The 217,819-nt window shown below is 32.6% G+C and overlaps 5 protein-coding genes across 10 annotated transcripts; 2 read left to right on the top strand and 3 right to left on the bottom strand.

The window, feature by feature from the left end:
• Positions 1-9,966: 9,966 nt before the first annotated feature.
• Positions 9,967-177,012, bottom strand: LOC114337864 (SH2 domain-containing protein 4A-like). Of its 2 annotated transcripts, none has more exons than XM_050659738.1 (7): positions 176,763-177,012; positions 54,839-55,062; positions 46,718-46,922; positions 42,433-42,723; positions 33,814-34,035; positions 32,082-32,276; positions 9,967-20,321 (listed from the first exon to the last, which is right to left on the bottom strand). In XM_050659738.1, the coding sequence occupies exons 2-7, from the start codon at positions 55,052-55,054 to the stop codon at positions 20,212-20,214; spliced, it is 1,239 nt and encodes a 412-aa protein (XP_050515695.1). In that variant the 5' UTR covers positions 55,055-55,062; positions 176,763-177,012; the 3' UTR covers positions 9,967-20,211. The 2 variants fall into 2 exon arrangements, with proteins under 2 accessions (XP_050515695.1, XP_050515694.1); XM_050659737.1 differs by lacking the exon at positions 176,763-177,012 and adding an exon at positions 156,845-157,041.
• On the top strand, positions 22,157-29,527 carry LOC114337862 (serine/arginine-rich splicing factor 4-like). 3 transcript variants are annotated; one of them, XM_050659748.1, is made up of 3 exons: positions 22,157-22,748; positions 27,749-27,876; positions 29,335-29,527. In XM_050659748.1, the coding sequence occupies exons 1-3, from the start codon at positions 22,297-22,299 to the stop codon at positions 29,397-29,399; spliced, it is 645 nt and encodes a 214-aa protein (XP_050515705.1). In that variant the 5' UTR covers positions 22,157-22,296; the 3' UTR covers positions 29,400-29,527. The 3 variants fall into 3 exon arrangements, with proteins under 3 accessions (XP_050515705.1, XP_050515704.1, XP_050515702.1); XM_050659747.1 differs by lacking the exon at positions 29,335-29,527 and having other exon boundaries at positions 27,749-28,054; XM_050659745.1 differs by lacking the exon at positions 27,749-27,876 and having other exon boundaries at positions 22,164-22,748; positions 29,207-29,527.
• Positions 177,013-181,390: 4,378 nt separating the features above from the next.
• On the bottom strand, positions 181,391-182,619 carry LOC126890645 (thioredoxin domain-containing protein 15). The gene is made up of 2 exons (XM_050659743.1): positions 182,448-182,619; positions 181,391-182,392 (listed from the first exon to the last, which is right to left on the bottom strand). The coding sequence occupies exons 1-2, from the start codon at positions 182,488-182,490 to the stop codon at positions 181,512-181,514; spliced, it is 924 nt and encodes a 307-aa protein (XP_050515700.1). The 5' UTR covers positions 182,491-182,619; the 3' UTR covers positions 181,391-181,511.
• A 4,555-nt stretch (positions 182,620-187,174) lies between these two features.
• Positions 187,175-213,633, top strand: LOC126890644 (bifunctional methylenetetrahydrofolate dehydrogenase/cyclohydrolase, mitochondrial). 3 transcript variants are annotated; one of them, XM_050659741.1, is made up of 6 exons: positions 187,175-187,514; positions 207,505-207,695; positions 207,834-208,104; positions 209,623-209,828; positions 211,089-211,211; positions 212,010-213,633. In XM_050659741.1, the coding sequence occupies exons 1-6, from the start codon at positions 187,501-187,503 to the stop codon at positions 212,153-212,155; spliced, it is 951 nt and encodes a 316-aa protein (XP_050515698.1). In that variant the 5' UTR covers positions 187,175-187,500; the 3' UTR covers positions 212,156-213,633. The 3 variants fall into 3 exon arrangements, with proteins under 3 accessions (XP_050515698.1, XP_050515697.1, XP_050515699.1); XM_050659740.1 differs by lacking the exon at positions 187,175-187,514 and adding an exon at positions 187,698-187,930; XM_050659742.1 differs by lacking the exon at positions 187,175-187,514 and adding an exon at positions 207,292-207,423.
• Positions 194,222-217,563, bottom strand: LOC126890643 (activating signal cointegrator 1 complex subunit 1). The gene is made up of 2 exons (XM_050659739.1): positions 217,423-217,563; positions 194,222-195,332 (listed from the first exon to the last, which is right to left on the bottom strand). Exon 2 carries the CDS (start codon positions 195,330-195,332, stop codon positions 194,244-194,246), a length of 1,089 nt encoding a protein of 362 aa, XP_050515696.1. The 5' UTR covers positions 217,423-217,563; the 3' UTR covers positions 194,222-194,243.
• Between the last annotated feature and the right edge of the window lie 256 nt (positions 217,564-217,819).

Genomic DNA, 217,819 nt, shown 5'->3' with positions numbered 1-217,819 from the left:
GCAAGCAAAATACAATTAATTAAATTTACCTTTATATAATAATTGCATATCACATAAATATTGTTCTGAAGCTATTTCCTTGTGGCATTTTTATAATGAACTATTTTAAATGGGAAATAAGCCACAATTTTACCAAAAAAAATGAATTTATTAACGTTTCGACGCCCAAGTCGGGTGTCGTTGTCAAAATACAAAATAATACTAAATAAACAAAAATGTTGTTGCTTAGTAAACAAATAAATAAAATAAATAAACTTTACTAAGCAACAACATTTTTGTTTATTTAGTATTATTTTGTATTTTGACAACGACTCCCGACTTGGGCATCGAAACGTTAATAAATTCATTTTTTTTGATAAAATTGTGGCTTATTTCCCATTTAAAATAGTTCAATATAAATACTGTGGAGCAATATATATTTTTCTTCTTCAATGACAATAGGCATGAAATATACGTCAATTTGGCAATTTCAATTGACAATATGAATTATTTAAGAAAGTTGCAATATTTCTCCGCTATTCACGCATCATCGTTTCTCGTATCCCAGCAAACAGGCTTGAGCCCAATTACGTGATAATTACGTTAAATTTACGGCAAATTTCAACGAATACGTAACTCGGTGATTTATGACGGGAAAAAAACGTATTTCAGTGCCAAATCATTCACCTATATATTAGTGCTTTCTTTATACATGTTTGACATTAGAATAATATAAAATCATAATGACGAATATAGTACACGTTTTTTATAATATTTGTGAATTTTGGTTACATCGCAAAGGTACGTTTATTTCACGTAATAATCACGAAACAGAAATAACTTCCTTTGGTTAAATTTTGAGAAATATTTTTGAAACAAAATTTTACAACGGTGTTGGTTAAATACGTATCGCTTGAATTTTACTCATTGTATTTTACGGACGTCGAAAAATTAGATGTATTTCACGTAAAAGTAATGTAAATAATACCAATATTTAAACAAAAAGTTTATGATTTCGCTTTTAAGATCATTTAGCATAACTATTTCAATCCATGTTGTTCTGAAGCTATTTTCTTGTGGCATTTTTATAATTTTAACTATTTAGAATGGGAAATAAGCCACAATATTATTAAAAAATGATTTTTATTAACGTTTCGACGCCCAAATCGGGTGCCGTTGTCAAAATACAAAATACTATTAATATAAATATATATTCTTGAGTTGGGGTTGATTTCATGTAATCGAATGAACTATCTTTCAGTAAAGTCGTCCCAGGAACGCAACTCATAAATATTGGCAATATCATTTTAAAGTCTTCTACTTTAAAATGTATCATATGTATCTGAATTGCCGATATAAATGAGTCAAATTAAATAAATTATTAGAAGAATTTTTTTACTAAGCAACAACATTTTTGTTTATATTAATAGTATTTTGTATTTTGACAACGGCACCCGATTTGGGCGTCGAAACGTTAATAAAAATCATTTTTTAATAATATTGTGGCTTATTTTCCATTCTAAATAGTTAATATTTCAATCCAACCTTGATTTGAGGCTATTTTTTTCTTTAAAAATAGCACAGGAGCTAAAATGATGTTGAATCTTATTTTCAAATTGCGCGCGGTGATGAAGTACTACCAAGCCTTTCTCCTCCTTTAAATACCATCACGTGACTAACATAGTTGGTTCGAAAACTAAATTAATCGATTTATCGAATAATAGATACGCTTCGATATGATTATTTTTTTATATTATTCTGGTATTGAAATAAATTTTTAGTAAGACCAATAATTAGTTAATAGTAGAAGAAATTTAAAAACAAAAATAAAATTCGTAATACTAATTTAAAGTAAGTAGGATAGTTTAACCAAAAGAACCGACACGGACGGCGATTCTTTTGTTGTTAGCATGTACTTAATTTTAGTATCGAGTTGGCAAGTGTACACGCGAGTACACTGAGAAAAGTCTCGCACATTTCTGGCGTGTATCAATAAAATTTTAGTTGCACTGAGAGAAAGGTTGCATGCAGGGCCGGCTTTTGTTGACATTCTTAATATGGTGGAATTATTTTTGATTTACAAAAGGTTGCAAATACAACACAAAGTAATGATGAGAATTATATTGATTAAAACCATGGATAAAATACCTTTTTTATCCTGATTTTAGCATTGAAAGACCAATAATAAAATATATTATAGTGGCGTGACATTCACTAATTATTCTTTTTGGCTTATATTGATACAACGATACAAAATATAATTTGTTGTTTTCACCAATTTTGAAAAAGTGTGAACAAGTTGGTGAGAATTTGAACGACTTGGTGTGACCTAATAGGCTGTCTGTCCGTCCGACCGCGAACATAACTCCTTCAGTCACTATACTATACCAGGTAGAATGACAAATGAGGTGTCAAATGAAAGCTTATAATCCATGGATGGTACTCAAGGTGAGACATTTGACCTAGACTGTCTGTCCGTCCGACGGGAAATGTAACTCCTCCGTCACTATACCAGGTAGAATCACAAATGAGGTGTCGAATGAAAGCTCATAATACATGGATGGTACTAAAGGTGGGAAATTTGACCTAGGACTTCCGGTTTTAGAAATGCGACCGGAAGTACTCTTTTAAAGTCAATGTAATAGCACAAGTGATATATTATTCGACGCGCATTCGCAAGACGAGAACAAATATATACTTCTGGTTTCATGAGTGTCTGTCCGTCCGACCGCGAATACAACTCCTCAGTTACTAATACAGATAGAATGACAAATGAGGTGTCGAATGAAAGCTTATAACCCATGGATGGTATTAAAGATGAGAAATTTGACATCGGACTTCGGTTTTAGAGTTGTTTTAAAGTCACTCAAAATATGATATGAATGTAAAACAAGATGACAAAATTAGTAAAATCGTAGATCAATCGACGCAAAGTTACACGAAGAGTTCCAATATCGACTTCCAGTTCTACTTTCGATTACTTTGGGTGAAAACCTATGACCAATTACTTGTTTGTCGAGGTATTTCCTAATTCATTATATTCGTTATTTCGTAAAATAATCGAAAAATAACAGCCGTTGTAACCGTCACGGAATCCAATTCTTTTTGGATGACAAATGTTCGTGATCAACAACAAGAAACTGTATGTTAAAATCGAATATCAATATTTTCAATTTTTATTGTCTTGGAAACCAGCCAAAACATTCCGTACATTCCAGCCAAAACCAGCCAGTAGATTCTTTAAAGTCGAATATCGGGGTAAATAAATAAAAAACTAATAAGTATTGTACTATTTTATTTCTATAAATATAAAGATGTAATAACTGAAAAAATATATATAGTATACAATAAAAACTAATAAGCAATCGAGAAAAGAGAAAAGTGATTTTTTTAATTAATATATTAATTAATATATATATGGAAACGTTTTGATCATTATGGTCAGAAGCTTATATTCCATATGAAAGCAGCCTTTAGCTTTTTTTGTTGGAACGCAAGTATAATCAAGAGAATGTAAACCTATTATGAAGAGTGTATTGTCAATTATCAAGCATTAACTTGAATGTTGAAACAATTTCAAGTGATATTGGATCAAACTTTTTGAATTAGCTAAGTTATATAATGTTACTCCTGAAAATCCTGAATTTCAAGTAGTCAGTCATAAATTGTTTTATATATTTGACCTAAGTTATTGTTTTATACAAACTACAGAAACAATTTAATGAAACATAGTTTATTAAATTTAATTTAGGTTTGCTGATAAAAGTACTTTATGGAAGTTTTTGTGAGTATTGGATTCTCAATTTTTTAAACACAGCACGTGGCTTGTGGAATGAACACATATAAAATATGACTTTGTGCTCTTCCTGCAGATGCATTTGGTACAGTAGAGGTCAAAGAAAGGTTAGAGAATTTGTATGATATTTTAGATTCAAATTCTTTTTGAAATCCCAATAAATACAAAATTAATTTTTTATACGATAGTTTATAGTTCATGAAAAAGCTTAAAATAATTAATTCACATAATCAAGATATCTCAAAAAGAATTAAATTGTATAAATGTTGGAAAATAACAATTAATAGTTGTAGGCTATATAAGAAAATATATATAGAAAATAAGTCTATACAAAATATTATGAGCTACAAACTGATACAAAAACAATATACTAACGCAAAGCCAAGCCAAACAAACAACTGTGACAACAAACGCCGATCCTGTACAAGACAAATGTCACCAAAATTATTTGCTATTCATACAAATTGAGAAATGGCCGATCTGGCACATGCGCATAAAAATTTAGTTCATAGATAATCCGTTTGTGTCGGTTCTTGGGAGATATGTATTCTTTGGTTTAACTGTAATTTAAAATAATCGATTTTTATAATCGATGATCATTACCTCTAATATCAGCTTCTCTGGCTTCTCACATTTCTCACAACAAAAAGTGAAACGTGAAGAGCTTTATTTCCCTCGTTTTATTTTAGGCGGGTTTATTTGGGTTTATTTATAGTAATGTCTTTCGTATTAACGTTTACCTCACTGCTCGAGGGTTGAAGTGCCATGACGCAATTAGAAAAAACAAAAAAGTGTCGAAGTGTCCTCCTCGAAATAAAAAGTGACCTGTGTTGTGTGTTGTGTTTTGTGTTGGCAAATGTTTTAATGTGTCTTTAGGTCGGTACCATTTTTGGTTCATTATCTTGTATAATAATTATACAGGACAAATGTTTTAAAGTCTCTAAATTCTTCTAAATAAATACATTGTTAATACTTTATATGCTTGTTTTATTTATATCATATTATGAGGATAATAATTACGTGATTCATAAGTTAATTAAGGTCGAATTATTTACGTGAACCGAGGACGTATGTTTCACGTGAATACTAATATATACATTCCCTAAAAGATACGTTAATCAACACGTATTTGCAACGTGAATTTCCCGAAAGATTTTATTGCTATTTAAGGTAAGTAACACGTCTATTGAAGACGAGTTATTCACGTAATTTAAAGACGTATTTTCAATGTGACATTCCAACCAAATTTTCACGTGAAATTCACGTAAGCAATTTACGTATATTGGTGACAAATGTACCCAAAATTCACGTAATTAACACGTCGGTCTGTTTGCTGGGATATCCCCTCCAAGTACTTGCACACCGCGAATAGACGAAGCAACGAAACACTAAAACGCCCAAAACCAAGAAATTTTGTGCAGTAAGATGAATCGTCATGCAACTTTTTGCATTCAATTCGAGAGAGTGTCAGCCAATTTTGTGAACTAAATTGATCTCCGGCAAAAAATTCTGTGAATGAGAAAATGCATTTTCAAAGTGCATCTCGAAGAGATGGAAAATGAAAAATTTAGAACTCAGGAAATATTGACGGAAATGAGTTCAATTTTTATATTTGGGGGTTTTGGAGGTCAATGAACACAAATTTCATGACAGCGATGGTCTCCGAGGTATCTGGTGCGCAGGGCGGAGCTCGTCGCCTGGAACGATCGAATAATTCACGAAATGAAGATTGGATCGAAAAACTGAAAAAAATGCGTTTAATATTTTTCAAAAATCTATCGAGTGACACTAAAGACGGCCCCCCACTCCATCCCCTGGAGGTGGGGTGGAGGTAACTTTAAAATCTTAAACGGAAACGCCCATTTGTTATTACAGATTTGGATTGCTTACGTAAAAATAAGCAACTTTTATTCGAGAATTTTTTTCGAATTGTGGATAGATGGCGCTATAATCGGAAAAAACGATTTATTGTGATACCATAGGTAAATTATAAAAACGGTCTAATATCTCGAGAAATACACTTCCAAATAAAAGACCAAAAAATACGTATGTAATATTTTTCAAGAAACTATCGAATAACATCAAACACGACTCTCCACTCCACCCCCTGGATGTGGGGTGGGGGTTAACTTTAAAATCTTAAATGGGAATCCCCATGTTGTATTGCAGATTTGGATTCCTCATGAAAAAAATAAGTAATATTTATTCGAAATATTTTTTAGAGTTGTTAATAGATGGCGCTGATAAATAGTGTTTTTCCGATTATAACGCCATCTATCTATAATTCGAAAAAATGTCTCGAATAAAAGTTACTTATTTTTACGTAAGGAATCCAAATCTGAAATAAAAAATGGGGGCTCCTATTTAAGATTTTAAGGTTACACCCCACTCCACCTCCAGGGGGTGCAGTGGAGGGCCGTGTTTTATGTTATGCGATAGATTCTTAAAAAATATAAAAGACGTATTTTTTGGTTTTTAATTTGGAAGTGTATTTTTCGAGATATTAGACCGTTTCTATAATTTACCTATGGTACCACGAAAAAATCGTTTTTAACGATTATAGCGTTATCTATCCACAATTCTAAAAAATGTCTCGAATAAGAGTTGCTTACTTTTACGTAAGCAATTCAAATCTGCAATAACAAATGGGGTTTCTATTTAAGATTTTACAGTTACCCCCACCCCACCTCCAGGGGGTAGAGTGGGGTGGTTGTGTTTAGTGTCATTCGATAGATTTTTGAAAAATATTGAACATGTATTTTTCAATGTTTCGATGCAATCTTCATTTCGCGAATTATTCGATCGTCCACCGACGATCGCCAGGCGACGAGGTCCACCCTGGATACCAGGTACCTCGGAGACCATCGCCGTCATGAAATTCGTGTTCAGTGACCTCCACAACCCATAAGTATAAAAATTGAAATTTTCGTCAATATTTCCTAAGTCCTAAATTTTTTATTTTCCATCTCTTCGAAATGCACTTTAAAAAATGTTTTCCGGAGATCAATTTAGTTCACAAAATTGCCTGACACTCTCACGAATCGAATGCAAAAAGTTGCACGACGATTCATCTTACTGCACAAAATTCCTAGGTTTAATGCTTCGTTGCTCATCTATTACAACAGACTGGAAGCATTTGAAAAAAAATTTTTTTATTTACATTTTTTATAAGCATTGTTTTTCTCTTAAATTGAATGTTCAAACTGCTACCCACCTGCCTCTTGGCAGTAATTGAAACGATGATTTTATATTTGTTTTGTTTCTGCTATTAATTCTCCATTTTTATCTCTTTGGTGCTCTATTTAATTTTTTTGAAGTTATACTTCTTTACCGGCGATAGAGGGTGAATTTTTATATGGTAAAACCTAGCGACCGGGCGCATGCGCATTATAACTTTGTTCTGATTGGATGTTCAAATGACATGTCAAAAATTATTCAATATGGCGGCTGTGGCACAGCTGTAGTTAGATTATTTATGGTTGTTGCGTTTTAAAATTTGTGTGAAAAGAAACAACAAACAAAAGTTAGTTAATAGTTATACTGCCTTTTTAAATAGTTTTCATATACCTATATTTTTGGACTTTTGGACTATTTTGGACAAGGAAAACTCATTCTAATTTGGTAAGTAGTTTTTATTATAATCATATTGTAATTATAATTTGGATTAGGTTGAAATACATACATTTATTTTCACAAGAATGCGGATTTTAGAGAGAAATCCCAAATTAGGTTCGATTTTTATTTTTAAATTATGATTTTTTGGCGTAGATTTATTTATCTAGTAGGTATGTAATGCTTTGATTTACATACTTAATTTGATTACCAACAAAAGTTCTACCAATCTTCATCTAATATATTGTTTTCTTACTGTTTTGTTATATTTTTATATTTTCTTCCACAAAATTTAAACTACATAATTTAATTTTCAAAACAACTGTCAAACAGTAAGACGTTCAGTTACCGTATTTTTCCACATGATAAATAATGTGGGATTGGACAAGTGAGTCTACGCTTCGATTACGAATCAAAGCCCCATGAAATTCACGGGTTCAATTCCCGATGCAAGTTTTATTTTTTTTTATTTTTTTATGCATGTTATGATTGTAAGTATATTTGCTATATAATTTTTTTTTCAGAAAATGCGTATTTAAAATTTTTGCCAACAATTATTATCGTTCAGAAATCATTTTTTCTTTGTGGCATTTTTCAATGTGTTTGTGTGCGTTTTATTTTTTTATTTTTTTAAATTTTTGGTATTGTCTTAAAAATCACATAATATGTAGTAGAAGTATAACTTCTTACGTGCGTACAAAGTACACACACATTCTTGTTTGTGTTCTGATCGTCTTCAGTGTTCTGTACAATTACTTTTGGTTGCTTTTGCTATCTTCTTCCATTTTATCTCCGAATTTTTCCCAATTATCTATTTGCTGGTATGATAAGGAGTATTATCAACGCTCCTTGGTACTATAGGAACAGTAACCTCCATAGGGACCTAGAAATGGCCACCGATGGCAATACCATTGAAAAATTTGCCAAGAGTAACGAACAACTTTTTCAACATGTCAATGTTTATGCCATCCAGCTCCTCGACAACACTGATCTGGCTAGAAAACTCAAGAGGAAGAAACCCTTTGAGTTAGTTAAGTGAAAAGCAGAGTATAGTTCAAGTGATAGTACAGGTCAATATTTGTGTAATAAATCAACAGAACCTAAGGGATACTAGTGAGCTTTTCCTTAGTGTTATATTTTTAGTAGTAATTAGGCTAGAAAAAGTTGCTCATTGGTCATATTGTTTTATCAGTTCTTAAGAATCTCATTAGTATTTACATATTAGATACAGTCGAACCCGCTTATTAGAGTACCGGTTATAGGAATATCCCGGTTTATGGAATATAAATTAGAGGTCCCGAAACGTTTCCATTTACTCCTTAATACATTTAGCTGGTTGTTGGAATACGTAATAATAAAGCAATACCGCTTATTAGAATATTTTTGAGGTCAACGAATAAATTTGTTACCTACAATTTCGGATTTCCTAAAAATTTAAATTATGTCTTGTACTATGGTTTCTGGCCAAGGGCTTCGAAGGCCTGTAGTGCTGTTTTATTTACTATCCGTTGCAAGATAATTCGGATGGAATTCCCCATGATTAAGAGACTGGACCGATATCAAGCACAAAATGACTGTACTCCCTTATGCTGTAACGAATAGTCACCCTTAGTCTTTCGTTACATTAGGTTCAATTTTATTAAATTAAATTAAATCAAAATTAAATTCAAATTAAGATTAAATCCGAAATATCTTGCAACGAATAGTATATTATTTGGGTTTGTCAGATAGGTAATAAATATTTTATTGCGTTATGAGTACCAATTCAATCGTTTACCGACAAATTCAGTCGTAAAATAATTTCCTCTGTCTACAAACTATACACATTGCCATCCAGTTGATTGTTATAAAATTTTTAAGAAACAGTTCTCCCATCATAATCGCTTGTAAAGTTATAAAACGTTTTCGGGATGGCCAAACCATTGTAAATTTTTCTAATTTTTACAATTCAGAGCAACAAAAGTGACTAGTATTTTATGTAACAAAAAAACAAGCTACAATTACCGATTATTTTTCAAGACTAAATAAATACTTTTCTTATTAAGTATATTATATATTTTAATACGAAAATATTTACATAATATAATATCTATATATTGCATACATTTCATATTAATTACTGTATGCATCCACATAATAATATAATGTAATTTGGTTTTTTAATAAATACGTTTGTATTATTGACATAAAAAGACCTAAAACCATATGCATATTAACATAGTATGTACTATTATTAAGTACATTCGGTACACTTATTACGGCTAACCACCAACGATCGGTTATTAGAATATCCCGGTTATAAGAATATTTTTGCTTGGCACGAAGGCTATTCCAATAAGTGGGTTCGACTGTAATAAAAAAATATTTTTGCTGATGTTACTAAGACTTGTACTTTTTTCTTTGATTTTGATGGTTATTGTAATTCTTGTTTGTTTTATCTTTCATATATTGTTTCCATGCCCTTTCTTGTTGAAAGAGAAAATTCTTTTATGTGATAACTTTTCAATTATTGGACAAATGATGTCTTTATTCTTTACTCGTGAGTAGGCTACAATTGATTAAAGGAAAGAATATAGGAGTATTTCACTATTACTGTTTTTATTTATTAAAGCACAAACATCATACAATATGTTGAAAAGCGTATAATAAATACTTCATTTTTAGTTTGTAATAGTTTTTTATACAATATCTATAGTCGAGCGTCTTATTGGTTTAAAATCCTACAAGAATTATAAAAAAATCAGTCGACATTTACTACTTTCTTATGTAGATAATGTAGAATGTTGAGGTTCAAGAGTTAATTTCAATTTCTATGGTTAAAGGAGATTTTGCAATAATTTTTATACAATCTTTAATAATTTACACAATTGACATGTACTTAAAGTACTCCTTGCTATCACTCTTGTGATAGCAAGCTTGTTCTTGCTGAGTACTTGCTGGAAGCTTGTTCTAGCAACTTGTGAGTACTTGCTGGAAGCACTTTTGAGTTTACAAGTTCTAATACAGAGAGCCAGGGATGTCAACTGAGATGTGTATGTATGTTTCATTGATTTTGAGAAGGCATTTGATAAAGTCCCACGTAGGAAACTAATCGGTATTCTAAATATATCAGGACTCGATGGTAAGGATATAAGACTGATCTCAAACTTATATTTCCAACAAAAAGCAACAGTTCGATTTGAAAATTCACTATCCAAGATCTTCACAGTCGGAAAAAGAAGACTGTGTTGCATACTGTCACCAGCATTATTTAACAGATACTCTAAAAACATCTTTAGAGAGGCCTTGGACGAATCAAAAGATGGCATTGCAGTAAATGGCCAACTTATAAACAATATTAGATATTATGCAGATGATACAGTATTGCCGGCAGATAGTGCGCATGGGCTACAAAGGATAACGGATGATGTAGAAACATGTAACAAGTACGGCCTAACAATATAAAACTAGATTGTAAGAAGACAAACATAATGATCATTAGTAAAACACTAACATAAACGCCCAAATTACAATAAGCGATACACCGTTAGAAATAGTGGAAAAAATATGCTATTTGGGCTGCAACATTAATAGTCCTTGGGCCCACATATAAAATTATTATTTATAACCACACCGTCGAAACTTTTTATACTTGTTATTTGGGTGGAGTCAGACAAATTTGGAGCTTGGCGCATTATGGTAGCAGTGGGGCGTTTGTCTGTCAAGCTGTCACAAAGCTGTCAATTTTATGCAAGAAAAAAATTTATAACCACATGGTTTTCAATGGTTTTTATCATATAAACAACGAAAACAATTTTGTCGGACAAAAATATTGTCGGACATGCCAAATATGTCAAATTAATGAAAATAATAAATTTATTACCACATTGGCTAATTTTAACATAATCTATCATAAAACATTTTTACAATGTGGTAACTTTGTCGGACAATTTTCACGGGGCATATGCGCAGTCGGATGCGCCGAAGATGTCAATTTCCTGGAATTTTTTTATTTAGTACCACAGATGTCATTTTTATTTTGTACTGTTTTTTTACATGTGTAATACAAATTGGATCACTTGTCGGACAAAAATAATGGGTAAAAAATTTTCCGAAATTTTCCCTTTTGTCGGAATTTTTTTTGAAAATTCAAGAAAAGAAACTACGGAACGATGTTTTTCATTGTTCAAGGAGTATGTACACAAATTTTCAGTTCAAATTTTTCCAAAATTTTCCCTCTTGTCGGAAAATTTTTTGGAAAATTTTGGGTACATCTCTATGTCATGCCCTTTTAAATGTTGTACTTAGTGTGTGTACCAATTTTCAGCTAAATCGATTTAAAATTAACTGAGAAAAACTGTATAAAAAATAATTTTGACAATGCCTCCTCTTAAGGGTGTCGATATCCTAAAAGAATTAAGTTTTCTGTTCGTTTGCCCCAACATTTTTGTCAGACAATTACATTTTTTGTTTAAGAATATAATTACTTGTAACCTACTACTACTCGTGCTGGATGCACGAACCCAATATAGTTTAAAAGTATAGATTACTAATAGATTACCCAATAGATTACTAATAAAAATTAAATTTTTTGTCCGACTGTCGATTTGCCCCAATATTTTAGTCGAACACTTAGATTTTTTGATTTAGAATATAATTACTTATAACCTCCTATTTTTGTCGGAAAAATGGTTGTAAATAAAAAAAATCCAGGAAATTGACATCTCCGGCGCATCCGACTGCGCATATGCCCCGTGAAAATTGTCCGACAAGGTTACTACATTATTGTAAAAAGGTTTTATGGTAGATTCTGTTAAAATTAGCCATGTGGTAATAAATTTATTATTTTCATAAATTTGACATATTTAGCGTGTCCGACGCGTCATATGGCCCAAAATTTTTGTCCGACAAAATTGTTTTCGCTGTTTATATGATAAAAACCATTGATTACAATAAAATGACCAATGTGGTTATACATTTTTTTCTTGCATAAAATTGACAACTTCGTGACAGCTTGACAGACAAACGCCCCACTACCATAATGCGCCAAGCTCCAAATTTGTCCGACTCCACCCAATTAACAAGTATAAAAAGTTTCGACGGTGTGGTCATAAATAATAATTTTATATGTGAGCCCAAGGACTATAAGGATACTTTAATCGTAGCTACGAATGAAAACTTCGTATTGAAAAGGCCAGAAGCTCTATTAACAGTCTTAGGAAGATTATCTGTAATCTATCTCTAACTATCAATATACGGATAAGAATTCTTAGATGTTACGTCTTTAGTGTCCTCCTCTACGGAGTAGAAAGCTAGAAAGAGTAGAATGTTCAGCAGTGGACTTTTGAGGCTAAATGATGATGACGAAGAGCTCAATACGCATTAGACATCAAAAGTAAACAAATTCGTTTCATTTTCTATTTCTACTATATTAACTACATATACCATTTTAAAAATTGTATTTTTTGACCCTAGAAATTGAAACAACTTTGAAACTACCAAGCGAATGAAATTCTGTAGATCACTAAGTTCTATAGACTCTATATCTTCCTATATATAACAGAAATACAAAAATATTTCAACTTTTACATATCAACATCTTAATTTTATTATAGTTAAGTCTTTTTGTTTGTATTATCCACGCAACTTATCTTTCTATTTACTCTTTCTGATACTTACATATTACACGATTGAATGTAGGTACATGTTTTAGAAAATAAGTGTTTCATAAGTTCGTGATGAAAATACGTCTGCTCAGTATGTGCTCAATACAATCTTTAACTGGTAACGTGTAATCGGTAAAACTCTTTGACAGAACTTTGGGTTTTAAAGAACACCTACAAAGAACGGCAGCAAAACTAAAAACGTGAAATAACATAATCCAAAAGATATGGAGCACCACATGGGGGCTTCCTTAACCCCGTACTCAGATCACCCGCTCTCAGACTTGTATACTCGGCAGCTTCCCCGGTATGTCTCAATAGCAAACACACGAAGATTATTGACATCCAATTAAATCAAAAAAATACGAATGATCTCAGATACATATTAGACTGACTCACTCCGAACTATTGGCTTCCCATTCCGAGTCACATCCCACCATCAAAACTACAAAGAAATCATTCCCTTCTCAAAGAATATAGAAAAATCAAGGCTAGTGATCAACCACTTATCCATCATGACAAGCTTGATATCAAAATAAATTGTTAAATGCCCCCTCCATACATCAGGAAAATTTCAATCTCATCAACGCCTGGAGAAGACGATGGAAGAGCGACTCACCAGAGGAATTACACCAAACGGCCTGTATTGACCAGAAACTGCCCCGGAATACATGGACAAGGCTGAACATAAAAAGAACAAGCAACGGTAGATGTGCTGACAGCTTTAAAAGATGGGGAAAAGCCCTTACTCCTGAGTGTGACTTTGGTGCACAACGACTGTCCGTCATATTGGAGAAGAATACCCTAGATGAGGGTTCCCTGGAGTTTGATTAGTTTCTGAATGACACCGAAAATGTTTTAGATATAAAGTAAGTTATCAATCGAAGTAGCACAGGAAACAACAATAAATATCGTTCTCATATACCACCAGATTGACAACAGATGGAATACTTTCTTTGGTTACAACCTCCCGAGATTTTAAAAAATTATAAATCATACAGGATGCCGAGGAAATTAAGATGAGATAATTTTAAATAATTCACAACCCATCTGCTCAGCGTGGTAAAAGATCCAACAAGAAAGATTCCTTAGTACTCAACAAAAGAGTAAGTGAATTAAAATGTATAAACATTTTCAATTTCTTTGCAACACGAAAATGCAGCAGCTGCATAATACTCTGGTTAAATCGGAGAGTGCAGGAAGAGTCTATACCGGTTTCGGAGGTTTTTTTCCTCCTCATCAGTAGTCCCATATCCGAAATCGGAGATAAGAGGATATGGGACTACTGATCAGGAGGAAAAAACCTCCGAAACCGGTATATACTCTTCCTGCACTCTCCGATTTAACCAGAGTATTATGCAGCTGCTGCATTTTCGTGTTGCAAAGAAATTGAAAATGTTTATGGGTCATTTCACTCAAATTTGGAGCAAAAAAAATTTTGGACCTCCGATTTGTCTGAAAATTGGTATATAGCTTTTGCGGGACGTAAAAATAAGATATTTAAGGTCAAAAAATCTTCTTCTTCTTTTTTTCTCAAAATGTTATTTTATGCGATTTTACAGTGATTTGGTGTTTATTTATACAAATTTGCATTTTCTATCGTAAAGTATCAATGGAAAACATAATATTTTAATAGAAGGGACTCAAAAATGTCATTATATGGCATTATAATAAGTTACTTTGATTCAAAACAAGCTTTTGATCAAATTTTATAGTGTAGAAAACGTTAAAATACCGTTTTTTACATTTCTCTCCATTCCCAAAATACATCATAATCGATTTGGCTGAAAATTTGCCTACAGATAGACAAAACGTAGAACTTTAAGCGGTGAGAAGGATTTGAATTATATTACAATACCAAAAAAGTTACATGCAATATTATAGTCAAAAATATAGGCGTCTACTGTAAGTACAATTAACTCGAAAATATCGACCTCACGACAAAAATTTTTAAAAAGAAATTGTAATAATTGTAAATACGATTTATTTGGAACAATTTCAGTTCCTACCATTTTTGTCGAAAAGTTAAAAATGGCGGAGATATTGAGCAAAACAAGTTCTCCTTTAAAATCAAGATGGCGGCTAACGTAACGGAGGAATTCATTCGTGATTTTAAATTTAGGCTACTATTGACTCCCCTAAAGATCAGAAAAATAAAATTTAGGGCAGCTCGGCATTCAAGGTCAAATGCTATTCCGACTGGACTAATATATACTTTTGAGTCTGATATTACTGCATGTACCTTTTTTGGTATTGTAATATAATTCAAATCCTTCTAACCACTTAAAGTCCTATCATTTGGCTATCTGTGGACAAATTTTCAGCCAAATCGATGATGAAGTATTTTGGGAATGGAGGAAAATGTAAAAAAACGGTATATTAACGTTTATTACACTATACAATTTGATCAAAAACTTGTTTTGATTCAAAATAACTTGTTATAATGCCATATAATGAAAATGGGTGCGTTCGGACGACCACAGCGGCTGGACAGCTGAGCCAGCAGTAGCTGTCAGACGTCACCGCTGGAAGCCAGCCGCTGAGAGATTTACTAAGCTTTCCCTATCACGGCTGGATGCAACCACTCAGCCGATTTCTGCTGCCAGCCAGCCGCTATGGTCGTCCGAACGCACCCATTCTTGAGTCCTTTCTATTAAAATATTATGTTTTCATTGATAATTTACGACAGAAAATGCAAATCTGTTTAAATAAACACCAAATCACTGTAAAACCGCATAAAATAACATTTTGAGAAAAAAGAAGAAGAAGATTTTTTGACCTTAAATATCTTATTTTTACGTCCCGCAGAAGCTATATACCAATTTTCAGACAAATCGGAGATCCAAAATTTTTAGCCTGAGTGATTTGACATGGAATGTACCTTATACATTTTAATTCATTTACTTTTTTGTTGAGTACTAAGGAATCTTTCGTCTTGGAACTTTTACCACACTGAGCAGATGGGTTGTGAATTATTTAAAATTCTCTCATCTTAATTTCCTCGGCATCCTGTATGATTTATAATTTTTGAAAATCTCGGGAGGCTGTAACCAAAGAAAGTATTCCACTTGTTATCAATCTGGTGGTATATGGGAACGATATTTATTGTCGTTTTCTGTGCTACTTCGATTGATAACTTACTTTGTTTTTGGGTAGATGGCTCTAGTACATCCGTGACATTTCGTTCTTTGCAATTCGGAAACGTCCAAAGTATGAGACCTGGGGAAATCGGAGAGAAGAGGATATAGCACTACTGATGAGGAGGAAAAAACCTCCTAAACCTGTATAGACTCTTCCTGCACTCTCCGCTTTAACCAGAGTATTATGCAGCTGCTGCATTTTCGTGTTGCAAAGAAATTGAAAATGTTTATACATTTTTGTTTTAGATATATTGATCCATTAGATGTTCTTTTGTAATATTCCAGTTAACGTTTTCTATTGTTTTTAATTGTGTTCTTATTGTATGCCATAAGACAAATAAATAAATCAAGGGAAGAAGTAGAAAGATAGATAGATAAAGAATGAAGGAAGGAAGAATGCAACTATGTACATGTAAAAATCACCCTTAATAATTACGAAAATATTGAAAGAATAAAATGTAATAATATAAAATTAAATAATGGGGAAATAAATGGATAAAAAGGAGAAATCGCAAAGTAAGAAATGTAATAATATGCAACACCACTTTCTTCTTCTGGTTATTTAACATTAAATTATTCTTCGTATAAACTGTATAAAACGACAATCAATCATCAAATAGAAAATACAGAAGTCAGTTGCAAGATATCTTATTTAAAAAACACATATTTACTGGTTAAATAAATAAAAAGAAAAACTTAACTATAATTATTTATTTTACACCCCGCGTCAGAGAAAACGGGCGATCCACAAAATTTAGAGAATTTATATTTTTTTTATATTTCTCTATTTTCTTTTAATTTGTTTTATGTTACTTAAATTCAGTAACAAACGTATTAAGAAAAATAGGCAGAGAAAGAGAAATTGAAAGCACAATAAAAGAAAGGAAATGGCAATATCTCGAACATGTGATGAGAGGCGAAAGATACAACTTGAGCCTCATAATTCAAGGAAAAATAGAGGGAAGGAGACGCGTTTCCTGGTTGAAGAACCTGAGAGAACGGTTTGGTTGCAGCTCAAGGCAACTGTTCAGAGCAGCTGCCTCGAAGGACAAAATTGCCATGATGATTGCCAACCTTCGTCGCGCAGATGGCACTTAGAGAAGAACAAACGTGGCCTGAATTCCTGATTTACGAATCAAGGAAGCTTCGCGAAATTGATGATTTTGAGAACTGTGTGAACTATTGTAGTGTTCTAAAGAGTTTCTGAGATATCTTAGTGTTACCCTCCCTGGCCTTTTTACAGTGAAGTGTATTTCTTAATAAATGGAAATATATCTGTTCATGTTTGTTGACCTCCGTAAAGCATACGACAGCGTTCCTGTGACTAAATTGTGGAAATCACTACAAGAAACTAACATCAGCTACACTCTAGTCAAAGCCTTAAAAAATCTATATAAAAATTCTACATCACAAGTAAAAATTGGCAACACGCTATCTAAAAAGTTCATAGTTAACAAGGGTCTGCGCCAGGGCTGCTGTATTTCACCAACTTTGTTCAAGATATATGTTGTAAAAGCACTAAACCAGTGGAAACGTAAATGCCACGGTATGGGTATAGACCTCGGAGAGGTTTGTTTATTATATACCTTACAATTTGCTGATGACCAAGTGATCATAGCTAATGATAAAGACAGTATATGGCAAGAAAACTAAAGGAGGAATATGAACAGTGGGGCTTGGAAATTAATGTGGAAAAAACTAAATACCTACCCATAGGAGCTGAGCTATCCAATATCGAACTAGAGGATAATCAACAAATCACATCCTGTAATGAATACACGTACCTGGGAGTAATCTTCCATAGAACGGGAAAAGACGATGAGGAAATAAAGAAAAGGGTAACACAAGCTAGAAGAACAATTGGCTGCCTAAATGGAATACTTTGGAGCTCGGAAATAGGAATACAGCGAAAATACAATATCTATGAAACACTTATTAAAAGCAGCCTACTTTACGGAGTAGAAACTTGGAGAATAACCGAGAACAACAGGAAAAAATTAAAAGCTGTAGAAATGGATGTGTTTAGAAGATCGTTAGGTATATCCCGTAGGGAAAGAGTTCGAAATGAGGAAGTAAGACGACGAATTGGAATAGATGGCTACTTAACAACAGACATTGAGAGGAAACAGTTGATTTGGTATGGTCATGTTCAAAGAATGGAAGACACAAGATTGACCAAAAAGATCATGCAGTGGGTACCACCAAACCGCAAAAAACGAGGAAGACATAAAAAGACATGGAAAGAAGGGGTAACCAAAGCAATGAGTGCAAGGGATCTTAGAGATGGCCAATGGGATGATAGAAGGACGTGGAAGTTAGGCATCGGACAACGTCGAAAGACGTTCTAAAACCGATACATACATACATATCTGTTCAGCTCAGATTGTTATATTGCTCGAACATGAAACAAGCCAAAAGGATGTGCCAAGACAATTAAATTTTAGTCGTTAAACTATGCAAAATTTACCAACGATTTCTTGAGACCTGATCTCATTAACGGCGCTCCGGTACAGGTGACAAATAGAAGACAACAGTCAGAGAAGATCGCTTTCTCACTATTGCTACATTGCGACACTGGGCGCAAATTGTTAGAAATTTCCGAAGGCATATTCAACAATCCCAAGGACCAGTAATCAGCGTGTCTATTGTTCGACAGAGGTTAAGAGAACAGGATTTGATAGCTTGCAATTCAGAAACAGGGCCAATACTGCTCACAAAAGACGCAGACTTGCATTTGCCCGTGAACACGTTAGAGGATTGGAGAAAAGTACTGTTCGCAGATGAGTGTAGAATATCAATTTATGGTAAAAATGATGGAAATAAGGTCTACAGAAGGCTGGAGAACGTTACGCTGGAGACCTGCACTCGGTCGCACCGAGTGTCAAACTTTTGGTGGTGGCTCAGTAATATTTTAGACAAGGATTTCTTTTAAGGCAAATACAGATCTCATCGTGATTGAGAGGATGGCATCATGTGATACCATATGCTAGGTTTATTCGCAATGGTTTTCTGCTAATACAAGATAATGCGAGATGACACACAGCAAGGATTGTAACACAGTATCTCGAAGATGTCGGTATTCCAAAAATGGACAGGCCTTCAAAAATTCCAGATTTTAATCCTATTGAGTATATATGGAGCCTTCTCAAAAGGTATGTAAGACATCGTGAAACGAATAAAGGCGATGGACTACCCGAGCTAATTGAAATAATATTCGAAAATATTACCTCAATCATCCAAGATAGCCATCGCTACACCCTTAGCTTAGCTCAGTCTCTCAGGTGTGTAGCGATGGCAATCTTCGATGATTGAGGTAATATTTTCGAATATTATTTCAATTAGCTGGGGTAGTCCCATTCGTTTCACTGGCGCTCAACGTGGGGCCGGAACCCACGACCCTGAGATTAAGAGTCTCATGCTCTACCGGCTGAGCTAGCCGGGACCTTTTTACAATCGTGTACCTACTCCAATAACATGTGAACAGCTTCGAATGGTTCTCATTGAGGAATGGACCAAAAAAAAAACATCCAAAACGTGATCAGTTATAGGCCAAATAGAATGATGAGTGTCATCTAGAACCATGGTGGCAACACATATTATTGAAACGAGTAATATTTGCCTTTTTCTTGGGTCTATAATTCAATTATTTTTATAATTGTAACTGTAATGTTTTCAAATATTTCTTTGTTTTCCATTTGTCTAATGATAATGTCGGGTTATATGCTACATGAGTAACTGACTCAATAAATAATAGATTTAATTTGATATAAATAAGAAAAATCTGAAAAGATAAAAAATTTGTTAATTTTTATGGGTTTCCCGTTTTTTCTGACGTGGATTGTATAACAGTTTTGATTGCATCTTTCAAATTCATACAAAAAATGAATTCAAGGCTTTCTTCGTTACGTCCTAAATCCACTCGTGGAGATCTATACGTTTACAAATTGATTATATCGAAATGACTAAAAAATAACTAAAAAATGTCTACTTAAATACCAACAAAAATCACAGGGCTTTTCTAAAAATACGTATATGTTGGTTGTTATTCGTTGAACAGTTCATCAATGGCGTTCGTCGATGATCTTGGACAGGGGTATTGCAGAGTCTCTCCTCCAGTTAAGGGATAAGTCTTATGGAATGAAATCATTTGATCTAAAAGTAAAAAATACAATTAAAAAACAAAAAAAAAACTAAAAAAAAGACTAAGTTTTCAATTTAATGGCATATAAAACAACATAATGTTACTCTACATCCCACCAGACTGAAAACAATGGGAACCTTCTCTAAGCTTCTACAATTTGCAAGCCATAACGGATGCTGAGACTAAGGAAGATGAGGGAATTTTACAATTTATACTTGGAACTTTACCGCGCTGAGCAGATGGGACGTGAATTATAAATTATAAAATTCCCTCATCTTCTTTAGTCTCAGCATCCGTTATGGCTTGCAAATTGTAGAAGCCTCGGAGGTGTAACCAGAGAAGGTTCCCATTGTTTTCAGTCTGGTGGGATGTAGAGTAACATTATGTTGTTTTATATGCCATTCGATTGAAAACTTAGTCTTTTGCTAGCAACTGCCGCTAGGGCATCTATGCCATTTCGTTCGTTGCAATCCGTGACTGCACGCCGGGGTTTGTTTTGGTTGGATCAGAGAGAGCAGCATATGTGCCTCTTGATAAGAGACTAATAGGTTTCTAAACCGGTAGAGGTGCTTGCTGCACTCTCTGATTGGACTAGAATATGATGCGGCTGTATTTTTGTTTTGCAACGAAATTAAAAATGGTTATTCATTTTTGATGAACTAAAAAAACTGTTTAGTATTATTGCTTGATTCATTGAAAAAGAACTTAAAAAATGGCCTCCCTCAAGGAAGCGTTCTGGCGCCGTCCCTATTTAACCAACGACCAGCCAGTGCACTCCCAAACTGAGAGTTTTGCTTACGCTGACAACCTTGGCATCGCAGTAAAAGGGAAGACTCTCACAAGTAGAGTAGTCTACCATGGAAGAGGCTTTGAAGACGCTAGTGGTGGAATACAAGAATAAATTAATGGATGGATAACTAAAGCCCAGAATGCGTTCAATATGCTAAAGAAAACATGGGAGCCCAATAAATTAACAACCAAAACTAAAATTAGGATATTTAATACGAATATAAAGAGCATGTTGCTATATATGCAGTAGAAACTTGGGAATTAGAAAAAAATATTATACAAAAGGTTTAAACATTTGTAAATAGATGCCTTAGATGAAGATTGCAAATATATTGGCCAAATCAGATAAGTAACAAGGAACTTTGGAGAAAAACTAATCAAGAGCCGATAGCCAAAACGATAAATAGACCCAAATGGAAGTTTATTAGATACATACATTAAGAAAAAATGAAGATGATATAACCAAACAGGCCCTGGATTACCAATCAACTGTAAAAAGAAAACAAGGCAGACCAATGATATCCTGGAAAACAAATATCACCAAAGAGCTAAAAGACATCGGATTAACATGGAAAGAGGTGAAAGCCCTGGCCATGGAGGGGGACTGTAGATGCCCTATGTTCCAAATGGAATCAAGAGGAGTATAAGTAAGTACAAGATTGGTCATGTCGTATTGTGTTTTGCAAAAGTTAATTTTAAAGCCAACTCGTGTACAAGAGCTGTGAAGGTCTTAAAGAAGTTGGCAGGCATGATCTACTCGGTGTGTAATAAGGACTATGTCGTCTGCAAATCTCAAGTTGTTCAGAAACTCCCCTTTTATGTTGACTACAATATTTTCCCAAATATTGTTTCTCATTTTGTTGTTCTCGTATTGTTTCTATTCTCTACTGTTTCTCTACTTTCTCTAGTAGATGTTTAACATTAAAAATTTTCTGTCCGTTTCATAAAAACTATAGCACACGTTTAATAATTTATTTTTTGTTCGCTTTTTAATAACTTTACTGGATTGATTTTGATTGATTTTGTTGTGTTTTTATCCCAGTGTGTATTAGCGCCGTCAAATTTGATCTTTAAATATGTCACATTTCAATTGAGTCATTTCAAATGCACTAAAATTTACATTTTTGTTAATATCTGTGTGATTAATATTTGTGTGATAGTAAAATTAATCGTGAACATTTTTTGTAATTTTGTAAAATGGCGTCTAAAAAATCGGGGGGCTGTCCCAATCGTTTAACTCCGCCAGAATACTGCCCGGCAAGAGCAAAGAAAGAACGAGGTAGATCTAAATCTCGAAAAAGGGGAAGCAGTAGAGGAGGAAGATCTAAATCTAGGAAAAGAGGAGGCAGTAGAAGAGGAAGGTCTAGCAGATCAGGAAGGAAAAGCAGCAGAAGAAGTAGCAGAAGAAGTAGCAGAAGGAGTAGCAGAAGAATTAGTAAGGGTAGAAGAAGTAGTAGTAGAAGGAGTAAAACTGTAAGAGGTTGTCCGTGTCCAAAATCACAACAAAGAAGTAAGAGAAAACAGTCAGCACGCAAGAGATCGGCAAGTAGAAGAGGTAAAGGTGAGGGAAAAGAAGGTGGTGGAGGAAAATGCCACAAGCCGGGACCTATTACAGTTAACCCCTTTTTAAATTTCTTACGGGAATTTAGGTAAGTAGGAAAAGATCTATTACATTATCTAATTGACTAAGTCTGTTTCTTTTTCTTAGCTTTCTATTGTCCATTTTAGACATTAGTGCAGTCAATGAGAGTATTTGGCTCCGAATTCCATCGTACCGCAACAATTTGCTTGATATTTTCACACTAAGTATAGGCGAAGCAACGAAGCACCAAAAACCCCAAAACCTAGGAATTTTGTGCAGTAAGATGAATCATCATGCAACTTTTTCCATTCGATTCGAGAAAGTGTCAGGCAATTTTGTGAACTAAATTGATCTGCGGCAAAAAATTTTGTGCATGAGAAAATGCATTTTCAAAGTGTATTTCGAAGAGATGGAAAATGAAAAATTTCGAACTCTGGAAATATTGACGGAAATGAGTTCAATTTTTATATTTGGGAGTTTTGGAGGTCACTGAACACAAATTTCATAACGGCGATGGTCTCCGAGGTACGCTGGTGCCCAGGATGGAGGTCGTCGTCTGGGACGATCAAATAATTTGCGAAATGAAGATTGGATCAAAAAACTGAAAAATACATGTTCAATATTTTTCAAAAATCTATCGAATGACACTAAAGACGACCCCTCCACTCTACCCCCTGGTGGTGGGGTGGAGGTAACTTTAAAATCTTAAATAGGAATCCCCATATTTTATTGCAGATTTGGATTCCTCATGAAAAAAAAGTAACATTTATTCGAAACATTTTTAGAATTGTTGATAGATGGCGCTAATAAATTGTGTTTTTCCGATCTATCTATAATTCGAAATCCCCAATAAAAGTTACATATTTTTACATAGGGAATCCAATCGAAACATAATAGGGAACGATCGAATAATTCACGAAATGAAGATTGGATCGAAAAACTGAAAAAAATGCGTTTAATATTTTTCAAAAATCTATCGAGTGACACTAAAGACGGCCCCCCACTCCATCCCCTGGAGGTGGGGTGGGGGTAACTTTAAAATCTTAAACGGAAACGCCCATTTGTTATTACAGATTTGGATTGCTTACGTAAAAATAAGCAACTTTTATTCGAGAATTTTTTCCGAATTGTGGATAGATGGCGCTATAATCGGAAAAAAACGATTTATTGTGATACCATAGGTAAATTATAAAAACGGTCTAATATCTCGAGAAATACACTTCCAAATAAAAGACCAAAAAATACGTATGTAATATTTTTCAAGAAACTATCGAATAACATCAAACACGACTCTCCACTCCACCCCCTGGATGTGGGGTGGGGGTTAACTTTAAAATCTTAAATGGGAATCCCCATGTTGTATTGCAGATTTGGATTCCTCATGAAAAAAATAAGTAATATTTATTCGAAATATTTTTTAGAGTTCTTAATAGATGGCGCTGATAAATAGTGTTTTTCCGATTATAACGCCATCTATCTATAATTCGAAAAAATGTCTCGAATAAAAGTTACTTATTTTTACATAGGGAATCCAAATCTGCAATAAAAAATGGGGGCTCCTAATTAAGATTTTAAAGTTAGCCCCACCCCACATCCAGGGGGTGGAGTGGAGGGTCGTGTTTTATGTTATTAGATAGGTTCTTGAAAATATTAAAAATATATATTTTGGTTTTTTATTTGGAAGTGTATTTCTCGAGATATTAGACCGTTTCTATAATTTACCTATGGTATCAGAAAAAAACCGTTTTTTCCGATTATAGCGCCATCTATCCACAATTCGAAAAAAGTCTCGAATAAAAGTTGCTTACTTTTACGTAAATAATCCAAATCTGCAATAACAAATGGGATTTCTATTTAAGATTTTAAAGTTACCCCCTCCCCACCTCCAGGGGATGGAGTGGAGGGGTCGTGATTAGTGTCATTCGCTAGATTTTTGAAAAATATTGAACACTTATTTTTCAGTTTTTCGATCCAATTAGTCCTGTCGCCAGGGGGGGTACAACGGCCTCGTTAATTCAGATGGACTTACTCAAGTTTTTTTTTATGTATTTTGACCCGTAGAACACGAATTTTTTGGGTAACAGTTGATCCGGATGTCGATAAGATTGTTATAGACCAAGAACTTGAGGAATCAAATAACAGCGATTTTTGGCAAAACAAAACAATATTTTGTATTTTTTGGGCCATTTTAAGTAAAAAATATTTCTACAAGTTTTTTCGTAGGATGCACAGTTTTCGAGATAAACGCGGTTGAACTTTAAAAAAATCGAAAAATTGCAATTTTTGAACCCGAATAACTTTTGATTAAAAAATAAAATAGCAAGTCTGCTTACCGCATTTGAAAGTTTAAGTCAAATTATATCGGTTTTGATTATTTGCATTGGTAAAAATTTATTTTTTTATTGTTTAACAAAGCTATAAACACGTAGGGTTTCCCGTGCTTTTACATGCGTTTTAACGCATGTAACGTAGAAATAGTCTTGATTGCACTAGTACCTATTCTACCTACTCGTTCGATTTTAAATGAGAAATCATAGAAACATCACTCACGCACTAGTTGTTTGTAGCTTTGTTTAACAGTAACACAATAAATTTTTAGCAATGCAAATAATCAAAACCGACATAATTTGACTTGAACTTTCAAAGGCGCTAAGCAGACTTGCTATTTTATTTTTTAATCAAAAGTTATTCGGGTTCAAAAATTGCAATTTTTCGATTTTTTTAAAGTTCAACCGCGTTTATCTCGAAAACTGTGCATCCTACTAAAAAACTTGTAGAAATATTTTTTGCTTAAAATGACCCAAAAAATACAAAATATTGTTTTGTTTTGCCAAAAATCGCTGTTATTTGATTCCTCAAGTTCTTGGTCTATAACAATCTTATCGACATCCGGATCAACTGTTACCCAAAAAATTCGTGTTCTACGGGTCAAAATACATAAAAAAAATTTGGGTAAGTCCATCTGAATTAACGAGGCCGTTGTACCCCCCCTGGCGACAGGACTAAATCTTCATTTTGCGAATTATTCGATCGTCCCGCGAATTATTCGGTAGTCCCATCCGACGAGTTCCACCCTGCGTACCAGATACCTCGGAGACCATCCCTGCCATGAAATTCGTGTTCAGTGACCTCCAAAACCCCCAAATATAAAAATTGAACTCATTTCCGTCAATATTTCCTGAGATCTAAATGTTTTATTTTAGATCTCTTCGTGATGCACTTTAAAAATGCATTTTCTCATGCACAAAATTTTTTGCCCTAGATGAATTTAGTTCACAAAGTTGCCTGACACTCTCTCTAATCGAATGCAAAAAGTTGCATGACGATTCATCTTACTGCACAAAATTCCTAGGTTTAATGCTTCGTTGCCTCGTCTATAAGTAGTGAATAATAGTTCAAGAAACTAAGTCTACCCTATACCTATGCCGCTTTTTCCTTGGGGCTGGTTCTCATCCCTTCTCGGGGGTGGAAAATATTTTGGTCAAAATAACCACAGAAATGGCTAGAGAATCTAATTCTAAGCAAAAACTGTTCTGTATATATTTTTTTTGAAAACTCAATACTTAAAAGTATTAATCATATTAAGAGTTAATCGTGGTTTAAAATTTGCCATTTTCATTGGAAAATGGCACCTTCTCGGACGGTTTTTTGCGAATACCTTAAAAACTAGGCATCGAACGAAAAAAATTATATAAAACTTTTTTGTAGCTTATGAAAAAATAAAGAGATTCTTTTCTTCAAAAAGCTTCTAGTTATGGTACAAAATGAGATTATGGTAGGTGAAAAGGTAGGTTCGATATTCTGTCCTCTGTAGATTTTTTAATTTTCTTAATGCTCCCTTTACCTATCCCTCCTCGATGCTTATTTCTTCATTTGTCGTAACTTCAGGTGTTTATGGTTCATTACACAGGTTTACAAAAAAAAATAAACTGTGGACTATTTGACGAAACCATATAACAAGGGGGTTTTTGGGGTCGCTGATCACGAATCCGGGATCCGCTGATCTCATATCACATCAGGTAAAGATCATTTCAAGGTCAAATCAAGATAAATCGATAATCGCTCTGAAAAAGTATATTAGAGGGTTTTTAGGGTCGCTGATCACGAATCCGGGGTCCGCTACCTTCTCTCACGTCTAGCTCAAGGTCATTTCAAGGTCAAATCAAGATAAATCGACACAATCGCTTTGAAAAAGTATATAAGGGGTTTTTGGGGTCGCTGATCATAAAACTGGGGTCCGTTGACTTCTATCGCGTCAGGTAAAGGTAATTTCAAGATCAAATCAGTTTTGTGATCAGCGACCCCAAAAACCCCTAATATACATTTTCAGGGCGATTGTGACCATTCATCTTGATTAGACTTTGAAATGACCTTGAGCTAGACGTAAAAGGTCAGCGGACCGCGGATTCGTGATCAGTGACCCCAAAAACCCCTTTGTCGTATGGTTTCGTCAAATAGTCCACAATTTATTTTTTTTTGTAAACCTGTGTTATCGTCACCTTTAGCAAATAGAGATCGGAAGTAGTCTGCCCTGCCCATGTTTCCTTCTGAATGTGCTTCGTTTTTATTAATTCGTTCATCTCTTTTCTTTGTCCTCTGATCAGTCTTCATACTTCTTTTTGTGTTCCGTACAATTCGTGTTCCATTTGTTTTGGGAAGCTCTTTCGCAGTGTTCCCTTTTTATTTGTATCGTCCATCTTTGGACATCAGTGCAGTGTGCAGTCAATGAGGGTATTTGGCTCCGCATTCCATCCTACTCCATCACTTTACTTGATATTTCACAGTAAATAGGTAATAGGATAATTGTTCCCGGACTGCCGGGAAAAATTGGCTACAAGTAGCGTACAACAAAAAAAATGGAAAGGAAGACTTGAAGAGGCTTATGTTCAAATGTGGACGTGAATGGCTAGACGAAGAAGAAGAAGAAGAAAAAGAAGAGGTAATAGCTCAAGAAACAAAGTCTGCTAAAGTATTCGTTTCGTTTCTGTAGTGGTTGTATGCCTGCTCTGTTTGTTTTGTTCTGTATTGTAAACATTTATTGAATTTGTTTTGTAACTATGTTTTTAGGAAGAGACACTGTGGATGGCACATTACAAAAATTGCAATTGAAGGCGCTAAACATTGGTGTAATATGTCTAAAGACGAAAAACGACGCTATTATACAGAAGCATGTCAGATGATGAGCAAAGGAGGAGGTAGACGTAAAAAGGGTGGAAAGGGAGGCAAGAGCAAAAGAAGAAGAAGTAGACGAAGGGGATGAAAAAAAAAATAATAAAACAAATGTACAGTGTATATGGTGAAATTCTTGTCACGCTAAAAAAATTAGTAAATGTATTTGATGCTTCTATTGTGGAATAAAATTTATCGATGTGGGATTCATTTTTTATTATACAGGGTGTTAATAAATAATAAAGTACAAACTTTAAGGGGTAATTATGCATGAAAAAAATAATGACAGTTTGCTCTACAGGGCGTTTCATTAATAATTGGAAATATTTTAGCTGTGGATTCCTGGGCTCAATATATTAAAGTTTAACCCAAATCACCTAGTTCGAAAATGCTTCCTTTACCTCTCCCTCCTCGATGTTTATTTCTTCGTTTGTCATAACTTTAGGTGTTGGTGGTTCATTATCGTCACCTTTAGCAAATAAAGATCGGAAGTAGTCTGCCGATGTTTCCTTCTGAATGTGTTTCGTTTTTATTAATTCGTTCAATTCTTTGTTCTCTGATCATTCTCCGTACTTCTTTTTGTGTTCCGTAGAAGTTGTGTTCCATCTGTTTTTAAAAACTCTACAGGAGTGTTCCCTCTTTATTTGTATTGTCCATATTTGGACATTAGTGCAGTCAAAAAGGGTATTTGGTTCCGCATTCCATCCTACTGCATCAATTTACTTGATATTTCACAGAAAGTAGGTATTAGCTCAAGAAACAAAGTCTGCTCAAGTATTCGATTTGTTTCTGTAGTGGTTGTATGCCTGCTGTGTTTGTTTTGTTCTGTATTGCAAACATTTGTTCCCTTGGTGGTTTACGGAAACAATTATGAAATTAAAATAAGTGTAAAATAACGAATAGTAATATATCTATTTATTTTGGGTAAACAAGCGTGCTTCGTTTATATCTCCTAAGGATTTGTTATTTTAGCGAGGGTGTGACTGCGCTGCGTGCCTACTGTGACCGATACTGACCAACACTATTATGTCATCATGTATGCGGTTCTACCATGTGGCCAGAAAGGGCGATAAATGACTAAATCTGGCGTTTTAAAAGCTGAGAACCTTTCTGTAGTTTTTAAGAAGTTGACATAAAGAGCGTGGCCAATCTGGCAATTTGTGTTTCTCTGATAAAGCCATTAATTTTATACAATCTGGTTTTGTATTATAGGAATGAAAAACACATGTGAATTTAACATGAGACGTAATCTTTCGTTTTGAGAAAAGTTAATACTTAAAATTAGCAATTAAAAAAATAATAAATGAAGCGTGTCGCTATACATTTATTGAATTTGTTTTGTAATTATGTTTTTAGGAAGAGACACTGTGGATGGCACATTACAAAAATTGCAATTGAAGGCGCTAAACAATGGTGTAGTATGTCAAAAGACGAAAAACGACGTTATTATACAGAAGCATGTCAGATGATGAGCAAAGGAGGAGGTAAACGTAAAAAGGGTGGAAAGGGAGGCAAGAGCAAAAGAAGAAGAAGCAGACGAAGAGGATGAAAAAAGAAAAATAATAAAATAAATGTACAGTGTATATGGTGAAATTCTTGTCACGCTAAAGCGCATCTGTTAAAAAATTAGTAAATGTATTTGATGATTATATTGTGGAATAAAAATTTAACGATGTAGGATTCATATTTTATTATACAGGGTGTTAGTAAATAAAATAATAAATTACAAACTTTAAGGGGTAAATATGCATGAAAAAGTAATGATAGTTTGCTCTACAGGGTGTTTCATTAATAATTGGAAATATTTTAACTGAGGATTTGTGGACTCAGAGTTAACCCAAATCACCTAGTCTGAAAATGCTTCCTAAGGGAGCTAGAGCTCTTTGAAGATGGCGTCTTGTAATTAGTCTTTTTTAATATCTTCAGAACGCTTCTAATTGGAAAAACGAAAACTGATACGCCTATTTATCTTCCAGAGATCAATCGATTCCATAAATTTCGAATTTCTTGTACCGGTCATAATCTTCAGTTTTGGATAAGGCAACGGTTATTTTATCGCATAACTTTTTTGTCTTTAACTTTTAAGAATTTTTGACACTGGATTATTAAATTGTGAGGTATTCTAGTTCTAAAAGATACCTACTCTTGCTTTAAGTCGGTAAGATACACGGTTTTCTAAAAAAAATTATTTGAAAATTTTTCGTTTTTTGAATTTGAACAAAATTTGAAAAGCGTTCTGGAGGTATTTAAAAAAAAAATAATTACAAGATGCCTTCTTCAAAGAGTTCTAGCTCCCTTAGGAAGCATTTCCGGACTAGGTGAATTTGGATTAAACCTTAATATTTTGAGCCCAAGAACCAAGAATCTACAGTTAAAATATTTCAAATTATTAATGAAACACCCTTTATACATAATAGAAACGATTCATATACATATAGTCCGGGAGATAGCGTCAAGTTTGATTGGAGCATTTTAGCATGGCTGTTTTTTTTATACAGCGTGTCTACTTAAGTTGGAAACATATGGGAAACTTTTTTGTTATTAATTTTACGAAAAAAAGTTATTCTTTATAAAAAGTTCTGCATGCTCTAAAACCTAAGATTCAATCATCAGATATCAAATTTTGTCAATATCATACGAGGTATGTCAAAAAATATAAACTTCGTTCAAGAGTAAAGTACCTTTATTTCTGTCAATATCGAGAATTCGTATTATGAAAAGTTGTTTGGAAATAAAAACTAAGATCAAATATGCAATTACATGCGTCTAATCGAAAAAAAAATATATTTCAAATTTTTCTCAAATTTATTGATACTTTATACGTTTTTATTTATTATACATACGATAACTCTTTTATTATTACTTTTACGAAAAAAAGGTATTCTTTATAAAAAGCTCTGTATGTCCTAAGACCGAAGATACGACCATCAGATATCACATTTTATTAATTTTATACGAGGTATGTCAAAAAATATGAATTTCACTCAAGAGTAAAGTACCGTTATTTTTCACAATATTGAAAATGGTTATTAAAAAAAGTTGTTTAAAATTAAAAACTATGTTTCAATATGCAATTACATCCTTCTAATTGAAATATTGTGAAATATAAAGGTACTATAATCTTGAGCGAATTTCATATTTTTGACACACCTGGTATAAAATTAATAAAAGTTTATATATCATGGTTGTGTCTTAAATTTTAGACCATGCAGAGCTTTTTATGAAGAATAACTTTTTTTCGTAAAATGAATAATAAAAGAGTTAATAATTAAAACGATGTTGGGTACATATCCATAAATTTGAGAAAATTTTTTTATTTTTTTTTTCAATTAGAAGCATGTAATTGCATATTTGATCTTAGTTTTTAATTCCAAACAACTTTTTATCATAAGATTTTTCGATATTGAGAGAAATAAAGGTACTTTACCCTTGACCGAAATTCATATTTTTTGACATACCTCGTATAATATTGAGAAAATTTTATATCTGATGATTGAATCTTAGGTTTTGGGGCATGCAGAACTTTTTATAAAGAATAACTTTTTTTCGTAAAATTAATAATAAAAAAGTTTCCCATATCTTTCCAACTTAAGTAGACACGCTGTATACCTACTTATAGTCAGTTGTTCCAAAGCTTATTAACGAATGATGTGTCAGCTGGCCCAAAACCGGGGTTTTAGGCAAAAAAAGATAGAATATGAAAGTAGATGGAAAAACCCTACATCTTATATGTCAAATATTTATCTCCGTGCCTTACATCCATATAATGGCCTGGTGGTTAGATTACCTGGCTACTGGTTTTCACCCAGGCGAGTCGGGTTCGATTCCTGGCGTCGGAAATCCTTTTTGTTTTTAAAATTGACATTTGGATTTGAAAAATAATTGTTTTTATAATACTTTTTTCTATTGTGTCGTATAAATAATAAAAACGTGGTATCGTGAAATCGAGCCAATTCTAACCAATAGGCCATTACCTATGCATGTAAGGCACGGAGATAAATATTTGACAGATAAGTTGTACGGCTTTTCCATCTACTTTCATATTTTACCTTTTCTTGTCTAAAAGACCCAGAGTCGCACTAGCTGACAGACATTTTCGTTATCAAACAAGTACTATCTACCAAAATAAATTCATAAAATCCGTGCTAAAATCACCGTAAAACATTTGACAAACAGAAAATGTGACACTACTTTCCAGACTAATATTATTGACAGTAACAAAGTGTCTTACTTAACGTTTCGTGTTCTTTTTGGTTATTTCCTACAAAACTGTATTTTGGCACTGCGTTCGCTAAATAATGCTTGCATTTTTCTTGCGCTCTGTAGGATATGGCATAGCCCCAGACCCTTTCGGTCAGTCGCACCAGGAAAGTACCACACCGTTGGTCCAAAAGGAGTGACTCAGCTTCTTGCCTCGTTATGAGACCTAAAACAAACAATTCGCAGGTTCAAATCAAACCAAGTTACAAAAATAGAGATGATGGTGAGAACGTAATAAGAAATCAGATTGAATACTTCATTATAAACGCCATAGTATCGATTAAAGATTATCCAGAGGCAGATATAGCAAGTGGCCACAACCTTGTTTTAGCAGACACGAAACTCAAACTAAATTAATCCAAGAAAACTAAAAGAATCTGATCCCTGCCAGTAGATCAAATAACAAATACACAAAGAAGTCCAGAAAGTAGAAAGACAAGAACAACTTAATGCTACAGAAAAATGGAAAGATGTAGAGAAGATCTTGGGGAACATCATACCACAACAACTAGAGAGCGATACATCTTCTAAAAGCAAACAGTGGATTAAACAAGAAATAAAGACATTGATATCGGAAAGGGGGAAATATATAAATAAAAACGAACAACAATACAAAAACGTACATAAAACAATCAAAAAGTCAATGAAGCGAAGGAATTGTGGCTAGATATCAGAAATGTGCAGCAATAGAAAGATTATAAAAACAACATGACAGCATAATTTAGGCATCTTTCTTCTTCTGGTGCTTATCCGTTACGAATGTTGGCAATCATTATGGCAATGATAATCCTATTAGCTGCTGCCTTGAAAAGCCCTGAAGTGGCTGTCACAAACCAGGTCCTCAACTTCCTGAGCCAAGATATTCTTCTTCTTCCGACGCCTCTTTTGCCATTCACCTTTCGCTGCAAAATGCATTTTAACAGGTTATATTTTGTTTGTGATGTAGCCGAAATATTCTAATTTTCGTCTTTTCACCGTGCACATTATTTCCTTCTCTTTGTTAAGTTTTTGGAGTATTTTGGCATTTGATATTTTGTCCATCCATGATATCTTAAGAATTCTTCTATATGTCCATATTTCGAACGCTTCCAGTTTCTTCGTTGTTGCTTCCATTAGAGTCGAAGACTCTACTCCATATAATAAGATGGAGAATATATAACGTCGGTGGAGTCTGACTTTCAGTTCTAAATTCAAAAAAATATAACAATTAAGACAGCGAAACTGTTTTAAAACAGCGGTCAGAAACCGATTGCACTCGCAACTATATTGTTATCTTGCCACCGTAAAACGACTGGTATTCGCCCACGAGACTGAAACTGGTTTCCAACTTGTTTTCAACTTCTGAAACTTGTTTTCAACTTGTTTTCAACTTGTTTTCAATCGATATTTTAAAACAGTTGGTCGTTGGCGCTAGACCTTAATGTGCCATAAAATAATGTAAGTGTAAAAGAAGTCAGAACTGATAAAGAGGCTGCTATCTTAATCATATTTAGCTTTAATCTTATCTAAAAAATATATAACAAAACAATCAAAATGGCGTAACTGTTTTTCTGAAACTGTGTGCAACAATTTTGTTATCTCGACAGGGTAAAAGCGGAAACTGGTTTCCAACTAGTTTTCAACCGTTATCATCGAGGCTGTAGTCTTTAGATTTAAACCTATAAAAAAATAAATCCTAATACAATTTCAACAAATGTACTCACCGTGAAACCATGGCATAACGTTATTAGAAGAATCTAACCCTGCCAACCGTTCTTTTTCGTTACTTTTGTACCAATCTATTACGGCTTGTCTTCCAGGAGGCACTTCAGAGTTATTGGTACTGTAGTTAGTGTCAATTAGAAAAGTTGTGTTCAATTTGTGTTCTTCTCGCGCCCTTCTTGCTATTTCCCTTATTTGTTGCTCCGCTTGTTTTGCTTTTCTCTCTAAATGCCAGAAAAAAAGTTAAAATAAATATTAATGTAGGATTTCAAATATTGTATCTTAGATTTTAATTTTCTTTTATAAATGTTTTAATTATTAATTTGTAGACATCCCACGCATATAGGCCCATGTGTGTGTAGCGAATTGGGGATTAGCACGCTAGACCGTAGCGGTGCGAAATACTGTTGATTTTGAATCTTAGTTAAGAAATAAAAATAACACTCGCTATGACCAATTTCAATTACCTACTATAGTCTGTTTTTAAACCAAGAGAAGTAATTTAAAAAAAAAATTATAAATTATAAGTAAACCAAGCACGTAATCTATTCAAATTTCCCGCGCAAATTTCCCCTAAAGCTTGTTGTAATTGGTCCAACATCAGACAAGCTGACTCCACTGTTTCAAATTTTGACACTAATGACATTTATAAAATTGTGACACTGGCATTCATAGGTTAATTACAGTGGCGAAGCGTCCATGTAACCACTGTTACCATTGGTAACAGTTACAAATCTTGCAAATAAATATTTTATGACTACTATGAAATAATTCCATTTATATTTTTTACCAACAGAAATACTTGTTAATAGTACCTAATTTAATTCAGTAAATAGCCAACTAGACGCACAAAAATATTAGCGAGATATGTGAATCCATGGCACGTAATCTATTATTGAGACGGGTTGACATTACTAGTGAATAACGAACGTCGCTCACGCTTACGTTTTTTGCCCGTGCTATTGTTAGATATTTTATTATCTATTTGCAAACTCGAGCAGTACATTTGTATCTATGCATTGCATAAATACAGATGTACTACTCGAGTTTGAAAATAGATAATAAAATATCTAACAATAGCACGGGCAAAATACGTAAGCGTGAGCCACGTTCGTTATTCACTAGTAATGTCAACCCGCCTTTATGCTGTTACCAATACTGGCACTCGCACTGGTAAACGGTATGCAGGAGAAACCTCGCTTCACTCGGGACTAGCTCTGAAAATTTTGAAGGACAGACGGGTCTAGAGACGGCGCGCAGGCACGCTGTGCATATCAGTAGTGTCACCATTTTGAAGATTGGTAACGTTAGTTTAGTATTGTACCCTCGGAGATCCGTGGAAAAAATTTACACCCAAAATAACAAAATTCAGCTTGGCAACACTGTGCGAATGTTGATAGTAACATATCCTTTTTAAGATAAGCACAACTGTAATTTAGTCCAAACAAATTAATATATTTTTTTGCCAACAAAAATGAGATTTTTCAACCAAATAATGTTTCAAATATGATGTGCAAAATAATTTTTAATTGGGTTCTGCTAATGGGCTTGCTTTTTTGTCATTAAAGTAAAAAAAACTAAATTTTACTCATTAAATCAATGTTATCCGGTTATCGTCTTAATTATTTTAACTGTACTAATATCCGTTGAGTAATTCTGAATGATGAATAGGTCGTTAAAACATTTTATCTGTAGCGGCTTCTGGAATATCTTAAAAATATCGAATTTCATTGATAAAATGCGCATATTCCACCGATCTTCGCTTCGACAATACACCTATTACAGATTACAGTGTGCGTGCATTTAAACATGGAAGAGTGTTGCTACGTATTGCGTAATTGATCAACTACTTGAAAAGTCATTCTATGTACTTGTATATTTTTTATATATTATTTTAAAGAAAAAATGATATTATTGAAAATGGAAGAATTAAAATATAAACAATAGTTTTCAAATCTGTTCTTTTTCCTACTTGTTCATTTTTTTATGTTAATTTTATGGTAGAATATGTTTAGTTTGTTTATTATTTATTGTTATACCTGTTACATATACATAATTACATACATATAATTTGGGAATAGTGATTTGTTTAATTTTATCCCACAGGATTGAAAACAAAAACTTATATTTGGGCGGTTCAAAATATTTTTTTTAAATAAGATTTTTTTACATCTGGTTTTTGTAACACTTTAGAAAAACTCACGCGTCGCCACTGGTTAATTACGTTATATCAGCGAATTTTTTGTATGTTCTGCGTTATTCGTTTAATTTTTAGATTTTTAGTCTGCTTTTATATAAAAAGAGTTGTTTTTAGAACTCTTTAGCGACGTATTAGTAATAATATAATGTTTATGGATCACCGTTAAAGGCCTATATGATCAATCAAAAAAGAAGATGTACTTGATGATATTTCTAGTGACTTTCTCGGGTATGAATCTGTCTTTTTAGTTTACTCCTCTTGGTTTAAAAACAAACCTTAGTTTAGGAAGAATTAAACAGCCCTGAGGTTTTTAATGGTTTTCGTTCATGGGAAGAAGTTCGATAGTTAGTCGAAAGTAACATCAGAATGTCGACATGCGTGTTGTTTGGGATAATCGAAAAAGTCGCGAATTAAAGAGACGCTTTACAGCCGGTTATAATATTGAATAGACGCGATTATTTTCAAATACATTTCCCTCAAGAACAAGTAAATTGTGTTCGTATTATTTCACAAAACACTTTTACATTTCGTCAACTTATAAGTATCTATAATTTTGTTGTTTATTTTATTAATTAAAACTCTTAAGCATCATACGGACCTTCATTACGAGTACTCCTAATGAATCCTGCATTAATAAAGAAGAGAGATACTCTAAACTCTATATAATATACAGGGTGTTTGGTAAAGAATGGGCCATAGCTTAACCACAGATTCCTGAGGTTAAAATAGGTCGATTTAAGCTAACTTACCTTAGTACAAAAGTTGATAATAACCGACATACAGGGTGTCAAAGTTAAAATTTTATTTTATTTATTCTTAAATATTTCCCAACAGGCATGGGATAATAACACGAAATTTGGTAAGCGGGGTTTTTTTGGGACGAGAAATCTAAATTCACCACCAAAAATGATGTATTGCCCAGAGGGCGCCACATACGCCTTTCATCGCTCATTAAATAGGTTCAATTTTTTTTATTACCCACTCTACATACTTCTTGAATCAAAACTGTTATTCTCTTAATATTTTTACTTAAAAAAGGTATACATTCATCTCGTTAACCTCAACCGTTTTTGAGATAAACGTATTTTAAATTTGCGGGGCAACATAATTTTTTGAATGTTATCATTGTAGTTACACCCGAAAAATAACTTAAAACGATAAAAATTTACAAAAATGTATCGAAAATTATGCAATGACATAAATATGAGAACTGGCACAATCATTATGGTTTCAAGTTTATTTTTCGGGTCTGACTACAATGATATTATGCACAAAAATATGTTGTATCGCAGATTTAAAATGCGTTTATCTCTAAAACAGTTAAGTTTAGCGAAATATAGTATACCTTTTTTAAGTAAAAATATTATAGTTCAAGTAATGAAGCTTAAAATAGGACAAAACCTCGCAATTTTTACAGAATGGATCGATTTGCTTGAAAATTTGAGAATAAGTAGTAGATCTACACGTATAAAATCTATATGATGCTGAAAGGCGCTTTTACCATGGGGGTGGTTGCCGCCCCATCTCGGGGGTGAAAATTTTTTATTATATTTTGACCGCAAAAGTTGATAAAAGCATTCATTCTAAGCAAAAAACGTTGTATATACTTTTTTGATAAAATTAATAGTTTTCAATTTATTCGCTATCGAAAGTGTTAGTTTTATACCGAAAAAATCATGTTTTTAATAAGTTTTCTGCTAATAACTCTAAAAGTTTTCGTTTTATCAAAACAACTTTACTTAACAAAAATGTACCCTTAAAAAAAATAAACAAACCCGTATTTTTAAATTTTCTATAAGACCAAGAGTAATCGAGCTATACTTTATTATATGCTAGCTCTTCTTCGTCGAATTCTAAATATTGTAGTTTCAAAGTTAAAAGACGGGAAACCATGCATTTTTCGAGGATAACTTGTTTAAGCTAATTTAAAGTATTTAAAAATATCTATCTCCACAACTCAAAAAAAGTCTCTAGCTCAAAAATTAAGTGACTTATAATTAAAAGAATGTCAGTCCCTATTTTTTTCAGCGAACAAGTGATCACAAGCAACCCCCTAATGATCACTCTAATTAAAATTAGTCATTGACCTTATTTGGTCTTCTTTATTTATTTATTATTAATAGGTTCTAGAAGTTTGACCGGCTTAGAATGATTTGTTTTAAAAAAAATGGAGATAAAAGCGAATAACGAATTTTTGTGGTTTGGAAAAAATGGCCTTTACTTCAGAATAGAAAGATTAGCATCAGAGATACGAAAAATATTTAAATACATAATTGTAGCTTAGTTAATTCCCAAGAACCTGATTTGCAAAAAAATTTTCTACGGCCAAAATTGAGTGAGCTATTGACAATTAAAACTTGTAATAACATGCAAAAACCACCTTTACCAACCCTTTCAATGTAACCTCTTTTTGTGACTGAGGATTTTAAAAGAATTTAATATTAACAGACTTATAGATCTTGTAAAAACCTACAAAATTCTTTTTTACCGAACTTTTTAAGATAAAAAATAAAAAGTCATAGTCAACAAATCAATGTATTTTCTTTTGAAAAAAAAAGGAGAAATTCAATTGGAAGCATGATAATGCAAGTTGGCGGTGTTTTTAGTCATTGGCCTTATTCATTCTTCTTTATTTATGTACTAGCTGACCCGGTGAACTTCGTTGCACCTTAGATAGTGTGTCATAATTAGATAATCTGTCATAATTTTGATTATAGATCAGTTGCTTGAACGTAATGGCTAAAAATCAATTACTCAAAATCAACTGCTCGAAAATGAATTTCTAGACATGAAAATTGATCGAAATGCAATTTCCTCGAATAAAAAAGAAAATTATATGTCCAAATATTTTATGCAAAATTTGTAAGTATGGTCGAATGAAATCCGATAGTTTTAAGGCATTCCAGAAGCCGCTACAGATAAAATGTTTTAACAACTTATTAATCATTCAGAATTAGTCGACACTTATTAAAAGTTAAAATAATTAGGACAATAACTGGACGATAACGATTTAATGAGTGGAAAACAATTAAAAATTATTTTGCATATCATATTTGAGACAGTATTTGGTTGAAAAATCTCATTTTTGCTGGCCAAAAATATATTAATTTGTCTGGACTAAATTACAGATCTGTTTATCTTAAAAGGGATATGATACTATCAACATTCACACAGTGTTGCCAAACTGGATTTTGTTATTTTGAGTCTAAATTTTCCCAGCGATCTCCGAGGGTACAATACATAAGAAAGATACATAATATGACAAATTATATGATATTCCACGTATACAGTACGTAAATCGTTCAGCTGGACATGGGGAACATACAATATATAGATTTAGATACATAAATACATACATTGTATTATATTGAGATAACTGAGGCAACTGAGTTTTCTCGATGACAATATGGTTGTTAGCATTAAGTGGCATTAACCTCAAAATTTACAAATCATTTCGACTGACACAAATAAACGTCAAAATATGAGAATGTAGTAGGTAGCAAAATATTTTTGGTCTAAGAGAATGGAAAAACTGTTTAGGTTTTAAAGTAAAATAAATTTTATTATTTTACTTCATACCTTAAACTTTAACTACACGCGCTGGCGTATTTTTGTACGCCACATAATAAGAATTCTACTACAAATGAATTTAAAAATTTAATTTTTGTCTTTGTTTATTTATCTAACCTATCACTGGAATGTGCTTTACACTGGGTTTAGTTTCGTTATAATCGGCATTCTAGGAAGATCGTAATTTACAATTTATTATTTGTTGTTTCCGGTGGTGGATAACATACGCCACAATTATAGTAATACAATTAGTAATATAAGTACATATTTCAAATGTTTTTTAGTCATTATGGCACAAATATATTTTTCTTTATAAACAATACTTTTTCTCAGGTAAAAAATATCGTTTCAAAAAAATATTATTAGCAATTTTATTTATCATGGAATCAGATTCCAGTTATATATCCCAATTTGCTTACTGAGAAGGAACTCCAAGTATCCGCTGACGCCGAGTAAGGTTTATAACAAACAAATAAGTGTAATTTTTCAAAATCCGCTGTTTTTAAGTATATTTTCTTGTGGCGTATAAAGAACGCCACGCGTGTAGTTATGTTATATTTTGATGTGCGGGTAGTTAAAGGTTAAAATTCTAAATATTAATTAATTATCACAATAACAAAAAATATTATCAATCATTTAATACATGCAATAGTGTACATGATATTTTTCGTTAGTTCATCTACTAAACATAAATAAACTGGATGGTTTGCCCACGCGAAAGCAAGATTTTTTAAAAATTCGTAAAATTAAAAAATTCATATTTTATCCAATTTGAGTCCAAAAGCTAATCTGTTGCAGTTTTCTTTTATGAAATTTCCCATTGGTTCTTCTTCTGTGCTCAGAATTTTGCCACGGCTTACGGTTCGCTATTTCGGAAACGGACTGCGCTAGAGAAGAAAAAATAGCAGCGTTTTGTTCGGAATTCAGCAGGGAATCTACCTGCCAAATTTCATGAAAATCGGTTAATTCGTTTCGGAGGAGTATGGCAACAAATTAACAAAGTGTAACTAACGTAACTCGACTTTCTTTTATATATATAGATGTAAAATATTTAAATGGCTATTAAAAAATAACGGTTGAAGATAAAAAAGTGAAAATTTAGGATTGTATGTATCTTTTGCTTCTACATCATAAAAAAATTAAGAAAAAACGGTTTGTCAAAAAATTAAAAAAATATATCAGGGGGGGCAAGCCCCTTTATGACGTACGGGCATGAATTCAGAGTTATGCCTATTCCCAGTCCGGTAGAATACACTTGTAAAATTTCATAACAATCTGATGAGCCGTTCTCGAGTTATTATCAGTGTAACTAACATAACTCGACTTTCTTTTATATATATAGATGTAAAATATTTAAATGGCTATTAAAAAATAACGGTTGAAGATAAAAAAGTGAAAATTTAGGATTGTATGTATCTTTTGTTTCTACATCATACAAAATTAAGAAAAAACGGTTTGTCAAAAAATTAAAAAAATATATCAGGGGGGGCAAGCCCCTTTATGACGTACGGGCATGAATTCAGAGTTATGCCTATTCCCAGTCCGGTAGAATACACTTGTAAAATTTCATAACAATCTGATGAGCCGTTCTCGAGTTATTATCAGTGTAACTAACATAACTCGACTTTCTTTTATATATATAGATTATTAATAGCTTGACTGGCTTAGAATGATTAGTTTTCAAAAAAATGGAGTTCAAAGCGAATAACGAATTTTTGTAATTTGGTAAAAAATGCCATTCTCTTCAGAATAGAAAGATTAGCAACAGAGATACGAAAAAATGTTTAAATATGAAATTATAGGCATAGGCTATTTAATTCCAAAGAACTTCGTGTGAAAAAATTTTTTCTACGGCAAAAATTGAGTGAATCGTAAATGAGTATACCATCGAAAAACATTGATTTTTTAGATATAAAACTAACACTTTCGATAGCGAATAAATCGAAAACTATTAATTTTATCAAAATATGTACAGAGTTTTTTGCTTAAAATGAATGTTTTTACCAACTTTTGCGGTCAAAATATAATAAAAAATTTCCACCCCCGAGATGGGGCGGCAACCACCCCCATGGTAAAAGCCTGTCGGCATCATATAGATTTTGATCCTTGAACTATCCACTACTTATTCTCAAATTTTCAAGTAAATAGATCAATTCTGTAAAAATTGCGAGGTGAAATGCTTCGGTTCCTGGACTATTAAGAGAATAAAAATTTTTATTCAAAAAGTATGTAGAGTGGGGGATAAAAAAACCTTAACGTATTAAATGAGCACTGAAATACGTATGTAGCGCCCTCTGGGTAATACATCATTTTTGGTGGCGAATTTAGATTTCTCATCCCAAAAAACCCCTACTTACCAAATTTCGTGTTATTATCCTATGCCTGTTAGGAAATATTCAAGAATAAATAAAATAAAAGTTTAACTTGACACCCTGTATTTCTCATATTATCAACTTTAGTACTAAGGTAAGTTAGCTTAAATCGACCTATTTTAAGCTCAGGAATCTAAGGTTAAGCTATGGCCAATTCTTATCCAAACACCCTGTATAATTGTACAAGTCGGCAGAAATATCTGAAACTGCCAAGGTCCGACCGATCAAAAACTTTGGTTACGCGACGTTGTCAGATCAATTTGAGTTTCAAAGGTTTTTCGGAATTTTATGTGTTACCTCTTTTACAGTAAAATTTCCTTCTGACAAAGTCGCAAAACCACTGATTTCGTGCACGATTCTTTTCAAATGCATGTTTACATTTTGCACCAACGCGTTCAACTGAAGTCCCCTACTTGATTTGCTACCTGAGTGACCTCCACGATTTCAGATATCTCTATACAACTGTACTTCGGACCTACCTTGTTCCTGCCAAACCTGTTCTTTCCTCTTTTCTTCTTCTTCTGCCTCTTTAGCAACCTGCTGATGTTTCTTCTGTATTTTTTGGAAGATTTCAGTTGTTTTGTCCGTCAGAAGTTTCTGCTCCCATAAGGCCACCTTCTGCGCAACTTTTTGAGTGTTGATGAATTCGGGAGTTTCATTAAATTTTTTGTTCATGGCATTCATGGTGTAGTTATTGATGTTTTTTTGTGGCTTTGAGTGTATTTTAGCCTGTATCTCTTCTACGGAGCAGTATATATCCATGTCATCCTCTATAAACAAATCATTGTGACAGGTATCGAGTAAATACATAAAAAAATGAGATTAAAAATTAAGGAATTAAAAATATATATAATATCCGAAAAATAAAGCTATTTACATGAGACATGTTTTATAAAGCCATGGTAAAATGAACAAAATGAAATGAACAGTTAAAAAAGCTAACCATTTCATGCCGAGTTGAAATTAAAAAAACGATGAACACTTAAAAAGAATATTAAAATGATAAATAAACGACGAAATATATTGAGAAGGATATTGGGACCTATCTGCGACAATGGCATGTAGAGAATAAGAGCCTGTTCACAGGAGAGGTTCACGCGCCTAACGCGCGATAACGATTACAACTACGTACATTGAGGTCATTAAAATGCGCGTTGGCATGTGAACGGTCTCAAGTAAACTGTATACACGCTATGAACTTCGCTGGTGTCGCTACTAGCGGATTACTGATGCAACTTTCGCCGGTAACTTTAATCGCTTAATATTTACAAGGCAAAAAAGTAGTTAAATTGTAATCGATTTTTTTAAGATTTTGCTAATCATTTAAACCTTCTATTAATGAAATATTAATTTCTTACTTCGGATACTTTCACAATTATCGTGTAGATGGCGCTTAGATTAATTTATAATTACATATTACGATATAGGTATTAAAAAATCTTAAATTCAGTATTTAAAACGTAAGTATATTTAAGGTAAAAATATACACCACAGCTTTGACCAACTAATATTTTTTCCTATTAATGTTTTTAATTTCAATGTTTTAAATTAATCACTTTGACATTTATGTCAAATTTCCACCGAACGTTCACTGATTTGTCACTACTGGCGCTCGCGAAATTTTAAATATCCCCTCTACCTACGAGCTCACAGCGTATAGTTGTAATCGCGCGGAATCAATCTCTCATGTGAACGGGCTCTAAGGTCCAACCACGAGTTATATTATTATTACAAAAAACTCTCTATATAGTGTCTATAACAAATTATGCAAAAATACAAAGATTGTAGGAGAATTGTATAGGAGGAGAGAAAATGAGTTACAACTAGAGGATGATATGGTTATTGAACCAAGCTCTGATTATGTAGGTATATCTTGGAATGAGAAATCAACAAAGTGGAGGGACAGTGAAAGGACTTTGAACTCACTACTTTGGTCAAAAACATATCAAAAAAAGAAAACACAGCTATGTAATAATATCTTTAAAAACGTGGTACTGTAGGGATGTGAAACCTGTTAACTGAATAAGCGAACAGAACGTGTGCCGAGACTCAAACAGTCAACATGCATCGACTCAGTGTAAAAATTAGATCGCTAAATGCGAAATTCTCTTTGTAAAATCAATGTAAAGTTTTAGTAAGTAGTGATGTTCAGTTTGTTTGTGAAATGATCGCCATAATAAAGGTAAATTCGTTTATTTTACGTATACCCTGCACGAGTTTTAATTATTTACCCGAACCAGTCGAAGGTAGCCGCCCCAAACCGGTAGCTTGCACGAAGTAGAGGGGATAAATCAACCCCCACTCCGTTCAATTGTTGCTCGCAATGGAAATGGACTTCTGGTGAAGATCGGCCTGCATCTCTAGAGTCTCACACATAACGGATGAACAAGTACGAGATATTATGAATCGGAAAACAAACATAATAGAAGAAATCCAAGAAAAACAACTTTGTTGGTATGGCCATGTACAAAGAATGGAGAAACATTGACTTCCAAAGCTGATAATGAAATGACAACCCCCGGAAAGAAGGAAAAGGGGCAGACCGAAAACTACCTGGATAGGTGGAATCCAAAAAGCAATGTCTGAGAGAGATCTACGAGCAGTTGATTGGACAGATCCACGCGGCTGGAAAATAGGAACCGGAAGACGCAGGACGCTATAAACCGGTGTTATACAGGGTGGTTCATCTTATTCGCCTCGGTCTCTGTACGGAAAACCACTTGATATTTTAAAAAAATTTCTTCACAGAAATATACAGGGCCTTTAATACTACAATGTAAAAATAATGTGAATTATACAGGGTGCTCCAAAAAAGAGTGGTATATCAAAGTTATATTTTTTCTTATGTAATGCCCTTTATCTGATGACATTACTGAATTGACCTTAAAAAATAAGCTATACTTTCATAAGGGTTCCCTATACCTAAATACAGGGTGTTTTGATTTATTTCGATTTTTATGAAAATGTAAGGTTTTAGAAAAAAATAAATATCTACGAATCTAAGAATCAGTAACAAATTCTTTCTTGGATCTTAATAATAAACTATTTAGCATACTTAAACAGATGCTTACTTCAACAAAATTTCTTACAGGGTGGTCAAAATATGAGATTGTTCTATTAACAAATTCAAGCTGTAATAACTTACTTATTTTAAATAGAACACCCTGTATCTTACTAGTCTATCGCGTAGAAAATTTACGTAGCTTTCAATTTATATTAGGGTTTCCTATACCTATCCTTTACAGGGTGGTCAAAATATTAGATTGTTCTATTAACAAATTCAAGCTGTAATGGAACACCCTGTATCTTACTAATCTATTGCGTAGAAAATTTGCTTAGCTTTCAATTCTTATTAGGGTTGCCTATACCTATCTCCCTTCTTTTCTTAAATATTTAAAGATTTCCTAATTTGTAAGCTTTAAAACGTAGAATTAAGTACCTATGTCGTGGTTATGTACAACACATCACCAACACCGGAAATATACTTAAATACCTTAGTCTAGATACTTTCGTTACTAAAATTCACAATTTTTGTCATTTAATCACACAGATTGTTCTTATTTTAAATGACATACTCGATATTCTATTCTTTATAATGGAAGATATTTAAAATCTCTTCAATTCCATGTAAACATTCTCAATATACATGTTATCCTGTAAATATATTTTTCCATGTTATTCTGTAAATACCCATTTTTACATATTTTTGTACAATAGGCTCGTTATCGTCATAGTAGCCATTGCATTTAATTGTTTGTAAATGCGATTCAAAGATTCAAACAAAAAGTGGTGTACAAATTAGGAAATCTTTAAAATATTTAACAAATGAAGGGAGATAGGTATAGGAAACCAATAAGAATTGAAAGCTAAATAAATTTTCTACGCGACAGACTGGTAAGATACAGGGTGTTCCATTTAAAATAAGTAAGTTATTACAGCTTGAATTTGTTAATAGAACAATCTAATATTTTGACCACCCTGTAAAAAGATAGGTATAGAAAACCCTAATACAAATTAAAAGCTAAGTATATTTTCTACGCGATAGACTAGTAAGATACAGGGTGTTCCATTTAAAATAAGTAAGTTATTACAGCTTGAATTTGTCAATCAAAAAATCTCATATTTTGACCACCCTGTAAGAAACTTTGTTGCAATAAGCATCTGCTTAAGTATTGTAAATAGTCAGTTATTAAGATCAAAGAAAGAATTTGTTACTGATTCTTAGATTCGTAGATATTTATTTTTTTTTTAAATCTTAAATTTTTATAAAAATCGAAATAAATCAAAATACCCTGTATTTAGGTATAGGGAACCCTTATGAAAGTATAGCTTATTTTTCAAGGTCAATTAAACACTGTCATTAGATATAGGGCATTCCATAAGAAAAAATATAACTTTGATATGCCAGTCTTTTTTGGAGCACCCTGTATAATTCACATTATTTTTAGATTGTAGTATTAATGGCCCTGTATATTTCTGTGAAGAAATTTTTTTAAAATATCAAGTGGTTTTCCGTACAGAGACCGAGGCGAATAAGATGAACCACCCTGTATAATATATATAAAGATTGTGCTGTGCAGGTCACCTTATGACAGAATACCTAGTAGAACGCTTATTGGAACTATGGTGGGACGTCGACCAGTAGGAAGACAAAGAAAGAGGTGGATAGACGTAGTGTAATAGTGTTAGACAAAATATTTTCATATAATTACAACTCTATTAATGCACCAGAAATATAAATCTAAAAATTGTAATGAAATTTACCTATTCTTAGCTTAGGCAAATTTTCTTCTATCTTATGAGTTAGGTCTACGTAGTCTTCTATCAATTGAGCTTTCATTTCCTTTTTCACCTCTTCTCTCAGTTTTTCAGTCTCTTTTTCCGCTAATATTCTCGCCTCTTCAGCCGCTTCTTCTCTTAAAATATCTTCTATGGATTTGTCGTCTCCGTGTTCACCCATAACCCACACCTAAAATATCAAAATATATCAAAATATATTAAAAGATATCAAAATATATCAAAGTATATAAAATATATCAAAAGATATCATAATATATCAAAATATATGAAAATATTAAAAATAAAATAATAAGTATCAAAAATAATAATTTGATTTCCTTGGCGCCAAGAAAAAAAATACATCTTGACTAACGCGACCGACTGCGTGTGATAGATTCTTCACAGTTCGATTTCAAGAAACTCATATTGTTTTATTAATTTCAGAAGTGCTTTTGACTGTGGATGATATCAACAGCTGATGAAAATGCTTAAAATGACCGGTACCTAAGCACAAGATCTAAACATCATAAATAAAATTATACTGGCAACAAAAATCAACAGTAAATTGAAAAGTCCACATCAGAAAAGTTAACATACCGGAAAGTCGTGTGACAAATATGTGTATTTTATTCTCTATTATTTAATACCCACCTAAACATGGTCTGATGACTGATTTGTAAATTCTGCCTTTCATTTCTTTTCCGATATTTTTATTTCTCCATATTGTGTCATTCAGGCAACCTGCGGCTCTGTTTGCTCTATTCACTTGATCTTCCACTTCTGTTTCGAGCCTTCCAATGACAAATATAAAATTCTTAATTGTATGTCAAAAAATGCGAAAAATCTTTTTAAAATCCATTACATTTCATTTGCATATCTCAACTGGTTTTAGAGCAATAAATAAATCGTCAGTTTGTAAGAAAAAATTCAATACCCCGAATCTAGGAAACGAAGCATTTGCGGACATACGTTGATAAAGCAAACTGTCATTTCTTTTTCATATAGAATTACTCTTTAAAGTTTGTCGTTTGTATTGATGAAAAACACGGCTAGTTGTTAAAGTATGTACCTAACTTTTTTATTATCCAACATAAGCGATTGAATCAAAAAACGGAATAAGAAAATCTGAGGCTATAGTTAGGTTTTAATTTCAGTATTTTATAAATGCTAGAATATTCCACAGGGTGTGGCGAACTTTGAGAAAAAAAAACACATTTTGGTTGGTACATAATGACAATTTGCCTGTCTAGCAATAATATTATTACAGCTATATTGTTAAAGAATAAGGTTGTAACACATTAAAAAAATCACTTAAATCGGACAAAAGGTTTAGGAATTTCGAGACTTCAAAAATGACCTATTTTTAAGGTGGTGTGTTAATTTCTTGGAAAAGCGTATTTTATCTACATTCTTGTAGAAAAATGTTTTCCCATTGAAATCACATTTTGGCAGAAATTTTCTCTTCGAAATTAGTAACTGTACTAAAAATCTAATATTCACGCCAACTAAACTGCTCGTCAAAAGTTAGGGATATAGAAAATTATGCTCATTTTCATAATTGATTCTTTTGTGCCCAGATTAACGGATTCCGCTAATTTTTTTATTATTATTTTAGATTTTTCTTGTATTTACACAGTTGTCCAAAGATTTACTCAAACTTATTTTTTGTACTTATACCGGGTGGAAGAAAAGAAATGTTTTTCTTATGTTAAGTTTGAGACACCCTGTAGGGAGGACGAGGTACAAATGTAAGTATTAAGTATACATCAGAATCGTATTGGAGTTTTACGTTTTGTGAACATTTTGTTTTTTGAATGTTCCTGATATCTTTAGAAACAAAAAAAATAGACGGTTTTGTAGTTTAACATGTGTTTTAAGCGAAGCAAAAGTTTGAGACACCTTGTAGGGACGAAAACGCAAAAAGGTGCGAAATATTTTGCGAATATTTTATTTTTTTAATTTCTCTAATATCTCTAATAACAAAGAAACTAGACAGTTTTACTCTTTAACATATGTGTTTTAACTGACGACATGAGATACGTAAGGAGGCTATGTCTTATCATTCCACTAACATGAAATTATTTCCTACATATAGTGCGAAAGGAACAGAGTGTTTAAAGAAAAAAAATATATGTAATGTACCTCTCGCTATTTAAAGAGCCTCTACGTGGACACCAAATCCGTACTTATTCTCGAGGAAATTCCACCCCAAAGCATCACAGAGCATCCATTAAACAATCCCGTGTCGCTTATATTGCGCTGTGCATACCTCTTACCTGGTCGACAAATAACCCTTATAGGTGTCGATAAGAACTGTTTACCTTGTGTGCCTTTCTGTTTTTAAAGTTTTGTTAACTGTTATTTTTTACTGTTAATTTAGTTTTGTTTCAGTTAAAACACATGTTAGAGAGCAAAACCACATATCTTCTTTGTTTCGAAAGATATCAAGGACATTCAAAAAACAGAATGTTCACAAAACATAAAACTACAATACGATTCCGATGTATATTAACATTTATACCTCGTCCTCCCTACAGAGTGTCACAAACTTAACATAAGAAAAACATTTATTTTCTTCCACCCGGTATAAGTACAAAAAATAAGTTTGAATAAACCTTTGTACACTTGTGTAAATACTAAAGAAAAATCTAAAATAATAAAAAAAATTAGCGGAATCCGTTAATCTGTTCATGAAAAAATCAACTATGAAAATGAGCATAATTTTCTATATCCCTAACTTTTGATGAGCAGTTTATATTCCACAATTATTAACTTTCCAACAAACAATACAACTCGTAATCATAAAGCTTCTCGGTTCTTAAAATACAATAATAAAACAGTTGACACATTTGTTAATTCAACAAATAGTAAACGTAAAAAGTACATAAAAACTTCACCGGAAATTAATAAGGAAATTGTGAATACCACAAAGAAACATGAATGTTTGTAATTTCATTATTTCTCGTGGATATTCTTGTTTCAAACCAATGACTTGTGTTAGGAATTTAATAGGACTGGATCCTGGGTACCAAAAAAAGTTGATTAATAGCGAGCTGAAAATTTGTTAATAGCTTAACGGTGTCTACTCGGACAAACTTTGATGTATGGGAACACTGGAACAGGGGAAGTTTTAATTGTGGAACGTGATTTTAATTATGGAACGTGTCCTCCTGGCAAGTTTATGATTGTGAAATCTAGCAGGTTGTTTTTAAGTTTATTCAATAGCAAACTTTATATAATATATGAAAAAATGTTTGTCCGACTAATATGTTGGGCATTTTAATAAGTCAGACACGTAGAACATATCAAATGACAGGAATTATATTGATGGTAAATAGCAGTCTAATTTTTGCATGAGAGTTTAATGAAAGGGTAACAAATCAATTGAAGTTCTGTCCGACAAAATACAAGGGACGTTTTCGTAGTCTGACGTTCGAAACCTGTAACCTGTTCCACAATTAAAACTTCCCCTGTTCCAGTGTTCCCGTACATCAAAGTTTGTCCGACTAGACAAGGGGGGATCCAGGGAGGGGGCCATGGGGGCCATGGCCCCCTCCGAGAATTTAAAAAATATAAATTTAAATATTGGCAGTTCAAATGTTCTTAGTTTCAAACACATACGTATAATATGTATAAAACAGGGGATAAATATATTTTCTGGACTAGAATTGAAAAAATTTTCGAACAGTCAAAAGGGATTGTTTTTTAAGTATTGCATTTTATTTTTCTAATGAAAAATATGGTCATAATAAAAGGATGACAGCCGAAATCCTTGTGATGAAACCTGTAGTAACATCTTTCGCCAAACTCATTTGCAAAGACGGAGCCATACAAATCCATAAAAAAACATCATATCACAAGGAGTGCGTTGAGGTTTAGGTGGATTTTCTACAAAGTTATCACAACCCGCAAAAGTAAGTCAAACCAGAAAGACTCTTAAAGGTCTAAACAGATACAAGAAAATAAAGAAAGACTACGACCAATAGTAGAGTCTATAGTGTTCTTAGGTCGACAAAATATTCCTGTAAGAGGCTGTCGTGATAATGGCCTTTTGCTTCTGGACGAAGATGCTGGACCTATCAATGAGGGGAATTGTTAAGATTTAAAATCTCATCAGGAGATAAGACTATTCAACGACACCTATCCATTACCAGTCAAAATCAATAATTAATAACATGTTGTGGTGAAGAAATAATTGAACAAAACATGAATCTGGTTCAAAGAGCAAATTATTACTCTGTCATATTTGACGAAATAACCGACGTATCCCACGTAGAACAGCTTTATCTAAATTTGAAATACATACACAATAACAACATTCGTGAAAACTTTGTCAAGTTAATTGACGCGAATGAGAACATAAAAACAATTATTAGTGAAAATCAAGAAAGAGGGGAAGAACAAGACCTGACAGAGTGACAGGAGAAGCATTGGAAAAAATAGTATTAAACTTGTTGAAAGAACTGCACTTGGATCCGAAGAAATGTGGATGAATCGGTAACAACTTTAATAATACTTTAATAACGATAACTTTTGAATGTCTTTATAGAACTCAAAAGTGTGTAAAAAGTGCCTTCAAACTCACCATTTTAACCGTAACTTTTAAAAATTACCCCCTGGCCCCCCGATACACCTCCCCAAAAAAAGTTCATGGCCCCTCCCGAACATCGGTCCTGGATCCGCCCTTGCGACTAGACACCATTAAGCTATTAACAAATCTACAGCTTGCTATTAATGAACTTTTTTTGGTACGCGGAATCCAGGCCTATTAGGAATTTAACGTAAAAACTAAATTATTTTATTGTAACTATGGCAAAAATACAAAAAAGCGTAAAATTAGACAAATTAGAAAATGGCTCAGTATATTTGCATCAAGAAAAGTATCTTTGATTTACAAGAGTATACGCTCTGAGCTTCGCTGGTGGCGCTCCTAGCGGATTACTGGAATTATCTTTCACCGGTAATTTTTAAATTTATTATTTAATTGTTATCGCTTAACATTTACAACGCAAAAAATTAATTAAATTGTAATCGATTTTTTTAAGATTTTGCTAATCATTTTGACGTTCTATTGATAAAATATGAATTTCTTACTTCGGATACTTTCACAATTATCGTGTAGATGGCGCTAAGATTTTTAGATTAAATTATAATTACATATTACGGAACATTAAAAAAACTTAAATTCAGTATTTAAAACGTAAGTATATTTAAGGTAAAAATATATACCACAGCTTTGACCAACTAATATTTTTTATAATTAATGTTTTTAATTTTAATTTTACATTTATCACTTTGACATTTATGTCAAATTTCCGGTAAACGTTTACAGACTTGCCACTACTGGCGCTCGAGAATTTGTAAATATCCCCTCTACGTACGAGCTCACAGCGGATAATACCTACTGTATTGATTTCAGATAATGAGTATCGTATCGGCATTAATATTGCTCAGGTATGTATTGTATCGGTATTGTATTGGTTTTCGATACGATATCAATACAATATCGATATTTTTATCGAATATCGTGAAGCTCTAACAATAGTATAGGTAAGACGTAGTAGTAACCTGCTTTTTATTGATATTCATAAATCATGACATTTGCATAGTTTAGCCATTTTTGAAATGCAAAGCTTGCTTTTTCTATCCTACATTTGATTTCTAGGTAATGGTCCCAATTTTCATTGACGTTTCTCTACGTCTTCCATAAATACCTCGGTTACTGGGCTTATTTTTCAACTTCTTTTTTCTATGGACAATGTCTTAGTTGTTCTTCTTCTTCCTTTTTATAAGCAATTCTGCTTGTTCATTAGCAGATTGATACCTCTATGGAAGGTTGTCACTCCATCTTTTGCGCGGTCGGCCGATACTTCTTCTACCGATTGGTGATTTATTTTTTGCTATTTTGACCACAAAAAAGGATGACCAGTAACCTGCTGGACTAATAACATTAAAATAACTCATAACAATTGGATAGGAACAGCTCAACATCGAAATGGACAGAGAAGGTTTGGGCTAGCTTATATTTCAATATGAACACAAAGAGCTGGATGAAGATTCTTCTTGGTGTGCCTATCCGTGACGAATGTTGGCGAGCATCGTGGTAATCTTTATCTTATCTGCAGCAGCGCCAAAAAGGTGCTCAGATCTTGTGTTGAACCAGGTTCTGAGGATCTTTAACCAGAATGTTCTCTTCCTGAATCTCACTTTCCAAATATTTTTCTTGTCAGGATGGCTTGAGGAGGGAAATATCTGTACCCATTTCGCATAATGTGTCCCAAGTATTGTAGCTTTTGGATGGTGATCACTAACTCTGGGTTTTTCTTCATTCTTCTGAGGACCTTCTCATTTATGACTCTGTCAGTCCACGAGATCTTAAGTATTATCCGATATAGCCAAATCTCCAATGCTTCCAATCTTTTGCCCATATCTTCATTCAAGGTCCACGATTTAACACCATAAAATAGAACATAGCATCGCAGCGTTCTAACTTTTATACCAAGAGAATTGCGCGCTCTGATCTCCTGATTGTTGTTCCGTTCTTCATTTATTATGGTGCCGAGGCAGTTGTACTGCGTAACTCTTTCTCCTGGTGTTTGGTTGACGTGACGTGGAGTTGACCTTCTGTTCCTTGCTAATTATCATGAGCTTTGTCTGAGTTGATGATGATGAAAATCGGAACGTGTAACTGAAGCTTCACACGTATTTGTAGGATATTGCAAAACATTAACTTACTAAGCTCTACAGTACCTACTTTACTTCAGGTTGAAAAGCACTGGCGAAGCGTCCATGTAACCATTGTTACCATTGGTAACAGTTAAAATTTGTAAATAAATATTTTATGACTACTATAAAATAATTCCATTTATATTTTTTAAAAATAGAAATATTTGTTAATAGTATCTACCTAATTCAGTAAAAATAGCCAACTAGACGCACGAAAATATCAGCGAGTTTATGTAAAATCGGTTGCACGTTATTATAATACGCCCTTACCACAGTATAAAGAGGTTCCATATTTATTATACTGTGCCCTTACCGTGCGCCGCGCCGTTTACCACTTCTGTGAGTGGCAACGATAGTAGGATCTTTCACTGGATCGTCTCTGAAAATTTTGCGGGGACGATGGCTCTGAAACCGCGTATTGGTGTTACCAAATTTTAATTTGGTGACGCTAGGTAGGGCCGGTGTCTATCGGGACAGAAAATACCGACCGTAAGAATATCAGACTTAATAAATGCAATTTTAATTATTATTATAATTATAGGTAATGTAATAATTATAATTCCATTTATGAAGTCTGTTATTCTTAGGGCCGGTATTTTCTCGATTAAACTCCGGTTAGTTAACCGTACCGGCCCTTTGGATTCGATTATTGCATAATATGCATTATTAATTATTAGTTTATAACTTGTAACTGTACTTGCTTATTATACAGATAATATATCTATACCTTTTTATCCTATATAAATCATATTAATCGATTTTAATTACTTGTCGAAATATATTAATTAACAACAACATTATTATAATATGACATATAATAATATTGATTATACAGTACATTGTAGTGTATAATCAATAAAATAAAAATTATTTAATATTTTAGGCTAAAAATGACAAATAAATGTACTGATTAGTATACTAATTATACAATTTGGATTTTTTAATAAAGTATAAAGGTGATATAATACATATTTTACCTAAAAACAACAAATATGTTTTTAGTTTGTAGATACTTTATATAATTTCTTAAATTTTTAATTTTTTAATTTTATTTCATCTATTTTTATAATAGACCTGGATCGCGCGTACCAAAAAAAAATTGATTAATAGCAAGCTGAAAGTTCACGGTGTCTAGTCGAACAAACTTTGATGTATGGGAACACTGTATATATAAAAATATTTATAAAATACATTATATACATATATAGATATATCTGGTATATATTTAATATCTGGTTTTGGTAACACTTTAGAAAAAGTCACGCGTCGCCACTGTTGAAAAGAGATGTTAACAATTTATTATTAACATTGATAATTTTGTATATTTATACCCTTTGGTCTACAAAATCAATAACTACTTACTTTCATGATCATACTTACCCAAGGTTGTCCATCAACTCCCAGTAAAAAATCAACTTTCTTTTTATTTCCTTTCGTTTCTTTGACCATATCATCAGCCAGTCTGTCATTCCAACTCTTCCACCGTCTCACCTGCTCTTCGCGCATCTTGCAAAACAGAGTCTGCCTCTGATCTTCATCTAGCTCCGCTAGAATCTCTGGGTCAACGTACATGTCGCGTAGGATTTGCTGCAGCATCTTGATATCTGTAAGCAAAAAATATATGTAAGACTATTATATTGAGCATTAATAAGACTTTTTGAATAGTGGCTAAAACAAAATACAACGAATAACTTAAAAAAAGCCGAAAAAAAAAATAGTTTGATTAACTGTATAGCTTCTGTGTCTAGTCCAGAGGATCGGCTGAAATACAAATCAGAGAAGGCAACGGGAAACCACATCTTTCATAAGAAAACTTCAATGAAAGCACAAATATGCACGTAACAAGTGCCCAGCAGATCTTAAGACGGTTAAGAAGTGTGAACAGAATTCCCGGGAGGAATAACAGTCTAAATATTTTAAAAATGAACTTTAAGATTTCAATATGGAACGTTAGAATTCTGTTCGAAACGGAAAAAACTCATGCCAAGAGATGAAACCTTGAGAAATCCAGATATTGAGTTTGAACGAAGTTAGATGGACAGGGTCGGGTAAAGTTTGAAAAACCATGAACAAAACTTGCTATTACTCTGGCAATAATGATCCTGTTCATCGTAACGGAGTTAGAGTAATTTTACAAGAAATACAAAAATGCTGTCACAACGTTTGTGCCAGTGTTTCTTGATCAATAGAGTTTCTCTCTTTCTCATGGATTTGGTTTTCGCCTGGTTTTCTCAAGCCAACTAATTCATTTCTTTTTCAATCTCAAACAGTAATTGCTTTAGAAATACAAAGTCGTTTTTTGGACTTATGTACAGTGATTTTGTATCTCAGTCCTTTTACTGTTCACGTGAAGCAGTAATTACCAAAAGGGTGATCTGGGATTCCTTGGGAGTCATACAAAGTCATATTAGTCAGGAGTCAAGTTTTATCAGTAAAAAATGATCTTCTTCTTTTCCTTCTTCTTCTTGTATAGACATGACTGTCTGTTTTTAAATATGACTCCAGTAAGTCACTATTAGTACCTGTCTACAAAAACAAGGGAGACATACAGCAATGTACAAACTACAGGGCTATAAAACTACTTAGCCACATCATGAAAATATGGGAGAGAGTAATTGATAGGATACGTGAAGAAACCAAAATATCCGATAATCAATTTGGCTTTATGCAGGGCAGATTAACAACAGACGCAATTTTCATTGCAACTGATGGAAAAATACAGGAATAAAGAGACCAACGCTCATATGGTATTCATTGATCTTGAGAAAGCATATGATAGAGTTCCTCAAGAGATTCTGTGGTGAGCACTCAAGAAATGAGTCTCTGGCGAATATGTAAAGATTGTGAGAGACATGTATGAGGGAGTAACGACTAATATTAGGACAGGTGTGGGGGAGACTGATAAATTTCAGGTGAAAGTAGGATTGCACCAAGGCTCGGTGCTTAGTCCTTATTTATTCTCATTAGTTTTGGACCAGATAACAGCGAAACTACAGGGTAGCATTCCATGGTGCCTAATGTATGCTGATGATGTAGTGTTAGTGTTAATAGGAAATAGTGAAGAGACTTAAAACAAAAACTGGAACAGTGAAGACAAGCTCTGGAGGAAAAAGGTTTAAAACTTAGTAGGACAAAAACAGAGTATTTCGAATGTTCATTTAAAGATGGAGTTAGTACAAATAAAATGGTATCTTTGGATGGTGAAATGATTGTGAAAAGCCATAGTTTTAAGTACCTAGGATCGGTATTACATAGTAATGGAGAAATAGATGGAGATGCATGCAGTAGAATTAGGGCTGGATGGATGAAGTGGAAAGAAGCGAGTGGTGTGTTGTGTGACAGAAAAATTCCAATGAAGCTGAAGGGAAAATTCTATAAAACAGCCATAAGACCGGCTATGATGTACGAAACTGAATGTTGGGCAGTGAAAAAGAAAGAAGAACAACGAATGCATGTGGCGGAAATGAGAATGCTTAGATGGATGAGTGTAGTGACAAAGAAGGATAAAATTAGAAATGAGTATATTAGGGGAAGTCTAGGTGTGGCACCAATTAATGCCAAAATGAGAGAGAGAGAGAATAGGTTAAGATGGTTTGGTCATGTTCAACGTCGAGACGTTAATGGATATAGCAGAAGAATAGCAGAGGTGCAGATTCCTGGAAGGAGTAGGAGAGGAAGACCAAAGAAGAGCTGGGGGGAGAAGATAAGGCAGGACATGTTGGTAAAGGGGATTAACATTGATATGACCCAAGATAGAATTGTGTGGAGAAATGCAATTAGGGAAGTTGACCCCGCATAGGGATAAGGCAAAGAGAATGATGATGATGACAGGTACCTCTCTTGCGTACAACAAACGGATAACATCCTTTAATTTGATCCTGTCAAATGCCTTCTCGAGGCCTTAAAAAAATGACTAGGATCATTATTTTTAGCATTTGACAAAAGAATGAAGTTTCTTTAGTAGTTCCTCGTACAATTTCCTCTCGCTTAACCTGGGCTGACGAGAAAATCTTCATCCTGTCTTTCTTCGCGTGTCTTAATCAAAATAACAGGTATCAATCTTAGTTTCTTGGTAGAGTAACCACATACTATTTGTTTAATAACCCCATAAAATGCGGTAATACCCGCCGAATGAATAATTTATGAACTTTCTTGGGTAAAAACTTCTTCTTCTTCTTCTTTCTCGGAACTCCTTATGCCCCTCAGGAGCATCGGAGGTTTTATTCATCATCTATCCATATCTTCCATTTCTTGCGGTCCTTTGCTAACTCTTTCATTTGTTGAAGTGTTTTTCCTTTTTTCTGTCCAATTTCTATAATCTGATCGATCCATCTCTTCCTTGGCCTCCCTTTCCTTCTTTTACCATATCTTTTTGATTCCATCACCTGCTTTGGTAGTCTTCCTTGGTCCATTCTGTTAATGTGTCCATACCATTTTAATTTTCTTTTTTGGATCTTGGTTATTATCGATTTCTGTTTCAGTCTTTGTCTAATATCTTCATTTCTTATTGTGTCCAATTTCGTTTTTCCCGCTATTTTCCTCAGCTGCTTCATCTCCGCTGCGTTTATTGTACTGTTTATTTTTGCATTGTTTACCCATGTCTCACTTGCATATATTAAAGTTGGTACAGATATTGCATTGTATACCTTCAGTTTTATTTCTTTATCTATTTCTTCCTTTTCAAATATTGTTTTATTTAGTGCATAGTAGATCTTATTTGCTTTTTTCGCCCTGTATGAGATTTCTTCATCTAGCTTTCCATCCTCTGATATTATTACTCCCAGGTATTCAAACGTCGAGACTGTTTCTATTATTTCGTTTTTGCACCTAAATATCGTTTGGTTTATTTCTTCCCTTTTCTTTTGGGCTACTATCATGGTCTTCGTTTTCTTTACATTTACCTCCATTTTCAAATTTTCTATTTCTTCCACCCAGATATCGATTAATTTTTGCATTTTTTCTTTATTGTCTGCTATTTTTACTAGGTCATCTGCATATAGTAATCCCTCCATTCTCATTGGTACTAAGTTCCTGTACCTTATTGTTGACTGTAATTGCCTTGACTTTCTTTTAGCGCTCTTCATTACTTTATCCATTACTAATATAAACAAAACTGGGCTGAGACTGTCCCCTTGTTTTATTCCTCTATTTAGGTTTATTATTGGCGATCTGTATCCGTTTATTTGTACTTTAGCAAGTACATTTCTATATGTACTTTTTACCACGCTTACTATCTTTTGCGGGATTTGCAGGTCTTCCATTACTGACCACATTACTTCTCTATTTATAGAATCAAAAGCAGCTTTAATATCTATAAACGTAATATATAAGTCTTCTCCTATTTCGTTTTTCCTTTCAATTATATTTCGCAGTCTTGCGTACAACAAACGGATAACATCCTTAAATTTGATCCTGTTAAATGCCTTCTTGAGGCATTAAAAAATGATCAGGATGATTAATTTTTAGCATTTGACAAAAGAATGAAAGTTTCTTTAGTAGTTCCTCGTACAATTTGAATTTCCTCTCGCTTAACCTGGGCTGACGAGAAAATCTTCATCCTGTCTTTCTTCGCGTGTCTTAATCGAAATAACAGGTATTAATCTTAGTTTCTTGGTAGAGTAACCACATACTATTTGTTTAATAACCCCATAAAATGCGGTAATACCCGCCGAATGAATAATTTATGAACTTTCTTCGGTAAAAACAAAAGTAAAAATTAAGTAAAAGTAGACGCACAATAGCAGACTAATTAATTATAATTAAATAATTTTGCCAAATGAGTTTGTTGCATGTGTTTTATAATTTTTATTACGTTTCCTCAATCGTTGACCTTTTGGGGGTGGGGCAAGGTCGCCGTTATTCCGATTTCGGTTAATATTTAAATTAGTAAATTAACGGTGGGTCGTTGATGACGCGATTTCAAGGACTGTCTAATAAAATGTTCAAACTTATGTACACATACTGACATAAGTATCGAATGATGTCATATACACACTCTATGAAAAATAATTATTAAATTCAAGTGTATAAAATCAATACTATTGAAATACCAAAACGAAAAAAAAAACGATATTATGATGATAAGTAAAACCTCGATATAACGGACTAATTGGGGGGACGGAGTGTCCGTTAAAGCCGAAAGTCCGTTATATAAAAAAGGTTTAAAATAAATCAGAATATTTAAAAATATGTCCTCATTATGCTATAATAAAACGTTTATTAAAATTCTTTGTAAAATTCAGCGTTTGGGGTCCGGGGTCCACGGGAACCCCGCTGTTATGCAATGTATCTTGGTATGCGCAGGGTTAAGTATGTATATTATTAACAGGACGTTTTTCATTTTTTTACATTTGACCGGATTGTTTGTCCGTTATATCCGAAGTCCGTTAAATAGAGGTCCGTTATATCGAGGTTTTACTGTACTTCTAATAGGCATCGCATCTTACTCTGGGCTAATTAGCAAAATACAAGAAAAAGTTATTTACCAGCAATTTTATTACTGGAATCGAATCTTATGATCGTATATATTAATAATATAGGTATGCAAAGTCCGCAGATAGTGTGCTACTTTTTTTATAAACAAAATGGCGCCCTAAAATCGTGTTTTTTCAATGTTTCCTCTATAACTCCGAAGATTTTAACTTTACACCAAAAACACTCAAATAAAAATTCACCGTAATTAAATTCTGCATAGAGACGTGTTTTGCTCGATTTACTTCCCCGGAAAATGCGAGTTTTTCCAACAAAATCTTTAATTTTCAACTAAAATTTTAGATAAGTAATTGTTTATCAATAATTAAATAACTTACTAATATAAAAGCTATTTTCATATAGATTATAATTCCAGAAGCCGATGGAAATTGAATGAACAGTTTAGCAACAATTAAATTGTTAATTAAAAATTTACGGTCGGTATAATAACCACAATAATTATGGCACATAAGAATGACTATAACTGTTGTATAAAAAGACACTGTACCTATCTATCGTACTTTACAGAATTGAAATTGGACTATTTAGGCGGCCTCAGGAATATTTTAAAATTATAAACAATGTTTTGGCTTATAAACAAATAGAATATCTCGGGAACTATTAAATTAAATTAAATCGTGAAAACGGTATTGGAAAAAAGTGGGAGGACGCTTCTTCTAAAAGAAAAAACGTTTAATTGTGATAGGTGGTTCCTGAGATACAATGGGTCAAAGTTGACTGGCATTTACGGCAAAGATATAAACAATAGGATCATAATTTTCAAACCATCGCCTTTTTATTTTTGTTCTATTCCTCCACACCAATTTACATATCTTTAAAATACTCATAACATTATATTATTATAATAAAAACTATCGATATTACGAGTGAAAATTGACAAAAATAGCAAAATTCCAATCAAAAATTAGGTTGGAGAAAATGTAATCCCAAAGTTCAAAATCGGTATACGTTAAAAAAATGCGTTTTCTCGGCTTTCCATGGAGCAATTCTCTTCATTCTTTTTTTGTTCCCAATAACTCCAGTAGAGCTAACGCATTATTAAATGTCAAAATTGCTTTTGTTTTGTTATAAAAAATTTATTTATTTATTATAACAAAAATTTTTAATTTGTTTAAATAAAGATTGTTTAAATAATTATACAACTTTTATATAAGAATATTCGTTTTTATAACATTAAAAGGTACACTTGAACTTGAGGGGTCTAGATGCAAAACCGGACATTTCCACTTTTTGGTCAAAATTAGTTGAATACACCTCTGTAATCTGTGATTAAAGATCCATATATTAACAATTTAATAAAGAGCAAAACTGGACAGTTCTTAGTAGCAATTCAGTGTGAAAGAATTGGTTCAGATGCAAAAGTGGACTTTTCCTCTAATTTGAGATAGGGAAAAGTAAAGTTGTAAATTGTTTTTTTTTTTTAGTTTACTCAGAATGACATAAAGTGGAAATGTCCGGTTTTGAATCTAGACTCCTCACTTGTAGTAAGTGTATCTAAAAAAAAGTCTACAACTGAAAAAAATATGTAGTTTTATTTGCTTATAAATAAATTAATCTATTATAACAAAACAAAAGCAAGCTTGACATTTAGTAATGCGTTAGTTAGATGGCTCTACTCGAGTTACTTGGGAACAAAAGAAGAATGAGGAAAATTGCTCCATGGGAAGCCGAGAAAATGCATTTTTTTAACGTATACCGATTTTGAACTTTGAGATTACATTTTCTCCAACCTAATTTTTGGTTGGAATTTTGCTATTTTTGGCAATTTTCACTGGTAATATCGATAGTTTTTATTATAATAATATATGTTATGAGTATTTTAAAGATATGACAATTTGTGTGGAGAAAGCGGACCGAAATAAAAAGGCGATTGTTCGAAAATTATGATCCTTTTATATCTTTGTAGTAAATTTCGGTCAAATTTGACCGGTTGTATCTCCAGGAACCACTCATCACAATTTAACGTCTATTCTTTTAAAAGAAGCGTCCTGGCTCTTTTTTTCCAATACCGTTTTTATGATTTAATTTAATTTAATATTTCCCGAGATATTCTATTTGTTTATAAGCCAAAAATTTGTTTATAATTTTAAAATATTCCTGAGGCCGCTTAAATAATCCTATTTCAATTCTGTAAAGTAAATTAGATAGGTACAGTGTCTTTTTATACAAAAATCATAGTTATTCTTATGTATCGTAATTATTGTGGTTATTATAGCGACCGTAAATTTTTAATTAACAATTCAATTGTTGCTAAACTGTTCATTCAATTTCCATCGGCTTCTAGAATTATAATCTATACGAAAAGAGCTTTTATATTACCAAGTTATTTAATTATTGATTAACAATTACTTATCTAAAATTTTAGTTGAAAATTAAAGATTTTGTTGGAAAAACCCGCATTTTCCGGGGAAAACTTTCGTCGAAGTAAATCGGCAAAAACCCGTCTCTATGCAGAACTTAATTACGGTGAATTTTTATTAGAGTGTTTTTGGTGTAAAGTTAAAGTCTTTGGAGTTATAGATCAAAAATTAAAAAAAAAACACGATTTTCGGGCGCGCCATTTTGTTTATAAAAAAAGTAGCACACTATCTGCGGACTTTGTATACCTATATTATTAAGATATACAATCATAAGATTCGATTCCAGCAATAAAATTGCTGGTAAATAACTTTTCCTTGTATTTGGCTAATTAGCCCAGAGTATTATGAAATTTACTATTTTACTTGGGAAATAAGCCAAAATGGCGTCATAACAATATTAAGTCGCTATGAAGAAAATTACGTATTGCAGTCAGTAATAAGGTGTCAGAATAAACGTAAAGAAAACAAAGCTCATGAGAATTAGCACGAAAAAGATAACAGAAGGTCAACTCTACATCAACCAAATCCCAGTAGAAAGAGTGAAGCACTACAACTACCTACAGATCATCTTCTTCTTCAGGTGCCATCTCCGCTACGGAGGTTGGCAATCATCATAGCTATTTTAATTTTTGAGGCAGTAGCTCTAAATAGTTGTTTTGAGCTGCATCCAAACCATTCTCTCAGGTTCTTCAGCCATGAAATTTGTCTTCTTCCGATGCTTCTTCTGCCATCTATCTTTCCTTGCATTATGAGTCGCAGGATGCCATACTTCTCGCCCCGCATCACATGTCCGAGATATTGTAGTTTTCTTTCTTTAATTGTAAGTTCAACTTCTTTCTCTTTACCTATTCTTAGTACTTCGTTGTTCGTAACTCTATCTATCCAGGAAACCCTCATAATTCTTCTACAGGTCCACATTTCAAAGGCGTTAAGTCGTCTCATTGTCTCTACATTTAACGTCCATGATTCCACGTCATAGTATAGTACACTGTATACGTAACATTTTGCTGGGCGTACTTTAAGAGCTAATGTTAAATCATTGCTGCATAGGACCTTTTTCATTTTCATAAAATTAGAACGTGCTTTTTAGATTCTGACTTTTATTTCTGTAGTGTAGTCATTATTTTCTGTTATAAGTGTTCCTAGGTAAGTGTACTTTTTTTACTCTTTCGATCTGCTGGCCCTCTACTATCAAGGTTTCGTTAGTATTATGGTTGTTTTTACTAATTTTCATAAACGTTCGGTAGTCACTGCATTCTTTGGTATTCACTTTCTTTGGCAAACATACAAATGCTGATGTCAACATTTCTCTAGGGATGATTCCCGTAGTACAGATAGCATTGAACAGTTCTACTATTATGTCCAGGTTTTTCTCGTTGACCAAGGGATCATAATAAATGAAAAATGAACCAACAACCAGGATAGCGATGTTTACAGCTCAGTCTGGCCATCTGCTACACTCACCGAGGAACCTATTTTCGAGCTTTATTTTACTGCCCTTACAGCGCTGTAATTGTCGCTTGTCTGACCGTAGGCTAAATGATGACCACCTCTTGAGAAATGAGATGAAAATAGATATGCATATCTCATGTATTTAAACGTCAGTGAACTAATCTATTTTCATTGTTGTATACCTTGAAATACACTTCTTGATTTAATAATAAATTCCAAACGTAAGTTCCTGATTCCTGTTTCTTGCTACATCGCTATTTAGTACTTAAACACCCTGTATTTACTCTCCAGCCTTGGCTTTCTTCAGCACAAGTGACCTTCCATCGGTGCTTCGACATCGTTATACGGAATTAACCATAAGTAGATTTAACATTTAGCGTAGTAGTACCTACTCGGTGCTTAATCACTGATTGTGGGTGAGTAGGAAGAGTACTATTGACTGTCGATGCCTTGAGATCTGATGGCAATCGCGGATCGAACAAAGAGAATAAACAGTTATTACTATAATCAAAGTTGATGGTTGTTCTAAAGTAGAGATGAACGTTTCAGGAACTAAATATTATATAGCTTTAATTAGTTAATGGAATCGAGAAATGTTTAATATTGTATTAATACATACATACACCGACCAATTCAAACTGGTATATTAGTCTGGGCAGATTTTATCGGAGAATAGGCCATTTTTGGGAAAAGTTATTTACCAGCAATTTTATTGCTGGAATCGAATCTTATGATTGTATATATTAAAAATATAGGTATGGTACATTCCATGTCAAATCACTCAGGCAAAAAATTTTGGATCTTTGATTTGTCTGAAAATTGGTATATAGCTTCTGCGGGACGTAAAAATAAGATATTTAAGGTCAAAAAATCTTCTTCTTCTTTTTTTCTCAAAATGTTATTTTATGCGATTTTACAGTGATTTGGTGTTTATTTAAACAAATTTCCATTTTCTGTCGTAAAGTATCCATGAAAAACATAATATTTTAATAGAAAGGACTCAAAAATGTCATTATATGGCATTATAACAAGTTATTTTGAATCAAAACAAGTTTTTTATCAAATTTTATAGTGTAAAAAACGTTAAAATACCGTTTTTACATTTTCCTCCATTCCCAAAATACATCATCATCGATTTAGCTGAAAATTTGCCCACAGATAGCCAAAAGATAGGACTTTAAGTGGTTAGAAGGATTTGAATTATATTACAATACCAAAAAAGTTACATGCAGTAATATCAGACTCAAAAGTATATATTAGTCAAGTCGGGATAGCACTTGACCTTGAATGCCGAGCTGCCCAAAATTTTATTTTTCTGATCTTTAGGGGAGTCAATAGTAGCCTAAATTTAAAGTCACGAATGAATTCCTCCGTTATGTTAGCCGCCATCTTGATTTTAAAGGAGAACCTGTTTTGCTCAATATCTCCGCCATTTTTAACTTTTCGACAAAAATGGTAGGAACTGAGATTGTTCCAAATAAATCGTATTTACAATTATTACAATTTATTTTTAACAATTTTTGTCGTGAGGTCGATATTTTCGAGTTAATTGTACTTATAGTATACGCCTATATTTTTGACTACAATATTGCATGTAACTTTTTTGGTATTGTAATATAATTCAAATCCTTCTCACTTTCTCACCACTTAAAGTTATATGTTTTGTCTATCTGTGGGCAAATTTTCAGCCAAATCGATTATGATGTATTTTGGGAATGGAGAAAAATGTAAAACGTATTTTAACGTTTTCTACACTATAAAATTTGATCAAAAGCTTGTTTTGAATCAAAGTAACTTGTTATAATGCCATATAATGACATTTTTGAGTCCCTTTTATTAAAATATTATGTTTTCCATTGATACTTTATGATAGAAAATGCAAATTTGTATAAATAAACACCAAATCACTGTAAAATCGCATAAAATAACATTTTGAGAAAAAAGAAGAAGAAGATTTTTTGACCTTAAATATCTTATTTTTACGTCCCACAGAAGCTATATACCAATTTTCAGACAAATCGGAGGTTCAAAATTTTTTTTGCTCCAAAATTGAGTGGTTTGAAATTGAATGATCCGTAGATTTGTAGATGTCTACCGGGAGGTTACGAAATTTGGAAAACTCCGTTTTAATAAACAAATTACGGTTAATAATATAATAAGATTTTATACACAAAAAATACGGTACTTATTCTATATTTTAAATTCTATTACCCTGTTCTTTCTCCGTTAACTCTATTTACAATAATAATTACTTTAACGGACAACATTTGGGCTTTTGTTCTTATTTAATTATGTATAAAAAAAGTGGTATTACAAAACATAAAAATGGTAACTGTTCTGACTATTCTCTTATCCTTCAATTTTTTGGTCGAGTTAATACGTTCAACCGCCTAAAAACGGAATTCAATCTCTCTCGCGGTTACCTTGCGTCCGTGATATTTCACGTTCTTCTCTTGGGTAAATAAAAACATAAATTATAACAGAGAGGTTGCAAATATGTATTGAAATTAAACAATCGATGAAACCGTTATTGGATTCGTTTAACGGATTTGTTTTTATAAAGTCATTTGAATAGATTCGTTACAAGTTGAAACAATCGTAAAAATATTTTTAAAGTCTTAATGAAAACAAATGAAAAATAATGGACCCGTCGTCAGAGATGAAAATGTTACTGATCCTCTAAAAATCGGGATTCGGACAAATAATCACCGGACAAAATATTTCCACAAATTATCCGTGGACAAAAAATCCCCAGACAAAAAATCCCCACAAAAAATCCCCACAAATAGTCCCCGGACAAATAATACCGGACAAAATATCCCCACAAATTATCCCTGGACAAAAAATCCCCAGACAGAAAATCCCCACAAATAATCCCTACAAATAATCCCCACAAATAATCCCCACAAATAATCCCCGGACAGATAATCCCCGGACAAAAATCCCCACAAATTATCCCTGGACCAAAAATCTCCAGACAAAAAATCCCCACAAACAATCTCCGGACAAATAATCCCCGGACAAAAAATCCCCACAAAAAAAATCCGGACAAATAGTACACACAAATTTATTTGGACAAAATATCCCCACAAAAATCCCAGACAAAAAATCCCCAAGAAATATTTGTTGCCGAATAGTTTTCTAAAAATCCACGCAAATGCTTTTCAGCCTCAGTGCATGAGAGTTATACATATATAGCAATCGCCATGAAACCATTTTTCGGCACGAAAATAATGATTACTTAGCATCTGAAATGTTGCCTGCATTGAATTAAAACTGATGACTAAATATTTTTGACGTTAAATTTACAAAAAGGAACAGGACCTCGATTTTTGACCCTTCGCTTCGTTATCGAAGGTATTCGCTTCGTATAAACATACTTAACAGATACGAAGCGAATACGTTGGATAACAAAGAGAAGGGTCAAAAATCGAGGTCTAGGTTTTTTTGCATACAATCAAGATTATCGTTTTCAGCACCAGCAGTTATCATCACGAATAGGCAATGTTTTGAATAGAGCTATTCAAAGCAAAAGATTTAAGCAAATAATTACAACATGATTACATGATTCCCACAACCTTAGCTCATTCTCCATATCTTTCACGATTTTTAAACATACTCACAATTGGAATTCCAAATTTGGTAATCGAAATTACAATTTATGTTTAATTTTAATTGTTAATCATTATTTTCGTGCCGAAAAGCGGTTTCATGTTTGGTAATCGAAATTACAATTTATGTTTAATTTTAATTGTTAATCATTATTTTCGTGCCGAAAAGCGGTTTCATGGCCATTGCTCTTACATTCATGCACTAAGGCTGAAAAACATTTGCATCGATTGCATTCACGGGAAAACTTTTAGACTTTTAGAGAACTATTCGGCAGCAAATATTTCTTGGGGATTCTTTGTCCAGGATTTTTTGTGGGGATATTGTGTCCAAAAAAATTTGTGGGGATTATTTGTCCGGAGATTATTTTTGGGGATTTTTTGTGGGGATTTTTTGTCCATGGGACAATTTGTGGGGATTTTTTGTCCAGGGATTATTTGTACTAGTAGCTCTGGATCCCGCGTATGAAAAAAAAGTTGATTAATAGCAAGCTGAACATTTTTTAATAGCTTAAGTGTGTCTAGTCGGACAAACTTTGATGTATGGGAATACTCGAACAGGGGAAGTTTTATTAGTGGAACAGGTTAAAAATTTGGAACGTCAGACTACGAAATCGTCCCATGTATTTTGTCGGACAGAACTTCCAATTAATTCGTTACCCTTTCATTAAACTGTCCTGCAAAAATCAGACTGCTATTTATCACCAACTGGGCATTTTAAAGAGTGGAACACGTAGAACACGTAAAATGACAGGAATTATGACAGGTGACAAATAGCAGTCTGATTTTTGCATGAGAGTTTAATGAAAGGGTAACAAATCAATTGGATGTTCTGTCCGACAAAATACATGGGACGTTTTAGTAATCTGACGTTCCAAATTTTTAAACTGTTCCACCATTAAAACTTCCCCTGTTCCAGTGTCCCCATACATCAAAGTTTGCCCGACTAGACACTCTTAAGCTATTAACAAATTTTCAGCTTGCTATTAATCAACTTTTTTTTCATACGCGGGATCCAGACCTATAGCTTCGCCACTCCTACTCCTGGCCTTTCTCCTAAATCACTTACTCTCGTGTTGAATACTGACCTATTTTGTTCATCAAGTAAACAACAAAATATACTTCGTACATCATGATGGTGTAATACATAATTTTAAAAATTAAAATAAATACGTTATGAAGTAATAGTAAAATTATAACATTTAAATAAAAATATAATAAGCATGCATATTATGTTTATATATGAATAACAATTAATATAATACCGATATTGACCTTTGTGGAACATATTCATTCTCACACTTTATTTGCATTTTATGTAACAAAATGTTTTATTTATGCATAATATAGATTTAGCATTATTTCCGTGCCCGCATGGCAATGGATTGCATAATTTCCTTTCTCTTATTATTTTCACATTTTTTGAGAAATTCGAAAATTTTCGAGAAAAATTGCTTAACACTTATCAATTTTATTGAAGTTTATCAGAATATCCTCTTGAGTATGAATATTTAATCTGTGGCTTGGTGCAAGAAGTGATTAAGTTAAAATTTGATATTTTTCAATAAAGGTAAAGACAAAATTTTTTTGGTTTACAATTGTATTATTGTACAAATACAGAGTGGGCTAAATAAAACGGGCCACCCCTATATTTGGCAGTATTTATTCGATTTTAAGAAAATAAAAAAAAAACAGGTCAATTGTTGATCTAAGGGGGACACATTTTTACGGTACAAACATCTGTCATTTGTCAACTCCCTCTCTTCCACTTCCCCCACCCCTTATTTTTAAATAGGGAATAGGGGTTGTGTCTAACTCATTTGAAAGGTTATTTAATTATCTATTCAGCAATATCAACATTGACATAAAAATGTATACAGGGTATCCAAGAAAAAGTATTTTAAATTAAATTAATTGACACAAAAAGAAGAATGTATGTAATTTATTTAACTCAAAATACATTCTACTGCTGATAAAAAACAGAAAAAAATGTTTGTTGCTTAAATTCAATATTCAACCTACCAAGAGGCAGATGGGTGGAAGCTTGAACATTAAAATTAAGCAAAAAGCAGTGTCTATTTATCAAAAAATATTTTTTTTCTGTTTTCTGTCAGCAGTAGAATGTGTTCTGAGTTAAATAAATTACATACATTCTTCTTTTTGTGTCAATTTATTTAATACAAAATAATTTTTCTTGGACACCCTGTATACATTTTTAAGTCGATGTACGGGATCCGAATAAGAGGTCAAAATGTACCCATCTGCTTGCCGGATGAAACATTTTTTTTTATTAAATTTCATACATAGACAAATATTTCTAGCATGGGTTGCCTATCAAAATCGTGTCATAGCTATCCTTAAGGGGGGGCGAGGGGGTTGATATAATATTCCAAACCCATTTTTTTTAAAGTATGGTAGAATTATTTTATTTTTAAGTTAAATAGGCATATTCAGTACATAGTCCAGGGTAATAAGGTTTTTCCCATGACACTCGAGCAGCCAGGGTACTGAAGCGTTTATTCGACAGGTAATACCTATAAGAGCAAATTGAAAGTATTTACAATTAAGTGTCAAAAAATGGCACTTTCCCTTTTTTTTCAAATCAATGGAAAACAGTGAAACTTATGGTTTTTTTAGTACAAACATCTTTGATATTATGGAAAAAGCTTTAAAATGACGTATTACAAAGTTTGATATACTCATTTATTGTTAATGTACTTGCGAAAAAAGGTCGGAATTGCAAAAAAATTAATTTGGCAATATCTATTATAAAAATTAGTGTACAGCTTTGAAATTTTTGTCATTATAAGGGTTCTTTGGTGATTAATATGTGATAAAAATTTCAAAGCGATTCATTCAATTGTTTAAATTTTATTCAAATTGTTTATCCCAAGAGCATTTTTTTTGCAATGTAAGTCAGAAAAGCATGACGTTAGAACCATTCCACAGGTGTCAAATGAAAGAGCATGAGCTATATTTTCAACTTGGTTTAAAAAAAGCGAATAAAAAATGCATTTATTAGTAATAAATAATTATGCAAAAGTATCATAAATCTTTCCTTATAAACTTTTTATTTTGTTATATAAGAAATTATACATATTTATTACAATTTTTTATCAATTATGATATAAATAACATTAATTGGTAGTTGTGCACTTAAAACAGGGTAAAAAAGTTAATATTTTTGGAAAAAGTTATCCAAAAAGTTTATAAGTAAAGATTTACGATACTTTTGCATAATTATTTATTATTAATAAATGAATTTTTATTCGCTTTTTTTAAACCAAGTTGAAGATATAGCTCATGCTCTTCCATTTGACACCTGTGGATTGGTTCTAACGTCATTTTTTTCTGACTTATGTTATTGCAAAAAAAATGCTCTTTGAGATAAACAATTCGAATAAAATTTAAACAATTAGAGGAATCGCTTTGAAATTTTTATCACATATTAAGCACCAAAGAACCCTCATTTGACAAAAATTTAAAACCTGTACACTAATTTTTACAACAATTATTGCGAAAATAATTGTTTTTGCAATTCCGACCTTTTTCGCAATTATATTAACAATAAATGAGTACAGTGGAACCTCGATCATCCGTCTCTCTATTAACCATCACCTCTGTTAACCGTCAGGGTCTATACATAAGTTGTTATATTGACTACATAAGTAAAAATTTAGTCATCAATTCACTTTGTTTGAGCATTGCGATAAGCCAAACGAAATTTGTTGAAATGTACACGTGCAGTTATGCCACCACCGCATTTTTTTATGTAAATAAATTTTTGTTCTTATTCAGGACTCTGGATTAAATTTCAATTTTGATAAATGATACCATGCTTTTAGAGTTCTATTGTTAGAATCGCAAGCCGAAAATAAAAACGCACGGCACAATAATTATTAGATTTGATGATTTTACGTCGATTAAGAAATTCAGCCGTTGCAACATGTGAAGTAACAATAAAACAAACAAAGATTTCGGAATATTTTAAATCAAACTGATTCGACTGTACTAACATAAATCCCTCTAATATTGTCAAATAAAACATACAAATACAATTTGAGAGCTATATGTACTATGAATTTTTTTAATGTTCTGTTAACCGTCTTTTCGATTATCCGTCATACCCTTGGTCCCGTGCCCTGACGGATAATCGAGGTTCCACTGTATATCAAACTTTGTAATATGTCTTTTAAAAGCTTTTTTCACAATCTCAAAGATATTTGTACATACTAAAAAATCATAAGTTTCACCGTTTTCCATTGATTTGAAAAAAAAAAGGAAAAAATGTCATTCTTTGACAGTTAATTGTTTATAAATAAAAATGGCCGCCAGATCCTACGCAGGAAATAGTTACAATTTGTTCCTATAGGTATTACTTGTCGAAAAAACGCTTCAGTACCCTGGCTGCTCGAGTGTCACGAACAGGGTATATTTTTGTCTTATTACCCTGGCCTAACAATTCATAGATTACTCATGAAGAAATTCACGGAAAAAAACTGAAAAATAAGCCAACGGTAGCAAATTTTAAAAAAATAATAAAATAAAAAAAATCTACGGTTTCGCTTTGATTAAAATCTGTCTTCCTCCATCCCCCGATAGTACTATTTCTAGGTCTACCTGTTTTCAAGGAGGCTCTGAGCCAAGGAGGCTTTTAATCAAAACGAAACCGTAGATTTTCTTATTTTATTATTTTATTAATGCCATACTCTGTATAGAGTACACAGACTCGTTTCATATGGGTTCTCTGAACCTCAAAGTGGAATGTTTTCCTAGCGGTGCCTGTTGGTATGGTTATACCTGGGTTAAGCAGAGAACTTGAATCGAGTTGAAATTAGAGGGCGTTCTAACCATACTGCGATATAAATTGTTTTAATTTATATCGAGAATCTACGGCCGTGATGGTAAAAATCTGTCTTCCTCAGAGCCTTCTTGAAAACAGGTAGACCTAGAAATAGTACTATCGGGGGATGGAAGAAGACAGATTTTAATCAAAACGAAACCGTAGATTTTCTCATTTTATTATTTTACTAATGCCATACTCTGTATAGAGTACAGAGTCGTTTCATATGGGTTCTCTGAACCGCAAAGTGGAATGTTTTCCTAGCGGTGCCTGTTGGTATGGTTATACCTGGGTTAAGCAGAGAACTTGAATCGAGTCGAAATTCATTTCTCAAATTTTAAAAAGACGCCTCAAAATATAATGAATTATGCGGTGGACATCAGAACGCATCATTGGATCATGGTAAAAAAAAAATTCAAAAAAATTTTGTTAGCTTATGAGTTTCTCGAGATAATGCTGTCGAGTTTTTTTAATTTTATCTAATTTTGACTTTTTGATATCACTCAGACGTCAAAACAATGAATTTTTTTGCAAAGAAGGGTGAAAATTAACATATTTATTATTGTTAAACAAAAAATAAGCATACAACAAAAAATATCTCGACAGCGGTACCTCAAGGAATGTCTAAAAAATATATATACAAAATTCCAGGTGGGTCGGTCAAGTAGTTTTTGAGTTACAATGTCTACAGCCTTTGAAAAAAGCAGTTTTGAGAAAAACGCGTTAAAGTATTGTCAACTTTTATTTTCAATTTCTTTTTTGTCTTTCAAATCGTAAAATGATGCACACCGGAAAATCTTTTTGAATCGCGGAGTAATTTACTAATGAAAATGAGAACATATGTTGACCGTTGTTCACTACGTTCAAGCGCGCTGGCACGAACTTGCTGCAAAGCGAATCGAATCTAGGGAAGTAGGGAGATAGTGTTGAATAGCCCTACATTCGACTTGATTTGCAGCAGGTTCGCGCCAGCACGCTTGAACGTAGTGAACAACGGTCAAGATATGTTCTCATTTTCATTAGTAAATTACTCCGCGATTCAAAAAGATATTCCGGTGTGCATCATTTTACGATTTGAAAGACAGAAAAGAAATTGAAAATAAAAGTTGACAATACTTTAAACGCGTTTTCCTCAAAACTCCTTTTTTCAAAGGCTGTAGACATTGTAACTCAAAAACTACTTGACCGACCCACCTGGAATTTTGTATATATATTTTAGACATTCCTTGAGGTACCGCTGTCGAGATATTTTTTGTTGTATGCTTATTTTTTGTTTAACAATAATAAATATGTTAATTTTCACCCTTTTTTGCAAAAAAATTCATTATTTTGACTTCTGAGTGATATCAAAAAGTCAAAATTAGATAAAATTAAAAAAACTCGACAGCATTATCTCGAGAAACTCATAACTAACAAAATTTTTTTTTTAATTTTTTGTTTACCATGATCCAATGATGCGTTCTGATGTCCACCGCAAAATTCATTATATTTTGAGGTGTCTTTTTAAAATTTGAGAAATGAATTTCGACTCGATTCAAGTTCTCTGCTTAACCCATGTATAACCATACCAACAGGCACCGCTAGGAAAACAATCCACTTTGCGGTTCAGAGAATCCATATGAAACGAGTCTGTGTACTCTATACAGAGTATGGCATTAGTAAAATAATAAAATAAGAAAATCTACGGTCTCGTTTTGATTAAAATCTGTCTTCCTCCATCCCCCGATAGTACTATTTCTAGGTCTACCTGTTTTCAAGGAGGTTCTGAGGAAGACAGATTTTTACCATCACGGCCGTAGATTCTCGATATAAATTAAAACAATTTGTATCGCAGGATGGTTAGAACGCCCTCTAACGGGGAATAAGCGAAATGAATTTCGACTCGATTTAAGTTCTCTGCTTAACCCAGTTATAACCATACCAACAGGCACCGCTAGGAAAACATTCCACTCTGGGCTCAGAGCATCCTTGAAAACAGGTAGACCTAGAAATAGTACTATCGGGGGATGGAGGAAGACAGATTTTAATCAAAACGAAACCGTAGATTTTCTTATTTTATTATTTTTTTAAAATTTGCTACCGTTGGCTTATTTTTCAGTATTTTTCCTTGAATTTCTTCATGAGTAATCTATGAATTGTACTGAATATGCCTATTTGTGTGTGTGTGTGTGTTCACAAAGAGGGGATGGCATTAGATGAACTTTTTGCCACAGATATATATGCCTATTTAGTTTAAAAATAAAATAATTCTACCATATTTTCAAAAAAAATGTGCTTGAAATATTGATTTCAACCCCTACGGCCCCCTTAAGGATAGCTATGACACGATTTTGATAGGCAACCCATGCTGGTCGTGTTTGTCTATGTATGAAATTTATTAAAACAAATGTTTCATCTGGCAAGCAGATGGGTACATTTCAACCTCCTATTCGGATCTTAGATTATAAGTGTTAAGTCAAAAATCATTAGAAGGGTTGTCCACAGCGAGTTTGAATTTATGTGTTGCGTGCGATAAGTTAATTAATCCATGCCATTTCTAAATTGATAAGCTTCATTCTTTTTATAAGAGATGTACAGTTTTTTATCTTTTTGAAAAAAGAAAAAACACATCATTTTGTCAGATAATAACGCATTTCATTTTTTTAATCGACCTTTATTATATATTGCCTGTCTGTCAAATGCGTTTGGCGTGTCAACAAGATAACGACAGTCGGATATAGGATATAGCTCACTTTGCGAAAACCATCAATTGTATTCCGTTAATGGCTTCTGCGATGATAACAGCCGTGGCGGAAGGAATTAGAAGAGTGGAACTTTTACCATCGCACGTATATACACAGTCAACGTCGTCGTTTCGACATTTTTGTTAGATAATACCCACATTGCTTACACAAATTTATAGCGGCGATAAAATCTTTCCAGTTGTAGCGAAGCGAAGTGAGAAAAGAATGGATTTTACTTACAAAATACACAATTTTAAAGGTATTATCAACATTAAGGATATATGTGTCCTTAATTGTATAATACGACTCTATGTCTGCATATTTCGAAGAAATATCTTCTTTCCTTAATAGGAGTTTATTTATTCATAGGCCATTCCACGACTTTGACGTTCGGAGACTCTTCCGCGAAGAGGTGGAAAATGAACGAAGTGAAAACAGAAGAAATATTCTTCTTCTTCTTTTTCTTCTTTTATATAGGCAGTACTGCCTGTTTTTCTTCAACGGTACCTTTCATTCTGCCCCTAAGTTGTCATTCCATCTTTTCCTTGGGCGTCCTATACTTCTCCTGCCTAACGGTGACTTGTCCCTGGCTATTCTTACTATCCTTGATTCAGACATCCTGCTTATGTGCTCATTCCACTCTTCTTTTCTGTTCTTTACCCAGGTATTTATATTGTCTACCCCACATATGCGTCTGATTTCCTCACTTCTTACCCTATCCTGTAGTCCTTTTACAGCAATTCTTCCTAAGATCTTCATTTCGTTGTCTTTGTGTTTTGCTTGTATCTGGTCTTGTTTCGGCCGTGTAAGTCATAACTGGCCTAATAACTGACTTATACCGGGTGTCCACTTATATTTTAACTGCCTTATTTTTAAATTGACTGAATTTTTTATATCGCTTTCAAATACGAAAAGAAAAATGGCGGATTTTTGAAAAAAAACGTTGTTGACTTTTTTTAATGGAACACCCAGTATATTTTTTTGTAAATTGAAAGAAAGGTCATTCACCTATCCAGTGACATAAAGTTTTTCAAAATTGGTTGTCAAATCACTGAGTAATTAATTTTTAAAATGAGAGGTGCAACGTGGATATCACATGTGATTTCCGCATTGCATCTCTCATTTTAAAAATTAATTGCTCAGTCATTTGATCACCGATTTTAAAAAAATTTATATCGTTGGATAGGGAAATGATCGTTTTTTCAAGTTTTTGGGGTCAATGACCATTTTTTATGTCGCTTTTAAAAAAAATGGCGGATTTTTGGAAAAAAAACGTTGTTGACTTTTTTTATTAAAACACCCAGTATATTTTTTTTGTAGCTTGAAAAAACGGTCATTTACCTATCCAGCGATATTAAATTTTTTAAAATCGGTTGTCAAATGACTGAGCAAATAATTTTTAAAATGAAAGATGCAATGTGGAAATCACATAACATAATATAATATCATTTTGCTTAGTTATGTTATTTAGGTATGTGATATCCACGTTGCACCGCTCATTTTAATAATTAATTACTCAGTGATTTGACAACCGATTTTGAAAAACTTTATATCGCTGGATAGGTGAATGACCTTTCTTTCAATTTACAAAAAAATATACTGGGTGTTTCATTAAAAAAAAGTCAACAACGTTTTTTTCAAAAATCCGCGATTTTTCTTTTCGTATTTGAAAGCGATATAAAAAATTCAATCCATTCAGACAAAACTTTTACTAAAATAAAACATTTCATCGAAAACCGCATATTTCTATCTTAAGCCGTTTAGAAGTTATAGGCAGTTAAAATGGGGGAAAATATAAGAGGACACCCGGTATATTCGGGCCTTTGTTTCCAATCTTAGGTGATTGTTTTTCCAAATTGTGTCGTTTAGGCATCCGGCCGTTCTACTGGCTTTAATTATTTGGTCTTTGACCTCTTCTTCGATATTGTTGTCGGCTGATAGATTAATTCCCAGATATTTGAAAGTCATTACTTGTTGTATAATTTGATTGTCTAACTCCAATTTGCATCGTATTGGTTCTTTGGCAATTACTAAGCTTTTTGTTTTTTGGGTTGATATTTTCATATTCATTTCTTTCGCGTTAATGTTGTTCTGAAGCTAATTTCTTTCGCGTTAATGTTAAACTCGTACAATAATCTTTGTAGGTCGTCTTCGCACTCTGCTACTAACACGGTATCATCAGCGTAACAGAGTATATTTATCTCTCTATTGCCCATTTTGTACCCTCTTTTTTTCTTCACTTGTTTTATTATTGCATCCAATATTATGTTAAACAGTAGAGGGCTTAGTGAATCTCCTTGCCTGATTCCTGTGTTTGTTTCTATGGGTTCTGTTATTATTCCATTGACTTTCATTTCTATTTTATTTCTTACATATATGTTTTCTATCAGTTTTATGATATCCAGTGGTAAATTTTTCTCATATAGTAGGTGTATCACATCTTTTAATTGGATTCTATCAAACGCTTTCTCTAGATCTATGAAACAGAAAAAGACTGGTTTGTTATATTCTAATGATTTCTGCGCTATTTGCCTTATCACAAAAACTGCATCGTTACATGATCTTCCACTTCTAAATCCTTGTTGTTCATCCGATATATTTATGCATGCCATTATTTTCTCCATAAGTATTTTTGTTGTGAGTTTCAGTATAGTGCTCAGTAAATTTATCCCTCTATAGTTACTGGGGTCTGCCCTATCACCTTTCTTAAATAACGCTATCATTTGAGTGGTTCTCCATTCTTCTGGAATTATTCCTGTATTTATTATTTTACTTATAAGGATATTCAGTTCTTTGTGAAGTCTATCTCCTCCGTATTTTAAAAGTTTATTAGCTATTCCATCCTTCCCAGGAGCTTTTCGATTTTTCATCTTCTTTAAGGCGTTCTTTATATCTTCCTCTTTAATTTCTGTTTTCTCATCCGATTCTAATCCTGGTGTTTCCAGTTCTTTGTGATTAGCTGTTTGATAGAGGTTTTTTAGGTAAGTTGTCCATGTATTTGTATCAATATGTTTTACTTCTATCAATTCCTTCATCTCTGCTCTTTGACCTCTTATCATTTTCCACATTTCCTTTTGCATCCCATAAAAGTCGTGCTCCATCTCTTTTGAAAATGCTTCCCAATGTTCTGTTTTCTTCCTTTTTACTATTGAGTTTAATTCATTTCGTACTCTTTTATATTCTTCATATGTTTGTCTCGTTTTTTGGACTTGTATTCTAGGTAGATTTTCTTTTTTCTTGGCATTTTATTTTTATTTCTTCACAGAACCATGGAGTTCTCCTTTTCTTTCGTACATGTTTACTTATCTTACATTCTCCAAGTGCTTCCGTTGCTGCCATTTTGATATTATCTCTGATCTTCCTCCAACTTTCTTCGATGTCTTCATCCGGTGTAATGTAGTTTTCATTCAGTACTTTTTGCAGTCTTCTCTGATATAGATCTCGTGTTGACAAGTCTCGTAGCTGTTCTACCTTTATTCTTGTCTCACATTCAACAGGGTCTTCTTTCCTGTTTCTTTGTAGCTCTATTCTGATTTTTCCAAGTACTAGGTTGGCGATCGCTTCCAATATTAGCTGCACTTAAACATCGTATGTCTAGTACTTGAGAGTGGTGGATGTTTCTGTTTGTCAATATATAATCAATAACGGATCTGTGTCCTCTTGTATTTTGGAATGTATATTTTTGTTGATCTTTGTGTCTGAAGAACGTAGTGTTTATTCGAAATTAGTTCTGAGAGCAAAAGTTAATAAGTAGTTCTCCATTTTCATTTGTGTTGTCTTCATTGAATCGTTGCTTTATTCCTGGTATAATTATGTTACCGACTCTTGCGTTCATGTCTCCTAAAATGTATATTATCTCATTGGCTGGTATTTCGTCGACTGTTTGTTGAAGCACTTTATAAAAGTGGACTCTATCGACTTCAGGTTTGCTGTTTTCTGGGCTATAAACTCATATAATATTTATTTTTTGCTTCTCTAATTTGATCTTAGTAACTACGATTCTTTCTGATATGTATTGACATTCGTATATGTTATCTGCCCATTTTTTGTGTATCATCAAGGCCACGCCTTCTTTGGCTCTCGTATTTTTTGTTACACCACTATAGATCAAGAAGTATTCCCCAAGCCACATCTGTCCTTTCCCTTTCTCTTTTGTTTCCTGGTTCGCGCATATCTCTATTTTATTTTCTCTCAGTTCCTTTTCTAACTCCTGGTCTCTGTTGTTCAATGATTTTATATTCCATGTCGCAATTCTGAGTATATTTTTCCCTATTCTTTGTCCTGATCCTCGCCGTTTTCGTCATCTGTGTATCCGTCCTGTTCCGAGGCATCCCGTTGGTTCTTTGAGCATTGCTTCATTTTACGATAGGTAGGTTGCTAACCTCGCCTATTAACCCTCCACTTTTATCCGGGCTTGGGACCAGCTGTGATAACTACCAAGCTACTCGATGCACCCGATAGTTATCCCAGGCAGTGTTAGAAGAAATATTGACAGTGGATAACTGGAGAAGAGCAGCCAGATACAGAGATACTTTTGTCGCATTTTTTCATATAGCAAGGTAATAATAACAACAATATAAAAAATATTATCAAGTATAATAATCCATTCTTGTTTCAGTAATACTTTGACTTTCAAGATCCGGCATAATTTCTTTGTATAATAACAATAGTTGAATAGGTATCCAAGGCCAATCTCACCATCTCTTTAACTCTTTCTTGGTATAGTTTGTGAAACCAGACAGACAGCAACGATTTAAAATTCAAAAATTACTATTTAAATTTATTGTGTATGTATCTTAGCATACAATCTAAAATAACCCACAGTGTCTAGCGATGAATGATATAACATGGTCGGTTCTGTAACATCCCGTCGTTGATGGGCAAGAATGGTATGGTGAACTGTCAATGAAGTATTATAACAGGCAGAAATAAAAAAACACGCAAACAGAAAGAAGAGATACTGCAAAAATGTTTGACAGAACAGTTAATCCCCAATTTTTCTGTAGAGTCTGTTTTTGTTAGCGGATATGTTATCTTGGTCGACATAAAAAATACATCTTTATTTGTAAAATTAATGTTAAAACTTTGGGATTTTAAGTTCTTCTATGTCTTTTTCAACATCCTTCTTCTACCTGGTTTTTTTTCTTTTGAGTAATCTCGTGTATGGTATCTTCTGGATATGTCCGAACCATCTCAGTCTTTGTGATTTTATGATCCCTACCATATTCGGTTTTCCATACATCTTCTCTAGTTCTATATTTGGTCTTTTTATCCACATTTCATTCCACAATTTTCCTCCACATATTTTCCTCATGACATTTCTTTCCTACACTTGGAGCATGACTTGTTCGGATTTGTTCATCGTCTATGTTTCACTGGCATATAATGATATAGCTATTATCACTAATACCTCATTCTTGTCTTAGCTGTTCTAGATATGTTCTTACTTCTTGATGAGTTATTTAGAGAAATATACAACGATTACCAGCCATAATTGCTATACTATTTCCATTGTCAGGTGTTCTTTTGATGGTTATGTACGTAGTTTTTGTTTCATTTATTTTAAGCCCGTTCTTTGTGCTTCAGGATCAATTTCCTTGAATGTTTCCATTAGTCGTGTCTTGCTTCTACTAATAATGGCGACATCGTCTGCGTATGCAGTAATTTGTACTGTTTTGGTATTTATATGGCCAGTTATATATTGGTTTTTCTGATGTCTGCCTCAAGAACTAGGTTGAACAGCATGGTTGAAAGTGCATCTCCCTGTCTCACCCCCACGTTGATGTCAAACAGGGGAGACAGTTCTCCATCTACTCTAACTGCGGCTTTCGAACCCTGCAACGTCATTTTTATGAGGTTGATATATTTTTATGGTATACCTAGATTACGGAGGTCTTCCAGCATTTTGTCTCTTTCCATACTATCAAAAGCTTGTTGAAAGTCTATACACATATTATACAGTTCTATGTCGTATTCATAAGCTTTTTCTTGTATCGTTCTTAGTATGAATATGTTGTCTGTAGTGGCTCTATTTGGTTTGAATCCATTTTGATAATTACCAATTATATTTTCGGAGTATTCTGACCATCTTTGTAGATAATGCCAGAAAGGATTTTGTATAGTACGCAATGTAATTATTAGTCTGTAATTCTGGCATTCCCTCTTATCTCATTTTTTATATATTGGCTGTATAAGACCAACTGCCTATTCCTCCGGCATTTGCTCCTTGGTCCGCACCAACTTTATCAGGTAATGGATTCTTCCCCAAAGTTCGGATCCTCCATATTTTAATAATTCTGCCGAAACTCCGTCCGTTCCTGACGCTCTACTGTTTTTTAGTTTCTCTGATATTCTCCTATCATAAATAATTATCTATTTTTTATGATATCTTATCTTTTATTATTTCTTACAAAAAATTAACAACATACATAATAGTCTAGGCGCCAAATAGAGGTCACCGTGTCATTTTCAATTCTGATGGACAAACTCAACGGTTTCTTATGGATTTTTGGCTGCTGATTACGAATTTCGAGGGGGGATTTCGATCCGAGTGGTCAAAAAATTGTTATAAACAATTTAATTGTTTATAAATTGTTTATAATGCTCTGGCTCATAAACTAAAAGAAATAGAAAAAAATATTTCAAATAAAATTTGTTCCTTAATAAAAAATGAAGAAATAACCGTTTACTAAACTTAAATCTGATAATCAGAACTCAAGATATTGTCAAATTAGTGCACAATGCAAATTGCAAATTGCAAAATAAGTATTTTTCGAAGCTTTATCGATCGTAACTCGGCTTCTACGCATACAAATGAGCCTTATAAGGTGTCCTTTTAAAGCTTAATTAAGAGGCTTCCAAACAAAGTTTGTTAAATTATTTGATCTTCATTTGTTTTAAAGTTATACCCGTTTGAAGTTATAATTTTCTCAAAAAAATTGTACATTAATTTGTTTATAAAGGTTTCAAGCAAACTTGAGCTATAAACATTTATACTTTAATTAACAATAATGATAAAACAACTCAAAAGGAATAATTTGAGCTTACGAAAATGTTCGTAAGTTTATTTTTGGCTAAGATGTCGATATTTTAATGGCGCGCTATGAGGCTCAAGATTGGCTTACAGTCAAGTAAGTATGTATTCTTCGACGCTTTATCGATCGTAACTCGGCTTCTACGCAAGCAAATGAGCCAATATGTGATATCCATATAAAAATGGAACGAGTTCTTTTGCAGCATCATCATTGCATATAAAACGAGCATTTATGATGTGGCGGCATACACACAATTGACGGGCCTTGATGATGCTGTAAAAGAACTAGATCCACTTTATATGGATATAATATAGACAATTAGACTCTGAAGCCTCAAAAAGTTTTAGTTTTACTGCCTACAAGAACAGACTTGTACCACCATGTAACTGTTAAAATAAGAAAAAGAACTTATGCAGATATAAAAAAAACTGATATTCCCTGTATATCTCTATGCAGATTTGCAGATGCATGAAAAAAAAAAGTTTGTAAAAATAGTATTAATAAATAATATCAACTTACGTTTTAGTTATACTTCTGAAATATTAGTTTTTAATGTTTTTTTCTCATTTAGTGCAAAAAATAGAAGACAAAGTAAATAGAATGAAAGGTGATACGAGGTACATTATAATGATTTAATTATAAGAATTATATGATAAAATTTTATTAGGATCTTCAAAAATGAAAAATGAAGATAACGTATGTATACATAGAAATTATAATTTGCATCGAGAAGTTAGCGCGTGAACCTTTACGCGGTGAGCCGATCTTGCGCCTCATAGCGCGCGCCATTAAAATATCGACATCTTGGCCAAAAATAAACTTATGAACATTTTCGTAACGTCAAATTGTTCCTTTTGAGTTTTTCTATCATTATTGTTCATTAAAGTATAAACGTTTATAGCTCAAATTTGCTTGAAACCCTTATAAACAAATGAATGTACAATATTTTTAAGAAAATTGTAACTTGAAACGAGTATAACTTTAAAACAAAAGAAGATCAAGTAATTTATCACACTTTGTTTGGAAGCCTGTTAATTAAGCTTTAAAACGACACCTTATAAGACTCATTTGCATGCGCAGAAGCTGAGTTAGATCGATAAAGCTTCGAAAAATACTTATTTTGCAATTTGCAATTTGCATTATGCACTAATTTTACAATATCTTGAGTTCTAATTGTTAGATTTACGTTTAGTAAACGGTGTTTTCTTGGTTTTTTATTTAGGAACAAATTTTATTTAAAACATTTTTTTCAACTCTTTTAGTTTATGAGCCAGAGCCTTATAAACAATTTATAAACAATTAAATTGTTTATAACAATTTTTTTACCACTCGGATCGAAATCCCCCCTCGAAATTCGTAATCAGCAGCCAAAAATCCATAAGAAACCGTTGAGTTTGTCCATCAGAATTGAATATGACACGGTGACCCCTCTGGCGCCTAGACTATAATATTCATTCGCTTTAATTCTCGTCTTTGTTTTTCATTTCGCGAAAAATGATTTAAGTAACACGACCTAAAATAATTATTTCAGCTTGGTGTCGAGTTGACTCATACATAAAATTAATTGACCCTGTGCTTGCTTAATGAAGAGAACTGGTGCCGGCGTCATGAGGTTGAAAGATGTTTACGTTTTCTCAGAATTCCCATGTGTCACAAATATGCATCCAGACTTTTACAGGCTCCCTGCGAAAATATTACTGGAATATTTTTTGAGATTGAAAAAAAGAAACAAAATACAACAAGCATTCCTGAGACACTCACAACAATGGACTCAAAGGTTTTCACCTCCAATTTCGTTGAACCTATATCGATTTTCATGAAAATTGGTGAGTAATTAAAAGATACCCCAAGGAACAAAGGTGACATGATGCCAACTTGCGCTTTTACCCTGGGGGTGGATGCCACCCCTCCTCGGGGGGTGAAAATTATTTTATTAAAAATAATACGATAAGTCGATAGAGGGACAAATTCTAAGCAAAATTTGTTATATAAAGTTATTAAAATAAATCAACACTTTTTGAGTTATCAAAGACCAAAGATTTTATTTTTTCGTAAAAAAATGCATGTTCTAAATCGGTTTTTCACGTATAAATCAAAAACTATAAGCTTTTACAAAAAAGTTAGTATTACTGAAATTGAAGATAATAAAAAATTGGATACACTCCTCACATAAAGAACTAAACTAATGTTAGTTCAAATTGAGTTATTGGCAATTGAATGTGTATTTTTTTCGACGAGTACTCAAATCTAAGTATTCAAGCTTAATTAACGGGAAAACGATGCAATGTATAAAATATTCCTGATAAACATTTGCCAAAGTACTTTGGAATACCTATCAAATGAGCTTCAGAACGAGGTAATAGCGTCAAAATTAAGCAAATTATAATGAAAATAAAAGAACCGTTACGAATTTTTTAGGAAAAAGTGGAAAATAAAACATACGCCATTTCCACAAAAATTAAAATTTATAGTAATCCTTACAAGAACTTCTTTATATTAGCATAAGTAATATTTTCGATAATTTTGACCGGTTTATTTTATAATTTAAAAAAATCATACTTTTTAAAATTATTGTAATTCTCATATTCTTTTGATAATAACTCCAAAAATACTCAATATACGTAAAAAATTATAGTTAACCAAATTTTAGTTTTTTATGTGCCAAATATTTTACCTGTTTTACTATTTCTATAGGGTAAAAAATAACCGAGATAGAAACGTTTAAATCGTAAATTTTGCTGTGGGAACCATGCAACCGGGGTCATTTAACCTTTGATTTTTAAAAAAGTAAGGGGTTTAACAGATTAGGTTTAACGTGCTTAAAGATCACTTGAAATTAACTTTTAAACAGTTTTTAGATGAACCTGATATCGTAAACACAAACGGAGTTATTAAAAAAAAACAATAACATTTTTGGGAAAAATTTTTAAAAGATAAATTTTGAAAAAATTTTGGAGTATAAACTTTAACGCTATCAACATGTTCGGGGCTCATTTAATAGATATTTTTAAGTACTTTGACAAATGTTTAATAAGTTTATGTTATAAAATGCATCAATTTCCCGTTATTCCAGCTTGAATACGAAAAAAATATACATTCAATAACCTATAACTCACTTTTAGTTAACATTAAAAGGTTTTTGTAGTAATGGGTTTATTTAGTTTTTTATTAGCTTCAATTTTGATAATACTAACTTTTTTGTAAAAACTTACACTTTTTGAGTTATTGATGAAAAATTGGTTAAAAACATGCATTTTTCTCAAGAAAAATTAAAATCTTTGATCTTTAATAACTCAAAAAGTTTTGATTTATTTTAATAACTTTAAATAACAAATTTTGTTTGAAATTTGGCCCTCTATCGAATTATGGGGTTATTTTTAATAAAATAATTTTCACCCCCGAGAAGGGGTGGTATCCACCCCCAAGGTAAAAGCGCAAGTTGGCACCTTGTCACCTTTGTTCCTTGAGATATCCTCTAACCACTCACCAATTTTCATGCAAATCGATGGAGGTTCAACGAAATCGGAGGTAATAGCTCATATCACCTTCAGTGACTGCACTATAACAATACCATACGTAAATTACACATACAAAATTAACACAAAAAAAACATTTACTATACTTCATCAGTAATTAAATTTTTCGCAAAATTGAAAAAATATTTAAAGAAAATATTTTAAAAAATTAAAGAAAAATAATTTAAAGCTTTTTGTAACTTTATAATAATATGTACTTGATTTACATGGAAGACGTATATTAGGTAACTATTTTAAAAATTAAATTTTTTTGAATTTTAATTCTTTTGAAATTTGTTAATTATACGATTTTGAAAAAAATTTTGGATAAACAAATTGAATAAAATTTAAACTGTTGTTCTGAAGCTATTTTTTTGTGGCATTTTTATAATCAATTACTTTTAATGGGAAATAAGCCACAATTTTATCAAAAACATGATTTTATTAACGTTTCAAAGACCAAATCGGGTTTCGTTGTCAAAATACAATATTACTACAATATTACTACAATATTACTACAATATTACTACAATATTACTACAATATTACTTCAATATTACTACAATATGATTACATTACAAATATTACTATTGTCCTTTTCATGAGCATTTTTCAGTGCGTAACAAATGATAGGAAAAACGGTAAGTCCGTGTTAATACACATTTATGACATTTATTCTAACATGACATTTTAGTTAAATCTGACAGTTGTCACATTTTATTTTCAATTTGGAATAAAAACAAATCAAATGTGTTTCTTGCATTTATAAAATGGTATTTTCTTTGATTTGTATAGTCTTATAAATTATACAGATTATATTTGTAATATTATTATGTAATTAAAAAAAATATTTTTTTATTATGGCGCCATCTATCGACAACTAGAATAATCACCGAACTAGAATAATTACCAAAATAATCACAGACGTGACTTTTTTTCTGTCATATACAATTTAATGCGTTAGAAAGAAATCGAAAAACTGTGACGCACTGAAAGATGATCATGAGAAAAAAATAGTATTCTTTTTCTCATGATCATCTTTCAGTGCGTCACAGTTTTCCGATTTCTTTCTAACGCATTAAATTGTATGTGACAGAAAAAAGGCACGTCCGTGATTACAGACATTCACAACATTTATTCTAGTTATTCTAGTTGTCGATAGATGGCGCCATAATAAAAAAAATATTTTTTTTAATTAGATAATAATATTACAAATATAATCTGTATAATTTATAAGACTATACAAATCAAAGAAAATACCATTTTATAAATGCAAGAAACACATTTGATTTGTTTTTATTCCAAATTGAAAATAAAATGTGACAACTGTCAGATTTAACTAAAATGTCATGTTAGAATAAATGTCATAAATGTGTATTATCACGGACTTACCCTTTTTCCTATCATTTGTTACGCACTGAAAAATGCTCATGAAAAGGACAATAGTATTTTGCATTTTGACAACGACACCCCATTTGGGCTTCGAAACGTTAATAAAATCATTTTTTTGGTAAAATTGTGGCTTATTTCCCATTAAAAGTAATTGATTATAAAATTTAAACTAATTGACGAATTGTCTTGAAATTTTTTGTGCATGATGCGTACTGGTTGTCTCAACTTTTCGTGCAATATGAAAGTCTTAAGGCTTAAGGTTATTTTCGCAAAAGTTATAGCAAATTTTTTATTTTCGAAATTTTAGTTTTATTTTGAAATTTCTGAAGCAACAAATGATCAGACCAAAATTCAAAAAGTGCCATTTTAAACATTTGCTCATCTACTAAAAGAAGGATACTATAAATAAGATATTTAAATTCCCCTATTTTTACCTGTGGCGATTTAATCGAAAAAAACTGCCATTGTTGACATTTATTTGTTAATAACTAAAATTCTCGTCCGAACTGTGACGGGTATTTTTGTATTTATAACGTATTAGGTATGTAGTACCCAAAAAAACCCATTTGCAACCTGACTGCTCAAGTGTCCCGAACATGGTATATTTTTACCTTATTTCCCTGGCGTAATATATGTACTTATAAAAGGTTTCTGAACTCATAAGTGGAACATAGAGCTTCAGTGAAAACGCTCCACCAAGTTCTTTCTTGCGCTAAGGCCGTCACCTCATTCCAAGACTTTCCTTAACCTCATATCTCGTTCATATTCATGATGGATCTTCTCCAAGTTTGTATAGGGCGACTTCTTTTTTTCCTTGGGGATTCCACTCTAGGGTAGTCTTTGCAATACTGGAGCTATTTTTTCGAAGTACCTGTATGTAACCTTTTTTTTTACTGGCAGGGTCGCCGAGAGGAATGAGCGGGCCTCGGTAAGAAATGAAGAGCGGGCCCCGGCAAAAAGTGAAGAGCGAAAAATTTGTTTAATTTTCACAGAAATAAAATTATCAATAATAATAAGAAACATTTCAAATAAAAATTTTATTAAATTTTGATTATATTTATAATAGTGAAAATATTTTTATAATACAGGTGCTAGAGATTGCATTTGCTGGATCCAGCATCCAGCAATCCAGCTGGATCCAGCGCTATTTTTTACATGCTGGATCCAGCAAGCCGTGCTGGATCCAGCAGCGCGCATCCGCAAACGTGTCAAATTCGAAATAAGTTACTTAATGTCTTCATTAGCCTCTTTATTCAAAGCCACGAGTCAGCAACTTGCCATTATATTGCGCTGGCAGTAGCTCAATATGCTGGAAAGTTTGTATACCTTAAAAGTTTGCATCGATAAACCATTGATATACATTGATTCTGCGATAAAATTCTCTGCTGGCGAGTGGTCAATATAATCAATGATAGACTAAGAGCCGCTATAGGTGAAATTTCTTAATCATTTTAGGCACGACGGGACCCTATAACTTAAATAGTAGAACCTAAAAGAAAACGTTTGAGCACTGTGCCGTCACTTTTCAGTGGCACATGCGTCTACAGTGGCGCATCAAACTTTCCACTTATGGACGGGATACATAAATTAAAAAATACCCTCCCTCAGCACCAGAATTAAATTTTTTTCATTTTTTTAAGTTCTATGTGATTAAGACATAAGATTCATCGTAATTTTAACCCACCACCCCCTTCTCCCTGCCTCCACCAACAAAAACTTTATTTTTCGATTTTATTTTTTTTTTGGTGGGATGAAATCAATTTTAAAATTTCAAAAAATTCACATACATAGTTAAGGCTTTTATAAAACACGTCTATTTTTTATAGACCTGTAGGTTGAGTGTACATAACCTCAAAATATTTTTAAACATTTTTTGCTGGAAAAAAGTATATAACTTTTTTTGGGGATAGGTGCAGATCTAATTTTTTCTTAGTCTTGTGTATTTTATCAAACACTATATTTATAATTTTTTTCAGATTTTTCTGTAACGCCGGTCACCTTCAAAAATCCAAAAAACTGTTTTTAAGGGGGTTTTGGGGGGTTTGAACGTGTTTTTCTGATTTTTAAATATTCTAAAGGACTCAGTTACTTCAAGTTACATATAACCTATAAAAACGAAATTGATTTGATATATTATGAAGTCTATAAAATAGGGAAAATCCCCCAGAACCCCCTAAAAAACAGTTTTTCGGATTTTTGAAGGTGGGAGCCTTACGGAAAAATCTGAAAAAAATTAAAAATATTATGTTTGATAAAACACATAAGATTAAGAAAAAATTAGACCTGCAGCTGTTCCTCAAAAAAAGTTATACGCTTTTTTGAAAAGAAAAATCTCTTTTAATTTTTTGAGGTTATGTATACTCTACCTATGGGTCTATAAAAAATAGGCATGTTTTATAAAAGCCTCAGCTATGCGTGTGAATTTTTTGAAATTTTAAAATTGATTGCATCCCACCAAAAAAAAAACGAAAAATGAAGTTTTTGATGGCGGGGGCAGGGGGAAGGGGGTGGTGGGTTAAAATTACGCTGAATCCTATGTGTTAATCACATAGAACTTAAAAAAATAAAAAAATTTAATTCTGTTAGTAAGGGAGAGTAACTCTTAATTTATTTATCCCGTCCATAAGTGGAAAGTTTGATGCGCCACTGTCGACGCATGTGCCACTGAAAAGTGACGGCACAGCGTTCAAACGTTTTCTTTTAGGTTCTACTATTTAAGTTATAGGGTCTCATCGTGCCTAAAATGATTAAGAAATTTTACCTATAGCGGCTCTTAGTCTATGAGTTAATCGCCACTTTTAACCGGCTGTAGAAGCTCTTTGCAGAATAGAGTCCACTTTGATAACGGCCGACACAACCATGAAATTTGTCTTAGACAAACTAAATAGCCAGGACTTTAGCCTTAATGACGATCTAGCGGAAGCACTACGTAACAGAATTAGGGAACGGCGCTTCTATGAGATTACAGGTAGGTACATTAGTGTATTTACAAAATCCAAAAAAGGGTGTCGAAGACTAAACAATCCTGGTTACTTCTCCATGCCGAAAAAGAATACAATGCGATAAGAGATGAAAAATTTGTTGATTCGTATAAATAAACAAGTAACTGTGGAACCAGTGCAAGAAATAATGGAAGAAGATTGGCTAACTAATCCGGAGCCCGTGAATTTTACTTTGGAAGAAGAACTTGAAATTAAATTGAAACGAGAAAGACAAATAGCCAAAAAAAAACTGGTCCTCTAAAAGATTACGAAAAGATTTTGGAACAGAAAATGGCGGTTTATGAGACCGAAGGAGTGAAAGGCGATCGTTTGTCAATGGTCTATGACTATTTGTAGTCTGGGCTGATTATCGGAGAATAGGCCATTTTTGGGAAAAGTTATTTACCAGCAATTTTATTGCTGGAATCGAATTATAAGATCCTATATATTAATAATATAGGTATGCAAAGTCCTCAGATAGTGTGCTACTTTTTTTATAAACAAAATGGCGCACTAAAATCGTGTTCTTTTCAATTATTGCTCTATAACTCCGAAGATTTTAACTTTACAACAAAAACACCCAAATAAAAATTCACCGTGATTAAATTCTGCATAGAGACGCGTTTTTCCCGATCTGCTCCGACGAAAACTTTCCTCGGAAAATGCGGGTTTTCCCAACAAAATCTTTAATTTTCAAATAAAGTTTTAGATAAGTAATTATCTACCGATAATTAAATAATTTGGTGACTTAAAAGCCTTTTTGGTTTAGATTATAGTTCCAGAAGCTGATGAAAATTAAACGAATATTTTAGCAACAATTCAATTGTTAATTAATAATTTACGGTCGCAATAATATCCAAAATAATTAAGATACACTGATCAAGCTTTGAAATCTTATAAAGATGTGATGCCTATTTAATATTTTGTCGACAAAATATGATTTTTTTATTTTTTTGCATAATCTTTAAATGTTTTAAAAAAATAGTTATAAACAAATTAACATTTCTCAGAAAGTTTTTATTATATTATAATTTTAAAAAATAGCTAAAATGCGCATTTTAAATATCTTTAAAATGAATGCTTTAAAACTTTTTGCAACCATTTGTAAAAAAGTTATGAAACAGCAAAATAAACATACGATTACTACTGTGTTTATAATTTTTTTTAATTCTTTTAAAGCGTAAAAGTGAGTTTAAAGTACAAGCTAATTATTTACAAAAAATTATCGATTATTAGTTTAATGGTTATATTCTAATTAAAGAGTATAAATATATTTTTTTGTAATTTACACGCGCGAAAGTAGAGTAACACAGTAGTGTAGCTAAAATTTTCACTCGGAGCGACGACCGGCCGCGTGATGTACACTTTTAATAAATAACGCATGCTGCGTGTCAGTCGCTTCGAGTGAACATTTTTAGCTCCGACTCTGTATCAGGCCTACGTTTGCGCTAAAAATTACAAAAAAAAAAGTATTTTTAATCTTTGATTAAAATATAACCATTGCACTAATTTTTGACATTCTTTGTGAGTAATTAGGTTGTACCATAGACTCACTTTTAAGCTTTGAAACAATTAAAACAAATTATAAACAACGGAGATTTGGTATATTTACTTTGCTGTTTCATAACTTTTTTGCAAATGGTTGGAAAAATTTTTTAAAGCATTCATTTTCAAGACCTATGAAATACGCATTTTAAGTATTTTTTTAAATTAGAATATAGTAAACAATTTCTGAGAAACGTTAATTTGTTTATAACAATTTTTTTTAAACATTTAAAGATTATGCAAAAAAAATGAAAAATTTATATTTTGTCGACCAAATATTAAATAGGCATCACACCTTTATAATCTTTCTAAGTTTGATCAATGTCTCATGATTATTTTGGTTGTTATTGCGACTGTAAATTGTTAATTAACAATTGAATTGTTGCTAAAATATTCGTTTCATTTTCACCGGCTTCTGAATTTATAATCTATAACAAGAAAGCTTTTATTTCACCAAGCTATATAATTATTGATAAATAATTACTGGCCCAAAAAATTTATTTGAAAATTCGAGATTTTGTTGGGAAAATCCACATTTTCCGAGGAAAATTTTCGTCGGAGCAAATCGGGAAAAACATGCCTCTATGCAGAATTAAATTAGGGTGAATTTTTATTTGAGTGTTTTTGGTGTAAAGTTAAAATCTTCGGAGTTATAGAGCAATAATTGAAAAAAATACGATTTGTCGGCGCCATTTTGTTTATAAAAAAAGTAGCACACTATATGCGGACTTTGCATACCTATATTAATAATATATAGGATCTTATAATTCGATTCCAGCAATAAAATTGCTGGTAAATAACCTTTCTTTGTACTTTACTAATTAGACCAGCGTATTATAACTATTTTTTTTTTCAAAATTTAAAGATTATGCAAAAAAAAGAAAAATTTATATTTTGTCGATAAAATATTAAATAAGCATCTCATCTTTATACTCTTTATAAGTTTGATCAATGTATCATGATTATTTTGGTGATTATTGCGATCGTAATTTGTTAATTAACAAATGAATTGTTGCTAAAATATTCGTTTAATTTTCACCGGCTTCTGGAATTACAATCTATACCAAGAAAGCTTTAATCTCACTAAGTTATTTAATTATTGATTAGTAATTACTTACCTAAAACTTTATTTGAAAATTAGAGTTTTTGTTAGGAAAACCCGCATTTTCCGAGGAAAATTTTCGTCGGAGCAAATCGTGAAAAACATATCTCTATGCAGAATTTAATTGCGGTGAATTTTTATTAAGGTGTTTTGGTTGTAAAGTTAAAATCTTCGGAGTTATAGAGCAATAATTGAAAAAAATACGATTTGTCGGCGCCATTTTGTTTATAAAAAAAGTAGCACACTATCTGCGGACTTTGCATACCTATATTATTAATATATAGGATCTTATAATTCGATTCCAGCAATAAAATTGCTGGTAAATAACTTTTCCATGAATTTTGCTAATTAGCCCAGAGTATTGATGACTTTAAAACCGACCAAAACAGAGGCCGGAAGGGCTTTCTCCGCAACCGGTTATATGTGCAGTTCTGTGCGAAGTAGGTAAGGCCTATGTTTTTAAGGTATCACTTTCAAAAAACTAAATAATTAATGTTTCTGTTGTTTAGAAATTTAGCATACAGACAAAAAAAAAACATTAAAATCGTGTTTTTATTTTGATTCCACATTTTGCTGGATCCAGCTGGATTTAGGCCAATCTTGCAAAAATCCAGCTGGATTGAAAATGCTGCTGGATTGCAATCCTTAACAGGTGCTTTACGAGTTTTCTAATTTCTTATACGAATAAAATTTCTTATACAATCAATGACAATGTCAAATATTTCACAGCTAAATATTGCGTCGGGCTCAAAATTATTCGGTCGCGTCACTACTAGGCCCAGGTAAATCATCAAAAAATCTCGCAGGCTTCTTGCGCCGTTTTTCTTTATTTGATGTAAATTCTGGATTTATTCCATAAGAAATGAAGAGCGGGCCCAGGCCCGCGTAAAATTTTCCACATTTTCAATCTGCATGTTGTTAATAGTAAATAGTAGCCAGAGGCGGCTCTAGCCCATGTAGCGCCCGTGTGCAGTTGATGCCCTGGCGCCCTTTTAGTCCTTGGGCCCACATATAAAATTATGACCACACCGTCGAAACTTTTTGTACTTGTTATTTGGGTGGAGTCGGCAAATTTGGAGCTTGGCGCATTATGGTAGTGGAGCGTTTGTCTGTCAAGCTGTCACTAGGTTATCAATTTTATGCAAGAAAAAAATGTGTAACCACATTGGTCATTTTATTTTAATCAATGGTTTTTATCATATAAACAGCGAAAACAATTTTGCCGGACAAAAATATTGGGCCATATATGACGCGTCGGACACGCTAAATTAAATATGTCAATTTATGAAAATAATAAATTTATTATCACATGACTAACTTTAACACAATGTAACAAACACAATCCAAAAATAATGGGTCCAAAATTTTCAAAAAATTTTCCGAAATTTTCCCTCTTGTCGGAATTTTTTTTTGAAAATTAGAGAAAAGAAACTACAGAACGATGTTCGTCATTGTTCAAGGAGTATGTACACAAATTTTCAGATCAAAATTTTTCCAAAATTTTCCCTCTTGTCGGAAAATCTTTTGGAAAATTTTGTGTACAACTCTATGTCACGCTCTTTTAAATGTTGTACTTAGTGTGTGTACCAATTTTCAGCTAAATCGATTCAAAATTAACCGAGAAAAACTTTTAAAATTTTTTTTGACAATGCCTCCTCTTAAGGGCGTTGATAACCTAAAAGAATTAAGTTTTCTGTTCGTTTGCATAACATTTTTGTCACACAATTACATTTTTAGTTTAAGAATATAATTACTTGTAATCTACTTCTTTTGTCGGAAAAATGGTTGTGAAGATACGGGATGCAAGAATCTAGCATAGTTTAAAATTATAGTTTACTAATAAAAATTAAACTTTTTGTCCGACTGTCGATTTGCTCCAATATTTTTGTCGGACACTTAGATTTTTGAGTTAGAATATAATTACTTATAACCTCCTATTTTTGTCGGAAAAATGGTTGTAAATAAAAAATTCCACGAAATTGACATCTTCGGCGCATCCGACTGCGCATAAGCCCCGTGAAAATTGTCCGACAAGGTATTGTAAAAATGTTTTATGGTGGATTCTGTTAAAAATAGCCATGTGGTAATAAATTTATTATTTTCATAAATTTTACATATTTAGCGTGTATGACGCCTCATATGGCCCAATATTTTTGTCCGACAAAATTGTTTTCGCTGTTTATATGATAAAAACCATTGATTAAAATAAAATGACCAATGTGGTTATAAATTTTTTTCTTGCATAAAATTGACAACTTCGTGGCAGCTTGACAGACAAACGCTCCACTACCATAATGCGCCAAGCTCCAAATTTGTCCGACCCCACCCAAATAACAAGTACAAACAATTTCGACGGTGTAGGCATAAATAATAATTTTATATGTGGGCCCGAGGACTATTTGGTAGACGCGCAGTCAAAATGGAATAGTCGAATAGGTACCTACCTATTATTAGTACATAGGGTACAGAGAGTGTTATGTACGCTTATAATGTACACAAAAATCCAGATGCAAATAGTGCAATATAAATTATGTAGGGAGACAGCGTCAGAAGAACCTACTCGAATCTAATCTACTTGAACTACGTATTTTCAAGTATTACAAAAAAACCATCAACAAGTTGTTAATATGGATAATTTTTGAGAAGCTCTGACTCTGCTGAAAGTCGCAATAATTGTGGTAGTAATAAAAGAAAATCTTCCTTTTAAATAATTTTAATCAAAGGAAAAGCCGCTTTACTCTATATTTACATGTTAACTTAAATATAATACATAATCCATTCCGTCAACGCTTATTTCGCAAAATTACCCCGCGGCACGTGTACAAACGCCTTTGAAAATGCCCGGCAAGTCCCAAGCAATTTGACCTTTATAGGTTCCACAACCTATTTCGAAATCATTGTCGATATGTCTTCAAATGAATCAAAAGATTGTCCATTGGAGCGTTGGACGGACAGATGGGCGGGCGGCAATCTATAAATCGCGCCTAATTGCCAATGTAATTTTTCATTCATCGTTTTAAAGCCTATTTTATCTTGAAACAAAGTAAAGGACCCGCTCTTTGGCGCTCGGCGCCCCCAACATGCCGGCGCCCGTGTGCACCGCACACCCTGCATAATAGGTAAAGCCGCCTCTGATAGTAGCAGTCAGCAAAATATTTATTATTAGATCTCCTTTATTGTAAAAGATTCCAAAATTAATATCAATAATAAGACTTAATTTATCCAACCCAGCTGTATTAATATGTACACTTGTTTTTCATCATAGGCAATAAAAACCTTAAAATTTTCCATAATAGACCTAACATTTACAACTGCGAATGTGAATAGAAGAAAACAATTAATTAATATCAAAATATTTGATAAACCGAAGCGAAGGTCATCAGCGAGTAAATTTATATTAATTGAAAAAACTTTCAAGACGTGTTTGTGCAATTGGATCACGCCTGATTTAATTCGACGAGAGCAATACCTTGATTATTACTCAAAATAGTATGTAATTCAATGATTCAGTCTACTTCCTACTTAATAATAAAATAAGTACTAGCGCAAACATATTGATGATGATTATTTGGTCTTACACCGCGTGGAGTGTATGATTCAACCAAATTATTGTGTTGTTGTTATAGTACGATATGTACAAAATAACTTATAAATTAGTCGAATAATTGGCAATGGAATTTTTCGTTGTGTAACAGATGTTTAACAGCAAGATTCGGGTACTACATACGTGTAACGAACTTAACTTAGTAATTGAAGACATTGTTCTAGAATTAGCCGTATACCTACTTAGACCAGGGCGCATCTGTAAAAATATTAGTACATTTGGACGTTGAGAGGTGACTTATATTTTTTTGCAGAAATTGCTTGAAAATAAATCAAATAATAATATTTGAGTTATCCTCCCTCTCAAAAAGGTCCGGAACATTGTTTAAATAATCAAAATGTCAAAAAATTAAGGAAAAATTCGATTTTTTTCTTGGTTTTTTGATTATAACTTTAAAAGTATTCATTTCCGAGAAAAGTTGTACTGAGATAAAAGTTGCGTAATTAAATTTCCTACAATATAAAATTGGCTAAAAATTTAAGAAATAGTCACCCTTGTTGGAAAATAGCAAAAATTGTGAAAAAAACATACAAAAACAAGTATTCGCATTTTACGTTTTTCAACCATTTATGCTACACTTAGGACCTTCATATTTCACCCTGAAAAATTTTATGATACATTAAAACAATATTGTAAATTTCATTAAGATCGGTTCGATAGATTTTGCAAAATAAATTTTGCAATCCAGCTTTCGTAAAAAAAATTCATTTTTTCAAAATGTTACAGGACTGAAAATAAAGCAGATAGCAAGTTGAAAATTTTTTTGCATATAGAAGTGTACTGTACCTGTCATTTGCAATTTCGCAAAATTAAAATCGCTTAACACCACGGCGTCAGGAATTTTTTTAAATAAACATTAATTATTGGTGCTACGCGCAGGACAGCGGATGGGTTGCTCTGATTGGGCATTCCAATGACCTTTGATAATATTTGATAAATTTTAATTTTTATGACATTTCGATATAAATAAATAAATTTGTTTATTGCAAAATAAAAACACATACTCTATCCTTTGAAATAACACTTTTATTAGCAAAAACTTTCTTTGTTCATATATTTTAATTTAAATAATAAAAGTTTATTATTTTTAAACATATGCAATTGTTTAAACAATATTTCACAAACAATAATAAAATTAGTTTGATTTTTGTGGAATTAAAAAATTAAAATACAACAAAATATAAAGTAAGAAAATAATATATTAGATAAACTAAAAAGGGGTAGTTCCCTGGATTGGCTGTATACCTTATAGTTAAACAAACTAGAACATGAAGTAAAAACCACTTCTATGTAAAAGGTATATTTACTAAAAATTTTTTTAGAATCCCAATGGATTCAATAAAATGAGTTCATCAGAACGTTTTCAAACCTATCGGTCCATCATCAGTGAATTTGAATACTTGCAAAATAGCCCCAGAACCAAACAATGGTTGTGATTATAAATAAATCTACATTATGTTGAAATAAATTTAAAATGGCTAAACGCCGATGTTCAGGGATTAAACCTCTGGGAACATGGTGAAACTCTACCCGAGGACCCAATCAACCATCTTCGGTCAACGATGACTACTAAGTGATGTAGGTGTGTGTGAAGGTCAACGATGACTCTTAGTAGTCATCGTTGACCGAAGATGGTTGATTGGGTCCTCGGGTAGAGTTTCACCATGTTCCCAGAGGTTTAATCCCTGAACATCGGCGTTTAGCCATTTTAAATTTATTTCAACATAATGTAGATTTATTTATAATCACAACCATTGTTTGGTTCTGGGGCTATTTTGCAAGTTTTCAAATTCACTGATGATGGACCGATAGGTTTGAAAACGTTCTGATGAACTCATTTTATTGAATCCATTGGGATTCTAAAAAAATTTTTAGTAAATATACCTTTTACATAGAAGTGGTTTTTACTTCATGTTCCAGTTTGTATATTAGATAAAGATTGGAAGAAATTTTGGTGGAAATCAACCTGTGTGAATCGAACACCGCTGTCCTGCGCAGCACCAAAAATTATTGTTTATTTCAAAAATTTTCTGACGCCGTGGTAATTAAGTAATCGATTTTAATTTTGATAATTGCAAATGAAAGGTACAGTACACTTCCATAAGCAAGCCTTTATTTTCAGTCCTGTAACATTTTGAATAAATGAATTTTTTTTGCGAAAGCTGTGTTGCAAAATTTATTTTGCAAAATCTATTGAACCGATCTTAATGAAATTTACAGTATTGTTTTACTGTATCATAAAGTTTTTCTGGGTAAAATATGAAGGTCCTAAGTGTAGCATAAATGGTTGAAAAACGTAAAATACGAATACTTGTTTTTGTATGTTTTTTTCGCAATTATTGCTATATTGCAACTAGGGTTACTATTTTTAAATTTGTAACCAATTCTATATTGTAGTAAATTGAATTACGCAACTTTTATGTCAGTACAACTTTTCTCGGAAATGAATACTTTTAAAGTTATAATCAAAAAACAAAGAAAAAAATCTAATTTTTCCTTCAATTCTTGACATTTTGATTATTTAAACAATGTTCCGGACCTTTTTGAGAGGGAGGATAACTCAAATATTATTATTAGATTTATTTTCAAGCAATTTCTGCAAAAAAATTTGAGTCACCTCTCAACGTCCATCTCAAAACAGATCCGCCCTGGACTAACTAGTTTGTCAACAAGTTATGCGGTTCGATAAGAAATACACAATATTATGGTTTCAAATACACTTTATAATTTTGTATATTATGTTACACTCAAACTCCGAATTCGGACAATGTCCGAAATTTTTACTCACTTCGCGCTGTGGACAACGTGAATTACCCACGTCGCGGAGTGAGCATTTTATTCGGACATTGGCCGAAACGAAATAGCCAGAACGCGTTGTGAGTAAACGAAAATACTCAATTGCCGAAATAAACACGTTCACCGGAGATTGAACAAAACCATAATACCCATACCCCGATGTGGGTAATCTATTTGACCCATATCGGGTTGTGGGTATTTGTAATTTGCGCAAACGCCGAAAAGCCTCCAAACACAACCATACCCTACACTAATTCAAGGCGAGTGAAATTATGTCAAAGTGTCACTCGGGAAAAATTCAATAATTTTAGAGCTCTTGTGCAATTACTACTGAAAATTTGATTTGATTTTACTTGTTATTATGGAATTGGTGTTGGGTATTGTTAGTGTTTGGAGGCTTTTCGGCGTTTTCGCAAATTACAAAATACCCACAACCCGACGTGGGTAAAATAGATTACCCATGTCGGGTTATGTATGGGTATTATGGATTTGCTCAATCTCCGGTGAACGTGTTTATTTCGGCAATTGAGTACTTTCGTTTACCCACAACGCGTTCTGGGTATTTAGCTTCGGCCAATGTCCGCGACGTGGGTAATCCACGTTGTCCACATCGCGAAGTGAGTAAAAATTTCGGACATTGTCCGAATTCGGAATTTGAGCGTAACATATACATTAAATTTACAATCAAGATGCAGTAGAAATAAACAAACCAAGACACGTTAAATGCTACTAGGACCACTCCCGAATCATAATTTACAATGTATAAACTTTGGAAATTATGATTTAGGATTTACAATGAATATACATTGTAAATTATGATTCGGGAGTGCTCCTAGTAGCATTTAACGTGTCTTGGTTTGTTTATTTCTAATGCATCTTCATTGTAAATTTAGTATAGTCTCCCTGAACATCAATACACTTGTTCTAACGAGATTCCAATTTATAAATTCCATCCCTCAAGTGAGAATCTGAAGGTCTGAACACTTTCCACGCAGGGCCGTGCCTACTATGATGCGGTGAGGCAGTCGCATCAGGCGGCATAACAAGGAGGGCGGGCATAATCAGTAAAATTAAAATACAAAATGAACCATTCAATAATAAAAAATATATTATATAGGGCCAAATGTCAGCCGAAAGTATATGTATATTACATACATACAAGGCTTATCTTTTTCTATAAGTTCTATGTTATTCTGACATTGAAGTACACGATTTATGTATTTATGTTTTTACAGCAATATTTTGTCTAAGCGAAAAAATAAAAAGTTAGACAATCTGGCTAAAATGAAAATTACTCCAAATGAAATTATTGCAGAAAATCTTGATATAAGTTGATATCTTGATACAAGTTGATCACGAAAAGTCTGAGGATGAGCTCTTAACAGTGGAAGATAAATTTAAAAGAATTTTTTTTATCTGTATTTTAGACATTTGTCGTTAATGCTTTGATTGATCGATGTTCGCTTATATTATAGAAACTCTAAAAATTTAAAAATTTTATAAATATGATAATTTTAAATTGAGGAAACTAGATGATAAAATACTAGAAAAATATTGTATGAATCTTTATTCAATAGAAAAAGAATCGGATATAGAGGCAAATGATCTTCTATACTGATAACTGAATATAGATTCAAGATGCAGTGGAAATAAACAAACCAAAACACGTTGCACAAATGCTATTAGGAGCACTCCCGAATCATAATTTACAATGTATATACATTGTAAATTATGATTCGGGAGTACTCCTATATTATGGTATAGTTAGACCCAAACCCAGACATCCAAAGTGAAAGTTATCCTCCAACACCAAATTGTTCTATATGGTCCACATAATGTTCAGAAAAAAGCCACACCATTTTGAGCGTCGGGTTTTGGGGGGAGAGGGGGGAGAAATCAGCAAATTCGTAGTTTTTTACGTTTTTCGTCAATATTTCTAAAACTAAGCGGTTTAGCATGAACAACCCTCTACACAAAATTGTTCTACATTAAATTTGAAATAAAAAAGGCCCTATGCATAACCCTTCTAAAATTAACGGTTCCAAAGTTACGGAGGTAGTATAGTATAATTGGTCCAAAAAAAGGCCTAACCCAGAAATCCATAGTAAAAGTTTTCCTTCAACACCAAATTGTTCTATATGGTCCACGTCCACATATTGTTCAGTAAAAAGTTACACCATTTTGAGCGTCCGGTTTGGGGGGAGATGGGGGAGAAGTCGGTAAATTAGTAGTTTTTTTAAGTTTTTCGTCAATATTTCTAAAACTATGCTTTAGCGTAAGGAATGTTCTATAGAAAAATGTTCTACATAAAATTTAAAACAAAAAAGGTTCTACATAATTGTTATAAAATCAACGGTTCCAGAGTTACGGAGGGTGAAAAAGGGAGGTTTTCGATACTTTTTATATCTACCGATTTCTCCCCCCTCTCCCCCCCCCCAAACCCGACGCTCAAAATGGTGTGACTTTTTTCTGAACATTATGTGGACCATATAGAACAATTTGGTGTTGGAGGATAACTTTCACTTTGGATGTCTGGGTTTTTGGTATAGTTATATCATAAATATTTCCCAAAAAATATAAAAAGTATCGAAAACCTCGATTTTTCACCCTCCGTAACTCTGGAACCGTTGATTTTATAACAATTATGTATACAACATTTTTTGTTTTAAATTTCATATAGAACATTTTTGTGTATAACATTGTTTACGCTAAAGCATAGTTTTAGAAATATTGACGAAAAACTTCAAAAAAACTACTAATTTACCGGCTTCTCTCCCATCTCCCTCCCAAACCGGACGCTCAAAATGGTGTAACTTTTTACTGAACAATATGTGGACCATATAGAACATTTTAATGTTGGAGGAAAACTTTTACTTTGGATGTTTGGGTTAGGCCTTTTTTGGACCAGCTATACTATACTACCTCCGTAACTTTGGAACCATTCATTTTAGAAAGATTATGCATAGGGCCATTTTTATTTCAAATTTAATGTAGAACAACTTTGTATAGAGGGTTGTTCATGCTAAACCGCATAGTTTTAGAAATATTGGCGAAAAACTTAAAAAACTACGAATTTACCGATTTCTCCCCCCTCTCCCCCCGCCCCCCCAAACCCGACGCTCAAAATGGTGTGACTTTTTTCTGGACATTGTGTGGACCATATAGAACAATTTGGTGTTGAAGGATAACTTTCACTTTGGATGTCTGGGTTATGCTATCTTTTGGATCAACTATACTATACTACTAGTAGCATTTAACATGTCTTGGTTTGTTTATTTCTACTGCATCTTGATTGTAAATTTAGTATAGAAGTTTAGTATATTTATGCAATGCATAGATACAAATGTACTGCTCGAATTTGAAAATAGATAATAAAATATCTAACAATAGCACGGGCAAAATACGTAAGCGTGAGCCACGTTCGTTATTCACTAGTAATGTCAACCCGCCTTTATTGTGCCAAAATAACCTAATTTCTTTATACCTAAATGTAGTTGTAGGTATCACTAAGAATTTTATTAACAACACTTCCTGTCTCGGTAGATAGTGGGGAAAGAAGTTTTTCAAAATAAAAAATTATTAAAAACTATTTACGAAGCTCCATAAAACAAACAGAACTAAACAATTTATAAGCACTATGTAAGTAGACTCTATAGACTATAGACTCTATAGCACTCATTGCAAGAGAGTCCTCACTAGCTGCTTTAGACTACACCAATCTGATTGATGAGTTTGCCAAAATTAAAGTCAAAAGGGTAAAATTGTAAATTTTGTAAATTTGTTATTTAATGCATATTATTTAATATATAATACATATTTAATTTATTTAATTTAAAGTATATTTTGTTTTTAAAATCAAATTTTCGCTCATTTTGTGTAGTTTTATTTAGTAAAAATAAAAGTTAAGTTTCCATAATATTTAACGCCGTAGGAGCAACATTTCGAATCCGATGCTTTTTAAATGCATTAATTTTGTAATTATGAGAAAACTAATAAGTATTTTTGAAAAATTTAAAAGCAGAATAAAAAATTACATTATAACCGAGGGCCGAAAGTACCTTAGAATAAACAAAAAGTTTCTTTTAAATGAGATATTTGAAATTAAAAATCACACCAAATTTTCTCTTTTTTTTTCACCCCTGTAACTTACTACAATAAACACTTTATAGAAGTCTTCAGGGACTTTCGGCCTTCGGTAATAACGTAATCTTTCATTCTGCGTTTAAATTTTTCAAAAATACTTATTGGTTTTCTCAGGATTCGAAAAAAATAAATGCATTTAAAAAGCATTGGATTCACTTCCAAGACTTGCATCATATTGAAAATATGTGCCGCACGGCTCTGTTTCCACGCATGATTTTTTTAGATAATGAAAGAGATAGAAGTCGTGAGGGGCCAAATCTGATGAATACGGTGGATATTCTAACAATTTGAACTTTCATTCATGGATTTTAGCCATTGTTAAAATGCTCATATTATGGCACATTGCATTGTAATGATGAAAAAGGATTTTTTCTTCTGCAACCCCGGTCTTTTTTCACGAATTATTCAGTTAAGCTGGCTTAAAAGCTTACAATAATATGCAGAATTTATTGTGTTACCAGTTTGCAAGTAATCCACAAACAAAATTCCTCTCGCATCTCAAAAAATTGATGCTAACACCCTCTTGGCCTATTTCTGGATACTAATTTGTTTCGGAGCCGAATAAACTTGTTTTGATTCAGGATCATGGTGATATTGGTAATAGACCCAAGTATCATCCATAGAGATGAATCGGCACACTATAATATATGGCTTGTAAACAAAGAATGAATTCATTGATTGAAATGAAACTTCACACACGAACGAAACTTTCACAAAAAATACGAACGAACCGCATAACTTATTGAACAGTCTAGTATTAAGAATACATTCAAAATTGATTAAAATATCATCTTCCATAGTTAAAACAGGCACAACTAGAACTATATAGTAACATTAATAACCAACCACATTCGATGGTCAAACAGCATTATAACTTATCATTTTCAATTTGAAGAGCAAACGGTTGAAAATTACAACTTCCTTGGTAGTCTCGCTTCAAAGACAAGCAGTAACCGTCTTGTAATTTCTTCCTCCCTTTGCGCCTCATTATACCTGTCTTGTTCAAGTTTTGAAGACAAGATATGGTCAGCAGCATCTAAAGCAGGTTTTTCAAAGTCAAATATCAAAAACACAATGAAAAAGTCTGCAAGAGTTTGAAGCCGATATTAAAATGCCGATATTAAAATGCCATTGCATTTGGCATACCCTCAGGCAGCTAAAGATTTTTTGGAATAAATTGGTATATTATTCATAGACAGGGCCCCCGCTACCATATGTGCAAAGTGTGCAATGCACACGGGCGCCGTCCTTTAGGGGCGCCAAAACCGAGGATCAAAAAGTGCAAAAATATTTACAAAAAAATAAAAAAGCAAAAATTAATTTTAAAATAAAAGTTGAGAAATTAAAAGTTCAGTTTTATTTTGTTTAGATCATTTGGATGAGATTTTTGGTCTTTCTATAAACATAAAATAAAAAATCCCGCGATAAAAATAACAAACACCCAACTGTAGATAAGAAATACGCTGAAATATGCGCTGATTTCGTGGAAAAATTCCAAACACATTGGTTGAGCAATAGTGTGTGGGCGGTAATTCTATCTCTTCGATAAGCGAACGATTCTGCGGCGCTCAAATGATGATTCGAGAATATTTGAAAATCGCATACCTATCAAATAACTAATTAGACCAGACTGTATCGTCGCCCCCTTTGCGAAATTATTCCGATTAGATTTTTTGCACAAACTAACTCAAAAAGAGGTCCTTATAACAAATTCACAGGGTGCCAAGCGGTCCCGTGGACGAAAAATTGGTTAAACATTTTCTTCTTCTAAAACAGGTCTCTTGTCATTTTTCACTCAAATTGATTGTTGTCGAGTTATATGTAATTTAATATTTAAAAAATGCGAAAATGACCATTTTTAAGGCTTAATAACTCGATTAAACATTATTATTATGAATGTCAAAAAGCTACCAAATCAAAGTTTAAAACCCCTCCTTCAACATTCTGAAGAAATTTTTGTCATTATTTTATTACAAAGCTGTTGTTATTAATTATTAACAATTAGCGCTATAGTCCAGGATGTATCGTTGCCCACGTTAGCAAAATTATTTCGATTAGATTTCTTTGCAAAAACTTACTCAAAAAAGGTCCTATAACAAATCCACAGGGTTCCAGGCGGTACCTTGGTCGAAAAATTGTTTTAAACAATTTTTTTTGTACAAATTCACAAAAATAATTATTTTTTTACTTCGAACAATTTTTTTTAGATAATTTGGGTCATTTTGAGCAAAAAAGGTATCTTGTGATTTTTCTCTAGAATAGATTGTTGTTGAGTTATATGGCCATTTTCGCATTTTTGAAATCTTAAATCGCGTATTATAATAACTCGACAACAATCCATTTTAGAAAAAAATGACAAGGGTTCTTTTTTACTCAGAATGACCCAAGTTATCAAAAAAAAATTGTTCGAAATAAATTGTTTTTTTTGGGATTTGTTTAAAAAAATGGTTAAATAATTTTTCAACCACGACACCGACTGGCACCCTGTGGATTGAAACTAGGACAAATAATCCCGGAAAAAAATCCCCACAAATTATCCCTGGACAAAAAATCCCCAGACAAAAAAATCCCCGGACAAAAAATCCCGGACAAATAATCCCTAAAAATATTTTTGGACAAAATATCCCCACAAAAAATCCCGGACAAAATATCCCCAAGAAATATTTGCTGCCGAATAGTTCTCTAAAAGTTTTCCCGTGAATGCAATCGGTATAGGTAGATAGCAATCGCCATGAAACCGCTTTTCGCTACGAAAATAATGAATAGCAATTAATATTAAGCATGAATTGTAATTTCGATTAAGTACCAAATTTCGAATTCCAATTCAATGTCGAAAACTTCAAATTTTACGTGACAAAAAAGTGTGAGTTTTTTCAAAAATCGTGGGAGAGAATGATATGGGGAATGAGCTAAGGCTGTGGGAATCATGTAATTATTGGCTTAAATCTTTTGCTCACTCTGTTTTGAATAAGTATGTCCAGTACATTGCGTATTCGTAATGATAACTGCTGGTCTTGACAACGATAATCTTGATTGTAATCCAAAAAACCTGTTCTTTTTTGTATATTTAGCGTCAAAAATATTTAGTCATCATCATCATCAATGTCGTTATAACTCTTCCAGAGTCTTTGCCGCGTTTATTATTGCCTTCCATGTTTGTCGGTCCTGTGCCACTATTTCTCATTGTCTCACTCCCATTTTCTCCAAATCTCCTCTGACTGCATCTTTCCACCTTTTTCTAGGCCGCCCTACAGACTACAGACCTTCTCCCATCTGGCCTCTCCCCGAGTAGCTATGTCTGGTTTGATTTTTGGATAAATTTTTGGCACGGCATATTCTAAGGCCACATTAAACAACAATGCTGACAGCGGATCTCCCTATCTCAGTCCAGAATTTACGCAGAAACCGTTTGATATTTCTCCCACTATTCTAACTTGTACAAAGGAGTTACATACACGCATTTGCGTTACCGCAGTTAGTTTCTTCTGTACGCCCAACTCGGCCATTTTGGTCGAGCTGGGTGTACGTAAAAATTGTATTCCATGTAGTGTTGGACGATTAATGTAAAATTTGAATATTTCGGCATGGAATTGGAATTCGAAATTTGGTAAAATTTCGGGAAAACTTTTAGAGAATTATCCGGCAACAAATAATTCGTGGGGATTTTTTGTGGGGATATTTTGTCCAAAAAAAATTGTGGGGAATATTTGTCCGGAATTTTTTGTGGGAATTTTTTGTCCGGAGATTATTTGTCCGGGAATTTTTTGTCCAGGGATAATTTGTGGGGATTTTTTGTCCGGGATTATTGGTCCGGGGATTATTTTTCCGGACCCCAAAAAAATAAATAAAAAAACATTATCAAAATACCTATGCCTCTAAAATGGCAAGGGGCGCCAAAATCTTTTTTGCACACAGGCGCCAGTAGTTCTTACGGGGGCCCTGTTCATAGATGGACTATGGGATGTTAAAATGCAACAAGCTCTCCGATTACAACATAACAAAACGCTAAATGGAGCACTAATCTGAGCGCAGGGGTATAAAGCAGCGAAAAGCATTTATTTCCAGATCTCGCCTAAAATTAAAAGAAATAAGATTTCGAGAAAATGAGGAAGTCACTACCGCAGGTAATCAACAACCTATTGTATCTTAAATTTTAAGTATACTGCAAAATCCTTTTGCATTATTACCTTGGGGCGTTTGACTTTGTACCTACCTAAATATTGACAAATAACAAACAAACTGATAGGTACAAATAAACAAATACTGTCTATCTAGAAAAAAATTGCACACCTTAGTAAAGATCCGACCTGGACTTTGTAACAGTACAAGTAACGAATTCCTTTTTAGTTCAAGCAGCATAAAAATCGTTTAATGCGCGTCTCATTGTCACCCGCTGCTTTGTTTTGCGACGCGTTTCCTCATTTTCAAGGGCTTGCAGTTCTTCGGTGAGTCAGATTTCAGATTATGTGTTTCAGTTTACAAACTGAGGATACCGCAGATTTTAAACAATACATACTTGTAATAATAAAATGTGTAATTATTGTTCTAGTTCAAACTGCGACTCGTTTGTTTTCCGGGTGGGATAAAAGATCGCCAGATTCCGCAAGCTTTTGTTTAGTAAATCAGGCCAACCTTGAGGATTTAATGTACGATATTATATTTTTACTAGATTATTTTTTATAGTATCATATTTTATCTTGTTCAACATCGTACTCGAGAAAATAATGAGGGACACAACAGTCAATACTCGAGGAACAATCATTAATAAAAGCGTGCAAATACTAGCATTTGCAGATGATGTTGACATAATCGCAAGATCAAGAAGAGAAATGATAGAGGCATTCAATCAAATAGAACGAGCTGCACAAAATAGTGGCCTTAAAATCAACCAGAACAAAACAAAATATATGCAGGTAAGTAAAAACACAGAAATAAGGCAGCCACAAAATATCATATAGCAATAGGAGAATACAACATTGAGGGGGTAAAAAACTTTACATACTTGGGATGCCTAGTCACGGCTGATAATAACGTAGCGGAGGAAGTGAAGAGGCGAATATTTATTGCCAATAAAAGTTACCATGGCTTAATTCGGCCACTAAGATCAGATAACGTCGCAAGAAAAACAAAATGCCAAATATACAAAACCTTAATAAGACCGGTACTCACATACGGCTCAGAAACCTGGACACTCACTAAAAGAGAGGAAACATTGCTAGCCACCTTTGAAAGAAAAATCTTGCGACACATATATAAGGGCACAAAAGAAAACGGAATTTGGCGAAGAAGGTACAACTTTGAACTATACGAAATATACCAGGATCCGGATATCATAACATTCATTAAAATAGGACGGCTTCGTTGGATGGGACATGTAGAAAGAATGGAAGAAGGCGAAATACCAAACAAAATATTCAAACAGATGCCAGTAGGAAAAAGAACAAGAGGAAGACCGAAGCTGAGATATTTAGAACAAAAATAGAAAATGATATAATAACCTTAAAAATAAAAAACTGGAGAAAAAAGCACGAAACAGATCAGAATGGAGAAGAATCCTGGAACAGGCCAAGGTCTAGAAAGGGTTGTCGAGCCAGTGATGATGATGATGATCATATTTTATCATTTTCCTATTAAAAAACATACGAGATGCGCACAAAAAATTATTAGGTATGGTTTGATAAGAGATGAAGTTCTCATCCCAAAATTAATATACCAGGCAGGGAATACTTGAAGGAAGGTGTACCCATGCAAGCTGTTGCTACCTGGCACACTGATGGCTCAAAAACATCGGAAGGTGTGGGACAAATCAAGGAATACATTTCCCGGTAAGTCTATCAAAGGATGTCTCAGTTTTCCAGGCGGAAATAACGGCAATCCATCACTACGTTGAAGAAATAGAATGGCAGGAAAGAACTTTCCGTTCAGTTGCCATCTTCACAGACAGTCAGACAGCGCTTAAGGCACTCAATTCTGAAGAGGTCAATTCTAAGCTAGTATTTGACTGTGTGTGTGCCCTAAGTAAACTAGGAGATCGTAGCAAGGTTACGGTAGCCTGGGTACCGGGGCACGAGGGTCATAAGGGCAATGAAAAAGCAGATGAACTGGCATCATTGGCCATGGCATGAAACAAGGCTCATCAATGCCATTCGTTACAAGAAAATGGCTACAAGAAAATGGGTAGTTCACAAATCTTTGGAATGGTGGAGGAATTCACCAGGACAAAGACAGACGAAACAGTTCATTACAGAACATTCGCCAAAATTTACGGCAGACCTAATAAGCAAAGACAGAAAAACAGTCAAAGCCATAGTAGGTCTGCTAACAGGGCACTGTAGGCTGAACAGACACTTGAAGCTGATGGGATTGTCAGATGATGACATGTGCAGATTATGTAACCTGGAAGAACAAACAGTAGAGCACATTCTATGTGCAACGGCCAGGACTAGAGGACCACAATAAATCTAAAAACGTCGCAGTGGAATAGGCCAGAAGGCCACCTCTTTAAATATATCTATCTATCTATATATCTATCTATCTATCTATCTATCTATCTATCTAGCTATCTATATATCTCATAATATCTGCCTTAGCGTAGTATTCATCAATTCGAGCACCAGATCCAGTGTCGTATTCTAATATCTTCTTTTTCCTTTATATAAGGCTTGTTTATTGGGTTGTTGCCGCTATGGAAGATTATCACTCCATTTCTGTCGCGATCGGCCAATATTTCTTCTACCACTTGTGATTTGTTCTTTGCCATTTTAGCAAATCTTTTTTATTAAAATTTTTACAAGTTTTTTGATGTTTTCTGAATTTTAGGACGATAAAGTTGGAATCGTTTATTGAACCAAAAATAAATCGTATACCTACAAAATAAATCTCAAGTCAGAAATCATTTCGCAGGTCATGTTTATAGTAGAAGCATAATGAACCTATATCGTGTACCCTACATATTCCACAAACGTCGTTAAAATAAATCGATGGCTCCATAAATCTGTTAGAATAAAATAAACATCATTCGAGAAAACAATAAGCCATTCTACGTGACAAAACAATGATGCGAGACGATCTTTCTTTTCTCGGACAACTTCAAATTATAAATAATACCATTAATGCACAAGAAGAGTTAACGTCCTCTTTAACTCTTCTTGTGTTACTTAGTGTGCCGGTCACATATGTTTTCGTGAATGCAACTATAAATATATATGTATATGTATACTTAACGTTGTCACATTCAAGATGAAATTTATTCGTCGCCGTTTTCCTTTTTTGTCTAGGACTGTACTTATATTCAGCAAAGATTTGCGTTTGCTTGGCGCCATGATACAAGACTTACAAGAGTCTATGAGGAGGTCTTTTTGTTATACGTGTGTATTCTTTTTGTTATGCGATCATAAAATATTTGGAATGGGCTTTTAAACTTTTTTAGAGATTGCAATTTCTGGATCCAGCATCCAGCAATCCATCTGCATCCAGCAAACCGTGCTGGATCCCAGGCCCGCGTTTAGGTCGATTGACGCCCTAGGCAATTCTCTAGTAGCCGCCCTTCAAACATGTACCATTTTTGCGAAAAAAATGCAAGCATAATTTTTTATTTAAATAAGAATACACTAAAAATGGATTTAAACTACGATGTTTATATACCTACAATAGAAAAAATTGCCATTCCAGTTCGATCACATCAGGGACTTCTTTTCAAAAAAAGACTTTTCAAAAAAAAATTGTTCTTGACAAAATCGACAAATTGTTAACACTTTCTTGCGTCATACTTGATGGGAAATTATTTTTTATTCTTGACATTTTCGAAAATGACCTTTCAGCAGACACGTTGGCAACTGGGAAGCACAAATAAATGTGCAAAGCAATGTCAAAATTAGGGAAAATATCTTTCAATCTACTTAGTGCAGTCACTGAAGGTTTTCACCTAGGATTTTGTTGAACCTCCATCGATTTTCATGAAAATTGGTGAGTAGTTAGAAAATACCTCAAGGAACAAAGGTGACATGATACCAACTTGCACTTTCACCGTGGTGGTGAAAACTACCACTTTACGTGAAGGTGAAAAAAATAATACCATAAATCGATAGAGAGACAAATTCTAAGCAAAATTTGTTATATAAAGTTATTAACATAAATCAATACTTTTTGAGTTATTAAAGATTAAAGATTTTATTTTTTCGATGTATCTTAAATAACGGGAAAACGATGCATTTTATAAAATATACCTGCAAAGCACTTGTCAAAGTACTTATGAGTACCTATCAAATGAGCTCCAGTAGAAGTCAATAGCATCACAATTAATCAAGTTATGATGAAAATAAGAGAACCATTTAGAATATTTTAGGAAAAAGTGAAAAATAACACATACGCCATTTCCACAAAAATCAAAATTTATAGTAATCCTTAGAAGAATTTCGTTATATTAGCATAAGTAATGATTTCAACAATTTTGACCAGTTTAGAATGCATATTTTTGAAAAAAGATGTAATTTGCTTAATAAGGTTATGTTATAAACAGGGCCTATTTTACCACTAGGCCCGTGAGGCATCTGCCTCGGGCCCGTATTTGAATGGGGCCCGGAAAGATCACCAAACAAAACATGTTTACTACAATAAAACAAATTTTTAAAAATTCTTTCATTTTATGAACAGGCAATGATAAATGATAACCATAAGAGTTATAATTAAATGGATCGGCGCAAACTTTCGGCTTCAATGCCCTTTAAATGCATTCATTTTTTCGAATCCTCAAAAAAAAACTAATTAATATTTAAAAAAAAATAGACGCAGAATGAAAGGTTACATTATTACCGAGGGCCGAATGTCCCTTAGAATAAATAAAAAGTTTCTTTTTAATAAGATATGTATTAAAAATTAAAAATCACACTCAATTTTCTCTTTTTTTCACCCCTGTAACTTATTAAAATAAACATTATCGAAGATTTCAGGGACTTTCGGCACTCGGTAGTAACGTAATCTTTCATTCTGCGTGTAAATTTTTCAAAAATACTTTTTAGTTTTCTCAGGCTTCGAAAAAAGCGAATGCATTTAAGTACCATTGAGCCGAAAGTTTGCGCCTATCCCCTTAAACAATGTTTAATTGTTTAAATATAAATTTGGTTTATTGTTAATAAAAATTTTATTTTCTTGTGCAACTATATAGGGTGAGGCAGATAACTGGCGGCCTATTAGAAATATCTCGAGAACTAAAGGCAACAAAATCATGAAAATTGGACTAAAGGGGTTTTGAAGGATGATCTATTAAATGAAAATATTTTCATCTCTTTGCAACTTCCGGTTATACCGGAAGTTGCTTATAACTTCGTTTTTTTAAATGGGACACCCTGTATATTTTTATATTTTTGGATTCTCTTCGATGTCTTCTTTCTTAAAATATGAGGTTTTGTAATATTTTACAGGGTATTTTAACAGATAATTACGTTTTTTTTTATTAATTTTGTAGCAACATTCACACCCTGTAGAATTGTAGTAGTTTGACATCTAAAACTCTACTTACGTTCAATTGATTTTTAATATACTCTACTATTGTTAAGAATCATTAGTATAGCTAAATTTTTCATTTTAGTATACAGGGTTGGTCGAAACTCGGAATGAGTATTTTTTGAGTTTTCTTAAAGAGAACACCCTGTATTTTTGTATTGTAATGAAATGATATTTTATAGAACTTTTTTATTTCTTAAGCATTCCCTATACCTAACTGCTCTAATTTGTGGGTTATTGGTGATTCAAACTAAACATTAATTGCATCAAAAAATACGTAAAATTTTATTAGGTTGGCCGTGAAAATACTCAATCCCAAATAATTTTTCAGAAATAAATACATATTAATCCAGAGTGGTCCTTAAAATTACCAATAATGGTCTAGCTATCAAAATACCTACGTAGTTAAGATTGTTGGTGCGATTAACAATTAAGCACAAATTAAACCAGTTAGGTATAGGGAATGCTTAAGAAATAAAAAAGTACCATAAAATATCATTTCATTACAATACTAAAATACAGGGTGTTCCATTTAAGAAAACTCAGAAAATGCTCATTCCGAGTTTCGACCTACCCTGTATACTAAAGTTAAAAATTTAGCTATACTAATGATTCTTAACAATAGTAGAGTATATTAAAAATCATTTGAACGTAAGTAGATTTTTAGATGTCAAACTACTACAATTCTACAGGGTGTTAATTTTGCTACGAAATTAATAAAAAAATGAAATTATCTTTTAAAATACCCTGTACAATATTACAAAACCTCATATTTTAAGAAAGGAGACATCGAAGAGAATCCAAAAATGTAAAAATATACAGGGTGTCCCATTAAAAAAAACGAAGTTATAAGCAACTCTTATAACGAAGTTATAAGAGTATATAAGAGATGAAAACATTTTCATTTAATAGATCATCCTTCAAAACCCCTTTATTCCAATTTTCATGATTCTGTGGCCTTTAGTTCTCGAGATATTTCTAATAGGCCCTTTATTTGCCTCACCCTGTATACTGTATATTTCTATTAAATAATTAATACATTTAATAAAGTTATTATTATTACTAAATTATATTTAGGGGCCCGAAAATTGTGTAGTGCCTCGGGCCTGATTTAAAGTAAAATAGGCTCTGGTTATAAAATTCATCATTTTCCCGTTATTTAAGCTTGAATACTTAGATTTGGGTAATCGCCGAAAAAAATATACATTCAGTTACCTATAACTCACTTTTAGCTAAAATTAAAATGTTTTTCCACTAAGGAGTTTATTTCGTTTTCTATTAGCTTTAATTTTGGTAATAATAAATTTTTTGTAAAATCATACAGTTTTTGAGTTATTTATGAAAAATCGGTAAAAACATGCATTTTTCTCACGAAAAATTAAAATCTTTGATCTTTAACAACTCAAAAAGTATTAATTTATTTTAATAACTTTATGTAACAAATTATGCTTAAAATTTGTCCCTCTATCGAATTCTGGAGATATTTCTAATAAAATAATTTTCAGCCCCGAGAAGAGGTGGCATCCATCCCCAGGGTAAAAGCGCAAGTTGACACCATGGCTGTCACCTTTTTTCCTTGAGATATCCTCTAACCACTCGCCAATTTTCATGCAAATCGATGGAGGTTCAACGAAATCGGAGGTAATAGCTCACATCCACCTTCAGTGACTGCACTAACTCTTCTTTAAATATTAAGATATGTCAATTGGTAATTTTATTGTGGTATACAAATGACCCTTTAAGTGAATGCATCCATGTATGAATGATGTATCTTGGTCATCTTTATTTTGTATCAGATTTTCAGCTTTTTTAATAATTTCTTCATTGCTTAATTTTGGCAAATCTGTTAATAACACGAAAACGTTGATAAATAAGTCGATAAGATTCCAGACGTCTATTCAGGTCTCTTATCAGAGTGTCGATTATAACATAGAATGTCGCGCTGGCAGTATCTCAGTATGCTGGAAAGTTTCTGCAGCCTAAAAGTTTGCATCGATAAAGCGTTGATAGACATTGATTCTGCAATAGTAAAATATTCTCTGCTGGCGAGTGGTCAATAATCAATGAGTTGATCGCCACTCTTTAACCGGTGAAACTTACTGTAGAAGCTCTTTGCAGAAGGGAGTTCACTTTGATAGCGGCCCACACAACCATGAAATTTGTCTTAGACAAACTAAATAGCCATGACTCTAGCCTTATTGCCGATGCATCAGAAGCATTACGCAACAGAATCGCGGAACGGTGCCCTTTTAAAATTACAGGTACATCAGTGTACTTACAAAATCCAAGAAAGTATGACGAAGGACCAAACAATGGAAGATGGGCCAACTAATCCGGAGCCCGTGAATTTTAATTTGGAACAAGAATTTGAGATTGAATTGAAACAAGCAAGAGAAAACTTTTATAACCAAAAAACTGCTTCTTTAAAAGATTACGAAGAGATTTTGGAAAAGGAAATGGCCGTTTATGAGACAGAAGTGAAAGGCGATGATTTGTCCATGGTCTATGACATTTGATGACCTTAAAACGGACCAGCATAGAGGCCGAAACGGCTTTTTCGGCAACCGGCTATATGTGCAATGTGCAGTTCTGTGCGATGTAGGTTAGGCGATAAGGCTATACATAAAATACTTTTTTTAAGGTATGACTTACAAAAAACTAAGTAATTCATGTTTCTGTTATTTGGAAATTTAGAATACTAGGTCTGGATCCTGCGTATGAAAAAAAAGTTGATTAATAGCAAGCTGAAAATTTGTTCTTAGCTTAAGGGTGTTTTGTCAGATAAACTTTGATATATGGGAACACTGGAACAGGGACAGTTTTAATTGTGGAACAGGTTAAAAATTTGGAACGGCCAGACCACGAAAACGGCACATTTATTTTGTCCGACAGAACAGACTTAAACTCTCCGAACAGAGAATAAACTCTCATGCAAAAATCAGACTGCTATTTATCACCTGTCATAATTCCTGTCATTTGACATATTCTACATGTTCCACTCATTAAAACTCCCAGTTGGTGATAAATAGCAGTCTGATTTTTGCATGAAAGTTTAATATCTGTTCGGAGAGTTTAAGTCTGTTCTGTCGGACAAAATACATGTGCTGTTTTCGTGGTCTGACCGTTCCAAATTTTTAACCTGTTCCACAATTAAAACTTCCCCTGCTCCAGTGTTCCCATATATCAAAGTTTGTCCGACTAGATACCCTTAAGCTATTAACAAATTTTCAGCTTGCTATTAATCAACTTTTTTTCATACGCGGGATCCAGACCTATACTGACAAAAAATAAACATTAAAATCGTGTTCTTATTTTGATTCCATATTTTGCTTAATCCGCGCTGGACCCAGCTGGATTTAGGCCAATCTTTCAAAATTCCAGCTGGATTGAAAATGCTGCTGGCCCTCGTGATATTATTAGGCGTTTATCGCATGTCCTCAAAATTGTATCGCCCTCTTTGGGCTCTTGGTATAGTTTACAGTCTTTTTCCATTAAGTTTGGTTTAATGTTAAAATGCGTTCCTTAATTTCTATGCCATTTCATTAATCCCATTTACTGAAACCTCTAGACTCTAGGTAATACTTAACTAGGCACTAAACCTTTCCGACCACACTTTCTCCGATCTTTTTCTCTGTCGTATTAACTGTATTTTATCTGAAGCATATAATATGAATATAAGATCTTCTTATTGATGTACCTATCCTTGATAAAATGTTGGCGATCGTCATGAAAGTATATATGCTATCCAATATAAGATACGCTGACAGCTCAACAGTGTTAACAGACAGATCAAAAGACTTCCCAAACAAACTAACCACAGAAGGTGACAATCTCGGCTTAAAAATGAAGACGACTAAAATACTAACTACATAAGCCGAAACCTTAACCTTACCTAGGACAGATACCTGTCTTGGTGCACAAACGATATCCGACTTACAAAGTTAGTGAAATGTCTCCTCCACAATAGACGCTTCTGGACCCTTTGGTGAAGGGACCAAAAAATGGGCTTCTACAGTAACTGTTCGTATAATATCGCTTGCCTGAAACGGACACCTACCGAAGAGGTCTACCCCATAACTGGAATCGCTCCACCACCTATCAGGAGACAGGTCATGGCAGAGATAAAACGAAAGAAGCAGGAGATGGATTGAAGACACCCCTTGTATGATTACCAGACTCAGCCAAGTAGACTAAGATCTCAGAAAAACTTTCTGAAAAAATCAAGATCCATCCCCGAAGAGCCAGAGACGCGCCGAATATATCTATGGCAAGCGTCAGCTACCACAACACATTTTTCCCCTCAGAGGAAATAGCTAGCGGACACAATTTACCGTATCCGACTTGGAAAGCGCTAAACATACTAAGAACCGGCGTTTCACGCCGTGCCAACAATCTGAAAAAATGGGGATACCACGAGGACGATAACTGCGGCTGTAGCGAGGTTCAGAACAGTCACAATTTACTAGCACAGAGATGAGAGAAGCCTGCACAGAAGAAGACCTAATTTTAGAAAATGACAGGACCATCTATGTGGCCAACCACTGGAAATACAGAATTTAAAGTTGTTGGTGTTCTGGACATGGAAAGTAAGTACCTAAGTAGGACATATATCTTGACATCAGATTTATGGGCTCTCCCAAAACTGGAGGAGAAAAAAATGGATTGGATATAACTCAATTTAAATCCAAACGTGAAACCAGCACAAAACCGTACACAGTTCGCCGAAATTGTTGCCAAATTCCACTGATGGAGACGGTTTTTGAAGAAAACGGAAAGCCAATCCCATATAGGAATAAAGGAAAAGGAAATAAATACCATTATACCACTCAACCTTTAGGGAATAAGAAGAAATCCTTTTTATTCTTTTTCTTCCTCCTTTTATGTAGGCTTTAAAGCCTATTTCTTCTTCAATATTAGCCTCCTAAATTGTTTAAATTATATCGCACCATCTTTTTTTTGGTCTGCCAATACTTCTTCGCAGGCCCGACCAGAGGGGGGGGGCAGGGGGGGCAAAATCCCCGGGGCCCGGGGCCCAAGGGGGCCCGGGCCCGGCCGTTAGCAAATTTAAAAAAATTCCTTTTATCAAAATATTTTACAACAGATTGAATTTGCTTGCGGTTTTAATTATGAAATTATTATAGGAATATTATGCATTTGGAAAAGGCAATATGCAAGAAATTATTTCTTTGCATAAGTTACAATTAATAAAAATATACCGGGAATACATTGCGCGTAGGAAGTATAACGAAATGGACGAGAATACGATCTCAGAAAGTTGTGTAAGATTCGCCGAAGAGTACAATTCAGATGTAAGCAGGGATCTAGTTGATGAAATGATTTACTTGAAAACTGTTAGTAAATCAAACATCTCAGATACGTCGCTGAAACCAGCAAAACTTTTGAACAAGCTCGTGTCCCTTAATGTGACAAATATTTTCCCCAATGTGTGCATTGCTCTTCGCATATTCTGTTGCCTACCAGTATCCGTTGCTCAGGCCGAGAGATCATTTAGTGTTTTGAGCCGAATTAAGAATTGTTTAAGATCTACTATGGGTCAACAACGATTATCTGATTTGGGACTGTTAAGCATAGAGTCGAAACTTGCAAAAAACTCTTGATTTCGACCACGTGATCCAAAACTTTGCGGATATGCAAGCAAGAAAAGTTATGTTGTAACTAACAGTTATATTGTAAATAATTAAAAACAAAGTTTAATTGTTAAAACTGTTTTAATTTTCTTCTTTCCTGTGTCAATAGCATGAGTGTTCACTATTACATATCCCAGTTTATGAGTTATCAGATTTTTGGGAATTTTCGTTCAACTGGGTTTGGGGGGGGGGGGGCCGGCCGGGTCTCATCCCCGGGGCCTGGCCTGGCTCTGGGCGGCCCTGCTTCTTCGTCCATTTGGTGACTTATCTCGTGCAATTCGTACTGTCTGTTCGCTAAACTCAGACACAACTGGCTAGATATTTTAGTCGGTAATTTGGCAAATTTTAGTAAGATTGGCAAAAAATAATTACTAAATAGTTAATAATTACTAAATAGTTAGTAATTTTGCCAATTTTTGCAAAATTGGCAAAAAACAAAAAAATTACCGACTAAAATATCTAGCCAGTTGCGTCTGAGTTTAGCGAACCTACTATATCATATCCCCTGCCAATCTACTAATGTGTTCGTTCTACTCCTGTTTCCGTTTTGTCACCTATCTATTAATGTCTTCTACATTGCATGATCTTCTTATGTTTTCGCTCCTCTCCCTATCCAACAGACTTTTCCCTGATATTCGTCGAAGTATTTTCATCTCTGTTGTTTCTAGTAGTCGTCTCGTATCCACATCGTATTAGATGTGTCAGGTCTTGTCTCCGCCGTGTATGTCAATATAGGTCTAATTTCTGCTTTATAGATTCTTGCTTTTATAGAAAGTCACTAGGACAAGACGGAATAACCAACGAGCTTCTAAAATACAGCAAGCAAAGCTCAATCCCAAGTCCTTTTTTCTTGCTTCAAAAATTAGCTCATGATGTTTTTATTACAGAGTATTATGTACTGTTTTCACACCTGTCAATCTCAACAAATTGTTCTTCAGTTCCCTGAACTAATAGCCAACAAGAAACTGGTTCCCAACACCTTTTATAATCTGAATCTACAACAAAATTTCAGACAGAAACACTTCGAGAGTTAAACCCCTTTAATCATTGGATGTTATCGCTCTTAATTACGAACCGTGGGGCACTCCTCACGAAAATTAAAGTAATTTCCGGCTTACAATGAACCTGATTGTCCAAGGATCTTTTATTAACCAAGTTTATTATAAAAAGGTGCGAGACAATGAAAAGACAAGTCTGGGACTAAATGGAGTCTCATGTTCGAAACAATAGCGAGATAATTCGACTTGACAATAACATTAGTTTGAACTTCGTTAACACTTTCTACTTCTTCTTTTATTACTTATTATTAATACATTCGAAGACAGCTGTGAGTTGTTTAATATAAATAGGCATGAATTATGTTATCTGATTGCGGTTTCTCAGGATGTTAGTAGAAGAATTTTTCTATTTGAAGTAACAAAACAAAATAATTTGTTTAATTTGTATCTTGAGAACGATTTGTGAGATGGAAATTATTCTTCTTCTTTTTGTATAGACATGACTCGTGTCTGTTTTTGTTTAAAACCTTTTTATATACTTGGCTTGGTTGGTGTCACGGACTCCGCAAATTTTATAATCTATTTTAAAAATAGTTCTAGGCTACCTAGACACCTGAAATTTTCAGGATAGCTTAGAACTAGCTAACAATGCAATAGTTTACTGCTATTATACAGGGTGATTAATAATTAGTGGGGTGAAGCTCCGTAGATCCGTTATAGTATTGTATAGCGATAAAATTTAATAACAAAAATTGTAGCGAACTTTGAGTTTCACATTACAAAATTAGTTAGAATGTTACAGGGTGTTCGATAACATAGTGGCAGACCAAACTTATGTTTATTTAAATAGAACACCCTGTATTTTATTTTATATTCGAAATCTTCGTAACTTTTCGATTACAAAAATATAAAGGTTTTGTATGTTATACGGGGTATTTACAAAGTTATAACCAATTTTATATGAAAATCGTAACAAGTTTAACTACCTGTATAAATAAAAGCAAGCACAAGGTCAATGGTTTATTAACGTCATATTTTTTATTTATTGTCAAAATTTTCGAAAATGGTTGTTTTGCTAATTTTCTTTATATTGAATACAGGGTGAGTCAAAACGCAAGTACATTATTTTCTCAGTAATGTTAAATGAAACACCATGCATTTTATATCACTATCGAAAAGTACTGTCACCGTACTTTAATTTATATATAACATTCCCTTTTTTTGAGATATTTTCATTTTTCAGAGCAAATTATTAATTACGGGTCTAAATAGAACACCCTATATTTTATATCATTATCGAAAAGTACCATTACCATACTATAATTTTTGTATAACATTCCCTCTGCGTAAATTTATTAGTTTTCGAGATAATATCATTTTTCAGAGCAAAATTATTAATGATTAATTATTTATATGGGAAATAAGTATTTAAATAAGACAACGGCACCCGATTTGGGCGTCGAAACGTTAATAAAATTATTTTTTTCATTTTAATTGTGGCTTATTTCCCATATAAATAATTAATCATAAAAATGCCACAAGGAAATAGCTTCAGAACAAAATTATTAATAATTAGGAGTCTAAATCTTTCCAAATTTTAAGTAAGCCATGACTGAATAATTGTCTAAAACTTACAATTTACGATTGCTGATTATCAATCTGTAATCAAAGTTGGCTACAATTTTTGTTATTAACTTTTATTGCTATCTATTACTTATAACGGATTTACAAAGCTTTACCCCACTGACCAATCACACTGTATGGATAAATCGATTTTTTTTTATTTCAAACTATTTTAAAAATGTGACTAATACAATGATATTTTAAAGTACGTTAATAAATCGATATCTACAAATTGATGTTGCCTCAGTGGCATTAGACTGCAGATCGAGAGGTCCCCAGTTGGAACTTGGCTGTTGCGTATCTTTTTTAATTTTTTTAATAAATAATGAAAAGTTTATATACTTAAAATTATATATACCATTTTAAACAACCGTGGTATTATAAAAAATACTATTTTATACTAGTGTAATTTTTGGAATCATACTTATAAATAACAGTTAATACACCTACTAAAAAATCATATTTTATAAGTTAATTATTCTTTCCAAACATGTTGTGTCCTATATGTACAATGTACAATAACAAAAAAACCGTGATATTATAAAAAGTACTTTTTTATTAGAGTGTAATTTTTGGAATTTTAAGCATGTTATCGTTAAATCGTTTATCGTTAAATTATTTTATATTCTTGCCTATAAATAATAAAAAGGTTTTAAGTATTATAAAAAGGTTCTTTTTTATAAAAGTGTAATTATTTTTCAATGTGCCTCTAGTAAGTTGTCGTTCCATCGTTTTCGTGGTTTTCCCACTGATCGTCTTCTTATTGGGGAACCGTCTCTCGCTATGCTGACTACCCTATTTGTTGTCATCCGTCTTATGTGGTCATTCCATTATATTCTTCCGTTTCTTACCCAGTTATTAATGTTATCCACCTTGCATCTCCGTTGTATATCTGTACTTCTATCCATATAGAGTCTTACCATCGATTTTTCGAAGCGTTTTCATCTTCGCTGTTTCGAGCAATCTTTTCGTCCTCTCTGTGTCGGGTCGTGTTTCTGCCGCGTATGTCATTATTGGTCTGATGACTGTTTTGTAAATTCAAGAGGAAGAACATAGAGAAGATATGTATATCGGGGTGCATCTAGCGGTAGAAGACCCAAACATAGACGAAACATTGCAAACAACTAAAAAATTGAAGAGCGCAAGGGCTCCAGGCTCTGACAATATACCGACCGCATTCCTTAAGCCGGTCACTCACGATACTGCAACGTCGTTCAATTTTGGCAAAAATTTTTATCGTGTGACCGTGTATCCAACGAAATCGTTCAATTTGAGCGCAGACAGACTGGCTTTGGCTTGTCTGCTGCAGTACTGCAGAAATGGTCTCATCGACGATCTTGTTTAACGACGCCGCAGTACCGTGTAGTACAATTAGACAAAATAATAAAAATAGTTGATGTTAAAATCTAGACGAGTAAATTAGTACATAGGTATATAATTTACTCTTAGAAATAAAATTAATGTTACAATTAAAATTTAAATGAACGTTGGCATATCTTAACACTTACAGAATGGTATCTCTTTGTGTCATGTAATAAGAATATGATTTTTTAAATACCTGCCATGTGCCCCGTAATTTAATCAAGGTTATGCATATGTAAACAAATTGCATAAGCTTATAAGGAATTTCGCGTTATATACATACTCGTAAATAAAGACAAATTTAACCACATTGCAAATGATTCTTTAAAGGCGGCTACACACCTTCAGTTTTAACTGCACAGTTTCAACTGAACAGTCTGACTGGTCAGTATGCTACACACATAGGTTTTAACTGAACCGTTCGAAGATAACTTTTGTTCTACTTAAAAATCTTTACACCGTAATATTACAAATCCGATCATTACGTCTGAAATTTTACACCTTCTTGAAATTTGCATAAATCAAGACTACTTTGAATTTAATAATCAAATATACACAAACAACAGTGAAGGACTTATTATGAGCAATCCTCTAAGCCCATTGCTATCAGGTATTTTTATGAACCAGCTTGAAACAACAACAATTTCAAAATATCCTGTATTCAAACAGTTCTTATATGGTGGAGAACTTTACAGGAACTAACAGGCAACTTGACCAATTGTTATCATACATTAATTCACTCCATAGTAATATTGAGTTTACAACAGAAACAGAACAGAATCAGTCCATAAACTTTCTAGATGTAACAATTACTAGACTACACAAAAAACATGAGTTCTCCATATATCATAAACCTACCCATACTGACACAACTATACACAATTCATCATCAATCCTACACAACATGAATTAGCAGCCTACCATAGCATGATACATAGACTGACAGAAATTCCCATGTCAAAAAATAGCTTCGAGATATAACTGAACATCATTAAGCAAATAGCAGTAAACAATGGGTACAACAAACAATTAACAAAATTTTAAACCAAAAACTCCATAAGAAAGCCCTGAAATTAGTCTATCCACCACCACAGAAAAAAACCAGTACCTTCTGCTCTATCACATATACAGGCAAGATAACAACAAAAATAGCCAGATACATAAAAAAGAAAGGAATAACACCAACTTTCGGAACTAGCAACAACTTAAGCAAATACATTAAGAAAATAAGATCCGAAAGAGAAAGAAATTACAGAATGGTGTATACAAACTGTCTTGTGGTGACTATCCAAAAACTTACATCTGCCAAACTGGCAGAACCTTGAACAAACGGATAGCAGAACACAAAAGGGCCTTCAACAATAGAAAAGCAGACACTTCTACATACGCACTTCACCTTCTAGATTCTAGATCATATTTATTCAGCTAGAGACTTTAAAATGCAAACACATAGTAAAACAAAACACTTAAGAAAGGTACTCTGCCGAAACAGCTAATAGCCGAAAATAGTATTATAATAAAATTTGTGGAAGTATCGAAAACAAAACTTTTCGTGTTTTACTGTTAGCAAAAACAATGTAGGTACCTATGTATTATGTGAAGATAATTTCTTAATATACGGAAATGTTTTTGTCCTGTCTATTCACTGTCCCTTTTTTCTTATAAAGTCTCTATTTTCTTTTCATATAAAGAATATTACATTATAACATACAAATATAAAAAAACCAACCTAGCCATACTAGGTCTGGATCCCGCGTACGAAAAAAAAGTTGATTAATAGCAAGCTGAAAATTTGTTAATAGCTTAACGGTGTCTAGTCGGACAAACTTTGATATATGGGAACACTGGAACAGGGGCAGTTTTAATTGTGGAACAGGTCAAAAATTTGGAACAGTCAGACCACGAAAACGGCACATTTAGTTTGTCCGACAGAACAGACTTAAACCGTTGCTTAAACTCTCCGGACAGAGATTAAACTCTCATGCAAAAATCAGACTGCTATTTATCACCTGTCATAATTCCTGTCATTTGACATATTCTACATGTTCCACTCATTAAAACGCCTATTTAGTGATAAATAACAGTCTGATTTTTGCATGAGAGTTTAATCTCTGTTCGGAGAGTTTAAGTCTGTTCTGTCGGACAAAATACAGTGCCGTTTTCGTGGTCTGACCGTTCCAAATTTTTAACCTGTTCCACAATTAAAACTTCCCCTGTTCCAGTGTTCCCATATATCAAAGTTTGTCCGACTAGACACCCTTAAGCTATTAACAAATTTTCAGCTTGCTATTAATCAACTTTTTTTCATACGCGGGATCCAGACCTATACTGTTTCAGGCCAGTTAATTACATTGTCAAGAAAACGAAAAATGAACTTAAACTGATAAATTAACTATATCAGTCGGCTAATTAAGTGTATTATTCATACCCGCACATTGTTAAACTCATTCGTTTTTGCCGTTTACTAGAAACATAGTTTCGAAGTATCGACCTTCTTGCACACTTTTTATATCTTCAAGCCACTATACAATATAACAGGGTCGTATGATATATTTATACTCGTATGTATTACATCTACAATATTGATCAATCGTTTCTATTTGAAATCCATAGAATTTAATAAACCTGCATATATACGTTTCGTCGATATGACCAAGGCTTTTGACAGAGTGTGATTAAAGGACGTGTTAGAAATAATTGGAGAAAAATAGCTAAACCACAGGCTAATTAATCTAGTACACGATATTTACAAACAATGTAAAACAAAAATAAGAGAATGGACAAAATAATAGAAAACCTTCCCAGAACAGCTGGATGAAAGATGGGTAAAACATTCTTTAGAGTCGTTTGCTACGCTGACGATGCTGTCCTTATCGCTGATTCTGAAGACAATCTCTACAGGCTACTGCATGCATTTAATACTAAAGCTAAAGAACTAAATATGCTCATCAACACCGAAAAGACTAAGACTAAGTGCTTAGTAGTTTTCAAAGAACCGATAAGATGCAAATTGGAAATTGACTCCAAAAGAGGTCAGAGAAGAAACAAGGAAATCAGCTAGAATCTCTCACTGAATCAACGTCAAAATATATAACACAGAAATAAGACCTATTATAACATATTATGCGGCAGAAACAAGACCAGACACAAAAAATAGAACGTTACAAATAATGAGCATAGTTGAAATGAGAACACTAAGAAGTATACAAGGCAAAACTCTACGTGACAGAATAAGAAGTGAAGACATCCGAAAAAACTGTGGAATACAGGACATATGAAGGTGGGTCAGACAGAGACAAAGATATTGGAACAAACATATAAAGAGAATGGAGGACAGCAGCCTCGTTAAAAGCGCAAAAACGAATAACCCAGTAGGTAAAAGACCACAGGATAGACCACCAAAACGATGGCTAGAATGCTGGACAGCATCGTCCGGGGAAGACTTAACGGCAATAACCAGGCAGCAGCCTACTAGCATGATCCATTACACTGGAAAGAAGAAGAAGAAGAAGAAGAAAAAGAATATTAATCATTAATTCGATAATAGCTCAGAGATGTTAGTCAATGGAAGATTTTTACGAGTCCTCTCAAAATAGGACCTAAATATTTTATATAGATTTTCACTTCGGAAAAAATCAAACAAGATAGAACTTTTTGTAATTTCATTAAGAAATATTTGATAAATAAGATATCAAAAAGTTCTACTCGAGAAGTGGGTGCTTCATTTTTTATTAAACAAATGAACTACGAAATTTGATGTTTTTTTAAATAACTCCGAAAATATAAATTTTAGAAAAAAACTAACGACCATTGAAAAATTCAGAAAATTTTACAAAAAAAAACCTTATATAAAGAATTTTCTAAAACTAAATCTGTATCTTCTATAATTTTTTATTTATAACGCTAAAGTCACCCTTCTCACAAACATTGGCGCACTGTAAACTAGCGTACGGCGAAGTGCACGGTTGAGTTATTTTAATGTAATTCTTTAACTAATGGATCAAATGAAATTTTAGAAATTGAACATGAAAGAAGAATAATTAAGCTATCTTATGGTTATAATAAAAATAAATAGAATGTATGGGCATAAGTACGCTGGAAGCGGAAAGTGAGCCTTACATGAATTTTGTTTAAAAATTATTTAAAAATGTGTAACTAATACAATTGTTCTTATAAAACCCTCAATTTTACACAACTTACCTTTCAATCATCTTACTAAATAATGTTTCATTCAAAAAAAGCTCAAAAATTTAATTCAAATGATATGACGTCTCAAACAATGTAATTTTTGAAATCTTCGTAGTTTTATAGAATTACCACCACTTTAAGACGGTATTACTCAAGTTTGACCAGATCTATTACAGTTTTATAAGTGCTGTTTTAAAGCTTAGGATGTAATCTTTAAAATGCACTAAATTATTTTGCTTTATAAATGAAAAACTATTTCTTTTTGAGAAAATTAAGAAAGGTAACAAAAATGTAATACAAAAACCGAAAATTACCAGCTTAAAAAATGTTTATACAAAGTGATCAAAACCTTTTTCTGTAAAACTTACCCAAAATACATTTAATATACCCTATTCCACGAACATACGCCTGTTTTCGATTAATTCGACAACGAATATTTTACTGTACCACATAAGAAGTACGAAAGTAGATGGCGCTAATAATTATTCCAATAAATAACAATGTAATTTGCAATACACTTTCGTTCTTCTTATTTTGCACAGTAAAATATTCGTTGTCGAAGTAATCCAAAACAGGCGTATGTTCGTGGAATGGCCCATAATAAACTTCAACAATAATAAATGTTCAGCAAAAAAAATTTTTTTTAGCTCTTATACAGTATGTCCTATGAACCTATTGATATTTTTTTTATTATCAGTTTTACAAAAAAAAGTTATTCTTTATAAAATACTCTGCATCGTATATAATCTAAGGTGCAGTCGTCAAATATCAAATTTAATTAATTTTATACGAGGTATGTCAAAAAATATGAATTTCACTCAGGAGTAAAGTACCGTTACATTTCACAATATCGAAAATTGTTATTAAGAAAAGTTGTTTGGAATTAAAAAATTTGTTTTAGTGTTCAATTACATCCTTCTAATTAAAATATTGTGAATAATAAAGGCACTTAACTCTTAAGAAAAATTCATATTTTTTACATACCTCGTATAAAATCAAAAAAGTTTAATATCTGATGGTTGTATCTTAGATTTTAGACCAGGGAGACCATTTTATGAAGAATAACTTTTTTTCGTAAAAGTGATAATAAAATAGTTATCATAAAATTGTAATAAAATGATGAGTATCCGTTGAAAAAAAATTTTTCGATTAGAATGATGTAATTGTATATTTACTTAAACATAGTTTTTAATTTCAAATAACTTTTCATAATAGCATTTTTTGATATTCTGGAATATAAAGGTACTTTACTCTTTAACGAAATTCATATTTTTGACGTAACTCGTATAAAATTGATAAAATTTGATATCTGATGGTTGAGTTTTAGATTTTTGACTATCCAGAGCATTTTATGAAGAATAACTTTTTTTCGTAAAATTGATAATAAAAAAGTTTTCCATGTAGTTTCTAGCTACGCAGACATACTGTATAAGAGCTTCTGTATAAGAATTTTCAAATTGCAGTGCCATATTCGGATTCAGTATAATCAAAAACAAAATAGATCAAACATATTTGATCAAAGTAAAATGATGAATTTAACGATATTTTTAAAACTATTTATACAAAACAATTGTTATTTTTTAAACAATTCTGAGTAGAACTTTTTACTCTAACATGTATATAAACTAACAAAAAAAAGTTTTAGAAAAATATAAGCTTGTTTGAATTTTTCCGAAACAATGCATGTTTTCGTTCTAATTGCACTCCCCTAATATATTTCTTTTATGTTTGTCTTTCAGGCAATATTTAAACGATTTATGCCATTTAACATTCTTACTAAAGATCCAGACCATTATCTATTTGTTTTATCATTGCACAGACAATGCGCATATTTATTAAACCATAAACAGAATGACACAATCAAATAGAAATAAATCTTATGATTCCTGTCATGTACAGAGACGAACAGACCATTTGTTGTTTCGCCGACCTCGAAGATAAATATTTTATCAACTATAACCATCAATTAGATTTCATTGAATTTGATTCAATTAAAGACCTTAATGGATGTTGGTCAACGCCGATTCTACGCCATATCTGGTGAAAACAGCATTTCTAACAACAAAAAAGGGATGCCAGATTCGTCAGATTCGTTTAAAGGTCAAATTCTTTGTTTTTACTGAGACAAAACTTTTACTCGTTTGATGGACGTTGTGAATATCAACCATGTCGAGAAATTGTGAAAATTAATTTTCTTTTCTGATAAATTCATTCCGTGAAGTGTTCTAATCGGGTTAAAATTTGTATGAAGAAAGTTTTTAAAAAAAGAAAATTGATTTCATCCAAACAAGAATTATTTTTTAGAAGATACTGTTTTCTTGCTTCAATAAGATTGCTATGTAGATGTAGATGCTCAGGTAGCTGATTTACTACGTGTGAAGCCTACTTATCTCGTGGTTTGACAGACATTATGTTAATAACATTCAAAGAACCATGATCTATATTTAAGAAGAATAGAATAGAATAGAAATATGCTTTATTGTCACTGAAAATTTTTATAATTTTATGGACAAAGCTTACATACAGTCAAAAGAAAAATAACATCAACAACAAATAACAAACTACAATTTACTAAAATTAGATAAATCGTCAATGTACAGTAAATAAGATATAAACCCAAAGACAAAAACAATTTGTAGATAAATTGCAAATTGAACATACTTACAACAAATAAAATACAACATTAGGAATTAACAGTTTAAGTAAGCTACTGCGTATGAACTGAACCCAATTTCCTTAGTTATTCATGAATAAATTCTTCTATTGAATATGGTCTTTTAGATAGATAGGCTTTTGTCATTTTACGGAACTTTGGGAAAGATGTTGCAGATTTAAGTTGTAAAGGGAGATGGTTGTAAAGTTTTTTTGCGGAATATAATATAGATATCTTTACTAACTCAGTGGATGTGATCGGTAAATAAATATCAAAGATTGAATTTCTGGTGGAGTAAATATGATTGGGCCTTGCTGGAAAGACATGAAGGTGTTTCCGAATTAAACAAACCGTTTCTAGAATATATAAAGATGGAAGTGTTAAAATTCCGTGATTTCTGAAGTAACTTCTGCAATGTGTAGATCTTCTGAGGCCACACAAATATCTTATTGCTCTTTTTTACAATTTAAAAATAACATCAAATTGAGCAGAAAACTAGAACCCCAAAAAGGAAGACCATATCGAAAATGAGACTCGAACAACGAAAAATATGTTATTTTAGAAGATGCTAAATTGAGTTCCCTTGAGACAGATCTTATTGCATAGCAAGCTGAGGCGAGTTTCTTACTTAACGAACGCTGTCTAAAAAATACCAAGAAATTTTACAGAATCAACGGTACTGATCTTGCTGTTATTAAGAGGCAAAGGTTGAAGAGCTCCTTTATAGGATAATGCTACTGTTTTATCTACATTAAAAGAAAGTAATTTAGAGTCAGACCTGGTCTTTATCGTCAGTAGATCCGAAGTTATAGTTTCATGAACAAATCCAATAGTTGAGTTGCTCCAAGTGATACCGGTATCATCAGCAAAAAGAAAAAGTTTCCCATCGATTTTTAAATTAGTGATATCATTTATAAAGATAAGGAACAGAAGAGGACCCAATACTGAACCTTGCGGTACTCCGCGTAGAATGTTTTTGAGATTAGAGTCAGTATCATTGGCTCTAACTAATTGTTTCCTATTATTCAAGTAGGATTGGAACCAATTCAAAGAAATACCTCTAATTCCATAGAAATTTAATTTTTTAATCAAGATTTCTTGATATACACAATCATATGCTTTGTCATAGTCCAAAGTAGTAGTCTTCTAGTAGAAAACAACACTGTGTCTTCTACTAGACCAGGGCTTCCAGAGCATTTAGGAAAAAGTAATTTTTTTAAATTCATTTTTAAATACAGCATCTATCGACTTATAACTTTTTGCATTATGTTCAAAGTCTACAATAGAAAAAGTCCGTAGGTGCTGTATTTTTTAAAAATCGATTTATTCCGGTATTTTATATATAGCGAATGCACCATGATACGTTTCCAGTATAACTATCCATAATGACCTTGGGATACCATTCATCGAAGATGTTATTAAACTACACGCAAACAAAGCCCAAGAAAGAAACTTCGCCCATGAAAGTCAAACTATTCAACAACTCTACCAGCCGCCACTTGTGGGAAGAAGACTGAAAAGGACATGGCCAGAGGACCTAACTGATTAGGTGTATTGGAGAATCATCTATGGATGGTACCCAAAGCATGCCAGGATTCAAGACTGTTTGCTACTATTTGCTAAATACTCTGTGTTGTAATTAGAGTAGATTGTAAATTGGCTCATAATAAAATGATAAAAAAAATTCCTGTGTTTTTAGTTCTGAATGCCCTGGTCTGTATTAATTTGTTCAATACTTCATTTTTTGCTAATGATTATACCTACTTTATTTTGTATCGGCCAATTAATTGTGCTTTAAGATATAATACATTAAAAATTAGCAATAATTACACATTAGAAACAATACGAACTGTATAACAGTTGTTCAACGCCGATCTTCCATATAAAATCGTCCAATTCACCTACATTACATTGTACCAGTTCGTCTGTCGAGATAAACAGTTCCAGTTGAAAAGTAGTTCAATAAAACTACCAACGGCTCAAGAAGATGGTTAGCGATGTGATGTGATGGCATAGACAGATATCGCACACTATTAGCGGATTTATTCTTAGCAGCGGCACCACAAGTATTTTTTTAAAGGTGTTCACGTCAAATATTCACGAGTGAATGTGTTTTTTTTATAATTTATAAAACAGCTTGTAATATCTTGATATTGATCCTATTATTATCATCATCATCATCATCAATCAGCCAATCGCGTCCACTGCTGGATATAGGGCTCGCTCAGTTCTTTTCAGTGGTCTCTACACTGGGCCACTTGTAGCTAGTTTCCCGCTACTCTTTTATGCAGTCGGTCCATCTAGTCCAGTGTTTCCCAACCTTTTTTGGGCCATGTCCCTCTTAGCCTTTCTAAAATTCTTATGCACCCCTCCTATGTAACATATAATTGTTAATATTAAAAGATTTAATTGTTACCAATACTGCATCACTGTCTCTTAATCCGATTCATCCATTTTCACTGACAAAATTCTTGTTTTCAACTTTTTAACAAGTTTTTTTTAATATCTTCACTCATTTCGTCTATGTATCTGCTAACAGTATTGTTACTGAGTTACACAGCTTTTACATATTTGTCATCTTTTTCAAGAACCGTTAAGAAATGCTGCTATTGATGATGTTATTTAGTCTCTCCTATAGTATGATTTTTTCTTATTTAAGCGATTAATAAAGAAATTGAATGACTATCCCCAAGAACACGATTATTAGTTGAAGTAGAGCAGAGACTTTAATGTTGTTTTCTATTCAAAATTTTAAGTTTACTTGATGGTGCCAAAGATCAAGTTGATATTGTGGTTTAACGAAATTATACGATATAATTATTATTTACTGCATTTATTTAAGAATTTCCTTTTTTCGTTTTTTATACCATTTTCGAATTGCCCCCCTTAATAATCAAATTGCCCCCCTGTGGGGACTAGTGGGGAGTGGTCCCCACGTTGGGAAACACTGATCTAGTCGGTGGTCGGCCTCGGCTTCTTTTATAGTTTCTGGGCCTCCATTCTACGATTCATCGTGTCCACCGTCCATCTTGTATTCTAGTTAAGTGCCCTGCCCAGTTCCATTTAAGTGTCATAGCTCCTTCCATGATTTCGACGTGTCTAGAACTCCTGATATTTACCTGATTTGTTGGTTTGTTATGTGGTCTCGAAGGCTCACGTTCAGCATAGAACGTTCCATGGCTCATTGTGTAACTCTGAGTTTATTTGCGGATTTTTGCGTCAGTGTTAAAATCTCTGCTCCATAAGTTTGTACAAGCAAAACATATTGGTTATAAATTTGAGATACATGGAAATTGAACTTCTTAAAATATGGCTTAGTTTGCCAAAAGCTGCCCATGTAAGCCCTATTAGCCTCTGTATTTCATGTGTTTGATTGTCTCTGCATATTTTAATCTCGTGTCCCAGATATTTTTAAGTGTCTGTATGTTGTATGGTATTATTGTCAATAGTTATATTTTCACTCATTACGAAATTTGTCATAAGTTTAATTTTCTCAAAGTTTATTTTTAAACCTGCTCTTTCAGACAGAATTTTAATCGAATGTATCATAGAAACTACAAGTTATCTGCAATTTTTACATCATCCGCAAACCTCAGATGATTTAATCTCTCTCCATCTATATTGATAGTCATATCTTGCCATTGAGCTGCCGTGATCAATTTAGGTAAAATATTGTCTCCTTGTCTTACTCCTCGACCTAAACTGCTACTTGATGTAGCATTCTCATAGATGTTTATAGTCTATTCGGCTTTGTTTTAGGGCTTCCAGTACTGTTTGAAACTCTACAGAATCAAAAGCCTTTTCGTAATTCACAAATGCAAGAATCATCATAGCGAAACACCAAAACATATAATGAAGCAAACACCAGTAGGGAGAAGGTTAAAGGGAAGATTCAAACTTAGATACATGGAACAAGTGGAACAAGATCTGAGAACACTTGAGATTACCAACGGGAAGAACAAAGCAAGGAACAGAACAGAATGGAGGAAAATCCTAGAACAAGCCAGGATCCAAAAAGGGTTGTCGAGCTACTGATGATGATGATGATGATGAAGAATCATCATAGCTATTCGGACTAGACGGCTGCTCTGAAAAGTTCATTTGATGTACATTCGTGCCATTCTTTCAGGTTGCGCAGCCACGATAGTCTGCGTCTCCCTATGCTTCTTTTTCCGTGGATCTTTAACTGCATAATCAATTGGAGCAAGTTGTATCTCTCTCCACGGGTAATATGTCCGAGACATTCCAATTTTTTGGTTTTGATTGTATTTAAGACTTCCGATTCTTTATTCATCTTTCTCAGAACCTCTTTGTTTGTGACGTGTTTTGTCCACGATAGTTTTAGGATTCTTCTATATACTCACAACTCGATAATTTCCTTTCTTAATGTTCACTTTTATTCCTCCGTTTCTATATTTTTCTATTTCTATCTCCACTAAATGCTCTGGCTAGTTTCTAAAGTCCCTTCGTATTCTACTCAGTGACTATATCTGCTTCGGCGCTGTCACATGGCGTTGAAAACCCCACCATAAGAGAGACTTCCTGTAGGATGAGTACTCGATACGAATCCTTTTCCAATTCTTCCTCCATAAAGAAAGTACCTAACATACTAAATTAGAAATATTTCGTGGCCAGGTCTTCTTGCCAACCTGGTCATTTGGAACCATTTTGAAAACAATTTCGTGGCAACCTCTGAAGTCTAGGCATAACACCAGCCGAGGACCACCCTAGGGTACTGCAGCCATCGGATCAAACCAGGAAAAGCCGATCGAACATCGACAATATCTCTATATGACAATATCTCTATAGGAAACAGGAGAAGTCGGCCGAACATCCGTCGACTGCCGAACACAACAACGGGAACTCCTGGGAAAGTTCAGTTAAGTCCATAGTTTTTTTTCTTAACTTGGGCATGGATTCCTGATTCGCTGATTATAATTTTCAAAGTTGTCAATTATTAATTTGGTTACATAGTATATTAAGATATAAGCCTTAAAATGTAATTAAGTACTAGTTGAATAAAGAATATGTGTTAAAAGCTTGTTCCGGTAATAATTCTTCATATTAATTAGTTTATGCCGAACAACACCTTGAGAGGTTTCAATTTACAGAAAGGTGAGCTAGCCGCTTCATAATTGGTCGTATTCAAGGTCCATGATTCCTTTTCATAAAACAAAGTCGAGAAACCTAGACAACCTAACTCTTAGCTCTAGCTTCAAATCTCTTGTGCAGAGCACTTTTCTCGGGTTCAATATGTGTGCCAATAAGTATACCATTTAATCAGGCAGTAAATTTTAAAGTATGGAGTGGAAAAGCAACAATAGACCTCTTCGGAACTTCTGTGGATAGAGTAAAATATATAAAAACTAAGAAACTTGATTTTCAGTCCCTACATTGTACCTAATTCATCATTATACATAATATTTTATCACAACGCTGTCGTTTGGTTTTTCTCTAGTCCGCATTTAACAGTTATATTCATAAATCTGTACCGTGGAGGTAAACAGTCGTAACTCCACTTTTTGCCGAAATAGAGTTAATACCACGCACTTGTTGTCAGATTTTCATAGTGTATTGTGGCAAAAAATCGTACATCCAGCGTTATTAGTTGCCTAGATAAGGCGTTTAGAAACAATAGCAACTCCATTAGTCAGTTAAGGTAAACAGTAGTATATCCATAGCAACTCCATAAATACGTGCGTATATTAGATATTATGCTTTCGTATGCGGTAGTGGTAAACAATCGTAGCTCCATTTTTATATTAAATGGTATTTTGATGGTGTTAAATCGGGACAATGAAAAACAAGAGTTCTTTTTTGTTCCAAACATTGTGATTTGGTTTTTGCGTTTTTAAATACGGAATATACTATTTTGTAATCACTTACGAATTTTATTTTGCATATTACCTGTTTAAAGACAGAGGTAAAAAGTCGTAACTCCCATTATTATACATCAGGTAAATAATTTCTTAACAATACTAATACCCAGTAATAGATTTGCATTTACATATTATAATATACCTACCAATAATGTTGAATTCGAAGTAATAGAAATATTTTTTTTTTATAGTTTATTGACTAGTCTGTATGTTTTGCGCTTTCTTGCAAATGTATAAATTGTGGATATACGACTGTTTACCTCCACGGTACAGAAATGTATTTTAATTTTTTATTTCGTTGACACCGTTCATAAAAAAAGAAATAGCCCTGTTTTTCGTAATTACGTAGCACGTCACTGGTTTCGGAACGCCGTTAGTGCAAGTAGCGATTGTGTGTCAGGTTAAGTACTGGAAAATAAAGCCATCCTTCTGTTCAACCACATGTTAAATTTAATTATTGCTGGTTTCTATGATAGTCGCTTCTCTTTTTGTCATTAACTTTGGCTGTGACTCGAACAAATTTCAATTATGATGGTCTAGTTAACGATGGAAATGTCTTTGCCAAAACTCATTGCAGAAAAAGAGGTTTGTAGACGACAGTTTCAAATTATAATTTATTATCGTCAGTCTTGCTATATTAAAACACTCACCGGCACGAAAAACGAAAAATTCTGATGAAATCCCTGTCTTTTGATTTTTCTTTTCGGTTCTTTTCACAAATCTGGCAAATAATTAACACCGTTTAGCAGAAATCGTGGCTAAATAAAATAAATACCGCACGAAAACATGTATCAGCCTTGCAACATCCAATATTGGACATAGGCCTCCCCTTCGCTCTTGCACGTTTCTCTATCTTGCTTGATCCATGTGTATCCATTTTGAGCCGGCTTGGTATTTTAGGTCATCTGCCCATCTCATATATGGTCTCCCTCTCTTTTGTTTGTATATCCATGGTCTCCACTCTGTAATAATTTTATTCCATCTTTCGCCTTTTTGTCTAATAGTATCACCGACGAATTTCCATTTTAGTTTAGCTGTTTGACGAGTAGCATCCTTAACTTTTGTGATGTCTTTTACCCAGGAATTACTTTTTCTATCTGATAGTCTTACGTTGATCATTTGTCTTTCCATTGCTCTTTGTGTTTTCGCAATTCTGTCCATATTCGCTTTTGTGAATGTCCATGTTTAACATCCATATGTGAGAACCGGAAGAATTGGTAATAGAGTTTCGTTTTTAGATATTGAGGGTATTAATATAAAGCTGAACTTACCAAACGACGCCCACGTTAACTTCGTTCGTCTCTTTATTTTTGCCTTTGGTTGTCTCTATTTAATTTTACCATACGAAAAGCATATGGCTTGATAAATGGGATAAATGCTAGACAAATTAAATGCATGGCAATAAGAAAGGGCGCACTTTTAAAAGTACAATTGCAAGTACATAATGCTCTAATCTAGCAAGTGAAAACATTCAAATACTTGGGAATGACGGTGAATGACCAATGGGATAATCAACAAGAAATAAAATGCCGTACCGAACAAGCAAGACATGCTTTTATTAAATTTAAACCGCTACTTTGTAACCGTAATCTTTCCTTCAATCTCCATTACAGACTGGTTAAGTGCTATGTATGGTCAATAATATTGTTATACGGCATGGAGATATGGACGTTGAAAATATCTTCCATTAAGTTGGAGGCCTTCGAAATGTGGACCTTGCGAAGAATGTTCTGCATACCATGAACAGATAGAGTGAGAAACGAGGAGGTCTTAAGAAGAGCAAATACTGAGAGAGAATTACTTAACTTGATCAAGGTACGGAAAATTGGAAACCTGGGTCATATCCTGAGAGGAGAAAAATACGCAATCCCTCACTTAATCATCCAAGGAAAGATTGAGGGCAAAATAGTAGTAGTTCGCAAACAAATGACGTGGTTAAGAAATATAAAGAACTGGATAGGCATAAATAACCCTAGTTACCCAATAGTGGATCGCATAATATGGACAGGCATAAATAACCCAATAGTTACTCGAGCCGTCCGGGCTCTCGTGTCCATTGCCAGGCAACAAGTTTTCGAAAAATTATCGCATTATTGTATAAAGCAAAATAATATATTATGTAGTCCAGAAAGCCACTGCGCATCCGCTAGGAAAAATATTCTGATTCGGATTTTTTGCACAATCTTACTCAAAACGGACCCCTTTTAACAAATTTGCATGTTGCCAGGACCAAAAGTTGGTCAAAAATTTTTTAAACGTTTTTTTTTGTTTTTTTTTCCTAAAATTATTTTTTTACATGGAACAAATTTTTTTTAGGTTTTTAGGATCATTCCAAACAGAAAAGGTATTTAGTGACTTTTCTCTAAAGTTGACAGTTTTTGACATATAAGCGATTAAAAATTGAAAAATTGCGAAATCGGCCATTTTTAACCCTCAAAAACTATGTGAAAAACTAAAAATTTAAATGTTGCTAAGGTAGGTAGATATTCTTTAAACATCAATTGATGAAATCCCGAAGAGTTTTTTGTAATACAATATTCAAAACTCCTTTGTTTTTTAATTGCTAATCAAGCGTGCGCGACACTATTTTCCACCGTTGCATGTGTATATAGTATGGTGTAAATGAAAGTAATAAATTCGTTATTTCGTAAACCGGCGACTTTAAGGAAAAATCCCGAAACATGTCGATTTTTATTTTTAAGTTATGATATTGTGACATATATAGTATACTAGTGACGTCGTCCATCTGGGCGTGATGACGTAATCAATGATTTTTTTAAATGAGAATACGGGTCGTGTGCTGGCTCATTTGAAACGTTCTTCAATTCTCTATTCAGTAATATAATCATTTACATAATTATTTATACAGGGTGTCAAAAAAATTTTTATTAAATTAAATCATTTGGCAAATTGACAAAAAAATTTAAATTATTGGATACCCTATATAAATAACTATGTAAATGTTTATATTACTGAATAGAGAATTGAATAACCTTTCAAATGAGCTAGCACACGACCCCTATTCTCATTTAAAAAAATCATCGATTATGTCATCACGCCCAGATGGATGACGTCACTAGTATACCATATATGCCACAATATCATAACTTAAAAATAAAAATCGACCTCTTTCGGGTTTTTCCTTAAAGTCGCCGGTTTACGAAATAACGAATTTATTCCTTTCATTTGCACCATACTGTCGGTGGAAAATAGTGTCATGCACGCTTGATTAGCAATTTAAAAACAAATGAGTTTTAAATCGAGTTTTAAATATTGTATTGCAAAAAACTCTTCGGGATTTCATCAATCGATGTTTAAAGAATATCTACCTACCTTGGCAACATTCAAATTTTCAGCTATTCACATAGTTTTTGAGGATTAAAAATGGCCGATTTCGCAATTTTTCAATTTTTAATCGCTTATATGTCAAAAACTATCAACTTTAGAGAAAAGTCACTAAAGACCTTTTCTGTTTGGAATGATCCAAAAAATCTAAAAAAAATTTGTTCCATGCAAAAAAATAATTTTAGGAAAAAAAAACAAAAAAAAAACGTTTAAAAAATGTTTGACCAACTTTTGGTCCTGGCAACATGCCAATTTGTCAAAAGGGGTCCTTTTTGAGTAAGATTGTGCAAAAAATCCGAATCAGTATATTTTTCCTAGCGGATGCGCAGTGGCTTTCTGGACTAATGAGAATATTACCTAAACATTGTACATATACGTAAGACTAATTCAACTGATAATTATTTTTGTGTGCATTATGTCGTAAAAATTGTTCTTAAACGTTTTTTAATTTTAGTGATATTAACTTTATCATGTGACGGTGAAAAACAATAAAAACTAATTTCATATCTCAATTTTGAAATATTTTTAGTTAAAATGAACAATGAAATATTTTTGACTTGTAATGAGACGTAGAAGAATACTCAGTAAGTTTTTTCAAAATACAGAAAAAGTAATTATTCGTTTTCTGATTATGCCAAATAATGCTAATAGTAGGGAAGGAAAGTATGCTAAATTTGCAGTTATTCGAGGGTTATTAGGACCTATTGAGTTATGAAAATTAGGTCCTAAAACCAAAATGGTTAGGTTAAGTTTCCCATTTTAGAGGTGACTTTCAATTTTTTAATTTAATTTTCTATTTCCAACAATCGTTTTTCCCGATTATAGTGCCATCTATCCATAATTTGAAAAAATGTCTCGAATAAAAGTTACTTATTTTTACATAAGGAATCCAAATCTGCAATAAAAATTGGGGCCCCTATTTAAGATTTTAAAGTAACCTTCCACCCCATATCCGTGGGGTCGTGTTTGATGTCATTCGATAGATTGTTAAAAAATATTGAACACGTGTTTTTCAGTTTTTTGATCTGATGTTCATTTCGCGAAATATCGCGGTGCCCCTATTTAAAAATTTTAAATTTACCCCGCTCCCTCCCTCTCCATGGTGGGTCGTGTTTGGTATCACATTCGGTAGATTTTTGAAAAATATTGAGTAATTATTTTTCAGTTTTTTGCTCTGACGTTCATTTCGCGAAATATTCCCTTGTTATTGTGAAATTTTATGACTTGCCCATTTCCTTACACTCCGCTCAAATCGTCAGATTTTTTAAATATACACTGTTCTGCATTTACTTAACTTACCTTATCTAAATCTGACGATTTCGAGTTTTTCTAAGCATAGATTTTTTTTTCGGATCTCCCTTAACGAACTCTCCTGTATTAAGAGCCCATATATGGTAGGGGTCCATTTACAGAGTACAAGGTTTCTCCCCTTGTGATTTTATGTGTCTCCCCCCGCTTGGGCTCCCCTATCAATACACTATTTATGTTTTAAAGCACATAAATGTAAGACGAAATAGTCACCATGGTCCGTGGAGTATCATTAGTTTTTTCCTGGTTTTATTTAGCCCAGAAAGCCACTGCGCATCCGCTAGGAAAAATATTCTGATTCGGATTTTTTGCACAATCTTACTCAAAAAGGACCCCTTTTAACAAATTTGCATGTTGCCAGGACCAAAAGGTGGTCAAAAATTTTCTAAACGTTTTTTGGTAATTATTTAGTGTTGACTCACCGCTCCCACAAGTCTGACAACTGTATATATGGTATCTGCCTTACCTTCTTATCATTTTAAAATTAACAATTAACTGCGCTCGGCTTTAATTTTTGTATTTATCTCATTTAAAAATGTGAAATTTTCACATCAATTTCAAATTATGGCTGCCATTACAGTATGCGCAGATCGCTTACGTATGGATTGATGACAGTTTATTTCTGCAATGTTGCCTAATTTAAAATTTTTTATAATTTCTTGTGCAAAGACGGAAGGTGCTTTATTTTTTTTTAATTTTATTAATAATTAACAAAACACTCTACACTCTAATACCCGAAAGTTAGGTTTGGACCGAAGGGTTAGGTCTTCCTCCTTTGAGAAATTGTACTGTATAATACATAATATATTAATTTTTTAATTTTATTAATAATTAATATTATATTAATTGCAGACATAAACTGCATATTATATCAATTGCAGACATAAACATTGCAGAAATAAACTCTCATCAATCCATACGTAAGCGATCTGCTCATACTGTAATGGCGGCCATAATTTGAAATTGATGTGAAAATTTCACATTTTTAAATGAGATAAATACAAAAATTAAAGCCGAGCGCAGTTAATTGTTAATTTTAAAATGATAAGAAGGTAAGGCAGATACCATATATACAGTTGTCAGACTTGTGGGAGCGGTGAGTCAACACTAAATAATTACCCGTTTTTTTTTTTTGTTTTTTTTTCCTAAAATTACTTTTTTTGCATGGAAAAAATTTTTTTTAGGTTTCTTGGATCATTCCAACCAGAAAAGGTCTTTAGTGACTTTTCTCTAAAAATGATTAAAAATTGAAAAATTGCGAAATCGCAATTTTAAACCTCAAAAACTATGTGAAAACTGAAAATTTGAATGTTGCCAAAGTAGGTAGATAATCCTTAAACATCGATTGATGAAATCCCGAAGAGTTTTTTGCAATACAATAAAACTCCTTTGTTTTTTAATTACTAATCAAACGTGCGCGACACTATTTTCCACCGTTGCATGTGTATACAGTATGATGTATGGTGCAAATGAAAGGAATAAATTCGTTTTTTCGTAAACCGGCGACTTTAAGGAAAAATCCCGAAACAGGTCGATTTTTATTTTTAAGTTATGATTTTGTGGCATATATGGTATACTAGTGACGTCATCCATCTGGACGTGATGACTTATTCGATTATTTTTTTAAATGAGAATAAGGGTCGTGTGCTAGCTCATTTGAAAGGTTCTTCAATTCTCTATTCAGTAATATAAACATTTACATAATAATTTATACAGGGTATCATTTTTAGAGAAAAGTCACTTCACCTTTTCTGTTTGGAATGATCCAAAAAACCTAAAAAACTGTTTTCCATGCAAAAAAAGTAATTTTAGGAAAAAAAAAACAAAAAAAAAAACGTTTAGAAAATTTTTGACCACCTTTTGGTCCGGGCAACATGCAAATTTGTTAAAAGGAGTCCTTTTTGAGTAAGATTGTGCAAAAAATCCGAATCAGAATATTTTTCCTAGCGGATGCGCAGTGGCTTTCTGAACTAATTGACGATTTATAATGGAATCGAAATAATTTTACTGTCATTATTAAGTGTGGTTTTCTTTTTAAAGAAAAAATTGCATGTCATAATTTGTTGCTTCTGCAAAGTTCTGTTAGACTCATTATCTCATCTTTAATGAAGTCCTAGCTTGATATACGTTTTATCTATCTTACTGTTTCTCAACAATAACCTTTCTCTCAATTTCATTAAACAACCACAATGTAGTACAAATATTTTCACATGTTATATGTTATACATATTATTCATCATACATGACATACACAATGTTAACGGACGAGTTCATATTATAGCAAGAATTAATATGGATGAAACGATCTAACTAGAGATATAAAATATATAAAACGAGTGTCTCAACGAGATGATTTAAAGTAAGTTTCAGGATTGTTCGGATAAGAATAGACCAAGATAAATAAATTGTATGCATATTCAATTATGTATACAAGCTTACATTCAATAGTAAACGGAAAAGATCAAATATGAGATATACCGATGATGAATATGTCTACTACATTAATGCAATTATTTGATCATAAATCACTTTTGTTAGTAGTGAAAGTATAAGTATGTAACTCGTGCATACATTGTGTTTTATTATGTATCGTTCTCAAAATTGCCCTTAATTTTTCAGTGCAATAAAAAGACGAGAAAGTTTCAGATTTCCCAGCGATTTAGTTCTTCTCGTTGATTTCACTGAACAATCACAATACAATAATCTTGAAAATTGCGATCCATTTAAGGGAAAAAAGCAACATTGATACTTTTATTCCGCTTGCTTCGATTTAGAACAAAAGTGCATGGTGCATAGGAGTGATTACGGTTATTAACTTTCTCTAATGAGTATTGGTACGTGTGAGCATAACAAATTGTAGGTTGGAGGTGAGTTAATAAAGCCGATGCGAAATATTGTAATTGATATTTAACGCACCACCTTAAAAATCGGTCATTTTGATGTCTCGAATTTCCTTAACCTGTTGTCCGATTTAAGTGATTTTTTTAATATGTTATAGCCTTATTCTTTAACAATATCGCTGTAATAAAATCATTGCTAAACAGGTAAATTGTGTACCAATCAAACTGTGTTTTTTTTTCTCAAAGTTCGCAACACCCTGTGGAATATTCTAGCATTTATAAAATACTGAAATTAAAACCCAACTATAGCCTCGTGTTTTCTTAATATTCTGTTTTTTTTTTTTATTCATTCGTTTATGTTGGACAATAAAAAAGTTAGGTACTTTAACAACTAGCCATTTTCTCCATCAATATAGAGTCTTTTTAAATCCGCACGGCGTGCGGGAAAGTAAAATACCTTGTAATATGGCATTATAATATATTATAATACATGCAATAAACTAATATTTAGACATTATTTACTAATTTATTTCAAATTTATCTTATTGTGTTCATTTTTTAATGAAATTAGCGCGATTATTTCATTCATAGGAGATTCTGACCAATAGAAAGCTACAGAAATAAAAATTAAACTGATAATTTTTGATAATATCCCGTCGTCAAATATATTACGTCAGATGCCCTTCGTTGTTACGAAAAAATACATTCAGTGACATTAATGACAATTAATGTTTTAAAAATTGTAAAAGTGATGACTTTCAACCGTCAAATATTTATAACAACTGTGTGTTTAATTGTAGTAATTTGTACTTACATAAATAAATTACAATAAAAATTTTGGTTTTGAACAGTTTTATTCATAATTACATATTCATAATTAGATATTACATAATTATATAATTTCACTCCCCTAAAGGTACCCTAAATTTCACATAATACGTTACGAACGACATTGGAAAATCTCATATTAGTTATAAAAATTGTGTTTTTAATAATTGTTCATTTTCGATTTAAACAGTTTTTTATGTATTAACAATATAATAAATAAATTGGTTCATTTTTAAATCATAAAATAATTTATCTATAACCTACTTAAGACATTGATCCTAGTTGTCTTAAAAATATTTCACAGATGCCCGTATTTACTATATCTACATATTGGTTCACAAAATAATCTTTTCAAATACCACTCGTCCTCTCTAAATTTTGCTTGATAAATTTAGAGGACTCGTGGTATTATTACCTTTGATAATTCGATGAAATAAAAATATGTTGACATAATATTTAAAAGTCAGATCAGTAGACAATTATAGTTCATTCCACCGACATACGACGGTTTTGGATTATCGCGACAACGAATATTTCAGTGTGCATCATAAGAAGTACGAAAGTAAATGGCTCTAATAATTATTCCAATAAACAGCAATGTAATTTGCAATTTATTTTAGTTCTTCATATTTTGCACATAGGGGAGTGCATTTAGATTTTCACTTCGGAAAAAATCAAACAAGATAAAACTTTTTGTAATGTCATTAAGAAATGTTTAATAAACAACATATCAAAAAGTTCTACTCGAGAAGTGGGTGCTTCATTTTTTATTAAACAAATGAACAGCTAAGTTAGATGTTTTTTTAAATAACTCCGAAAATATAATTTTTAGAAAAAAACTGACTAGACCATTGAAAAATTCAGAAAATTTTACAAAAAAAACCTTATATAAGGATTTTTCTAAAATTAAATCTCTAGCTTCTGTCATTTTTTATTTATTACGCTAAAGTCACCCTTCTCGCATACATTGGCGCACTGTAAACTAGCGTTGGCAGAAGTACATGGTTGAGTTTTTTTAATGTTATTCTTTAACTAATGGATTAAAAGAAATTTTACAAATTGGACATGAAAGAAGATAAAATAAGCTATCTTATGGTTGTAATAAAAAGAAATAAAATGTATGGACATAAGTACGGTGTGGGCGGAAAGTGAGCCTTACATAAATTTTGTTTAAAAATGATTGAAAAATGTGTAACTAATACAATTTTACTTATAAAACTCTCAAATTTGCACAACTTACATCTCAATCATCTTACTAAACGATGCTTCATTAAAAAAAATCTTAAAAATTTAATTCAAATAATACGATGTCTCAAAAAATGTAATTTTTGAAAACTTCGTAGTTTTACAGAATTCCCACCATTTTAAGACGGTATTACTCAAGTTTGAATAAATATAATATAATTTTTTTGCTATTTTTTTAAAGCTTGGGATGTAATCTTTAAAAAACACTGAATTATTTTATTTTAAAAATGAAATAAACAATTTCTTTTTGAGAAAACTAAGAAAGATAACAAAAATGTAATACAAAAACCGAAAATTACCAGCTGAAAAAATGTATATACAGAGTGATCAAAACTTTTTTCTGTAAAATTTACCTAAAATACATTTAATAATAAGCTTCAACAATAATAAATATTTAACAAAAAATTTTTTTTAGCTCTTATACAGTATGTCGGCGTAACTTGGAACCTATTGATAACTTTTTTAATATCAGTTTTACGAAAAAAAGTTATTTTTTATAAAATACTCTGCATCATATATAACATAAGATGCAATAATCAAATATCAAATTTTGTTAATTTTGTACGAGGTATGTCAAAAAATATGAATTTCACTCAAGAGTAAAGTACCTTTATATTTCACAATATCGAAAATTTTTATAAAGAAAAGTTGTTTGGAATTAAAAACTATGTTCCAATATGTAATTATATCCTTCTAATCGAAAATTTGTTTTTTTTTTAATATGTTTTCTAATACATTTTAATTTTTAATATTATTGTGAACATTATTTGTTTATCTTTTTTTTTTTAAGAATGAAATTCCATATTTGTTTGGTTGGATTCTACTTGTTTTTCATTTAAATATCCGCCATTTTGAAATTTAAATTTTTAATCTTTAATTCAGATTCAACAACCTGTTAAAAATAAAGACAATAAATGTTTTAGAGAAATGTTCTTTTTTATGTTCTTTTTAGAAAATCCGCATTTTGGATCCGCCATTTTATAGTTTATAATGTTAACATTTAAGTTAGGTTTATCAAAGCTTTCAAAAATAAATATATGCAGAAATAAATATATTCTGTAAAGAAATTATGATTTTACAACTATTTTTTAAGTTATCCGCCATTTTGGATCGGCCATTTTATAATTTAAATTATCAAAATTTGATTCAGGTTCAGCAACCTCTCAAAATATCCACATATAAGTAAACAAACACGTTTTATAAAAAAAATTCGGATTTTACAACTACTTTTTAAGGATTTTTAGGAAAAAATCCGCCATTTTTAATTTGCAAATTGTAATGTCAGATTCGGGTTCAGCATGGTCAAAACTAAAATAAAAATATTTTTTATCAAAATAAAATGTTGAATTCACCCATATTCTTAACATTTTTTATACAAAACAATTGTTATTGTTTAAACAATTAATAAACAATTAGCGGCAAAATTTGTGAGTAGAACTTTTTACTTTAACATATTTATAAACTAACAAAAACAGTTTTAGAAAAATATAACCTTGTTTGATTTTTTCCGAAACATTGTATCTTTTCGTTCTAATTGCACTCCCCTAATAATAAAATATTCGTTGTCGAAATAATCCAACACGGTCGTATATTCGTGGAATAGGGTATACAATTGTTTTGAATCGTCGTCATGGAAACCAATATCGTCGTCTTGGTAACCGATTATATTGAAAGTCTGATTTTGACAACCTTTTCAAAGAATTAATTTGTGTATTTTCACTTCTAAATAAAAATTGATATAACTCTATTTTTTGTGGCTTTTTTCCAAATGTACGGCCGTAGAAAAAATATTGTTCCTAATTCATGCGGAAAGTGTCTTCCCCGCACTCGACTGCTTGCCCGAACTCCGCTATCGCATCGTTCGGGTCAACGGCAGTCTCGTGCGTGAAAGTATCACTTTCCGCACTAGTTAGGAAAATAACTATTATATTAAAATCTTAAAACACCAGAAATTTATTTTTCACCTTTTTAACTTGCAGTATTTCGACATAACTAAAGAACATTAAAAATTTGTTCTTGTTCTCAATTGCTTCAATATCCGACATTGTTTTGTTTTTAAACGATTATAAAGTGTAAAAAATCATGTTTTTTGCCTATAAAACATTCCTTGTAGATTTTAGAGAAACATGTTTCAAATAAATATTCTAGATCTTAATAGTTTCTAATTTGAAATACATATAGTCTAGTAAAATAAAATTACACTACATGTAAATCAAAATGTAAATTCGTACAGGTTGAAACAAATTTTTTATCAAAGTTTAGGTGGATACAAAAGGTATTTTCAAGAAAGTATCCAAATCATACAAGAAGATCATTGTTTAAATAATTAAAAAGGGGTAATTTTTGCAAAAAAAATACTTTTTTAACGGCTGAGGTCATTCGATTACTAATGAAGGTCTATGGAATTGTTTTCTGCAGAGTTGAAGGATAAATCTTTCACATAAGACTTACTAAATTAAATTTGACCCCCTATTTATTTAAATAATTATACATAAAACTTAAAAAACAAATTTGCAGAAAATTATTTTTAGCGTTTTAAATAAGCACTATAAAATATCCTATTTTACAGGACAAGTTGCGCTATGTTATCAGTATTAATTAAAAAAAATTGGTAAAAAAATGTTTAATATTTTTTGAGATATTGAATTTGTTTTTTAAATGTTACTCTATTTTCAATTGCAAAAACGCGGTTGTTGCCAAAGAAATATTCACCTGTATTAAATCTTGTTATTTTTATTTTTATGTATGTTTTCGATAAATGTATTGATAAATTCAAATTTCAATTAAACTTCCCCCTAAAATGGCATTTGAAAATGATTCAAATTTGTTTATAATTTGTTTTTTTAATAACGTCGCGGAGATTAATTATTTTGAAATGCCGTTTCGATAATTGCGTTCCTGGGAATTTTTCACTAATTAACAAATTTTTTTGTCTTTTTTTCCTCTTCTTTTTTTTTCTTGGAGTTATATTACTACGGGCCCTTTTAGGGTTAAGTTTCATTAATAATGTCGAATCTCTAATTTGTAGATTCTAGACCTAAAAATATTAAGATTTAACTAAAATTACTTAAATAAAATATGGCTACATACTGAGTTATAGGGTGTGTTATTTAAAAATTTAAAAATTATTTTTACCAAGTACTTTCAAACTATTTGAGGTATCCTTATCATACTTGGCAGAAAGTGTGGGTAGTATACAGTCTACTACCAGAGACGTACGACAGGGGATAGTTAATGGTTGACCCTTCCCAAATTCTACGCCACTGAAGGAATTACTATTTTAGCGAAATTTTTCGATTCTCCAATACTTTCTATGTAAATATTATACTATTTACTGGTAACGATTAAGTCATTAGTTTTCGAGATATTGGACGTTAAAAATGAAATGGCATATTTATTTTGATTCATTCATTCATTCATTTTAAACTTCCAATATATCTGAAACTGATGACTTTATCGATACCAATAAAGTTATTTACATATAAAGTATTGGAGAATCGAAAAATTTCGCTAAAATAGTAATTCACTCAGTGGCGTAGAATTTGGAAAGGGTCAATCATTCACTATCCCCTGTCGTACGCCTCTGGCACTCGCTAGAAACGTTTATTAATCACAATTTAGTAGGGTGTATAATAGCCACACTTTCTGTCAAGTATGATAAGGATACGTCAAATAGTTTTAAAGTACTTGGTAACAATAATTTTTAAATTTTTAAATAAAACACCCTGTAACTCAGTAAGTAGCCACATTTTGTTCATGAGATTTTAGTTAAATCTTAATATTTTTAGGTCTAGAATCTACAACTCAGAGATTCGACATTCTTAATAAAATTTAACCGTAAAAGGGCCCGTAGTAATATAACTCCAAGAAAAAAAAAGAAGAAGAAAAAACGACAAAAAAATTTTGTTAATTAGTAAAAAATTCCCAGGAACCCAATTATTGAAACGGCATTTCAAAATACTTAGTCCCCGCGACGTTATTAAAAAAACAAATTATAAACAAATTTGAATAATTTTCAAATGCCATTTTAGTTTGGAGTTTAATTGAAATTTGAATTTATCAATACATTTACCGAAAACATACATAAGAATAAAAATAATGAGACCTTAAGCAGGTGAATAATGCTTTGGTAACAACCGCGTTTTTGTAATTGAAAATATAGTAACATTTAATAATCAAATTCAATATCTCAAAAAATATTAAATATTTTTTGACCAATTTTTTTTGCTTAATACTAGTAATATAGCGCAACTTAGTCTGTAAAATAAAATATTTTATAGTGCTTATTTAAAACGCTAAAAATAATTTTTTGCAAATATGTTTTTAAAGTTTTATATACAATTATTTAAATAAATAGGGGGTCAAATTTAAATTAGTAAGTCTTATCTGAAAGATTTACCCTTTAACTTTGCAGAAAAAATCCCATAAACCTTTATTAATAAGTGAATTACCTCAGCATTTAAAAGAGTAATTTTTTTGCAAAAATGACCCCTTTTTAATTATTTAAACAATGATCCCCTTGTATGATTTGGATACTTTCTTGAAAATATCTTTTGTACCCACCTAAACTTTGATATAAAATTTGTTTTAACCTGTACGAATTTACATTTTGACTTTTTTTTATTTTATTAGGCTAATAAACAATTGGAGATAATTGCAAAAAACCCTTATTTTTGCAGTAATTTATAAATTAATGTTAATAACTTATAACTATTATTTATTATAATAAAAAATTTTAACTTGTTTAAACAATTATACAGCTTTTAAATAAGAATATTTGTATTTTGAACGTTAATAGGTACACGTGTGGTAAGTTTTTTTAAAAAGTCTACAACAGGAAAAAATATGCAGTTTTATTTTATTATAAATCAATTAATTCCTTATAACAAAACTAAAGCATCCTTGATAGCGTTAAAGTTAGACGGCTCTACTCGAGTTACTTTGGATTAAAAAAATGAAGAAAATTGTTCTATAATACCCAGAAAGCCGAGAAAATACATTTTGTTAAGGTATACCGATTTTGAACTTTAAATGATTTTTATGATGAATGATGATTATTGATTATATGATGATGAATGTAGTTTATTTTTGAATACTCGTACCTAAAGTATAATTTTTTTGCAATGTGATAGCAAAAGAAGCAAAAAATGAAGATTTCTACCGAAAAAATACGAGCAGTCTCCCGAAATGTTGTCCAAGACCTGTGGCAACACTGCTCAAATATTATATTTTCCAGATTTAGCCATACGACTCACACTTACTCTAAGGAGAAAATACATTATATAATCCCAGATACCTGCGGTATCAAAAGGATTGATAGACAATTCACGACTATTAATCTCACTGGTCGTTCTTTACCATAAAGATTACCCTTTCTGCCATCGATGGGTAGGTACACATGGATTATCTAGTAAAATACAAAGTTTTATATCTTTATTGTATCGCAAATTTGAAACGTGACTTTTCATGAGATAAGCTTTATACCCAGTGTAATGTATTTGCATTTTAAAATATTATTTTTGTTATTCTTTGAATTTATATTTCCGTTGTTTATGGTTCCACCGGTACCCAAACAAATGCGCCTGCAGATTATTTTTCAGAAAAGAGTGTTTTATTAGATTTTATGGCTTCTTTCAATTCTTTGGATGCGGTTGTCGTGTAATTTAGTGTTGTACTGATGGCTTAAAGTTTAGAGTTAACTGAAAAAATAATGAATAATAAAAAAATACCTATAGACTAAATACAATAGGGGGGTCCATGGACCCGTTGACCCACCCCCCACTCTGTATCCGCGCCTAACATTTGCTGCTAACAAGCTTAAAATATCTCCAATACCAGAAGAAACATAAAAAGTATGAAAATTCTATATTTCTTTCTAATGTTATTCTTTACCCGCATACACAGAGTTTTTTTCACGGTTCGTGTGGTTACGTGAGAGAGAGTACGTCTTAGCCTGGGACTGAAATAATGGAATTTAATGTAAAAGTAGTCTCAACTTTAACCTTTTAAGTTTCGTTCACCTTGAGTATACTCAAACAATAAATGCAGAATGGACTTTCAGACAATTCAAATGGGAATGCAGTCAACCGGAGATGTGATACACGATTTAGCACTATTTACTCACTTGCCATGTTACGAAAATTACGACTATTTTAATTGTTTATGTATCTAAAAGATTGGATCAACACGGTAAATATTGAATGTTGCACCATTTCGTTTGGCAGCGGAAAAATTGTTGCATACTGCAGAATTTCACGGATTGTTTTTATTGGAAATAATTATACAGGGTGGATGACGTTAAGTTATGAGGATGGGTACGTATTTTCGGCTTCAATGCTATTCAAATGGGGATTCATTTTTTTTTCGAATCCTGAGAAAACTAATAAATATTTTTGAAAAATTTAAACGCAGAATGAAACATTAAAATATTACCGAGGGCTGAAAGTCACCGAAAACTTCTATAATGTTTATTTTAATAAGTTACAGGGGTGAAAAACTAAGAGAAAATTTAGTGTGATATTTAATTTAAAATATCTCATTCAAAATAAACTTTTTATTTATTCTAAGGGACTTTCGGCCCTCGGTAATAATATAGTCTTTCATTCGGCGTTTAAATTTTTCAAAAATATTTATTGGTTTTTCAGGATTCGAAAAAAATGAACACAATGTCCGTGGTAATATTTCCAAATCTATCTTTGTCATACAACGCACTCAGTCAAATAGAATATTGTCAGCATATTGTCAGTCAGACAGTGACAATCATTGACAATTTTAAATATTTGACATGGCATCGGGAATATTTTGAGTTGTTGATTAAATAATATTAATATATAGTGTATTTGATAAATAATTGATTTAAGACGTGAATTTAATAAAAAGTTATTTATTGTGTATTATTTGTGGAAGATCCAAGCAAAGAATATATCAGGATAATATATTCTGCAATCAAAATCCAAGTATTTTGTTGTTAAAGATGTTCAAAATTGTAAGTTCCATATTAACAATATATTATTAAAAAATCACTTTAACACTTTTCCTTTTTTCTCTATTGAGTTTGAGTATTCATTTTTTTTTTGTACATATAAATTATTACAATCACTGAATACAAAGTTAGTGAAAAAATTATCAGTAGTAATTGCATAAGAGCTCTAAAATTCTATATTAATTTTAGAGATCGAGTGCAATTTGTTGCGATTATTTCATGAATAAAACTGTTCAAAACCAAAATTTTATTGTAATTTATTTATGTAAGTACAAATTAGTACAATTAAACAAACAGTTGTTATAAATATTAATTTGACCGTTGAAAGTCATCACTTTTATAATTTTTAAAACATTAATTGTCATTAATGTCATTGAATGTATTTTTTCGTAGCAACGAAGGGCATCTGACGTAATATACTTGACGACGGGAAATTATCAAAAATTATCGGGTATAATATCACAAGAGAATGAGAATAAATTGAAAATAATGCGACAGTTTTTCGATTATTTTATTCATAGGAGATTCTGACCAATAGAAAGCTACATAAATGCAAATTAAGGTGATAATTTTTGATAATATCCCGTTGTCAAGTATATTACGTCAGATGCCCTTCGTTGCTACGAAAAAATACATTCAGTGACATTAATGACAATTAATGTTTTAAAAGTTATAAAAGTGATGACTTTCAACCGTAAAATATTTTATATCAACTGTGTGTTTAACAGTACTAATTTGTACTTACATAAATAAATTACAATAAAATTTTGGTTTTGAACAGTTTTATTCATGAAATAATCGCAACAAATTGCACTCGATCTCGAAATATAGAATTTTTGCCCTCGTGAAACTTTGACATAATTTAACTGTGAATTAAAACTGTCAAAGTGTCACTCGGGAAAAATTCAATAATTTTAGAGATCTTGTGCAATTACTACTGAAAATTTGTTGTCTGGCAATAGACACGGGAGCCCGCAGGGCTCGAGTGGCTATTGCCCAATGACAAAAAATTTGAGTAAAAATGAAGCATTATTTTCTTATTTATTCTTACTGTCGTGTGATATTCGTAAGATTATTTTTTAAAACGTATATTATGGATATTTTCTTAAATGTGACAGTTGTCAAAACTAGGAAACTGGTTGCCATTAAACAGAAACAATCTACTTAAAAAAATTATATCGGTAATTTTCTACAGTAGATAATTCTCAGTGTAATTTTAATCTGATTGGACAGAATTAAACACGTGATCAAATATCTTACTATACGATTGGAAGTTAAAATCATTAAAAAATAATCGATTTAATTTAGATTTCTGTAGCTTTCTATTGGTCAGAATCTCCTATGAATGAAATAATCACATTTATTAACTGAATTAATAATTTGCAATTATACAAATATAACAGTTATCCAAGAACATTCAAAAGCCATCTCTTTAAGTTAATGATGACATTTTCAAATAGAATGACATTCTAATAATGTTTACATATCCATACCAGTGTGAATTTTACTACACGTAATTTGCCGTGTAAAGACAGAAAAAGTAGGGATAGCCGTAAAATATTTGCGAATTACGTACCGATGGCCTTAAATAATATTGATATACAGTGTATTTGATAAATAATTGATTTAAGACGTGAACTTAATAAAAAGTTATTTATTGTGTATTATTTGTGGAAGATTAAAGCAGAGAATACATCAGGATAATATATTCTGTGATCCAAGTATTTTGTTGTTAAAGATGTTCAAAATTGTAAGCGTTCCATAATAACAATACATTATTAAAAAATCACTTTTCCTCTTTTCTCGATTGAGTATTAGTTCTTGTTGTACATATAAATTATTACAATCACTGAATACATAGTCAGTGAAAAAATTATCACATTTATTAACTGAATTAATAATTTGCAATTATAAAAATAACAATTCTAATCTAACATTCAAAAGCCATCTCTTTAAATTAATGATGACATTTTCAAGTAGAATGACATTCTAGTAATGTTTACTCATATCCATACCAGTGTGAATTTTAATACACGTAATTTGCCGTGTAAAGACAGAAAAAGTAGGTATACCCGTAAAATATTTGCGAATTATGTACCGATGGCCTTATGGTCTTCAGTGATTGAAGTATGGTTTTTATAAATCATAAACAACTGGAACCAACCGTTAATGAAACAATATTTCACAAGATATCACATTCATTAGGCGAATTTTATTTTATTTAGCGTATGGCCTACATCACAGAATAGGTAATTATTTAGATTTCTGCATTATACGAGTATGATACAATGCATCACAATCAAGCTTTTCACCTCGCAATTTTTACAGAATGGATCGATTTGCTTGAATATTTGAGAATAAGTAGTGGATAGTCCAAGGATCAAAATCTATATAATGCGGAAAGGCGCTTTTACCATGGGGGTGGTTGTCATCCCATCTCGGGGTGGAAATTTTTGAAGTTATACTTCTTTACGCTCGATATGAGGGTGAATTTTTATATGTTAAAACCTACGATCCCGGCGCATGCGCATTATAACTTTGTTCTGATTGGATGTTCAAATGACATGTCAAAAATTATTCAACATGTCGGCTGTGGCAAAGCTGTGGTTTGATTATTTATGGTTGTTGCGTTTTGAAATTTGTGTGAAAAGAAACAACAAACAAAAGTTAGTTAATAGTTATACTGCCTTTTTAAATAGTTTTCATATATATTTTTGGACTTTTGGACTATTTTGGACAAGGAAAACTCATTCTAATTTGGTAAGTAATTTTTATAATAATCATATTGTAATTATACATTTGGATTAGGTTGCAATAAATTTTTTTTCTCAAGAATGCGGATTTTAGAGAGAAATCCGAAATTAGGTCCGATTTTTATTTTTAAGCGTTCATAAATTATGATTTCTTGGCGTAGATTTATTTATCTAGTAGGTATGTAATGCTTTGATTTACATGCTTAATTTGATTACCAACAAAAGTTCTACCAATCTTCATCTAATATATTGTTTTCTTACTGTTTTGTTATATTTTAATATTTTCTTCCACAAAAATCAAACTACATAATTTGATTTAAATTCAGAATAACTGTCAAACAGTAAAACGTTCAGTTGACCTATTTTTCCGCATGACAAATAATGAGTAATTGGATGAGTGAGTCTAGGCTTCGATTACGAATCAAAGCGTCCCCAAATTCGCGGGTTCGAATCCCGATGCAAGTTTTTATTTTTTTATTTTTTTATGCATTTTATGATTGTAAGTATATTTATTATATAATTTTTTTTACAGAAAATGCGTATTTAAAATTTTTGCCAACAATTATTATCGTTCAGAAATCATTTTTTCTTTGTGGCATTTTTCAATGTGTTTGTGTGCGTTTTATTCTTTTATTTTTTTAAATTTTTGGTATTGTCTTAATAAAAATTTTTGGAAAGTAGTGAGTTAAAATTAGTTTAATATTTAAATAAAATATAAATAAACTGTTTAAAGTACATTATATCAATTTCGTTAAAATCACATAATATGTAATAGAAGTATAACTTCTTACGTGTGTACAAAGTACACACACATTCTTTTTTATTATATTTTGACCGCAAAAGTTAATAAAAACATTCACTCTAAGCAAAAAAAGTTTTATACGTTTTTTTCATAAAATTAATAGTTTTCGATTTATTCGCTATCGAAAGTTTTAGTTTTATATCGAAAAAATCAATGTTTTTCGATATACTCTTTGCGATTTACTCAATTTTTGCCGTAGAAAAAATTTTTTCAAACGAAATTCTTGGGAAATTAATAACCTACAATTTCATATTAAACAGTTTTTCGTATCTCTGATGGTAATCTTTCTATTCTGAAGAAAATGGCATTTTTTACCAAACAACAAAAATTCGTTATTCGCTTTTAACTCCAGTTTTTTTAAAATTAATCATTCTAAGCTAGTCAATCTTCTAGAATCTATTAATAATACGTAAATAAAGAAGACTAAGTAATGACAATGACTAAAAACACCGTTACTTACATTATTATGCTTCCAATTGGATTTCTCCTTTTTTTTTTCAAAAAAATATATTGATTTTTTAACCGTAACTTTTTTATTTTTTATCTTTAAAAGTTTGGTAAAAAAGAATTTTGTAGGTTTTTATAGAATGTACAAGCCTATTAGCCTATTAATATTAAATCCTTTTAAAACCCTCAGTTGCAAAAAGAGGTGACTTTGAAAGGGTTGGTAAAGGTGGTTTTTGCAGGTTATTACAAGTTTTAATTGTCAATAGTTCACTCAATTTTTGCCGTAGAAAAAATTTTTACAGACCAATTTTTTAGAAATTAAATAAGCTACAATTTCATATTGAAACATTTTTTCGTATTCCTAATGCTAATGCTTCTATTCTGAGGAAAAATGCATTTTTACCAAACTACAAAAATTCGTTATTCGCTTTTAACTCCAGTTTTTTAAAAACTAATCATTCTAAGCCGGTCAAACTTCTAGAACCTATTAATAATACATAAATAAAGAAGGCCAAATAAGGTAAATGACTAATTTTAATTAGGGTGGTGTTTAGAGGATATTTTTGATCACGTTTTCGCTGAAAAATAGGTACTGACATTCTTTTCATTATAAGTCACTTAATTTTTGAGCTAGAGATTTTTTTTATTTCTGGAGATAGATATTTTTAAATACTTTAATTAGATTGAGATTGAATAAGTTATCCTCGAAAAATGCATAGTTTTCCCGTCTTTTGACTTTGAAACTACAATATTTAGCATTTGACGAAGAAGAGTTAACATATAATAAAGTATAGCTCGATTAATATTGTTCCTAAAAAAAATAAAAAAAAACGGTTTTATTTATTTTTTCAAAAGGTACATTTTTGTTAAATAAAGTTGTTTGATAAAACGAAAACTTTTTGAGTTATTAGCAGAAAACTTATTAAAAACATTGATTTTTTTGATATAAAACTAACACTTTCGATAGCGAATAAATCGAAAACTATTCATTTTATCAAAAAAATGTATTGAACGTTTTTTGCTAAAAATGAATGTTTTTACCAACTTTTGTGGTCAAGAATAAAAAATTTTATTCTTGAGTCAACCACCCCCATGGTAAAAGCGCCTTTTGGCATGATATAGATTTTGATCCTTGGACTATCCACTACTTATTCTCAAATTTTCAAGCAAATCGACCCATTCTGTAAAAATTGCGAGGTTTTGTCCTATTTTAAGCTTCTTTACTTGGACTAAAACATATGTCCAACTTTTTTATATATTCGGTTGACCCTTCGGTTGCCATTACAAAGTCTACGACCCGAAAATAGATCATTTTTGATGTTTCGAATTTTTTAAATAAAATATAGGATAATAGCATATCTGAGAGATAACACTTCTCGAAAAATAAAGCCTACCTGTACTCATACTGTTTTGCTATTGTTTTGTTCAGTTACAATTTTGTTTAAGCACTTAATTATTATTTTCCCCCGTAATTTTGAGCATGTCTCGGCCTCACCTGTCTATCGAATAACCTGTAATCAAACTCGAAATCGATCACCTGGTGAATCATTCACCGTGACTCACTGAATTATAACACTCCTCAATATTATGATCCAACGTTAATACTTTGTATACTAGAATCTTGCGATAATAACTGCGGTAATGACAAAATTATTTGTTTTATAGGACCATATAGATTAGACCCCTAATTTAGTATATCTAGCAATAAAACGATGTTTAGTTAATTCGAAGTAAAGATAAATTAAGTATGTACATTTACGTATTACTTTAGTATTCTACTGATTATTCTAAATGATTTCTATGAGTTTTGTAATTCACTGTAAAATCACTTCCGTCAAATTAGATTATTAAGGAATTTTTCCATATGATAAAACTTGGTAAATTTCTAATTTATTACCTATTAAGCCTTCTTAGTCACCTATACAAACTCCTTACAAGAATAGTAACGAATCGTGTTGAGTAAAAACTTGATTTCTACCAGCCAATAGAGCAAGCGGGATTTCGTACCGGATTTGGAACAAATAATCACCTACTACAGTGCATTAAAACGGTAATAGAAAAGACTATCGAATACAATCGACCACTCGTTCTGCCTTGTGTAGATTTCCATAAAGCCTTTGACACGTAGAATTTGACAAAATCCTGGAAGCACAAGCATGCCGCATTGACTACCGATACACAAGGTTAATTTACAATACATACAAGAACGCAACTATGTCGATGAAACTACATCAAAACACGGATCATATCCCAATCGACAGAGGAGTTCCACTGGGCGATACCTTATCGCCTATAACTGTTTGCCGCAGTACTAGAATATGACTGTAAAAAACTTAACTGAGAAGAGAGAGACCTGAACATTGACGGTAGAAGATTAACAAATCTGAAATTCGCAGACGACATAGTTTTATTCTCTTAACTTCAATGAGAAATGTACAATGCTAAATGAACTTCAGCTAGCGTGTGCCAGTATGGGACTTAAAATTAACATCTCCAAGACAAAATTCATGACAAACCTAGTACCTAATAGCGGAAATATCAATATTGGAGACAACGAAGTAGAGCTGGTGGAAAAACACATATACCTTGGCCACGAAATAAAGATCACAAGAGACAACCAAACATGCGAACTACGAAGAAGAAAAGAATAAACCTAGCATGGGCAGCCTATGGAAAACTCAAAGACCAATGTTGAATATATCGCTTCGTGACCGAGTTAGAAATGAAGACTTAAGACGAAGAACAGGAGTTGCCGATGTAATTTCCCAAATTGCCACACTGAAATGGAACTGGGCCGGACACGTCGCCCGAATCAGTGATGAAAGGTAGACGAAGAGATTACTTGAGTGGAGCCGAGATTAGAGAAAATAAGTAGAGGAAAAACCCCTACTTGTTGGACTGACGATCTCAAGAAAATGTCAAGAAATTGGATACAAAATGCTTAAAATAAAGCACAATTGACAAAAATGAGGGAGGCCTATGTCCAGTAGTGGACGCAAAGGGCTAAATGGTGATGATGATGATGATGACTAGATGGTCTGACACTCGTAAGTAACCTTCTTTGAAATAAAATACAGGTTTTTCCGGAAAATTCTTTAATTTTATCTAATATAGTTTCCTGTTAGCTCAATATAACGATTCCGGCGATTTTCCAATTTCTTATGCCGTCCGAATAAAACGATTCTGGAAGCTCTGCAAAATATGTATTTCTTTCATAAGTTATCTCTTATCTCTTTGTTCGAGCTGCATTTTTTATTTACGAGCCATCTTTTCAGCCCTCGGTAATAGTCTAATCTTTCATTTTGCGTTTAAATTTATTTATTAGTTTTCTCAGGATTCGAAAAAAATGAATGAATTTAAATAGCATTGGACCAATATTTTGTGCCTATCCCTTTACCCTACATGTAAAATTAAACAACATATAATTAAATACCAAATTCTTTATATTTGATTAATCCGTCTAGTAAAATCGTTGTCATTATTACATTAGCTGATAAGTTGAGTTTATGTTTTTGTTGAGTCATTTTGTTTAAGGAACGCACCATTTTTTTATTGGTTTTAGATAAATACAGATCTATATTTACGACTGATTATAATCGACAAAACATTGTAAATGTATTATAAAACAAATGAAAAAATAAATATATAATGTACTACATGTACCTACATACTGTTTTCTTCATATCTTTTTGAAGATAACTATTTTTTACTTGAACTACTTTTACTTGTATATACTATTGATATTTATATGATTTTGAATATTTCAGTTGTGTGTATATCCACACATCACATGGCGCAAAAGGAACCCCACGTTGGGCGCCAGTGAATTTGGCAAATAAAAAATTATTCCAAATAGTCATATTTATTACATATAAAGAAAACCAAACTTTAGTGAATAAATCTTGCCTTCTTGTCAAGTTTTACAATAAAAGAAGGATTGATGTTGGCTCTAGTGGTAGTAGCATGGATGTTGTCTTGTTACATCCCTTTACTAAGCATGTATTGTAGTGAACAAACGTGGTAAGTATCAATTGGGTAGTTACAAATAAAATGGGGACAGCAAGAAAAAGCCCAATAAAAAAATTGTCTCGCATTTGCAAATAAATAATAATCATAATACAATCCATAATTATTGTACTAAATAATTCACACTTGTAGCAATACATAATATTATATCACTAACTATCTAAAGTCTTATATCTTGTAGTTAGTGATAGATACAATGAATACAAAAATTGCTGACATACTCGTAGATACTCTTGATAAATCGTCTTGTGTGTGTATTGTACATCTTTGGCGCACCCTGTAAATCTCATTATATGCGGCATGTTCGTTCCATATTGTTTGTAAGGTTACAAAGAAAATACTCTTATAAGCTTTAATGTGGTAGACGTAGACTCCACCTTAATATGCTAATGAATGTCTATTATTATTTCTTTCCCGTAACGCCAACTGCACGCATCAACACAAGCATGCAAATAATACTTCGATTCTGCTAATAATACGCGAATTAGCTTCAAGCTAATATAGATAGGTTTAGTTATATACCGCGAACGAAAAAACAATCATTAGGCCAAAGTTGATCACGGTAACCCCTACGCCAGTTAAGTATGCAAATATTCAGTATTCAATAGTATACAGGAGTATTCATCAAATACACAGACCTTTGCGGACGACACCGTCATCTTAGCAATTCACCAAAGATCCAGTAAAAGCTTCCAACATCCTACAAAATGACTTGGCAAACCTAGAAAATTGGGTCAAAAAATGGAAAATCAAAATAAATGAGCAGCGAGAATATCTGGTTTTCTGAGGAATATAATCTGGCGGAATAAATATATGAGCACCGAAAGCAAAATTCGCATTTATAAGACATGTGTTAGACCCGTACTGACATACGCAGCTGAGACGAGGGCCAAGACAACAAAGACCAAACAAATAATAACAACAGAGATGAAAACTCTAAGATCCATAAGAGGTATCACACTCAGATATAGAATACGAAACTAAGACACATTGAGAGAGCTAGGAGTTCAAGACGTAGTGAGATGGACAAGAACACGACGACGCATGTGGAGAGACCACGTAGATCGGATGGACCCTAAACGTATGACGAAATGGGCGAAGACACAGAAGCCCAACACCAATCGACCCACAGGAAGGCCCAAAAATCGATGGTACGAGAGCTGGAGCTCCAGATCGCAGCAGAGACTGTAACAGATGAAACAGGACATAGTCCTATTAAAAGAAGAAGAAGAAGAAGAAGAAGAAGAAGAAGAAGAAAATAAATGAGGCTAAATCCATGCACGGCAACTTTACTACAAGAAAAGATCAGTGTCCCTCACTATACATAAATAACAAAATTATTGCTAAAATCAACTCTTCCAAATACCTCAGCATACTCTAGCCTAGACTCTAAACTTACTTAGAAAGTGCACATAACAAAGATGAGAAATCAAATTGACATGAAAGTCAAAGAACTCTATTGGTTAATAGGTAGAAAATCAAAACTAAGTTTGGAAAATAAACTGCTGGTATACAACACCATAATCAAACCAATATAGATGTCTGGTATCGAAGTCTGGGAATGTGCAAGCAAATCTAATATTGCTATCATCCAAAGGAGCCAGTTAAAAATACTACGGTGTCTGTTCGAACAACGAGCAAAGAACAACAAATATCATATTAACATAACATAAGGAAAATTTAACAAACCTCGAGCAACAACCTTACGCGTCTTAAATAAAATTAAATAATTCTCGTGTGTTTTTTATTGAACCGTTACATACCATCCTTCTTGTTCTCGCAAAAAAAACAAAGGGGTTTTCGATCTTGTATTGCAAAAAACTCTTCGGGATTTCATTAATCAATGTGTAAAGAATATCTACCTACCTTGTCAACATTCAAATTTTCAGATTTTCACATAGTTTTTTAAGGTTAAAAATGGCCGATTTCGCAATTTTTAATCTATATATTTAATCGCTTATATGTCAAAAACTATCAACTTTAGAGAAAAGTCACTAAAGTTCTTTTCTGTTTGGAACGATCCAAAAAACCTAAAAAAACTTTGTTCCATGCAAGAAAAATAATTTTAAGAAAAAAACAAAAAAAAAACGTTTAAAAAATTTTTGACCCACTTTTGGTCCTGGCAACATGCAAATTTGTTAAAAGGGGTTCTTTTTGAGTAAGATTGTGCAAAAAATCCGAATCGGAATATTTTTCCTAGCGGATGTGCAGTGGCTTTCTGGACTAATATGCTAAATTAACTCATTGCGAAGTTAACCCAAATTACTAAATTAACCCAAACCTCGAGCAACAACCTTACCCGTCTGCATAAATAAAATTAAATAATTCTCGTGTGTTTTTTAATTGAACCGTTACATACCATCCTCCTCGTTCTCACAAAAGGAACAGTTACATGGTTTCAAATTGGCGATGTTTTATGACACCAAGACTTTAGGATTTCTTCAAATTTCTATTTATTAAACGCTTTTTCGTGCTCGTAGCAAAATTAGCGATCCCGTTAAAAGTTGTATTGTGACTTACTGTTGCAACTGTACCGTCTGTTCATTGTGTTTAATAAAATTTGAACTTATTGCTTCTTTTTAGCAATTGCTATTCGGTTTTTTATTAAAAAATATACTGGTGTACAAAAACATTTGAATTTGCTTTAGTGTTCATAACTGTTAAGAAGTTGAGCTTTTATAGAACAATTATATTGTAGGCGTGTTTAAGAAGATGAAATCGGCAAAAACAGAAATTAACATCAATGGAAAATTCCTGAATCACCTTCGCTACGCAGATGACATTGTCCTGCTAGCTGAAGACAAAAATGAGCTCCAAAAAATGCTGAAAATGAAAGAGCTAGATACAGAAGCGAGAAATATAGGGTTAAAAATGAACTATCAGAAAACAAAAACAATGACCAATACGAATGAAAACTGTACAATAACTATTCAAAATGAAGAAATCCAACAAGTGCAAGAGTATATATATATATATATATATATATATATATATATATATATATATATATATATATATATATCTGGCTCAAGTATTTAGGCCTAGCGAGGAGAACCAAACATCGGAGGTGATCAGAAGTATCAGATTGGCATGGGTAGCGTTTGGAAAACTCAGCTACATTCTCAAAAATAAGTGATACCCACAATACCTAAAAACAAAAGTCTAAACCAATGTGTACTGCCTGTATTGGCATATGGAGCGCAAACATGGACACTGACAATAATGATAAGGTAGGTATTAAAAACACAAAGGGCCATGGAAAGAAAAATGCTACAAGTAAATATGAAGGATAAGAAAAGAAACGAATGGATAATAAAAATCACTAAGGTCAAAGATGTAAATAAAAAAATAGCAGAACTGAAATGAAAATTCGCTGGGCACAATGCAGAGCAAAAGGACGCAAAAGGACAATAAGACACTGAGAATACCGAAGAGGCAGAGGAAGACCTCAAATGAGATGGATCGACGACATCAAAAAACAGGCTGGTTTCAAATAGATGAGTATAGCCCAAGACAGAGAATCCTGGAGAGAAAACGGGGAGGCCTACACGTTCAAGAATGGGCGAAATGGGCTATGCTATAGATAGATAGAAAATATGATATTCTAAGAATTCGGCTAAAGAAACCTACTTCTCTGAAAAATGTAAAGAAATAGAAGAACTGCAAAACACATATGACAACTTCAACCTACATAAAAAAGTCAAAGAACTAGCCGGAATAGGAAATAGAAGAACCTCAAATATATTGCTCGACAAAAATGGAAATATTATAATGGAGACAAAACGAAAACTACGACGATGGAAAGAGTATATCGAGGAACTATTTCATGACCAGAAAGAAGCTAGTACATCCGTAGATAGCCAAACGGGAGATGTGGGCCCAGAGATAACCAAATCAGAGGTTAGTCAGGCAATAAACTCTATGAAAACCAATAAATCTGCTGGTCCAGATGAATTGCCTAGCGAGCTGATAAAGTTGGTCAACGAGAAAAACCTGGACATAATAGTAGAACTGTTCAACGCTATCTATACTACTGGAATCATCCCTAGAGAAATGTTGACATCAGCCTTTGTGTGTTTGCCAAAGAAGGTGAATGCAAAAGAATGCAGTGACTACCGAACCATAAGCTTAATGTCACATACCTTGAAAATTCTATTGAAAATTATCCACGCCAGAATACACTCTAAACTGGAGCTGGATATTAGTGACACTCATTATGGGTTCCGCAATGGTATGGGTACCAGAGAGGCATTATTCTCCTTCAACGTGCTGACACAGAGATGTTTGGATGTTAACCATCCTCTTTACGTCTGTTTTATAGACTACAATAAGGCGTTTGATAAAGTAAAACATGATCGACTCATGGAAATCCTAAAAAATAAAAACCTAGATGAAAGAGATTTAAGACTAATAACACACCTCTATTACAATCAGCGAGCAATAGTAAGAATTGAAAAAGAAACATCTGAAGAAATGGAAATAAAGAGAGGAGTCAGGCAAGGCTGCATACTATCACCTCTATTATTTAACGCTTATTCTGAAGAGGTAATGCGAGAGACTCTGGAAGATAAAACAGTCGGCATAAGAGTAAATGGAGTCTTAGTTAACAACATCAGATATGCAGATGATACAGTAATAATAGCCGATAGTTTACAAGACCTGCAAAGACTCATGAGTAAAATAGTAAGGTGTAGTAGGGAGTACGGACTCTCTCTCAATATCAAAAAGACGAAGTTTATGAAAATTAGTAAAAACAACCATAATACTAACGAAATCTTGATAGTAGAGGGCCAGCAGATCGAAAGAGTAAAAAAGTACACTTACCTAGGAACACTTATAACAGAAAATAATGACTACACTGCAGAAATAAAAGTCAGAATCGAAAAAGCACGTTCTAATTTTATAAAAATGAAAAAGGTCCTATGTAGCAAAGATTTAACATTAGCTCTTAAAGTACGCCTAACAAAATGTTACGTCTACAGTGTTCTATACTATGGAGTGGAATCATGGACGTTAAATGTAGAGACAATGAGACGACTTAACGCCTTTGAAATGTGGACCTATAGAAAAATTATGAGGGTTTCCTGGGTAGATAGAGTTACAAACAATGAAGTACTGAGAAGAATAGGTAAAGAAAAGGAAGTTGAACTTACAATTAAAGAAAAGAAGCTACAGTATCTCGGACATGTGATGCGGGGCGAGAAGTATGGTATCCTACGACTCATAATGCAGGGAAAGATAGATGGCAGAAGAAGCATCGGAAGAAGACGAATTTCATGGTTGAAGAACCTGAGAGAGTGGTTTGGATGCAGCTCGAAACAACTATTTAGAGCTACTGCCTCAAAAATTAAAATAGCTATGATGATTGCCAACCTCCGTAGCGGAGATGGCACCTGAAGAAGAAGAAGAAGAAGAATTCGGCACAAGCACCACATTTCAAAGACTTTTGTGAATGAAACTGGCCTTTAACATCCATGTTTCCATTCCGTACAAGAGAACAGACCAAACGTAACAATTTAGCACCTTGTGTCTGAGGTTGAAATCCAACTTGCGATCAGTCAGAAATTTACGAAGTCTCAAAAAAACATCTCTCGCTTGTTTTACTCTGCCCTTTATTTCAGTTTTAGGGTCCCAACCCTCGTTCAGCGAACAAACCAAGTATTTAAACTGCCTGTCTTATTCGATTTCTTCTCCAGTGACATAAATATATTGTATCTATAATCATTGTTATTAGAGCTTTACTTGCAACAGTTAGATCACTTAAAAGACATTGAAGATCTTCGTTGTTATCTGCCACTATCGCTGTGTCATCAGCATGCCTGGTGTTGTTAACAAATATGCCGTTTACTTTAATACCCTTATTAGAATCTGCCACTGCTTCTGCGAAGCCTTTTTCGACGTATAAATTAAACAACATTGGAGAAAGTATGAGAATCTCCTGGACAGACAGAATAACCAATGAGGAAGTACTAAGGAGAATACAGAACAGCAGGGAGATACTGGATTCCATCAAAATAAGAAAATTTCAACACTTGGATCATATAACACGTGGTGACAGATATGAACTCCTAAAATTAATTATGCAGGGAAAGATTCAAGGAAGGCGCAGCATAGGTAGGAGAAAAATGTCCTGGCTGAGAAATCTCAGAGAATGGTTTGGATGCAGCTCAACTGAACTCTTTCGGGCTGTAGTGTCGAAAGTGAGAATAGCAATGATGATTGCCAACCTTCGTCGCGGAGATGGCACGTAAAGAAGAAGGAGAAAGTATACAACCTTGACTTACTCCTTTTTTAATTGAAAAATATTCTGTTTCGTTGAAATTTTGAAGATGTACTGTTGGTGTATGGTTCCAATACAGATTGGCGATAATTATTATATCCTTGGGATTCAATCCCAACTCTTGTACGTATTTTGTCATTAGTTCGTGTTTTACATTATCGAATGCTTTCTCATATTCGAGGAAACAGATAAAAACATCCTTTCTTTGATCTAAACAATGCTGTATTAATGTTTGCGTACTAAAGATCGCTTCTCTCCTCTCAATTCCATTTTTGAAACCAAACTGACTCCGGCGGAGCCAGTCAGCCACTGACCTCCTCACATTTCTTAAATGATCTAGATCCAGAGTATCTAGTGTGCAGTTTTGCGAACTGACTTAACAACAACAAAATTATATTTCTATACTTCTTCTTAGGAATGTAAAATATTTGTCTGTACTTTTGTAATACAATCAGCCATTATTCTAAGTCATTGACATTTGGGCGACAGCAAGTGGGACGCAAAACAATGAAAGAGCAACATTTGAGTCATCATATTCACAACAGTCTGAGAATTTTTGAATCTTATTCCAATGTATTGTTTGCACTTTTTTTGTTATATTACAGACAGACAGTATTTACCACATTTTTGTTTATACATAGATACTAATGCAGAAAGCAATACTTTTTGTCGGCTAATTTTATTTTTGTCCATAACCATGTGGTTGGCGAATTAATAAAAATAAACTTTTTCCATTTTCATTAACAAATGCTGTTTTTCTGGTTCTGTAAATATTGAATATGACATGTGTGGGTGGAGGTTTGAATGCTTTGTCGAGAAATAAATAATTGGAAACGTGTGTGTTTGATATTTACACAATTTATTTGTTATTTGATCAGTTTAGTCAGGGATCCCAGACCCATTTCACCATTTATTACTAACAAGCTAATTTTTCGTGAGTAGCTTCATTTTGACGAGACGCCCAACTCTTTTTCTTACAACAATTTCCGTATGCGGTAGATAGCAAAGATAGTCCAGTCGGGTTATTGAAACATTATCTAGTGATTCGATCTACAAGGCAGGAACTGAAGATCTTCGATACTTTGAACCATGATCGCTGTGTCATCTGCATATCTGATGTTGTTATGTAAAACACCAAGTTATGTGCAAATACTTTTAATTTTCTTATTAAATAAGAAAATTACAAGTAGCACAACGAAAAATCCATGCTTGGACTAACTTTGAGAGATAGGAGATAGAATACGAAATGATGAGATACGGCGAAGAACTGGAGTGAAAGACATCATAATACGCATTACGAAGTTGAAGTGGAAACGGTCAGGACTCAGGACACGTCGCAAGACAGAGAGAAAACAGATGGACAAAGAAGATTTTAGAATGGCGGCCAAGAGAGAGCAGACAAACGAAGTTGTGGAAGACCACCTAACACATGGACCGAAGACAAAAGAATAGCGACAAACTGGATTGCAGCTGCGCAGGACAGAGAAGGGTGGGGACATCTTGACGAGGTCTATGTCCGACAGTGGACAAATTTGGCTGTGTGAGGATGATGATGATCGAAATACAGGCATTACTTTAGTGTTTTCTACTTCGAATGCCATAAAAATATGCAAAAAGTGTACTAGTTGCATAAAATATGCAACATCTGTGTATATTTGCCTGATTATTTCATTCATAGGAGATTCTGACCAATAGAAAGCTACAGAAATCTGAATTAAATCGATAATTTTTGATAATTGCCCGTCGTTAAGTATATTACGTCAGATGCCCTTCGTTGATACGAAAAAATACATTCAGTGACATTAATGACAATTAATGTTTTAAAAATTATAAAAGTGATGACTTTCAATCGTCAAATATTTATAAAAACTTTGTGTTTAATTAATTGTACTATTTGTACTTACATAAAAAAATTACAATAAAATTTTGGTTTTGAACAGTTTTATTCATGAAATAATCGCAACAAATTGCACTCGAACTCTAAAATTAATATAGAATTTTAGAGCTCTTGTGCAATTACTACTGATAATAATATATTCGTTTCTCTGCTGTATGTATTTTCAAGATTAGGAAGGAAGGTATGTAAATATTACGAATATCTAAAAGTGAGTATAAATATTTTGAATGAACAAAACAATGGGTTTCTGAGATAATCTATACAGTGGAACCTCGATTATCCGTCAGGGCACCGGACCAAGGGTATGGCGGATAATCGAAAAGACGGTTAACAGAACATTAACAAAACTTAATTGATCAAACGACTAAGTAACACAATTAATGTTCGAATTTGAATCAAATTTTATTATGGCGACATACAGATATTGACTAATAATTATTGTGCTGTGCATTTTTATTTTCGGCTTGCGATTCTAATAATAGAACTCTAAGAGCACGGTATCATTTATCACCTATTTAAATTGAAATTTAATCCAGAGCCCTGAATAAGAACAAAAATTATTTACATAAAAAAATGCGGTGGTGGCATAACTGCACGTGTACATTTCAACGAATTTCGTTTGCCTTATCGCAATGCTCAAACAAAATGAATTGATGACTAAATTTTTACTTATGTAGTCAATATAACTTATTATGTAGGTATGGACCCCGACGGTTAATAGAGGTGACGGTTAATAGAGAGACGGATAATCGAGGTTCCACTGTATTATGTTTATTTTTTGTATTCTTGTTTATTACATAGAACACAAGTATACTTGATATTTACTGTATACTATTTTTCCTTTTTCTTGTTTTAATTGAAGTCAGTTTTTCTGCACTAACTTAACTGAAAGACAGAGGACATTTTGTAGGTACAGAATTATTGCTTTCAATAAATAGACTTCTGGATTTCGATTGTTGTTTGAATAGAACCTAGGCTGAAGCCACACGGGCGACAATTTACGGCGCCGCGCGCCGTAAGAGCAGTAAACCTGACGAGGCATTGGTTGAATAACGGCTATGTCATCTACAATTGGTGGAGTTAGTCAACAATGAGATTACGGTTTACTGCTCTTACAGCGCCGTACATTAACGCCGTTAACGCATTTAGAGCAGGGCATTTAGCACAAAATAAATCGATTCTTAAATACAGCGCCTAGAGACTTGTTTAGGATGATGTCACGAAAAAAGTCTACTATGGAAAAATGGGTAGAAATGCATATTTGCATTTTAATGTGCATAAAATACATCCAACAGTGCATAAACATGTCAAATAATAAGTGTATTAATGGCCAGATTTTGTTACTCTGGGGTTTTTGGGGTCGCTGAACAAGAATACACCATCAAAACCGACCCCCGATGCACCTGGTGCCCAAAAACCCTCCACACTCCAGAAGATAATATGCCTTAGCAGTGACCTTGGGCACTAGGTAGTGCGGTGGTCGGTTCTGATGGCATATTCGTATTCAGCGACCCCAAAACCGCCTTGTAATCTGTTTTAATACATTCAAGGTCGATAACCTCGAAACTCCATAAGATGACGTGCCTTAGCAGTGACCGTAGGCACCAGGTGCTCCAGGGGTCAGTTTTGATGGCGTATTCGTATTTAGTAAACTCGAAACTCCAGAAGATGACGTTACCGTAGACACCAGGTGCTCCGGGTGTCGGTTCTGATGGCGCATTTGATTTCAGCAACCCTTAAAAATCGCCCGTGAAATCTATTTGCATCAATTTAATGTCGAAAACCCTCGAAAATCCAGAAGATGACGTGCCTTAGCAGTGACACCGGGCACCAGGTGCTTCGAAGGTCGGTTTTGATGGCGTATTCGTGTTCAGCAACTCCAAAAACCTCCAAGTAACCTGTTTTCATCAATTTAGTGCCGATACTCCTCGAAACTCCAGAAGATGACGTGCCTTAGCAGTCCCCCTGGGCACCAGGTGCTGCGGAGGTCTGTTTTGATGGCGTAGTCATGTTCAGCGACCCCAAAAACCCCCGAGTAACAAAATCTGGCCCTTACTATGCTTATTTTAACATATTTATGCACTTTTGGATGCATTTTATGCACTTTAAAAGCAAATTATGCAATGTAAAATGCAATTATGCATTTCCACCCATTTTTCTATAGTAAACTTTTTTCCTGACATCATTCTTAACACAATACAAAAAGTTTCAAGTCGCTATCCTATGTTTTTAGTGCTAAATACCCCGGTCTATATTAGTCTAGTCGCAACATAGGGGGTCCCGTAGACACTTTTAGTTCGCCGCGATTTGATGGTGGTATTATAGGTTTTTTGGGTCGCTGAATCCAATGGAAGTGGTCTGGAAGCCCAAATGTGGTACGTTTAATTGTTATTAACAAATTATGGTAAAATTAGGTGTTTTTCAGGAATTATTAGAAGCCCTGTAAATAAATTGATAGTGTTAAGGTCTTCTCTGTTGTATTATTGGTCGCTGAATCGAATGCAACTAGTCGCGATTACTCAAAATGTGTTCTTATTTTGTTAATAACAAAATAATTATTTATTTGCCGAAAAGCTCGAAATGCGTTATCTACAGCAAGTTTGTAGTCTTTTTTATAGTATTTTTATACGCTAAATTGATTGTCACTAGTCGTAGTCGTGATAGCTTAAACCACGTTCCGAATTTGTTATTAATAAATTATTGCAAAAACAACGGTTTATAGTACGTTTACTCACGGTTTTTGCTCTAAATTTTAAAAAATCACTTGGAATGACATGAAATTTGGCATGCACGTAGATAACATGCCAAACAAAACAAGTGATATTGTGCCGATGTGTGCTTTTACCCTGGGGGTGACTTTCACCCCGTTTCGGGGCCGAAAGAAGAAACCTTTAAAATAAGTCGGGAATTGGATAAACTGATTAATTCTAAGCAACGTTTGTTCTATACAGTTTTTTCACTAAATACTTTTGGAGTTATTTGCGAGTGAATATGTTTATTTTTCAACAAAAAAAACAGATAACTCGAAAAGTATTGACTTAGTGAAAAAACTGTATAGAACAAAAGTTGCTTAGAATTAATAAGTTTATCCACTTCCGAACTTAGTGTAAAGGTTTCTTTTTCACCCCCGAAAAGGGGTGAAACTCACCCTCAGGGTAAAAGCAGACATCAGCACAATATCACTTGTTTTGTTTGACATGTTAGCTACGTGTATGCCAAATTGCATGTCAACCCAAGTGGTTTTTTAAAATTTAGAGCAAACACCATGAGTGAACGTACTATAAACCGTTATGTTTGCAATAATTTATTAATAACAAAGTCGGAACGTGGTTTAAGCTATCACGACTAGCGGCAATCGATTTAGCGGCACAAACTTGCTGTAGATAGCGTATTTCGAGCTTTTCGGCGAATAAACTATTATTTTGTTATGAACAAAATAAGAACATATTTTGAGTAATCGTGACTAGTCGCATTCGATTCAGCGACCAAAAATACACCAGAGAAGACCTTAATACTATCAATTTATTTACAGGGCTTCTAATAATTCCCCTGAAAAACACCTAATTTTACCATAATTTGTTAATAACAATTAAACGCACCACATTTGGGCTTCCAGACCACTTCCATTGGATTCAGCGATCCAAAAAACCTATAATACCACCATCAAATCGCGACGAAGTAAAAGTGTCCACGGGACCCCCTATGCTGCGACTAGACTATATCTATTAAAGCGAGCTACTAAACTTTTTGTTACCTATATTTATGAATTACCCTTTATTAACACACAAAAAGTTTAGATTGTTGTATACATAGTATAAAAAGTTATCTAAGAGACTCATTAATATTCAGCTCAGCGGGGTGTTATTGTTCGAGGTGTGAAATTACATAAACAAGGGATCATTTCATTAAACAGGTACTTAGATCCCTGTTTGGAAGTTATGCAGAAAATGTATTTTGCACAATTTTTTCATTTTGAACAATTTTTTTTAGATAATTTGGGTCATTCTGAGCAAAAAAGGGCTCTTGTCATTTTTCTCTAAAATTGATTGTTGTCGAGTTATACGCGATTTAAAATTTGAAAAATGCGAAAATGGCCATATAAGTCGACAACAATCAATTTTAGAGAAAAATCACAAGAGACCTTTTTTGTCAGAATAATTCAAATTACCTAAAATAAATCGTTCGCAATAAAAAAAAAATTTTGTGAATTTGTTTAAACAATTTTTCGACCACGACACCGCCCGGCACCCTGTGGATGTGTTATAAGGACTTCTTTTTGAGTAAGTTTGTGCAAAAAAATCTAATCGAAATAATTTCGCTAACGGGGGCGACGATACAGTTGGACTATAGCGCTAATTGTTAATAATTAAAAATAGCAGCTTTGTAATAAAATAATGACAAAAATCTCGGCAGGACCTTGAAGAAGGGGTTTAAAACTTGATTTAGTCACTTTTTGAATTTCATAATAAATTTTGATCGAGTTATTAAGACTTGAAAATGGCCATGTCCGCATTTTTCAAATTTTTAATCGCATATAACTCGACAACAATCAATTTTAGAGAAAATGACAAGAGACCTTTTTTGCTCAGACTGACCCAAATTATCAGAAAAAATATTGTTAGAAATGAAAAACTTATTTTTGTGAATTTGTTTAAAAAAAATTGTTTAAACAATTTTTCGATCATGGCACCGCCCGGCACTCTAAGGACTCTCTAAAATTGATTGTTGTCTAGTTATATGGCCATTTTCGCATTTTTCAAATTTTAAATCGCGTATACTCGACAACAGTCAATTTTAGAGAAAAATCACAAGATACCTTTTTTGCTCATAATGTCCCAAACTATCTACAAAAATTTCTCGAAGTGAAAAAATTATTTTTGCGAATTTGTTTAAAAAAAAATGTTTAAACAATTTTTCGACCACGGCACCCTGTGGATATGTTATAAATCGAATCGGAATAATTTCGCTAGCGGGGGTGACGATACTGCCCGGTCTACTTGGAATGTCTTCATTTTGGAGTATGTATTTGCTTCTTTTTTAATAAAATGATCAACAATCTCGTTTACTATGGTCTGTTTTTAAACCAAGAGGAGTAATTCAAATTTACAGCGCCGTAATGGTTGTTTGTAATTGATTCAACCTCAGACAAGCTTACTCCACAGTCTACTCCTTCACTCGTCACTCCATTGGAATGTCATTACCCTCATTAGCATTGAAAACAATTTTGTTACTATTACTCACATACTACAAAAATTAATAATTGTCTGCCATATCAGCATTTTGAAATATTTGTGTTATAATATAATAATTACATGTTTTAATGTTGTGTTACTCTTTCTCAATCCATTGTTTTTCTGTTGTAATATTTCAGGAAATTATTTTATTTAGTAAGTTTATTTATATGTTTATTTTGATTAAAAAGATTTACTTTAAAAGTTTTTTTAATATTCAGCTCAATCCAATGAGCTGTTTAGAACAGAAAACTTCTACAATTAAACTTTGAAAGCCCATCCGTATAACATAATGTATCTTCTCGTTTTAGTTTTAGGTCTGGATCCCGCGTATGAAAAAAAAGTTGATTAATAGCAAGCTGAAAATTTTTTAATAGCTTAAGGGTGTCTAGTCGGACAAACTTTGATGTACGGGAACACTGGAACAGGGGTAGTTTTAATTGTGGAACAGCTTAAAAATTTGGAACGTCAGACTACGAAAACGTCCCATGTATTTTGTCGGACACAACTTCCAATTAATTTGTTACCCTTTCATTAAACTGTCCTGCAAAAGTCAGACTGCTATTGTGCTATTTATCACCAACTGGGCATTTTAATGAGTGGAACACGTAGAACATGTCAAATGACAGGAATTACGACAGATGATAAATACAACGCCGGGCCCCGGTAAAATGTACCGGCTGTACCCCCCTCTCGGCGGGACTGTTAATGAATCAAGGAGCTCTAAGTAAGACCGGCAAACATTCCATCCGGTATAAAAAGCCTTGATGGTGAGGAATATTTACGTGGAGGTCCCTAATTTAACAGAATTTGATTTGATCAGTCTTCCTAGCACTATTTGTGTTGCCGTTAATTTGTTTCAATATTTTACCATAGCAACGAACTACCATTAGTACCAGTCATTCAAATCAAATTTAAAACAACTTAATGAAATAATAATCACCTTTTCTTGGTTATATACACTCACCGGCACAAAATTCCGGCACCCAAAATTTTTGATTAAGTTTGACAATTTATAACTTTATTATTTGTACTCAGATTTTCAAGATTCTTGCACCAGTTTGTAGGTATGTACCGGTGTCCCAATAAGAATGGCTCTCGGCCATATCTCAGGAACCGTTTACAGTAGAGCTTTGAAATAAAAAAATTTATAACAAAAGTTGCCTCAGGAAAAGCCTGGAAATTATTTTCATAAATGTGGGACCACCGCTAGAGGGCGTAATTGAATATTAAAAATTAAAAAATCTAAATTTTACAAAATTTTCCTAATGAAGGGGCACTGGAAATCCGATCGTCGTATTCTTCATAAAATTCTACGCATATTTGATTTGACAAGTTTAGGTCTACCTTTGGAAATAAGAGGTGGGGGTGAGTGGGAACCTTGTTATGAAAAACTGGCGGTGAGTTCGGTTCTGCTTAATCAAATTTTGCAAACTTGGTCTTGTTGAAGACAGATCTTTTTTGTCAATGTAAAAGTTATGATTTCGATCCAACTTACTGAGTAATATGCCAGCTAGAAGGCGTTATTTAATTTTTTTCAGAAATCTAGTGTTCCTTGGAAAATATTAAACACAAACATGCATTTTTATTACCATATTACAAAATTAGACAAAATTAGCAACAGAATAGCGAAAACCGCATGTTAATACCTTTTTTCTATCTCGAGATATCTTACAAAACGTGTAAATTTAAAAACATAACTGTTACTGTCACCGGTAAACGAAATTCATTAAAAGTAGTGTGCTATGGAAACAACAAAGAAACATTTTCCAGCTGTCAACGTATATTAGGTCTTTTCAACGCTTCTCATTTGTTTCGAGCCTCGTTCATATCTCGTATATTAATATTATACACGGATTATACGGCATATGACAGAGGCTCGAAACAAATGAGAAGCGTTGAAACTATTTAGTGATGACATAAACGTTCAAATTTTTGCCCATCATTTTCGTTGCAAACATTTACTCTATCAAGAGTAGATTGAACAGCAGTCTCAATTTCTGCTCTCGATATGCTTTGAATGGCGTTTAGTATTCTCTGGATAATGTATTCTAGAGTAGTGTATGATGGGCAACAATTTGAATATTTAGGTCGTCACTAAGTAGTTCTTTTTGTTCTGTGTTATATTTAATTTTAATAGTATTGTTTCTCTTTATATTGTTGTTTTAATTAATTATATTTCTATACGTTGACATCTGGAAAATGTTATTTTGTTTTTTTCCACAGCACACTACTTTTCATTAACTTAGTTTACCGGTGATAGTAACAGTTATGTATAAAATTTACACGTTTCTCGAGATATCTTGAGATAGAAGAAAGGTATCGACATGCGGTTTTCGCTATTCTATTGCTAATTTAATCTAATTTTATAAAGTATGATTAAAAATGCATGCTTGTATTTAATATTTTCCAAAGAAAACTAGATTTCTGAAAAAAATTAATGAAGAATACAATAATCGGATTTCCAGTGCCCCTTCAGTAGGAAAATTTTGTAAAATTTAGATTTTTTTATTTTTGATATTCAATTACGCCCTCTAGCGGTGGACCCACAGTTATGAAAATAATTTCCAGGCTTTTCCTGAGGCAACTTTTGTTATAAAATTTTTTATTTCAAAGCTCTACTATAAACGGTTCCTGAGATATGGCCGAGAGCCATTCTTATTGGGACACCCGGTACATGTTTTCATGTCGTTTGTTATTATTCCGGTGACAAAAATTTTTTGCTTATACGACATTATACGAGGGTGAATGGAAGCGTTGTATTTTCTCCAAATTTTAAAAAATTCTGTGGAAAAATTGGAGGGCTGATTTTGTATTATACTCCTTTTGTATTATCCTGGAGGGAGGTATCACTAAGGTTTTGTTTTTTGATTTATCCGAATATCTGTTTTATTGTAAAAGCTGTAAATAGAAACACTGCTTTAAAGGTTTATTTAATTAGAAATATCAAATGCACTAAAATGAACAACACAAAATAAAATTAACAACAAAACAAAATAATTCAAAAGCGGGTATGTCCACCTCTCGCAGCAACGACTGCTCGCAATCTGTTTGGCACCAAATAAAGATGTGTTTTTCTTGCCTAAGGAATTAGCCCGATATTCCTCTACCAGGGCCATAACTATACCAAATTTTCTGGAGGCCTAGGATGACGGCGAATGGCTATTTTTAATTCATCTTATAAATTGTCAATAGGATTGAGATCTGGGCTGCATGCGGGACATTCTAATCTTATCAATCCAACCTTTATTTAAGATATTTATGTTTATGAGTCAATCAGTGTTTTTATTTACAAAAAATTGTAGAGCTCTTACAAGAAAAGAGATATTCAGATAATTCAAAAAACACAATTTTAGTGATGCCTCCGGGATAATATGACAGGACTATGAAACAAAATCAGCTCTTCAATTTTTCCCTGCTTTCTAAAACGCTTCCATTCCCCCCGTATAATGCCATATAAGCAAAAATTTTTTGTTACCGCATTACCTAATAACAAACGATATCAATACATGTACCTGCAAACTGATACAAGAATCACGAAAATCGGAGTACAAATAATAAACAAATAATAAAGTTATAAATTGTCAAACAGTCAAACTTAATCAAAAATTTTGGCTGGCGGAATTTTGTGCCGGTCAGTGTAGATTTAATAATTAATTTTAAAGCAATAAAAACATGCAATATTATTATTACGATAATAAAAAATATTGAAGATGTAACTAAGAATAAGGATGTGATGGGTCTGTAAGTATCAAGCGTTTTATATAAGCTTGTTTATTATTTGAATGTATATTAACTTTATCTAACAAACGTCTTACCAAACAAGAATGTAAAAGTAAAACGTTTACTTTATTTAAACAATTGACTATATTACTCACCTAAATAAACTCGGCACTAAATATATCTTGTATATTTTATCTTGCGCCCTACAAGGAAAAACTATCGAGTCACTTCACCGCAATTTTTCCAATAGACCACTAAACAAATAATACAACAAACGAAGGAAAGTCATAAGGTAAAAAATCAAGAGTTGTTTGGATTCAAACGTCAAAACATGTGCAAGTCCGTCTAGAGCGCGTGCGTCTCACTCTCACAGCTTACTTGCTCACTACCTCACACTGCTGTCGGCAATCGTCGACTGACTGGTTTTTGTTTTTTTCGAAGATCACTTGATTATTTTTCCTGCTGTTGGGTATAATGGCAGGAGGATTGTCTGGAGAAGGGAGAAAATATTTATTTTAGGCATAGGGGTGTTTTAAATGGATTGATGCGGTCGTTGTTGCAAGGGGTAGAGTTTTTCTTTTATTAGAAAATGATTTTCTTTCAGCGCATGGCAAAGAAATGTGAGCTTGAAAAATACGGGACTATTAAAAACTTCTATTTCTTAAAAATTATTTCAGTTACCTAAATTTTGTGTTAGAACGTACTTCGTACTTCTCGTCAAAGTAAAAACATTGTGTTTTTTTTCTGAAAATTCCTTTAAGTATCTACAGCTTTCTGATTTAGTCCAGACTCTATGTTCGCCCCCGTTAGATAGATTATTCCGATTCGTTTTTTTTTTGCACAAACTTATTCAAAAAGTGGTCCTTATAACAAATTCTCAGTCGGTCGAAAAATTGTTTAAGCAATTTTGTCAAACAAATTCAAAACATAAATTTTTTCACTTCGGGCAATTTTTTTTAAATTCTTTGGATCGTTCTGGGCAAAAATGTCTGGTGTGATTTTTCTCTAAAATTGATTGTTCTCGAGTTATATGCGATTTAAAATTTGAAAATCGCGAAAATGGCTATTTCCAAGGCTCAAATTAATAACTAACATAACTCGGTTAAAAAATTTTATTATGAAAGTCAGAAAGTGACCAAATCAAAGTTTAAAGCCCCCTACAAGATCCTGGAGAAATGTTTGTCATTATTTTATTACTAAGCTGTTATTTTTAACTATTAACAATGAGCGCTAAGCTGGTATTGAGGCGGCCGTCAATGTGAGTGCGAGTGAGATTCACCATTGGACGGCCGGAATGGTACATTTCTTTAGCATTGCATCATTGACGGCCGCCGAATACGCGATTAACGCTCATTGTTAATAATTAAAAATAATAGCTTAGTAGATAATAAAATACTGACAAAAATTTCGTCAGGATCTTGTAGGCGGGACTTTAAACTTTGATTTGGTCACTTTCTGACTTTCATAATAATTTTTAACAGAGTTATTAAGCCTTAAAAATAGCCTTTTTCGCGTTTTTAAAATTTTAAATCGCATATAACTCTACAACAATCAATTTTAGACAAAAATCACAAGAGACCTTTTCTAATTTCTGAGAGCAGTAAAATATATTTGAATTAAATAAATTATATACATCCTTCTTTCTGTGTCAATTAATTTAATTAAAAAAATTTTTTGGACACCCTGTTCAAATAATTATGTTAATGTTAATATTGCTGAATAGAGAATTGAATAACCTTTCAAATGAGCTAGCACACGACCCCTATTCTCATTTTAAACAAATCATCGATTACGTCATCATCCTGAGATGGAAAACATCATTACAGTATGTAGTATGAAATATATGCCAAAAAATCATCATTTAAAAATAAAAATCCACCTGTTTCGGGATATTTACTTAAAGTAGCCAGCTTACGAAATAATGACTTTATTCTATTTGGCTTTGTACACTATTTACGAAATTTTCTTGACATGCCCAAAGTATGTATTTTAGAATATTGGGCTATGATCGGAAATGCATACCCCTTTCAGGCCTGAATTTTTTTTGAGTGAAAATGAAGTTTCCCTTTGAATAAATACGATATACGGTATCTAAAAAATGCAGAAAAAAAAATTCATTGTTTGAATCTGTCACAAATGACATGTCACGTTCGTGCGCTCTGGGCTTATGTTCTATGAATGCAGGATCGTAAGTGTATGAAAAAATTCATTTTTATTAAACGTAAAACACCATTAGGGACAAATAAACATTATTTTTATAATTGTTTAATATGCTATTACATACTAACTAAAATAGAACAAACATTTTTTGCTGAAATGTCATGTCTTTCCATTGCCTTTTTGCTGAAGAAGAGCTCGTTGAAGGAACAGGTTCTTCATGCAATACAGGTTCTTCTTCTAATACAGTTTCTTCAATATCCTTGTCATCGGTGTTATTTTTAAACATTTCAACGTCAAAAGCAACATCATTTTCGCCATCTAAATCTTCTATTTCGGACTAGTTACCATCATTTCACACCTCTAGAGCCAAATCGTGGGTGAGAGGCACACCTGTAATAATTAGAAAAACTACTTTTATCATTAAAATGTAGAAAAATTAATAAAAAGTCACACCAATAAATATTTAGTATTTTAATTTCCTGCTTTGAAAATTGAATGTGTGAGGGCAACTCACTATCCTGATATTCAAATTTTACGGGACAAGATCTCTACAAACAAACCAATAATTTCTTAAATTTTGTTTATAATCTTGAAGTTGAAACTTTATCTATACCACAACCCCGTTACAATAACATAAACACTTATAAAAAACAAGATATCTTTTACTTACCTTTGGTTTTGTCCTCAAAATACACAGCCTTCTTTAAAGGGTATTCTATTGCAAACTAAGCGGGAACTCCTTAAATAATTTCAGTTACTCTGATAATACACAATAGACACAACATATTGATATCATCTTTCCTAGTAAAAATATGTTTATTTTGATATTGATACCCACATAAACATGAACTCACGATCGTTGGTCAGGAAAGGGATACCATAACAAATAAATATTCAACATTCAATGGACTGAGTATAGCAATATTTTTTGTTAAAGGGTTACTAAATGTAGGCAATTATCATTACACACTATCTAAAACATTTTGAACTGGTTTTCTCGAAAAAAAGGTATACGCTGTGAGCTCGTACGTAGAGGGGATATTTACAAATTCGCGAGCGCTAGTAGTGGCAAGTCTGTAAACGTTTACCGGAAATTTGACATAAATGTCAAAGTGATTAATTTTAAATTAAAATTAAAAACATTAATTATAAAAAATATTAGTTGGTCAAAGCTGTGGTATATATTTTTACCTTAAATATAATTACGTTTTAAATGCTGAATGTAAGTTTTTTTAATGTTCCGTAATATGTAATTATAAATTAATCTGCGCCATCTACACGATAATTGTGAAAGTATCCGAAGTAAGAAATTCATATTTTATCAATAGAACGTCAAAATGATTAGCAAAATCTTAAAAAAATCGATTAGAATTTAATTACTTTTTTGCGTTGTAAATATTAAGCGATAACAATTAAATAATAAATTTAAAAATTACTGGTGAAAGTTGAATTAGTAATCTGCCAGGAGCGACACCAGCGAAGCTCAGAGCGTATACCTGCTGCTTGGCTAAGCTTCTTTCATTTGATTGGGTAAATATTCCTTGAGTCTTGATCGCATGTAGCAATATTCACTAATATTCTGCAATCTTTTCTTCTTGATTTATTATGTTTTTATAAGATATTTTTCATAGGCATCAAGGCATAATTGCCTTTAATTTGTTTTCCTACTTGTTACTCTTTATAGGCTCCTTAAAGGCATCTCAGTAAATGGTTATAAAATAAACAACCTACGTTTTGCAGATGACACAGCCCTTCTTGCAAATAGTCAAGCAGAGCTGATTGATCTTATACGACTGGTTGAAAACAAAAGTCAAATATTTGGTCTGCAATTAAACATATCAAAGACAAAGGGCATGATAGTGGATATATGTATTAGAGGTAGTGCAAACACTCGTGACCACGGCGCAGTAGACAAAATTTCGCACTTCCATGCGAAACACACTGTTCTCAACGTGAAAATATCCGCCTTCGCGCAGCTCCATGGTTAGGAGTGTTTGCACTATCTCTACATAACAATCATCCACACAAAAAAAATAAAATGTCAAAGCCAAATGCCAATATGGAAGGAGTGTCAAATTTCAAGATGAGGTTAATCAACCACTTAATATTCCCAATACTGACCTGTGAATGTGAATCTTGGACCCTGAGAACATCGGAAAGAATAAAGATAGATGCCACTGAAATGTTCTGTTCGAGATAAATGCTACAAATGCTACAGATAGGACAAATAATGCAATTTTAAGAGAGCTAAAAGTTAGCCAACGACCCTCCAGTAAAGTCATCTCCAACAATTAAAATACTTTGGACATGTTATGAGAGCAAACACAGAAAACATGGAAAGACTCATTATACAAGGAAAGGTGGAAGGCCGAAGATCACGAGGAAGATCCCCAACAAGATGGATCGATCAAATTACAGGAATATGCAAAAAAACCTATGCATGAGTTAAAAGAAATGACCAGAGACAGGCAATATACAACATCACATAGACCACTACACTGCCTGCGGGGGTCAGGGTTAAAGAGAGAGACTCCTTATACATATTAACATTCATATGTTCCACAAATCCCTTATTTTTCTGTGTATTTTAAAAATTATTATCTTAATATAGAACTGCTTATAATAAAATCTTATCACTTTATTAAGGGCATACGATTTGTAAGACAATAAAAAAATCTAAAATATATAACAAAACTATTTACTGTACAATAAATACATCAACCACACCAAAAAATCACAATTATTTACTCCATATGTTCATGCTGTGCATGTACTTCCGATTCCCTCCAATTACTCTGAACCGTTTCAATTATCCACTTCCACCACGATGATTTCGTGAAGGAATAACCCCCACACAACAAGATAAACAACCAAGAAAGTATCAAAAACAAATCATAGTCCCTGGCAGGAACATTAACAACTGGTCCTGCGAAATCGGATGACGTTACAGCTACACTCTCTACTGGGGAAATACCTGTATGTTTCAAAATGAACTGCGAAAACTTTTCAAGAGTATATTCTGAATGGTTGAATTTCCCAACGGATCTGCCGTTATGGAACAATAGCAGTGATGGTACACCTACAATACCATTCTGAGTGTTAAAGAGATGATACATCATAGCGTTTATAGCCACCATTTTTATGTCTGGAAATACTCTGGGTAGGGCGTTAAAGTGTGGTGCTGCTAATGTAGAAAACGGGCAATACTTTGAATAGAATAATACGGCAACACACATCGCAGGAGCATCTCTGCTGGTTACTTTGGGATCAGGCTGTAACAGTTTTATGAGCTCTGTGTCGTTCGTTAGCTGTACTTCGATGTCTCCCATAGCTGGCAAACATTGTACAAATCTTTGTGTTTTATTAACCACTTCTGTTGAATTTGCTGTAGAATTTTGGACAGGAAATTCGTTAGTAAGTTCTTCTTTTACTGCAAGTGATTCTTCACTGACATCCCCATTGTCTGTTACAGGTTCTGGTACTTCACTAACCTCTTTATTATCTGTAGTGGGTATATCAGTAGTAGCTTCGACATTGTTTAGTGTTTCGTCAATAGCTTGGGGCTGCTCTGTAGTTTCTAAATTGTCCAGAATTTGTTCATTATGTATTTTACCAATCAAAACACCTAAAAATGTATGTGCTATTATGATCATAAAGCAAAACGGTTAAAATAGTCTTACCTATTAAAAGAAAAAGTGAAAGAAATATTTTTAAACCATTCATAACTATCTTAAAAATTTGAAGAGTTCATAAGCTTTTTTTAATTTAAAGTTTAACCAAATTGTTTTCTTTTTTCTGATTCTGACATTGATCCTACAGCTGACGTTGACATTTGATTATTGAATGAAAACATAAATGTATGCAACCATTTTTACAGACACTTATATTTAAGTTGTCTATTTGAAAAATTATATTTTATCTGTAGGTAATATACAGGGAGTCGCAAAAATATTGACAATAAATTATACCACGATTTTTAGAGATGAAAATAAGTCTATTTGTGACAGAAAAAGTTACGGTGTGTTAAAATTACAAAATAAAACCGATTGTTTTAAGATTGCTCCAAAACTGTTGAAAATATTTTTTCCTCGATTTTTTAGATGTTTAGAGGGGTCTTAAAACTACAGCCACCTTACGGATCTGGGACTTTTTCTCTATAGAAACTACTTTTTTTCTATAGAGTTTTTTCACTAAGTCAATACTTTTCGAGTTATTTGCGAGTGAATATGTTCATGTTCAACAAAATAAAACATGTTTTTGGACGGTTTTTCGGAGATAACTCAAAAAGTAAGTATTTTAGCGAAAAAAATATTCTTAGTAAAAATATAGCCCATAAAAATTGAAAAGAATGTGTATACATGAGGTCTGTAGAACCAGTAGAAGCAGAGTTGCAGCTAATGAAAAGTAGGTTCTTCTTCGTCAAATTCCAAATCGAATATTTCAATGTGAAATAACCCAAAAACGGAGAACTTTTATAGTATTATAAAAGTATTATAAAAAAATAGCATAGTTGTATTTATTAACATAGTAAGTAGACATTGTTATTTGTAAGCTTTATTTTTTATTATTCTTTATTTTTAAGTGTATACTGGACAATTTTGTATGAAATTACGTGGCTAAAGGTTCTAAACCAAGGCCACAATCAAAACAAAAAAAAGTATTATTTATATGATCTGTAAGCTTCATCGGTTCAAAGTGCTTCGTTTTGAAAAAGCTGTAGTTAAGATGGCTTGAACGAGTAACTAATCAAGAGTTTAGGCAAATTTTGAACAGCCATAGCATAACCAATTTTTGTCTAACAAGAAAACACAAATCAAAAATATTCAGAAAAGCAAAACGTACATTTTATTACTCTTTGAGATTTTTGGTATTCCTAATTGTTTTTAAGTTAAGTCCATAAACAATTACAATTTTTTTCAAAATTAAAAAAAAATGTTTTATTTTAAACCCAATTTTTTTTCAAAACTGAGCACTTTGAATAAATGAAACTTATAGATAATATAAGCAATACATAAGTAAAGTAACTTGTAAAGCGGTATAATGATTAATTTTATTTGAGAAGCTAATTAAGGGGGGATTTTCGCCATTTTTTACCAAACAATAAAAGGGACCAACAATATTTTGAGCGTAACTCACTTACTTTTAACGTTAGAAGTTTTTTTAAAAAACAAAAATAAACCTTTTTTAAACATAAAAGTTGTAATTAATTTTCTCCGAGAAGTGCTCCGTTTTTTGGTTATTTCACATTGAAATATTCGATTTGGAATTTGACGAAGAAAAACCTACATTTCATTAGCTGCAACTCTGCTTTTACTGGGTCTGCAGACCTCACTCATACATCAATTTTTTCAATTTTTTATAAGCTATATTTTTACTAATAAAATTTTTTCGCTAAAATACTTACTTTTTGAGTTATCTCCGAAAAACCGTCCAAAAACATTTTCTTTTTGGTTAAAAATGAACACATTGCACATTCACTCGCAAATAACTCGAAAAGTATTGACTTAGTAAAAAAACTCTATAAAACAAAAGTTACTTAGAATTAGTCATTTTATCCAATTCCGGACTTATTTTGAACGTATATTATTTCACCCCCGAGAAAAAAATTTTCACCCCGTATTATTAAATTTTTGTAAAATGGAGGGGATGTAGAATTGTAAACTTTTTCTGATATAATAATAGACAATTTCAACTACCTATTCCCAAATTTTCATCCTTCCTTTATTTTTTTAGAGGTTTTCGTAAAATTTTGCGTTCCCTGATCGGGCTAATTGGTGAGGACTGATGTGAACACTCACTCGCGTCGATATCGTATAGGACTTTTCATCGATTGTCATTTGTTTCGAGCTTCTGTCAAATGTTGTATAATCTGTGTATAATATTAATATACACGGATTATACGAAATATGACAGAAGCTCGAAACAAATGACTGTGAATGAAAAGCCCTATTTCCGGCAATATTTCCGACAGCGGCATTAGCAGTGGCAAAGGCTGAGTATAAATCCGGCATAATATTTTGCAACAACCTATATATTTTATGGGACCTCTCATTACATGTCCGAAATACTCCAGCTTTCTCTGCTTGATGCTTTTTATAATCTCAACATAGCCTGGTAAGACAAAATATTTGTTGGCCCCATCGGACCAATGTGGCATGCTGTGAAGCAACATCATTGCTGGTCCTTTAACCTTCCGATGACCAACCTTTTTTTGTTACACGGATGACCAAGGGGGGCAAAATGACCCCGGGTCAAAAATGTCAAAAATAACAATTAACAAAAAAATGAAGTTTTTTTTTTATTTTTTATTTTTTTTTATGGCATGGACTTTATGTCATTCAGCCAGTCACAACATGAGTATTAGTGTCATGTGTAGTGTGTATGTTGAGTAAGTGTCTTGTTACTTTGCAAAGTCGACGTCATTAGCGTAAAACTACTTCGAATTACACATAATAGACGGTATTTTACTAAACATCAACTTCAGAATATATTTTTTATTCGTAAAATATAGGGAATTTTTGAAGGTATACTTCTTTACCGGCGATAAAGGGTGATTTTTTTATATGTTAAAACCTATCAGCCCGGCGCATGCGCATTATAACTTTGTTCTGATTGGATGTTCAAATGACATGTCAAAAATTATCCGATATGGCAGCTGTGGTTTGGAGGTAAAGGTAAAGGTAAACAAATGTATAATATATTAGTTTTATTGTTGTGAGGACAGAAACAAAAAAGTTTATAATATTGTAGTGACTTTTAAATAGTTTTTAAAAGCAACAGGTACGTAATAATTGTTAATGTATCATGGGTATAAACCTACCTATTTGATCTGCCAAAATACATAGTATGTAATACTTTTATTTATATAATTTGATTACCATCAAAATTTCTATCAATATTCACCTAATATATTGTTTTTTTACTCTATGTTTTGTTGTATTTTTTCAATTCTAAATCATTTCAATTCAAAATTAAAATAATTTGATCAATTTTCAAGTTTAATCCGTTTAGTTAGTCGATCTTCGTAAATAATGACACATAGTGTCCATGGCTAAGCGGAGAAGGCGAATGAATTCCAACCGCTCTTATCAGCGCTGGTTCGAGTCCCAATAGAAACTTTCTTTTTTGCTTTTTTTAATACATTTTATGATTGTAAGTATATTTATTATATAATTGTATTTTCAGAAAATACGTATTTAGTTAAAAAAATTTCGACAATTAATGTTCAGACATCATTTGTGGCTTGTTTAATGTGTTTGTGTGTGTTTTATTCTTTTATTATTTTAATTTTTGGCACTGTTCTAATAAAAATGTTTGAGAAGTAGTAAGTATAAATTAGTATAATATTTAAACAAAATATAAATAAAAAGTATATTAATTTCGTTTAAATCATATAATAGAAGTATAACTTCTTACGTGCGTACAAAGTACACACACATTATTTTTTGTTTTGTTTATGCAGAAATACATACAATATATTTGTTTATTATGCAGGTGTTTTATTCCTTGTAACTAAAACGTATCATACATATGTACATGTACTATGTTTATGAGCTTTGTATGTATTTTGAACATATGTTCGATAATCCGAACAATTTGATAATCCGAACTACCCCTGTACCAATTAGTTCGGATTATCGACGCTCTACTGTACTTTTTTAAAAATTCGTGTAAAATACCAGCTTTTCTAATATGTAAAATGACTTTTTCTACTGACAATATTTTTAAAGTTATTCTAAATGTTTTTAAACTACAAAATTTCACAAATTTGGCATTAGGATTTTTGACTATATTAGATAATTTTTTATCGTATTTTATTACATTTTGATAGTATCAGTTTTCTACTTTCATTTGGTATACGCAGAATTGCCCTATCTTTATTATTTCAGAAAATACGTATTTAGTTAAAAAAATTTTCGACAATTAATGTTCAGACATCATTTGTGGCTTGTTTAATGTGTTTGTGTGTGTTTTATTCTTTTATTATTTTAATTTTTGGCACTGTTCTAATAAAAATGTTTGAGAAGTAGTAAGTATAAATTAGTTTAATATTTAAACAAAATATAAATAAAAAGTATATTAATTTCGTTTAAATCATATAATAGAAGTATATTTTCTTACGTGCGTACAAAGTACACACACATTCTTTTTTTTATTTCAAAACATGATATTAAAGTCAAATAAAAAAATAATGAGTTAAAAATTGAAAATACTTTTGAATTTATTAAAGAAAAACATACGTTGGGGTCACAATTTCCCCCGCTTGGTCATCTGAAGGTTAACTCCTTTATTACCTACGTGGCAGTGAACGTGTTAAGAATCCCTTTCTAATTCCTACAATGTTTTCCGTAGTCCACGCCATCTCTCAAATATATTTTGAACTCTTTAAACAATTTTCAAATAGGAAAGGGCATTGAATAATTGAATATTTATATTTTTTGTTTGGACTTTGTTATATGGAAAAACTTTCGATTTCTCTTTTATTAATCATCAAATTATATGCCTTGTGCATATTTACTTTTAATCTAAAGTAAACTATTGATTTGAGCATAGTTCAATTTTCAATCTATTGTCTGGGACATTTATTATCATTTCTGGTATTGGTATTATAATAGAAGGAAAGGTATTGACATCGATTTGAGTTATTGTGGTACCACATTTCTTAACTGATTTTAATTGCCTTTCATTAATTTTTATAATTTTCTTAAAATTCAGTTTGACGTTCCAGAAAACATGACAACTAACGGGTATGTATGAATTTCTCTATTTTAATTCATTTTTAATCACGTGTTAAAAGGGTCAAAAGGTCTTGCAGCGATTAATTCTTATCTCATATGTTATGGGTAATTAACGTAAACCAAATGATACGGAAATACACCAGGAAACTCATTATCTGTAATATACTTATCTTTTTTAAATTTTGTGGAAAGTTACACATTTTATGCTAAACAGAATTATTCATTATTCATACAGGTGTTTTACATAACCTTAAAATACCTGTGTAACGATCGGGAAAAATAACGAGGCTTCAAAATGCTTTCAGTTTCAGCTTCAGCAGACTTAAAATGACTCTGTTTGGCAAAACGTTGTCAATAGTTTTAAAAAATGTCTCGGTCGTTTACAAAAAAGCTCCGAAAAATGCATCTTTTTATTTTACATTAAGGTATGTTGTAGTCTTTTATGCTTATGCTTTTCGTGCTTGGTGTAAGAGGTTCGAATTTTGGTGAAAAATATAACAATGTGCTAAATTAAATTTAAAAACCAGAATTAAAAATTCAAAAATTATAACCTCAAAAATGTAGGGCAGCTTTTGTTTTGCAGATTTTTTTCCTGTCTTTCCTATTCCTCCTGTTAGTATTCTTTTAGTTAGTCTCGTGATTGGTATCCTTTGAATATGTCCTAACCATCTCAGTAGGTATACCAAGGATTTCCACATTTTTCACTGTATTCCTTCACTCAACAGTTCTTCCTGTTTTGCCAGTCACCTTCCTGCAGATTTCTTCTTTCCATTGCTTCGTCCACTTCATCTCTGAAAGATCTTTGGGGTCTGCCTCTTTTCGTTCTTCCTATCGAGCTCCACTCTGTTATTCTATTTGCTCACTCTGCTATTCTGACACGTCCATACCAGGTTAATCTATTCTGTTCAGTGTAGTCTCTTATATCTGAGTTCATTCCCACTCTTTTCTTAATCTGTATGTTACTTACTGTATCTCTTCTTATTACTCTACAGCTTCTCCTTAGGAATTACCTCTCTGTTGCTCTTATTGTGTTTTTGGTTTTCTTATGTATTGTCCAATTTTCACACCCATAAGTGAGAATAAGGTGTTATATAATCTTCTTTCTGTTGTTATGCTGATGTTCTTATCCCACAGTACCAGGTTCAATTTTTGTATGCAGTCTTTTGTTTGTCCTAGTCTATTTTTTATATGTTCTTCTGTTGTTTCTTTGTTTTATATTATGAAATATAAATACAGTAGGAAAAATGAAAGAATACCCATGAACGAACATATAAAACACGCTGTATTTTCCTGTCACCGTATCACACAAAAAATTGGCCAGCGCAAGTACATGTAATAATTATTGTTACATATACTTGCACTGGACAATTTTCTTTGTGACACGGTGACAGGAAAATACAGCGTGCTTTATATGTTCGTTCATGGGTATTCTTTCATTTTTCTGACTGTACATACTTGTACAGTAAAACCTCGATAGAACGGACATCTATTTAACGGACTTCTTTCAAAAAAAGTTTGAACATAAAAAAAAATTAGAAAAATCGAATTCGTCAATAAAAATCAGCAAGGAGAGGATCAAAAATTGGTTCCCTTTTAAGAATTTGTATCTGCAGTAAGAAAATTTTAAGAGAAGAAACTGGGAATACCGCCGGAAGAGGTGAAAGGTTTATTGATTGTAGATAACGTTCCCTCTGAAAATATTCTACGTTCAGAAGAAGGCAACTTTAACCTATATTTTTTAATGTACTTTTTTTGTTCAAAAAATCAAAAAAAAAATACAACACCGCTTATTCAACTCATGGATCAGGGAGTAATTTTGGCAACCAAACGAAGATAATGCTGACAGTTTTTAGATGAAGTAATGGTTGTATTACATGATGAAGATAAAGCAGATGATACAAGAGAGCAGCATAATTTTAGAGAAGTGATTATAAAAAAACAGCAAACTTCAAAAGGGCAAACAAAACTTGATTCCATTTTCAAAGCAGGATTACCGAAAGCAAGCGCATCAATATCAAACAGCAAACGTCACTCCACGAATAAGACAATTAAATACAACTTGTTTGTGTTTTGTCTTTTTTATTTATATAAGTACAGTGCACATATTGTCAAAAAAATTTTTGATTTATTTTAAGCCTATTTTTATATAACAGACTTTCGGCTTTAACGGACACCCTGTCCCCCCCCAATTAGTCAGTTATATCGAGGTTTTACTGTACTCTGTTCCTTTGATTTCTCTACCTTTGTCTATTTCCAACTGTTTAATTCTGTATTCCCAGTTGTTAGGTATTCAGTTTTCTTTAGGTTTATTTTCATTCAGTCTTTGTGATTTTATAATCCCTATGATTTTCAGTTCTCCATACATCTTCTCTAGTTATATAGTCATTTTATCCACATTCCATTTCGTAGCTTTCAGCTTTCCTCCAAATATTTTCCTGAGGACTTTCCTTTCCCACACTTAGAACATGACTTGTTCAGATTTTTTCATTAACATATTTCACTGGCATATAATGCTATAGGTTTTATCACTGTCTTGTATATTCTTATCTTAGTCCTACTAGATACATTTTTACTTCTTCATAAGTTCTTTAGAGCAATTAGAACTTCTTTAGAACATTGATTACCAGTAATAGTTCTTGCTTGGATTTCTTCTCTCTCTCTCTCCCTCTCATATGACCCTACAGTCCAAGTCAGGCCCTGGCCTTTCCCAGCATCCTCCTCCAAGTATCTCACCTGGCTGCTCTCTTCCAGTTACCCACCCTCAATATCTCTTTAGCATCAGTTCTCACTTCGTCTATCCACCTCTTCCTTGATTGTTCTACTGACTGACGTCTCACCATAGTTCTGCTAAGGATTCTACTAGGTGCTCTGTCATCATCCGTTCTTATAAGAATAGATCTGCCTATCGCTCTTAGACTATAATATTTGACAAATATGATAAGGCATATTCAATTTTGACGATATACAGAAACAAATTATTGTTGGCACATGACACTACTCCAAGAAATTAACACACCACCTTAAAATTGGGTAATTTTTGATGTCTCGAATTTCCTAAACCTGTTGTCCGATTTAAGTGAATTTTTAATATGTTAGAGCCTTATTCTTGAACAATATTGCTGTAATAATATTGTTGTTAAACAGGTAAATTGTCATTGTATACCGGATGTGCCAATCAAACTGTGTTTTTTCTCAAAGTTCATCACATTCTGTGGAATATTCTAGCATTTATAAAATACTGAAATTAAAACCCAACTATAGCCTCAGTCAGATATTCTTAACATTCTGATTTTTGATTCAGTCGCTTAATGTTGGTTAATAAAAAACTTAGGTACTTTAACAACTAGCCAAGATTTTGATTAATACAGATTGTGCGACAAACTTTGAGGGTAATTCTGCATGAAAAAGAAATGGCAGTTTGCTTTATAAACGAGTGTCCGCAAATGCTTTGGTTCGGAGATACGGGGTGTTGAAATTTTTCTTACAAACTGATGATTTATTTATTGCGCATTTTTTGACACAATTTAGAATTTTATATTCACCATTTTCGTTCATACGGGTAATATGACCCATATGCGCGCCAATGTAGAATATAAAAATTTTAATTCTATGTCAAGAAATGCGCAATAACTATCCCTTAAAATATACCAAATTTCATCTGCATATCTGAACCGGTTTTAGAGCAATAAATAAATCGTCAGTTTGTAAGAAAAATTTCAACATCCCGTATCTTGGAAACAAAGCATTTGCGGACATATATTTATAAAGCAAACTGTCATTATTTTTTCATGTAGAATTACCCCTTAAAGTTTCTCGCACTTATTTAGAAACAACCCGTATTGATGAAGAACATGGCTATTTAAAGTACCTAACTTTTTTTATTATCCAACTTAAGCGAATTAATAAAAAAAAAAAGAATGTTAAGAAAACCTGAGGCTATAGTTGGGTTTTAATTTCAGTATTTTATAAATGCTAGAATATTCCATAGGGTGTGGTGAACTTTGAGAAAAAACACAGCTTGATTGGTACACACGGTATACAATGACAATTTACCCGTTTAGCAACATTATTATTACAGCGATATTATTAAAGAATAAGGCTATAACATATTAAAAAATCACTTAAATCGGACAACAGGTTTAGGAAATTCGAGACATCAAAAATGACCCATTTTTAAGGTGGTGTGTTAATTTCTTGGAGTACCTAGTGTATAAAACAGAAAGTATGATTAAGGATGTAAAAAATGGTTGTAGTAATGCATAAAATAATTTATTTTTACAATTTTATTACTAAAGCATCTTCATAATAACCCTCTGTCCTGGTAAATCTTACAGACAGATGAATGCTTCTGAAGTCAACAACGCCAAAGTAGAAATCTTTGTATTTTTTCAAAATGTCTTCTGCATCAAAGCTTTCGTGTTTTTCCTGAGGCTTCCTGTATCTAGAATTCATAATTGTAACATGTAACTTCACTCTATCATATTGTCTCTTGGCCAATCCAGACATTGCAAAATAATCTGCTACGTTATTGGCAATATATTGCAAGTTTTGGAACTGGACTTGATCATCCATCTCTACATTTCCATATAACACATTTACAGAAGTAGGATCATCATTCATGATTTCAATACCTTCCATGTGTATGCTGGATGTCCTATTTTTGGGGAACGCTTTGGATATGATTTCTTCGTAACAATTCCTCAACACTTTTTTGGCTAACAATAAAACACTGAAAACGTTTGTTTTCTATACTTCCACAAAATTTATTATTACTAAATGACTACAGCCAGCTGTTTCGGCAGAGTGCCTTTCTCAAGTGATATAGTTTACAATGTGTTTGCCTTTTTAAGTCTTCAACTGATGAGGTTGAGGAGTGGGGAGCTGTTTGTCTCGAGTTGGTCATTCAGAATTATATCTGTATTTTTCAGTTTATTAATTTCCATAGATTCTAAAAAAGATAGCTTAAGGCCTTTATTTTGAATATGTAGAATTTGAAACTCTTCATTGAAAGAATGATTATGATCTAGAAGGTGAAGTGCGTATGTAGAAGTGTCTGTTTTTCTATTGTTGAATGCCCTTTTGTGTTCTGCTATAGTTTGTCAAAAGTTCTGCCAGTTTGACCGATGTACGTTTTCGGACAGTCACCACAAGTTAGTTTGTACACACCACTCTGTAGTTGCTTTCTCTTTCGGCTTTTATTGTTCTTAATATATTTGCTTAAGTTATTGTTAGTTCTGAAAGCTGGTGTTATTCCTTTCTTTTTTATGTATCTGGCTATTTTTGTTGTTATCTTGCCAGTATATGTGAGAGAGCAGAAGGTACTGGGTTCTTTCTGTGTTGGTGGATACACTAGTTTCAGGGTTTTCTTATGGAGTTTTTGGTTTAAAATTTTGTTAACTGTTTGTTCGTTATAGCCGTTGTTTACTGCTATTTGTTTAATGATGTTTAGTTCTATCTCGAAGTTATTTTTTGTCATGGGAATTTCTGTCAGTCTATGTATCATGCTATGGTAGGCTGCTAACTTGTGTTGTGTAGGATGGGATGATAATTTGTGTATAGTTGTGTCAGTATGGGTAGGTTTATGATATACGGAGAACTCATGTTTGTTAGTATAATAAGTTGCAAGTTATAATAAATTTTGTGGAAGTATAGAAAACGAACGTTTTCAGTGTTTTATTGTTAGATAAAATGAACTTCCATCAAGTAACGGTCGAATCCATCAACTTTTTTGGCTGTTGTTATTTCTTCATCGTCTAATAAAGTTACAGTGCTTATAGTGAGATGCAGTTTGTCTGAACTTAAGAAAATTGAATCTGAAATTCCCCTAGCAGGATCTTTGAGTATATTTCCTTTGAATTTAAGTATTTTTGCTTTTACGGAATCAGACACCATAGGAATCGATACAAAATGGCTTATTGGCAGCTTCTCTTTTCTCTGATTTACAATAAAAGAGATCTGAGTTCTAGCTGACGCTACTTTCCGCTCTTGTTCTCCCATAATTTTGACATTTCCTTTTTCATTGGGTCTCGGTACTTTGATCTGTGTGTTTGTGCTTCTCTCCAAGCTTTTCAGTCTAGATGCTTTTGCTCCAATAATGTATGGTAACAAACTAGAAGGAACATAGAAAGAAGTTACGTATTTTCCTGATTGGTTCAAGGTTATCTCATAATCGTTTTCCATATCTTGGCAATCTACTAAGCCAGTGTCGTTGTTTTCGTATGGGCGGAGGGGGCTGGCGCAAAACCCTCGTTCTGGAAATGATCGTATGTATACACAACGGTGGTAGCTCATCGGTAGAGCATTCGCCTACGGATCGAGAGGTCCCCCGTTCAAATCCGGACAAAGTCATATTTTATTTTCTTTTTTTAAATTTTTGGGTATTCTTTTAGTTCTTTCTAAAATTAGTTTAATATTTAAATACAATACAAAAAAACTGTTTAAAGTAGATAGGAATATTGATTTCGTTGAAATCATAATATGAAGTGAGATTATATTATAATAGAAGTATGTATAACTTCTTACGTGCGTACAAAGTACACACACATTCTTTTTTTTTTTAATGATGCAGCTGATACAATTTATGTAGCTAATTTTATGAAAAGACCTTGGAAAAATATAACACTCAGAACTTAAGGACAGCCCAAAATAGAAACAACATATCGCTGGAACATATATAAGACAGAAAGTATTATTAAGGATGTAAAAAATAGTCCTGGTAATGCATAAAATAATTTATTTTTACAATTTTATTACTAAAGCATCTTCATAATAACCCTCTGTTCTAGTAAATCTTACAGACAGATGAATACTTCTGAACTCAACAACGCCAAAGTAGAAATCTTTGTATTTTTTCAAAATGTCTTCTGCATCAAAACTTTCTTGTTTTTCCTCAGGCTTCCTGTATCTAGAATTCATAATTGTAACATGTAACTTCACTCTATCATATTGTCTCTTGGCCAATCCAGACATAGCAAAATAATCCGCTACGTTATTGGCAATATATTGCAAGTTTTGGAACTGGACTTGATCATCCATCTCTACGTTTCCATATAACACATTTACGGAACTAGGATCATCATTCATGATTTCAATCCCTTTCATGTGTATGCTGTATGTCCTATTTTTTGGGAATGCTTTGGATATGATTTCTTCATAGCAATTCCTCAACACTTTTTTGGCTGTTGTTATTTCTTCATCGTCTAATAAAGTTAGAGTGCTTATAGTGAGATGCAGTTTTTCCGAACTTAAAAAAATTGAATCTGAAATTCCCCTAGCAGGATCTTTGAGTATGTTCTCTTTGAATTCAAGTATTTTTGCTTTTACGGAATCAGACACCATAGGAATCGATACAAAATGGCTTATAGGCAGCTTCTCTTTTCTCTGATTTACAATCAAGGAGATCTGAGTTCTAGCTGAGGCTACTTTCCGCTCTTGCTCTCCCATAATTTTGACATTTCCTTTTTCGTTGGGTCTCGGTACCTTGATCTGTGTGTTTGTGCTTCTCTCCAGGCTTTTCAGTCTAGATGCTTTTGCTCCAATAATGTATGGTAACAAACTAGAAGGAACATAGAAAGAAGTTACGTATTTTCCTGATTGGTTCAAGGTTATTTCGTAATCGTTTTCCATATCTTGGCAATCTAGTAAACCAGTGTCGTTGTCTTCGTATGGACGGAGGGGGGCTGGCGCAAAACCCTCGTTCTGTTTGCATGCTAGGGACGACATCCAGTATGTGGAATTGCCGAAGTTGATAGGGGTTACGTTAAGTTGCAGGGGCCCCTTTTCAGTGAAAAAGTCCGGGAAATCTCGTCTTGTCGTTTCTTGGTACATCTGAAAATATAAAGTCTAATTTACTTACTATACGATTTTTTTAATACAAGCGAAAATCAATTGAAATTCTCAGTGGGGTTAGACGAAAAGATGGATGTTCACAAAGAACAACAGATGCTTAAAATGTCTAAGCCCAACACTGTGGGGCTTATGACATTTTCAGAAAATTATCAAAATTGAAGACACCTATAATAAAAAATAGAGGGATAAATATAAAATAACAGCAAAGATAGTTGAAGACTTCTACAAAACATTGTACAGCTCGCAAAGGTATCCAAATGAACCAACAAAAGAGAACATCAAAAGAAAAATAAAGAATGTGGGCTCAGAGAAACTGCCAAATATAGAGGGATTCGAAATAGAAAGTGTTTTAAAAGAGCTATAACATAATAAAGCTCTAGGATACGAGGGTATAATTGCCGAAATTTTGAAAACAGCAAGACAGTAACAATCCCAAGACTAACAATCCCAAGACTAACAGAGCTATTTAATATATTTTCCCCTATTACGACTTTCGTTTTTGTTATTTCTTATCTAGGTTTATAAACTTCTTCTCAATATTTGGTACCAACAACACTATAGACCAATAACACTACTGAACACCATGTATAAACTGCTTACAAAAATTATAACAAACAGATTAACAGGAAAGCTAGACGGATACCAATCTCGAGATCAAGCTGGATTCAGAAAGGGATACAGCACAACAGACTACTTGCTAACAATGAAAATACTCATTGAACGCGTTAATGAGTACAGAATACCGCTATATATTGCTTTTATGGATTTTGAAAAGGCCTTTGACAGGATTGAGCAGTGAGCCATACATCCTCGTTAATAAATGGAGGGATCGACTATCGATACACAGAAATATTGAAAAACATTTAAGAAAAAGCAACAATCACAGTAAAACGTCCACACCAAATAACCAATAAAAATAAATAGAGGAATTAGGCAAGGGGACACAATATCCCCAAAATTATTTACACAAGCACTAGAAGATGTATTCAGAAAACTTGAATGACAAAACAGAGGAACCAACATCAATGGACAACTGCTGAATTACCTGAGATATGCGGATGACATAGCGGTGACAATATGAAAGTCCTTAACGAAATGATGAAACAATAGGGAACTTGCACATTTTTTTCTTATTAGATAATAATGTTCAGTTTTGTTTAAAAATGAGATTTCCAAAATTGCACGCTTCAAAAACTCATAATAACTTAGAAATACATATTTAAAGTCTTCAGCGGTATAAAATAGTTCAAACGGCACGTGACGTCACATAGTTTTGCATTAGTTTTTATTATGGTTATATTTCGCTGTGTCTAGGTACACGCTAACGGGTACGCAAATAAAAAAGTTAGGTAGACGCGAATTAAACTTCATCAAGCCAGTGACGTCATTATTTAGCTTGCGCAGTGACTATATATTTTGGTACATGCTATTTTGATATGTTTAGTGTTTGTTTGATGGAAACATATTTGTTAAGGGAAGGGAAGCAGAACTATTCAGATGTTTCAAACTTAATTATAATAAATCAATGTGTATATATTTAGCTTAGCAAAATAATTATATGTATTTAGTTGACATGACATGTAGGTACAAAATATTGTTAAAATAATTTTTATACGTAAGTGAATTATTATAATCAACTATTCTAAATGCAAAATAAGCCACAATTTAACTAAAAAAATTATTTTATTAACGTTTCGACGTCAAAATCGGATGTCATTGTCAAAATACAAAAATTAGTCAGATTAAATAAATTATTAAAAAAAAATTTTTACTAAGCAACAACATTTTTGTAATTTAATAATATTTTGTATTTTGACAACGACATCCGGTTTAGAAGTCGAAACGTTAATAAAATCAATTTTTTAGTTAAATTGTGACTTAATTCCTATTTAGAATAGTTGATTACAAAAATGCCACAAGGATAATAGCTTCAAAACAAGTTAATTATTATTTTTTACGGTAATACTATTTCATTTATAACTAAAAAAAATATATATATATTAATTTATAGTCCCTTATCTTTTGCGTACTGTTTTAAAATGTTCTTAAACTCATTAAAAGAACTAAATAATTGTCCGCACTCCGTAGTTAATTTAAAAACAAACACTAAACAAATAAAAAATAAGAAATCACTGACAACTTTTTTATTTGCGTACACGTTAGCGTATACCTAGACACAACCTTATATTTAGGTATATTCTTCTTCTCATTCTTTAGTTTATTGGCCTCCACCTACTTGGGTATTTGGCAAGCTCATCGTCGTGGAATAAGTCAAAAATATTTATATTCTAATGACATTTATCGTATGTCATTGTAATAATATATACCAGTTTGTTAAAATTGTAGTTTTATACTGTTTTTGAAGGAAAGGAACGAAGGTTTACTATTGAAAATAAAACCATTTTGTAAAAGTACAAATTTTCTATGAATAGGTCAAACGATCAAAAACACTTGTAACGTCACATAAATGTATTTTCTACTGACGTTTATAACGTCTAATTTAAAATTCTGTTTACTTTATTGGAAAAATGTAAATGTAAAACCAAGTGACGTCACGATGCGTTTTGGACCACCTGTTTTAATTTGAATTTTTAATCGTCTTTAGGGGCCAAACGAAAGACAAACAAAACTTTTTTATCTTTGATACATGTTTTAAATTATGTTCTATTGTGATTTATAACATTTTTTCCGAATTTAAAAATTTATGCAAGTTCCCTATTGGACAAGGAGGCAAACGAGATAGGTCTAAAATGAACTACACAAAAACTAAATATATTTATGACAAATGTAGAAGAGTACAAAGAAACAATGTAAATAGGAACAAGTACAATACAGAAAGTCAAGGAGTACATATACCTAGGGCAAATAATGAAACTGAGTAAAGAAAATCAAATAGCAGAAATAAAAAGGAGAATAAGACTCACATGGGGTGACATTCGGAAAAATGAACTGTATCCTGAAAAACCAGAAATATACCCAATACCTCCGCACAAAAGTATATGATCAATGTGTTCTACCAGTACTTACATATGGAGTACAGACATGGACCTTCACAAAGGAAAATACGGAAAAGATGGCCAAGACTCAAAGGGCAATGGAAAGGCAGATGCTGGGTATCAAGCTAAGTGATAGAAAGAAAAATACATGGATCAGAAATAAAACTAAAGTGAAAGACGTAAACAAACATGCAGCTACTCTCAAATGAAAATTTGCAGGACACATCAGCAGACAAAGAGATGAAAGATGGAATGAAGCGATAACCCACTGGAGACCTTGGGACCATAAAAGAGGAAAGGGCAGACCACAGATGAGATGGTCGGATGAACTAAAAAGATACGCAGGGGAAAGATGGACAGGATTAGCACTGAACCGAGAAGAGTGGAAAAATAAGGGGGAGGCCTACGTGCAACTTTGGACAAATGAAGGGCAATAGATAGAATATTTGGTACTTAAATATCTATACGACAGTACCACAACGTCTATGCATTTGACTTCACCAACGTCAATAACCTTTCTATCATTGTATCACTTGTCCTTTAAATTTAGAAAACAATTTAAATCAAATTAAAAATATGATGCAAACTTAAACGTCATTTGATAAAACTAATATTGTCAATGCCTAACATACGTATTGTCTTAAAAATACCAAAAGTTACGGGGCCGACCGATAAGAAAAATTTCCAATGTTTTTACATCGTGTTTGCTTAAACTATGTAATGAATTGCATCAGTTATTTTTAGGAAGATAATATGTTTTCTTTATTTCTACAATTAGCTGTAAATTACGAGACCAATTTGTGGAATTGTCTTACAAATAATCTGTTGCACTTGGTGCAATGATAACCAATTTTGTTGTTACGATGCTACATTATGTAATTAGAACAATATAGATTAAGTGATGTAGGGAATTTCCATTGTTTAGTTGCATATCAACCACGAAAACTGATCTATTCCGAAAGAAAAACAATAAATGAAAAATTTAAAACATGATTTAAGAGATACCTACTAACAAGACTGGATGACCGATGACATATTTATGGGGAACAGAAAGATCATTAAAACTGTAGACAAAACAAGATAATGGTAGGGGAGCCCAAGCGGGGATTTTTGCAGTTACTCGAGCGCGTCAGATTATTATATGGGAAGAAACCTGGTACCTTATAGATGTACCTCTACCATATATTCGCTCTAAACACAGGGGCGTTCGTTAAGGGTGGGCCGAAAAAAAAATCTATCCTTAGAAAAACTCGAAATCGTCAGATTAAGATAAGGTACTAAGTTAAGTACATGCAAAACAGTGTATATTTCAAAAATCTGACGATTTGGGCGGGGCGTAAGGAAATAAGTGAGTAACAAAGTTTCACAAGAAAAAAGCCAAAATTTCGCGAAATGAACGATAGATCTAAAAACTAAAAAATTCGTGCTCAATATTTGTCAAAAATCTATCGAATGATAACAAAGACGACTCCACACCAAGAGGGGTGGGGGGTAAATTTAAAATTTTAAATACGAATCCCGCGATATTTCGCGAAATGAACATCAGATCGAAAAACTGAAAAGTACACTTATTCAATCTATTTGAAAAATCTATCGAATGGCACCAAACACGAACCCCTACGGAGGTGGGCTGGGGGGTTACTTTAAAATTTTAAATAGAAGTCTCCATTTGTTATTGCAGATTCGGATTCCTTACGTAAAAATAAGTAACTTTTATTTGAAACATTTTTTCGAATTTTGGATAAATGGCGCTATAATCGGAAAAAACCATTGTTGGAAATGGAAAATTAAATTAAAAAATGAGTAGTCCCCACTAAAATGGAAAATTTTACTTAACTTTTTGGTTTTAGAACCTACTCTTCACAACCCAATAGGTCTCCAAAGCGCTCGAGTGACTGCACATTTAGCATACTTTCCTCCCCTACTATAAGGTTATGTCAAGATACTTAGAGAAATACAAAAGAAAATAAGGAAAACAAAGAACATTGATTGAACGAGAAATGTCGTGTATGTAATAGAAAATCTACAAGCATTACATGACTTGTTAAACAGACATAGGAAGATTAGAGAAATCATCCGAAGATGCAGACGCAGACAGGGGAAATAAACTAATTGACGGAAATGGACAGATAGCAGCCGAGACATAGAGACAACGAAACAAAAATACGGAACACGGGAAAAATATATTATAGAAGACCTCTTTCAAGATAAAAGACTCGGTCCAAAAATATTAGAATAACCAGGCGGTGTACCAATGATAATAAATGAAGAGGTACTAATATGCGCTCAAGAATATGAAAAACTAACAGGCTCTTTGTCCGGACGAAATAGTAGATTCGAAAGCAAGAAAATCGACTAAAATTAATAAAAAGCAAGTCAAAGATAATGGTAGTAGACAGATTTCGCATTGAACGACTAAGTACCCTTTCAGACTAAGACATTGGTGTCTGACTTCTTCTTCTTCTTCTTCTTTACGTGCCATCTCCGCGACGAAGGTTGGCAATCATCATTGCTATTCTCACTTTTGACACTACAGCCCGAAAGAGTTCAGTTGAGCTGCATCCAAACCATTCTCTGAGATTTCTCAGCCAGGACATTTTTCTCCTACCTATGCTGCGCCTTCCTTGAATCTTTCCCTGCATAATTAATTTTAGGAGTTCATATCTGTCACCACGTGTTATATGACCCAAGTATTGAAGTTTTCTTATTTTGATGGAATCCAGTATCTCCCTGCTGTTCTGTATTCTCCTTAGTACTTCCTCATTGGTTATTCTGTCTGTCCAGGAGATTCTCAGCATTCTTCGATACGTCCACATCTCAAATGCTTCCAATCTATTGAGGCATTGTTTATTGAGAGTCCATGTCTCCACACCATACAAAAGAACAGAAAATACATAACATTTTAGTACTCGCTTTCTAAGATTTAGGCTGAGGTCTCTACTACATAATATTTGTTTCATATTAGTGAATGCACTTCTAGCATTTCCAATTCTAATTCGGATTTTTTTGGTATAATCGTTTGTTTCACTAATGTTTGTCCCTAGTTATAATTCTGAACTCGTTCTATCGTCTTATTATTTACGTGTAGATTGATGTTTCTAATATTTTTCTTTGATATAACCATGAATTTAGTTTTCTTTATGTTTAGTGACAGACCAAATTCTTCACTCGTTGCAACAACCTTATCTAAAATTTTTTGTATATCTGTAATAGTTTCTGTTATTTGTCATCGTTAGTATTGTGTCATTAGTATTGTGTCATCGGCGTATCTAATTTCACATATGGGTAGGCCATTTATTTTTATGCCTGCTACTTCATCTTCTAATGCTTTTTTGAATATATCTTCTGAGTATGCATTAAACAGTGATGGCGACAAGACACAGCCCTGTCTAACGCCTCTTTTGATTTTTATGTTATTGGTGTTTAAATTATTTATTCTTATGACAGCTTTTTGTTCATAATACAGATTATTTATTATTCTTATATCCCGTGTGTCGATGTTCTTTGTTCTTAGTAGTTTTATTAACGGATTATAATCTAGAAAGCAGACATAGATGTCCTGGTTTACATCTAAACATCTCTGTATTAGCACATTTACTGCAAATAATGCTTCTCTAACTTCTGGTGTCTGACATCGGTGTTCAATTGCAGCAAAGCATTGAAGAGCCACTAAAATCAGCCAGATACTCAAAGTGGCTTGTCTGTAGTCGTTCATTTAAAACAATGCTTTGCTGCAATTTGGCGGACACCGGTGTATTAGTCTGAAAGAGTACTAAGAGAGGGCTTGAATGTCGTCATAAGAATCCGAAAATAAGTTTAAACTTACACAAGGCAAAGCCAAAGCAGATGCGGTTTTAAGGAGTTACATAGGTCTTGCGGGTAAAAAAAGTGACTTTTTAAAAAAATTATATCTCGAAAACTAAAAATTATTTTTATTTATAATTGGAACATGTAAAAGTATAGTACTTAAGGAACTCTCAAAAAAAATTTCAGCCAAAAATATTCATTTTTGTAGAGTTAACTGCAATTTTTCGACAACAGCCCTTTTTTGCGGCGGGCAGCATAACTAAGTCCAGTCTCATCTGAAAGCAAAAAATCAAAAAGTTTCTTGTAGTTTATACCTCTGGCTAGTGAATGAACGAAGGAATTTAAAAAAAATGAAATTTGAAGATTTTACATAAGTTTAAACACATTTTCGATCCCAATTTTTCTCATTTTTTCAAAAATGACCATTTTTAAAGTAGTTTTTTTATAAAACAAAAACAACTTCATCTAATAAAAATTCCTTCGTTCATTCACTAGCCAGAGGTATAACCTAGAAGAAACTTTTTGATTTCAGATCAGCCTGGACTTAGTTATGCTGCCCACCGCAAAGAAAGGACTGTTGTCGAAAAATTGCAGTCAACTCTACAAAATTGAATATTTTTGGCTGAAAATTTTTTTGAGAGTACCTTAAGTATTATACTTTTACATGTTCCAATTATAAATAAAAATAATTTTTAGTTTTCGAGATATAATTTTTTTAAAAAGTCACTTTTTTTACCCGCAAGACATATGTAACCCCTTTTATAAACCAGTAATATCAAAGTTTTCCAAAGTCAAGCTAACATGCAATTAACCAATCCATTGGGTTTCTAACTGCCACACCTCCCAAGTTGATAACGTTATCTTACTTCAATTCACGTCAAGCTTGAGTGAAAAACAATTTTGAAAGAAGTGATAAGAATAAATAACGAGGTTATTTCAAATAAATTATAGTTCCAACAAATAAACTATTGATAAGTTAGAGGATATCAGTGAATTGAATTTTTCCTATCTGGCATGAGTCACTTTCTTGCTACGTTCCTTTGCCATAAAGCAGTAGTATTATATATGAGACTAGAAACAAATTCAGGGGCAGAAAGACTTGTCTTCTTCTTAAAGTTCCTTCTTTTATCGGAGGTTGGCTATCATCACAGCTATTCTTATTTTATTAGCTGTCGCTCCAAAAAGGGTCTAATGTTGTACAATTATTGTACCATTCCCTGAAGTTCATCATAGTCCTGTTCATTCCATTGAATCATAAAAATTTTTCGTGTAACACACCTCAAAAGCTATTTTAATGTTTTTCTTGGTTTTCTATCCTGTACATAGCATAGTTCAGTAAAGAAAATACACTCGGAAAAATGAAAGAATACCCATGTGAACGATCACATCAATCACTTATTTTGTATTTGCTATCTTTTTCTATAACAAACGTTTGTTATTTCTACAACAAACGTTTGTTATTTATAGAAAAAGACAGCAAATACAAAATAAGTGATTGATGTGATCGTTCTTTCATTTTTCCGACTGTATATCATCTTGAAATTCTTACCGTGATATTCACAGAAAGATCAGGTTAGAATTTTTTTATTTTTATAGATGGTCTTGTTATTTCAATCCTTACTCTTATTTCTTTGCTTTAGTCTTTGTTTTCATCTACGCATGTACTTATTGTATAGTATATTCAAATGGGAAATAAGCCACAATTTTACCTAAAAATGATTTTATTAACGTTTCGACGCCCAAGTCGGGTGTCGTTGTCAAAATACAAAATAATACTAAATAAACAAAAATGTTGTTGCTTAGTAAAAAATTCTTCTAATAATTTATTTAATCTGACTCATTTATATCGGCAATTCAGACACGTATTATACATTTTAAAGTAGACGACTTTAAAATGATATTGCCAATATTGATAAGTTGCGTTCCTGGGACGACTTTATTAAAAGATAGTTCATTCGATTACATGAAATCAATCCCAACTCAAGAATATCCGCCACAAAAAATCATAGCATGTGATCTGTCTTTAAAAAGACAACCAAATGCAACGGTGGCACTGAAATTCTCGCGTTAGAGATTCCATAGTAAATCACGAGGGAAAACCAGGAAAAACCTCGTGATACTATCCCGACATCGTAAGTATTTGGGTTTACATTTAGTTTACTCTCAAAACTAATACCAAATTCTGACTTGATATTTTAAATTTTAAATAATACTAAAATACTAAATATGTACTACCTCGATATGTTACTGATTTATTAATTGTGATATTTTCTTTCTATTGACTTCTTCCTTTAATATGGGTAACCACATCGTACTGCATTCTACCGAGGAATTTGCGACACAATTGGTTTCATTTAGCATAATTAGAGCCGCTTCCTTGATTTTTCTCTTTTTACTATCTGCTTCTTTTAGGACTATACTTGAATTTCTCCACTGAACTCTATGTTCATTATCCCATGCGTGTTGACATATTTGAGATCTATCAAATTCTCTATTTTTTATATAAGACTGATGTTCATTTACTCTAACGTCTAATGGTCTTGACGTTTCACCTATATAAAATTGTTCGCATTCACAAGGTATTTTATAAATACAATTCTTTGTTCTTTCTTGTTCACTGTTAGGTTTAGTTTTAGATAGAATAGATCTCAATGTGTTTGTTGTTTTGAATGTTGTTGATATGTTGAATTTATTTCCTATGGTTTTAAGTTTCTCGGATACTCCTTTTATATAAATATGGTATTGAAATATAAAAATGCCACAAGAAAATAGCTTCAGAACAATATTGTATAGTAATAGTAGTATAGTAATAAGTAATTATAAACATGCCCTACACCACTATGTGGTAATAGGGTTTTTCGGAAATACACTCACCGGCACAAAATTCCGCCACGCAAAATTTTTGATTAAGTTTGACAATCTATAACTTTCTTATTTGTACTCCAATTTTCAAGATTCTTGCATCAGTTTGTAGGTACATGTATTTATGTCATATGTCATTATTCCGGTAACAAAAATTTTTTTGCTTACATGGCATTATACGGGGGTGAATCAAAGCCTTGTATTTTCTTCTAACTTTAAAAAATTCTGTGGAAAAATTGGAGGGCTGATTTTGTTTCATACTCCTTTTGTATTATCATGGAGGTATCACTAAGGTTTTGTTTTTTGAATTATCCGAATATCCCTTTTCTTGTAAGAGCTATAAATAAAAACACTGCTTTGATGATTTTTTTTTTAATTAAAAATATCAAACGCACTAAAATTAACAAAACAAAATAAACAACAAAACAAAACAATTCAATAGCGGGTATGTCCACCTCTTGCAGCAAGGACTGCTCGCAATCTGTTTGGCATCAAATAAAGATGTGTTATCCTTGCCTGCGGCGTAGCCCGATATTCCTCTACCAGGGCCATAACTGTACCAAATTTTCTGGAGTCCTAGGATGACGGCGAATAGCTTTTTTTAATTCATCCCATAAATACTCAATAGGATTGAGATCTGGGCTGCATGCGGACCATTCCAATCTTATCAATCCAACTTCTATTTTATGAGCCCATCAGTGTTTTTATTTACAAAAAATGGTACAGCTCTTGCCAGAAAAGCGATATTCGGATAATTAAAAAAACAAAATTTCAGCAATGCCTCCGGGATAATATGATAGGACTATGAAACAAAATCGGCTTCCATTCACCTCTGTATAATGCCATGCAAGCAAAATAAGTTTTACCGGAATAATACCAAACGATGTCAATACATGTGACATGTACCTACAAACTGTTGCAAGAATCTTGAAAATCGGAGCACAAATAATAAAGTTATAAATTGTAAAACTTAATCAAAAATTTTGGGTGGCGGAATTTTGTGCAGGTGAGTGTACATACAGTGCTAGTCAAAAGTCCGTACCCCCACTCGTATCTTTTGAACGGTTATACCTATAATAGTGAAATTTGGAGGGAGGAAATAAACGGACGTAAACTTCTTAACTAGTCATGACAGGTGACGTAATTATGACAGATGACTTTACAGCGTCACTGTGACAGATAATTTTAAATGGAACCTTATGGCAAGTGATACCTCGTTTGAAAGGTATTGAAAATACCTATTCAGTCATAGTAATTTTGTTTAAGTTTAAGCTAATTTTGATGAATAAATGATATAAAAATATTAAATTGTAGTTTCCCATTTAATTAATAAAAATTCAAAATTTCGCATATGATTACTTGTCAAAAAGATTGACGTTGACGTTAAAACTACTAGAGAATTGAAAAACGTCAACTTTTTTGACAAAAAAACCATAGGCAGACATTTGAATTTTTATTATCTAATTAAATGCGAAACTAGAAATTTATTTAATTTATTCATCAAAATCAACTAAAATCCAAAAAATTAGTATGACTGAAAAGGTATTTTAAATACCTTTCAAACAAGGTATCAGTTGCCATAAGGTCCCATTTAAAAATTGTCATCTTCAGAGCTAGGATCAAAATCTAAAAAGAACGACTAGGAAAGAGGGATTCCATTGGTCCAAAAAATATAATTTTTTTCAAAGTAAAAGTTTTCAAAAAATCATCAAAAAAACAGCACATTAAAAGACTACAAAAAAAACATTAAAAGTTTTGTTAATGGTACAGGTGCAATCACCCAACCATCTGGATATGATGAGGAGAAAGACAGACAGAAACACATTCTGCTCTTATCTTGCCTAATTAATCATTATATATCAGAACATTTTGGTAGAAAATTGAATTTCTGATGCAATTATTATTTTAATAATTAAATTAACTTCATAGAATTGCAAAAATCTATGCAACACAACCATAGTAACACCAACAAGTTATCAAAAGTCTTTTTCTTGTATGTTTTTATTTAGTAATTAAATAAAATATTTCCTATATATCTAATAAGTATCTTATAGTCTAATATTATTTTTAAAAAAGTGATTAAACAATTATTTTTTGCTTTTTATAGATATATACTGTTCGGCAATCATATCAAAATTACACAACTTTTTCGACTGACGTACAATAAAACATTTTGAAAATTGTTTTCTTGGTTTCTGGGTATGACGTAAAGATCTTATTTTGGTGTTAGAAGTATATGGCGAAACCGGGTAGATATAAATACCCAGAAGTTCTTGATAAACAGGGCATACAAAGATCTGTACAACAAGAGATCTGTGCACAGTGTAGTTGCTCCTTTATAGATATATTAATTTATTGTTTATTTATTTATTTATTTTCGTATTAGACTAAACTATGCGTTGGAGGTGAGCACAGAAGTATTTTTATTATTTTTATTTTAATATATCTCAAGCTTTTCTATTATTATTTATTTATTTTTGTTGCAGAAACACATTCTGCTCGCAAATCATCGATGGCAAAAAAGTTGCCGAAGAAATCCAGAAGGAGCTGAAGAGAGATATAGACACATGGGTGAGCGAAGGGCACCGGGCTCCATCTTTGACTGCCATTTTGGTAGGAGAGGATCCGGCTAGCAACAAATATGTTCGGAATAAGATGACTGCTGCTAAAAAAGTTGGTAAGTTAAATTTCTTCTTCAATCACTTTTACTTTTTTAAGCTTGTTTTGGGACTCCGTTTTTACAACTCTTTCTTCCTCTTGTATTTGTATGAATCTATCGACAATATTTTAGACATCATGGACCATCTTGTTTCAGGTATAACTAGCAAAACTTTAAAATTATCAAAAGACTTAACGGAACAAGAACTGATTGACAAAATAAAGGAACTTAACGAAGACCCTTCGGTGGACGGTATTCTAGTACAGCTCCCAGTCCCCGAACACATCTCGGAGAGAAAAGTATGCAATGCCGTAGATCCTAAAAAAGATGTAGATGGATTCCACATTACCAACATGGGTCGGTTGGCTCTCAATCTGGATACGCTAGTGCCCTGCACCGCTTTGGGTGTCATCGAACTCATCAAAAGGTGGGTATATTTTTTTTCACCATAAAAATATCTTAGCCAATACATTCTGAATGAAGTATTTTGCTTTTAAATCCATATCATACATCTCTAACAGCCCCCCTCAACCTACTATGCCTTTCCCATTTAATATTTGGTTCTAAAATCTATATTTGTTCCATCTTTAAAGATACAATCATACAACCACTTATTTCTCTCTCACTCCTTAAAAATATAGATAAAGATCTACTCTACTCCGTGGCGTTACAACTCTTCATGGGTTTTAACAATTTGAGTCTTCTGTACTTTATTTCTTTTATTATCTAAGCGTCTGGGTATAGTTCTTTGAGCTGATTGTTAGTTCTCCAGTAGCTGCTTCAGCAAGCAAAGGCTCAACGATCTTCCTTAAGATTTTTCTTTCCCAAAGAGGTGGTCGTTATTCGTTTGCCTTTGTTATCGTCCACGTTTTGCTACCATACATCACTATGGGTTGTATATTTGTTTTATAAAGCTGTTGTATCTTTGTATGTCTTAGTTCTTTCGATTTTATAGGTTTTGAAAGGCTTAAAGACATCTGTTGCCGGCCTGTATCCTATTGTTTATTTCTTGTGATCCGTTATTGTTGTTCCAAGTGAACCAAGTTCATGGATAGTGATGTTCTGTCCGATTCTATCTCTGTTTTGGTTATTGCGGCTCATGTACATATATTTAGTTTTATTTTCATTGATTAGGAGCCCCATCTTTTCTGCTTCCTTTTTGATCCTGACGAAAGTCTCTTTCATCCTTAATCTAGTGTTTCCTATTAGATCGATATCGTCTGCAAATGCCAGTAGTAAGTTTGGTCCTTCTTGATGAAATACTGTAATCGGTTTTTCGATTCTTGCACTTCTGATTATGTGTTCCAGAGCTAAGTTGAAGAGCTGTGGTGAAAGTTCATCTCCCTGTTTTAATCCATTGTTTATTTCAAATGTCTCGGACTGTTGTTGTAAAACTCTCACCTTACATCGTAACCGTTCCATACATATCCATATCAAATTGACTAGTTTTTTGGAAAGCCAAGTTATTGCATGGCTGTCCACTGTCCACAGTCTAACCCTACATACTCTATCAAACGCCTGTTTAAAATCTATGAACATCTGATGAAGCTCACGATCAAACTCCCAGCATTTTTCCATTATCTGTTTTATTGTGAATATCTGGTCAATAGTAGAGCTGCTCTGTCTAAATTCGCATTGATCCAATGATTTCTTCTGTGCATGTTTTATTCTTTCTAGCATTATGTTTGCAAGGACTTGTAGGTGATATTTATGAGCGTCATTTCCCGGTATTTATTACCTTATTTTTTGTTTCATTTTTATGAATTGGTACAATAACCCCTTCTTTCCATTCAGCTTGCATTGTGTCTTCTCGCCAAATGCCTTGATAAGATAAACATACATGCTGATATATTATATTCGTAGCCTTTTAATCACTATTACCGTCAGAAGAATAAAAAACTTTAGCAATTATTGTAAAAAATGTATCATGGAACTTTCATTCTAGGTCCCACATTGATACCTTCGGCAAGAACGTAGTAGTGTGTGGTAGATCCAAGAACGTAGGTCTTCCGATAGCCTTGCTTCTTCACTCTGACGCTAGAAACGAATGTCCAGGTCATGAAGCCACCGTCACCTTGTGTCACAGACACACCCCTCCAGAAGAATTGGAGTTTTTCGTTAAGCGAGCTGACATTGTCATAAGTGCCACCGGTAAGTCATATTTTATCTGTTTGAGGTCTCAGAATTCTGAATAATAAAAATTGGAATTTATTAAATGATTTTAAAGGTCGGGATACACCCCTGTTAGAAATTGCATACCAGACAAGGATTTTGTCTGCAAATTTCGCTTTATGTTTGTATCTAACATTTTCAGGACATTCCTCTACGTTGTCTGTATGAAATACATGGTTTCCCTTTATTTCATAATTACGTTTCTGAAAGTGAAATACTTTTCGTCATCTAAAATAATGATTTTTTCATTGGCAAAGTGTACTCGCCTTCAGTTGGCGACAGCAACTCGATGGAGTCGCGCTTGAAAGTGTGCACTTACACCTCTTTCAATATTTAAGACCATTCCTCCTCAATTCCAACGATATCATACTCTTAGAAGATCTGTATTGACGAGCCAATCTCTTAATTGACATTCCAATCTAGATTTTTGCTTTTCTCACTAATCTCTCTGGCCTCTGCGCAGTAAATGCACTTTTTTTATGTGAATTTTATGGCCTTGGACGAGCCAATTAGCCAGACATTTTGTTATTTTAAAAACAATTTTTTTTAATCAGAGGAATTTTTTCTGTATTTCTAACTCTAAATACATAACAAACTAACATACTACAATTATAATCTAAATGATACACTGTTTTGGTTGAAAATATTTTTATGTAAATATTTATTTATTTTGTGTTGTTTTTATTATATTTTAATTTTTTTTTATTATTTTTTATTAATTGTTTTTTTTTACTACGCTAAGACATAACACGATTCAACATATCGGAGGTTTACATCCTCTTAGTTTTTTTTTTTGCTTTTTTTTCTCTTTTTTTTGCTTTTTTTTCTTATATATTTTTTTTTGTCCTTTTCTTTTTTTTTAATTATAATATACAATAATGCACTTGGTCTTCCACTTTTTAGTAGATTCAGACATTGTATTCTCTGCTTGCACTCCGCTTTGTTCTATAAATTCTGCATGACATGTTTTAATTTTGGAATATTCGACAGATTTCAGCTTTGGTTACCAGCCCAACCAACTTGTAGATACTTTTTCTTATTTCTCATTTATATGATATCTTACAGCGAACACTTCAAAATAAATAAATCTCAACTTACAGTAGACAAATTTACTTGTTTCCGAATACAACTTAATTTTATTTTGTTTTTGTTAAAATTAAAGCCAATGAATTTTGTGTCAAAACTTTTAGGACATACATTATTTTCTTAGTTGATATTAACATTTTTGTACCCTTTCAGGTGTAGTTAACTTGATCAAACCAGATATGATCAAGCCTGGAGCATGTATTATCGACGTTGGTATTACAAGGATACCAACCGAAGATGGCAAGGACAAAATTGTAGGAGATGTTGATTTTGAAGGTGAGTATTTTTTTCTGGAAATTTCTTGCAGTATGTATTATTTAAGTAATATTCAACAAAATAAAATACAAATCAATTAGTTCCAAACTTTTGGCCAGATATTGCAGGAATAAATCACTATTTCGAGTGCTAACCTGAGGAATGAGATCTCATATATTCTGAATAAGACTTGAATGAGATTTTAACTTCAGAAACAGCTGATCAAAATAGTTGACCCAAACTGCATTCACACCACTCCTTCAAATTTCTGAGCCAGGATATGTCTTCTTCCGATACTTCTTTTGCTCATTATTTTTCCTGGTATGATAGTCATAGGATGCTGTATCTTTCAGCAAGCATTATGTGCCCCAGGTATGCAGTTTTCTTTCTTTGACAGTTTCTACTTCTTTTTATTTCGCCATTCTTTTCAGTACCTCCTCATTAGTCATTCTGTCAACCCATGATATTCTCAGAGTCTGTTCTCTACACCTACATTTGAAGAGAGTTATAGGTAATGGATTTTGACAAGAGCTATGACCTTGAAAATGTCACGTAAACTTGTATACTAAATCGGCATGACTCATAGCTCTTTTCAAAATTCAATACCTATAATTCTTTGTATTGATTCTACTTTGAAAGTCCAAGCTTCTACACTGTAATAAAGTACACCGGTCTAAAACCTTGGTTTATTGCAATATTATGCTACTGCAAAGTAACAAGTCGAAAATGTATAACCTGATGGGAAGGAGGATTTACAAACTTCTTCGAAAGTTTCTACTTATTTTCAAAGATCTTAATACCTTTTTATTTCTTTTTCAGGTTGTTCTGATGTTGCTGGCTACATCACTCCTGTCCCTGGTGGAGTGGGACCTATGACTGTAGCAATGCTAATGTCAAATACCTTTAAAGCTGCCCAACTTATGGTGGAAGGGGCTGCTAAGGTTGTTAAAGCCAACGGGCATTAAATTTAATGTTAAACCAAAACAAAAAAGCATGTTGGGCTTTAAAGATATTTTTCAAATGTTAATTTATAGAATATTGTGAGTTTAATTCTTGATATGACAGAAATACGGCCTTGATACTCTACTATTCTAAGGAATCTCCAATGTATACTTTTTCTTTATGTACCTTATGTACATACTTTTCACGTGATTTTCTAAACCTGGATAATGGATTGTGTACAAAGAAGAGAGTGATATGACAAACTGATGTACTTAGAAATATTTGAAGCATTTTCGAAAACCTAAAAGTCTATGAAGTAACATTAAGGTTAATGTTGATAGAAATCATGGTCCAGTTTTTAAGAATAGATAAACAACATATACAGTGTATCTACGTAACTTGGAACCATATGGCAAATTTTTTCCAAAATGTGCGTCCAAAAAGTATGCCTCACCCTGTCTTTCAGAAATTTTTGTTTATTAATTGTACAAGAAAAAGCTTTGTATGGTGTAAAACTTAAAACCTGCAACCATCGGATATGAAATTTTATCAATCTTATACGAGGTATGTCAAAAAATATGACTTTCACTCAATAGTAAGGTGCATTTATATTTCCCAACATTGAAAATTGTTTGGAATTAAAAATTATGTTTTAATATGAAACTACTTCCTTCTAATTAAAAATAAAAATTTTGCAAATTTTTCTCATGATTTTATTTATTAAAAATATGATAACTCTTCCATTCCGATAAAAAATGATAGGCAAATTTTCACAAAATAAAATATATTAAAAATCTAACGAACGTTGAAGAGTTCATAGCCTTTTTTTCTATCGGAACAAAAGAATAATCATATTTATAATAAATAAAAATTATGTTCAGTATCAGTAATTTGAGAAATCAGTCATTTGTAATTTTTTTTATTTAAAGGATGAAATTGCATATTAAAATATAGTTTTTAATTCCAAACGTCTTTTCATAATAACAATCTTCAATATTTAAAATATAAGTTTTTTACTTTTGAGAGAAATTCATATTTTTTGACAAACCTCCTATAAAATTGATAACAATTTGATATCTGGTGGTTGCATTTTGGATTTTAAATCATGCAGAGCTTTTTATGAAAAGAATAACTTTTTTCGTAAAATTAATAATAAGAAAGTTCCCTATATGGCTTCAAGTTACACACATTGTAGATTGATCATACTTTAATAATATATTGAAGCCTGTTAAGTATTTATCTTATTTATATTTAATGTTTTCTGTTTCTATATAAACCGAAAATTTTATTAAGCCAACACATGCTTTATATTTTGTTTGTTTTTGCCTTAAACATTTGGTTTCGTGGTTATTTTTATAGCGTTTTATTTTGACATTGTTAAATATTGATTACCAGTGTAATTAATTTGCACAGTATTATAATTTATGATTTTTTAGTCGTTTGCCAATTTACAATTATTATTCAATAAAAATTATATTTTATAAATATATTGTTAAATTACTTTCTGCTTTTTATTTAGCATTAGCATTCATCTATATTAATGGAATAAAATTGAAATACTGAAGAACTAATGGATTTAATCAAAATAGATTCAGAACAAATAGAGCCACTATAGACAATATATTCATATTAACAAAGATTCGCGAAAAAGTTTATGAATACTACATAGAACTATACATGTATATAGACTTTAAACAAGCTCTTGATAGTGAGAAAAGAAACAAAATATATATCAGCCTCTTAACCTTTAACTACCCGCGCATCAAGTTATAACATAACTACACGCGTGGCGTACTTTATACGCCACAAGAAAATACACCTAAAAACAGCGGATTTGTTTTTTTTTTTGAAAAAATACACTTAGTTGTTTGTATAAACCTTATTCGGCATCAGTAAATAGTTGGAGTTCCTTCTCAGTTAGCCTATTGGGATTTATAACTGGAATCATGGAATAACTGGATTCCATAAATAAAATTACTAATAAAAAATTTTTTGAAGTGTTTTTTTACAGGAGAAAAAGTATTGTTTATAAAGAAAAATATATTTTGTGCCATAATGACTAAAGAACAATTAAAATATGTACTACTTATATTAATATAATCGTGGCGTATATTGTCCACCACCGGAAACAACAAATAATAAACTAAATTACGATCTTCCCAGAACGCTGATTATAACTAAACTAAAACCAAATTGTAAAGCACATTCCAGTGATAGGTTAGAGAGATAAACAAGGTCAACAATTAAATTTTTAAATATATTTGCAGTAGAATTCCTATATCTGGCTTACAAAATACGCCAGCACGTATAGTTAAAGGTTAAAAATGACATCGCAGGTTCAAAAGCCGCTGTTAGAGACGATGGAGAACTGACCCCTGTTTGACATCAATGCAGGTCCCTTCTCTTGCAAGCAGGAGAAAACAAAGGGACCTTTTGCTATTATTCAAGATCTTAAATGGTATATGCAGTTGTTCTCAACTACAGTGGAACCCCGATAAGTCGGCCCCCGATAACCCGTAAGTCCGGCTAACCCGGACCGATTTTCATCAGACAAAAATTTAACAAATAAACAATTTAACAATTTTATCAAATAAAAATGTATGTAGGTCAAATAATATTTGAGAGATAATGTGTATTTGTGTAATTTGAACACATATAAGTATGTACAACAGTAAAAATGATTCATGCACACGGCGGCAGGCAGAGCGACCGTCTCAGCTTATCGGAAAGAACAGGCACCTGTCTGTATTCCTTTTCCGTTATTTATGTCAAACTGTCTTAGCATTGTTTAAAATAGACGTGACTATTTAAAAATTCTTTTTTAAAACAATGGCCTTAGTCTGTTCTTAAATAACAACATTGTTTTAATCACTTCCGTTCTGTAATCGTGCTTCAGATTGTGTTTGCCTGATTTTTGTCTACGTAATGGTAACAAAACTGTAATGTTAACAAAACGTAAAAATGTTGTGACAATGGAAAAGAAACTAGAAACATTAGGTAGGATTGATAAAGGCGAATCTTTAAAATAAATTTATTGCAGCATCATAATATGATATTATGATACCATAGGTCTGGATCCCGCGTATGAAAAAAAAGTTGATTAATAGCAAGCTAAAAATTTGTTAATAGCTTAAGGGTGTCTAGTCGGATAAACTTTGATATATGAGAACACTGGAACAGGGGCAGTTTTAATTGTGGAACAGGTAAAAAATCTGGAACGGTCAGAACACGAAAATGGCACATTTGTTTTGTCCGACAGAACAGACATAAACTCTCCGAACAGAGATTAAACTCTCATGCAAAAATCAGACTGCTATTTATCACCTGTCATAATTCCTGTCATTTGACATATTCTACATGTTCCACTCATTAAAACGCCAATTTGGTGATAAATAGCAGTCTGATTTTTGCATGAGAGTTTAATCTCTATTCGGAGAGTTTAAGTCTGTTCTGTCGGACAAAATACATGTGCCGTTTTCGTGGTCTGACCGTTCCAAATTTTTAGCCTGTTCCACAGTTAAAACTTCCCCTGTTCCAGTGTTCCCATATATTAATGTTTGTCCGACTAGACACCCTTAAGCTAATAACAAATTTTCAGCTTGCTATTTATCAACTTTTTTTTCGTACGCGGGATCCAGACCTACCATATTATGGTGTCGGTACATCTCTACAGTATGACTGAGTTTTTTACCAAGAAATGAACAAAACTCTACACTCTATACAACTATACGTAATTTAGATGTGTACTGTGCATATGTGTTTCATGTTTTTGTAATTATAATGGAGGTTATTTATTAATTTTTACTATATTCTCCGGCTAACCCGGATTTTCGATAACCCGGATCGGCCGCGGTCCCGATTAATCCGGGTTATCGAGGTTCCACTGTACTTAATAAGATCGCACTGTTTGTACCACCTCGCACCACTAGACAAGTGCGAACATTTTATGTACCATTCCACAGGTTTAATTATTCACTTTTTTCATTCGTACCCAGAGTCTTGAATTTAGCAAACTCCCTTTGCAATTTACAACTGTTCGACAACTCCATCAGTCGTTTTAAAAGAAATTTAGATGGGATCAATATTTGAGTGAAGCGTCTGTAATTTATTAACTTGGTTTTGTAATTTGTTAACTTGGTTTTATGATATTATTTCATAGTACATATTTACTTCTAATATTATATTTATATTTCTGTATGTCTGTTTTTTATATTATATTATGTTATTGTTTTTTTTCTGTACACTATGTATTTTTGTAGAATTGGGCTTGCCCGTAAAATAAATAAATAAATCAATGTGGGAGTGAAACAGGGATACGAATCAATGCTTTTCAACTTAGTTCTCTTGAGGCAGTCAGTACAAATTACTACATATCATCATCTTAATCTGTAAACTGCGTAACTCCAGAGAGAGAGAGAGAGAGAGAGAGAGAGAGAGAGACATACTTTATTGATACAATGTACCAAAAGGCCATCGACCGAAGTCTTTCAGCCATACGCGTAACTCCATAATTCTCTGAAAATGAGTTAGGTACTACTGCCATCTGTTTTAAAAAGTCCCTACTTATCCTTTAAAAAAGGATGCCCATACATATTTTTACCAAATGAGTAAACAGCGACCTATTCGTATACACTGTATCTCCTTTGCTGCCAAATTTAGTAAGAAGAATATGACAAACTCCCTAGTTTGTCATACCACACGACAGATCTATCACGGAATCGAAATTATTAGACAAAAGTACCAAAATTACTATCTACAGAACATTAAATAGACCTGTAGTAACCTATGGTTGTGAAACCTGGGTAATGACAAAAGAAGATGAAACACAACTCAAGACATTCGAGAGAAAGACACGTAGAAAGAGAGACATGATAGATACTTAGAAAGAAAGAAAGACAGCACATGAAGAAGCAGGAGAGATGACGAGATTAATGAATTGAATGAAGGGCAAGATATTGCAGGATTTGTCAAAAGTCAGAGACTGACATGGCTGGGACTTGTCTAGAGACAAGAAGGTACAAAATTGACAAAGAAAATATTACAATGAAAACCCATAGGAAGACGAAAAAGAAAACCTAGAACTAAGTAGATGGTTGGATGACGTGGAAGGCAGCCTGAAAACTGTGAATGTATAACCAATGGAGAGGACACAATATTAACAGAACTATATTTTAATTTTCCAAATTCAACAGCATTTATCTCAGAAAGAAACGATCCTGAACATATTAGTGTTAAATAAAATATTTTGAGATTTTTACCATACTGATTTAGCAAATTTTTTATTACTCACCCTGTATAATTGAAGTAGTATTCAAAAATGGGTACAAAATTGCAAAGACATAAGACAATATTTTTTATTTTGTATTTATTGCACTGACGTTTTATTTAATCATATCAAAATGTCATTTGTTGGTTATGTTATTCTTCTTTTTATATGCTATTGAATCCGCCAATCCGCCTTCTTTCTTGTTGGTGGTTAGTTACTTCCACACAAACCATCATCATATGGAATCAATGGGTTGATTCTTTTAAAACACCTTTCGCTTGCTTAATTTTGTATTTTTTTATACATTGTTCTTCCATTAAATCTTAAAAGTAATGTTTCCTTCTTCACCCCTTTGTTTCTCGTTGTATCTGGTTGGTGTCAGAATCTCTTTTTGACTTTGATCTATTTCCGTCTTTATTAA

This window comes from Diabrotica virgifera, chromosome 8, assembly GCF_917563875.1.
Source record: "Diabrotica virgifera virgifera chromosome 8, PGI_DIABVI_V3a".
Classification (NCBI taxonomy): domain Eukaryota; kingdom Metazoa; phylum Arthropoda; class Insecta; order Coleoptera; family Chrysomelidae; genus Diabrotica; species Diabrotica virgifera.
This window is presented reverse-complemented; position numbering and strand designations above follow the sequence as displayed.

Coding starts and splice junctions, on each gene's coding strand:
- LOC114337862 (XM_050659748.1), top strand. CDS start 22,297: ATGGCGTCTAAAAAATCGGGGGGCTGTCCCAATCGTTTAACTCCGCCA. Junction 22,749..27,748: donor AATTTCTTACGGGAATTTAG/GTAAGTAGGAAA, acceptor CTATGTTTTTAG/GAAGAGACACTGTGGATGGC. Junction 27,877..29,334: donor GATGATGAGCAAAGGAGGAG/GTAGACGTAAAA, acceptor GCAAAGGAGGAG/GTAAACGTAAAAAGGGTGGA.
- LOC114337864 (XM_050659737.1), bottom strand. Junction 34,036..42,432: donor ACAGGTTTGGCAGGAACAAG/GTAGGTCCGAAG, acceptor TCTGGCATTTAG/AGAGAAAAGCAAAACAAGCG. Junction 32,277..33,813: donor CGTTATGCCATGGTTTCACG/GTGAGTACATTT, acceptor TGTTTGTTTTAG/GTCTCATAACGAGGCAAGAA.
- LOC126890645 (XM_050659743.1), bottom strand. CDS start 182,490: ATGAATGGTTTAAAAATATTTCTTTCACTTTTTCTTTTAATAG. Junction 182,393..182,447: donor TTCACTTTTTCTTTTAATAG/GTAAGACTATTT, acceptor ATACATTTTTAG/GTGTTTTGATTGGTAAAATA.
- LOC126890644 (XM_050659740.1), top strand. CDS start 187,833: ATGACTCTGTTTGGCAAAACGTTGTCAATAGTTTTAAAAAATGTCTCG. Junction 207,696..207,833: donor GACTGCTGCTAAAAAAGTTG/GTAAGTTAAATT, acceptor ATCTTGTTTCAG/GTATAACTAGCAAAACTTTA. Junction 211,212..212,009: donor AGGAGATGTTGATTTTGAAG/GTGAGTATTTTT, acceptor TTTCTTTTTCAG/GTTGTTCTGATGTTGCTGGC.
- LOC126890643 (XM_050659739.1), bottom strand. CDS start 195,332: ATGTACCAAGAAACGACAAGACGAGATTTCCCGGACTTTTTCACTGAA.